The sequence below is a fragment of the Myodes glareolus genome, chromosome 26, assembly GCF_982192425.1.
Source record: "Myodes glareolus chromosome 26, mMyoGla1.1, whole genome shotgun sequence".
NCBI lineage: Eukaryota > Metazoa > Chordata > Mammalia > Rodentia > Cricetidae > Myodes > Myodes glareolus.
The window spans coordinates 36354400-36598192 of record NC_142051.1 but is presented as its reverse complement, the minus strand read 5'-3'; the positions used below and the strand labels follow the sequence as shown (position 1 = coordinate 36598192).

General features: G+C 45.7%; 2 protein-coding genes across 3 annotated transcripts; one reads left to right on the top strand and one right to left on the bottom strand.

Moving 5' to 3' along the window:
* The first annotated feature begins 2335 nt into the window (after window positions 1-2335).
* Cdk17 (cyclin dependent kinase 17) lies at window positions 2336-76566 on the top strand. The gene is made up of 17 exons (XM_087901989.1): window positions 2336-2776; window positions 42325-42471; window positions 48215-48379; window positions 52848-52981; window positions 54240-54365; window positions 57616-57672; window positions 58685-58799; window positions 59824-59918; window positions 60366-60428; window positions 62274-62397; window positions 67413-67533; window positions 69742-69839; window positions 70318-70423; window positions 71275-71317; window positions 72462-72552; window positions 74225-74302; window positions 74854-76566. The coding sequence occupies exons 2-17, from the start codon at window positions 42354-42356 to the stop codon at window positions 74889-74891; spliced, it is 1572 nt and encodes a 523-aa protein (XP_087758115.1). The 5' UTR covers window positions 2336-2776; window positions 42325-42353; the 3' UTR covers window positions 74892-76566.
* Elk3 (ETS transcription factor ELK3) lies at window positions 60645-147518 on the bottom strand. 2 transcript variants are annotated; one of them, XM_087901991.1, is made up of 5 exons: window positions 147183-147518; window positions 119993-120201; window positions 98185-98979; window positions 91493-91615; window positions 60645-65912 (listed from the first exon to the last, which is right to left on the bottom strand). In XM_087901991.1, the coding sequence occupies exons 2-5, from the start codon at window positions 120197-120199 to the stop codon at window positions 65889-65891; spliced, it is 1149 nt and encodes a 382-aa protein (XP_087758117.1). In that variant the 5' UTR covers window positions 120200-120201; window positions 147183-147518; the 3' UTR covers window positions 60645-65888. The 2 variants fall into 2 exon arrangements, with proteins under 2 accessions (XP_087758117.1, XP_087758116.1); XM_087901990.1 differs by lacking the exon at window positions 60645-65912 and adding an exon at window positions 84987-85744 and having other exon boundaries at window positions 147183-147515.
* Window positions 147519-243793: the final 96275 nt, after the last annotated feature.

Genomic DNA, 243793 nt, shown 5'->3' with positions numbered 1-243793 from the left:
AGAAAAACTTGTACTTTGTTTAGCCTCTGTCCATCTTCACATTTCCCCCCTCATCTTAGACACCAGAAGTTACCCCTCCTTTCTCAATTTCATTACCATTGCTGTTTGATTTTTGTCTCCCATTTACACATTAACCTCTCAGTTTTTTGAGCGATCTGCATGCATCTGCTTATTTCCAATGGTGGAACACAAGAGGGAAAAACTAGACCTCGGCGTCTTTAAGGTCTAGCATGGCACCTGGCCCGGCCTGTGCAGTTAGCAAACTCTCTTTTAAATGAAAGAACTCAAATAGATCAACCAAATAATCATCTAGTTTCTAAGGATCAAATTTCTACTGTGGAGTTGTGGGAGAGAAGATTGTTCATTGGCAGTTTTGGCTGAGGCAGAATAATCTTTTGTTTGTAATGGGCTAATTCTAGTCCAATGATAGGAAGGAGGAATTATAGATGCTGAAACTCAGGGTGTAATTATGTAGACTCCCTTTTGACTATTTTGAATATTTACTGAGAGAACAAAAAAGCATGTAATTGCTTTTAAAATAAGACAAACGTGAAAATGTTTGGCATGAAAGTAGGTCATGCATAAATTTTATTTTATTTTTATTTTTTGGCCAGGCAGTGGTGGTGCAGGCCTTTAATCCCAGCACAGGACAGCCAGGACTGTTACAGAGTAACCCTGTCTGGGGGCGGGGGAGACCCAAAATGAAACAAAAAACAAAAACAAAAAAACCCAAAATATTTTTTTCTCTAACTTACAAAGAACTCTGAAAAGGAAGCTATAAAATGTTATAAAATATATTGAGTAGGAGCCATGTTTTTTTAAAAAAAAACACTAACAGTACCATTTAAAACTGCACACTGCATATTCATTTTTAGAGCGGCATCTCAGAGACGTGCTTTTTTATATGAGTAAACAAGTGTTAAAGTACTTGTAGAACATAATTATTGTTAACTTATGGTTCCTGGTAATTTCAGAGACACAGTAAAATCAAAATTGATTGATATCTTTACTTTGGAAGTTGTAGAAAATACATTCAACATTGCTCAATAAAGTAATAGAGCCGGGCGGTGGTGGCGCACGCCTTTAATCCCAGCACTTGGGAGGCAGAGGCAGGCGGATCTATGTGAGTTCGAGACCAGCCTGGTCTACAAGAGCTAGTTCCAGGACAGGCTCCAAAGCTGCAGAGTAACCCTGTCTTGAAAAAAACCAAAAAAAAAAAAAAAAAAAGTAATAGAAAGAAGGAAGCATTTTCAAGGGAAAGGTGTTTGCCTAGCACACCAAACAAACAAACAAACAAACAAACAAAAACCAACAAAACAAAACAAAAACCCTGACACTATTCAGAAGCCCTTAGGAAATAATAAGATTTGAAATTTCATTTAAAATGTATTGTGCACTTCCTGGTGTTAAAACGGAAAAACAACACTCCACAAGGCCTTTTGCATGATTAACTTTTTATTCTATAGGATGTTCACATCCGGGCCCCATTATCTTCTTTCAATTCTCTCATTATCTCCCTCTGGGGATTTAAGTTAGTTTTTATTTTATGTTTCTATCCCTACTTGTAGGAAGAAGTGGGCCAGTATCACTTTGGTTGTCTACACGCTTACTCAACTGTTCCTGAACTGTAAAAGCATTTACAGAAACTGGGCCAACTTCCTCGGCCCTTCTTCAAGAAACAAAACCCAACTCACTGCAACAGTAGCCCTTTCTGGGTCGTATAGTATAGTATTGGCTCTCTCACAGGCTCGGTTTTATTGTAACCGTTGATAATCTGTCATCCCAGCGAGATTCTAGGGCTTCTGACCACCCAGCAAATGCCAACAGTGTCATAACATTAAAGAAAAAAGAAAACAAAAACCCACTGTGGCTTAAACCAAAACTTCGTGCGAGGATGATTACTCCAGTAGCGCCACACAGCCAGCCACAGAACAGAAGAAAAGTGGCAGCGATCGACCGAGATGCTTCTCTGTGGGTCACAGGATATCAACTCTCTCGAGAAAGTCCGTGCCATGCGGTAGGCATCCCGTGTCCAGTAGCGACTGGAAACACTTCAAGCCAGAGTTTTGCTGTTGTGAGGGGCTGATGTACGCCGATCGCTTCCTCGCCAGTCGCTGTGGACTGGAAGAGGGCAGAGATCTGTCCACCGAGAGGGTCTCCTTGTCCTCCCGTTGTGTTGGAAGCCAGGCTTGGGGCGCGAGTTTCCTGGGACTACCCCCGCCCCTCCATGGCCCCGCCCCTCCACGACCACGCCCCCAACTGGGCCCCGCCCCTCCCCGCCGCCGCCGGCAGGGGTCGCGCTGCCCCAGGCGAGCTGTGCTGGCGGGGGTGGGGAAGCTCCCGCAGTCGGTCGCTGTTCTCCGCCGCCGCTGGTTGGAGCGTTTCAATAAAAGTCTTTTTTTTTTCCTTTCTCGCTCGCTCCGGGGAACAGGCGGAGGCGTCAAGCCGCAGCCGCCGCCGAGCGAGAGAAAGCGACGCGCACGCAGACGAAAGAGAGCGGCGGCTGCGCTCTCCCTTGCACCCCGCGTCGCCCCGTTCCGCCCCGGGCTCCACGACCGGGGACTACTGGGCCGTCCGTGCGACTCCACGGCCCGGGAGCCATGTTGAGCGGGGGGCTCGAGCACGCGTGAGGCGGCCGGCGGCCCTCGCGGAGCGGAAGGCGCGAGGTGGGGGGGGGGGAGGCCTGAGGCTGAGGCGCCTCTGCGCGGCCACCGCCACCACCGGACCTGCATCCGCTCGCCCGCCCAGAGGAGTCCGTGTCCCCTCGCACTTGCTGGTGAGTTGGCGGCGGGGTCGGCCGGGGATCGCGACGCCTGTCAAGTCGGCCGCTCGGGCGGGGACGGTGTCTGTCGCGTGTCCGCGCGCGGCGTGGGCTGCGGGGGTGCCGAGCTGGGGGAGGCGAAGGAGGGGGTAGTTGGGGGGGTGAAGGGCTGCCGTCGCCGCCGGAGGTGGCTGCCGAACGGGGGCTCCTTGGGAGGCCAGTGGCCCCGCGGGGCGGCGGAGGGGAAGAGGCGGAAAGTCCCCATAGACACAAAGGTCCCCGGGGCCCGGGTGGAGGCGCGGGGCGCGGGCGGGGAGGCGGGAGTGGGCGAGGACGCGGGCGCTGCGGGCTCCTTGGAGACGCGGAGGCTGCGCGCCGGTGGGTTGCTCGGCGGGGGAGGAGCCCTCGCGTGGGGAGCGGGTCGACACAAAGCTCCGGGCAGCCCTCTGGCTGGCGGGTCACACCCCTGAGTGTCGCTCCAACCGGAGGCGGAGGGACTGTGGGAAACCCAGAGAACCCGGGAGATGGTGGTGGGGGGGGGGGGGAGGGTTCCACCGTTGTCTCGGCTGCAGTCCCTTTTCGCAGTGTTTCAGTGTTTCTCAGCTGGGTGGCCCCGGATTGTCCTCCCCCACGTCACCCCCGCACTGCCACATCGCTTTCCCCTATGGTTTCTTTCCCACTCGTTCTCTCCCCTACTTTTCACCCACTCCTTCTGGGGTAAGCGGTGTTTTGCCTTCAGCTAGGAGAACGTTTGCTAATGACAGGATGCCGGACTCGTTCTGACCCTGAACTGCCTTGAACTCTTCTCTTTTCCCCCCACCCTTTCCTTTCTGGGATCTACTGTGTCACATGGCCATTAACAATTAGCTTTTCTTCTTCAAAAATGGCAAGAGCGTTTAGCTGAAATCCGTGGCGCCTCTCCTTATGTTAATTTTTGTGGCCTTCGAAGACGCGTCAGTGGTCCCGTTTTAGCGCCTCCCAAGCCAAATTGATTTCCAAGGCACAAGTGGCAGATTTTGTTTGGAGTCTTGGCCATTCCTTTGGCCAGCAAAGTGTATTCCTGGTAGCAAACCTGTCACCTCACAGGAAACGCTTGACTTAAAGGCAGACAGTTCTTGCCTCCCAACTTAAAGGCTTTTTCTGAGCCTTTGTTGGATTTTTTTAAACGACATTTGTGCAAGATTATCTAAGTAAAATCTAAGTCACTGTTTGAGATTCACTCAGTAAACCACGGAACAGAAGAAAATGAATGAGACCTCTGATCAGATGAATTGACTTAAACCTTTGACTCTAGAAATATGAAAAAAAAATGCTCGTGGTCATATAGTTGGTTTTATTTTGTTCTTTTATTTTATTTTGGTTTTTTTATCTTGGCTTTTTGAGACAGGGTTTTTCTGTAGCTTTGGAGCCTATCCTGAAACTAGCACCGTAGACCAGGCTGGCCTTGAACTCAGAGATCCACCTGCCTCTGCCGGGCTGGGATTAAAGGAGTGCACCACCGCCACCGCCGCCACCAGGCTTATTTTGTTCTTTTATGAATTTAAGGAGTTGGCTTATATATTAAGTGTAGTGTCACTTTGTTAATGAAGTCATTTTGGTTTTTGTCATTCCACATCTGCGTAAAGAGTGGGTTCCAACAAAGGAAGACAGTATAACTGAGGACTCTTTTTTTTTTTTTTAATGTTTCAAGAGTGGTATAGGAATGTGAAGAGTGTTGTTCTTGTATCTGGCAAACCATCTCATAGGCCAGAAGTATTAACTGTTTGAATGCCGTCTTTCAAAGAAATGCTGCTGAGCCTTTGAAAAATTCCGATGCAAGGGCTGACAGGGTGGCTCAGTAGGGAAGAGTGCTTGTCTGGGGGGGGGGGAGTCTGAATTCAGTTCCAGGAGTACAGGCAAAGATGGAAAGAAAGCACAAACACCACAAAGTTGTCCTCTGCCCGTACCCACACACATCATGCAAATAGTAATAATAATAATAATAATAATAATACATATTTTAAAATTCCAATGCAAACAGAAATTTTAACTACTTTTGCAAAGAAAATGAAAATGTTACTGAAAATATGAATGAGAAGAAAATAAAAATGAATTCTGTTTAGTGTAGGTGCTATGATTTGTTGAGTAATAACACTCATATCTTGCAGTTTGCTGACTTTAAAATATTGGCATTAAAATTTTAGGTATTTCAGCTGGGGATTAGTCTGCATTTTTCAACTTCTTATCCCCCCCACCAACCAAAATGTTTTAGAAACCTTTGTGAAACTAACAAGCCACATTATTAATTGATGCTTAATATACTTATCAAAAATCATGTACTTTTTTTCTACATACTTAGTGCCTCTTAGATAATAAAAATTAGTGTTCCTATGAGGAAATTTATCAGAAACCTAATAAATGTTTCCGGATTGTGGGTTGTTTATTTTTTGCCATTTCCTCAAATTTTCACATTACTTTTTCATCCTGGAAAAATGCAGAATTAAAGTCGCTTTAATATCATAATTTCCCTATTACTAAAATGGGTTTTTGAAAAATATGTAGTTTATTCCCATACTTGTACTCAGGCCTAAGAAAGTAACTTGGTGTTAACTATATAACATAGTATATAACCTGTCCTATACAAGTTTGTTATCAGAATGACTAAAGAGCTGTGTACATACTAAGGAAAGATGAAATTAGAAGAATTAAATGTTTGTTAGCTTTGATGCTATATGATGATGCTATATAATATGTGCTATATTATATAGTTTATAATGGCTTAGAAGTCATTGGTTCTGCATAAACGAGAAAGCAAAAAATCTTTTTGTCTTGTATCATAGCTTAGCTGTGTTGCCTGTTGGGATTTTAATGTTTGTTTGGATACATTTAGTTTTCAGATACTGTCTTGGGCCTACACTTATGAAGGGAAGTTTGTACGGCTTGTTTTCCTCCTGGCTTTCAGCAATACAGTTTCCTTTTCCTTCGTGGATGAAACACAGTTGCGGACTGTACAGCAGTGCCCAGCACAAAAGCGATTGTGGCTGCAGAGGAAGCTATTAAAAAAAGGGGAGGTGATGATGTCCCCTAATATGAAAAGGCTATCTGAATACAGTACTTTTTGCCTGCTTCCTTTGTTATTGTCTCATAGTCTTGGATATTTAAAAGATGTTACATTCTGAATCTTTATTGTTCTTCAGTGTTTGTATAGTTCTGACAGTCTTTGGGTCTTCTCCTTCTGGGGTGGATAATTACTGAAGAAATGTGTTTCTGTGTTGGTAGGGAAAGGCCTTTATTTGTTAAATCCTACTTACAGAAATAGGCTCTGTGGTATTTTAGGAATGATCTCTCCTTTTGTGCATGCAAAGAAGAATGATTTGGGATTCTTTTGAATTTGAAGTGGGTAGTTTTGCTCAAACTTTTTAATACCCATTGAAATATATGTTATAAAATGATTTTTTTTTCATTTTCAACGCTGAAACAGTGCTATTTAAAATGTGCTTTACATGGCACTGGTAAATATTAGAGGGCCCATTCTGCAGCTCGCTAGCGAATTTAGCCTGTCCCGTTGCCAATTTCTTTGAACTCCTGGAGAGAGGACTGATTAGATTGGCCTTCAAGGGTTCTTGCTGTTAGTGGATTTGTTATAATTTTGCTCACAATATAATCAATTGGTGTTTAATGTCATATGTGTATTTGTTTACTTTTGATATCTGCAAAACACTGACCTGGGAAAAAAGGCATAGTCAAGGGCCTGAAGAAATGTCTTGTGGCTATCTTTCTCTTTCTGCCATGTTTTGTTCTCCCCGTTGGCCACCTTGGAAAATCAATAAACATCTGCCAGTAAATCTAATGTCTTATGGTCTGCAGTAACATACCATGTAAACACTTGTTTTGAGGAGGTAGAATTACAGAACTCCAGCGTGTCAGGATAGCTTGCCTAGCAGAAGACACGGTTAATGCTTAATTGCTTTTTTTTCCCTCATAGTTCATATTGTGTACTGAATGATTGCATGGTCCCCAAATTGAGATCATTGAAGATAGATTTGGGGGAACTAATTTAGATTTAGTGAAAATGATCTTGCCTTCTAAAAATATTTTTATTTTTTGATACACTTTATCTTAGACTGTTTCATCTCCCATAACAAAGTATCACATATTGGGTGCCTCTTAAAATAGTATTTCCTCACTCTTCTGATTCCAGGAGTTTGAAGCCGCCAGAATGCCCATTTGGTTAAGTTCTGGGGAGGCTCCTTCTCTTTGTTTGTGGGTGCCTGTTTTAACTGTGTGGTTTTCTGGCACTTTGTTTGGTGCCTGCAGGTGGAGAGGAAGGATGGGGAGCGGGGAGGATAGAGGAAAAGAACTTGGGAGAGAGGGGTTTTTCTTCTTCAAAGGCATAACTACTCTTATAAGGGCTCACCCTCTGATTCCCCCAAACCCACCTCCAAAAACCATTATACTGGTGGGTGAGACTCAAAACATGAATTTGAAGCCACTCAAACATTCGGTATATAACGTAAACCATGAGAAAGAGATTGTCATTAGTTGTGTCCGAGCTTTTTTTAAGCACTATTGTTTTGTTAAATCCTCTCAGGAAACCTATTATGTTAGGTAAGACTTTTTCTTTCTTCCTTAATAAGGAAACAAAGGCTGTAGGTGAAGTAATTTTCTTCAGGGTCCTACCCCTACAGTGACCCAAGATTCACATGTAAGTGTTTAAGAACGCTCATACTGTCTACGAGGAGGGGTGGCTGAGCAGCTCACCAATGGCTACAGTGATAAGTCAGAGAAAAGCACTCCTGTGTCTGTAGATTTGCTCCGCAATCCTCCCCACCCTGCGCTCTGTTTTGGATGCTTGAGACGGTTTTGCCTGTAGCCCATGCTGGTCCATGGCTAGTGTGGAGATTTCTTTTCAGTCATGAATCTATCAGTATTTTTACTCAGAGAACGAATGTGAATGCTGATAAGGAGCACACAGAAGACCCTCCCCCTGAATTATGCTTTATGTACATTCACTTCCTTTTCAGAATGTCTGCTCATTTACTTTGATTTTACATGGATTAAAATTATTGAATTTGTATAATTGAAATGATTTGAGCGCACGCCCTCTGTGTAGGCCAGCTTTAATTTCCTATGACAGACTGTGTAAGAAAACCTACTTAGAAGAGGAGACAGCTCTTTTGACTCATGGTTCAGAGGCTTCAGTCCTTGGCTGTTTGGCTCCATGACCTCTGGGCCTATGGTCAGCTAGGACATCGTGGCGAGGCGCATGCGTGTGGTGGAGCAAAGCAGACAATCTCCTGGCGTCGGGGGAGCCAAAGGACAGACAGAAGGAAGAGTCCAGATAGATTAGATCCTTTGAGGCCGTGCATCCAGAACCTACTTCCTTACTTTGACCTTCCTCTTGAAGTTTTCACTGCCTCCCAACAGCTCACTAGGTTATTAGTTCATAAATAGATTGATCTGTTCATGAGATCAGTGCCTTTATGATCCAGTCTTTGGCCAAAGGGCCCGCTCACTGTCTGAACACTGCTGCACGGGGCCCTGAGCTTTTAACTCTTGAGCTTCTGGGAATATTTGGGAGCCAATCCATGATGCCATCAAAGGGATCCTTTGACTAACACACACATACCACCTACTGGGTTTTGATCTCGATATAGTTTACTGTAAGCAAGGTATAAATTTTGCATATTTTTATTCGGATATCCACTGAATTTCATATTGAAAATTGATCCTCAGGATAGAGAAACTATGAATTAGTATGGTTAACATATGTGCTCCATTAAGGTGAAAAGGAATTTTCCCCCATGAAGGTTAATAATAAGAACTGTTTAGCTGGTCATCTTGGCACATACCTGTAATCCCCTTGCTGGGGTGGATGAGGCAGGAGGATTGGAAGCAATTTGAAAGCCATTCTGAGCTACACAGAGAGATTCTGTCTCAAAAAACCTAAATGGAACAGACAAAGCTGTTTTTTGGTGTGTGGTGTATGCACCAAGACCAGAGGTTGGTATGTCATGTGTGCTATTGTTTGCTAACTTTTTCTTCTTCATCATTTTTTTTTTTAAGATTCTGACATTGAACCCTGAGAGTTAATCTTCTCAGCAGGGCTGGCTGAGCAGTGAGCTGAGCACCAAGGACGCTGCCTGTACCTTCCAGCCCTGGGAAGGAGGCAGGTGGCACCGTGCGAAGCTTTTTACAGAGGTTCTAGAGACCTGAACTCAGGTCCTTGCTTACATAAGCATTTCCCTAACAACTCTCTCCAGCACTGTCTTTCCTAGAGTGTTCTTTCTCCATTTTATGTTCTTGTTACTGTACTTTTAAGAATTCTCAGTTTTACGTGTATGTTTGTAAACAATGAAGAAACTATCCAAAGCTATTTTTTCACTGTATCTAGTTTATGTACTAATTTTTTTTCAAAATTTTTTTTTCAAAGTGTATAATTAATGGTGCAGTATTTTTCATTGGTGGCTTGTATTTGTTTTTAGCATGTGTTAATGTTCAGTAATAAAAACAAAGGTTGGTAAAAGCTATTTAAGTGTGAGAAATTACGTACTAACAAAACCGAGACAGTTCTCCTTTTTAAATTAATGTATGATTTTATATGGGTATTCTTTAAAAAAAGCATCAGAGGAAAATGAAAACTGTGTATTGGATCTGGGGTTCAAAGATGAGGGAACTTGGGCATTGGTATTTTAATGCTGTGATGATTATTTGGAGAAAACTTCTCAGTTTGAGGCCTGGCTGTCGTTTCCTCTGACATCTTCCTTATTCTGCTCTGACGGGGCTGTGGTGCTCGTGTTCTCGGTAACGTTTGTGTCTTCCGTAGTGCTGAACACATTCCGCTGTGGGGACCGTGAGAGTCTCTCTCTTTTGTTTTTCCCTTCCGTAACTTCATCTGCACACCCCACTTCTATATTGTTCAGAGGCCTGGTGGGACTGGGGAACACCACACCACTTAGTAGAGTGCACTCAGAGCTGTTGGCCTAGAAACAGTGAAAAATAATTTCAGGTTTTGACTCTCGAGGACTACCAGGTTGGTGGTGTTTGTGTGAGAGCAATCTAGAAGTTGGTTATAGGCCAGCTTAGAGGGGTAGTAATTTGGCATTGTTGAGACTTTTTAATTACATGTGAGCCGTTCTGACTTGTTAGAGCGAATGAAAAGGCTGGTGGCCCTCAAAGCCGGTTGTCTTTTAGACAAATGAAAAACACAAAACTCGCATATTTATACATTAAGTATGTATATTTACTTATTTCTAAAGATGTAAAACAGTGGCCAATTCAGAGTAATTCTGCTTAACGGAAACCTTTCATTTCTTATGAAATCTAGCTCTTCAGCTGCTGGATCTGAATGCACTCATGGACCACAGAATTGTAGTCAAAGGGTTGTGCAGGGTGTTTAGTGTTATTCCTGCAGCCCAGTCATTAGTGTTTATAATTGATCAAGAATTTGTTTCCCAATATAATTAAATTAAAGAGCTTTCACTTTTAAAATGAAAGACTATTAAAACTGAGTCTTAGATTATATCTGTGCTGGTATAGTTCTATTATAATTAATACACTTATTTTACATACCAGTGGGTATGGCTTAGTAAAATCATGTTTAAAATGTAACATTTAAAAGTGGACTTTCATAGTTTATGAGATTTAGAGTTTTTCAAATTTTCAACTTATAGTTGTATATAGTCTTAATTCATTAATTTTTCTGTGTCACTTTTTGCTACGTTTATTATTTCAGCAATAATGGAGTGAGCATTGTATTTCATAATGTAGTAGAGATCTGATTTGTTTGTTCAGGTTGATTCATAGACAAAAGGATCAAAATAGTATGAATTTTTAAACTGGGTTTTCGAAAATGCCTCACTGCGCTTGCCCAGTACGAAAGTCGTTCTGGAAGCGAGTGTGTGCGTTGCACTCTTCATTTATTTGGGGGTGAGGATGTAAGACTACATCACCTAGGAGACTCGTGTTGTTTCTTATCTAGCAGTCTTTAGGAATGAAGAGGGCGCAAACCTCATGCACTCACAGTTTCATAACCGTTTCTTCAGGGCCAGACTCATTTTCCTTACTCAATTTCCCCTTCCTTAGCCTTGTGGGTTTCCTCTTATTTGGCATCTACACACTTGAGACAGTGTTTTATGATCTGTGTATGTGACTCTCAAGGTTTTTTACAAAAGTAGAATAATTGCTCATGGAACCAGTTTTAACAAAACTGGCCTTACCTTTTATTCTGAGTCCTGAAAGTCTGCCTGAGTGCAAGCTGCCCATTGTATTCTTGTTTGTTGTCTTTTGTTCTAGGCCAGGGGGCTTCACCTGAACTTCAAAAATATTCTTGTTGGTTAGAAACAAAAAGTCCTGTGTATGTACACGTGCCTGTCTGTCTGTCTGCCTGCTACCTTCATCTGTCTGTCTACCTCTGTCTCCAGCTCAGTTCCTGAACAACTGAATCCAAACACCGGCTTGTATTCTAGTGTTCTAGGGTAGTTCTTGGTGAGTCTTGAGTTTTAGCATTGTGCTCAGGGGAAAATCTACTAGTATGCAAATTAAATTTAGAGTAAAGACAAAATGATTCACACTGCACCGCTCAGTCATATTTTCTCAAAACCTTCCAGTTCAGGGGGAGAGAGAAAGAGTTAGGATCCTTGTTTATGTATGAAACCGTTCCGTTTATTTTGTCCTGAATTCTTAAAGTGGGCAGGCCTTCGCTCTTGTAAGTTTGTTTCTTATCAGTGTCCTTCTGTTTCTTTGTGCATGGTCTTAATTACTATGGTTTTGAAAATTATTTTTAAAATGTGCAATAATGTAGAAACTGGGTAATCTAAATGACTTCCTGCATTACTTATGACCTTCATATATTCCCAGTTGTCTTCTTTTCACAGATGGTTTTGTATTTTTATGATAATTTTTTGTGATACAACGTTTTTTAAGGTAGCAAATAATTCTTAAGGCTGTGAGTTTTTAGCGTTTATATTGATCTATCAAAAGAGTTCTAACCATTTTCTGGTGTTTGACAATGCTTACTTTAACTATTTTACTATTTTAGATTTCCCTATGAAAAACTTGAATGAGAGCCCCCCCCCACACACACACACACAGACACACATTTCCGTAGGGCATGTAAATATCCAGAAGTGGGATTCTCAAATGAAAGTTTATTAAGTCTTCTTCTGGTATTTCCTATTGAATCAATATCACCAGTGATAAACTATATTAGTGACATTAATTGTTGCAGTGAATCTTGATTAGATTGAGAAATACCAAGAACATTGAAACCGTGTCTGTCAGAGTGCTTCCAGAGATGGTTAGATCATGAAGCCTTTGACCTAATGAATGGGTTTAATCCATTGATAGATTTAGAATATTGGGAGGTGGTGAGACTGTGGAAAGCCGAGCCTAGTCGGAAGAAGTAGGCCACTGGGGGCATAATTTTGGGTGCTAGGTTTTCCCAGACCACTTCTTGCTCCGTGTGTACTCAACTTCCGGTCTGCCTTGATGCGAGATGCTCCATTACTCTCTTCCTGTTGTGACCTAAACTTCTGAAACCACAAACTTAACTCTTTGCTCTCCTTAGCAGTTTATGTTGCATCTTTTGTCACCGTGATGCAGAATCTAGCACTAATGTATAACGTGGTCTTTTTTCTGGGATTGAGGGAACGGCGTATGGGATAGAGCACATGCCATGCACGTGTGAGGGCCCGAGTATGAGTCCTCAGGCTCCATGTGAAGCTTGGCTCTGGCGCTTGCTTCTGTACACTGTTACTATGGAGAAATGGGAGGTGCAAACAGGAGTCCTTGGTAGCTTGGAGAGCAGCTAGTCTGTCTGCTTCTCACCTGTGAGGTCCTCTGACCTCCACACATGTACCATGACATCCCCCACGCACCGGGAATCCACAGACACGCATTTGTTTCTCACAATTGCATTTGATCCTGGGATGTTGAATTTTTTTTCCTTCTTCAGTCCTTGAGTTCTTTTTAAAAAACTAATTCTAATATTTTGTTTTGCTTCAAACTGTACCATATATTTTTTAAAAAAAAATGAAGGCACTAATTTTGGATGATCCATCTACTTTTTAAAACATTTATTTCACCTTTTAAAATTATTGGCACATTATATCTTATATCTATCTGGTATGGCAAGACACTTCATCTTATTCCACCTAATCTTTTGATGTTTGCATATGTGTTTTTTATTCAGCTTTTATAAATGGTAGGGGAAAATGTAGATTGAAGGATGGTGTGAAGTTTTATGGAAGGAAAACTGCAGTTGACTCCCTAGCTTCCTAGAATATTGATCTCTATTTTTTTTCTCAAAACTCTCTCTTTATTATAAAGTTTGAACTCTAAATATATCTTCCTGTCAGTAAGATCTGCTTCAGGGTTGGAGTATACTTTCTTTTACCTGTTTTCTAGGAATTACTACTTAAAGAGTAGCCCAGTAAAACATAACTGGTTCATTTAGAGTGAAGAAGTACCAAGTAGGAAGAAGGAAATGTGGTTTGGAAGACTATTAGTAGATGAAGTCACAGAGATACATACAAACCCCAGTGTGTTTGTTACTTTGTTGCAGGGTTTTGTTACTTTGTTGCGATAATACCAAGCCGGAAGCAGACTATGAAGGAAGAGTTTTTTGGAATTTATGGTTCCAGAAGGAGAGTCTACAGTGGTGGAAGAGGCCAGAGCAGGAGGTTGGGAGGTTATATCTTCAACCACACACAGAAAGCAGAGAGCTAACTAGAAGTGGTCTAGAGCCATAAGCCCCGAAAGCTCACCTCCAGTGACGGTCTACCTCCAGCCAGGCTGCACTTCTTAAAGGCCCATACCCTCCCTGAGTGGTCCACCAGCAGGAGACCACGTGTTCACATTCTTGAGCCCGTGGGAGACAGTTTCAATTTAAGCTGCCACACCCAGTAAGGAACTTAGGTTTTATTCATGTGTTGACGTGAACTACATGTTAAACATTTTTGTACAGTGAAATTCTTGGGAAAGTTTTATGAACAGTTGCAAACGGGCCGCTTGCAGGCCAAATGGATAATGCTTGTCATATGTTGATGTTCAAGAGCGGCTCGGACGGTTTGCATTGCGTATCGAGCATGCTGTTTCTACTCTAGTTTGCTTTGCCTCAGAGACGGGAAGACAATTTTCTGTTTCTCCGGAACACTAAGGAAAGAAAGAGTATTTAATTTGTGGACACTGCCATTTTTATCTTTCAGTTAGATAATGTTTCTCTGTGTTGGAAGTTGCTGTTGCCATTGGGGGTGGCAAATAAGAGATGTAACTAATAGACTTACAAAGTGTAGAAATTGTGGTTCCTTTTATTCAGCTAAAATGGCCTAGTTTGTAATCAAGAATACAAATACTGTGTCTCTGTGAATGATTTTTAGTCCTTTAACCTTTACCTCCCTGCTGATGCAGCTGATGGAGTGATGCTATTCATTGGTAGTTAACTCACCTAAATTTATGCAGGGTCTGAGAATAAGCTAAGTATACCATCTGTGTGCATGTCAGTATTTTAAACTCAACTTGAGTTTGTGTTAAAGTTTATAAGGAATGTCGTTGGCACACAATATAAATAAATGAATAATTTATGCTGGAGATCTTTGCATATTGAGGAAAAATGTTTTATTGTTAATAGCTCTACTGTGGTTTTCTCCTTTGCCCCTCATGATTGTTAGTTCTTCCCTAGTTTCGCTTCTCTAGTGTTAAATAAGCAAGTATGAGTGTGTTGATGTCTGGAACTGGCTTTATAGGGTTGCATTTCCTATTGAGAAGGCTGTTTTTACTCTAACATATATGCAGATACATTCACGCGTGCAGACACACACACACACACACACACATGCACACACACACACGCACACAGTGACTGTGTTTGAGAAAGAGAGCCCCATGGACTTCCTTGCCCTGACATCTGAATGATGTAAGAGGATGTAAGAGGCGGTGACACCTCAGTAGGCGCGAGCACACAGCTAATACTCGCTCCCAGATTTTAATACCTATCCAGGACAAGGAGCCAGGCCTCCTTGGAGAAATGGCTGAATTCTTGGGCTGAGGAAAGAAGTGAAAATTTCAGTGACCCTGTGGCATTACAGTGCTGGCATTAAGGAATGCTTGAACACCCCGAGTAATTTGTCACTGCCTGCTAAAGAGTGCTTGGTGGGAGCACCAAAATAAATTAGCATGCAATTAACCAGAACATAAAATCTGTGAGTTCATACTGATATAAATCTCTTGTGCAAAATTCCAAAATCATAAATGAAGCTATACACGTGTAACATAATTCTTACCTCTTTTTCTTCTTCTTCTTTTTTTTTTCTTTTTTTCTTTTCTGAGACAGGGTTTCTCTGTGCAGCTCTGGCTGTCCTGAAACTTGCTCTGTAGACCAGGGCAGTTTCAACTCAGAGGTCCACTTGCCCCTCTCCCCCAAGGGTGGGGATCAAAGGTGTGCCCCAGCACTTCTGTCTTAATTCTGTACTTCTTAAGTATAAACTACACATAGCGATTTCTTTCTAAAGAATGCAGTCTAAAAATTTGGGGAAAGAATAACTTGACTAGGACAGACCTGAGAAACACTCTCTTAGTCATGTGATCAAGATTAGCATCAGTAATTATAAATGTGTTGCTATTTTGTTGCGAGAATGTACTTCATTTTTGTGGTTTTCTGCCCTGTAAACTATGACCCTGGTTTAGTCGTGAGAAAATGCTAGTCAGATCCCAATTGAGGAACAGTCTATGCAATACTCGAATGGTGCTGGTCAGATTGTCATTGTCACCATAAACAGGGAAGTCAGACCCTGTCATAGCCAAGAGTAACCTAAGCATGTGCAGTTACTGCAGAATGGTGTGAACTGGGTAAGACCCTGGAACACAAAGAGTACATTAGGTTAAAACTAAGGAAGTCGAATTAATGGTGAACTTGAGCTGATAATAGTATATTACGATTGGTTCGTTAACTGTGGCTAAGGTGCCATTCCAGTTTGTAATTTTTTGTGAATCTACATGCTTAGAGTTTATTTAAAATGGTAAATGCTTGCCTATTTCTGTTGGGCCTTGCCCTATTGCTGTTTTGTACTTGTACCCGTCAGTTCAAAAGCCCTGGTCTGTCTGTAGCCGTATTTCTGGAGTTCACAGCTGGGTAGATGAGACCCGGTGGGATCCAGGCTGTTACGGATGTCGGGTCATTTATTTCATGATCCCATGAACCCTTATGATCGTCTATGTTCTTTCGGGTCATTTGTCTGTCTGTTTTTGGCTCAGTACTCTAGAAGAGTAGTCCTTTATATATGCAATCTCAGGTTTAGTTTTGTGTTTGTTTTCTTAAAGATTTTTTATGGTCTTTTTAAAAATTGAGGGTTTTTTTTGTTTTTGTGTACTTTTATATGATATTTTTTCCTTTTATGATTGATTTGTAAATGTAGTTAGAAAATCTTTCATCGCAACCAACTTTTAACTGAATTCTGTGTTTTTGTCCTATGAAGTGATGAAGTTTGTTTTCTTTTCTAAGCACACTTTTTCATTATTCAAGGATTTGAAAAGCACATAGAATATAGTTTGCTCATATTCACCTCCACCTACCTCTTCCCCTCCCAATTCCATGTTTCTTTCTCTATGTCTCTCTCTCTCTTTCTCTTAAATAACCCACTGAGTCCAGGTTGTGCTGCCCGTTTAAGCATGGGTGTGGTCCATCCACTGGAGCATGGTGGACCTACCGGGGGCCACACCCCTAAAGTAAACCAACTGCCCCTCTTCCAGCAGGCTTCAACTGTCAGTGGCTTTCAGCTAGCAGTGAGACAGTTTCTGTTTTCACATTTAGATGTATTTTAAGTTCTAAATACTTCACTTAATACTTTGTAATCTTTGAAGCATTTTTTAAAATTATTCCACTTGTGCATTTGTGGTGGTGGGGAAAGAGGGGGATGTCTGGAGGTCAGGACAACCGGGAGGCTGCTTTCTCCCTCCATCATGTGGGTTCCACTCGGGCTTGGTGGTAAGTTCTTTTGCTGAGGAGTCATCTTGCCAGCCCCTTGAAGCATTTTAAATGCTCATGCATTTACTCTTTATTTTTATTTTAAAAGTGTGTGTGTGTGTGTGTGTGTGTGTGTGTGTGTGTGTGTGTGTAGGGGGGCTGTGTGTGTGAGTGCAGGTGCCCAGGGAAGCCAGAAACATTAGATGTTCCTGAAGTTATGGTTACAGGTGATTGTGAGCCTGACTGAACTTGGTTCCTCTGCAAAAGCGGTCTGTACTCCTAGCCAGTGAGTCCACTCTCTTTAGCCTCTGTTTTGTTTCTGAGCTCATGTAGAAGCTCAGGCCGGCCTCAAACTCACGGCAGTCCTCCTGCCTCAGCATCCCAAGTGGGATTACAGTCATCACTCATCACACCTGGCTCTGTCTACTCTTAATGGATAAGGGTTGTTAGCATCCTTAGAGGTTTAAGAGGAGCTGCTCTCAGTTGTGACTCATGGTTTACAGATGGTTTTGCAGTTGCGAGGACTTGTTTGCGGTTTCTTTCACTGCTAAATCGGGCCTCATTTCCTAGTAGTTTTCTTCTGTTGACTGGTGATTACTTCTGTGCTCAATTTTTCCCTATTGTGTTTCTCAGATTACTTTTCCTTAGATGAGTAAACTTGTGTCTGATTTATTTCTCATCCTATAAATTTTCATTCTGATATTGGTAATATATTTAATACTTAGAAATTTTTAGCAGTGGACCAATGAACTCATTTATCAAGATATTGAAGCTAGTTGTGTGAGCAGATGCCATGTAATGTAGGTGATGACTTAGCATAGCCTTTTACAAAGGTCTTCATATTTTCCAACAGGGCTGGTAATGAATCTGGTATTGCTGAACTGAGTGTTTCATAGACGTTTGGGAAGTTGTCCAGTAGTGTTGTAGAATGTTTGCTCCTGGAAAGTGTTATCAAAAATAAGCTGTTGACTTTATTACTTATACCTGTGAAGGAGTGCCACTTTTACGGGGTGTGTCTGTGGGTGGTGACAGGACAGTGGGGCGATGGCAGTGAGGGTGAGCCGAATGGAGGGGACGGCAAGATTGGGAGTTGCTGACTGGTGGGAGGTTGTCACAGCTGGAGTCTCAGTGCTCGGCTTGGCGGGAAGCAGCAGAAGCATCATGGTGAAGTTTAAGGGCTGACGGACACAGCAAGACTCGCCTTTTTGGGTCAGACAGTCAAACAGTTGGAAAGTGAACAATCATTTACTGCTGCTTATTGAAAAATTGAATAGTCTGCTGTTGGTTTACATGAGTTTTTTGGGAAGTTCCTGAAATGAACAATGAACTTATTTGAAACTCTTATCTTCCTGTCAGAGGTTTCCTGGAATAGTGAAGTCATTTTACTGTTGACAGCTGACTGACTGGTTAATGTAGACTGCAAACTCAGCGTAGCCAGTTTCGATTTTTAGCACCCATTCTGAACCACTACAATCTTGAAAATAAAAAGTCAAATTTTTGGTCCCTTCTGTGAAGACAATACATTCTTTGTTTTGTTTTATTTTGTTTTGTTTTTAATATGCATCGGTGTTTTGCCAATATGTATGACTGTGTGAGAGTGTCAGATCTTGAAGTCACAGACAGTTGTTAGCTGTCGTGTGGGTTCTGGAAATAAAACCAGGGTCCTCTGGAAGAGCAGCCAGTACTCTTAACCACAGAACCATCTCTCCAGCCCTGACAATACATTCTTTGAGTGAGTGATTTGTTACTGAATGTTTTTGCCCCTGAGCAACAGGGCCCAACTTTAACCTGGTGCTTGAGATACCCAAATAGGCAGTTGAATGTGAGTTTGTAGCCAGAAAAGAGTTCAGAATCAGAGAAAAAAAAAACCCGCAAGTTATAATATGGATTCTTTTGAAACCATGCGCCTAGATGGGTTTCTCTTAAGAGTTTTAGTATTTGATGGGTATGCTGGTGTATGTATATGTTTGGCTAGCTAGTAGTGCTGAGGGAATGAGAGTACAGAACTGACAGATTAGTGCCTGGATATAATGTAAAGTCTAGGAGGAGTGTTTTTAAAATCTCACATTTTATGTATATTGATGTTTTACCTGCATGCATGTCTGCACTACATGCATGTAGTGCCCAGGGATGCCAGAAGACCATAGGATATCCTGGAATTAAAGCTCCGGATGGTTGTGAGCCACTCTGAGGGTGCTGGAGTTGAACTTGGGTCCTCTGGAAGAGCTGCCAGTGTTCTTAACTGCTGAGCCATCACTCCGGTCTTCCAAAAAACCCTTGTTAAGAATGATGAAGGAAGGCTGGGAGCATAGCTTAGTAATGCTTGCCTGCTTTGCAAACATGAGTACCTGAGCTTGATACCCAGAACCTGTGTTATAAGTTAAAAGGTGTGATGGCGCACATTTGTAACCCTAACACTGGGAGGCTGAGACTCAGCCAGGCTAGTCTACTTGGTAAGTTCCAGTCCGGTGAGAGACCCTGTCTCCAAAAACAAGGTGGGCAGCACCTGAAGGAATAGTACGTTAGGTTGTCCTATTGCTTTCACGTGTACCCTTCATGTGTGTATGTGTGTACTTGTATACACACATGTAGCATGATGAAAGAGCTGCCAGACACTTAAACAGGGAAGAAGAGGTGAAGGTGTTGGTTTAGGTTTGCTGAGGGAATTCCTGCTTGAAGGCTTCAACTTTAAGGTTAAGTGTGTGTGTGAGAGAGAGAGAGAAAGAGAGAGAGAGAAAGAGAGAGAGAGAGAGAGAGAGAGAGAGAGAGAGAGAGAGAGAAGCACATGTGTGTACATTCACACACATGCCCTCAGTCATGGTTGGGAAAGAGGTCATCTGGAATTGGAGGTAGGGTTATGGTTGAAGCAGCTTTGGGGTTGATCAGGCTCAGTGGACAGCTGTGATAGTATTGTCGATCAGGGTTGAGGCACATTTCAGTTCTCTGACTGAAACCGCCGCTGTGTGGCTGCTCAGCAGTGCCGGTGTGAAATGTGCAGTTGCAGAGAAAGATTCGGGTAGACCAGAAGTCGGGCAAGTCTGACACAGCCATGCCTCAGTATGATGGGGACACATTCTGAGAAGCACATTGCTAGGAGATAATGGGTTTCACTGTCGTCCAGGCAGCATACTGTGCTTAGACAAAGCTAGATAGTGGTGGGTAGTCCACTCAGCATGGCTTGCTTTTTGTGTGCTTGTGTTCATGTCTGCAGGTGTACATATGTGCACGGCCAAGCATAACCTCAGGTATCTTCCTCAGGAGTGCCATCTTTGTCCTTTGAGACAGGGTTTCTCATTAGTTTAGAGCTCAGTAATTAGAATAGACTATCCGGCCAGTGAGCCCCAAGTATGCTCTTGTCTCCACCATCGAGAGACATAGCAAGCCCAAGCTATAGGAGGGTGCAGCTCTCATAGCAACGCATGCTGTGTCTTAGAGAACGCTTTTGTCTTGTAAGCAGGACCACACTTTGATAATAATGTGTGATAAATATGTAAATCGGTAACACTTTTTATTATCATTATGTGTACCACACATAATTATATGCATTATGCTTTTGTGTGATACAGTGAAGTAGGTTTATTCCCATCAGCATCATTACAGACACATGAATAATGCATTGTGCTCTGGCGTCACTAGGTAACCATTTCCATTACTGACTCAGGTATGGTCTATAACTGTGTTCGTGCATTTAATAGATGTGAATATATGCCTTCCCTCTTCTGCTTCCGGTACCCAAGTGACTTTGCCATGCTGCCTCATTCTGATGGTTAGCATATCTCACTAAGCTAATGAATTGAGACTAGTCAGCCTGATTGAACTTATACTACTCTATAGAATTACTCTTGGTAGTTTCTCAGGGTATGAAGATCTCCACTGTTACTTCTTGAAAAGAAAGTGTTTTTAGTAAAGGAAAGAGTAAGTTTGCCAAGAGGACAGAAGATGGAGGGTTGACTGTTCTGCGTGAGGTATATGGCTGGTCAAAGCAGAGACTGGAGTGAACCGTCCTCGGAATTGGATATCCTCAAGACAGCGAAGCACACACTGTGAATACGAACTCTGGAGATGTCTGGTGTCCCCAAAGGCCCCTGTACCTAGGTGGAGAAATATCTGTCGGCTCCAGGGGTGAATTTTCACTTGCTAGTTCTTCTGTCCGTGTGCAGAATAGAGTCTGTCCATGTAACCACCCAGGCTCTTCTAGCATGTTGTCTAGTGAGAGGGTCTTGTTGCAGCTTAGTTACTTGAAATCGAGAATGTTTTTGTCGATGAATAGAAGTGACTTATTAACTCAAATTGGTTATGTTTGGGGACTGCAATTTCATGTGTAGTACAGACATTTGATGTTCAGGCTGTGGGAATATATAGCAGAAGAAGCTGTTGGATGTTACGTGAATGTCAGCCATGAAGCTCAGGTCTTACTAGCTCTTACATTCTTTTGAAGTCATTGTTAATTTCTTATTTTTTTAAGGGGGGATGAAAGCATGGTTTTCTTCTCAGCCTCATACTTCATTCTCAGAGCCTTGAGCTCTTAAAACCTGGCCTCGCTGTAGTCGCGCAGAAGAGAGTGCAGTTGCTAAGGGCCGTCTAGTCATGCTCTCTCCATGTAAGACTGGGGTGGGAACAGTTTCTCATTTTCTGCTCAGCAAGTAATGTAGAAGATTTAGCTCCCCCTTCCCTAAATCCTACAGAAATTTTTCTGAAGGGGATGGTTGCTGTATAGTTTTCTGAAGGGGACGGTTGCTGTATGGTTTTGAAGTTAACTGGTGCAGTCTTTGGAAGTCGTTTGGGCGAGTATTCCAGGATCTTTGGAATATTAAGAGTGAGCTTTTCCATCACTGCCTTTCCTGCCGGGAAACCTCGCCAGAAGACTGGAGAGTGCTGGCAGTGTCGGTGTCCCAGGGCTTCCATGGCCGCTGAGCGGAGCTGGCCACCACCCAGCAGAGTTGTCTTACGCAGGCTTAGTTTAGAAAAAAGCAACAACTCACTATTGTGTCATAAACTGTAGAGTGACCAAGTGACATACATAGTTCAGTTCTGATGCATCTTAGAGACAGGGGGTAGAAAGTTGTCTACACAGTTTTCTTTTCCCCCTCCCTTTGAACCTAAGCAGAAAACCATGTGTATGTTTTGCCACATATTCTAAATAATTCTCCTTGAAACCCATATAAATATCTTGAAAATACATACATAAGAAAATATATAGCATTGTTTGGACATAACTGAAAAATGTGGTGGGTTTGTGTATTTTTTAAATTAAGAGTTTCATAGAACATATTTTGGTTATGCTTAACCAACCTCCTGTTGAGTTCCTTCCAGAACCACCTTCTTGCCTGCCCGCCTGACCTGTGACCTTTTCTTTTTCCTTCTTTTGACTGACCAAGTCTGATTTGTGCTGCCCATATGTTCTTGCATGTGCACTACTCCACAGGAGCGTGGCTGTATCGGGGTGACACTCTTGGAGAAAACTGAGGCTCCTCTCCCAGAGGCTGTCAGTTATCAGATGCACCTTGGCTAGGGGCTGAACTTCATGTCTGCTTCCCTTCTCAGCCTGGGATTTGGTCTGACGTGGGAATTAAAGTCTTATTCTCATAGTAGCTGTAATGTGTCCTTTAAAGTATGTAAATATATAGTATTACTTAATTTCCACTATTACAATTAGTCCTACTTTAAGTTTTTAATGTTAGAGTTTAGGGGTGATTAAATCTTTTCTTTTTTAATTAGCATAATATTTATTTGATTCTTTGGGAATTTCCTGTCATGCACCCTATCATACTCACTTTCAAGTCCTTCTATGTCTGCCCCACCTTGACCCCCTCAAAATATAAATAAAAACAGAGGGGGGAAAAACCACGTCCAATTTGACCATACTCACTGGACTCAGTGGCCAGCCCCTTAAATAGGGCTAGTCCCCCCCCCCAAAGCCATCTGTGGAGAGCTAACTTCAGCATCCTAGTATCCTAGTCACACTTTAGAGAGCCCTCCTTGATGGTTTCCTGTTTAGGCTGTTTCTCTGGGTGTGGGGGAGGGGTATGGAACGGACAGGGGTTGTCACAGAACCTTCCATGTCCCTCTTTCTCACCAATATCCCTGCAGAAGTAGCTTCCTTGCTCTTTACAGCCAGCAGGATCACAGGGTATGGGCTTCCACATAGCACAGACCATGAACATGGCCCCTGCCTGCAGCAGGACCACGGGCCAAGACATGGAGGCAGCCTAGACCACAGACACCAGCGTGGGCTCAAGTGGCAGTGCAGGCCACTGAGATCAGTATGACCTTTGACCACAGCACGGCCCATGGACATGAGCGTGGCAGCAGTATAGACCACAGACATCTGCATGAACTTCGGTGGTAAAACAGGCCATGGGCATCGTCACAGACACTGGCATTAATAGGACCACAGACCCAGACATGGCCCTTGGCTGTAGCATGAAGGCAGACATCAGACATCACCATGGTCTCAGGTGGCAGCGCAGGCCATTTAAATCAGTACAGTCACTTACTGCAATATCATCAACCCTCACCCTCCTCCTCCGACCCCACCTCCTCACAGCAACATGGGCCACTATCCACATGGATTTCAGGCTTTATCATGGCCTGGGGCAGCAGCATGGACCACACCAACATGGCCTCCGGTGCCCTCACAGACCAGAGTGGTTCTTCAAGGAGGTCCAGTCTGGAAAGTGAATCTTTCCTCATCTCAGGCCTCTGTCATTGCCCCGAGCCATGTAGATCCTGAGGCGGGGTGGAGTGCGTAAGCTCCAGGCTTCTTCCCTCCACACTGCTGATCCTGCTGCCCAAGAACGCGGTCCTCTGCTCCCTTCAGCCTTCCCTCACCCCTGCCACTGCTGTCCACACTGAACACAGTGCCAGTATTACAAGTTAACATCTTTTAAAGAGAAATGAGTTTTTAAAATAATGAGAAGAGCCCATTATTTACATACATGAAAAACTCACTGAAATGTAAGAATAACTGGACAGTCCCATCACCGTGCTTCTGCACTTAGTCTGTTGAAACAGCTCACGAAGCATTGCTTGTGGGAGAAGTGTGGGAAGGACAATGAGTTCTTTGCATTATTATGAGAATTACTTGACCCCCTTACAAAGATTCTCTAATCTAGGCTCTAAAACCTTTGCTTGAGAGCAAAATGAAATCGGATCCTGACCCTTGACCTCTTGGGTTGCACACTCTCACAGCCTTTCCTGCCCTGTGCAGTCACCCACCTAATTTGTTTCTGGAATTGACCGCCATTCACACAGTTCTGTGTAGACTTTGGAAGTCTCCTAACTGCGATTGTGATCTCAGGCACATTCTTCTTTGGTTTGGAATGTGTTTCCTCCAGTAAAATGGGGAGAGCAAAAGCAAATGAGGTTTTCATGACAATCAAGGAAAGTAATTAATATACAGTTTTGAATGATATCTCTCTGGTGATAAATAATACTACCCAAAATGTGTTATAATTTTGCCATATGTATTTTGGGCTATGTGATGATTATTCTTGTTATAACTTACATCTGGAACTAAAATCCCCAAATGGAGGATACACCTTTGAAGGATTTTTTGCTTAATTTGAAATAGGAAGACACACCTCTAATCTGGGCCAGACCTTTTGCTAGGAGCCTACTTCAGGACATGGAAGAAGAAAGCTTTTGCTCTTTGCCTGTTCGCTCTCCCCTCGATAGAAAGTTCGTTCCTTCACTGGCATAAGAGCCAACTTCTTCGGGATTCCAGGACACATTGAAAACCAGCTGAGACACTCAGCCCTGTGGACTGAGCAACCTCTGGATTTCTGGATTTTCTGTTCATAGGCAGCCATTGTTGGATTTGCTGGACAGCGGCCTATAATTGATTCATTTTAAGAATTTCCCTTTCAGTATATATAAAGAGAGATGTGTTCTAAAAGTTCTGCTCCAGAACCCTGACTAAGACAGGCTAATTTGGTTACATTTACAAAACATACTAAACCGTGATTGTTCTGTGTCTCTTAAATACAAGTTATTTCAGGGAAGTGTTGAGTTTTGTTTTGTTTTATTTAAAGTTTTATTAAAAGTTACTCCTTTTCTGTCTTTTTGTTCTGGTACTTATATGGTCCTTCAAGCAAAATATCTTCCTTCTCCAAGGCATTCAGAATGTATAGTTAGTAATTAGAAATAGTTAGGAACTTGCCATGTGCTGGAAATAAAGGCAGGAGCCACCACCATGCCCGAATTATGCTGATTTTTATAACTCCCAACAGAAAGAAAAAGTTATGGAGTGCCTAACTGATTCATGCTTATGAGCAAAGTTAAGTGTTCATTCTTTGTAATGATTGAGAATATAGACAAGCATTTTTAAACTACTTGAGTTTCAAGTGTCTTCTCTTCTAACTTTTTTTGCCCCACCTGGTCCTGCAGCTGTTTAGCCCCAAAGAAACACACAGAGGCTTATATTATAAACCCTTTGGCCTATTAGCTGAGACTTATCATTAGCTAGCTCTTACAACTTAACCCATAATTATTGTCTATACTTAGCCACATGACTTGGTACCTTTTCTCAGTAAGGCATTCTCATCTTGGCTCCTCCGCATCTGGCTGGTGACTGACTCTCTGCCTTTCCTCTTCCCAGAATTCTCAAGACTCTGGTTGACACGCCTATTCTTCCTTCCTGGGTACTGGCCAATCAGTGTTTTATTAAACTAATATGAGTGACAAATTTTTACAGGCTATAAGAGCATTGTCCCACAACACTTGTTCTGGGTTTGTAACTCTTGGTAAGTTTCTCATGTATAAAATGAGGATAATTTCAATAATGATGTAAGCCATTAATGGCTGAATGAGTTAGTATAAATAGATTTCTAACATTCTAGCATGTACTGCTGCTCAGCTGCCTTCCCTGTCACAGAATACACTGGAAAGGGGAAAGACATCATTTCGTTGATAGTGCTAATATCTAGTACTCCCATAGAGATCATAGTTTTCAGAGTGACTACTAAAAACGTCTGAGAGGAAAAGTTCCTCTGTTCACCTCTCGACTGTTGAAGTCATATTTTATTACTCTGAATTACACCAGAGAAAACTGATAAAGACCCAGTATTTAGGATGTGGTTTTACCTAAAACTATGTTTGAAAGGCCTTTTTTCTTTGAATTTGTAACTACTATTGCAAGGGAAATCAATGACTAAGGAAGTTCCTAAATTTAAGCTAAAAATTATTAACATGTTAATTGTACAAAACAGTGGATTTATTTTTATTTATTTTTTATTTTTTTTCTGTTTAGTTTGGGAGAATTTGTATGGAGTGGCAAATGTCGTCTATATGAGAATAGTTTGGGGAATTCTTACTTTCCTCTCGGATTCTGAGGATCAAATTCATGTGTGTGTGTTTGTGTGTGTTTTCAAAAGACACCAAAAACAAACCTGTGAGCTATTTTTACCCAACCCATAATGTGCTTCTTGATGAAATATTTTTTTTCTTTTGCTTTTGCTTTTGGTTTTGTTTATTTCAATATAGGGTTTCTCTGTGTAGCTCTGGCTGTCCTGGAACTCGCTCTGCAGACCAGGCTAGCCTCTAATCCGGCTGGCCTCTGCTGGGACTATAGGCATGCCCTACCACACTTGGCCCATGATGACATTTTCATACACGAACACAGTGTACCTTGATCCTCCTGACCAGTCCTCCCAGTCCTCCCTCCTGCCAGTCCTCCCTCCTGCCAGTCCTCCCTCCTGCCAGTCATTTATGCATTACTTTTGGTTTTTTGAGACCAGGCTTCTCTGTGTTGCCCTTGCTTTTTTAAGGACATTTCAGATTTCCCCTTGGTTTGTCCTTGCCCTCCTGATCATGCAGACATTTTATTGTTCATTTCTCATGATGTTGGTATCATTACTTTTGTTACTGATATTTATTCTTGTTCCCTTATGATCTGATGACAAATTATTTTAGTCCTTTTATATTTTAAGACTTGCTTTATGTCCTAAGATAGGATCTATTTTGGAGAAAGTCCCATAGACTGCTTGTGAAGAATATGTCTGCTTCAGCTTTTGGGTGGACTATTCTATAGGTAATCTGTTAATTTTTGGTATGTGATATAGTTTAACTAAACATTTTAATTTTTTTTTCAGTCTGACTTGATCTTATCGTTTGAGAAAAGTGGGGTATTGGAGGCACCTACTTTGCTGTATCTGGACCTGTATGTCATTCTGTGTCCAGTAGTGTTTTGTTTTATAAAATTGAGTGAGCTAATATTCAGTGCGTACATATTCAGAAGCCATTGTGTCTCCCTGGTGGAGTATTCCCTTATAAACAGAGTGCCCCATGCTCTTCTGACTTAGTTTGAAGCTGCCTTGTTGGATAGCAGCGCAGTTACTTGTGCTTACTCTTAGTTTTTGTTTGCCTCAAATTTCCTCTCCTTTCTCTTTTAGTCTGAGTGTCTTTGCCAGTGGGCTGAGGTTTTGTAGGGGGCATCCAAAGACTGTTGCTTGTAATTCAGTCTTTGTCTTTCAACTGGAGTGTTAAGACCATTTACGGTCGGTCAGTCCTTAGACAAAGTTTGTACTGATTGTTTTCTTCACCTTAGAACTTGGCTGGCGTACATTATTAATAATGTTTGATTTTTTTCCTCCCCTAATCCATGTATTGTCCCAGTAAACTTATTATTTCTTCAGCACTCGAGTACTGGCTTAGTGGTCTAGAATTGCTTTACACTCATGGGGGTGGAGCGTCTATCTCTTCTTTCATTTTAAAGGTTGGCTTTGTTTGATAGAGTAATCTTGGGTGCCAGTGTAGGTTCATGACTTGAAATAAAGGTCATGTTTTCTCTTTACTCTTAAAAAAAAATCCGTCCTTTTGAAAGCAATTACAACCTTAAAAAGGGAGTTACTTCAGACTCTTTGGGAGGTATTTTCTTGATTCAGGTACTTTTGAGGTCTATTTAATTGAGCATTGTTACTGTGATTAAATGATGACTTTTCTTTTACTATTTGCATAAATTAAGAAAAGTTCTGATCTTCCTACTCATGAGTGCTGGAGAAACTTGGTGTTGTGCTTAGAGTTTTGGTTTCTGTGTGTTTGCACACCCAGTGACTTGTATTCTGATCACATCTAAATCATACTGTTTTTAAAACAATTGTATCAAACAACATGATGGATAGAAATTGATTTGTAACACCAGATCAGACTTAGCATTATTTTTATTACTTTGTAAGATAAGCAGTAAATCTTAGTAATTAAAGATAGTTTACAACGATAACTGCTTAAGAAAACTCGTGAGATTCATAAGTGAATTTACTTTTGAAAAGAAAATCCTCACGTAAAATGTATTATATTAAAGATGATGGACCGATAGGAACGTTATAACTGCAAGGAATATTGAATTTTTTCCTACTTACCCTTTTTCCATTACATCATTTAAAATTGCAGAGATCTTTCATTACCGTTTATCAACATTGCGTTAGAAAGTTTCATTGAGCTTGTTTTTCAGTTAAGAGACTTGTTACATGTTTAATATTTGAATTAAGCATTTTAGGTGGTATTAGTGACAAAGTGCAGTGGTCACTGAGACACACGGTGGAAGGCAGGACTTACAGGGTTGCGCTCTCACCTGCACGCATGCGCATATCAACGAGTAAGGGGACTCAGTCTTTACAGCCCTGGTCTGCTGTGTGACTTTTCCCCTGTAAGTCTGGCGACTCTGGCATATCTAATGCTAACCCTTGAAGAGACTTCTGTCTACTTTGACCTGAATTTTTGTCCCATTAGGTGTTTGTCGGCTTTACTTATGACTGCATTTACGTAGTCAATCAAGCACTACCTAAGCCAGAGAAATGTTAATGCATGAAGAGTAAGATCTGTGGGGGAAAAAAAAAGGTCTTGGATTTAGATGTAAGGAAGACAACTAAGTGTCTGGAAAGGTTATAAACTTCCGAGCAAGTTTGATTACTTCATGCCTGTTTTCAAGTTTCCCTCTGCTTCTAATGAAATCAGCTAGAAAGGGTGTTTGTCAGGGTGGGGCCTATTTACATAAGGAGTTCTCATTGGGGATCCAGGCTCTTGTCTAGGAACAGCCTGGTAAGCACATGTGAATGCTTTATTTTAAAAGGATTAGGTCTCTCTCTCTTTCTCTCCCCCCCCCCCCCCCCGTATGTGTGTGGTGTGTGCATGCGTGTGCGCGTCAGAGCTACCTAGATTAGGCTGGTCCTAAATTAATCTGTTCGCCAAATTCTTATTTTTGGTGACTGTGCCCTCTGTTTTGAGCCTATTTCTCTTGAATTCTAACTTAAGTTTATGGTAAGACCAAAGTCCATTTTTGAAAACTTTAACATAGATTTTATAGCGCAGTTGGAATAATACGTAGAATTTGTAGTTATTACACCTTGTAATATCTAGCAAGTGTTGTAACACTATATTCTTGCTGCTTTTGTTTTGTTTTGTCTTTTAAGGACTTTGTAGTCACCTAGGAGTTGGAGACTGTTCTATTCCTTTCCAGGCTCCTTCTGAACTTTTTGGGGGAATGGAGGGGAGATAGGCTTCCTCTTGTATTTTCTTCAGTTGGTGTTTCTGGGGTAGACCCTTGGACTCTTGACCAAGAACAATGGCTTCATATAGAAGTGTCAAAATATTTTGTTTTCCAGTTCATATTAAAACATAAAATACTTCCACAACTGGACTATAAAAGGAGGGCTTTTTCTATTTTTTTTCCTTAATAAGTTGAGGAGTGGAAAATACCCTTTAGGAATAAGTAGTAATGGGATTGGCTTGCACTCAAATTTCTGAGGCATGGTGCCCAGAGAGGGCTCCAAAGCGGTTGCGCTGGCTGCCCACTCTGGAGCAGCTGACTAAGCAGCTGCTGAGCACATTGATCTGGTCATGATTGCTTTCATCTTCGAGCAGAGCAAGTTAACACAATTTAAATCCACATGAGAAGCTCCTGACCCCAGGGTAACCTCTCTCTTACCTTGGAAAGAAGGAGTGTTCTTGTCAGTTCCCAGTCTAGCCACAGGATGCCGGGGACCAGAGAGCCACGTCAAAAGAGCGTGACATTCTGATGATTCCTTCCACAGGCAGGCCTTGTGCAGGTCCTTCTAGCTTTCCTGTAGTGTGAACGGAGCGCTATCCTGAGGCTGCTCTTACATGCTGGGTAGGGAAGAGTGTCTCTTTTTTTCTTCTCCGTGCTGTGCTCTTCCTGGAGCCTCTGTGGACGCAGCAGGTGAGCTAGAACCGGGGCTGAGCTAAACCCACCCTTCCCCTGGAGAGCTAGGCAAGGGAGCGGCAGGTCTGCTCTCATAGGGAACCAGAGTTTGCCTTTCTTATTTTGGGAGGGGGTGTTTTTTTTTGACAAGCTTCTCTGTGTAACAGCCCTGGCTGTCCTGGGACTCACAGAGATCTGCCTGCCTCTGCCTCCCAAGTGCTGGGATGAAAGGCGTGCACCACCACCACCCAGCTGTGAACCAGTGTTTCTTGAGACTCATATTTGCATGTGAGTGTGAGTGTGTGTGTGTGTGTGTGTGTGTGTGCGTGTGTGTGTGTGTGTGGAACAGAAGTAGACACTTAGCGTGTGTAAACTAGAAGTTGACATTTGGCTTCTAACTGAGTTGCTCGCTCCACATTACTTCTGGGGAGGAGATCGCTCACGGAACTCAAAGCTCCCAATTTCTGGTCAGCCTGACTCTGCATCCTCATCACTGGGGTACAAATGCCTGCGTCTGCATCTGGCTTTTATGTGAGTGTCGGGATCCAAACTCAGATCTCCATATTTGCTCAGCAGAGTTACCACCGAGTGCTTTATGTTTTGTGGATACATTCCTAAACTCATACTTGTCTTTGATAAGTCTAGGCCTCTCATTCTCTGAACAGCCCTGTGGTCACTATAAAGGTTGACTTCAGTGTCTGTTTGCTTATTTTTTGAGACAGAATAGCACTCTGAAGTCCATGATAGCCTGAGACTCTGCATTTAGCCCGGACTAGACCTGAAGTCATGGCAGTCCTACTTCAGCCGAAGTGTTAGAGTTACAGGTGTGAGTCGCCGTGCCCATCTTTAAGGGTTATTTAGTAGACATTTCAACTCTGATCCTTCTTACTTGCCCGATAAGATAGATAATGTCACTTACGGGACATTATAAATTGCTCTGCTGATAAGCAACTGAGTATGGTGGCCAATTTCCAAGTTATAAGTTGTAGATCAGCCTTTTCCCCTAATTATTTAATAACTTTAACTCTGTTTTAATTCACGAAGTATAACCCAGATTTCTTTGCTGATTAATAATAATGCCATATGGGTGCTGAGAATTGAACATGGGCCCTCTGGAAGAGCAGCCAGTGCACTTAACCACTGAGCCATCTTTCTTCTTTTTTCTTTTCTTTTATTTCTGTCTTTCCTTCTCTCTCTTTTTTTTTTATTTTGGTTTTTCGAGACAGGGTTTTTCTGTAGCTTTGGAGCCTGTCCTGGAGTTGAGCTATCTTTCTAATCCCCCTTTTTTTTTTATAAAGAATAAAATTTAAATCTTAGTCTTAGCTACTTAACTTTAAACAAGCATGAGTTACTGTTAATTTTGGTGGGCAGTATAATTTAAATGTTCTATAAATCTAGTACGTGCCAATGTATGCCTGTAATCTCAACATTTGAGAGGCTGAGGAAGGATTGTGAGTTTAAGGCCAGCCTGGGCTACGCAGTAAGATCTTAACCTCAGAAAAGATAGTAAACACAGACTTTTGTGTCTTCAGTAATCACTAATGCTGAAAGATACCACAAGCCTAGAAAATGTGAAACACCACTGAAGTGCTCTACTGGTGTAAAAATGAAGACAAGTTCAGAGAGTGAGACAAACCGCAAAGGGGAAATACGGCAAGCAGTCTCGTACAGTTAATGCAGATGGACGAACCCTTGGGTGGAAGGAAGGATCAGGACTAGGGAGACACCTCATTGTTGGAATACAGGCTTAGCATGCATGAGTTTAGCTGGGAAAAAAAAAGAGCCCAAACCCAACTCTGCCTCTGACAAAGCATAAATGAAGAATGTATAGTAAAAGAGGTAAAACCATGTAAATGTTACCCCAGAGAAGGCTGTGCTAATATGAGAAGAAAATATGGCATATTCGTAAAATGGATTCCGGATAAGCAGTGAAAAACCGCACAACAACATGAATAGCCTCGGAGTTATGCCCAGGAAAGAAGTTACATGTAGCAAAACTATGCTTTTACCCAAGTGGTTCAGTGTGACGTTTTAAAGCGGTTGTCCTTCTGAGCAAGGGTCTCAGGTAGCCCCCTGGCTGGCCCACAAATGCTCACTATGTAGCAAGGCCAGCTTTGAATTCTTGATCCTCCTGCCTCCGTCTTTTGAGTATAGGAATTTCTGGCCTGCTGTCACTCCCAGGTGCCTTTTGGTGGTGGTGTTTTATTCAGTTTGTAATCCAGGTGGCCTGAAACTCACTGTGTAGCTCAGACGGTACTAAGATTTGTAGGCAGAGACTGCTCATTCGTACCTGGCCACCCACAGGCGAATAATCACGCAAAAACTATGTTAATTAAAACTCTGCTCGGTCTATTAGCTCAGGCTTCTTATCAACTAACTCTTATATCCTAAATTAACCCATTCCTGTTATTTTTAATCTACCACAAGGTTTATTGTTTACTGGTGAGACTCCATGGCATCTGTCTCCTTTGGCAGCTGCATGGCCTTTCCCTGACTCTGCCTTCTTTTCTCCCCAATCTCAGCATGGAATTCCTGCCTTGCTCTATTCTGCCCAAACATAATGTCATATCATGGCCCAAAAAGCTTCTTTATTCATTAACCAATGAAATCAGCACATCTACTGAAGGACTTGCCACACCAAGTGATCCTTTGCCTCAGCCTTCGGAGTGCTAGGTGGCATGAGCCACCTTCTTGGTTACTGCCTTAAGGGGCTGCAAGTCAGAGAGCTGCTATAATAGAACTTACTTGGTCACCTACGCTGCGAGCTGCAGCATTGCTCAGATGTACAAAGTTGGAAAAGTGTCTTGTGTTTTTTAGTTAAAATGGCGTACGTAAGTAGCATTTCATGGGACCCTTGACTTACTGTATGGAACCCCCCTGGAGATGCTTGTCTTGAATTATAATCATAATAATGATAATTGGTGACATTTACTTAAACTCGGAACTAGAGGGTTATAACTGTGACCATATATAAGGGGATTTCTCTGTGAGCCAGTTCTATGATGGTCTTTATAGATAAGCCTGTTCTAGTGATAGTTCCTTAACACTGCAATGCTTTATTAATGTAAGGGGGGGAACCAACTTCTTCCCTGGTTATTAAGCATCTGTGAAAAGACTCATAAACATGTGCTTTAACTTAGAGCATATTTTTCTTACCAGTTTTTGCAATGGTGTTGTGATCTGTAATTGGTGATATCTTAGGTTTTGTATGAGATATCTTTAAAATGACAAGCATTAAATATTAGCAGGAAGGACAACCTGTAGCTAGTTAAGATACAAAGGTGAGTAAGACTTAGTTTAAAGGGAAAATGTTTTCTTGCTTAGAAGTATTGGAATGGGATTCCTCTAAAATCATAACAAGTCAGACCTTGCACTAATCCATGCTAATCTTTTCCTCTAATGAATGTTGCATAGATGGGAATTTGAAGTTTCCATGTAGATGCCAAATTGAGACTTAAGCATTTTTCCAGTTCTTAGATTTCTGGCTTTGTTTTTTAAGATCCATACTTTTTTACTATGAAGTTTAGAAAAGGTTATTTTTTAAAGGCTTGGTTTTATTAAGGCAGTTACCTTTATTTTGGTATGTATTATTAATATAAATATTTCAGAATTCATAAGAAAAATATCAAACAGTCTTAAGTAGACTTTTATAACCAGATATTTGCATGGTGTTACTGTAAGTGCACAGACATGGAGAAATAAAGTCATATAGCCTGCTCCGACTGTTAACCCATCTCCTCCAGCTCTCATCGCCTCGGACACACATGCTGAGCTGGTGCTTTGCCGAGCAGGCGTCCTGCAGACTGCCTTAAGACCGTTTCTCTCTGCTCCAGTCCTTTGTTTCACTCTGCCAGAGGAAGTGTGGCTGAGTTAAGTAGGAGGGGATCAGGAGGGACAGAGAGGGTTCTTTCTGCTCACTTCTTTTCCTTTCACTGATCACAGCCGTGGAGCTCTGCCCTGGCAGGAACAGGGTGGCGAGTGGTTCCAATGTGCAGTTTTTGCGTGTTCATAGAACCGCCTTCATCATGTCTCAGATAAAATGAGCATTACATAGTTATGTCCTCCTCAGGGATTTGCATGTGGCCATTGTGGGCCCTTCTCCAAGCTCTTGGCTTCTAGTGTCCTGCTAACAATTGACTCCTTTCAGAGCTTGTTTCAAGACCCTGAATTGTAATAATTCCAGCTACTTCCTCTCTGTTTCCTTCTGTTATGTGTGATTTCTGGTTCTGCAATAATCTGTCTCTTCCTTTTCTCCTTATTAGTTCTCCAATTCCTAGTTAGCCATTTATAGTAATCTCTTGGGGATGGTGCGCTAGCTCAGTTGGTAAAGGTGCTTGCCCACCCAGGCCCATTACCTGAGTTCAATACCAGAGAACTGACTTCTATAAGTTGTTCTCTGGTCTGCACACATGTATTCACACACATCCATGCTCTCTCTCTCTCTCTCTCTCTCTCTCACACACACACACACACACACACAGAGAGAGAGAGAGAGAGAGAGAGAGAGAGAGAGAGAAATGTAATAAAATATAGGAAAAAATCTGTTAAAATTATACTTGTGATATTTGTCTTTTATCAAAGTCTGTCTAATGTAATATACCATTACCAATCCGAGTGCTGGAGATGATGTTAGGCTGTCTGAGTTACTGAGTCTCTGCAGTATGGGAGGCTGCGTCTGTGTATCTGTCCGGTGACCATCTCTGTGGTCCCAGAGAATGATGACCGTCCTAAAGCTGCGACCCTTAAGTACAGTTCTCTGTGTTAAGGTCACCCCAGCCATAACATTGTCATTGATACTTCATAGCTGTAATTCTGCTACTATTGTAATCCACAAATTGAGAACTCCTGATCTAAGCAATACTTTTGAGTTTTGTAGAAGTGCTACCAATCCAAGGTTCTGTTTTGATAAAATATCAATCTTGGGCAGGGGTATAACTTAGTGGAGTCACCAAAGAAAAGGAGGGTTGATTTATTTTTTGAATTATAGTAGAGGAATTTAATTTAGATTTTTATCACATAGTAGTGATTCCCCATCCACCGTAGACAGTGATTGGTTTTAAAGTTCAGGAGGTAATCATTACAGCAGGAATTTTAAAATGACTCTTATCTTTCAGTGAAGTTCTGGTTTTATGAGTAAAGTTACTTATTAAAATTTATTTATTTATGTGTATTGCTGTTCTTTTTGCTTATATATCTGTGTGTCATGTTTGTGCCTAGTGACCTTGGAGGCCAGGAAAGGGCCCTGGATCCCAGAGATTGGTGTTATGGATGGGTAGAGCCACAACCATGTGGGTTCTGGGATTTGAACCCGAGTCTTCTGGAAGAGCAGCCAGTGCTATTATGGCTCCAGCCCCTAAAAATCACTTTTTTGACAAAATAAGTGTAGCTGGAGTGCATAATTTAAATGAACTTTGTTTCATCTATGAAATGATATTCTGGTATTCTTTGTCCTGTGCTTTCTTTTCAGTGGGCTTTTTCGTTTTGTCAGCTGTGTCGGCCAAGGCACCTCTTCTCTTATTCGCAGCCGCTTTCTGGCTTGTTGAGTGAGACTGCGGTGATCAGAAGCATCAGGTGACTCTCCCAGTAGATTACTTTCTGAAGTCACTGAAACCAAACAGCTGTTTAGAATAAAAGCCCCTTGTGAGGCCTTACCACCTACCTGCAAGTCAGTTGATTATTCACGATAAGAAAGTATCTGCATTTTGATGATTTTAAAGTCGGGTTTTAATAATATTTTAAATTTTAACCTATTGACTAGTAACAAATCTGTTTGAAAAATATGCTCAAAGAAAATAATAAACTCCTTGTAGAAAGACATTATCAATTAAAATCCTGAGGATTCAGTGTTGTGATTTACTTATCAGTGGCTACACTTTTAGAGGAAACTGACCCTTCTTCTCCCAGCCGCTAAGAATTACCCTTGACGAGGGCTGAAACTGTGTCCAGCTCCCTTCTCCCCCTGGGTCTCAGTCTGTATAGGTTTTGTGCATGGTGTCACAGCTCTTATGATGCTGTATGTGTAGCTAGCTGTTCTGCTGTGCCCAGGGGCCTCCGCCCCCCCAGGGCTCTTACACTCTTTCTGCCCCCGCTCCCACAATGATCCCTGAGCCCGTGGAAGAGGGAGTGCAGGGTGTGTGTTCTTCAGGACTGGACATTGTGCTCACTTGGCTGGTTATGGGCATCTTCTCTAATAAGTTGAGGTGCTTCAATGTATGGATGTAATGATAGGTCATTGGGAGTTGGCTGGTTTGGTACCGTGTCCATGTAGCAGAATAGTAGTAGGTCCTCTCCCAGGGTCTATGATCTGTCTAGCTGTAGATTCTTAGCCAGGTGTGGGTTTCAACTTGGGGAGCAGGCCTTAAATCCAACTAGAAAATGGTTGTTTATGCCCATGATATGTATTGCTACTATTGGACCCGTGGACATGGCTTGCTGGTTGGATTCACACCTGGGAAGAATTGGTTATCACTTTCCTGCTCTCATAGGCTTGTGTGGCATCTTTCAGATCCACGGAAGCTCACCAGTGGGGATGAAGGTCGGCACCAGCTTGCTTTCTCCATATGGTTGATGCCTTCGGCAGTAAGATCCTATCTCAAGTTTTGAAGGATATCCAAGAACATTAGCAATAGCCTGTAATATTTGAGGACCTTTGGGACCTGGGGGTGGGTGGGACACATGCCACGGAACATGTGTGACGGTCAAAGGACAACTTGCTGGACTTAGTTCTCTTCCTTCTACCACATGAGCGCGGGAGATCACATTCAGGTCATCAGACTTGGCGTGATCACAGTTGCCGCTTACTAGCTGAGTCATCTCATCAGCCCCAAGAATTCTTTGTTTTTTGTTACATAGGTTTAAATCCACTTATTTTCTTTCATCTACTTTTTTGTTTGTTTATTTGTTTGAGACAGGGTTTCTCTGTGTAGCTTTGGAGCCTGTTCTAGAACTCACAAGATCTGCCTGCCTCTGTCCCTGAGTCCTGGGATTAAAGGCACGCGCCACCGCTACCTAGCTTCTTTCATCTATTTTAAGTTAACTCTTGCATATAGCATAAGAGTCCAACCCCACTGTATTCCATTAGAATACAGCCCTGTTGTTGGAAAGACTGTCTTGGTTTGTTTGAGCTCCTAGTTCTACTCCGTAGATGTATGTGTTAGGTCTGATACAAGTATTACAATGTGTTGATTACTATAGCATTTCAGCAGACTTTGTAGTAAGGAAAATAGAGTCTTCTAATTTTCTTATGTTTCAAATCACTGCGTTTATTCAGGTTCCTTTGGAATACATTTTAGGGTACGTTCTCCTGCTTGAAAAAAAAAAACAATGTTGGGCTTTCGATTGAATTTGTAGATCACCTTTGAGTAACAGTCTTCTAGTCCATGGAAAGGGAGTATGTTTTTATTTACAAACATCTTTTCTAACTTTTCAGCAATATTTTTTAGGTGTTTGTTTGTTTGTTTGTTTGTTTTTCAATACAGTTTCTCTGTGTGTCCCTGTTTCCTAGAATTTGCACTGTGAACCAGGCTGGCCTCGAACTCACAGAGATCGTCCTGCCTCTGCCTCCCGAGGGCAGGGATTAAAGGTGTGCTCCACCACCGCCTGGCTGTATTTTAGTTTTTAGCATGTGTCTGTCATCTCACTGGGTAACTCCTAAGGATTTATATTATTTTAAATACTGTTTGGTTACTATTGGAAATGTATTATTTTTGTGTGTGAGTACATGTGTGTGGTGTAGATGCACGTATGTGCACATATGTGGGTTGTAAAGGTGTTGTTCCTCAAGAGTTGTCTACCTTGCTTTTTGAGAAAGAACCTCTCACCAGTAAATATATCTTGTGCTGGATTTCCCTTTATTATACTAATTTATTCACCTCAGATGTTAGATATATACTTACATTGTGCTTTTTAATGAGTCAGTATTGATATTTTGCATGTTTTCTGGGATATTTGTTCACTTATTAGGTGATTCACTTTCTGGTGCCTAAGTCACAGAATTTTATGTTATTTTCTATTTAAATGGGTACTAATACCCCTATTTTCTTTTTTTAGGTTTTTGAATTTTTAAATTTTATATATTTTTATTGTATGTACTTTGGTGTTTTGACGTGGGTGTCAGGTCTCCTGGAACTGGAGTTACAGGCAATTGTGAGCTGCTGTGTGGTGCTGGGAATTGAACCCAGGTCCTCTGGAAGAGCAGTCAGTGCTCTTAACCACTGAGCCATCTCTCTAACATCCCCTGCTTTCTTTTTAAGTTGTGTTTATTTACTTGTGTGTGCAGCACTCGAATGCCATAGCATGTGTGGAGGTAAGGACAACTTTGAGAGTCTATTCTTCCCTTCACCATGTGTGTTTGGAGGATAAAATTCAGTCACCAGGCTTGGCAGTAAGTTCCCTTCCTACTGAGCCATCTCAGCCTCTCAAAGTCAGCATAACATTTCAAAGACCCCAATTCTGTTTTGTTTATCCCCTCTGTGTTCTTACTGTATATGTGTGTTCTGGTCTGCAGGATGTCTGTGTGCACCAGAGATGATGTGTGCACTGTTGTTAGGTAAAGTGCCCCGCACCTGTCTCTTAGGTCCCATGCATTAAACTTGCAGTGTTTTCAAGGTCGCCTCCTTTTTGTCGCCTTTTTCTGTCATTGTTGTAAGTTGGCTGTTGAAATCTCCGGCTTATTGTCACCCTCTTAGCTGTATTCCATCTCTTTCCTGTACCCCGAAAGCCTTCTTATATCATTCTTCATTGGACAGATCTGTCATCATTCCTGTTTCATTTTTGAAGTATAGTTTTGCTGAATGTAATATTCTTGGTTAACATTTTCTTTTTCCCTTCAATATTGAACTATGCTATTCCTGGCCTTTTAATTTCTCATGTGTCATCAGTTTGTAATCATGTTGCAGGACCCTTGTGTAGATTAGATAGCTTCACTCTGGCTACCTCAACATTCCTTGCTTTGGGATTTGTACACTTTTAATAAGAAGGTGTCAGTGTGGATCTCTTTGTGTTTATTCTTATTAGTCTTTGTGTGTTGATGTCATTGACATCAGAGTTGGAAAATTTGGAGCCAAAATTTATTTTTAACAAATGTATTTGTTTCCGTTTTGCGGCCCTTCAGGAACTATCATGATGCTGGTAGTCGTGTGTGCTTATGGGGTCTCAAATGCTGGTGCTCAGCCTGTTTATGTGTTTACCAGAACAGTCTTCATTGTTTGATGGCAAAGTACATATTAATTTGTACCGTTGTTAATTGTGAATAAAGGGACCCTTCCCTGACGCATGCTGCTGCTCAGATGCGCTACAGTAAGAAGTCCCTCGATCTACTTAATGTTCTGTGTTAGCATCAGCTGCCACTGTGGTCCATCCGTGGGTTCCTCTTCTGGAAAGTCTTGAATTCTGTATCTGTTAATAATTCCCACTTTCCACTTTTTCTTTAGGTCCTGGAACCTCCATGTTTGTTGTTTTTACATGGCCTTGTCTACAATTGTGAAGATATTTTACATTCTTGTTTTCATGCCAAATTTATATTTTACATTTTACCTAAGTCTGTTTGGGCTGACCACTTTGTAGGTGCTCATTAGCCACATTGGCCCATATTTTGGCTAACTAAACTCAGTGCTATAATACAGAATCCATATATAATTGATGTATCCTATGCTTTATTATCTTGTCCTTCTTCTAGAGCAATAGCAAGACTGTGGTCTGCTAACTTTAAAAAAAATGTTACATAGTGTTCTGCAGTGATGCTATGTAGTTAAGTAGACATTAGGGAGCACATAACTCCGTTAGAGATGGTGAGGTCTGAAAAGTTGGAAGAGCGTGTAGTGATCTGGCTTGAGGGCTGACTTATGAGCACTTCCTCGCATGCGTGAGGTGTTGCATTTGGTCCTGAGCACTGACAATAATTATCCAGTATGACTTAGTTTCAGGTATATGGAGACACTCAGATCAAGTGCAGTATTCCAAGGGCTTCCAGGTTTTCACCCAGCAGCCTCTCACAGATGTAGAGTTAAGCACCTAGGCCTGCTTAGTTACCCCGCTGCTGGGCCTGGTGCTCTTGAACCTTCTTGAAAGAGGGCTTCTGTAGTGTGAATCTTTTTGTCATGTTGTTGTTCTTTGGCATTTGAGGTCTCAGTCAGTGTCTCCAGTCTAGCTGGGAATTTACTGTATAGCCCATGCGTCCTGCCATCGGTCAACCTTCCGGGGACTGGGGTTAAAGGTGTGCGCTACCATGCTTAGCTTTAGCCAATGGTCTTAGAGAAACAAAATGAGAATGACTAACTTAATCACCTTAAATATCTAAGATGTTGAAACAGATGATGTAGTCTTTGTCATGGCAGAACTATATCCGAAGGTGAAAGGGATAACATTTAGGATGTATACACTTAGCACAGTTAGGGCATGCCTGCAGTTAGCATGTTTCTTTGCAGCCAGCTTGAGCTTGCTGGACTGCCTCCTATTGACATCTGTATATTGTTGTGTCTGACCCGCACCAAAACTTCCATTTTGCCTATGATGGGGTAGCTTTAGGCGAACTGAAGTCCTGCTGAAGCTATGGAAGTGCTAGGGGAGTGAGACCATTTTTGAAGTGTATGAGGCCCTCAGTCAGTCCAGACTTGGGCAGGGATTGAGGAAGGGTGTATTTCTGCTGTTTGTGAGTCTTTAAAAGTTAACTACCATTAAACCGTTCTCAGTGGGAAGATAAAGGTTGAACAGGGCATAAGAGAAGAGCCCAAACCTACGATGACAGCAAACAGAGTCTCCACTGGTTTGTTCTGCTGCTTTTATTCTGACCCTGGGTTTACAGTTGGAGACTTGCAGGGCCTTCCCATGAAAGTGACGGTAACGCCGCGGTGGGTGGACTCTCAGTGCCGGAGATTCGGTCTACAGCGGTCTCTGTCCTTCACTGGATTGAGATCATCTGCTGGTCTGTTCTACTTGGACAGCGAACTAGGAAAGAGGGAGATGGCAGGCAGCATCTGCAGCCTGCCCACTGCTCCAGCTTCACGTCCAGAGTCTGGCATCCAGTGAAATATTGCCACCTGCACAGCCACCAGAGAAAAATCCCAACAGCAGAAACAAATCAACAGGTTATACAGCCTTTGGGGTTATAGACAGGAGCTTTACCATGTGGTGGATTGATATGTTCATGAAAATGGAGGCTGAAGCTGAGACTTTGCCTAGAGAACTGGAATCTATAGAAGAGAATCCCATGGGGGTTCTATAACTGAAAAGCAGATAGATGTCGTCACAGGCTGGACACAGGAGGAGGAGGAGGATGAATGGTAAACTAGAGGGTGAGTTACTAGGCATTATTCAACACCACCTGGTCTGTTTCCATATCGGGACCAAACCAGGCTATCCTGTGGATGCTTTTTAGACTCATTAACCAGCATGTCTTAAGATTTTAGACCTCGGAAATGAACAGAAACCATATTAGATTATAGTTGCAATTCTTGCCTTTTAATGTGTGTAGTTTCGTATTTTATTATGGCGGTGTCATAAAATTAGAGTGACTACATAGCAGGGAAATGGTCAAATATGACATTATCAGTCATAAATTTGTGTTTCTGTTTCCCAGCCTTTGCGCAAACAAAAAAGTCTTTCTATAAGATACCTGCTCGGCAAACCTAGAGTATACCCTTAGAATGAGAAGTTAAGCAAAACACATATGGGAGACATATAAACAGCTGGCTTATTTTAGCATCGGGGCGTTGTAAAAGGCCCTTGTTTTATTTAGAATAACTTTCATAGCTTGCAAGGTGATCTGGTAAGTTTGCTTACTGGGGGTCCTAAAGAACAATTAGAAAAGAAGGCACAGGTCTATCTAATGTTGAGTTGGCTAAGGGAACAAGTGCCTTCTTTTTCACTTGGCAGACTTAACTGACTCGAGTAAGATGGGAAAAAATACCGCCGGTTACATTTGCCATCGTGTAAATTGTAGCCTGCAGTTTGCGTGCTACAGAACCTCACAGCTGTTATACTTTAGAAGAAAGGGTAAATGACAAAACCTCACCTCTGAGTCTTAGTTCTCTTGCCTAGTGTTTGATGGTTTGCTTGGGGGAGGTCTTTGAGCGATTTCCCTACCATGAAAATGGGATAAGACACGGATCTGACTCTTAACTGAATGATGGCTGAGACTTGTGGTGGAACCTAGGCGGCGAAGTAATAGTCCATTTTCGCGCTAGCAGTTTCCAGAGGGCACGCCTTAGGGAGTTTTCATTTCTTCAGGTCTCATTCTTAAGGTCTCTCTGTGGACCTTAATAGAACTTTTCCCTTCTGTTGATGCCAACTAAATATAACGTTAGTCAAATTAGACCTTTTTAAACAAAAAGTGTAGATTCGGTGATGTTTTCTGGAATTGAAGCATCCCTAATATATTCTCTTTTAAAGATTCCCTGTAAGCCCAGAGTGACATTTTTCTTGAGCAATAAAATATTTAAATTTCCCTTTTTGTTTGTTCTTTACTTTCAGAACTTTCCACGCTACATCCAGCTGATAGGATGAAAAAGTTTAAGAGGAGACTGTCCCTCACGCTCAGGGGAAGCCAGACGATCGATGAATCCCTGTCGGAGCTGGCCGAGCAGATGACAGTGGAGGAGAGCAGCGGCAAAGACAGCGGTAAGGCCGGGCGTGAGGATTTAGCTGCCTCGCAAACACAGCGGAATCAAGCTGAACATGGCGCCTTTGTTAAACCGTTCCTTGTTTGGGGGTTTTTGTTTGTTTGGTTGGTTTTGAGGGGCAAGACTCACTTAAATATGCTTGGCTAATGCCATATTCTGCTCTCATCCCAAATGAGATGTACTACCAATGTCCTTGATCTCCTACTCCTGTGAATCCCTTTCTGTTTTATTAATTCTTAAATAAAAATAAAGTCTATAAAATTGTATTGATTGTTAAATAACTATTTGTAAAATAGCATTTAAATATTTTATGACTATGTTTATAAAATTCTTGTTTGTAGCTTTATTGTAGTTATATAGCATTCTAGGTGTGCAAAACTATGCAATCTATGACTGTCTTCGTAGTAATGAGTGAATTTGCTGTTTTCTTATTTAACGTAACACAGTGTGTTCATAGCACTGAGAACACTCATAGCAAAGACTAAAACATGATGTTTCATTGGACAGTGCTTTTTACAACACAAGGTAATAGCACACAAATTTTAATGTAAAAATTTGAAGGATTTGTTAAGTTGAATGAATTAAAATGTAAGATTGGTGAAAATCTTAGAACAAGACTATATAATCAAAGCCAAAATCACCCGAGGCATGTCCTAGTGACCAGGAAGGGGCTTGTAAAAATGGCTGCTAGTGAGCCATGGCTTGCAGCACCTGGAGAGCTTCCTTTCCTGTGCCGAAATTCTGGTCGGAGATCTCTGGCAGTGACTGAAAGCCTGGGTGTCCGCCCCACTGCAGGTCAATGCTGGTGGTGTAGACAGGCAGAGGGAGGGGTCTGTAGGTTAGCAGTCTTGGTTTGGGACTGCGGAGGGGCTAACACACCGAAATGCTGCTTCATGGACGTCGAGAGGTCAGTTTGTCCTCCCAGGCTTCAGAGACTTTGCTTTTTTTCCTCAGTCAAATCATTATTTGCTGAACATTGTCTGCCTTGTGTCTGTTTTCATAGTCTGCTTGGTTTGCTGACGCTTTCCTTGATGGTTTGCTTTCTGACAGAGGGGAGAAAAATGAGCTCAATAAGAAATTTAAGACACTAATTTGGACATCATTATATATAGGTGGTAAAATTTGCACTTGGCTTAGATCTTGAAGATGATTTTGTACTATTTATCCCTCTTATAAAAGGATTAGTGAGATACATGGGGCAGAATCCTACTATTCCCTTAGACCCCCATTGAATTCTTGGTGGTAACAGTAGTTGAATCCAGTTTGCTCATTCTTGTGCTAGAAATGTCTGGCCAGTGCATTTACCAGTGATGTTCAGGGATAAAAGAGGCACTGTGTACCTCATAGTACATAACTTCTGGAATGTATTCCTAATGAATATTTGATTACCAGACAAACTTTTTTTGTTATTGTTGAAACTGAGTCATAGCTGGGCTGTGGCGACAGAACACACCTTTAATCCCAGCACCTGGGAGACAGAGGCAGGCAGATCTCTGTGAGTTTGAGACCAGCCTGGTCTACAGAGTGAGTTCCAGAAAGGCTTCAATGCTACAGAGAAACCCTGTCTCAAAAAACCAAAACCAAAACAAATATCGTGGAAGATGCACTGACTTTATTGAGAGAGCTTATTAATAATTTAGGCTAATTGTATATTTTGTGGAATATTTTAGTAAATACCTTAAAAACCTGATTAGTTTGTAACAAACGGTGATGTTCTAGGGTTTCTGGTGCTGTGCAGAGATACTGTGATCATGGCAACTCTTATAAAGGAAATCATTTAACTGGGGCTAGCTTACAGTTCAGAGGTTTAGTCCATTATGTTCATGGCAGCATGTAGGCAGACACAGTGCTGGAGAAGTTGCTGAGAGTTCTTCATCTTGATCTGCAGGGAACAGAAACAACTGTGTGTCTCACTGAGTGAAGCTTGAGCAAAGGAAACCACAAAGCCCCCCCCCCCCCACAGTGACACACCTCCTCCAAGAGGCCACACTTTCTAACAGTGCCATTCCCTTTGGGGACCATTTTCTTTCTAATCACCATATTCTACTCCCTGGCCCCCAGAGGCTTGTAGCCGGATCACAGTGCAAAATGCATTCAGTCCAACTTCAAAAGTCCCCATAGTCCATAACAGTCTCAAACTTATTTAAAAGTCTAAAGTTCAAAGTCTCTTCTGCTGAGATACATACAATCTGTTAACTGTAATCCTTTGGAAAATCAGATCAAAAGGCAGATCACATACTTCCAACATATAATGACACAGGATATACATTACCATTCCCCAAAAGGAAGCATGGTGAGGAAATACTGAACCAAAGCAAGAACAAAAGCTATCTGGGCAAACTCCTAACTCTGGATCTCCATGTCAGATGTCAAAACACTCTCCAGATCTCCAACTCCTTTCAGCTTTGTTGACTGGAACATACTTAGTTCTTGTGAGCTGATTCCACTCCCCGTTATCAGCTCTCAGCAGATCTTCCACGGCCCTGGCATCTCTAACATCTTGGGGTCTCCAAAGCAATTCAGGCTTCAACTTCATAACTTCATGCAATGGCCTCTGTAGGCCTCCATGCAGGGACACCCCTGAGATATGCCTGGCTTCATCAGTTTTCCTTAGTCTCAAAGGAAAATCCCATAGCCCTTTTCTTCTATCCTTGACTGTAATAAAGCCAGAACCACATGGTAAAAACTACCAAGTTCTCCTGCTTCCTGGGGCTGGACCATGGCCCCTCGTTCAATTCCATCTTCACTAGCTTTCTGTCTTCCATGGTGTCTTTCACTGTCTAAGCCTGGCTGTCCTGAAATTGGATCTGTAGACCAGGCTGGCCTCAAACTCAGAGATCCTCCTCCATGTGCCTTCTGAGTGCTGGGGTTAAAGGCGTGCACCAGCACATCTGGCTCTAAGCTTTTCTTTAATTCCTTTTCACAAGTTAGAAACTTAGCTGGGTGGGATCTTGCTCTGAGGTCACCACTTCCTTTATTCCATTTCTTATTCTGTTTATCTCCTAAAACACAAGACTTATAGCTCCTTTCCACTTCCTGGCATTCCTTTTCTCCTCATTAAATTATACATTTTGTGTTTTTACTTTGTCATCTTGCTCCTTTTCATTATAAATTTTCATTAGAGTTAAACTAATAATCACATGGTAGAATCTATATTAGACTGATTTGAGATTTCCTTCGCTGACTAATTTAAAACTCTTAAATTTAGTCTCAGGGAGACTTTTTGGACAAGGGCAAAAAGCAGCCACCTTCTTCACCAAAATATCACAAGAACGGTCTCTAGGCAACATACTAAAATTCTCCTCTAAAACCTGTTGAGCCTGCCCCTCCACAGTTCAAATCCTCAGCACCGCTGTCTCCCATACTCCTACTAGGGTCTCCCATAAGCAGCACGTAAAGCATTCCACTGCTTTAATCCACAGTCCCAAGGTCCATATTCCTTCAAACAAAAGCGAGGTCAGGCCTGTCACAGCAGTATCCCACTCCTGGTACCAACTTCTCTCTCAGGGTTTCCATTGCTGTGAAGAGACACCATGACCACAACAACTCTTATAAAGGAAAACATTAATTGAGACTCGCTTACAGCTTCAGAGGTTTAGTCCATTGTATTCATGGCAGCAGGCAGGCAGACACGGTGCTGGAGAAGGAACTGAGAGTTCTACATCTTGATCCGCAGGCAGCAGAAGCAACTGGGTGTTTCACTAAGTGTAGCTTCAGCAAAGGAGACCTCAAAGCCCCCCACACTTTCTCCAACAAGGCCACCTACTCCAACAAGGCCACACCTTCCAGTAGGGCCACTCCCTGGAGGGCAGGCATGCATTTTCTTTCCACCACCAGGGGTAAAATGTTAAAAAATACCTAGTATTTTAAAAATAGTATAAGTTGTTTCTTTATAGCAGATAGTAAAGAAGAAAAAATAGGAAAGCTGTTGGAGTGACTTGCTAACCATACCTGAAGACACAGCAAACTTTGATCCCTCTTCGTCATGAACCGCCACAGTCAGTTGCTGCTAATTTTCTGTGTACGGTAGATTTCATCTACGTTCTTGACAGGGATTCTAAGTCTGGTTGGATCATGTTAGTGCCTACTAGCTGTAGTAAACACACTTCCCCTATAGTTTATTTTCCTCCAGTTTTGTTTCTAGCATAAAAACTACAGAAGATGGGTTGCCCACAGAGATAGAGCCCATGCCAACATGCTGTATAAGAATATATGTGGACTGTGCTATTTAAAGATCTCACGTGTAGTATAATAAGTTTATAAAGCAAACGCGGTCTTTATCTACTTTGAAGCAGTGCCCATGCGGGCTGAAGGAATAAGTGAAATAGTTTGTAACTTCTCTGAGTAAACTTCCCTGGACAGATTTTTGATTTCCAGTCTCTAAATTGATCACAAGCGTGGTCAGGAGCCCTAATGCACTTTCATCCTATGTCGGCATGTGGCTGTCATGTGTGTTGTAACACAATGGAGAAGTTCACCCTTGTTGGGCTGGAGTTATATAAATATCTTAGAAAAATGTAATACACAGCACCTTTGGTTATCATTTATGTTTTTCTTCTCAACTGGAATTTGAGAGATTTCTATAGTTTTAATAATTGTATCACACTTTGAAGCTTAAAATCAGTTTAAGATGTTCTGCTATGACTGTAATTCACAATACATTGTGTAGCTAGAATGTTTGCACATTGATTGGTAGATTGAATCCAGGAAAGAAGAATCCTGAATTTTACATATTGAATTTGAAGTCAATTTGTAAAAATAAGCTTAATCTTGACCATTCTACACATACTGACCCTAACTTAGAACAGCTTTATTTAAACATAAATTTAAAATTGTAAATGGAGGTTTAAAATATTATTTCTAAAATATCTACTGTAAAAGATAACTCTGAGAAATTTTTTTGTTTTGTTTTATTTATGTGTTTGTAGCACTGAAAATTGGACTTGGGGCCTCACACCTGCTAGGCAAGCACTGTACCACTGAGCTATATTCCCAGCCCTAAGAATTTAGTTTTTAAAAACTGTCAAAAATTAACTTGTTTCATTTCCTCTAAATGTTAAGCATAGAGTTATTATATGGACCAGCAGTTCCATTTTGGGAGGTATACTTAATGAAATTGAAATAGGTGTTAGAACAAAATACCGCTAAGATTCTTCCTCATGGATAGCTGATTCTGATGTACTGTATTGTCAGATATTTCTGCTCGGTAATGGGTCTTTGCTTGTTTAAAAATTATTTATATAATAGAATACCATTTGGAGCAATTGTCTCAGCCTCCATATTGATAAGCACTTAAGTATACCTGTTTTATTCGCTAACTGACTTGCCTTTCTAAACATCTAAAATAGAGGTATAGATTTCTTTAGGTAAGGATTACATGTGTTATATTCTACAGCACATTTGACTACGAGGCACATGCAAGATAGGCAGCACATGAAGTAATATCAAAATGATTTCAAGATGTAAAATAATAAAATAATAAAAACCTTGGCAGGGTATATTAGTGATCATTAACCAGTTTTGGTCTTTGGATCAACTTAAAATGTTAAGGTATTTCCTATAAATATTCTTTCATAGCAATTATTTTAACTCTAGCACCTTGAATAAATAGCCAAAGAAGTGAGCTTCCGTGTAAATGATCTCTATTACAACTTTTGCTTTGTTTTGTCTTCTTAACCCTTCTCATGCGATCCTGACTCTGGCGATGACCGTGGATGATTCTTGGATGCCATGAACCACAGAGCCTATCGTGAAGAATGGCAGGCCTCCAACGTCCCACAGCATGCATTCCTTCCTCCACCAATACACAGGCTCCTTCAAGAAGCCGCCACTGCGAAGGCCCCACAGTGTCATTGGAGGAAGCCTTGGTTCCTTCATGGCAATGCCCAGGAATGGAAGCAGATTAGGTAATGTGCTTCTGTTACATTTAACTTTCTGATTGTAAGACATGCACACTGGTTGTGAGTTGTATGAAGAAAGAAATATGGAGGAGTGCCAGTGCCATAGGGCAATAGTGTTTGCACACCTGTTCATCCAGAGCAGCCTTTATAAAAATCACACGAAAGGTTCCAGGCTGTGGCTAGTGCTCACCTGTCATACTGTGTCATAGTATATAGTCATGCTGTATCCTAGTATATAGTCACACTGTGTCATAGTATATAGTCACACTGTATCCTAGTATATAGTCACACTATCCTAGTATATAGTCACACTGTGTCATAGTATATAGTCACACTGTGTCATAGTATATAGTCACACTGTGTCATAGTATTTAGTCACACTGTATCCTAGTATATAGTCACACTATCCTAGTATATAGTCACACTGTGTCATAGTATTTAGTCACACTATATCCTAGTATATGGTCCAGTTTAAGAAATAGATTGTCACCTGATTTGTTATTCTTTTGCCTTTGTATCCTTAGAAATATCTAGAAAAAAAAATCTGTGAGTTTTTGTGTATTCATGTCTCTGATCATTTTTGTTAGTGGTATATTACGTTTTAATTTTAACAGCTATGTTTAAAATGTCCCATTGGATAACTGTGCTTACTAAAGTTCCTGAGTATTTTATTCTACTATTTGCTTTATTTCTTACCACAGAAGGTTACTTTCTGGCTCGTTTCAGTAATTTTAAGACTGAGCCTCCCTACAGTATGGTGTCATCTGTGAGAAGTGTGCCATTATCCCTGTCGGTGCGGCACAGAAGAAAGAGTGGGGTGCCGGAGTCACCTCAGCTGGTTGTTAAACATCGCCACTGGTACACTTTAAATTGTGCGGGTTTAGAGTGAAGCAGCTCAATTTAAAGAACAGAGATAATGAGTACTCCAAAGTCGTTACCCTTTAGCCTCTTTTCTGCTGTCTGAGATTATCTACTCTCTGAGGGTTCTTTTGCATTGCGTGTCAGTAGTGATAATACTGTATAATGGTGTGCACAGTTCTGTGCATTGTGTGTCAATCGTATGGGATAACACTGTGTAACGGTGTGCCATTGCACATTTCTTTCTAGCACATCACATGTCCAGTAATACTATGCCAATAATTTGAAGTCAGCCATAAAGGGGGTATTTATCTTTAAGAAATCAGGTCTTGACTTGTAGTTCTGTTGGTTGTGTAGACAAGAGGTTGGTTTGCAGGTGTTTTAGGTTTTATGGCCTGTAGTCACTGTTGCATATTCTTTCTCTGTGGGCAGAAACCTTTAATAAAAACGCAGCCAACACTTTTAGCTCAGGAACAGTATAAAGACATCAGTTCTTGCTGGGCAGCAGTGGCACACGCCTTTAATCTCAGCACCGAAGAGGCAGGGGCAGGCCGATCTATGTGAGTTTGAGGCCAGCCTGATCTACAGAGTAAGTTCCAGGACAGCCAGGGCTACACAGAACAAACCCATCTCAAAACACAAAACAATTAAAAAAAAAAAATCTGTTCTTGAGACTCTTGGTCTAGGGTTAAGGTGGTACATTGGCAGTGTTAGTGGTATAGGCAGAATGTAGAAGTGTATTGTGCCTTTGTCAGTTTCATAGTGAGTGACACAAAGCTTGAATAAGCAAATATTCTTAGTTCTTGATATTCTTCACGTTTCAGCAAAGGCCTTTAACCCACAAGCAAAGTAGGGAAGTTCCGGCGCAGGCCTTCATTCTGTCTCTTCAGTTGCATCTTGAAGGAGACAGAAAACCATGGTGCTTGTTAGTTGCCGTGAATGATCTCTTGGTCGAGTCAAATGGCACTCCCGTGTCCATCATATCTGAGATTGATACCTTTGCTCTGTAGTCCTTCACAGCAGCCGGTTGGTTTGGTTTGCTTGTGGCTTGCTTGGTTGCTAGTACTGAGGATCTGAACCTACGGGCTCGCTGAGACAATGTTACGCAAATGCTGCATCGCTGAGCTTCCATGGCCTTGCTATTTGTCCAGGCAGGCCTTGAACCTGTGGACTCTCAGCAGACTTTTGATATTTTAGAGACCGCAAACTTAATTTTCTAGTAGGTATTCTGCGAATAGTGCTTGGAATGCTCAATCAAGAAGCATCTTGCTGTGTAGCCTCCTCTGGTATCTGCTGTTCCATCCTTCTGCCTTAATTCTCGAGTTCTGGGACGACAGGCATGTGCCATCACTGTGGGTAGCATCTTTTTAAAATGAGTTAGTTCCATTTTATTGTGGACCAACCAATGACAGGTGTAATGACAGGGTAGAGGCAAAAGAGCAGGTTTCTAGTCCAGCTGTGTGTCTGAGCTGTCTGATCTGAAAGTCGGTTACTATTGTAAGTCTCCAATTCCGGGAATGTGGAAAATGAAGCAAGTCACTGTACTTCTCAAGAACTACTTTGAGTCTGTAATTTTATTCAATTCTTGATAATAATTTAAATTGTCCTTCTTGTAAATATTTTTATAATTTGAAAATATAAAGAGATTTTCCCCTCTCCTCCCTCTGCCTTCCTAGTGCTGGGATTAAAGGCATGTCCCACAATGCTGATACTCTATTTTGCTTTGTATTGCTGTGAGAAATACCACGATCGAAAACAACTAGGAGAGAGGGGTTTTGTTTTGTTTTGTTTTGTTTTTGCTTGTTGACTTACACATCCCAGTCACAGTCCATTGTTGAGGGAAGCCAAGGCAAGAGCTCAAGCGTGGCAGGAACCTGGAGATGGGAGTTGAAGCAGAGACAGTGGAGGAGCTCTACTTTGCTGCCTTGCTCCATGTGGCTTCTTCAGCCTTGCTTTCACATCACGTGCAGCCTGGGGCCACCTGCCTGGAGTTGTACCACCCACAGTGGGCTGGCTCCTCCTGTATCAATCATTAATCAGGAAAACGCACTACAAGCTTTTCCTACAGCACAATCTGATAGAGGCAGTTTCTCAATTGATTTTCTCTTTCCCAAGTGACCACGTGACTCTAACTTGAGTCAAGTTGGCAAAAAACTGTCAGTACAATTAACCCCTTGTCATCTTGACAAAAATATCACTGTCAAACCCCAACCTTTCCTTTATTTGTCCCCAAGATACCATAGAAATATTGCTATTATATAAGTATAAACCATACTTTATCTTTAAAAGTCCCATAGTTTTTCAAAATCTTCAGACACTTTTAAAAGGTCCAATCTCTTTAAAATGTTCATCATATCCAAGGTCTCTCAGTTTGAGCTGCTGTAAAATAAGAAGAGTTGTATACTTCTTATTCCAAGAGGCAGGAAACAGCACAGTTAAAATGAAATCAGAGCAAATCCAATAGCTCACAGTGTAAACCAAAGCCTTTAGCTAAATGTCCAGCATCTAGAATTCAGTCACGCATGATGCTCTGGGCCAAAAGGAACTTGGGTAGCTCCACCTCTCCTGCTGTGCCATCCATGGCACCCACAGCTGATCTCACAGATTCAGGTCGGTTCCACGCCACACCTGCCTGTCTGTGGTGGTTGTCCCACAGTCCTGGACTCTCCCATGTGCTGGGGTCTCCACCGTGCTTGGGCTGTACACTCAACAGTGGCATCATCTGGCCTCCCTTCAGGGACTCTGTAACCTGCTTCACGGTGCTGAGCCTCAGCTTCTCTCCAGGTTCTCCAGACTGCTTCACTCCCGGGCTTTCCCCTACGACTGAGACTACACGTTCGCCAACGGCCCCTCCTGGCCTCTCACAGTGCCAGGCTCAGCGGCTGTCCATGCCCTTCAACCCTGCAGCCCTCATGCTGCCAGCACCAGCAGCACATGGGAGACTATTGCACATTACCAAGATTGGCTGCCAGCTCGAGAGGCAGCGTTGGTTCCCTCTGGACCACAGCTCTGTGTGCCGACCCCGAGGAAATAGTTCCCAGAAGATTTCACCTCAGTGGTGCTGGCCCCTTAATCACAGCTGCTGTAATAAACGCCATGGTTAAAGCAGCTGGGGAGAAAGAGTTTCTTTGGCTTTTACTGCTCAGTCACAGTGCATCTCTGGGAGAAGCCTGGGCAGGAACTCGGGCAGAGCAGGAACCTGGAGCCAGGAGCTGAGGCAGAGTCCTGACTTACTGGCTTGCTGTCTTCTACAAGTGAGAACCCGCAGTGGACTGGGCTCTCACTTCGATCCTTAGTCAGGACCGTTCTCCACGAGCTGGCCTATAGGGCAGTCTGATGGGGACTCTTCTCAGTTGGCTGTAGCTTATGTCGAGCTCACTGAAAACCAACCTGCACACCCGGCCTGAGATTCTTATATCTCTTGTAAGGAATTTATGTTTTGATCTGTTAGCTGCATATCTGTGTATCCAGACTATTCATGACTTTCAATACTGTGGCTTCCCTTGTTGACTGCCTCTGTTTTACCTGTAATGATAAGGAATTGTACGACAACTATAGATAATAATAGATAAGATCTGTATTTTAAAGGGAGACAATGCCTTCTTTTCTGCTACAGATATTGTTCATGAAAATCTGAAAATGGGATCAGATGGTGAGAGTGACCAAGCGTCTGGGACATCATCTGATGAAGTCCAGTCACCTACCGGCGTTTGCCTCAGAAATCGTATACACAGACGGATCTCAATGGAGGTGAGCGTTTACAAAATGCCGACATGCCTTTGTATGGATACTGGTGTTTTTAAAGGAACATGCACACAGATGGAGCAAATAGATGCTTATTTGAAACCTTTCTTTTTTTTCTCCCTCACAAACAAATCGAGTGTCTACTATGTGCCAGACACAGTTCACACACACACACCTAGTGAAAAAACAAAACAAAAACCAGGCCTGAGGCAGCAGAAGGAGACTCTGAAGGAGAACGTGGGCAGCTGGAGAGCCGAGGGAACCCAGCAGTCGTGATGATGCAGGACTCTCTGCCTTGGCACTTTTCGTGAAGGCAAATGGCCCTTACCCAAGAGCCCCTATGCCTAGTGAGCTGGAGTTTGAATGCTTCTTTTTTCTAATTACAGCCCCAAGACAACTATACATTAATTACAGTTCACATCCTGTAGAAAACCGTTTTCTTAATCACACCTTTTCAGTAGTCATGTGGGCATTTTGTAGTTTTTATATATAAGTTGTAATTCTAAGAGGCATAAATAAACCAGAACCAGCTTGTTTTCTACTTCGTTAGTCTCTGCTGTTACACCTATACATCCCTACGGTGCATTAAGTTATTTCTCCATGTAAAAGAAGAGAGAGTTGGGAACTGCATGGGGGCTTAGCAGCAGAGACTATTTGGAACCCTTGCAGGGGACCCGGGTCCAGTTCACAGTGCCCATGTGGTTCTAGGGGACATGATACTCCCTTCTGGCCTCTGAGTGCACTAGGCACACACATAGTTCACATACGTAAATGCAGATACAACATTCATAAACATAAATAAATATTTAAAAATGCATGTTGTAGTCTTATGAACAGATGTTTGTTATGACTGTTATTATTTCAGTATATCTTGTAAGTTAAAAAGCTTTCTGCAAAGATACCGAGCATGTTTCAAATTAACACTTTAGTGAAAAAGAGATGGTTGAGCAGGTAGCAGCACTTGCCGGCAAGCCTGTAGCCTGAGTTCAGTCCCTGGAGCCCACGTGGTGGAAGGAGAGGACTGGTTCCTACAGACTGTCCTCTGGCCACTTGGCGATTGCACTCTGTGTTAGACTGCTTCCTTAGAGTGTGATCTCAAAGTAAAGTTCAACATAGATTTGCTAAAGAACGTGCTGAGCCTTTTAAAACCATTTCTGTAAAACCGCATTATTTGCCGTTGATCACAGAAATATTTTGGCCTTAAGTGATTTTGGAATTGCAAGGAAACTTGAGTCTAATGCCCTGGCCTTCTCCATCTGTGCAGGACTTGAATAAGCGGCTGTCCCTTCCTGCAGACATCAGGATACCTGACGGGTACCTGGAGAAGCTGCAGATCAGCAGCCCGCCCTTCGACCAGCCCATGAGCCGCAGGTCCCGGAGAGCCTCCTTAGTAAGTTTCTGGCCTTGCACTGTGCCCTGAGGATGGCGTGTTTGTCTTTCTGGAGTGTAACTCTTATTCCTTCTTATCCCTTTGTCTTTTTCTCTTCTTTTCCCCTCCTTTCTCCCTCCTTCTCCTCCTTTTCTCTTCCCATCCTTTCCTGCCTCTTAAACTTTCTTAAACCCAGGGGTTTGCTTGTGCTAGGCAACCGCTTCATGTTCATTTGTACCCCCAGCCCCGAAGTTATTTTTATATGTGAATTTTAAGGCACTCGCTTAATTTTATTATATTATTGTCTACATTTGTCATTTTTCACACTTAAAGGTATATTGGAGCAGGACTTAAATTCATCTTATTTTTGGACGTGTCTGCTGGATATAAGAGTACCATATGGACTAAATGTACAGCCGTGTGTTGGTGATCCATTTACAACAGTGTACCAGACTCTAAGTCAGCTCATTGTATGTTTGTGGTCTTGTCACACTCGTGTAACCAGTACCCAGATGAATAAATGAAAGCTTCAGACACCTTTCCGCTACTTTTCTCTTTACTTGATACCCCTCCTTCCTTAACTTACCCATAATCCCTGCTTCTGATAACGAAGATTAGTTTTATATTTGGTCACACTGTTTTGAGTACACTCTTCGTAGTGTGATTTTATATCTGCGCCTTCTCATTATTCATAGACATGATGATATTTGTCTTTTAAAGTACTTAATACTCTCTGACATTACTTTCTCTGAGAGAGGGACTTGGTGGTGTGGAATTGGCTGTGTAAACCAGGCTGTCTTCTCACTCATCTTCTTTGCTCAGCCTCCGTAAGTGCTGGGATCGCAAGCGTGTTTTTCAGCACCTGAGTCTGTCTCCTACCTACTCTGATGTAACCTTTTGAACTATATGTAGTTATAAATATATGTTATAAAATGTGTTTATACAAATATGCAAGAAATTTGTGTATTATACAGTTTCTATATTATAAAATCGCAGCATGTATATAAGTATACAGAATGTATTTTTGTAGTTTCCTTATTTGTTCATTGCTGAGTCTGTGTGTTTCATCTGATTTATTGCATGTAGTCATAGTCTGTTCTCATTGTCATATGGTGCGCAATTGTATAAGCGTACTGTCTTTCTTGAGTGTGTTAGACTTCTGAACAGGCTTGCTTAGACTGTGAAAAGTTATTTCTTAAAGTAATGAATTATTCTTTTGGAATAAATTACCATAAAGATCTTCATTTGTATAAAGAGCACATTATGGAGTCTCAATATTGTATTACAATGTAGGGCTCCTAGAACCATTTCTAGTTGTCTTTGTGATGCCTAGTAGAAGTCGCTGCAGATTGTCAACGCAGGAAAGTGAGAACGCTGTACGTGTTCACTGTGTGCTCAGCACCGGGCACTGTCCTTGATGAACGTCGAATAAGTGAGCTTTGTCTTTCATCTGCTGAATACTCTCTGCAGGGTGCCAGCAAGCTGCTAATTGTATTTATTGTGAATCTGTCATTTTTAACATAAAAATGCAGGCAAAGTTTTCTAAAACTTCCATTTAAAGATTCACCAATTGCTATTTGGATGTAATCATTGAGTCTACTAAATTGAAAATTTCTTAAGGGATTTGGGATCTGTAACTGGGATCCGACAACTAGTTCACTAGCGTGAGTCCTTTTGTCAAATTTCCTGGCCATCTACATGGATGAAACCCAGTAGTACTGTTTATTTTATAGATGAACTAGATCCAAATGTCACTTTAGGTTAATAATTACACTTTAGCATTCACTTTCTCTTATAGATATATGCTTCTTTTTAATTGGCACATATCCTGCATATTTATAGTGTGGCATTGCAATACATGTGTACAATGTGCTTTGACTAAAGTAGGCAGCATATTTATCACCAAAATATCTATTTGTGAGGAATATTTAAAATATACTAGACATTTTGACATATACAATTATTGTTGACTGTAGTTACTTTGTGTGCACATATACATGTATTCGTGTGTGTGATCTATACTAATAATGTCACTGTATTTCATTCTCTAAAGAGCAACTCTTGGGATTGAGGATTTAGCTCAGTGGTAGACCCTGAGGCCCTGGGTTCGGTCCCTCAGCTTTTTTTTTTTTTTTTTTTTTTTTTTTTTTTTGCGAGGAGGGGGGAGGAATAACTAAAGAGGACTCTTTGCAACATTAATTTTGATGCATCTGTTCTATTTTATTCCATATGTATTTGGTACTATAGTAACTTTTAGACATTTGTTTATATGGCCCTTAGCTTGTTGTCATTGTTGTCGGTACCTTATATAGTCTTTAAAGCAAGCCTCAATGTTTTTGTCATCGTCACTGCTGGACCACAGTGTACTGGATGTTTGCTGTTCCTGAGAGGAAAGGCTCTAAGCCTACAGTTAGTTTTCCCAGGTGCCTTGCATTATAGATGATATTTAAAATATTTCAGTGATGCTCACTCTGTAAAAGAAGACAAGAAAAATTCACTGCCATTTGAATTAAAATATCTAAATTCTAAGAATACCCACATTTTGATGCTGTTTCTATGATCTTGGCAATTAGCTTTTTACGTAAACGTCTACGTAAGAGATAATTCGGATCAGGCTGTTCCATACCAGATACTTGGATGTTTATTGCATTTTCTAAATTGAGACTTAAAACTTCACTTGTACTTAGAAAGTGTTTCTATTGTAATTTTATCTCATTTTTCAGCATTATTGATTACAAAAAGTAAACCCTTAAATGCCAAGTCATAAGCAAGGGTGGATATTATGGTTCTAAAACTTGCTCTTCTATTTTTTCATAAAAAACGCATATGCATGCAAAAATCTTTAGGAATGCAAAAACAAAAATTCTTAGTCATTCATTAATAAACCAATGACTAAAAATTCTGGTTTGCTAAAACCAAATTAAGTAGTGATGTAACTTTTTTTTTTAGCATATCATTACGTATCATTGAAACAGAAGTCTAAGAACAGCTTTGTGAGGGAAGTCTTCAGACTCATGAGGGCTTCAAATGTCTGTGCTGCCTAAACGTTCCAGAGGTTTAAATGTTCATTAGCAGAAGATTAGCCGGTTCTTATTTAGACTATTTTAATTATAAACTTTGCTATTTTTAAACCTTCTGATGTTCTGATAGCAAAAGTATTTTTAAAGTTTGACAGGTGTTCAGCAATTTCATACTTTTTAGAACAGAGTTAAAAGTTAAAAGAAGTACAGTTTTAAGAATAGATGCTAAATTCATAATTGTTTGCTTTCAGTCAGAAATTGGGTTTGGGAAAATGGAAACCTACATCAAATTGGAAAAGCTCGGAGAGGTGAGTGTACTCTTGCTTTAAGAGTAAGACATTTTCTTGTTATCCAAACTGTCAGTCAGTCCGTGATGTCTGCCAGCTTAGAAAAATACAGGTTTTAGATATTATCATCTAAAAGATTATATACCTAATTCTGAAATGACAGCAAAACTAGACGAAATCTATTGTGTGTCCTTGAAATCTTCCGTCAGTTAAGATGAAGTTAATATTTCTTAGTAGACTTGTAATCCTTTGCTGAAGCACAAATGCTGTGTTCTGTGGGTGATGGACTAGTCATCTACTTGTTTACCTCCTGGAGTCTGTTGTGATCTGGACATCGTGTGAGTTCAGAGAACTATCTGTAGAGATAAAAATGTTTCCTCAAAGATAAGAAAATTTCTTAGGCTCTGGCTTCCTTGAACTTGCTTCTTCTACATGAGCAGCTGTTAATTTAGAAATGGCCTGCCATCTACAGTAAGAAAGGGCAGGAAAATAACCGGCAGACCTGAAGGGAGCTTTTTAAAGGAGAGCTAATGTGCTCAGATTCTGAAGACTGAAGTCATGGATCCCGATTTTATGATTGAACATTATCACTACATTTTCAATGACAGCGCTCAGTGCTCTGTGGTTCTATACATCATTACCTTAAGTGCCTTTCATATTAATCCATTGATTCAGTAGTTAATCTGAAATAACAGAAGAATAAATGAAGTGCATTTTTATACTTTGGAAGCAGTGTGGTAGGACTATGGATATTGTGCATATGGAACTGAGTCATTGCTGTTAGAGACACTGAGTAAGATAATGCTCTCTTTTTAAGGTAGACTCCAGCATGCTTAGAGGTTAGAAATCCAGTTCAAGGCTCTTTCCACTTGTTTGGGCCAGAGCTTCAGTATGTCCCAGCTGACCTGTAACTCACTGTATAGGCCAGAGGGCTTCTGCCTCCCTCTGCTCCCCAGGTGCTGGGAGTAAAGGCATGCATTACCATGCCCACTGACTACCACATTTTAAGTGTCCTTCAAAATATATTTTACAGGGTACATATGCAACAGTATATAAAGGAAGAAGTAAATTGACAGAGAATTTGGTGGCGTTAAAAGAGATCCGCTTGGAACACGAAGAAGGAGCGCCCTGTACAGCTATAAGAGAAGGTACAGTATTTGTGCAAACAGTTCAATTTAAACCATATTAAGAGCAGTGTTTGTAAAATGTGCTCAAGTGTAGAGACAATCACTGGCTAGAAGCCATCTTTAGACCTTGGAGTTATTAGTTTCTAAACTCAAAATAGTCAGCAGAAAGGGATTAGTCAGTTATCTTATTGTATAGCTCATAATGAAATTGTTATGAAGCTGTTAAAAATAATATCAAACAGATAATGTTTGACCTAGGAAAACTTTAGGATTGGTATACAAAGACTATGATAATCATAAATTGGCTACATCAATAAATTTTACTAAATATAAACATCAAATAGAATATAAACATGACCATTTCATTTTTTAAAATCAGATCTTTTTATTGATAATAGATACAACACATAGACAATTTTCTGATTATGGTGTCCCCCTCTACTTTTCTTCACTTTCTCACCCACCCAAATCCACACTTAGTTTCTCTCTCTCTCTCTCTCTCATTAAAATACCAATAGACATCTTTAAAAAATAACAAAATAAGGTAAAATAAAAACAAACCAAAATAGGGCAAAACAAGCAGAAAAGAAAAAAAGAGCCAAAGAAAAAGCACAAAACACATACAGATGCGGTGACACATACGTACGTACATACATACATGTATGTGCATCCACATACATGCATGCATTCACATCCACATACATTTACAAATCAGATGATGAAAAAAGTGCTTGAGGCAGCTGATTAATGATATGGAAGAAGAGAAGGCACCTTGTACTCTATAATCTCAGCACCTCGGGTAGTTGACATGAAGTTAGAAGATAGGAAGATGCAGGGTTGTAGTGTTGGGGACAGTTTCACGAGTTACACTATCAAACCCACAACACACAAGCAAAGAAGTCAACACATTCATTTCTTCCGCTGTCAATCTTGCTTTAAACTTTGGGTTTTATCCTAAACACAGTCAGCTAATGCGCAGAACTTGGGGTTTCATAGAGACTGACCATCGTAGACTAAATGACTTGCTTTTCTTTTTGTTTCCCAGTCTCACTGTTAAAGGACTTAAAGCATGCGAATATAGTGACCTTGCATGACATTGTGCACACGGAGAAATCTTTGACACTGGTCTTTGAGTATCTGGTAAGCATTTAATAAAATTTACCGCTCTCTTTTGCTTTAATAAAATAGACAGTTGGGCCTCTTAACAGCCCCAGAGATATTATTGTTTAATTATTGGCATTTAATTAAATATGTGTGTAGTGCATTCTGTATATTTCCTTGAAAAGCAACTTGGTTTAAAAATTAAATTCTATTGGGCTGGTGAGATGGCTCCGTGGAAAAAGGCGCTTGCCAACTTTATCCAGCGTTAACTGGCTGAGGACTCGAGTTTTGTCCTTGGAACTTATATAGAATTGAATCAACTCCCTTGGTTGTTCTTGGACCTCCGTATACATGTCATGGCATATATATGTGTGCCCCCAAAATATAAATAAATGTTTGTTTTTTAAGGGGGGGGGGAAGCTCATAGGTTGATCAGCCATAAATTCCCAAAACTGTGTCCCATGTTAAAGCGTTGTGTCTTTTCAGGACAAAGACCTGAAACAGTACATGGATGACTGTGGGAACATCATGAGCATGCACAATGTAAAGGTACGTGTTTCACATGTGACCTTAGACCTTAGTTAAAGCACAGCTGGACTCCACTGCCCAAGCAAATACCCCAGCATCATCGGTACTCTTCCATTGGCGTTTTTAGGTTATCACCTTCTAAGTCTGTTTCGGCAGCAGCAGTTCACTGCACTGTAGTGCTGCTCCATTTTAAAGCCTTCTGAGCTTTTGACATTTTCTTTCATGGGAATTCATTCCTTCATATGCAGGATGGACACCTAAGTATATTATGGATAAAAATTTTTGAAATAAATAGAAATGATGGGTACATATTTTGAAAGCCCCATTTGAGGATAAGCTTCACTGATATATTTAAAATAGTATTTAATTATAAAGTAATCAATTGAACAAGGTCAGAAACTTTCAGGTGTCTTGCATGCTGTGCTGGAAATACAGATCTGTATTATCAGAAGACAGTATGTTTTCTTAGCTATTCAAGTAATGCTATAGAAGCTTGCTAGGACAGCCAGTACCAGATGAAACCCAAAAGCTAGTGGTTAAATAAAAGCATTGGAAATAGCTTGAGTGTTAGCAATAGATGTCCTTGACCTAATCGTCATATCCCAAATTTAGCAAAGAGTTGTTTATTCAAAATTAACAGTTCATGGGAACCAGTTTTGGAAAAAGGCAGCGTCTCGTGTGTGGTTGAGACATTTCTAATTCTGTAGATAGTAACCTTAACTTTGTTTTCTCTAAATCGTCAGTTGTGGACCTAGAGGAAAGCCAGTTTCTGTTTCCAGCAGAGAGCTCTGACCGCGGACTGACTCAGTGCTGAGAGCAGGGCATTAAGTGGGTTTCCGTGCATTTTATCTTATTTTGTAATATGTTACGAATAGTGTTTGTATGTTTTTGTTTTCCCTACTTTTATGTATAGCAATAATTTGGAACGAGGATAAGATAAAGAACATAATTGGCATAATTTGATAAAGGTTGGCACAGCCTCTGCTTTTTAAGTTGGGTCCATATGGGTGCTGTAATGTGGAAAGCATTACATTTCTCTAGGATAAAATCTAACAGATACTGAATAATAATTCTAGAGTTTTCAGAACATATAAACATGCCCACTCCGGAAGCTGCTCCTTAGTCCTTCAGCCCATCACTTATCCTCTGCAGGGCCAGCCTCGGCGACCTAAAGACCTCTGAGTTCCCTGTGCACAGGCACCTTTTCTGCTGACAACAAAGAGTCAGAGTGCTCGCTGAGTCTTTGCTCTAAAATACACAAAGCCCTCAGCCATGAACCTGGCAGGAGTCACTTTCCTCAGTCGCGCGCAGAGTACAGTAGCGCCAGGGCCCGTTCTGAATTGCAGTGGATTCTGAAGAGCGAGTGGGAGGATTGAGAGTCCAGTGCCCGGGAGGCGGATGGGGAGCTGGTCAGCGTATTTTACAGCAAGTCGTTTGCCAGAGCTACACAGCACCATGCTTCTCTGATCCCTGGAGTCTTCTGTAACGCCACCACTTCGGATGTTCCTTTTAAAATGATGCCGCACCAGGACAGGCTCGTGCCTGCGTGCGTGCATGTGTGCATGTGTGTGAAGGAAGAAATCAGAGGCAGGTGTTGCTTGGCTGTTACAACAGCATTTTAGAATCAAACTGTAGGCCTCCAACGAGTGAGCTGTTATTATTTGAAGTTTTATTTGCAGTATTTATTTTCCTGGTTATTTTTAAGTTAGAAATTAAATGATACTTTAATTGAACAATAGAACAATAATTTTTAGGAAACAAGTCTAAGAGGAAAAGATGTCCTTAACTGGCCTTAGTTAGTTGATTTTTCTTTGTAACAAAACCCATTACATTATCTTTAAGAGTTCTTTTCATTTGTTTCCGTAGCTGTTCCTGTACCAAATCCTCCGTGGTTTGGCATATTGCCATAGAAGAAAGGTGTTGCACCGGGACTTGAAACCACAGAACCTCCTCATAAACGAACGGGGAGAACTGAAGCTGGCTGACTTTGGTATGGACATAGAAATTCAGAAATATTGCCAGGTGGCCGAGTGTAAAAAAGCCCACCGTCGTCACAGGGTGCTACCACTTTGTGTGGGTTCCGCCGTTTTCTCTGTAGCTCAGAGGCGTGCGATAGAATTTAGGTGGATGGTTTCTGACGGCTATGAGTCACCAACACTAAAATGCACGGGTTCCCAGGCATTCTTTGCAGACCTTGCGCTTCTGAGACCTTCCAGAGTCTCTAAAGATAAAATCCACGATCAGCATCCCACTGGTGTCTTTGCCTTTTTCTCCGTGTTAATATTTGCTCTGTTGATAAAGTCACTGGTTCCTACATGTGGTCTTCACTTAAGATACTTGATGCTGCAGTAAAACATATTTTCCTGAATTTTCAGCCTGTAGTATAATAATCTTTAGAGTATTTCTTACGACAAAATGAGGTAAATATATAAATCGTATTGACCTCACACAAACAATAATCTCAAGAAAAAGTGTTAGGGGGTCCTTTTCTGAAGAAACACTGTTTGACTAGGAAACAGTGATTACTTAGTAGACTGATTACTTAGACTTCGATTGGTTTGCTTGCTTGCTTTTTTTCTTTCTTCAAAACAAGGCTGTCCTGGAAAGGCTGGCTTTTAACGGACAGAGATCTGCTTGCCTCTGCTTCCAGAGTGCTGGAATTAAAGGTGTGCGCCACCAACACTTCTCAGTGATATTTGGTTTTCTTAAAAATTGAATTGCCCTTCTTCAGGCCTGGGTTAGTTAACCATGTGGCTGAGATTTCCTGGATGTCGCTTCTCTGATATCTCTGGGAACCACAGTCCTCCCAACAGACTTTGTGTTCCTCCACTCTCTCAGTCTTCCGCCTCCCCTTTGGAGATGTTCCCTGAGCCGGAGTTGGGTTGTAGATGGATCAGTGGGGGGTGGACACCACGTGGCACTTGTTCCCTGCATTCTGATCCGCTGTGGTTTCCTGAGATGGAGTTCCATCTGCCGCAGAGAGAAGTTCCTGCGTTGAGGGGCTAGAGCTCCACTTCCCTGAGGATAGAGTGATAAATATTTCAGTGCCGTTAGAAATGTGCTAGTTTGGTAAAGTGGCGGCCGTAGGTTCTTCCCCAAAGTCCGTGTCATGCTCACATGGAAGGGGTGATCTCATTGGACCCCAGCCCTAGAACAAACCCTGCAGCCCACTAAGGGATGCCGAGAATGAGAGAAATCGTCTTCCTCAGGCAAGAGCCTCGCTATAAGTTATCTGTTTTACCTCTCTCCCATTCTGTGTGTCTGACTTATTTCCACATCTCAGTGGCATCTCCTCGTCACCTAGATTCCTCCTCCTTTTCCTTTCTCTCCCCAGAAACCCCCACAAACCTCCTACCTAGCTATTGGCCATTCAGCATTTTATTACACCAATTATAGCAGTACTTATTCACACAGTGTTTAAACATTCCACAACACACACACACACACACACACTTACATGAGTGTATACACATATGTATATACAGTTAAAGGAAAAGTTCATGAACGTGAGATCTGAAGCAAGCGTGGGGGGAGGTATATAACATGGGAGGGGTTGGAGGGAGGAAAGGAAAGGGGAAAACGATATAATTTTAATTACAAAAATGTTTAAAAATGATTTTCCATTTTTAATAAACAATATATATTTATATAGTGTATAATATGATAACATATTACTATAACACAAATAAATATGTAAATAAAAGAAGGGGAAACAATCGCAAGTATTTTTTGCCAGTATTATTTAAGTTTTCAAACAAAAGTTAGATTTGAAAATTTGGATCTCCTACTTTGACTTTATTTACTAACTTGTTGGTATTTAGACACAATACAGTGGTAACATAAATATGAATTTTTTATATTTCAAAGCAATGCATAGCCATTTATATAACTCAAAGGCCAGCATTTCCCAGATTACCAGGAAATGACACTGGGTAGGAGATGGCATTAAAGCACCAGCTAGCACAATGGGCCGTATTGAGAGCAGGAAACGTTCCCTCTCCGTTACCACGGAAGCTTTTACAGACTCACACTCCGGCTCTAGCACAGCCACAGAAGGGGGTTCGTGCCTCAGAGGCGACTCTCAGTGTTTGTGGGTTTATTCTTGTCGCGTGTATATGAACTATTGCAAATTTGATGTGCTGTTCTACACATACCATGATTGAGCAAGCAACATCATGGCAGACGGAATGGAGATATGTTGGTTTTGAGGCAGAGTCTTGCTGTGTCCCACATTGCCCTCCAACTCATGATCCTCTTAAGACCCTGTCTCTTGAATTGTGTGATTATCAGACAGCATTGCTGCACCTGATTGAGTCTTGTTTTTAGCCCGTAAATAAATACTTTTTAAGTTTTCTCAGTTTTGGCTTATAAGTATGGCAAATACGAACACTCCATGTAAATGAAAGCACTTGGTTGGGGTCCTTAATTTTGACAAGTTTATGCCAGATCCTGAGACCTAGCCGCTGCCTCTGAAAAGCTCTTCCCCGTGAACCCGCCACCGTTGTCTGTGTTTATTATTTGCTGATGACTTAGCTCCAGCTGTCATCCATAGCCCTTCAGCTAACCTGACTTAAAGGGGTTTGAAAACAAAATACAGTTACGTTACAGGCACTTCCTTTTTTACAAAGCTTTATATTGAAACAACATTTTGTAGAGTAGCTTTGAATTTTTGTGTTATGTACTCAGAATTTGAATATTTTAGTAAGTTCAGTTTTTAAATGCCAATATGGTTTCTACAATTAGCATGTATAAGTGTTCATAAGCTATGATAGCTTTACTTTAGGACTCGAATACATTTCAGAAATGCAAGGTTTTCAAGCTTTCTGTTAGTAATAAGTTAAACTTGTTCTTATTGAGTAGTGAATTTGCCCCGGCTGTTCATGGCATTTATATTTAGAACTTTATTGTTTGTTTGAAGGGATCTATTGTTTGGCTACCTGAGTTTAAATGAGAAACCACAAGTTAATCGCGAATGCTTCGGCAGGTTATGTAACCACTCCTAGGACATCATTTGTATTATTTCCTTATAATTGTCCCCGCTCCTCCTTCCCCTCTCTCTGCCAAGCTAATTTGTTTCTCCTCACCCTCAGTCCGGAAATGAATGTGAGTGACAGAAATCATGCAAAGGGTATGCCCCAGGCTGTGAACAGTTTTTTATCTGAGAAGGCTCTGAATTTAATGCTTTCGAGTTTTGCTTTTAACCTCCAGAAAGCAAGCAAGCAAATCTCACAGCACAGTCATCATTGTCTCTGGTACTTGGAGTTTATGTTTTTCTGGTGGTATAGTAAATACACATGTGGCTTCCAGGAACGAGCGTCATTTAATTTGAGGATTTCCACTGTGAGTTGATTCTTCCTCTTTTCCCTCAGTGGTGCTGGGGATCAGAGTCAGAGCCCCGAGAGTTGTAGGCAGACTCCAGCTCTGAATGACATCTCCACCTTGTGAGTTCGTCTTGGTCCCTTTGAAAATTCCATTCTTTTCTTATGACCAGTGAAATTCAGATATCTGGTAAAGTCAAACAAAAATATATACGCCCATTAATGATAGAAAAGGACTTAAGAACAAGTTCTCTATCACAGTTACTTAGGAAGCGATTGCTTATGTCATTTCCTAAGAAATGCTGCAGTTCAGACTTTGACCCATGAGCCTGACAGATTTAGCCTCTCAGTTCAGGCCAAGAGAGTAAAGTGCTGGGGACATTATAACTACAGTTTTGCTTTAATACTTAAGTTCTAGCAGATTTGCAGTCTTGTTGTGCATAGCCCCTTCTTAATATCAAGACATACGAGGTGGCTCACACCTTTAATCCCAGCACCCAGGAGGCAGAGGCAAGCAATCTCTGTGAGTTTGAGGCCAGCCTGGTCTACAGAGCGAGTTCCAGTGCTAGGTGGTGGCACCTGTCTCAGAACAAGGAAGGGGAATGAGAAAACCATCCTGTATCTTGCTAACTCCCAACATGTGTTGAAAAATAATTCGTTGGACATGACTTTACCAAATTCGAATGCTAGGGTAATGATTTATAAAATGGTGTCAACATTACACCAATTTAATCAAGTGTTAAATTGCCATTTTATGACATCTTTTCTTATTTAATATTTTAATAAGACACATAAAGTTATGCATAACAACAGTCTTAGCCTAGGCACCCTTGTTACTTGAAATAAAATGTATGATAAAAAATAAGGTTATGTTTCTCAGATGTAAACTTATCAACCAACATTTAGAAGCTCAGGGTCATTAACTCTCCACCAGTGGCAAAGCAAGAAGGTTGTGAGCCTTTCTGTCTTTCCGAGCACACAGTGGAGTTCACACAAGGCAGGCAAGGGATGGGTGGGTGCTGATTAAAGCATCTGGTGTCACCCAAAAGCTCAAGGCCTCGCTTACTCTAAAGTTGCCCACATCACAGAAGATGCTAAAAAAAAAAAAAAAAAAAAAAAAAAAAAAAAAAAAAAAAAAAAAAAAAAAGAAAAAAAAAAAAGACAAAGAACATTGAGTGTTGTTCCAGGGAAATATCCAAATCGGCTCAAGAAAATTGACAGTGTAATTCAACTGGTCATAGACCAATGATTTTGAGGTCCTTAATTAAAAAAAAAAAGGCATAACAAATAAATGTGGAGTTTGGGTTAAAAAAATGGTAAATAGCTTATAGCTGTAGCATGGAAACTATATCTCAGTGCCATTGACCTCTTTTGGATTAATTTCAGTACGAAATAATTCTGGCACCATTATTCATCAACAGACAGAAAATATCTTAAGTTTTGATTAACTTAGACACTGTGCCAGCTTTGTCTCTGGTTGTGCAATTATTGTCTTTCATTTAATTATGTTATGGCTTGGCCCAGGACTGCATGCATTCAATAAAATTTGTAAAACTGATTTTTTTGAAGTTTCAAGATGCTATAGAGCAGGCATCACTTTGTACTGTGGTGAAGGTAGGAGCTAAGAAATTCAGCATATTAATGGACCTCAGTCTATTTAATTTCTTGTTTTCTTTTCTCCATAAAGGACTCGCCAGAGCCAAGTCAGTTCCCACCAAGACCTACTCAAATGAAGTTGTCACACTATGGTATCGGCCACCTGACGTGCTTCTCGGTTCCTCAGAGTACTCAACACAGATTGACATGTGGTAAATATTAGAGATTTGAAAGCATATAGTTACCAACAGGGCATACTGGCGAATACTTATTTCTAAGGAGGCATTTTAAAGAGCAGTGGTCAAGAATTGAGGCATGGAAACACAACTGCTTCGATTTAAGTATGAAGTCTACCACTGATGACTGTGTAACGGCTTCATTCACATTATTAGCCTGTGCCTCTGTTTCCTCATTTAAGGAGGTAGATGCAGTAATAATAGAGTTTTGTAGATGATATTAAGACCAAATGAGCCAATGTTCAAAGAGCACTTAGCAGAGTATATGACATAGCAATTTCAAACAAGTACTTTTTATATGTAGGCTATATCTACTTGAAATTGGTTGTAAAATAATGAAAATTTCAAAGACCTTTCTTATACATTATTGTATGTGTTATATACATATGAGCACATGTGCGTGTACAGGTATGCTCACCTGTACATGCATACACATAGAGAGGCCAGAAATCAACATGAGGTATGTTTAGATAACACTTTCACCTAAAAAAAAAGATGTTATTTATTGATCTGAGACAGTTGTTCACTAACCCCAGAGCTTGCTGTTTGGGCTGGGCCAATTGGCCAGCTAGATCTGGCTCTCTCTGTTTCAGCCCTGTCACATTTTGTCTGTGGGTGCTGAGAATCCTTTCTCTGCCCAGTGTTCAGCCCAGTGTACCCATTTGACATGCCTGTCTCCACCCAGTAGGATCCATGTTTAGGACTTACAGTTTGTTATCGGTCCTTTCCCGAGTGCGCCCTAGCCTCCAGAGGCAGTTAGTTCCTTTCCCCGAATCATGGCTGTGTTTGCTATCTACTCCTTATGTCTTTTTTGTTTGGTTGGATTTTGTTTGTTTGTTTGTTTGTTTTGAAACAGGATTTCTCTGTGTAGCCCTGGCCTTCCTAGAACTTGCTCTGTAAACCAGGCTGGTCTCAAACTCAGAAATCTGCCCCCCTCTGCCTCCCGAGTGCTGGGATAAAGGCATGTGCTACCACCGCCCAGCTACTCCTTAAGTCTTGATAAGTTAAATGCTTATCTGTTTTTGTCTTGAACAATTGCATCTCATTTTATAGGACATTTTTTTCTCTTAAATTTTAATAAAATATGCCAGAGATAAAGTTTTTTATTTTAACTAGTCTGATGATACGGTTTGAGACACTAGGCTCATCCACATTGTTATACAACTGTCTCTACTGTCCGTCTTTAGACCTTCAGAACAGTTTACTCTTTGAAACTGAAACTTCACCTGTTAGATAAACCATCCTGCCTTTCTATTTGATCCCTGGTAATCAGTACTCCACTTCTTGTCTCTGAATTTATCTGACCCAAGTACCTCATACAAGTGAAATCCTACTGTTTGTCCTTTTGTTACTGACGGACTCAGCTCATTTAGGCTTCGTCAACACTGTGTGTAGCTTCCTTAAGTCATTGTGTATATACACCACGTTTTATTTATTAGTTCATCCAATAATAGGCACTTGAGCTCCTTCCATTTTTCTCCTACTTAATGATTCTACTGTGAATGTGGATGTACATATTGTTTCAAGAGTCGACTTTGGGTTCTTTGGCATAATTACCTAAAGGTGAAATTGCTGGGTCATAGAAATTCTGTTTTAAAATGTTTGAGGAGCCATCATACAGTTTTCCATAACAATATGTCATCTTATTTTCTGTGTGGCACATTCATTTTGTGTAGTTTTCCTGTCTGTGTGCCCTTATAGAATTACTGTGTCTTAACCTTACTTGTTACTTGTATCATACCGTACCTAAATGATACTGTCTAGTCTCCAAGCCTCTGCCTGCCTTCTCCTTCTTGTCCACGGTCACCAGCGGCACTCCTCTGTAGTCGCTACCTCCTGCATCAGAGCCACGAGTCACTCATGCTCCCTCTGCTACCATTGCCGTGGTTATCTCCCAGACTTCTGTAGGAGTAGTAAGCATTATATCACTATTAAATACTTCCTCAATCTATGAGCATCTTATACAAGAGAAGGCTAGACATTTTTAGAGGAAAACTGAATTAGGAACATGGAAGTTGATATGGTAAATTTAATGGTTGGATCTAAAAATACCTTTATAGAAAGTTTTCTAGTAGGCTGGTCTAAAATTCTCCTGAAAGATAATCATGAGAAAAAAATATTCTTGTGTTACCTAGTATGTAAATGGGTTGATTTTATTTTTTCTTTTTATGATGCTTTTTAAAGGGGAGTTGGCTGTATTTTCTTTGAAATGGCTTCAGGAAGACCGCTGTTTCCAGGGTCAACGGTGGAAGATGAGCTGCACTTAATATTTCGACTACTAGGTAAGAAAGAGGTCTTCCCATGATTCACAGCTGCAGTTGGCTGGTTAAATAAGGACTATGTCTGTCAAGCATGTGTGTACACACGTGCATAGCTATTATAACTGCAGTTGGCTTCGCCGTCATAGGGTAGATCTTCCAAGGTAACTCCTCATTTAGCTTCATTTCACAAAGATTTTATGAAATAAATTTGACCTGCATATTAAGTACTACGTCCAGTGTAAGTTGGTATTATATAGATAGAAGAGGGACTTCATCATATTTATGTATTAGGGTAATGGTTCCGTAATACACATGCACACACACACATACACACACTCATATGCACACACATATGTATGTGTAATATTTTACTTTATGAAATGGTTTAATCATTTAATAAAAGTGTATGCTTCTTTAAGTATTTCCTTAGTTATGCCTGTTTATATGTTTGCACATGTATGATTTAAATGCTTATCATGAATTTATTCTTTTAATTCAGGAACTCCATCTCAGGAAACTTGGCCAGGTGTTTCTTCAAATGATGAATTCAAGAACTACAACTTCCCTAAATATAAGCCACAACCTCTAATTAACCATGCACCCAGGTATTTTTTCATAAGTGAAAGGGGGAAGACTCTTGGGACTCATCAATCTCAGTAGATGAACTTACACTGTGGGGGCCATGACAGAGGATAGTTTTTCAGCAGTGTGTGATTTGAGTTAATTCCTTTCATTGGCAATGATGCTTTCATAAGTCAGTGGCCAAGAATCACCAAAATATGTAAATGGAATTGAACTGTAAAGTGAATATAAAATGTATATATTAGAATTCTAGAGCTTCTGTAGCTAGAACCACAAAGGCCTTGTGAACACTTCTTTTTAGGACTCTTATTGGCTGTCATTGGTTTTATAGCCCTTACTACTGAAGCTTTATGAACTTAATACTTTGCAGAAATCAATGCTTAGCAGGTTATTTCCTCTAATTTTGTTTGTTTTTTATCTCTGTTTTGATCCCTGCTGATACATTTTGGGGTCATTGTCTCAGTATTTTCATCTATATGCTAGGGCAGTGATGTTTTGATGTGCCTGCCTTCATTGTCACGCTGAATATTAGTGCCTAGTTTAAAATTTCATCATCATAGAGTATACTTTATTTGGGGGTAGAATGCTAACTTCCAAAATTCTATAATGCTAATAACTTTTATAGAATATTGAAAAATTTTGAAATTTGAAATGGCAGTCCCAATTAGTTATGATTTATTCCCCCAAAAATGACAAGGTAAGTCTTTTAGGGCTAAAACAGATTTGGATCTTTGAAAGCAGTAAGAATAGTTATTTTAGGGCACTTAAAATTGGCAACTGGAAACATTTGGAGGATAATTCTGCAATGTTTCTCTCAGCTAAGATAAAGGAATAAATGGACTTGTTTTGATTTCTTGTATTTTTTTGTTTCTAGGTTAGATTCTGAAGGAATTGAGTTGATAACAAAATTTCTTCAGGTAAGTCACATCTTATAAATGTTATATGGATTTGTAAAGTGTCGCTTTCCTTATAGGAAAAATAGAATCAATAATAACCCCCTCAAATCCTGTCAATGACAGTAAGATGGTTTATGGTGCTCCCTGGAAGGCTTCAGCCAGCCCAAAGCCGTGTTCTTTGAAATCCCAGCTCTTGTGCTCTCTCCTTCCTTACACTTGCTGCCTTGCAGGGCACTGCATGTCAAATATCACTCTCACTGTCCTCCAGAGCAGGAAGAAGCATGGATAATGAAGGTGGCAGCAGCCACATTAGCTCTCTTACATCTTGAAATCAAAGGCTTTTTCCAAGTCTCATTGCCAGAATATTAATTGTAAAGAATGAAGAAGGGGGAAAGGGAAAATTGGGGAATTAACCTAAATTTAGAACAGTCATGATTCATGACTTGTCTATTGGAGTTGGAAGCACAAACATCTCGAACAAATCTTAGTTACATCATTTGGGAGAAAAGAGCCTTGAAATTTATCTTCTAAGGATGCTGGTATAAAGCTTTGGGCATATTTGGTCCAATACACTAAAGACTGAGTGTTTTCATTTTCATCGCTTTAGAAAAATACAAGTGTTGGCAGAGGCCACTAACTCGTTTCCCAACCACCCTAACTCGAAATAATCACAAAGAAACTATATTTTTTCATTACTGTTTGGCCAATAGCTTAAGCGTATTTTTAGCTAGCTCTTATATCCTAAACTAAACCATGTCCATTAATCTCCATGTATTGCCACATGGCTGTGGCTTACTGGGTAAAGTTCCATCCGTCTGGCTTCTGTCTCAGGTGGGACTACATGGCTACTCACTGACTCCACTTTCTTTCTCCCAGCATTCAGTTTAGTTTTCCCCACCTAGCTGTAGTCTGCCAAGCCTCTGGCCAAAACTGCTTTATTCATTAACCAATAAAAGTAATACATGTACAGAAGTTCCCACACCATACAAGGAATCTAATTTTTTATTATAAGTGTATTGGGAGTACTCTAAATTGATGCTAGAAAAATGATCATATTGAATAATCAGAAATTTTTAAAATATTTCTAAATACTAATTTATCCTTCTTCAGCTTTTTACAGTAATTAGAGAAAAGGTTAATGAAGCAGGTTTTTGTTTTTTCACAGTATGAGTCTAAGAAAAGGGTTCCAGCAGAAGAGGCCATGAAGCATGTGTACTTCAGAAGTCTAGGACCCAGAATACACGCTTTGCCAGAAAGTAAGAAACTCTCACGTTTGTTCCTTTTTATTTTCATTTGTCTAGGATTGAGGATGGGAATGTTTAGGGATTTAAAAAGATGGTTGTTGATTTCTTCACCTAAAATTTTAATCCTGTTTTGTAATCAGATCATTTTTCCAAGGAAGGTATATATCTTGTTTTTCTTATTTATGTCTTGTAACATTGAATTCACTGTCTCTACTCATTAAGAAATCAGTAATATTTGAGTTTGAATCACTAATCTTACTTGACTTAAATTAGAATATGCTGATAATATCATCCTCAGGCTTAATCTGGTTCAGTTTCTGGAATTGGACAGGTTGTTTGAGTGAAGTGTTTGTTGCACAAGCATGCAGGCCTGAGTTCAGATCCCCAGGCTCCATGTACAGGCCGGGCACTGCCGTGCACATCTATAACCCCAGTACTTGGCAGGGTGGGGATCCCAAGAGCTCACTGGGCCAGCATTGTCAAAATGGTGCATGCACACACACCTACACACACACACACACACACACACACACTCACTCACTCACTCACTCACACATGCACACTCCATTTTCTATAAAGATTAGTGAAGCTCAATTCAAATACAAGCTTTTCCTCGTGAACACGGATTCCTTCCTGAGAAGATACAAAGACAGTTTTCCTTTCTTGTGGCCACTCTGGCTGTACTCTCTCTAAGACAATAGTAAGGCTATTGTCAAAATCATTAGAGCAGAAAACTTCCCAGGCCTGAGGTCATGCTTGAATTTTGTTCATGCTGTCTTAAATTAGTCCAGTGTTTTACTTTAGAATGGGATGAGTGGGGAGATAGTCTGGGATATGTGGGCAGATAGTGGGCAGACTGTCTGGGAGTGCGGCTGTGAAAGCCTTCATTACTTCCCCATTCCCTTTTGCTAAGTAGCACCTGTTAACTGAGGTCCAGGTAACAGGCAGCAGCAAAGCCTGAGAGAATTTTAGAAAAGCCACAAGACTTTCCACATAGAATTTACTTGATTTTTTTTTTTTAATGAAGAACGATCTCTGGCAGAGGTTAGAAATGAGAGGCAGTATGTATATTTCATAAGTCTTCTGTAAGACACTGCCTTGCTCTATAGCCCTGGCTAGCCTGGAGCTCACTGTGTAAGCCAGCAGCCCCTAGTGTATGGTATCCCCAGCAGCCCGCCTTCCAAGTACTGGGGTTCCAGATGACTGCTACTGCGCCTTCCTTTCTTCTAAGGGACGCATTTCACTATCATACCAAGTTTCAGTTTGAGTCAGTGATTCTTGTCCAAATGGACGCCATCTTTACTAAAAACATCTGAAGGTAATTTCAAGGTTGATACCTGCAGGCTGTCGTAAGGGGACAAAGACCAGGGCGAGCAAGAACCCACGAATGCATTTTGATTAGGGCTCCCAACCCCAGTAAGTCCTGAAACAGTGTAATTTTCTTTGTGAAGGAACATTGCTTGCATAATGTTTTTAAGACAGAGTCAGACAGAACAGGTATTAAGGGGGATGACCTCATTTGGTTTTTTGTTCAGAACATAGGAGCGAAGGTGAAATCTTCCAGGTGCCATAACCTTTGCAGTACAGATGTTTTATGTTGAGTCACTATATGCGTTTTGAATATTTTGTTACAGTTGATATAGTATTGTCATTAATATCTGATTTTTTTGTCTGTTCGTTTTAGGCGTATCAATATTCAGTTTGAAAGAGATTCAATTGCAAAAGGACCCGGGTTTTCGAAATTCTTCCTATCCAGAGACAGGTGTGTTTGTCATAAACCATTTCACGTGTCGATCATGAATTTTTGCGTGGAACCAAGCTTGGGGTTTCTAAATTGATCCGTAAAATTACTGCTGTAAAAACCGATGTACAGTGCATCCCACAACTCTGTATGTTTAGAATTCCACATATTTACTGTTCTGTACGCTGGGGGCAGCTCAGTAAATCTTCAATTGACTCAGTCAAGTCAGGGATCCTGAAGGCTGCAGGTGACACAGAGACCTTTTACGTGGCCTGCAGATGGCACAGAGACCTTTTACGTGGCCTGCCTTGATCACTGCACACGCCATCCCTGGTACCCGAGGCAGAAGACACGCCTTGTGCTTGCCCAGAACTCAGGTTCATCACTGGGAAGCACAGCTGCTGTAGACCGACCCCGTCAGCAGGAGGGTCGTGTGAGAGCGTGCTCATCACCCTTCCCGTGGAATGTTAGCCTTTGCTGGTGGGAACGTTAGCCTCCTAGAGTCACCAAGTACTGTATGTGGGATAAACACTGAGCCTTGAACTGCCTCATGAGATGACTTTATGTTTTAGGACATGGGAAGAACAGAAGACAGAGCATGCTCTTTTAAGTCTGGTAACATGTTTCAAGCCCAGCCCCAGCCTTTCTTATCAGTCATGGACTCAGAGCGGAAGGCAGTTGTTTCTTGTGCTGGACTTGGCCTGTCCGTTTGTCGACACTGTCCTCTTCACAGTGGAGTCTTTTTATCTCAGACCTACGGATTGTTTTTATAATGTCGTCACAGTGTGACAATTGTTTTTGTACAGTTGGTTTTAAGGTCTTCTCTGCCAGTAGAGCCAGTAGGTTACAGCTATCAATGTAACTGTAGCTGCAGATTTGTGCAGGACTGAGAAACACAGTGCATTATTTATTGCGGAATCATTGCTGCTAGATAACTGCTGTCTATTTAACACAACAGCCGAGCGCCTGGAGAAGCCGCAGGGGCTTCTTATATGTGAACGCATCTGTTTCTCCTCACAAATTGTTTTACTGATGCATTTTTTTTGGTTTGTTTGTTTTTAAAACGTAAACTGCAGTGTTTCCTGGAATGTATATTTAGCTTTGCTTAGCAGTTAAAACGTGAGCCATCTTGAACACCCTAAGTTTGTGCTACATATAATTTTGTAGGAATATTGGCCAATAGTGTAGCTGAGATTGGCAGCACAGTGTGTTTAAGAAGCATGCAGTGTGAGAGTTGATTCACGCAAGTGAATATCAGACATTTTTGAATTCTCACTTTAGACACCTATAAATTAAAAACCAAGTTATTTATTTTTACCTATTCCTCGTTTTAGAACTGTCCAGTGCATATTTGTATGCTACTACCCTTGATTAACTCTTTACACTGCGCTTGTAGTTAAATTGTGACCATAGACGCCATTCCAACAGGAAAGGCCTTGCTGCGGTTTGTCTCAAGCACATCTCTTTTATTAGATGATGCTTCATTTGGGGGGAGCAGTTTCTTTCATTTGGGGGCTGTGTGTGTTTCAATACCATTCACGGGATCAGCTGAGAGCTGTGCTCTGTCTTTAGAATGAGCCATGATAAATTAGAAATGAGAAATAAGAACCCAGAGGACTGCTCTAAAGCATTGTGGGTATTATCTGCTCATCAAAGACACTAACTTGAATTATGCATCTCCTTGAGCACCACAGACACTTTGGTGTTGCTAACAGTGTTTTAGGCATTTGTGTTCATTTGTAAGGACTATTGGTTAGTGCATCCTATAACTATAAATCGTAATTGGTATATTTTGAAATGGTCATGTACATTTTTGCCTTATATCATGAAAATAGTTGTAACTTAATTTTTGTCCTGCCATTCACTGTAAACATTCAGGGTCCTCTCATTTCTGTTCAGGAAATCCTGTAGTTTATTGTTGTTATTTAACAGTATTAAATGAGTTTTTGTATATTTCATTTTAACTTTATTTGTGAATAGTGATTGTGGCATGTTTGGGGATGTTATTTTAATATTTCATGATACTGAAATTTTAATTTTTTTTTAAAAAAAAAAACATTCTGGAAGAAACAGACTCATGTATAATGGTGACCGTTGGACCACTACTGCTTCCCACGTTTGTATTTGTCTGCTGGTTCTGTGTTCAGCCTGTAACCTAACTGCTGTTATTTCTAACTGACAGACATATGTATTAATATTGTACTTTGAAGGTTATAAATATTATGTGAAAATTTCTTCATTTTGTTCTGAAATTTATAATAACTAAACCTCTGTGTTATATAAAATGCGACTTTGTGGAGTCACTGTTCTTGGGGAAGGAAGCTGGGCACACTGGCATCATTCGCTGCCTGTGCTGCCCCTGTGAAGTAAGGAAATCGCACTGCGCCGAAAGAAAGTGCCAGCCGCTTCACGCTTCACGTTTGCAACCTTTGATTAGAGCCTCCTGTGTAATCTTGTAAGCGAGCATCGAGCGTTACTTAAGAAATAGCAGGTTTGTTTGGTTTGCAAATTGGCTTGTAGTTAGTTGTCAGCAAGCGCGATTCTTGCATATAAAAAGTAAAGAGGTACCTGAAGTCATTCTTTAAGATTAATTCTAGGGAGTCTAGGAACTATTGGTTAAGGAATCTGACAAGCTAATAGGCCTGTGTAGGTTGCTGTTTGTTGACATTTCAGGTCCTGGAAACTTTGCAGTAAACGGACTTCAAACTCGGAAGGATTGAGCCTGGAACTCTCTCGGAAGCCCTTTACACGACAGTTCTGAAGGTAAGAGGTGCTAGATCAGTCTCGCCAAAAACAGATCTTCACTCAGGCATTTTATCAGCCTAGTTTGAAAGAATATTCAATAACAAGTTAAAATCAATCTTTCAGACTCATGACAGTTTATATTGGTTTTTCTCTACCTCTTTATGGCATTAATTACATTCATTATACAATAGTTTATATACAGTAATACATAATACAATAATTTATTTCCAAAATTGTCTGTTTCAGAAATTGAACTCTTTAAAAAAATTATTTCGTCTGTCCTCCTCCAGGTCTCTCATAACTGCCAACTATCTGTGAGCTTCCCTGTTCTAGATAGTTTCTGTGTGTACAACTGTGCCCTTTGGTTTGCTTTCTTTCAACATAATGTGTTCAGAGTTTCTCTTCACAGCTGACTAATGTTCTGTTGTGACTGAGCAAGTGTGAATACTGCCGCTGTGAGTGCCTGTGTGCACACGGGTGTGAGTTCCCGTCTCCGTCTCTTTGTGGTGTGTATACATGAGGAGTAACATGCTGGCCAGACACCATTCTGTATTTTACTTTCTGAGAAGCCACTGCGCTTCCCACAGCACCGGCAGTATCTGAAGTTCTAGTGATGTATGAGAATTCTCTCCTTACTGTACTTGGTATCATCAGCACCATCGTTATCTTTCTAAGAGACATGAAGACGTAGCTCATTGTAGGTTTGTTTACATTTACTAATGATTTCCCATCTTCAGTGTCTTTTCTGAAGAAAAGTTATTCATATAAAAAATTTTCCCGTTTTAATAGGGTTGTCTTTTTGTTGTTGAATTGTTATGGATTCTTAATCTGTCCTTTTGAAGCACTGTTGTTTTTTTTTCTGTTGTTTCTTCCTGTTCTAAGTTCTCTTTCACTTTCTCCAAGCTGCCCTTGTAAGGCCTAAGAGCTTTCGTTTTCCCATCTCACTCACCCGGCTCCTTAATTTTGTTGCCGGTGCTTTGGGTGTCAGATTTTTAAAAACCTCTTGTCGGTTTTCCAAGATCATAAATATTCGCCCCAATTTTTTTCCTTTAAGATTTTTAAAGTTAAGTCTGTACACGCCCAGCTTGATTCTTCTGAGGGTGTAAATGGTCGTTTTTCCAGCCCACACGGAATGAGCCCCACAGCCTCATCAGAAGTCAACTTGCATATGTGTGGGAGTCTATTTCTTGGACTGTGCTTTATTTCATTAGCTATACATCTGTAGTCGGGGCATTCAGATAGCGCCTCAGGGTTTTGTTCTCGGTGGCATTTTATATACATTTTATATACATTGCTCTGTTTGCTTTTGCGGGGAGTGGATGAAGGTGGAAACAGGGTTAAATTTTGAAATCAGGAAATGTGACTTATCTAACATGTGTCCAGCCTTTTGACAACTATAACAGGATAGCATCATCTACAAAATCCATACTTGAGAGCTGTATAACCAAGTTACAGAAAATGGATTGAAAAAAAAAAACCCAAAAAACAGAAAAACAACAAAACCTCACAGTGTTTGAAGTGGCTCATGAGTCTGCACTGGGCTGTGTTCACAGCCGTTCTTGGTCCCAGCCAGCTGGCAGACTGGAGCCTGGACAGGTCTAGAGTCCTTGAAACTCTCCATGAATAGAATAAGATTTCCTGTTTCCACAAGCTTGCATTATAATGGGGATTGCTTTGCATTATTAATCCTGTCCTTTCAGGTGGTACTGTTCTCCTGACAGTGGTTTTCTCAGTCCGTGAGTTTGAGGTGTTTTTCTCCTTATTTAGGTTGTCTTTTCATTTTTCTCAGCAACATTTAGTAGTTTTAATATTTAATTATTACTCCTCCATGGTTAAATTTATTCCTAAGTGGTTTTTGCTACTGATGAAGGTAGGACAGTTTCCTTAATTTCTTTTTTATTACTAGTGCTTAGAAGTACAGATGATTTTTTTTTGTAACCTCCAACTTCGTTGAATTTGTTGCCTTTAAAGTTTTCTGGTCTGTTCTTTAGGCTCTTCTATATGCAAAATTATGTCATCTTTAGAAATAAATAGTTTGATTTTTTTCCGTTATAATTTGGATGCTCTTTCTTTCTTTTATTTATTTCTCCCCCCCCCCTCTCTTGTTTTCCCCTTGCCTATTGGTCTTTTGGACCTCCAGCATTACTGAGAGGTGGTAGAAGACACTAACTTGTGTTCCTGGTGTTGGGAGAAAGCTTGAGGGCGCTGCCAGCAGCACATCTTATCTCCCTGAGCTCTCAGGAGCTTCCCTCCCACTCCTAGCTTGCTGAGTATTTCTATCATGGGAGGACACTGGGTTTTCTAAAGCTTTTCACCTGACAGGACATTGTGATGTCATGTTGTTTTCTTCATTACCTTGACTGGGGTTTTTTTTTATCTTAAGTCGGCACTGCTTTTCTGGGAAGAAACTGTTTGGTGGTGAATTAAAGTTTAAGTATCCTTTAGGGGAATGTTTGGGACCAAAAATGTCTCCGATTTCAAGATTTCCCCCAAGTTTGGAGTATTTGCATAGATTGTGGCAGTTGAGCATCCCTGATTCAAAATCACGAAATTTAAAATGCTACAGAATCTGCCAGGTTTTTGTGTGTTGTGACTCTAAACACGTCAGGGGTCCAGGCCCATTAGAGTGCGCTTTAGGGCTGTTAAGTTGAGGTTCTCCAAACGTGCTGCTGCTGAATTCAGCTTGCTAGTGTTTTTGTTGAGTATTTGCCTAAATTCATGATGGGTTTGGCCTTCCTCTTCTTTGCTGGCAGCATCTGTCTCGATTTGGTACTAGGGCATTGATGGCATCAGACTGAGTGAAGGAAGTGTTCTCCACTTCAGTTACTTGGAGTGGCTTAAGACTTTGTCTTAATTCTCCTAATACCATGCTGGTTTTATTTAATTGTTTTTTTAATAGTAGGCCATTTTGATTTTCATCTATCTATCTATCTATTGAAAAAAGGATATATATGTATATAGTTGTTTTGATAATATATATTATCTATACTGGTTATTTTGAGTTTGTGTGGCTTTAAGAGATTTATCCCCATATATCATCCCCTTTTATTATTTTTGTCAGTGGCTCTAGTCTTTAAATATTCTAATCTAGATCTGCTACCTCTGCCTTTGGTTTTTCAAGACAGGGTTTCACTGTGTAGCCTTGGTTGTCCTGGAACTTGCTCTGTAGACCAGGCTGGCCTCAAACTCAACTACCTGCCTCTGCTTTCTGAGGGCTAGGTGCATCACCACTGCCCAGACTAATCTAGATTCTTGTTTTGTTTTTGTTTTTTTGATTTTCGAGACAGGGTTTCTCTGTAGTTTTGGTGCCTGTCCTGGAACTAGCTCTTGTAGACCAGGCTGGCCTTGAACTCACAGGGATCCGCCTGGCTCTGCCTCCCAAGTGCTGGGATTAAAGGCGTGCGCCACCACCGCCCGGTTTTTGTAATCTAGATTCTTAAATTAATTTTTTCTTTGTTTTACATGTTCATCCATATCAAAGGGGTAAGAGGCAATATAAGCTCACAAGCTTGGTAGAATTAAACATTTTAATGCATTACTTTAAACACAAAGAAATACATGTTTTCCTTCTGGAACTTTTCCTAATGCTAAATTCGCACCCTAGGCTTACAATGGAAAGGAGACTGTTACCGTCATTCCTAGTCAAGATTTCCTATAAAAAAAAACTAGAGACAACATCTGTCCCCCCAAAACGGGAAGAATATAAGTGAATTACTAATTATAAAACTATTTTGATGTGAAAAGAAGGCAATCTTGACCAGCGATGGTCAGAAGACCTTTTCATTTGAGGCTTCTCCCTAAGAGAAATCAGTTTACTGGGAAAACTAATACTTCTTGGAAAGCTACCCCTGTAGAGACCAAAAATGTAAAACATTTGGTTGCATACCTAGCCCCTAGGTGTGCAAGTGTACGCTTGTGAGAAAAGCAGGTGGACAAGAATGGCACAGGAATGACGGTGGCTGTCCCTTCTGTCCTCCCTCAGTCCTACTGCAGCGCAGACGGGTGGTAGACGTGTGCGAGAAGGTGAAGCCAGTGAGCACCGGGTCTACCACCTCTGCCCGATGCTGAGCTGGGCTGCCGACAGGAGACGGGTCCTGCAAGGCTCGGAATTCCTAGACCAGCCCAAGCGAAGAGCCAAGGCTTCAGCTCAGCCTCCAGCTGTAGTGACGGCTCTTGCCACCTTGTCTTTCAGTTTCCCCGCGCTGTTAAATCATGAATGAACGGGATGGTGGTGATGTGGACTCTGCGGATTTGGGGATGGGGTTCATGCATCCACCTTGTCTTTCAGTTTTCCCTGGGCTGTTAAATCATGAATGAATGGGATGGTGGTGGTGTGGACTCTACGGGTTTGGGGATGGGGTTCATGCATCCACCTTGTCTTTCAGTTTTCCCTGGGCTGTTAAATCATGAATGAATGGGATGGTGGTGGTGTGGACTCTACGGGTTTGGGGATGGGGTTCATGCATCCACCTTGTCTTTCAGTTTTCCCTGGGCTGTTAAATCATGAATGAATAGGATGGTGGTGGTGTGGACTCTACGGGTTTGGGGGATGGGGTTCATGCATCTTTTTTTCTAGAAACATCGGAACTCATAGAAGGTTGCTTTGGAAGCAGTCCAACTGGTTGGCCTTTTGGGACCCCTAGCCAACCATCCTTTCGTCACTCCTTAGCTACCTGGAAACTCCCCCTTTCTTCTGAACTTGTGATTCATTGCTAATCATTCCACGTGACAGTCTCTTACCACGGTTTATTCTTTGCTCTCTGAGTTTCTCAAATGTTTCTCCTCTCACATATATTGTAAAACTCCCTCTTTCTTCTGCTTGGCGTCTTCTTCCTTGTCTTCTTTTCCAACACTCAGGTCTCAACTCGTTCTTCTGGAAGTCCTTTTCCATACCCTCCCCTACCCTGCCCTTCCACGGACTGGGTTATGTGTCCTCCTCCTTCACTGCCTTCCTGTCTGTTGTCCATGTACTTAAAAATACAGCAATACGCAACTGCTCTTTCTCATCGCTCACTGAACCGGAAGTCCTGGGAAGGCAAGGATGGTGTCTTGCATCAGATGCATTTTAAAGAGATACGAGCATTTGTTAAGGCACGGGAGTGAAGGAAAATTTGTTTATAAGTAAAACATACCACTTACACTATAAATGCAGCAGTCAAAAATTATCTTAAAAATCTGAGAACTAACCCATAATCAAATACTCTATGTCTATCACACACACCACCACCACCACCACCACCACCACCACCACCACCAAAACCAAAACAAGGTCTGTCAATTGTTCTCTGCACTGAGGAATGCGGAAATGAGGGGAAAGGTGGAAACTGAGTCGTGATTTTTCCTGTTAACCATTCTGTTTACAGAGGGCATATGAACTACAGGCTTGTTGTGTTATTCTTCCTTGTTTTACTTCCAAGCTGACTGTGTGTGTGTGTGTGTGTGTGTGTGTGTGTGTGTGAGAGAGAGAGAGAGAGAGAGAGAATGAGAGAATACAGTGTATGCGCACAAGCTCGGGAACCAGATGAGGTCGGATGCCCACTCAGCACCATGGTTCACCTCCTTGAGATGGTCTCTTGCAGAGTCTAACCTCCCGATTTCAGCTGTCCTGTTCTGGTGGCCAGCAGCCCCAGGTCTGTCCCTCCCCCTCCCCCCCACACAGGGCTGGACTTACAGGGTCATGCACAGTTGCGCCCTACTTTTCATGTGGGTGCTGGGTATGAGTTTAGGTCCTCATACCCCCTTACTCACTAAGCTATTGCTCAGCCTCAAACCCATTTCATTCTTCCCCCTATTTAAGGTGTGTGTATGTGCGCACGCACACACGCGTGCATACACACGTGCAGTACTGGGATTTGGAGTCTCACATCCTAGGCAGATGCTCTTCTGCTGTGCTGTAGCCCCTATGTGTATAGAAAGCATTTGATGTGCCATGTTTACAGGTCGGAAACCAAGTGTGCTTATCCAACTCGTTTACATGGAAAGTGACATTTGCGTCATTGGAAGTAAACGGAAGTAAACTAGCCCACTTGCCTCTTCACACTTCTTATTACAAAGTATTTGTTCAACAAAACAGCATTGCAGTAAACAGAAAAGGCCGCCCGTATGGAAGTGGATGAGACTTTGCGGCCAGAGAAGCTGCGTGCAGAGAGCAAGTTCGGCTTCCACCGTCAGGTTCTAGAGCCCCGACTTCAGTTAGCATTACTGACTTATTTAGATAGCTGAACTTAGCAGTGTAGCAGTGATTAGGCAAGCATATGAAAAAGAAATGTCAATGTTCTTTGGAATCTATTTTTTGGCTAAATTAATCCTGTTAGAAACACAGAAGACGGGGAAGCCGCGTTAGTCTCCATACCTCCAGTTCTCTTCTTTCCGGGAATTATTTAGTGCCACCAAGAACTACAGTATTTTTCCATTCCTAATCAATAAATCTATAACATAGGACAATCATGGCAGCTGGAAGAAAACAACAGCCAGATTTATAGTCATTGGCCATTTCCAACCAGCATTTGTAGTTAAAAGTCTCCAGCAAAGGATGCTGGTTGAGATTCCTGGGCATTAGCTCCTTTGGTTTCTCCATGAGAGTCTTGAACACCGACTGCATTCTCACTGAGCAGTTCTAGACACTGCAGCCTTGTTTCCTGACCTAAGATTTGGAGCAGTCGTGCGCTCCCTTCAGCAAACAGTAGACCCCAGGCAGCACCCAGCTTCTCCGGCCTGGTCCTGTGTGCCTGCCTCGGCCAGAGAAGAGCCAGGAGGAAGCCTGCTCAAAGCGCCTCCTGGCTCTGACATCGCGTTCCGTAATTACAGCTCCCTGAAGCAGCGCCTTTTTATTTTAGTGCACATTTGTTCTTTACCGGGCGGGCGGGCGGGAGCGGCAGGAATGTCTATTTATGGGTTTGGAGCTGTTTCCATGGCTCTACAGTCAGAGGCTTTCTCCCTTAGTAAAGACACCCCCCCCCCCCCCGCTTAGAAAGATGGTCAGTTTCAGTAGAAAGTCTCAACTTATAAGGATCTAGTATCTAAATATAATTTTAGATTTTTTAAAATTTCAGATGTTTGTTCACAAGCTGCTTTTATTTTTTTTAAGCCCTCTTACAATCCTTTTTTAGGGCCTGGTTTGGAACAAATGTGAAGGCAGGCCCTTTTCAGCTTAGGGGTTTATTTGTACTTGAGGAGTGTTCCAGCTCACCTGACCTTAAATTCAAAGTACTCGTTCATGGTCTTGCATTAGCACTTCCCCTTACACGCAGGCATGCCCAGGGCAGGGGCGGCCGCCTTCACAGCCCTGACCCACAGCATGTGATGCTTCCCCCAGAGCATCCAAACGGGCAGGCGCACAGTCGCTTCCCCAGCGAGGCTCCTGGAGAGTTTTCTCTTATCAGACTGCCTTGATTCTCGGCATCAATTTAATACACAAAACGCGTATCCCAGATGCTCCCCTCTAACATGGCCTTCAGCTCCTCCAGTTCTGTGTAGTACGCTTTGTTCCCTTTATCCAAAACTGTATCTATACACAGGAAGATAGATACCAGTGTAATACAGTCATTTCTCTGTGGGTTGAGCTCATCACCGTCTGTGAGCATGGTTCATTCTTGGCTTGGTTCCCGCCCCCCCCCTTTTTCTGGGGCTTGTACCCAGAGCCCCTCAGCACATGCTAGACACACACCCTACTGAGCTACACCCTCAGCCCTGAAACATGCGATTTTTAAATATTAGTAGTCATGCCAGGACTCTAAAGAAACCCTAACTCCTAGCAGTGGGGTTTCAATACCAGGTGGTTGTGGTATAGGAACTCAAGAGAGCAGGGATAAGGGTACATCAACCTGGGGTGTACCTTTAAGAGATCTGCTGGTGCGGCTTAATGGAGTTTCAGTATCCCAGAGGAGAGAGGCCACTGGAATTGGCTCAGCGGCTGGCCCACTCAAAAGTTCATCATTTAAAAACTGCACTTTGGAGCATGTTCTTTAAAAGAACGTTTATTGTCTAAATATGGCTTCGTTCATTCTTATAAAAACATTACTTGGACATTACATTTACTGAATTTCAGTTCAAGAGAGGTCCTAAGGCAGTTCTTACAGTGGTGGGAGCAGGCGCTCATGTTCTCTACCTGTGAGGATAACATTCTTCCTAGAGCTGTTTGATGCTGTATTGTCCCTCAAACATTTTCTCTTAATACTAGAAATACACAAATCATGTACATAAAACTAAATGCAAAAAGAAGGCACAGCTGGTTATAGCGTGTGTACAAGCAGAGCTCCGCGTACGCAGAATTAAAGGAATAAAAGGCTTCACATCCTTATTAGTTACATAGAAAACATTAAGAAAGGCTCTCCACCGTCAGTGTTCAACACTTCAGAGCTAAAAGGATAGAAAAAGAAAAACATTAAAATCCACTTAATGCAAAAACACTTTCATATCGAGCTGAGTATATAAAATTGGCTTTTAAAATGCTGACACACATCTAGAGTATCCCTGTTAGGAAAAGTGCAAGCCAAATCAACAGGGGTCCACAATGTCCTTCTCATGACACAGGTAAACCAGCCCATGGGGACAAACTGGCTTCATGAGTTTCGAGTGCTTAGTTGCTGCCGACGGTGACGATGACGACGGCGGCGGTCATCATGACTTCTGAGAGCTGGAGGAAAGCAGTACCGGGGACGGAGCTCTGTCCAGACTGGGGAGCGGCACCGGCATGTGACCATTGAGCAGTGTGGGGAACTGGAAGGGACAAGAGACATTCAGTAACGGTGGCCGCTTCCCTGAGGAGCTTGCATGCCTTTCATGCATAGACACCAATGAAGGTAGTTCTCAGCATCCAGTGCTGGGAGCTGGCTGCCCATCTGTTTTACCTAGAGCAACCTAGAGCAACCGCGGAAGGCCCAGGAGATGCCCCTGTGCTGCTGTGTCCCTGAGGTCCTCAAGTGGACCTTACACGTTGCTGACAGCGCATTCCACTACTGTCTTAAAGGTTCTAAAATGTATAGCACGCTGATCTTCTTCACATACCAAGGGGGTGAGACTGGAAACCAGGATTCCTTACACATGAGTCAGTGATCTCGAATTTTGAAATCTGCTGTCCGTTTTCCGCAGCACGGCAAAATCGGCCATCGGTGCTTGTTTAAAATGAGGACCAGGGCATAATAAATAAATTTAAAAAAAAAAAAAAAAAAAAGGCTGGAGAGATGGCTCAGAGGTTAAGAGAACTGACTGCTGTTCCGGAGGTCCTGAGTTCAATTCCCAGCAACCACATGATGGCTCACACCCATCTGTAATGAGATCTGGTGCCCAGAACATTATATACATAATAAATAAATTTGAAAAAAAAAATGAGGACCAGGGAGCCGGACAGATAGGTCAGCAGTTGACAATGCTGATTGCTCGCTCGCGTTCTCTCTCTCTCTCTCTCTCTCTCTCTCTCTGTAACCCATTTTCTTATTAATTAATTATTTATTTATTTTAAGCCTTCTCATTTTAATTGTTTGGGTAAGAATGTGCTATACAACCCACACACACACACACACACACACTCCCCTGACGGCTCTCTTAACAGAGAGCCTGAACTTGGCTCCAGCACCCACATCACATGGCTCAAAACTAACATCAGTGCCAACGATCTGGGGGCATGCACGCACAGAAACACATGATTAAAACGAAGATGAAACTTTTCATAAAGGAAAGACTGTCTTAATCTTGGAGATGAGGTCCGAGCTCTCAGACTTTAAGAGCAAGGCATTAGATCACAGCCACAGCCGGACACAGTAAGGCCTCTGCATTGTTGGTAGCTAGAGTGGGAACGGGTAGAATGGAAGCATTATGGTTTAACTTCATGACGTGAACAAATCCTTCAGCCACAATCCTAATGAAGAAGAAAGTAAAAGCATCTCTTCAGTGTGTGACTGCTCATGGCTGGAGCTCTGTGTTGCCAAAGATGAAATGTGTCCAACTGATCTACCAAATGCTGTTCAAGCTTAATCCCTCTCTAGTCCAGGAAAGTTAAATATTAAACTCCAGCACTAAATATCAAACTATGGAGCCTGGCACATGTTAGAAGTCCAATAAATATTTGAAGAATGAGTAAATCCTTTTTCTTTTTAATTTTCAAACTATTTCGGTAACACGTCCAATGCCTTCCTCTCAAGGGCTGCCATCTCATTGCGGCTAGGAATAGAAAGCAAGCTCTCTTAGCCTCACATCGTAAACAAGAAAAACAACTCAGCCAGGTTCCAATTAGCTAAAGGTCATAGCTCATAAGCAAAGCCAAGTCTTATCTCCAGCTACACTAAACCGCCCGGCTCCTATTTTAATGGTGTGTAAGGCTTCCTGTCTCTCCTGCAGCTTTGGGATCTTTACATTTTGTGGGACTTGGTTTCAGCCGCTTTCCCAGATCTGGCCGAAGGCAGTTTAGACCGTCTAAGCCAAGGTCTGGGTCCTTGTCACCACTCCTACGGGGGCTTCAGGTGGACGGCAGAACTGGCCTTGAGCTTTCACTAAGAACAGTCACATCTTTTCGCCTTTTGGTACCCGCCCACCACCTGACGGGTGGCTGTAAAGGCATCGTCTAGTTTTAGCTTTTTCGGAATGTTAGAAATCCCTGTGTATGCACTCAGTTGTCATACTTCTCTGGATTGGCTTGTTTTTCTGTTTGTTCGTTTGTTTGTTTCTCCTAACATGTTTATTGGTTTTTCTTCCATCACAGCCTCTCTTAACTTACAGCATTCCCCAGACCTCCCCTCCCCCCTTTCTCGGGTCCCTTCCCTGAACTTGACAGCAACACCCACTTTCAGCCATCTGAATCCAAAGCCTCACAGAACCTGCTCTTTGGGGCTCTGAGCCTGTGGGAGGCGGGGTTAGGAAGGCAGGTGCAGCTGGAACCAGCGCTCTTCCAGACATTATCATTGTGTGACCTTGGCTAAATCTCATCTTCGAAGTCCAAACACACAGAAAGAAACGTGACCTAGGCTAAAGTCTGGCATGCAGTAAGCAAAGACTAACTAGCCTAACTGTCGCATGTCCGCTGGTATTAATAGCATTGCTATCTTCTAACCCACTGGCTTTGTTTATACATAATTTCCAGTACTTACCCTATTCCTCAAACCCAACTCAAAGTCTTCCTCTTCCCTCTGAAATGCCTGCTAAACACATGCCTATTACAGTTCGGATCTATCCGACGTACTATAATGTTTTACCTTCTTCTTCCTTAACTTGCTCTCGGTCCTTCCTCCGCATGCTTAATCAGTGGGATTCTCCTAGCATATCTCATACCTGTGTCGTGAAACCCTAGCAGATGCGGGCAGATGCTCCTGAGCACACAGTTCGAGGCCTGTAGATGCCTGTCGCTGCTTGTCCCACCTGACCTGTCACCAGCCCCCTTCCTGCAGACTTCCTCGTCTGAACCACACTCTCCTCTCTATTAAAGCCCTGTCCTCTTTGTCTCTTGGCCCAGGTGGAGCTCCTCACTTGGGGCCTTTCTGTCTGGTCTCCAGCTGGGAAGAGCAATTCTGTCCCTGCTGTTCCAGCTCCACCACATCCTTGGCTGAATCACCTACAGGTCCTGCCACAGAGGACTGTAAAAAACGAGCCATGTTAAAAAGTTACAGGACACATTCTCAGCAGGAGACCTCGTCACTTCCCCCCTTGTTGCTACACGTATCTGCCTGCGAGGTGCATCCCAAACTGTGTGCACTGCATTCATACATCAGGCTCTCGATTCTGGCTCAGCCGTGGCTGTGGCTCCTCTCTCTCACTAGGACATTGCAGCTAGAAAACATGCCTCTTCTCCCTTCTTGGCTGGAATCCTGCCACATCTGCTCTGATCGTGCTCTAAGTACGCTCGTGCACACCTGTAATCCCAACTATCCCGGAGGCCGAGGCAGGAGGACCGTTGTGAGTTTAAGGCCAGCCTGGGCTACAAAGTGAGTTCCAGGCTAGCCAGAGCTACAGTGTCTGACCCTGTGCCAGGCCCTTTCCCACTAAGACAGACAGGCAGATGAACATTTGTCTCAGGGGATCCTCCGTGCAGGACTGCCTCAGCCCCATCAGGTCCTTCCCTGTGGGTTTCAAATTTGCTTTTCCAGACATCACACAGAAAACTTGCCCACTCTGCATAAAGCGTGCTGTAGACTGTGTTTTCGCTTTCCTTCATGAACTCCCAGTGTATGTAAATGGGGTTCATTATTTTTACTAATTTTGAAGGGGCACTATAGTAATCTGAATTCTGAGAAATCCATTTTGATGTCTCTTATTTTTAGTTGGAAATCTCATTCCTCTTAGCGTGGTTGTTGTTTTATCATTTTTAAAACGGCCACCTCTAACTTTGACCACACTTCCTTGCTCTTTTTATGAGAAGCCTAATAATATTTTAAAAGGGACAGAGTTGTTTCCTGTGGTCTCATCGATCCAGCCATAACTTAGGAACCTCAGGCCATGCATCCTGTCAGCCATACAAGCTAAGTTGTAGCCCCCTTCCAACCTTCCCAGCTGGTTTTTGAATGGCTCTTGGGGCGAAAACGGGTTTGTTTCGGTGAAATTAAAATTGAAATTTTTTTGAAGATGGCCTTTATATGCAGGAATCTGCAGAATTTGAAGTGTAAATTAGGATCCCTAGTCTGCAACAGTCCTCAGAATACGGTTCCTACACTAGAGCATCATTAGAAACGTGAATAAAATGTTTGAATGAATCTGAGGTCCTGGGGTGGGCCCAGCATCTTTGCTTGACACACTAGCCATGTGACTCAGGCGCATGCTGACGTCACGGGACCACTGGGTGTGGGGTGTGGGCAGGTCTCTGCTCCCAGAGGTCCTGGCTATCAATCGACTGGGAATCCTGGAATTGAAACAGAATTCCATTAGCTCCTTGTGACTTTCTTAGGAGGTGGCCAAGTCATGCACCAATCAGACGGCAGAACTCCCAAGAGCGATGGAAATGAGAAGCTGCTTATTCACTAGATTCCAGTAGTTACTAATCTCTACAAAACCTCCACGTTAGAGTCTCCAGCGATAGCAGTCCCACACCTAAGGAGCTGCTGTATTCACGCGACTCTTTCCTGCTCTGCTTCCACTAGAATTTACCACTTCAGGTAAAAATTCTACTGAGCGGTGATGGGACCAGGGTGAGGGAGAGAAGGAAACCCGGTTACTCCAGGGGAATACTCACCCCATGACACCCTACTCCAAGCCCACTAGGAAACCAGAGATGCATGATAGCAATCAAAACCTCTGTGGCTCGCCCTTTCTTCCCGCTAGACCCTAAATCCTATTGTGTTTCCATGTGTTCCTGCAGAGTGGCGCTCAGCAAATAGTAACCTCGATAAGCAAAATGACCAACTTAGAGGAGAGACTTGAGCACCTAACACCTTTTATTGACGTCTGTGCTTTGGCGTCTTGTCACGAGGTCATCAATAATGCCTGGCATCTGCACCAGTCGACGCGCTAGATCCTGGGAGATGGCACAGTGACCAGAATATGGTTCCCATCCTTTGGGGGCCCACTCTCTAGTAAGAGTCTGCCAGATCAACAGGCAGTCATAATATAACATGCTAAAGGCAGTGGGAGCGAGGAGTGGCAGTCAGTTTGGCGTGAGCCATACTAGCAGGGGGAAGCAAGCTAGATAAGACCAAGCTAGAATGAGGGGAACAAGGAGCTGGCACTGTGTCCGCCGCTGCTTCATTCCTGCCCCTGCCTGTATTCACATACTCAAAGGAGTAACACCTTGGGTTGGTGAGCAGCTACCTTTGGGACTCAGAGGAAATACTGGCCTCCACATGATAGCGAGTAAGAGTCCTGGAAGATTCCAGAACCTGCATGAATAATGTATGTGTTCACCGAACTCAGGGAGGTCTTCATTATTCTTTAACCGCTTGCTGCATATATCTTATTACAAAATGAGAACTTGACTATAGTTTGTAGAATGATGCAGGTGACCTCTGCTCCAGTTTGGGAAAACTGTTCACTGTTTTTTAACTTAATGTATGCTCATATGGATATACTGGCGCACGGGCGTCATATTTTAAAGTTCTTTATTAAGCCTTGTATAGAAACCATTTTTTTAAAATTTTAAATAATTTCTGCAGCAGATTTCCAGAGTTTCTAGTCATATAGAAATATCCAGAATGCTTGAAGAACCCACGCCTGGGTTCCTGACATGAGCACATCTCTTCTCTGCCTCAGTGAAAACGGCTGTTTCTAAAGGGACTCCAGGCCTTAGGAAATCCCCTTGGAAACCTTCTTTTATTGCTTTTGGTTTTTCTCTGTATAGCTCTGGCACCTGTCCTGGAACTAGCCCTTGTAGACCAGGCTGGCCTCGAACCCACCAGAGATCAGCCTGCCTCTGCCTCCCGAGTGCTGGGATTAAAGGCATGCGCCACCAGAGTCGCCCGGCTGGAGACTTAGCATAGTAACCAAGCATGTGTGGAATTTAGAGAAAAGCCGTGGCTGACCCACGGTGCAAAGCTGGTTTCAAACTCTTACCTGGAAAAGTGTGTTTGGCCCTTGCAGCCTGGCAGGACTCAGCGGCGCGACAGGGCTAAGGCTGCTCCAGAAGTGAATGCTGGAGAGCAGCGGACTCGGGGTCAGCAGCAGGCCATTTGGTGTCTAGAAGACAAGGCAACAGGCAGGTCTTGATAGGGCTTCACCTCACGCCAGCCATGACCAAGAGTAGCCGGTAACCGGATAGGTACACTAGTCATGGGCAATGAACCAAACTTGGCCATCTCTGGGAAACTGGGCAACTTCAGGTTGCATTTGAACAGCTGGGAGCAATTTTCATTTTCTTCTATTAATTTTGCCCACAAGTCTTAGGCAAGTCACCCTGCCTAAACATTCTAGTGGAAAAGACAGGTTTGCAGCAGCTTGCCAGAAGAGTTCCTTCAAGCCTCCCCCACTCCCAGTAAACAAAGAAGTGTACAGACAAAATAGCACCCCTAGAAGGGGCCTCGTTTCTTATCAAACTATTGGGCCACAGCGATGCCTATTACCTACCCGGCACACACATGTTCCTTACAGTCTCCTCAGCCCTTTAAAAACTGAAATTCTATTAGCGTGGTCCGCAGCAGCTCGTTCAGAACCGCTGGGCTGATTTTGCAGACTTTACCCTGGACGTGGGGCTGGGAGGAATTCATCGCCCTGGCAATGGAAAGCAGGCCTTGTAGAGCCAGAGCTGAGCATTTCTTAGAAGTGACAGGACTGGCATTTGCTTGCCCACACTCGGCAGGAGTCCTGGCCCACAAGCCAGCGAAAGGGCAGGAGAAACAACCCGCCCAAGCCAGTAAAATGTGCACAGCCTTCATTCTCAGCAGAGGCAAGCTCCTTGGCCCGGGGTGTCTGCACCTCTGGTGACCAGAAGGAGCCCCTCAATAAGATTCTTTGTGTAAGCACCCAGCAGAGGCGCCAGCATTTCCGATTGCATCATGCTGGATGCTGCCGTGTTGGTTTTTCCTAGAACCGGCCCCAGCAGCTTCAGCAATTATTGAGAGCGTTCGAGCTCAAACCTAAAGTGAAAGGTTCACTCTGTTCAGTGGGGTAGAGATGAACACCCAGCAGTCTTCCAGCCAAAGTGCTGAAAGGTGAGCAGATTTAAGCTAAATTATCCGAGTCTTTGGTGCCGTGGCATTCCCTTCTGCATACGGAATGGCCTGCGAGGTCACTGGGATAAATATGTGTTTTGAATCAGTGCTCCACTTGCTTTGCTGGTCGCAGGCAATTCCACAAGCGTGCTAGGCCAGCTGGCCTCACAGTTAAAAGGAGCTCTGCCAGGGCTCCCATGTCAGAACCTCTGCTCGCTAGCTTGACCACCTAAGACAAGCAGCCTAGCCTCTCTGGATCTCAGTCTCAATCTGTCAAATGGGAAGAATGAAAACATATGCTATTATTGCCGGGTTGCTGGAAAGGTAATATAATCCATCTCGAACTCAATGTGTGTGTATATATATATGACCAACACCCAGAAATGGCAAGCCTGAGAGACACAAGTCATGCTAAGCCTTAATAGTTTTGAGTATTTTACTAGTGAATCAGCAATACGTATAACTTGTACCTGGCGTACTCGTTGAATGGACTTTATCTATGCATGGGAGGATTCCCAACTGCACACAAAAGCTTCTCTGAAACCTTCTGTGCAGGTGTGTTGGGCTCCAGTCCACGGACTCGGGTGACCCGAGAGCTAATATTTACATGCTACACCGGAGCCAGGCTCGAACCACAATGTGTCACGTCAACATTTACTACCCAACGTAAGGGCTTGTTGGTTTACCCTCGGAGAAGACCTCTCAGAGTCTACACAATCTTCTAAGCCATAAAAGGACCAAGGCCAGGGCCGCAAGCTCACACCGCTGGGCAGTACTAAAATGGGGGGTTTGCTGTTTCCGTGGCCTGGAATTTCCATTCCCCTCTGGGTCTGAGGTGTTCGTGCACATTTGTTACCCAGGAATACAGGATGTCCTTAGACTCGCTTCTGCGCCTCGTGGTAATACAGTTGAAATGTCTTCTCTAATTTATGCAAATGAGCACTGTGAAATGACTTCATTCGCTCCTCGGATCGCTGTTCTCCCTGGAGATCCTGTGGCCTTAAAAGAACTACTTGGTAGCTTGGAGGGGAACTTCCTAAAGAGCCCTGCCTGGGTTATCTCAGGACATGGCAGAGCCTCCTCTGTGTGTCCGCCTGCCCTCCAGGAGAGCAAGCGCCTGCCAGAGAGTGGGGCGGGGGGGGGGGGGGGGGGGGGGGGGGGGGAGGAACTACAAGCAGAACCCACGCTGCTTCTTTCCCTTCACCTGGGACCAATCTGTCATAAACACCACTACTCTCAGACCAACCAACCTCCCTCCACCTGGGAATGCCTGTCTTAATCAATGTCCGTAGGCGTTCTTGACCCACGTGACAGAGACACCAACTCCAACAGGCATCCATTTACAAGGAAAAGGGGGTTCCCACAAGGGTCTCCTTTTCTCTTCCTCCCCTTTCAGTGCCACTCCATACTGAGTCTCCTCAAGACCTTAGGCACGTGACCTTTAACTACAGAAGCTGGTCCCGTCCGGATGGGTTGCACCTGCGTGGCCTGGTCCATGGCTCTCTGTCTACCCCGCATCCTTCAACCTTTCCCACCCATCTCCCTGTGCCCATCAAAAGTGCCACCTTCTCCAAGGAGACCCCTGACCTCTCAGGCAAATGGAATTCCTCCCCATAACCACTGGAGAATTTGCTCACTGTTCTCCTGAGTACTCGCCCCACCCCCAAGTGCTTGGTGAACTGAAGAACTTTTCAGCTCTTGGCTACCCTGTCTGAACCCAGGGCAAGACTCACTCAGTACCTGTGACTCCGCCCAGCACGTCTCACCCCGCCCACCACCCTAAACCCCTCCTCCCAGGGGCTGGACTTTCTTTTCCAAAGCCCAGATCCCTGTTCAACTCAGCCATTCGGGCGAGGCTGGGCTCTTGGCCCAGACCACCTCTCTCAGTAGGCAGCTCCTCTCTCGCTCTCCCTCCCCCTCTCCTCTCTCATGGTCCGGTTTATTTATTAACTCATATAACATATATAACACACATGCCCCACCATCACACATACAATAAAGTGCATATGTGCTCATGTGTTATATGTTATATGATGTGTATATATAATGTATGTATTGTATATATTACATAATATATGTGTGTGCATATATATAGATATCATTTTCAGAAGTGGCAACCTCAAGAAAGCAATCGGTAGTCTTCAATAAAAACATAGTTTTAAAGACTTTAAAAGAGGACGAGACTCCCACAAGTGTTTGCTTAGCTCCGATCTGAAGGAAAGGGATGAGGATCTCATGTATCCAATGAAAGAACTGAGAACAGAGGGAAGAATTAGATGAGATAAAAAATATGAGCCACGAGAGGGAAGAGGAGAGGAGGGAGGGGGAGGAAAGGGAGGGGAGGGGAGGAGGAGGAAAGGGAAGGGAGGGGAGGGGGAGGAAAGGGAGGGAAGGGGAGAGGAGAAGCAAGAAGAGGACCCAGGACACAAGGACGAAAAGCACCCCCTTGGGTGGTTTCTCTGGGGCAACCCACAACTTGAAGAACCTTTCACCCCTTCCACCCGCAAAGCCCCTCTCTCCCACATGACCTCCTTCCAGCAAGGACGTTCTCTGCCCCAGGAAAGGTCATGGTGGGCAAGGCTGGAGAATCAGCTGGGGAAGTGTTAACAGAAAAAGAAGGAAGTTGAACAACCCTAGCCAGAAGGGAGAAGAAAAAAACAACAAAAAAAATCCCTGGTTTTTCTTCTGATGATAAGGGTAAAAGAGACAGGAGGATGGAGACCGGCAGACAGGACGCCTGCACTCTGGTTGCTCCACAAGGCGCGACTCTTAGACCACTCCATAATAAAGGAAGTAGGACTTTGGCTTTTCCAACCTAGCAGGCTGTCTCAGTTCACCCAGCACCAGTCCAGCCTGCTGCTGAGCAAACACCCTGAGGGGCACAGACTCTGGTGGTGAGTGGTGCGCCCCCTGCTAAAAGGGATCTGATTTCAGCATCTTGCACAGGACAGGTGAGAGGAACAGAGTCTTGGCCAAAAAAAAAAAAAATAAGAAGCACAATGCATCGGTCCTGAATTCTGATGGAACAATGTCCCCTCGGGGGAGACAGGCACAATGGGACACAATGGAAAATGAGGTACAGGAGAGGACAGTAGTCATGTGACACATGGTGTCGAGGAGCCTCACTTTTAGGGGACTGGGCTCTAGCAGAGCTTCTTTTGTAAAGAAAGCATCCCCTCAGGGCCAAGGTTTAGAGGATGGTCTCACCAAGCCATATGCCAACAGGGTCCCACTTCACAAAGCACACCCCACAGGAGAAAGGCACATTTCCATGGCTGCAGTGGTAAGGAGGCCCGTGGGCCAGGGAGTCGTCCCTCCCTTGTGAAGGGTTCAGCGGGGTGTTCATGTCTGTTTCTGAAACCCCGGACCCCAAGAGGGAGCTGAGGGTGGGAGGGAGAGCGGGGGAGGGGGGGAGCGGGAGGGTGGGAGAGAGTAGGAGGGTGGGTTGGAGAGCTTCTGAGCAAGCTGTCAGAGGGAACATCTCTACAGATCTAAATATAAGCATAGCCCCAGTCCTGAAGGACCCAAGGCTTGTCCGAATAAACCTGGGGGTCCCGTCTGGTCCCAGATAATGATGGAGAGGAGGCAGGTGTGACTGAGTTCTACTGTATCTCTGCCCTTCTCTCCCTCTCTGTTGACTGCCCACGGCCACACACGAGGAGCGAGGCCCACACTCTAGGAACATAAAGGAATATCTGGTGGCATTTAGGTCCTGGGGCGCCACTCTGTTCCCAAGCAGCCCTCTGTCCAAACTCTGCCGGAAAGCCTGGGCCCGTTCTTTAATTCCCTGGCACTCATTCAAAGAAAGTAGAGACCTCTCAGCTTGACTCCCAGATGCCTGAGGCGCACCTCTGCCAGAGAAGCCTGGCTTCCCGAAGCAGTCTCTCCAGGTTCTAGACCAGAGTCCATCTCCTGGGATTAATGCTTTGTCCACATGCTAGTGTACCTAGCTCAGCTCAAGGTCCCTCCGCTCCTCACCCCAGCTCTGCCACCCTCAACCCCTCTGAGAGGTTCACCCCACTAAGTTCACAGTAGCTAGGACCAAAGCCACACTAGAAGCCTGGGCAATTTTCCCCCAAGATAGCCATGGAGGACACAGACACTGAAACTGGACGTGACCTGGCCTGGCTGTCATCCACTCTCAGCTTCGCAGTCTTAAACACTAAAGCCAGACTGTCCACCTGGTGGCTCAGACCCGAGACTTGCCTGAGCCGCTTCTTCAGAGGCAGTTTCCTGCATGTTGCCAGGCAGCCTGGCTTTGTTGGGGGATGCTAATTTTGGAAGGCTTGTGCCCATTCCAACCTATCACAGAGTCCTGGGGCCTCTCCTCAGTAAGGAGGGCTACAACTGCCACTTCACAAAAGTAAGCTGCCGTGTCACCCCTGGGAAGGAGGAAGCCCTGCGAAGCAAAGTAGCAGAGAGGTGCTGGCATCTGGTCTGCAGAAACCGTGGTCTGCTGTCAGGGCGAAACAGCTGGTTCCCGCCCCCTTGTGGGATGGCAGAGGGTGTTTAGCTTCAGGGTGAATGCTGAAGGCAGACAAAATAGGTCCAAATTCATCCCTCCTACTTACAGCTATGGAACCAAGTCAAGGGATTTCACCTCTGTACCCCGGTCAGTCGCAATGAAAAACACCCACACCAGGGGCCTGCCGTGACCTGGATGGCAAAATGCATGGTGTGTGCCGAATGTCTGGCACATGCAAAGAATTCGGTGTCGACCGCTGGGGCCAACAAAGACAGCTATGGCACAACGACAGAGGCAGAGCCCAGAATTCTGGCGCACCTACAGCGTGACCCCATGCGGAGGCACAAAGCCTCCAGGCCGATAATGCCTGCCAGTTAGTTAGAGCTGGCTAACTAGCTAGGGTAGCATGGCCACCATCCCAATGTACCGTCACTATACGGCATCACCCAGACAGCAGCTGCCCCGTACCATGTCTAGGAAGCTGGAGAGGCAAACGCAGGCTCTAAGCCAATGCTGCTAACCTCTGCCACTAACATGTGTCCGATTTGGCCTGGGGCTGCCCCTTCTGTCTGTCCTGCAGCTGAACTAGGCACTACTGTGACACTTTTACAGGGGAAGGAAGAAAAAAAAAAAGCCACCTTCTCCAGGGGCTCAGAGCAGCTTAGACGTGTACACTCTGAGTTTGCTCTCCTCTCGTGGTGAGACCTGAGTTTCCCTCGGCACCCCTGCTTTCAGTGGGGACTTTCCTGCTGCACTGTGACCCTTGTGTTTCTCGTTAAATATGAGCATGACACACGCAGCTCCACACTGCTCTCTGTGAACACGGATTTTTTTCTCTTCAGGACACTTCTGAGTGCCTCCCGAAAATTACATCATAAAAACTCCCTAAGGCCCTAAAAGCCCCCAAAAGTGCAAATGTCCCCAGAGATCGCCCCACCCTTGCTACGTGCATGATCCATCTGAGGTTACTCTGGGTCACAAGGAACCAATGTCCCTCTGTTGCCAGGATACCAAGCCTTTTCTTGTGGGTGCCTCTCAGTGCCTTTGGGACACTGGCCAAGGGATAATAATTCTCGAGGACTATGGGGGTGGCTCTTTCTTCCTCCAGCTAGGACCATAGGAATAGCGTTTACCTGCGCGGTGAAGAAGGCTGGAGTGAGGGATCCTGAGGGGAGGGCTGGGCTGTTGAGGGCGATGGAGCCGATATCGGTGCCGGAGAGCAACAGTTGAGGTGCGGAGATTTCCAAGCCTTTGGGTTTTTTGCCTTTTGGGGGAAGAGATGGAGACTTGGTTTTGGAGCCCGATGACAGATTTAAGGGTTCCAGAGAATCCGAGTCATGGCAGGCTGCCTCGAGGAAGAGGCCTCTGTGTTCGGAAGGAAGGGGAGAGTTGGGGGACAAGGATGGGGACCGAGAGGAGGAGGGTGACGCGGACGACACGCTGGCCGCACTTGGCAACATTAAAGAGGAGATCTTGGCTGAGACAGATGAGGTCAGGAAAGCGGATGCTGCCGCGGCCTCGGATGTGGAAGGCAGGGACACCACGGGTCTGGTGATGTGCTTGTCGGTTTTATTGGTCACAAACCTGATCACAGTCCTGACTTCTTCCACAGGGGGGCTGTCGTCACAGGGCTCCTCCAGTTTCTCTGTCTTGATGGCCTTGAAGGCCTCCGGAGGGTTCTGCAGGGAGTTGATGGTGAAGGACGAATACAGGCCCGAGTGGATGTACTCGTTGCGGCTCGTGCTTTTCAGGGCAGACAAGCCCTGCTTGTGGACCTCTCGGCCTTCGGGAGACACCTTACAGTCACTGTCCTGCAGCAGGAAGCTCTCCCGGCTGATCTCCACCGCATGGGGATCCATTTTGAGGATGTCCGGGAAAGAGACGAACTTGTACACAAACTTCTGCCCGATCACTTTCTTGATAATGTTCTGCGAATACAAAAGCGGACATTTGAAACGGGTGAGCCAGAGACGCGGAAGGAGGGTGCCCTGGAGTGATGAAATGAGGGCAGAAGGGTCGAAATATTCCCGACGTCCACAGGGCGGCTAAGAGGAGTGACGTCAGAGCCCACACGTTTGCACTCTGGTCCCGCGGCCCAAGAATGGCGCCCTCTCCGGTCTTTGCCAATGTTCTCGTCTGTACTGTTTGCTATCATATTGCAATAGCAAAAGCTACCGCTACCACTGAGTTAGCACATACCGTGTGGCTGAGATGACTCACACCTTAGCTCACAGAACTGGCACAGTAATCCTACAAGCAGGTTTTGCCATCCTTGTTTTACAGTTGGGAAAGAGAGCTGGGGGAGGGGAGACGGCCCGGTGAATAAGCGACCAGCACGAGGGCTGGATTTCCGGTCCTCCGCACCGATAAGAAAGCTGGCCAGGTGCGGTGGCCAGCCAGCACTTGGGATGCAGAGGCTCTCCAGCACAAGCTGGCCAGCTAGACTAGCCCGAATCCATGAGCTCCACGTTCAGCAAGAGTTCCTGCCTCACTAGGTAGAGTGGGGGAATAACCAGGGAAGACACCTGAGGTCAACTTTGTTGTCTACACACACTTGTATGTGCACGCACCCACATACCATGTATGCCCAGGCATGCGTGCACGCCACAGACACACGGGAAAGCCAAAGGTTCTGAGAACTGGGAAATAAAACTTCCAGAGCTGCAGTGACTCATACAGCAAAGCTGTGCTCCCTTCACCCCAGGACAGTACTGCCTTACCTGCCTCTGGGAGCCGAGAGAGCACAATGAAACCATAGCAGGGAAGGATTCTGCTGCAGCACATTGGAGAAATGTACATTAGCGCTACCCGGCAACCCAACATTTTCTCCCGTCGGGCAGCCATTTCTGGCAAGAAAGCCGCGGGAGGGGAACGAACTGCCTGCTTGGATATTTATGGCATTCCTTTCGTGTTCTTAGTTGCCAGTGTCTGCATCTGGCTCTTCAGTGAAGGCCCCGTTCCTCTAACATTAGGATGTAAATGAAAGACGAAAATCACTGTCAAGGCAAAAGTTTTCTCAGCCCATGAGAAAGCGGATTTTATATGGGAGGTAGTGGAGCCGGGAGAGCAGTCCCGAAGAGCCTACCCGGTTCCACAGCGGTCTGGCAAACGCTTGCCGCAGGTCTCGGTCTCGCCCTGTGGTTGACTCTAAGTCCTAGGTGCTCCAGGGAGAAAAAGATGGCTTCCCTCTGGCTCAGAAAGCCAGCACGATCCTATGGGGAAAGGGCCCTGAAGGTCTCCTTAGAAACCCTTCCTCCTCAACCTTGTGAAATACACCATCTGAGGAAGACACACTTTATTGACGAGTGTGTCACCAGTCCAGCCATCTGGTGTCTAAATCCCACAGCAGCCCACGTGGAGGGAGGAAGGTAGCACCCCGTCCCCTGCCAAGACAAGCAAGCATGGGGATGGAGCCACAGCCCCAGGCTGCCAAGCTCTACCGGCGCTAAAGCCAGTGCCTGTTCACATTTTCACCCGGGGGCTGAGCGAGCACAGTATCCCCCGATGGAGAATCTGCATGCATTCTGACCCTCTTTGGGTGGTCATGGCTTGGCCTAGGTATGTTAGCCTTTGGCCTGCTACCTCGTACCTTGTTCCGTTTTGGTTTTTGGTTTTTTTTTTTTTTTCCGCCCTTTTGACAACAGGAGAAAGGGGCCCATTTGCCAGTCACCGAGATGTTCAAGGAGAAATTCCCCGGGGCAGGTTTTTACAGGGGGCATGCAAGGTCCCTGTGCAGGAAATCCCTAACACATGAGCCCCAGAGGGAGACCTTGCCCACACAGCACACAGTGTGCCCTTGTCAGGGTACAGGTCAGATGAGTGTCAAAGTTGAACAGTCCCATGGCCGGTGTGCTGGGGCTCTGGCCTGCAAGTCACCGCCCCCCAAATCCCACGACTCTAGCAGAGCCCACATCCACACCCTATGATGGCAAATCTTCAGAGGAATTGGGGAACAATAAGGTTCTGCCAGCTGCTTGGGGGTGGGGTGGGGCGTCTTTATTGAGAACAGCACCAGGCCAGGGTAGAGACCATGCCAGGAGAACCAGCTCCCCCTAGGAAAAGATGAAATAGGGGCGTCCTGGGTCTGCCTGACCCAGGTCATTCCCATCATAAAGGTGTGTGCAGTGTGAAGCTTCCTCTGCTAATACTGCTGGTGTGTATATTATATGTATTACATTTTATTTTATTTATAGCACCTAATACCTTCCTCTTTGGGAGCAAACTCTTTTCTTCTCAGACACTTTGCATATTCATCTAAATTGAGCGAATTTATTGAGCCTAAATAATTACACAGAAGAGGAACTCTTACTTCAACTGACGGATCTCACAAACTAGCTTAAAAAATTGTAAATATTTTAATTATTGAACCAGAGGGGATCATTACTATATTCATGAGTAAGTCAACCAATAATTAAGGGCTATGATGGGATGAAAATGACTTTTTTTGAGGGGGGTCTCGAGAGATTACTCAATGGCTGAAGGCACAGGTTGCCCTTTTGGAGGACCTGAGTTAGGTTCCTAGCACCCACATTGGATAGCTCACAACCGCCTGTAACTCCAACTCCAGGGGATCCGATGCCCTCTTCTGACCTCATTGGACACCCACACATGTGGCATATAATCACACAGAGATAAATAAAAATCTTTTAAAAAGTTTATCTCTTAGAGTCTTCTTTGTTGTCTAGGTTCTCAGGGAAGGCTGAGGATGAAGCCAGGCAAGGATGGGGAAGGAAGGGCAGGGTCCATGCATCAGAGGTGCATCCCAGTCTGTCAGGGGCTCAACATCTCTGACAGAAACTAGCAAGGAAAAGCAAGTAGGTAGCCACAGCGGCAGCTAAAGCAAGAGCTCTTCCTTCTCTTCCAGGGCAGATCCCAGGAATCAGAGGGACCTTAGATGTTTGCAGACCTCACCACTGTTGCAAAAGAACACTTCCTACCAAGTCGGTTGGGAAAACAGGGCAGGCAACAATAGCAGCTAGGGTTTGCCGAGCGTGCATTTGCCGGGCACTGCCCTAAGACCTCGAAGCTAGTCTTCTGTGAGAGCATTACCCACCCAGGACAGATGAGGAAACTGAGGTTCACGAGCTATAAATTACATGGCCATCAGACACTCGTACTTGGAAACATCTGGCTCCTGAGCTCATGGCCAGAATAGAAGGTGATTTACGTCAGCTGAAGCCGATCAGCCCTTGGGCCGGGCTCTTATGGTAAGCGATGAAGATATTCTGAAGATGCCTGCTTCTCACCCCTTCCATACCAGACTCACTTAGCATTTGTTACTCCCTGTTGCCTGGCAACCCGACAAACGCCAATGTGTGTCCAGTCGAGCCAAGGGACTTTCTGTGGTTTCAAAGACACAGTTGCGTACATCTGCCTCCTTTCTATGCAGGGACTAAGCCACCGAATAATCTCCCATGAAATGTGGAATGTGACTCATGGCCAGGCCCTGTCTGGTGAGTCTCAGGCAGCAAGGACAAGGCCAAGGCCAACTTGAGAGAAAGGGAAGCAGGAATCCCCTGCAGCTGACACAGAACAGCAACAGCGGTACCCAGAAAATGACGTCTGGGCTTGGAAATGTCCCTACTGCCACATCCTGCTGACATTTCCACAGGGTAGGAACCTGAAGTGTGGGCAATTTGGCAGGTGAAGGCACAGAGTGCCAGCTCACTTCCTCCCCAACAAGCTGACCTCCATAGCCCCAGCACGGCCTGCAAACCCTGACAGACCACAGGCTCACTTACACGAACATGTGTGTCCATAACTATGCTTAAATGTAGGAGTGTGAACACGGCCTTCTCCCTTTGAAGAGGACAGGGCTGTGTAAATAATCCTTGTCCCGCGCTACCGTCTCGCCAGCAAGAACGACGCGGGGCACTTAGGATACTTCTGCAGTAAAGCTTTAATGTCTCTTGAGAGGGAGAGCATCAGCTTCCAAAGCGGAGACCCTGAATGAGGGGAACCCAGCCCTTATAAAGGAAACAGTCCTCGCTTCTGACGTGTCACTCTTGGATTGGTCCACTGCCCATTATCCCAGATGATGCCTCGGGAGCAGGCAGGGACGCAGCGGTAGAGAGTTACCAAGCACGTGCGCTGGGATTAAAGGCGTGTGCTACATCACCTTGAACTCACAGAGATCTGCTTGTCTCTGCCTCCCAGGCATTGGGACCAAAGGCGTATACTACCACGCCTTGAGGTCACAGAGGTCAATCTGCCTCTGCCGCCCAGGCATCAGGACTAAAGGCGTGTACCGCCACACCTTGGGGTCACAGAGGTCAATCTCTACCTTTGTTCCTAGAAGCAATGGAGAATGTGGTCCGGCCCTCCACAAATCCTAAAAACTGTCTGTGTACACTGCAGCTGCTCAGGTCTCTTACAGAAGGTGACTCAGGATGCACAGAAGGTCTTTGCAGCCCCCTCCCCAAACTTCAAGCTATCTCTATATCCCTTCTGTCTCTTAACACAATGTTAATGTCATGGACATGGTCAGTATACCGAATATTGACAAAGAGAGACGCGTATACACGGTCAGTACAGGCGCACCATTTCAAATCCTCTCCATTCTGTATCTGCTGGATTCTCAAAATCATGTCTAAGCATAGTGGATAAATGAGACTTTCCCCAAACTTTTATGACTTAAATCTATGTGCACATATATACATACTATCTACTATATGTGTGTACACATAGAGATACTTCTGGGATGGAATTACCTTCCTAGTTACATTAGGATAATATTCAAATAAGCTCATTAAGCATTTGTGTAGTGTATGAATTTGCCTATAGAGAACAAGGACCCTTGCATGAAGCCAGAGGCCACTGATCATTTCATACATATGTCTCATACATACAGATGTCTACATGTGCTTCGCCTCACAGTTTCACGCATGCATATGATGACTTTTAGTCTATCTCTTTCCCTGTTACCCTGTCATGTCCCCTCCTCTCCCTGTTGAAACTCTTCTCCCACTCTCTCATCGTGTGTGTGTGTGTGTGTGTGTGTGTGTGTGTGTGTGTGTGTGTGTGATCTACTGAATCTAACACAGTTGTCTGCATGAGCAAGGGGTGTGAGTTTGTTATTGGGGTATGGGCAACAGCGGCTACAGTACTGAGAACAGTGACACCCTTTTCCCCAGCCAGTGGCAACTCAACCGTCCCTCGGGAGGGGTGGGGCCCCGTGATCCTTTTCCCTTTCATGAGAAGGTCAGCTGCAGTGAGCTCTTGAGGGCACCAACCATGTCCCGAAGACACTTTTGCAGCAATCTTTTCCAACTTGAAGCTCTTACAACCTTTCCACCCCCTCTTCAACAATCCCCGGTCTTACCGTGTGGCTCTGACTGGTCTGGAACTCGCTATTGTAGACCACACTGGCCTGGAACTCAAGAGAGATCAGCCTGTTCTGCCCCATGAGTGTTGGAACTGAAGGCATGTGCCACCACACCCAGCCCGCTGCCATGGCATTTTTTAAGCTAAAATTTACATCAATGCTGTCACCACACGCAACCCCCCACAATGTCACAGCTCCTTTGAGAGCTTCATACACTTCTGCTTCATCAGTGTGACCCAGGAGGCTCACCCCGTCTGTGTGCACCCCGTCTGTGTGGAACATGCTTTGCAGGTCTGGCACCTCAATCTTGATCTAAAGTAATGGGTCAGGCTTCCATGTGTTCAGACTTGTTATCCAACCCGCTTTCTCAATGGGGCTTTCATCATTCTTCCTGGCCCAGCTCCCTTAACTTACGCTCCATCCTCTGAGGGTTCCCTGGGATTGCGGCCTCTTGCCCTCTGACCTTGCCACTTCCTTGCCCTGTATTCAGCCCTGAGAAATGTCAGCAGCTCACACAGGCAGGAGGGAAAGCTGTACAGAAACTTCCTACGCCAGCTGGGACTCCTCTCAGCCTCGTGCTGGGAGCACAGCCGGGAAAGGGGACAAAGCAGGAGAGCCTTTCCCATGAATATCTACTTGATACCACTTCAAGGCTGCTGCTTGGATTCAGTTTAAATGCCACCCAGTCTCTTTCCAGTCACCTGATCTGACATCCTCAGCTGTAGAATGGAACGGACCCATTCATCTAAATGCCCAAATAAAAGCCCCAAATATTTAACAGCATTAGCGTTATAATCCGTATTTCCCACTCCCCTTTAGCCAATATTAATCTATTAACACTACCTTCTCTTAGCCCGGATGATAGGTTAATAGTCAAATCGAACCTCCTAGGAGGCTGTGCATATTCTACATGCTCTATCCACAGCTCTGGGTTTCATGGCCCACAACTCAGCAGGCCAACTGCATCTGGTTTATAAACCTCAACCAAGCAGGGGAAACATGGTGTTGTTTTATTTAGTTGGACGCAGAAAGAAAGAGGTATGTGGTATATCATGCTGAACACAGTCATAATTTGACATTCACCATGAAGAAAACTTCACACGATCCAATTAGTTCTGGGGGGGAGGGGGGTCAGGGGGAGTGCAGTGGCCATCGGGAAACCACTGCTGAATTGATGAATCCCGGCATTCACACAACCAGGGATCACAGCCTATGGCAGAGACGCCGCACGTCGGGTCCTATGAGGAGGTACAGACAAGAACCAGGCACCCAGAAGATGCCAACTGCTCTGGATGCCTCTGGAAGCAGGAAATGTGTTGCCAGACAAGGAGGCACAGCCTGGCTTCTTGACAGTGGCTGTGGCTCCAATGGGAGGTCACTAGAGACTGCTGACCTGGGGGGTCTCTCACTGAGGTCCCTGGCATCGGGGACCAGGAGCTTGAATTCCAGCAGACACAGGATTCCCACAGTAGATGCTTAGCGTGGAGTGAGCTGTGGGGAAGAGGGGTAAAGGAAAGGGAGGTAAAGTGTACATGCAGGCCACCGCCTGCCATGAACGCAGCCACCTTACAAGGTGTGCTCGCCCCGGCTGCCTTAGAGGTGAAGAAGTCGAGAGTCACTACCGGTGTGTGGAGAGGGCGGTTTGATCCAGTGGTGATCTATGGTGGCATAGAGGGATGAATTAAATATTGGGGAAGCCATCAAGTGGAGGATCATGTCGCTAATTCAGAGAGCCACAATGTTGTCACCTCCTTGTGTCTTTACATATTACTTAAGTGAAAAATTATAGTCCCCATGGGCTGTTCCATCATTTCAGTGAAATAATATAAATATGTATATGTGTGTGTGCACATAAATATGCATGTGTGCCTATAGGAGAAAGAAATTAATCTTAAAATGAATACTATAAAGTAACACTGATTATAATCTTTTTCAGTCTGCATTTTTTTTTACATGATATGTATTTAGTATGTGTTGCCTGTCAAACTGGCATGGAACCCGAGTCACGTGGCTTGTAACTGTCCCTGAAGTCTAAACCGGGCCGTAGCCACAGCTAGGCCTGAGACATTTCTGCTCGGCGACCACGCCCACTTCCAGAAGGCAGCTGCTACTAACGGGGTGCCTCTACATTCCAAAGCAGCAGTGGGGTTTGCTGGCAGGGGCCTAGGAATGGGCTCCTTGGTACAGAAGCAAGGTCCTTGCGGAAGAAAGGCTCCTTCCGCCTCCCTGTGGGCAGGCTCACTCTCATAACCACAAACAGAACTGCTTCTGCCCATCCCTAGGGCATTGAGGGACTTTTTCATAAGCTATCCTGGCATGAGGTACTGGGGCCCAGTAAATCCATCCTTGACTAACCATCAGCAACCTACCCATCAGTGGTAAGTAACCTAAGGAAGTAACAGGAAACTAACGTCCACTACACACGGCTTGGTGTGACTTCATGACCAGCAGTTCCCACAGTTAAGGCCAGCACTCACTGATGAAGCAAACATTACATGAAATAACCTAGCCAGACCTGGGTTCAAATCCCAGCCTCTCTACTTAACATCGCCTGGGATCATCATTCAACTTCCATAGACCTCAGTTTGTTATCCTTAAAATGGGGAGGGGAGGAGCTCATGGATTTGCTTTTAGAGGCTCCTATGTGTCAGGACCCTGCTCTCAGAGTCCTTGAAACATGACTGTAAATGTGACTGCACACAGCTAAATTCCGCTTGGCCGATAGTGGTCATTAGGACACAGTGTTCTGTTAATCTGCTGTGGGCCAACCAGAATTCCTTAGCTGACACTCTAAAGCCTGTGAAGGGGCCTCACACACTCGCACGCCCATTTCACAGATGAGAGCCCCAAAGCTTTGCTCTGTGTTCCCACAGTCCAGCAGCAGGGGTGGCACGTCTCCAAGTTACCGGCTTCCCAGCCAACACCCCACATAAGGTCACCATCCGGCTCGCGTACAGACAGGAGGCTCTCCTGACATGTCCCCTCTCCAGCGTTAGAACACAGCGCCTACAGGAGCCACACTCATTGTCCCCTGGCCTTAACCAGCAAATGGGCCCACAAAACCCCCAAAGACACCTTCCTCTGGAAATGCCCAGGCTCCGTGAAACGGAACCAGAGTGAGTTCTGTAAGCCTCCGGGTGGTAGAGGGGGGCAATGCAGGTCCTGACTCGTCTCAGCCTGTGACCTGTGCACTGCCAGGGCCCCAAGCAGTTTGTGAGTTTGATTAGAATCAGCTATAGATTTGGTTTTAGGTAAGATCCTCTCACACTGACCCCCAAGGAGCACTTATTAAAAGACTCCTTGACCCCCTCAACCTGAGCTGCTTCTAACTAGGCGGCCTCCTCTACTCCCACGGCGTGGTGGGTAAATGGTATTCCCCCTAGAACTCGGGCCTAGTCAGAGCCTTAGAATGTGACCTTATTTGGAAACGGGGCCTCTGCTGGTGAAACTGGCCCAGGGTGTTGAGACTCGGGGTAAGCAGGAAGCGCAAGGACTAGTGTCCTATAAGAAGGGGACAGGGAGGGGCACGCAGGAAGTACACACGTGTGAAGACGGACACAGAGAATGGAGCTTCCAGCTGTGTGACACCAAGGACGGCTGGGGGCCACCAGGCTGGAAGAGGGAGGGGCTTCCCTGAAACCATCCAGGGCCCAGCTGATACCTCGCTTCAGACTTGTGGCTTCCTTTGGGGGAGAGGGCAACAAAATTCTGTTGCTTCGAACTACTAAGTCTGAGGGTATCTGTTACGGCAGCCTTGGGGTGCTTCTTAAATTACCTGTGCTCAGCAGAGCTGCTGACTCTGCGGAGAGCCCAGCACACATGTCTTCCGCCCTGGATGCTGGTCTGGCACCAGACTGGGCAGAGCCGGGACTCCCTTTGTCTAAATGGTACATTTTGGAGCACATCCACGCATGCGCGCGCACACACACACACGCCGTCGCAAACTTCTAAGAATAACACACCCTGACTTTGGCTCAGAGTTGGCCGGCTCCACCAGCTCCCGGCTGGGAGGTTTTCTTGTGGTTTGGGCTAAGATTTCTTTATTTTTCTGGCGTTAGTAAACTGCTGTGTGAATCAGCTCGCCAGATGCATCAACTTAACACTGCGAGGGCTCTTGCCATTCACTGCCTGAGCCACCAAGGCACCCTGAGAACCCCTCTTCTTGTTGGTCTGGCAGGGCAGGAAACCCCTCCCTGGGAGCTGGATGCTGAGGGCGTCTTTCTCCCCTGCTCTCTTTGCGGACGCTGCTTGCTAGGTTCAGTCCTAACGCCATCCTGGCTCGTTTAGAACATTCCCCTAAGGGTGTTTGTCCTCAATTAAATTGAACCCTAAGACTACTCTGCCAGCATAACCCTGCCCGGGCTGGACTGGGGACTAACTACAACGGTTCTCCACTTTGAGTGGATAACTCTAATGATAGCAGTTGGCATGGGGACATGAGGGTCACAGGTGGACAGAAATACTCTCACCCCGGCTTTGCCAGATTTTTGACATTCCATACTGGAGACAGAGCCTAGGGCTCAGCCTCCGGCAATGTCCTAACATGCTCTGGGTATATTTGACACAAGCTAGGGTCCTGTGGAAAAAGGAACCCTAAATTGCGAAAACACCTCCATCCTATTGCCTGTAGAAAATCTGTGCGGCGTTTTTCCTGATTAATGATTGACGTGGGAGGGCCCAGCCTCCTGTGGGAGGTGCCACCCTTGGCAGGTTCAGGAGTGGTGTAAGACGGCAAAGTGAGCAAGTCACAGGAGGCAAGCCAGTAGGCAGTGTTCCTCCATGGGCTTTGCATCTGCTCCGGCCTCCAGCTCCCTGCCCTGACTTCCCTTCCTGACAGAAATAAACCCTTTCTCCTCAAGTTCCTTTGGGTCATAGTACTTTTCCCCCGGAACAGAAAGCTAACTAAAATACTTTCTATTTAGGACTGCCACTGGCCAGAGGTGCAGTAGGCAGGGCGAGCTGGTTTCTTCCATGTGGACATTTCACAATGACAGATTTCCGCCTATGCTATGGAGGGTGCCTGCTCCGCCTCGCTCCCACTTCTCCAGTGACGGGAAGCCACCACAGCAGACACTGTGGAAACGGTGGCAATGTCAAGACAAAACAGGCAGGGGCCCAGTGAAGGAGCCGCAGAGAGAGGAAGGGGAACAGGACAGGGAGACAGAGTCTAAGCACAGCCTGCTGAGGAACCAGCAGGCAGGCCAGGTGGGCGGGGCTAATGATGAGGCCCAGAGGTAGGAAGGTTCAAAACCAGTAAAGTGAGGCCAGATGGTAAGGAGAGTTTGGGGATTTCCCAGGGCCAGAGTGGTACAAATGTAGACAGGAGGGGAATGCCAACCTGGCTTCCTGCCCGCCCCCGTCCCCCTCTCTCTGAAACAGGGTCTCGTTATGCAGCATTGGCTGGCCTGGAACTCACGGCGTACACCAGACTGTCTTCATACTCTGTCTGTCTCTGCTCCCTGCACACTGGGTCACGTGTACACTACTGTGCTCGGCTTGATAATTTCTTGTTTCGTTTTGAAGACTTATTTATTTTTATTTGATGTGCAGGAGTATTTTTGCCTGCGTGTATGCATGGGCACTGCATGAGAACCTAGTGTCCACAGAGACCAGAAGAGGGTGTCACATCCCCTGGGGACTGAAGACATAGATGATTGGGAGCCCCCATCTGCATGCCGGAAACCTGGAAATCCTGGGTTCTCCGGAAGAGCAGCAAGTGGTCTTGGCCCCTGAGCCGTCTCTCCAGCCCTCACCCTGGAAAAGCATGTTCTAGAAGTAGGGGTGCTCCAACCCACTCCTCCCATTCTCAGCTAGCTCTGAGCACTTAACACTTGGCACTCACAGGCCCCCTCCCCCAGCAATCTACACCCGTGGGATCCCTAACTTCCATTCTCCCACCTATAGCCCTGCAGCTAAAATGCCAAGGTTGAAGCTTGACCCTAAGCAACTGTTGCATCTTGGGTGTGTTACTCAAACTCCCCTGGGACTCATTATCTCCATCTCTAGAATGGGTCCGTCACTGGCCACAAGGCCAGGTGTCCTGGGAGCCGGACAACGGTTAGCAGGTGTGCAAGCCTAGCACAGAGCCCGGCACAGCACGCCCCATACACGTGAGCTTCCCTCCTGGCGTTACCATCTGGGGTAGGAGCTGAGCCTGTGAGGGAAGTGGGGGAGAGGCTGCCCAGAGGAGCAGCTGGTGGCTGGTGGGTGGTGGGAGGGTGTGATGTGAACGTTAGCGGGTTTTTTTTTTGTCAGTTGGTCTACACGATCCCTAAATTTTCCTGCAGCTAAGAGCCCAGAGCAGGAACGCCTGTGCCTGCCAAGGGGGACTCGGTGTGGGCTAGGGTAAGCGCCTGATGCAGCAATTTGGCAAGGCTGGGAGAGCCCCGGCAGCTGGGCACCCACGGCAGCAGCGGCCCCAACAACATGTTAACTGTGCTCTCAAGACTGCCTCATCCTGTTTCTTAGCAACCGCCCTATTTGGGGGAATGCGGAGTGCTACAGGGACACGGGCTTGGAAGTATGGGCAAGACAGAAAGCACCCCCGAATTTAACGCGTGGTATCCGGTCCCGGGCACTCTCACAGCCTGACTTCTTAGGCTGGCTGTCATCTCTGGGGGCAAGGTGGGCAGCCTGGAAGCCCTCCGAAAGGAAGCACAGGTACATACAGGTCTCCGGGCAGCTTCCAGGGCCAGATTCATGCAGGGAAGTCCTGGTTACCCTCCTCGGCCTCTGGATAAAAGCCCAGGTACCATCTGCTGTCCTCTCCACCCCCAAATCTGAACGGCTGACATGGTCCAAAGACACTTAACGGACCACTCAGGATCTCATACACCGGCGAGGGCCAGGCAGAAAGAATCTCAACCATAGGCAGAACACTATGACAACAGCCCAGACAGGCATTCTAGAAAGTTCCAGGGTAGGAAGACTTGCTGAACTCTTATTCTGTCTCCACTCTGAAAATAGATCCTTTTATATTCTCTAAATTTATTCTGGGGTATTAAAGGACTCCACCAGAGCCAGGCTTTTCGGCACAGGCAGCTGACTTCAGATACATGTTATTAATACCAACATTTTCTCATCGTGATTGCACACCCCATTTAAAATGGATTACCCAATTAAGCTAAGAAGGTGATCCACTCGACTTCCTGGGATTTGCTGCCAGTGGCTCTGCCCGGACTGCTCCCCCTAATTTCCTTCCAATTAGGTGAAGATCACTCGGTACCCTGGGAGGACCGGCTGGGACGTTGCTGTGGCGACCAGAGGACTGCCTATGCTATTGTCATTTTCATCTGCGGATGAGCCGGGAACCGGCAGAATTTCCAGTCTCACCCTGGGATGGATGAGCGTTTCCTGCCAACGACAACAGAGACAAAAGGTCTGCCGGACGGGAAAGGATGAGGGATTGAGTACGCTTCCGGGTCTTCTCATGTAGCAACCAGGGTGGATGTCGTCAGCTTCCCTGAGCAGCTGCACCTACTGGAGTGCCAGGCAGTATGTCACCTGCCATCCCTGGCCCTGCCTGCTGGAGAGGCGGGCTGCAGGCCCTGGATCTGATGTCACGACGAGGCCAGTTCACCAGCGTGGAAAAAGCCTGCTCAGTAACTGGTCAGAAAGATCAGAGCAGCGTGTGAAATCCAATGCCGAGGAGCCCTGGGGGAGATGCGGATTTGTATTTCTCAGAGGCGAATCCAAATCCAGTCGTGGCTCCTTCTTGCTTTCCATTCTTTACTGGCTCTCACCGAGTGCAACATGAGATGCTCCATGCTTCTCTCCCGACATCACCTCCCCCACTCCCACCCCCGGGCCTCATCTCAACCTCAGTCCCTAAATAAACACTCTGCACTAGGAAAGATCAAACACATGTGTGTCCCACCTCCCCACATGCTGTTTCCTGCTGAGTATTCTTCTCCCAGTCTGGCAACAGCTGGACTCGGGTTGAGCCCAGGAACCCTAGGTCAAGTACGTTGGCCTCAACTGTCAGTGTAAAGGAGTCACTAAGGCGTGCAGTGATGGAACTGGGGAGGTCTCGGTGCTTAAGAGCACCGGCTACTTTTCCAGAGGACCCGAGTTCAATTCCCAGCACCGGTTGCTTTTCCAGAGGACCCAGGTTTAATTCCCAGCACCTACAAGGAACTCAAAACCATCTGTAACTCCAGTCTCAAGGATCTAATGGCTCTCTTCCTGCCTCCCTGGGGACCAGGCATGCATGTGATTCACAGACATACATGCACATCCAACACCTATACATACAAAGCAAATTAATTTTATTATTTATTTATTTAACATCCTGGTCACAGTTTCCCTTCCCTCCTAGTCCCTCACCTATCTGCCTCTCTTTCCAATTCCTGCATCCACTTCTCCATTTCTGTTCAGGAAAGGGCAGGCCTCCCATGAATATCAACAAAATATGACATATCAAGTTGCAAAAAAATCAAGTACTCTCTGCATGTATTACGGCTGAGCAAGGTGACCCAGTATGAGGAAGGAACATGTTTTGGGTTTAACAAAAAAAAAAAAAAAAAAAAGATTTATTTATTATGTACGCAGTATTCTGCCTGGATACCAGAAGAGGGCACCAATTCTCATTACAGATGGTTGTGAGCCACCATGTGGTTGCTTGGAATTGAACTCAGGACTCTGGAAGAGCAGCCAGTAATCTTGACCTCTGAGCCACCTCTCCAGCCCCATAAATTGGTGTTTTAAGTGAATGAAATCAGTTCACCTCTTGGTCCATGGGGGAAGAGGTAGAGTAGTTACAGATAATGGCTGTGCATCAGCCTTTCCTCTGCCCTAAGATGAAAGATTTAAAACCAAGCATGCCCAGTGTTAGGAAGGAGTAGAGTAAATAGGTGGCTTGTTGACAAAATGTCCAAAAGGCATCCTTACAATGACATCATCAAGTCTACCTTCTGGAAGTATGGTTTAAAACTAAGGTTGGAACCTTGCATTCGGCAGAGCTGCAGCTGCACTGAATGCAATTCATGCAGCGCAGAATGCAAGACCTGGGAAAGCAAGCCATCAGAAGAGCAGGAAGGCCACTCAGTGCCTTGCCTGGGTCCCTGCCATCTCGACCTCCCACTGCCCAAGGCTCAGACAGTGTTCTCTCAATGCTTGCAAGCTTCTTAGGCTGGTCAGAAACCGCACCCTCCCTCCAGCCCTCACCCACCTACCTACCCCTCCATCTCCGTCCTCCCAAAAGTAAAGCATGCTGCTCCCTGGACTGAGTGACCCCCTGTCCTAGAATGCCAGTGGGGTCTGCTCAGTCGCCTCTTCAAAAGCTTTAGATGCACCTAGGGGGGTCTTTGTTGGAGCTCATCATTGTAAACCCTGACACCCACCCACCCGCACCAGATTTTCCGAAAATAATGGCTATATGCATAAGAAAGCCCACAGGTGTACAGGTGGAGGCTGTGGCCACCCCAGAATCTGAGCCTTCAGGGGCGGCTTTTGTCTCAGTCTCAGTCACCTCTTCAAGCCCTTGGTATCAGAGATCAGGGACCTGTTAAGTCCCATCGACTCAGAATCTCCCAAGGCAGGACTCAGCTCCCTCACCTCTGACCTGACCTGAGTGCTGGCTGATGGTGGACGCACTGCCACGCGTGCCGTTGACTCTAGTGCCATCCCAGTCACGGAGTCTAACATTATACTTGTTGAGCTGCACAGCGAGACCCAACCTCAACAATGAATAATACCAGTCACGTGTGGTTCGTGGAGGAAGACATTTGTATAACCGGCCTCGGTTACCTAATGTGTTAAGATTCAAAACCCATGGACCACCGGTGAGATGGTGTGCACTTCTGAGCACGCACTGCACAGAAGCCGACACCACTGAGAACCACACACACATCCTCAACTCCAGATCCTTGTAGGACCTGGCGCTGCCACGCTCGAGCGCTGTGAAAACAGCTGGCTTCCAACCTCCAAGGTCCTGAATCCGAAATCCGGATGCTGAGGGCGGCGCTTGGAGAAAGAGGCTCCCTCCCTCCCTCTGAGTGCACAGGGAAGTGTTCGGGCTTTGACTCCGAGGGATAGGAGGGGCGCTCAAATGTGTGAGGGTTTTCAGAACAGCCTCACTATGTAGAAACAAGCATCTGGTATAGTCACTGGCCACTCTTGGTTGTGAACAGCAGGCCAAAGGGCTCCCAACACTGTCTAGATGGGAGGGGTCTCTCTCCACACACCTATTCCGGAGGTTGGTATAAAGGGTTCACTTTTCTCCTCTGCATCCACCCAAAAGTTTAAAATTGGTGGTAGGGAAACATGGTGACCCACGTTATGACTCTGGCCAAGACATTGTCGTATGTGTCAAGTGCTGGGCACTATGTCACTATGTCAGGAGGGTGGGCAGGTGCCACTGAGCCTATCCGCCATGACCCCCTTGAGTAAATTCTGTTGTCATTCTCTTTTTACATACAAAGGAGAGGGTACTTGCTTAGCATGTGAGGGCCCAGTCCTCAGCACCAGGAGGAAAAGAGGTAGAGGAATGGAGGGGGGGGAGAATGGCTCCATCAGTAAAGTGGACCTCAGTTCTGATTCCTGGTGTACATTTTTAACCTGGGGAGATAGAGTCAGAAGGATCCCCGAGGCTCACCTAGAAACTGCGTCTCAAAAAATGAGGTAGAGAGGGAGCCAGGTAGAGCCCCCATGTTGACTTCTAGCTTCCACGAGTACCCACCCCCATGCGCACACACAACTAAGACATACAAACCTACTCACACATAAATAAATACATTCATAAGGAAGAGGCTAAGGCAGGCCCGGAGAGACGGCCCCTCCCCCAGCTGGTCTCCAACCCAAACCCCTCACCATGCCTACCTCTCTATACAACCTGGGGGCTGGAGGGTTCGTGTTTCGAAGGGACACTGCCAGTTGTCACAAATACATATGGTATCTTCCCTTGGCATCTTGTGTATATCTTTATACAAATGTCCACGTTTCTCCTCTGCTACACTTTTAATATGCCGGCACAAGCTAAAAATACGACATATACCATATAAAAATAAAGCTATCCACGGGCTTGTCTGCGCTGGCAGAGAAACTTCCCTATTAGGACAAACCAAAGGATGTGCATTTCCAGCCACCAGGGAAAGGAGGCGAGTTAGAGAAGGCCAGAAAAGACAACCGATAAAAATTGCCATGGCTGCCGAGTGAGACAGCCATAGATCTATGCCACTCACGGGCTGAGTGTGAGGAAGGAGGGGCAGTCACAAGGACGCCGAGAAACAGAGGGGACCAGCCTGAGCCTGCGATCACTCCCCCTTCCTTGCCTGAAAAACAGAGCAGGGTCAGGGTGGGGGCACATCACACCATGCCCGTGTGGCCCAAGGGCTTCACATCCACAGAGACCCTGATGCAAGCGGCCCTTCCACGAGAGGCGTGGTATTTATGCCAGCCATGACGGCCAGTCTCATGCTATATATATATATCAGTCATCAGAGGTGTGAACCGGTTCCACTGACCCAGCCCATCAGAGTGCTGCCGGCGAAACCGGACGTGGTAGCCAGAAGATGCAAAATAAATGATCGTAGTGAGGCAGCGGCGGCTTTCCTCCTGCTCTTCTCTCTTCTGCGCCTCCTCCCACCTCCTTCCTTCCTTCCCTTTCATCACTCTCCATTCCATTCTCCTCCTCTTTTCTTTTTAAACTGGATTGAGAGTCAGTGGCCATGGCTGGAGCCTGTCCCCAGAGTTTGGGAGTCGGAAGTCAAGTCCTCAACATGGCAAGGCGGCACCTTTAAGAGTTGGGGACCGTGCCATGGAATCAAGTGTCGCGTCACTGAGGGTGTGGGGGAGATGCTCTTGCAGGGTTTGATTCATTGAGAGTGGATTGTTATAAGAGAATGCCCCCCCCCCACCTCGGTCTACTTCTAACGCATGCTCCTGCCGTGACATCATCCTCTAGCTGTGTGACTATGTGTCACCCTTTCTAGAGCCACCGCTGTGCTTCGGAATCTCCAGAACTCCTTTCTGTATACACTACCCAGACTCTCGCGTTCTGTAAGAGCAACAGGAGACAGGCAGCGGCGGCCGAGTGCCCCTCATCTCTTGCGAGTGTTGCAGATAAGAGTCAGCTGTCTGGAAACACGGGCGTGAACACCTGTGGGCAAGCCTTTCCATGGCTGAACCTGAACAACACTCTCAGACAGGAGAGGCAGCAGAAGCCCCCGCTTTGACTGCAAGGCCCAGCTCTTGGGCTGCTTCAAGGTCACATGACTGGATCATGCTCTGCCCCCAGAAAGAGAGAAAGGGGACAAGTCTAGCAAGCTGGCCATGGTGGCCACCTGGACCCCAGAGTTTGGGCTTAAGCTAATACGTGGCATTTGTTTGGACTTTTCAGTATTACAACTCTTAATAATAATAATGATAATAATGATGATGATGATAATAATAATGATAATAATAATAATAATAAATAAACCACCTGAGGTTAGAACAGCATAGGAGCAGCCTACCTAAACTCAGGGACTCTAAAGTAGAAGTAAAGTAGAAGATTTGTGTTAAAGAATGACATGGAGCAGCCGCCAGGCCCCGCCATTCGCTGGCTGCATGGGCTAGAGTAGCCTCCCAACCAAGGCCCCATGTTCTGCCTTGTATAGGAGGGCCAGGCCAGGACCTGTCTCATGGAGTGTCATTTAGTTTAAAGTCGTTTAGTTCAATAGGAAGTGCCCAGGTCAGGCCAGGTCCCTAGATGCCTAACAAAAAGCCGCAATATGCCCCCTGACAGCTATGAAACTACCTTTGAAAAAAAATGTGTGTGCATATATGTGTAGGAGAATTGTTCTTGTGCGTACACATGTGTGTGCACATGTATGTGTGCTTGTGTGTACATATGTTATACTTGTGTGTATATATGTGTCCTTGTATGTGCATATATGTGTGTACTTGAGTATGTATCTATGTTTGTATATATTCAAATTGTACTTGTGTGTACATGTGTGTGCATATCTATGTGTGCGTGTGTATTGTACTTGTATATGCATGTTTGTGCTTGTGTGTACATACATGTGTACTCGTGTGTGTATATATGTGTTTATGTGGATGAGAATTGTATTTGTGCATACCTGTATGTATATGCATGTGTGCTGATGTGTATATATATTGCACTTGTAAGTACAAGTGTGCATATACATGTGTACTTGTGTGTGCATGCATGTGAATTGTACTTGTATATGAATGTGTGTACTTGTGAGTATGTCTAATCATACTTGTGTGTACATGTAAGTGTGTATGTGTATGTATGTGTGTGTAGACACAAGCATCCACATGCATGTGGAGGCCAGAGGACTTCAGGTGTCATCCTTGGGCACACCAGTTACCCCCTCTGAGACAGGGTCTCTCAGTGGCCTGGAGCTCACCTATCAGGCTGGGCCAGCTGGCCAGGGAGCCCCAAGGATTACTGCTTCTGTCTTTCAGTACTGGGACTGCGAGCGGAAGCCATCGTGCCCAGCGCCTCTCCAGGGTCTCATTTTGTGAGGGAGGCACTTTACTGTCTGTGTCTCTCCAGCTTGGCGCTGCTCTCTCTAGAACGCTGAGCCAGGTTAACAACAGCACGCGACCAGCCACCAACAGTCACTCCCCAGCCCAGGACATAGACCCCTTCCTGCTGATGCAACATTACGTACACCCTCAGGTGCAAAGCCCGAGCCGTGAAGAGGTGACTCCGGTGCCAGGCACTGAGGCAAGACCTCTTTTCTTCGACACCTTGATTTAAAACAATGGAAGGGCCAGGCCAAGCTTCTGGGCTCTCTGCCAGCAGGCAAGGCAGACTGTTTTCCTGAGGGGGCCCCCAATTCCCATGGCAGAACATAGAACCTGGGGAAAATGCAAACAAGACGCCATCTGCTTGGCTTCCAGACAGTGCAATTAGCCGAGAAGTGCCTTTACATCGTCGCAGGACTCTGCATTAAGCCGGGATTAATTAATTGCCACATTAATGGGAAGCACCTTTAGCTCTCCAATGACATAATCACATGCAATTAGGAGGACAGAACGGAGCTCTTTATAATTAATGACGTCTTCACTTCCTGAAATGTGTAATCCTTCTGTCTTGGATTCCAAAGAAGTTTGCAGACAGAAGGTGCTAAATATAGATCTGGAACTAATAGTTAAATCAGTTTTAAATTCACCTTTCCATACCAATAGTGAACCCAGAACAAAAGCTGACTTTGTTTACTGGGACTCTAAGCTTTTACGTCCGTGAAGCTAAACAGTCAGCGAGCAGAGGCTCAAACGGAAATGCCCAATAATTACAGATCTGATACATTTATCCTAAATAGAAAGAATTTTGCCCTACAGAGCACACTAACTAATGTGTGGGAAATGAATTACACTCACGCCAACCGTCCTGGCTTTGGCAACTGTGCTGTGATTGACTTTTAAAAAGCACTCTAGGAGCTGAAGAGATGGCTCAGTGGTTAAGAGCACTGACTGCTCTTTCCAAGGCCCAAGTTCAATTCCCAGCTCCTGTATGGCAGCTCCTAACTGCCTGCAACTCCAGTCTTGGGAATCTATTGCCCTCTTCTGGCCTCCATGGGTACTGCACACAGGTGATGCACAGACATACATGCAAGTAAAACACCCTTATATGTAAAATTAGTATTTTTTTAAAAAAAAAATTATAGGGCTCTGTCTCTCACCTTCTTAGTACAGAAATGAAACTGGCTTTGCTTCTAACTAGGGAGTTACTAATAAGTCAAATGTCACACGCCAAGCACAGATATAAGGACCTAGCATGCAATAGCTCAGTAGATCCTCACTGAGACCCTAGGTCAGGAGTGGCCATGATTCCCATTTCACAAGCAGGATTACTGAGATGCCAGGTCCTTAATAGTAATAAGGTGTCCAGCCATGGCTGGGGGTGTAACTCAGGGCTGGAACACTTGCTCCTCATGCACAAGGCTCTGGGTTCAACCCCCAGCACACAGGGGTTAAATACTGCACCCCAAAATTATCACTTTCCAGGAAAAGCTCTTCTGACTGCACCCCCATCCAGAAAGAACAGACGGATTTCCCAGACTTGAATTCTGGTTCTGTCCCCAGAGCCACCCTGACACCTTACCCCTGCTGGCAGCAGCCTTCTTCAGCAAATTACACCCAAGAAGATGGGGGACAAGAACTGAGCCCCCGTTAACATCCACAGGAGGCAACGTTCTCACAGCGGTTTTTCTCAAAATCAAAAGCATAAGTAACCTCCATTTTCTTGGGTTTCTATGTGTTGCTTGTACACACGGTCACGGATATGCATGCATGTGGCCATCATTCATCAGGTTCCAAACATCAATTTTTTTTTTTTTTGAAACAGGGTCTCTAAAGTGGCTTGGGACTAACAGACTGGCAAGGCTGGCTCGTGAGTCCCAGCCATTCTCCTGTCCCCACCTGTCTGCCTCTGGGATCACATATTCCACCACTCCAGGCTTTTTTGTGGACTCCGGAGATGGCATTTAGATCCTGTGGCTACAGGACAAGCATTTCACTGGCTGAACTGCCTCTGAGCCACCGCCCATTTTCCAATTTGATCCACAGCACCGGCTCCTCTGTCCCCACCAATGGACGAGGAGAGGCATTCTCCCACCTCCTCCTCCCGCCCCAACTCCCATGGGGCCCGAGGGTTGCTTTACCTTGTCGTAATAGTATCTCAGGGCTCGGCTCAACTTGTCGTAGTTCATGTTTGTCTTGTTCTTGCGGAGGCCCCACAGCTTGGCCACTTCTTCCGCCTTGAGGAGCTTGAACTCGCCGTCGTTGGACGTCCAGCAGATGAGGTGCTCATGTTTCTGGTCCAGCAACAAGTGCAAAAGGAACTGCCACAGCGTGATTGCACTCTCCATACCTGGAGGAGGTGGGGAAGGCAGGGAGGTCAGAGCTGGGGCCTGCAGGTCAAGGGTAACCCATGGCTCTACTGTGTAGAGCATCACAGAGAGCTCTTTCCACTCCATCCCAATGGACCGCCTAATTACACACAGACTTTGGCTTGCACCGTTGCAAGCAGCTTTGATCCAGAAACACAAGAGCAGTGCCCCGGGATCCTGGAATTCGTTACATACGAATCATCCAAGTCACCCGGCACTGGGAACTACACAGAATAAACAACTGAAGGAACCAACAACGCAGTTAAGTCCCCCATTCAACTCTTCCTTGGCTTAGCTCTATCTTTTCCCACCCATCACATCAACTGTGTTTTGGTCACTCTCTAGCCTTTACTTGTTGAAACGTAGCCATGAGCACCCGCTGGGGCTAAAGGATTTACACAGGGGCCTGGGGTAACGAAGACTCCGCATCCCTTGGTTGAACTGTCTTCTCCTATCCAACAGCCAGCATTGCAGGGAAGGGACTTGGCCAGTCTTCGCATGGTCCACAATCTCAGAACCCAGGACAGGGCTTACATAGAGCTGATGCCCAGTCAGTAGACGCTGATGAACGTAAAGACTCGGTCATTGCCAACAGAAGAGAACACTAACTCCCCAGACACTTGTCAGTTGCTCCAGTCCCACAGTCTCAGGCGCACAGGTCGGAAGGGTTTGTCCCATCAGGAGAGGAAATCCCACAAAAATGTCATCCTCCGCCTCTGCCCATAGCGCAGACTCTGGCGTTCATTCCTCCTCATGCACTGCTCTCTGGTTCTTGGAACTTGCTGAACTCCATCGCATCCATACTGGCGGGAGTCCAAGTGGGAGCATGGGAGGTTCTGAATTTTAATCAGCTGAGTGTATTCATAAGAAATTATCCCCGTGTTTTATTACACTTATTGTGTGTGTATAAGGTGTACATGTGCACCCATGCACACATGTGCGTGGCATGTGCGTGGAAGTCAGAGGACAGCTTGTAGCAGTCCACTCTTTCCTTCCACGGGGTCCTGGGACTTGAACTTGGGTTGTCAGGCTTGCTGGCAGGCACCCTGAGACGCACAGCCAGCTTGCCAGCCCCACCCACTTATTTTTATCATCACCCATGTAATTAGGTAAAGCTTTCCTGCAGGCCAATCATGAGTAAACACCGAGGGTGTTTTGATCTGGGCAGATGGAGCTGGGATTTTGACGTTGAGCGGAGAAAGCTCTGTAAAGACCCCAAGGTGGAGGCCAGGCTTCTACCTCAAGATGCATAAAAGCCGAGTGAGATGGAGACCAGCCAACAGAATGACGGGACCCCTGTATGGCAGCAAGGAGACACTGGGGTCCTTGTGACAGCCCAGGCTGACAGCAATGAGGAAGAGAGAAAAAGATGCTCAAGAGACAGAACAATGAATGGCCTGGAGGCGTTTTCTACAGTGAGTCTCTCGGCTGCTCCATTGCCCTTCATAGAACAGCTTCTAGGTGGCCAAGGAGCCTGAGAGACAGGCAGGCCCAGCAGTTCCCTTCAGGCCGACCTTCAAACTGGCTGACATCTTCTGCCTCTTCCAGCAGGTTCCAAAGAGCTGGAGTATTGCTCAGTGGGTGAGCGCCTGGCCAGCAAGGCCAGGGCCCTGGGTTCCATGGCAGCACCACACAAAGCAGCTTTGGGATCCTGACAGCAGTCACCCCGCTTGCCATATGAAAGCCCCCAGTCACCCCTTACAAGCATTCACTTCCTGCTTCCTCTCACAGGCCCAGGCAGAAGAAAGAATCCTATTGTTTCTCTGAGCACCATGGGGGCCACGTGGGTGTCTCTGTTCAAGAAAATCCAGACTAAGAACATGCTACAAACACCCACGGGGCATTTTATTTCTAAGTCTTTAAAGGGAGTATTCTTAAAGAGGTCTGTCTTCACCGCAGTGGTCACTGGGTTTGGGAGAGTCAGCCCCACCGCTTCTGACTTCAAACCGCACCAGCAACTCCTGAGCTCTGTAAGGGCTCCTGGCAGGATGTGTAATGTTATGGCTCCAGCTCCCAGAGAGCTCAAGTAAGCCACACACGGTTCAAATTCTTGGGTGTCTCTGGCCAAACCTTCTGGCAGTGAGTGTTTAAATATCTTTGAAACGTAGTGGCCACTCAGAGGAACTTTCCTGGAGAGGCAGAGAGATGTCAGCCAGTTTGGAGTTCTGCAGAAAGGCAAGGGCTAGGCCTGCCTCTCTCGCTGACTCTCAGGTAGGACCATACCCAGCAACCCCGAACCTGTAACTGCCAGGAACCAGTCATTATCCCACAGGAGACAGAACACAGCAGAGGCACCTGTGTATATCATACCATGGTCTCACCAGGTTCTTGGGGAGGGGAGGGTTCCCTAGAATTCTTTCTGTGAGCTCCAACCTGGGCACAGAAAAGAAGGGCTCAGCACAACCTGGGGTTGGGGGGAAGGGGTCCCATGTGGCTTCCTCGGTCCCTGGAGCTCTCTGTGAAGCCTTCCAAACCAGCCGCCTCTTTCTGCCCCTTCAAGCAGGGTCCTTTGCACAGTTATTAAAAGTTTATACCTTATTTAAAATCAGCGATTGTCCAAAGCTTTGGCCACAGTCTGGATACCAAGAATACGAAAGAATTTATTCCCAATTCTTCCTTGTTTTGCTCCTTTAAGGGGCCAGGCAGGACTACAGTGCAGTGGGTCCCTATGTCATCAGCACACTGAGAGTTGGCCTTGGCCATGTGTCTTTATCTAGTCAGTAAAATACTGAGTTGAAGGGATGAGATATAGAGCTGACCTGAACTTTATCAAAGGCTGGCCTGGACCCAGTCTGAAGAAACAGAAGCGTAAGTAAAATAAATGCCATAGTGAGCGAGTTGAGGGTTCTTGGGCCAGTTTGTTACATGGCGCCACTACAGAAAAAGCTGACTGCTACAACATCACATATATGTGTTCCTCCCTTCACTAGGTTGTCCTCTGGGGCTCAGAAGGGCATGAAAGGACAGAAAGGGAACAGACCAGGAGATAGATGGTAGAGATGGGGCACAAAGCTGCAGGAACTCCCAGATCCTGGAAATGGGGGAAATGGGTCCAGAGAAGGCAAGAGTATGAGCCATCCAACAACTCTCAGGCCAGAGCCCAGCCTGGGAGGCAGCAAGCTGGAGTATGAAAGGATCACTCAAGTTGCTGCTAGCAACCGTGCGCCCTGGAGGTAACTAAGGGCTCAGGCTCATATGTGGAAAGTGTCCTGCCCAGCACACACAAACTTGCTCCTCCTAAAAGTCTAGCCGCTGCTTTGCCCTGCTAGGCACCCCAGTTTTGAGGACTGGTTCACACGGAGTTCTACTTGGTGCTGGGAGCCCAAGCCACACACTACGTGGAGGTGAATGCCAGACACACTTTCTCTTTTTGCCACCTCCTAGACCCACCGCTGTAGAAGTCATCCTGGGGATGGAGTGGGGATGTCACAGAGGCACAAAGAGGCTCTGAACCCCCACCATCAAGCCGTGTTGCATGGGACCAGAGAGCCCAGACCAGGCACAAGTGGGCCCCCAGAGGAGGACACTACTCTTGTCCTCTCCCCTCAAGGGCACGAGCTATATTTCTTTGACCCCCATTTCTTCTACTCATTTTAATTATGGCATTAAGTTTTGTAACTTGCAGCCGTTTTCACACACAACCATGCTTCACGTGGCGCCGCCCTCCCAGCTACAAGACCTGTCCTTTGGAATGTGCAGGAAGAGAAAAAGTTCTGACGTATGCACCTGGGGGTACACTCTAAGAACCGGGGGTGCTGTACTTAACTCAGTTTCCTGTAGGACTTCTTAGGGAAGAATTCAAGAAACCTCAGCCCAGGGGTGTTGGGTATATTGCCGGATGCCGGCTATATGACTGCCGCAAACATTTGTATGGCTACATCACATGCACGAGACTGTATCATATTGTAACACTGCATTGATACAATATTCTGGCAGCTGAGCCTGCTTTAAGTTACAATGTGTCATCAGCTGACATTCATTTGGCTGGCTGCCCAGACCTACTAGCTTCCAATGAATTGAACACTTGAAAGAAATGCGGGCAACGTGACAACGTGACAAGAGCTCCCACATCCATTCCAGGGCAGGCAGTCTAGGCTTTGAAGTGTGTGTGTGTGTGTGTGTGTGTGTGTGTGTGTGTGTGTGTGTGTGTTTTCTTTTTATTCCTCCCTACTTTGTTGGGTCAGGATATGCCAGCACATACAAAAGACACCCATCAAATCAAGATGGTGTAAATTCTTGTCTCTTTATTTTTGGAGCCTCAGACATCTGTCTTCTACGTCTTCATAAGATTTTTTAAAAATCGATTATTATAAAGTATAGAGGCCCTAGAATAGAACTTGCTTCTCCAGGTATGTGCACTGGTCTCTGCAGTCGAACCTCCATTATCCAGAACCTCCCTTATCCGGCACCCGACCCATCCAGCCTCTAATAATGACCGAGTTACCAAGCCACTCTGAAAGCTTCCATACAGTGAAGAGAAAACACAAAACACTTTGTGGCTGTCGTTTGTTAATTGGCCAATTTGAAAATGCTTCTCTTGCCCTGCCAAGACCTTATTTTGAATATATGGAATTTTACCGGGTATTTCAATACCATCCTGTAAAAAAAAAAATCGTTGTGAGGGGGCTGCAGGTGCGCACTGTAGCTTAAGAATGTATGAATGGAAGTCAGAGGAAAGTTCTGTGCAGCTGGTTCTCGGGGATAAAACTCACATCTCCAAGCTTGCCAGCAGGCACCTCATCCACTATGCCACCTCACCAGCCCATCGGTGCCTTCTATGCCCTTCCCTCCCATACAGCATCATGCAGCTTTACAAGGTACACTCTTGCCACAGGATGAGCTGTCCCAAGTTGTTGTAGTCCTCTGAGTTTGCTTCCAGCCTGCTGCCTGCAAGGTCCTTCCTTCCCACGATGGCCTTTCCTATGTCTACAGAGCTGAGACATATGCATGCAGAGAGAGAATGCATGCAGAAGCCACTGAACTCACCAGCCCTCTCCGGGGCTCCTTTTCCTTCAGAATGTCCAGGCCAGATCTTGCTGGCGTGGAGATCTTGTTAGATCACCCTGTCCCAGTGCTGGGGAGAGGTGTGTGGGCATGAAAATCCCTACACACATTATCACAGCTACAAAAGGAAAACCCATGGAGGAGCCTAGAAATCTCAATCCAGCCATCCCACTCTGAGGTACGTATTCAAACGAGATGGCCTCCGTATGCTAAGGAGACATCTTCACCTCTGTGTTTATAGCAGCCTTAGTCACCACAGTCAAGACATGGAATCAACCACCTTGTCAATCAACAGATGGGTAGGTACATTAGATAGGTATGCAAGATACACAAAGCTATTTGGTTATTAAAATGATAACCTCGCCATCGACCCGGAGGGCATTATGTTACATGGATAAGTCAGGTTCAGAGAGCCAAGCACTGCATGCTCCATCCAAGTGCAGTCTTCAGAAGCTTGTCTCAAAGAAGAAGAATACAGAAGAATAGTTCCCAGAGCCTGGGGAAAACAGAGGGGAGAAGCCGAGGCCAGTCAGAATGGACACTAAGTCCTGGGTCTGCTGAACAGCGGGGTGGCTAAGCCAGTAGTGATGGATTGTGGATTTCCAGGTAGCCAAAAGATGGGATTGGAGTCTCACCACACAGGGACGATAAATGTTTGGTGTACTAATGCTGCTGATTTTATCGGCACACAACACGCAAGTATCAAAACATCACATCGCACCCCATAAATACATACAATTACCATGCCGATTAAATGATTACAATAGCAAAATAAAATGCTCATCGGGTTTGAAAAACCTCCTGTAAAGAGGCAGGCAGGAGACTGATACATCGGCAGTGTTGACAACCTATCTTTCTCTACTACACACTTTTTGCTGTCCTCTCCCTTACGTGTAAAAGGCAAAGCAGGGTATAAAAGGCTCAGGACCAAGAGTTCTTGAAGGACAATATGGAAGTCAGAGGCAAAAGCCAAGCCTCTCCCGGCCTATTCAAATGAGCAATTAACTTCACACGTGGCAGATGATGTTTGCTGAAACCTGTCCACATCTCACACAACAAAACAAAAACAAAAACAAAACAAGACAGGGCCAGCAAGACAGCTCGGCAGGCGGATAAAGATGTTTTACCCAACAGTCTGGCATCCTGATTCCTAGCCCCGACAGCCACACAGAGGAAGGAGAGAATCAACTCTTACAAATTGCTATCTGACCTCCACATGCATGCCGTGGCATGTGTTCCCAGACACGTACGAGTGTATGTACACACACACAGAGAGAGAGAGAGAGAGAGAGAGAGAGAGAGAGAGAGAGAGAGAGAGAGAGAAAGAGAGAGAGAATAAATAAAGGTAATAAAAAGAAAAAGAAACTAAATTGAAAGCTATGATACAAGTACATCAGTGTAGATTCTTTTAAATAAGATGGATATATACTATACCCAACCACAATAGAAACATTATTCTTTCCATTCTCTGGCTCTCATTTCTTTCCTTTGCTTTTCTTTCTTCTCTCTCTCTCTCTCTCTCTCTCTCTCTCTCTCTCTCTCTCTCTCTCTCTCCCTCCCCTATCTTATGCCAAGATGCTGTCTAGTCATTTGGAATGAATCAGTAAGCAAAAGGACTTGGGTCCTTATTGAGCTCACATGCCAGTAGAAGAGACAGACAATGAACAACAAAAAGCATGATGAATTCAATGACACAGTAAGTTGGAAGACGGGGCTACAGAAAACTCCTAAAGCTGGATGAGGGGACAGGAGAAGCAGGAGTGATGGGATTCATGGTGATGGTTATAACAGTGGTTATAATGGTGATTTTAGTGGTTATAATGGTGATGATGGTGGTGATGGTGGTGGTGGTGGTTATAACGGTGATGGTAGTTATAATGGTGATTGTGATGGTGATGGTTGTCATGGTAATAGTGATGGTAGTTATAATGGTGATGGTGATTATAATGGTGATGGTAGTGGTTATAATGGTGATGGTGGTGGTGGTGGTAATAATGGTGATGGTGGTTATATGGTGATGGTGGTGGTTATAATGGTGATGGTGGTGGTTATAGTGGTGATGGTGGTTATAATGGTGATTGTGATGGTGATGGTGGTGGTTATAATGGTGATGGTGGTGGTTATAGTGGTGATGGTGGTGCTGATGGTGGTTATAATGGTGATGGTGGTTATAATGGTGATTGTGATGGTGGTGGTTGTCATGGTAATAGTGGTGGTAGTTATAATGGTGATGGTGGTTATAATGGTAATGGTAGTGGTTACAATGGTGATGGTGGTGGTTATAATGGTGATGGTGGTGGTTATAATGGTGATAGTGGTGGTTTTATAATGGTGATGGTGGTGGTTATAATGGTGATGGTGGTGGTGGTGGTTATAGCGGTGATGGTGATGGTTATAATGGTGATGGTGATGGTGGTGGTTGTCATGGTAATGGTGGTAGTTATAATGGTGATGGTGGTAGCACTGACAGGGGACAAGAGGATAAAGACGCCTGCCTTGTGGGATTATTGTTAAATGTTACAACGTTACTAATGAACTATACCTGGGACCTAGAAAGTACTACTTAAAACACAAGTAGCTGTCATGTCTTAAACAACAAGAAAGCTCTCACAGATGACATTGTGACATCACATGCCCTCCACCTGGCTCAAAGACCTCATTCAGATACTTGTCGGGACTTTGGTATTTGTCATTAGGCAATGGCTTCAATGAAGTCCAAGTGAACTTTCAGTTGCATCGTGTGTGGGGGCTTACAAGATGGCTTGGAATATAATTATACACACTATGAGGACTATCGTCTGATTTCCTTGCATATAACACAGCACCAATCCTTCCCCTCGCGCAGGACCCTAATTCCCGAGGCCTCCAAGTTGGCCCGTTGAGCAGAGAACAACCCCAGCATGAACCCGGCTGCTCAGGCTGCCCTGCCCCGGGAACACGTCTGCTCCCGTGGATCCTGTGTTCCTGGAAAAGGCCAGGGAGTCAAGGGATGAGATCTGCCGAGTTGGGGCAGTGTTCTAACATAACAAATCTCTGTCTGTGGGTGGCATAGACTATGGGGGTTCCCTACGCCAGCCTGTTAGGGCGACAGACAGAGCAAAGCGGTGGACTGGATAGGACTTGGTGAAAGAGTTGGGCCACTGCGGGGGGCGGGGGCGTGTCTGTAGACTCTGAGTGTTCCCTGTCTCTGTGTTTAAACAGAAAAGTAAACACGAAATGATTTTTATTCTTCCTAGTTATTTTTCTTGCTTAAAAAAAAAAAACAGGCCAGACTCACAAAGCGAAAGAGGCTGCAGATGGAACAGACTGACCACGCTTGCTGTCAACCCACACACACTAAGGGGAGCCGTCCTAAGGCCCCATCTCCTCGCCCCTCCCCCTCAGAAACTCGGGTCCATTTGTCAGAGGGTGCCCTACTTGCCATCTGCCACAAGGTGGCGCCAGATATCCTGTGAATTGGCTGGAGACGGCTCACTCAAAGCCAAAGGTTTGGGCAGCCATTCTTAGAAATTCAAAACCTGGCTTGCTTGCTTGTTCTTTCTTGGCTTGGTTGGTGTTTTTGTTTCTATTGACAGACTCCTGATGTTTCTCTTAGCACGACAGCTTTGCTTCTGCAGTTGCAGAGGTGGCTGATGGGAGGGTAAAAAGACCCTCTTTGATGTTCTTCTTTTACCCTGTCTGCTTTGATCTGAGACAGGGTCTCACTATGTAGCTGCCCTGGAACTCCCTATGTGGACCAGGCTGGGCTGCTTGTCCAGAGGAAGGGGTCCAGGGTAGCCACGTCACTGCAATCCAAGGGGATAGGGAGAAACCACAAGCCCACCGAAGTCAAGGAACAGGAAAACATCTGGAGCCTGCCAGAACCCAGGACAGGTAACTTTAAGGTGTGAAGAGGTAACTCGATCAGTTCATAAACACACAACACCTACAAACTCTGAAGCCCTTTTCTCTTAGGCAGTGGGTCTCAACCTTCCTAACACTGCCACCGTCATGTTGTGGTGACTCCCAGCCATACAATTATTTCATTGTTACTTCATAACTATAATTTTGCTACTGCTATGAATCATAATGTAAATATCCACGCTTTCTGAGGATCTTAGGCGAACCCTGTGAAAGGGTTGCTTGATCCCCTAAAGGGTAACAACCCACAGGCTGAGATCCGCCGGTAGGTAAGTATTTTTTTTCTGAGATGAGCCTAAGATTATTACCATTTATTTTCAAGAAACATTTTCGTCTTTGCCAACCATCACAATATAAAGCAAATAAATGAAGTCAAGGGGTTCATGTCCCCCCGAAGCTCTTCCCACGGGACAACCAATGCCTGTGTTCTCATTTAGTCTGTAAATAAGCTATAGACGCTCTGTGTTTGAAAAAACAAACGAGAGAACAGCAAAGAGAAGCGGGCAATGCTCAGCCCAGTAATGTATCCCCTGGACTACGCACGACAGTTTGTCATGTTTTAAAAATGATTCTTCCGTCTGAGGAGAGAATTTTCAGGAGGAATCACTGACAGCCACTGTCACAACAGAACTGCAATCCGCTGTCTACACAAACTGCCCAGCTCCCTTGGAGCTGTGTCATCTGTGGGTAAGTTAGCAGTGACTCCTCTGGCTTGCTGATGGCTCATGGACAAGGGTGTTTTCTTTGGAAAACCCAATGGATGGCTACGTTGCCTCCACTGGGACCATGTCTTTCTCCTTCCTCCAACATCCGCAAATTCATCCACTTCCCACCCCACCCCAGCAGGGCACAACCCAGGCCTATCTTATCCCATGTTTTCAGACCTCTCCGTAGACCACCTCACGCGGCTCCTCTTTGATCTCTAATATGGCAAACGTCCCAACGTTTTTTTATGGGACAACTTGTTCTTTCTGGGCCTGGAGAAGAGGTGGGTCACCTACAGGATAAATAAATATCTCATGTCTAAGAGCACACACCTATGAACCTCAAAGATGCAAGGAAATTCTAACTGGTATAGCCCTGGAGCGCAGAATAATAGCCTGCCTGCTATCAGGCTGCACCAACACTTAAATGCTGCCATCGTAGCTGCCTTATAAGAAGCGAGGTTTCCCTAGGCGGGCTAAGTATTTGAGCCGGTACTGCATTAGCATCCCCAGCAATTCTAACACAGCGCATGATGAAAAACAAGCCCCCACTAACGAGGTGTGTGATAATCCCATTTTTTTTAATCTCAATTTCTTTCTGGGGGGATGGAAGTATTTAATTTCATAGATGCTTAATAACAATTCAAGAGCTCAGCCATTTAGCAATCACCCTCATGGGAGAAATATGGCATTCTCCACTTTCCCAGAGTCTTCTGATCGTCTTGAGTCCCGCGTGCACCCTCCAGGTAGCCAGCCACACAAACAGAGTACCCAAGGTCTCTTCCACACACACTCAAACCTCCATTACTCTCTTATTGGAAAACAACAGACCACAGTGTTATGGGGCAGCTAGATCAAAGAAAGAAACCAATTAGTCGCCTAGATTTTGCAAGCGAGGCTGCAGCCACTGGGTTGTCCAGTGCCCCCTCCATGTATCCACAGAGCGAGAAACCACAGAATTTGGGGTGAGGGGGGACCTTTCCGGATAACCAACCAGGCTAACAAAGCAGGCCATGTCTTGAAAGACGAGAGGGGCTGTAAAACAGAGAGGTTCCTGCAAGGTGGGTACGGCTGCCCTGCCCCCACCCCCTACCCCTGGGATGCGGACCATGTTTTTCTTTCAACGGAAAGGCTGTTCCTTTCCAGCCATCTTTGGACGAAAACCTGAACATTTACTTTCGGACGGGATTGTTTTCATTGTCCGGGCCCTTTGCATGAGTCTTATTTCTAGCTGGCGCACAGCCCCCACCGGAGGGTTCTCGCACGGCTTCCTCTTCTGCAGGTTGCAGGCAGGAAACTGGAAAATGGACCACAGGAAACCTGGCCTCCCACATCTGCCCCACTTTGTAACTGCAGCTCTGGTTTCATTCGGTCTATGTGTCAGCTCTATTTTAACCCTCCACACGACCGTCCAACTGTTCTCCAAAGGAGCACCCATGGGTTTACAGCTAAGCATGCTCCCGCAGGACTTTTGGCTTCATCCAAGCCATCGATCCCATGAATTCAGTCGAGTCCCTGGTGAAAATTCAAGATGACTGCGCAACACAAGATACAACAGACGTCGTTTTAAGTAAATAGATTTACAATCTGCCTGATGAATTTTAACTCGCCAGGCTTTGGTGCAGAACAGGAGAGGAAGCTGTAAATACAGACCTCGCTACAGGCAGTCCCATCGTGAGGCTATTCCAAGTTACGTTTCCTTAGTATCCCAGCCTACTGGGTTGGACTACATAAAATTATTGTTCTTACAGGTCAAAAGCTGTGTAACAGCAGAAGTCTCATACAGTCCCCTTAAAACATATGCTCACATGCCTAAAACAGATGCTCACGCACACATCACAAAGGCACAGAAGAGCCTTTCTTGTGCATTTGACCCACGGACCATTTTGAGAACTCTCTGGCAGAAAATACTATATACATATCTATGCATGTAGATATAAACATGTGTATGTCTGTACATACCATGTCAGTAGGGTCTGTAGCGTTTTAAAAGGAACCTATAAGTAAGTTCCAAATCAAGAGTCCTGGACCAAGGAAATATTAGCTGCATTCTCCACCATTGCCAATACCGAGAACCACAGGTTTCATGGGAACAAGGCTCAGACCCAAACTTCCACCCTTACGGGAACCTTTCCTTTAAGGGTTAAACCGTCGACGACTTTGTGTGCCAAGCATTGCAGTTAGCGCACGGAGTACGTGTTCACACTCCCCATCAGCCCTGTCCACCAGGGAGCCTTGACTGAGGAACACACAAAGACAGACGCATCTGGCCACACAGGAAGCAGAAGAGCGGACAGACCCCAACCCAGGAATATCTGCTCCCAAGTCTGGGACTCTAATTACAATGCACATTGCCACGCTAGCGCAGTTGTTCTCAACCTGTGGACCATGACCCCTTTGTTGGGGGAGGTCAAACGACCCTTTAACGGGGGTCACCTAAGACCATGGGAAAACACAGATATTTACATTATGATTCATAGCAGTAGCATAAAAGTTACGAGGTAGCAACAAAAATAATTTTCTGGTTGATAGCCACCACATGAGGAACTGTATTAAGGGGTCACAGCGTTACAAAGATTGAGGACCACTGCCCTAGATGCTGGCTTCCTAGACCTCTCTGCTACTAAGACAGTTGTCCGCAGGCACAGTGACAGCCTCAGCAGGATAAAGGATGGAGGTGTCCTTCATTTCCTACCCCACCATTCTGTGACTCCAGGTACTCTGCCTGGACTGTTTGATTAAAAAGTCTGAGCTGGGCATGGTGGCACTCAGAGGCAGAGGCAGATGCATCTCTGTGAGTTCAAGGTCAGCCTGGTCTACAGAGGGAGTTCTGGGGCAGCCCGGGCTGTATATAGAAAGAAAAAAAAGAAGAAAGAAAGAAAGAAAGAAAAGAAAAGAAAAAGAAAAATAAAGAAAAAATAAGAATCTGAGCCTTTCTGCCACCATTATTTTAGCCAATTTCCTCAAGGAACAGAGATAGAAATAGACAGATGGGTGGGTGGGTGGGTGGGTGGGTGAATGGATGGATAGATGGATGGAAGGAAGGATGGATGGATGAAGGACAGAGAGACACACAGAGAGAGAAAATCAGATGGACATGCTAGGTTCACCCAATGAGATTCTTTTAATGGGGAACTGAACCTTGGGAGTCACACTGGGCAAAGAACCATTGACAGGTGGGCCTAGTTCTTTCTCCGTTCACTTGTTTACATTTTAAGTCAAAATCTGGGTAAGTTAAAGACTGACGCTGATTTCATTAGGGAGCCTAAAATGACATTGACATTGCAATCCTCCTGCCTCGGCCTCCTGTGTAGCTGGGATTTCAGGCCTTTGTCACCAGGCCTAGCTGAAGGTGGGCCCTTCATGACAAATCAGGCCGTGAGCCTTGGCGAGCTCCAGAACTCAGTTGTTCCTCAGATGTGGGGCGTCTGGTCCTCTTATCTGAAGTGTGGACACCAGGCCTGCGGAACCAGAAGACAGAGGTAAAGGAAACCTAACCTTAAACATGAGTTCTTCATGGTACTCAGAAACGGATCAAGAGAATTTTCCCCATGTGTGGAGGGACAGCCTGGGAGCCCCTGATCTGTGTACGGCAGACCTTGGGAGGGACCTAGCACCCTGAGCAGCCTTGGTGACTTCCCATCACACGGAGACAGATAATTCAACTTACTAAAATCTTGCCAACTGTCCTGAGATTTGAGCTTCCGTGTAAAGCAGCCGGCATGGCTCCTCAACACTCTTTACCTGTGTGTTTCAGAGCCCTTGGCTGGAATGGCAAATCTTTCCCCCAAATTTCTAGCTTAATAAATTCAGTCTTGTGCCTTGAGGTGTGTATGGGGCAGGGGATGGACATTGGGAGTCGGGATATAAACAAAACCTGGTGCCTATCAAGCCTTTGAGTGTATCTGGTCCAAGACAGGGACACTGGCAGCTCTCCTTCAGGCTCCCCATCTATAGAAAACAAGGCCACTCTTCACAGGGGTGGGGGCAAAATGAAAGATTTTTTTTCTTTAAAGATAGAAAGTATTTTGCAAATAAAAGGTATATGATCCAGGTTGGGTACAGAGCTAAATGTTAGCGCAGTCCCAGCACACTTAAGACCATGGGTTAGGTCCCCCAAGCACCACAAATAGGAACAACAAAGTAACAAATACGGGGTCCTTCCAGTAAGCAGAGATTCCAGCCTACAGCTGACGCCTTGAGAAAGGGGTGTTCTTAATCTGTTTGCGTTACCATCAGGAAGGCTTTATTCACTTAGATACCTGAAGATGGCTTTTCAAAAAAAAAAAAACAATAAAATAAAATAATAAAGGCAATCTTCCACGCCACTTCTGGGAGATGGAACACTGGAATCTTTCAGATAAACTTGAAAGCGTTACTGTGCTAACGGGGCGGCTGGGAGAGGTAAAAGCACAAGCCCCGTGCAGTGGGAACTCTTCGGCACGCCACAAAATGATGGTGGGTTTTCCACATCCAGAAACCGAGGCGCTTCCTGCCAGAGCATCCTCCGGCTCTCCCATTGTGTTGAAACTGTAAAACCTTTCTAAATCAGGACTTCCTCCTATTATACTGCAGAGGCGTCTTTCTGGGAAGGGGGAAACTCCTGCGGCAAAAGGTAGGAATTCCTGCAGCACCACCCAGTGGAAACATGGGGTGGGGGTGGGGGTGGGCGAACTGAAACACTGAGTAAGAAGAGAAAAGTCACGTCAGCTCCTCCAGCTTCAAGTCCGAGCCCTGATCCTTCGCCACCAATGGCACCCTGCTTACAAGTGACCTCTCTGGGCTTGTCTGCCCCCTTTTGCTCCTGCGCACAGAGGGTGCTGAGCAGGGGTCAGGAAGCCTGGTGCAAGCCTAGGAAGGAAGGGGTCCCAGGTGGGGTTAGGTGTGAGCTGCCTCCCAATCCCTTCCTCTCGAAAGGACCCACGGGATTCTGGGGATGGGAAGTCTGCACAGCTGGGCTGGACATCCTAGATGTGATGCAGGGACAATCAAGCATTTCCTGGCAGAGTGGTACCCGGCCATCCGGGTACCTTCTTCTTCTCCTGGCAAGCTGCACCTGGTCTGGCCACCTCTGACATGGCATGTAGAGATTCTCGGAGACAGTTAGAGGTCCTCTCCTTCCTCCTGGGTCCTGTCTCCATAAGAATCCGACTACCCCTGTCCTTCCGAGGCCACTGTGGGTGTCACAGGCAACAGGCAGGTTGTTTATCCCCAGTACATTAACAACCATCACTAAAACATAGCTTTTCTTCAAGATCTGCTTCCCAAATATGCGAAGCATTGGATTTTTTTCCCTAGAAAAAATCCCGTTTTCTAGGGAACGGGATTGAACAATAGGAATCCCTGACCACATCCTTCCAGCTTCTTCCAGAGAAGCCCTGGCAAAGGAGAAAGGCCAGGTCTACCACGGAAGCTTAGAACCTTCTTGTCTTCTCCATAAAAGCTAAAGCAGTAATTTCTCAAGTGTCTATCTCCGTCTCTCTGTTTCTGACCTACAGACACACAGACACACACACAGACACACACACAGACACACACACAAGCACCACAGCCATCACCACTATCATCATCAATGGAATAACAACAACAACAACAACAACAACAACAAAGTCTGTCTCAGACAGACCTCAGCCTTCTTAGACTAGTAAGCAACCTTTCTCTCTCCAGGGACTAACTCCACTGTAACTATTTTAAAGTCTCTTGGTTCTTAGTGGTTCGTAGATAAAGAAATAAGAAAAAGAAATCAGCTGACTGATCTTGTCTTTGTTTGGAAGTATAAGATTAAAATTTAAATGCTTCTATATAGCACCTTATACTATATATAAGTATTATATAGGGGCTAACAGTCTTAGAACTCTTGCTTTTGCTTAAATAAAACGCTTGCCAGTGTCAAGACTAAGTCACACAGAGCTGTCATTAGCTGGTCCCTGGTGCTGCTAGAGACAGACAGTATCTTCCCACAGTGTTATGTGCTACTGGTGTCTATGAACAAGGGGTTGCTGGAGACATCGAGTTTGGGCTTTTGAGAAGCATAGAGAGCCCCGGACAGAGTGATTACCTGTGCTAGAAGCTGGGAGTTTCTGGGCTCTGAGGCTGTGGCCACTTCAGCTTCGGTACCTTTCTCAAAGCAAAGGTGTTTCACAGTTCAGGAACTGAGAATTCCAGATGCTAATGCTCGGACCTCAGTCTGGTCTTCGGATTCTGTTTGGACGAGAGGCTAGCTAGAGTCCTCAATGTGTCCTCGCCTGCTCATGTGCGGGACACGTGTGGAGGTTTGGTGGCATCTGAAGTCAGGAAGGTGGAGACGGGTTCCATCGGCTTCCCTGCCCACACACATGTGTTTCTCTTGCACTTTCCTGCGTGGACATCAAATCTAGCCAGATGTGATCCGGCTGTTGTCTCACGTGCGGAGACTGCCTTCCAACGGTAAGTAACTTCTAATAAAGCTCCTTTTAACCTGAAGTAAGAACTCAGTGGTGTTGTGGTAAGTAAGCCAGAGGCCACGCAACTCTTCACGCATGTCTATTTTAAACCCCGCCTGGCCCGTGAACACACGTATGTGATGTGTGTATGTGAAATGGGACAGTAAGTGGTACATATGTAAATTATCTTGCTATCCTTGGTGGACGCTGTTATTTCTAAGAAGACCACAGTAGAAAACACAGCACGTGACTTCAAAATTGGAGCCTTCTCCAATGTCTTACGCCTCGAACCTTCCAAAAACTCATCATCAAAATAAACTAAATAAACAGTGTTGTGAACACTGTTGCCAAGGGGCCTCCCACTCCCATCTCATGAATAATGCTGGGTAACAGCCATCAAAACCATCTAATGGAAAGGATAACGCCCGTGTCAAACACAGACCCTCATCCCAAAGCATCGTCACCTCCTAGAACGTCTATGCAGGAGTCTGCCATTCCTGGAGTTGGCCCTTTTGCTAACACCACACACAACTTGACGCTGTTTCTTTTCTCAGCATGAATATATTAGCTATAAAAACAGCCAGCACCGGATTTAGACTACAGTCCCCCCTTACTCAAGAAAATTACCCTTTGGAACAGTGAAACATTCTCATCTAGTAGTGAATTTATAATCTTCTACTAGGTCTTAAAGTTTCTGTGTGTGTGCATGCATGTGTGTGTGTCTGTGTATGTACATGCTGGTGTGCAAGCTCACATCGAGGCGAGAGAACTTCAGATGTCATCTCTCGGGAATGGCATCCACCTTACGGAATAAGGACTGACGGGCCAGTTAGCTCCCCAGTGATTGGCCTATCTCTGCCTCCCCTGCGCTGGGATTACAAGCAGATGCTGCCACCACATCCTGTCTTTTCAACGTGAGACTTAGGGATCAAATCGGGTCCTCTGGGTAGCAAGGCAAGCAAGCACTTTACCTATGATAAGTCATTCCCCCAGGACGGTTTCTGCTCTTTTAAAGACAACGGTTTAGGTCTAATACTGGTTTTGGTGTTGCTACTTTCTGCCCCTATCCGTTGTTGTTACTGTTGCTCTTTTTGAGCCAGGGTCTCTCCTGTAGCCCAGGTTGGCCTTGAAATAACTATGTAGCCAAGTATGACCTTAAACTTCTGATCCTCCTGCACTGGGATAACCAAGCTGTTGCCACCACACCTAATTAGTGTGCAGTGCTAGGGATGGGACCCTGGGTCCCGTGTCTGTTAGGCATTCTCCCAACTGATCTATATCCCATTCCGACCTTCCACCTTCTGAGAACCCCAGAACGCTTCTAGCGCCGTCCTACTTGATTCGGGGATCTTGGTGATCAAAATAAGTCACTTTGAGAGCATTTCAGTATTATGCCCATTATTCTATCTACCCATGTATCATAAACTCGGAGTGGGGAACAGTAAAGTGGTGAATTAAATGAATTCATCAAAACCTAGGAACTCGCCAAAACCAAGCGGCTGGCTGACCGCTGCTTTTGCCTCGGCCATGAGAGTGAAGAGGAGAAGGGGGGAGAGAAAGAAAGACAGAGACAGAGAGAACCTGACGTCTTCTGGTCTAAAAGGCCTCTGAAGGTGAAACAGAGTTGGACACAGACAGAAATAACTTCCTTATCAATGCTCCTGAGTCCTGGACGGCAAGAGTTCAGGTCCAAGATCATTCAAGGAAACTAAGGCAGCGAATCTTCTACTTAACCCTGCAGACAGCACCGACTGCCTGGGTGCCTCCTTTATGTGCTCACACTAGGACTCGCTGGCGTCACTGGGAATTAAGCCTTTCCTTTCCTGAAAACTACGGAGTAAATCCAGGCTCTCGCCTGACTTCCGATATTGAAACAATGACTCTTCCGGATGGAGAAGTGCAGCGGGGTAAACAACATTCCCTTAGGCACCTCCCTAGGTAGAGAAGAGGACTCAAATCCCACCCTGGCAGGCTGGCCCCCTACATAGGAGGAGGAGGAGGAGCTGTTTTGGTCACTTTTTCTGAGGTCATATCCTGCCAGGTTCTCTCAGCCACTGTCTACCCAGGCAAACACATAGGCATGTTCCCCTCCTATTCCAATTGTTTCCATTAAAATAAATAGAAAAATCCCAGGCAGTAGAGCGTACATTTCCACTTCTAAAGGCAAATCTAACAAACTCCCCAAACTCCGTGTGGGGGACACTCCAGTTATGGGTTCTGTGAAGCCTTCCAGTGAGATGTTCTTAACGTCCAGGGCTAGATAGTCACCCAACACCAACAGCCCTGTTTCTTGCTTACAGTATTCCTTAGAAGAGAGCTCTGAGTATCAGTGCCATTTTGAGGAAGACAAGCTATGGGGGTAGGCAGTGAGATCTCCTGGTTAATTCCTAAACATACTTGGGAGCTGGTCCTGGGGCAAATCCTGAGGCTCGTTTTTGGCCACTCTTTTCTAAGACAGTGGTGGCAGGACCGGGGGTGGGGGACCTGCTTGATCATACATTCTGGGTAACCCAGACTTGACCCCAACAAAGGGCTCCTTGGCAAAACAGAGGTGAAACCAGTTAGTCCTTCTCGGGCAAAAACAAGAATCTCGTTTTCAGCCCATCTCTCCTGTTATTTTAAACCCCGGCAGAAACATCATTGATTTCAAAAGGTTACAGACAAACACTGTATGTGCAGTTGTTTCGGGTTAAGAAAGGCTTTCAACTGAACACGGCAAGACTCAAAACGGATTATCCAGGACCACTGTGAGAATCTTGTCATGAAATCTTCCATAAAAGACCACAGTGTCTTTAGACTTGATGAATTCTGGCAAGAAAGCACTTTCTATGAATGTCTTTCAAGGTGTCGCTGACCATTTTCAGTCTAACACTGATCTTAACATCAGAGTCAAGTCTGTCCCAACAGCAACAAACTGACCCGGTTTCTGAACAGACCCTTTTCTTGGAAGTTTAAATAAAAACTATGGGAACCGGGTGGTGCCTTTAATCCCAGCACTCGGCAGGCAGAGGCAGGTGGATCTCTGAGTTTGAGGTCAGCCTGGTCTACAGAGCAAGTACCAGGACAGCCAGGGCTACACAGAGAAACCCGTCTTGAAAAAAATAAAAATAAAATAAAATAAAATAAAAAGCAAACCTATGGTGAATGATACAGGCACTGTTTCTAGTTCTATGAGAAAAACAGACGTGGGCCCAAAGCGAGCGCCCAGCCGGATGGGCACCACAGACGTAGAGCAGATCCTGTCACACTCACAGGCAAGGATCCCTCACTCTCTAAAGCTTTCTGGCTTGAGGGTCTGCACAACATACCGTCACAGTCTTGGTTTTGGAGCTCTGGATGAGGGGTATTCATAGGTAATTAGGAATAACTGCCAGTCTCCAGAAACACACACCTTAAGCCGTCTAGTTCCTGGGTTCAGACAGCAAGAATCTGGATAATGAGGAAACCTGAGAATAAAGGCTCTACAGAGGGCTGGGGTCCCAGGGGAGGACTAAAGGCCAGCACAGCCTTCCCTAGGGAGGTGACAGATGACCTAAGAGAGAGCTAAAGAAAGAAGGGGAGCAGAGAAGATGCTGGAGAGAGAGGGGGGCAAAATACCATGTTTTCTTTCATAAGCAGAGTTTCGATTTGAGAGAAAGAGAGAGAATAAGAAGGTAGAAAAGGAACTGTTTAAGAGGAGAACCAGTTGAGGGGAAGAGGAGGAGGGGAGGTGGTGGGGAAGGGGCGTGAGCATTACACAGCAATACATGTGCACGGGCATGACATGAGGAAATCTATTACTTTGTACATAAAAAAAAACGGGAAAAATTCATAATTGAGTTAATTTAAAAAATAAAAATAAATAAAGGATGACTGTTGAGAGCCAGCCTCGGGAGAACAGAGCCCCAGGGGAGGGACTTTACAAAGGCTGGGTGGCAGGGGCTTCAGTGAGGACAGAAGGAAGGACCACAGGTTGATGAGGCTGGCTACATCCACAGGGCGCAGCCGCATTCCCTGGAAGGCTCTGTGGGGCAGGGGAGCCAGAGCAACAAAGGCTGATGTGCGCTTGGAAAGAGTTTCAGCTCCTGATGCTGCCAGGGTCTGGGGACAGGAGAAGGTAACGAGGGTGGGTGCCCTTCTGCACATGCTCACACAGAAGAGGTAGGGTGGAGCTTGGAGACAGAGAGCTTCTCCGGGACAATGGGGACAACTCAGGTGCAGAGCCCGGCCCACCTCAGTCATGGGGCTCCCCGGTATGAAATGGGAGAGGTTGTTAGAAATGAGTGCAGCATTCAGTTCTGTCCCCAGATCTGGGGAGAATGGAGGGAAGCTGGGCAAGTGGGACTGTGCTCCTTCGGGTCCTCGTTCTTCAACAAAGGGTCAAGTGGAATCAAAGGGAAATTTAAACTGCTGTGTTTGGTCCTAAGGTAGCAGCAAAAATTCACATCACATTTCCATAAGGTCAAGTATGTCCTTCAAAAAGAAGGAGGAGGAAGGGGGAATGAGGAGGAAGAGGAGGAGGAGGAGGAGGAGGAGGAGGAGGAAGAGGAAGAGGAAGAAGAAGAGAAAAGAAGGAAAGGAAGGAAGGAAGGAAGGAAGGAAGGAAGAGAAAGAAGGAAGGAAGGAAGGAAGGAAGGAAGGAAGGAAGGAAAGAAAGAAAGAAAGAAAGAAAGAAAGAAAGAAAGAAAGGAAGAAAGAAAACCACTATACACTATAGGACTTGGGATTTGAACATTAAGTCCCTCCATTTCAGTCCCATTACCGTCCAGCCAGGGGAGCGGACACACAGAATGATCAAGTAATATCCTATCAACCCAGTTAGTTTTAAAGCAATACTTTTAGTTTTTCTAGAACACCGGCTAAATATTTTGTACATGAAATGAACTAGAAGAGATTCCTCCCTTCCCTGTGTGATGAGGAAATCCACACATCCTACGGATTCATGTTTAGCCGTACAGTTAAGTTAAAGCACTGCGCGATTTATCAAGGCGTCCTGAGGTTTACGGATCTGCAGGGTAGAACCATGAAACTGTCCCCACTGCAATTAAAACAAAACAAGCAAACAGAAACCCTTGGGGACTACTTTGAAGTGATGGAAATACAGTCTTCATTCAGAGAAGCTAGATACACAGATGTATACAACCATACTTAAGATTCGTATGTTTGGGCGTATGTAAACTAAAGTCTTCTTTCGTTTGTCTTTGTTGTTTGAGACAGGCTCTCACTTTGAGACAAAAAAACCAGCCTGCCTCGACTGCCCAAATGCTGGGGTCAATGGTACACACCACCACGCCCCACAATTCTAATTCGTATTTTGTGAAAGGTGAAAGATATGTCAGGGGTCTTGTGTTTTTGTTTTGTTTTCTCCCCGGGCTGAGAGCCCTAACCTAACCACTCTCAAGGAAAGAGCATCCGGATACCTGTGTTTTCTACCTGCCCAATGATTCCTATTGGTTTCGTGGCCAAATGAGAACACCTGAGCTCCAGAAGCTTTAGAAATACTTAGACACTAGAGCCTTTGAGCCACTTTTGAGTAAACTCATTTTAGCTTGGTTCACACATTCGAATGTTATGACAACCAATCACTCTGGTGACTTCAGAGATAGCCAAGCAAAATTCTCAGCTAAGTTACACAAAGAATTCCATTTCACTTTTCAAATAGCTCGGTAATTCTTCCCAGGAAATGCAAATGACTCCTAATCAGTAAAGTTGCCAGAGTTCACGCCTCGTGATAATTCAGCCCAAATCACCTTCGGCTGAGGCGACCACTGCCAAGTTTATTCTGACACTGTTGACATGTGCGTGAATTTCCAGGAGAAAAGGACAAGGCTATTTTAATTCTGGTGGTGGACGAAGAGATCAGAGAGGGTTAAATTGTTTGAGGAGCGGTTACCTAAAAGACAGAAGGGAACAACCACCTTTAGAAGCCTTCCAGAGTTGTCAACAGAAAGCCAAACACACGAACATGGTAACTTAATTTGTTGGCTCTGCACTCAAAGTGGCAAAAACAGAGTCATCAAGGTGCCCCTGCCATGGTTTCGATCAAAAATCAATCAAAAAGCAGAACGACCTCAAGTCAAACTGGCCATGCCCATGGCTGGTAATATTATAGTATTATACTATAAATAAATAAATAATATATATTAGTATATAGTATATACTATATATTTTATGTATGTATAATACAATAATAGTAATATCAGAGTAATATTGAGGTTTTTAAGTCAATTTAAAACACCAAAGTTTGGAAAGTGTGAATACAGCAATAGCTAAGAGTTGTCTACGTGGGTCTTCCTCTCCTCCGCAGTTGGGTCATCCCAGGGTGGGTTTTTCAGCCCAGCCTCTACTCTCTCCCTTCATCTAGCATTCTGTCCTGGTGTGGAGTCCCCCACTTCCTGTTACTACAGCTCCATACTCCATTGCAAATCATGACTCACCCTTAAATCATAGAGAGACTCATCAAAATCCCAGACTTCACAGCACATAGAAACTCAATCTTTCAAGAGGGCTGCATTCTTAAGACATTACAGAAGACAGAGCACAGGACCAGCTCATGAGAAATCATGTCAGCCCATCCTCAATAAATACAGGCTCAATGTTTGGCAACTTGAGTCTCAGTACTCATTATTAAAATGTACCATGGGGGATGTTATGTGAAAATAAGCTATTTTTAAAAGGATGCCACGGATCCAGTAAAACCTTCTGAGCACACATGTTCCTGTGCGTCTGTGTACACAACCCATGTTTTAAAAGACTACAAAAATATACAATGAAATGTTAGCAGCGGGATTTCTGGTGATGTCTATTGTTGTCTTTGTGGCTTTCTATGTTTTCCTAGGGTAATTTGTGATATTTTTCACAACCAAGAAAAACGGAAAAAGTAGCCTTTAGAAGATGGCTTTTGACGGGTGTGCTTCCAACCTGCTCTAAACCACCCTGCAACAGCCAAGAGGAGCTAAGGTGACCACCGCATGGGAAACGCCTGCCCGGAACATACAAGGCTTTTAGAGGAACGTGAGGGGCTTCATGCTACTCATGAATACAAGTGAGAGAAGGCAGGCTGAGGAAGGGCTCACCAGGGTAGAATCAGGTAGACGGAGAGCACATTGCTCTTTGTGCACGAGGAGGAGTCTGAGGACTGGAAGGGACAGAGGAGTAAGTCACTGCCTAGGCATGTGAAGGCCCCAAACTATCTGCTAGCGAGGAGTAACTCACCTCGCTTCAGGAAGTCACATGCACCGGCAATGTTTTAATTACATGCCTTGGGCTTGTCAATAGGTTATGTCTTGTAACGTCTGACGATACCGTCTATATAAATAGAATTTGATGGCACAGAACACGCAAAAATCCAGTATCTGATCACTGGGAAGGAATATTTTAACTACACACACACACTGCCCGGAAGCCCTCTAAAACCAATTTCAGGAAAAGATTTAAGTTCCAAAAAGTTATGACAAACATAAATTTTAATGGATGACCTCAGAGTTGCATTTACTGTACATTAGCAGTTTTGAATGAAATGATTTCTTATATAAGACAAAAGGGGGGAAGGTTTTTAAATACATGCTTAGGTGACTTCAAAATTCAAGTGGGGTTAATTAAAAAAAAAAAAAACCTGCTCTCCCTCATCCAAATACTGTCTTCTGGTCTAATGGGCTTCAGCGCTGGTTGTGTGAGGAAGGCTCGGAGCTTAGGGAGGTTCAAAAATTCAGCTCACAAAAGTCACCGCGTCACAGTGTCAGGATCTGTCATTCTGTGGCACTGAGAAGAAGACAGACAGGAATGGGACAAGGCAGAGAGAGAGACAGACAAGGACAGAAGCAGGCATTAACAGCAGTTGCCATAATGAGAAGGCCCACTGAGGGCTTCTGATGCCCATTTGTTGAGCGAATGTCTGTGAGCGCTTTTATCAAGGGCATCATTAAGGGGAAGGAGAGATGCTCCGTGTAAGTACTACTAACACGTGGAGCTCGCGGATTACTTATGGGGAGGTGTCCTGGACATTGTTGGATGAGTAACAGTAACCCTGGATGCCAGTTGTACCCCTGTAGGTGTTTCTCACAGGAGGCAAAATCATTCTGGCTGAAAACCACAGAAGCAGATCTCAACAACCCGGACTCCGCTGTCCTCCTTTCTGATCAGAACCGTGGTTCTCAACCTGGGGGGTCGCGACCCCTTGGGGTCACGCGTCCAATATTTACATTATGATTCCCAAGAGTAGCAAGACTGCCGTTGTGAAGTAGCAGTGGAAATAATTTTGTGGTTGTGGTTGTGGTGGTGGGGGATCACCATGGGAACTATATTAAAGATTCGCAACATTAGGAAGTCTGAGAACCACTGGCTTAGAGGGAGATGTTCACAACCTGGACTTGCGGAGAACTCTCCTGCAGGAGGATGCCCCGCTTGGAAATCAGCTAGAACTTCTGTTGTCCAACTCAGCCAAATCAGCAAACCGTTTACTGACCACCCACTAGAAAAGGTGCAAAGGAAATCCTGGCCTTAGGCCCACTGACTCACATAGGGTGGGTTGGCTGGGTTGGTTTTAGGATACATTTGCCACTGGAGGAATCATGGCAACACCTTACAAGTGGAGGAGAGGAAGAATGTCCTTGTCAAGAAAGGGGCCCCCATGCTTCCAGTGGGGTTTTGGAAAATTCTTTGTCCTTTTTAGCAACTCTACCCATTTCTAGTCAACATTTAAAGGCAGAGAGAGAGAAAGGGGGAGGAAGGAAGAAAGGGAAGAAAGAAAGAAAGAAAGAAAGAAAGAAAGAGAGAGAGAGAGAGAGAGAGAGAGAGAGAGAGAGAGAGAAGAAAGAAAGAAAGAAAGAAAGAAAGAAAGAAAGAAAGAAAGAAGCCAGAAGGCCTGAGCTATATTTGGCTTGGAAAAGGCCACCACTTTTCATGCTCTGGGGGTTTTGCAAGCGGAGTCATTACTGGAAGCTTGGGCCACTTCTGTCCGACAGTCTCCTTAACTGTCTGACCTGCATGCCCTCCTAACACTGTCTGTAATTTTATAATCCTCATAAATTCAAACTCATAACTGACCTTTTCCAAATAAACGTGTGCCACAGAGAGGGAGAAGAGGAGAGACCAGAGAATATTTTGTTGGGCAATAAGGCTCAGAAATCGATTTAGACTCATTAATAGATGCCCGGAACATGCTGGGTTTCCCAACTCCTCCCTCCACTCCCCCCCCCCCCACACACACACCACAACAAAGCCGAGGCACAGATGGGAGAGGATGGACAGGCGTGTGTGTGTGTGTGTGTGTGTGTGTGTGTGTGTGTGTAAAAGAGTTGATTGGACAACAGAAAACAAAACAGAACACACACACACACACACACACACACACACGCACGCACACAGGAAAAGCATGTTGGACTGAGAACCAAAATGGCCAAAGAGACTTCCAAGTTTCTGGAGACTGCCCTGGAAAGACTGGCAGGGTGGAGGAGGCACCTCTAAGTCAATAAGGCGGTGACTGGCCTCGGTCCGCAGCGCCTGCTCCGCTCCGCAGGCTGACAGTGGCTTGCACAAAACCCCTCCTGTGCGGAGCAGCGGAAACTCCCAATGAGATTAGTCGGTGTGTGTGTGCAGACATTACTTAGCAATGACTAAAGGGGCTCTCTTCCTGCGGCCGCCAGTGGAAAATTCAAGGAACATTTTTCCCCCTGCAGCAGCAGAATCCCTTTAACCCTCTCCCCAGCCAAGTCCAAAACAACTCGGCCTCCCCCTCACCACCCCCAACTGCCCCCACCTCGGGCAGAGGACTGCAGGGAGTTAAAGGCCAGCGAGGGGCTTTCAAAGCAGGGAGGAAGGGAGGGGGAGAGGGGGCCGGCGGGGAAGGGGCGGGGGACCCTCGAACACTACAAAGGAAACTGTAAAAGGCACAAATACATAAACCTGAGAAGCAGCAAACCACAGTTTCTTTGTGAGCTCCTCAGTGAGTCATTTTCAAGATGCTGTCTGCAGCCAGTTTCAAAGCGGAAGCGCACGGCAATTAGTCTTGCCGTTTCCAGACAAGCCAGAAACTCTCCCGACACTCGTTTTTTTTTTTTCCTTCTAAAAAGCCCCTTTTGCAGTTTCTGAAATAGCCTTTCTTGCTGCCACCCCCATCCCACCGCGAAACTGCAGCTTATCCTCGGAATGATTCGGCTCAGAAAACGTAACAAACCAGAGACCTTTAAATTTTTTTTAGCGCTAGCTCCCAATTTAACCCCCCCTCCTCCTAAAAAATAAAATAAAATAAAAAGTTCCAGTAACAGTACAGGCCAGCGGGAAGTTGGAAGTTAAAGAACTGAGAACTTCAAGAGCATCCCTTGCCCGACCCGTCTCCCAAACCCGAATCCAGACCAGCAGACTCGGCCGGCTTTTAAATGTCCGTTTGATTGGGCGTGCGCCTGGGGCGGTGACCTGGGCGGGGGTCACCTGCCCAGCGAGAGTGGACGCGCAGCCCCAGGCCCCACATCTCCACGGCCCACGTCCTTCACCTCCTCTCCATCCCTGTGCAGTCCCTGGATCTGAGCACCCGCGACTTGGTGCCCATCATGTAGGGATCCCGACCGCAACCCCGGCTGGAGGTCAGCCTCCAGCCGCGCAGCCCGCTCCGGCCACCATCCTCAATCCCAGGGCCCTGGAGCCTCGCTCGCCAGCCTGCAGGGATGCGGGAGCTTGCACGCCGGGTGTCCCTTCCCCTGGCTTCTCAGCGCAGCCACCAGGCCAACGCATGAGCTCCTGCGGTGGCGGCGGTGGCGGTGACGGCGCGCAGCATCCTCCCCCACGGGGACGCACCCCCATCCTCCCCCACCACAGTCCACAACCCACCCCACAGCGCCCACCGCCCCACCCCCACCAGCCAAAGAAAAGAAAGAAGGGGGAAAAGGGGGGAAAAAAACTACCAAGCAGAAAACTTTGCAAGCATCGGAGCAACAGGCAAACAGTCCTGCAACCTACCCAGATGTGGGGGAGCGTTTGGGAGTCTTCTTGGGGAGATTTCTAGGAGGACCCGGGCGAAAGCCCCCGACTTTCCATGCTGACAGGCGTCTGCAGACGGTCTGTTGCTCTTGTAATGAGATCCTGATTTTTCCCCCTTTTTTTCTTTCTCTCGCTCCTCTTTTTTTTTTTTTTCCTCTGCTGTGTGTGAGAGCAGGAAGTTGGAGCAGTCAGGCCGAGCCTGCTCACTTCCTTTACTGCATTATTCCCCAGGCGGTGTGCAGTCTGTGTAAACAGGCTTTTCCGCCCCGCGCCGCGCGCCCGGGCCGCGGCTGTGCGCCGGGGCTGCCCGCCCAGACCCGCGCATACCCCCGGCGCCGGGCCCCGCGCCCGCCCTCACGCCCCGCGCGCCCCCGCGCCGCGCCCGCCCCGCTTCCTGCTCGGCTACCCCAGGGGAGGAGCCTGGGGACCCGCGGGCAAGGCCGCCGCCCCTCCACACGGCGGGCTCCGTCAGCTCCCGTGCACCCGGGTGCCTGAGCTGGGCATCACCCTGGGGTTGTGCCCTGCAGAGTTGGCCTGCAAGGGAACTGGGCGTGCTGTTCTGTGTCCGTAGGCATGGAAGAGTTGGGAGCAGGAGGGATCGCGAATGGGGTTCAGGGCTTGGATGCTCTGGGCACTGGGCGAGATTGGGGTGAAAAGACTTAGGGTGTACACAAAAGGAGATGGCTGCTTCCTAGAGATGCTGTCGGACGGAGTTACTGTCGGGGGACTTATTTAACAGCAACAATATACCTAATAATGATGGTAATAATTTAAAGCCAATTTTAGAGTTAGGGTCCTCTTTGGGGAAAACTTTTTTTTAAGAGCCACAGGTTTCTTGAGAAAGAGACGGTTAGGGCCGAAGAGATGGCTCAGCCATTAAAGGCTAGATTCACAACCAGAAATAAAAGAAAGAAACGGGTAAAGTGGCTTAACAGACACCACCGTCTTGTGCCCACTTAGGAGCTCCAGGTGGCTGGAGACTCCGAAAGGGGCGCCCTGTGGTCTCGAGTCTGGACTCCCCGCCCCTGAGAGCACTGGCCAGGATCTGATTGGAGACTTGGACATGGCTCTGAGGCTCCAGGGGGGAATGGGTCTCTTATTAATAAACCCTTCACACAGTTTCCCAGCCCCAGCCTTCTGCTTCAAACTCACAGCCTTCCAGAACCTTCCAACCCCATGCCCTCACTCTTGAGGGCTTCAGATCAGTGGGTTTCAAACCTGAACGTTCAGCGGGGGTAGAGGGGGGTGGCAGGGGGCAGGGTGTATTATTAGAACCCTAATTGCTGAGCCTTACCATGCCTGCCCCTTGTTCCCCTCTCCCACTTGTGTCTGGTGTGATTGTCAACCCGGGATAACAGAATCACGTTGGGATGGGGGTAGAGGGGCCTTGAAGACTAGCCACATCAGTCTCCAGGTCAGGAGAACCACATACTGACATTGCCTAGTATGTGTGATGTCTCTGAATGATTGTTAGTTTATAAGTATCTCCTTGCTATTAAAGGTCCGAGGGATTAGGTTCATGGAAGTAAATACCACCCCCCCACACCCTCCCCCAATACCTATCTGAACACCCTGTTAAACAGGGCCAGCATCTTGCTTAATAACTGATGTGTGTAACCTCCTGGTTGGGACCAGGCTCCCCAGTGCTCTGAGAAGAAACAGGTAAGAAGTAAAACAGAAGGAGTGGGTATGAGAAAGGAGGCTGTTGATCAAACCCTGATTTTTCCACTGCTAATTTTCCACTTTGGAGATTATCGTTTAAAATCCCTAGCTGGCTTCTCCTGTCACTCAGCAGAGCTGAGGCGGTGTGTGTCCCTATACGATCCAGCTGTCCGCGTGAACTGAGTGTAGGATATAATCGTACCATCCAACTCAGAAGCCCTGGCTTAGGAACTCATGTTGCTTTTTATTTTAAAGAGTATGTGTTTGGGAGAAACCAATCTGAAGGGACTAACTGTGGTATGGTTCCGGCCCTTCCAGAAAAGGCGGAACTATGGGGGCAGGGAGAAAGTTGTGATCACGGGGGTTGGGGACAAGGAGGGAATGGATAGGTAGAACAAGACTTTTAGGGCCAGCGATGAACTGCTCTTTGTTGATGCTACAGGGGTGGGTGCATGTCCTGTCGCATCAGGCAAAACCCACAAGTTATCTTCAGGGCCCCAGGAAAGGATGTGTCCGTGTGTCAAGGCAGGTCATTTGTAAGTGGTACATTCCTCTCTTGGGGAGGATTGCTGGGGGTTAGGGACACAAAGGCCTCTACTGCAGCTCAGAAGTCTGCACTGGTCTCGCTAGAGATTTATCTCCAAGGTAAAGTAATTGCCTAGCATGTGCAAACCCATAAAATCAATCCTCAGTGCCAAAATAAATAAACAGACCAATAGGTAGGTAGGTAGGTAGGTAGGTAGGTAGGTAGGTAGGTAGGTAGGTAGATAGATAGATAGATAGATAGATAGATAGATAGATAGATAGATAGAAGGATTAAGGGGGGAGAATTGCAGATAGCTTTTTTAAAAGCATAGAGGTGGAGAAGAAATCATATTTTAGAACAGTATGAGTAATATTAGACGCTTGGGGATTGGTGGTTCTGGGGAGAAACCACACCGTGGTCGGTCAACATTGCTTTAGAAAGATTTCAGTATTAGGGGAGCAGCAGAGTGCTTAGGAATGGACAGTCCAATGGGGCAACGAGAAGGTGACTCACTCCGGGGAACGTGTTCACTGCAGGACCCGGTCCCATTGGAATTGTGTCCCTCTGAACTGTGCTTCTTTGACTAAACTGTCCGGCTTCACTGAGCTGGAACAAACACCCATTTCTACTGATTTTTTTTAATAGTGAAAGCCAAATTTACATTAAAACAACATGTATTATGGAGTAGGATTTTTAGATGTTTGTGAATTTCATTTAGAGTCAGTTTTAAAACACTATTTCATAGACTTGCGGGTGGCCTCGTGGGAGCTGGCCTTCCCACCCTTGTGGTTAGAGGATTTGCTGGGGACACTGAGAAGCATGGGCTTGGATTCCGATTGTCTCGGGAATCTACTGCCTGTTCCTGTGTAGCTACGCTGAAGAAGATTCTCTTTTTCCTTTGTAATTATAGTTGGGGTGGGGGGATACAGCAAAATCTGCCAGGCTTAAGTGGAAGAATTTCTTTTTCTTTCTGTAATTGTAGCTTTGAAAATAAAGCGGTAAAATGTACCTGGTTGGAAGATCTAGTTCAGTCATGTTGAGTGTGTTTGCTTTGTTAGGAGGCTGATCCCCCAGAATACATTCATCTTGTAAAAGTGAAATGACTGTCACCATTAAGTACAACCTCGCCCCCACTCTTACCACGCCCCAAGCCTTTGGAAAGCCTCTTTCTAGTTCTTGCTCCGATGAATTGGATGAGATGCTTCCTGTAAGTGGAATCATACAATCTCTCCTCGACTGGTTTATTTCACTTAGCATAATGTCCTTAAGACTGAAACGGAAGACCTTTCCAGTATATGTAGATGCCACTGATGGGCATTTGGGGTGTTCCCATCTCTTGACTACTAGAAATAATAAGAATCTGTTTACTTTTATTTATTTTTGTGATGCCAAAGGTCAAGTCCAAGGCTTTGTACGTATTAGATAATCTGCTATATCCCAAGCCAAAGAATTTACACTTTTAAATGGCTGGAAAAAGAATTTTTAAAAGGTAACATTTTGTAGCATACACATTACCTGAAATTCAGTTGTGGCATCCATAAAGTTTTACCTAGATATAGATATGCATATTTATACACTGTCTAGCATTGTGTTTGTCCTACAGTGGAATGAATGGAAAGCCCTGACAGAGACCATATGGTCTGGACAATTGAAAGTCATTTCCGTTTTGGTTCTTTACAGGAAACATTTGTTTACCAACTGTTTAGCCAATGGGATTATGCATCCTTTTTGACTGCTGCTGTTCCTTTGGGGGATGTGGCACATTTACCTGTTTCATTTTGGCTTGCTTTAGGTTTGCCTTTGGAATTTTGAGATAGGGTCTGGTTTCACAGCCCATCCAGGCTTACCTCAGATTTCTGGTCCTCCTGCCTCAGCCTCCCAAGTGTTGGGATTAGGAGCAATATACCACCATGCTGGCAATGGCTTGACTTTTAAAGGGTTTGCTTTCTTGTTCCAAAGCAAGCCTTTATGTGTCATAACAGATGAAAATGTCGGCATCTTTAACAACCTTCACATCCACGAATTTCGTCTTCAGAGTAAACTATGCCTCATTTGGTTCCTCTTATTTGGTCTTCTGAAGAGGTGAAAACAGCCTGAGACACCCTTCGAGACTTTATTCATAGTTTCTGAGCAGACCTGAGTCTCAGTCCTGATGGGCTGTAAGCCTGGTTTCCCATCACAGCTGCTTGCACAGACCTCACCCCTGGGAGGCTGATGTCAAACCCAGGAATCTGCATTTCTCCAGGTCTCCACCCAGATCACCTTTGTCCTTGAAACGCCTGCACTGGACAGTAAACACCCTCCCCGTTCCTTACTCCTCTCACATCCGGTTTGCCTCAAGCAGCCTTCTAAGATCAACAAGATAAACCACCTGGACCGTTTCTCCTTACCCATACACTATTGTGTTTGAACTTGCTGGGGGCCCATTGAGCAATTTGTTCCTACCTGTCAAATTCTTTAATTGGATAATTTGTCTCTGCCCTGTGGGTCAGATTCTTGGAGAGGGAAGTGTGACCTTTGTGCTCTTATAGACACTATCCATCACGTCTGGGAAATGACTAGAAAGCCTTCTGTCCCCACTCTGCAGCCAGTCACATCGTCTGAGGCAGCTGGGTTCCACCCTCCTCTCTGATTCGTGGGATGGGCGAAGCGATACTCGTCCTTTCGCACTCAGACTTACCAGACTATCACAACTTCATCGTGTGTCTCCTCCTGCTGTGCATGCCCATTAAAAACAGACCTAAAGCTGGGCCTGATGTGGTGGCACACGCCTGTAATACCGAGACCCAGGAAGATGGGGCAGCTGGACTATGAGTGTTAAGTCAGCCTTGGCTATAGGTCCAGACCCTGTTTCATTAAATAAATGAATGAAAAACAAGCTAACAACACAAGTCTAGGCAAGGCAAGACTATGAGACCCATATTTGCCACATGATTGTGGCATGAACAACGTGGAAATGATATTTCAGTTACATCTTTCTGCGTATACCAGAGCAATTTGTTAGCAAATATGATGCTTTGACCTTGGTTTCCGTTCATCTCAATTCAACACAAATCATTATCATTTATGTCCTGGCAATGCGTAAGCATGCGTGGACAACCCTTTTATGACGGCTGTCCAGTTGTTCCTATCCTGGGCAGTCCTAGAGGCTTGTGTTATTGTCATACCCACAGTCTTCCTTTTTTGCTTCCTTTATGCATTTTCTGGGCCTTCTTCTTCGCCTTATCCCATGCGCTCCTCCAAGCAGTGCTATCTTTGAGTATCTGCCCTTGTTCATTCATTCAACACAGATATCCAAGGAAAATCCTTCAGCTGAACGAGTCTGAGAAAGAAATTGTTCAGTCGATTCTGTTAGGACTTTGAGCTGCTTATGTAAATCACTCCCTTATGAATCCTTTATCTATAACCTTAAGGTCTACTCATAAAGTGATAATTTAATTTTTCATTTATCCGCTGTGTGTTTCTTTCTGTACGTGCCTGCATAGGTATCGTTCAAACGACAACATTTTAGGTCAGTTTTCTCCTTCCATTTCATTTTGAGTCTGGGTCCCTCTAGTTCTGCCACTGCTCTGTGTCCTCTAGGCTTGAGAACCCATGAGATGTTGCTGGCTGATTCCCCTGTCTCTGCCTTCTGCCTTACGGTAGAAGTGTCTGGATTACCAATGCATGCGCCATGATAGTCAGCTTGTTATATGAGTTCCAGGCATTGCACACAAGTCGTTAGGTTTACATGGCAGACGCTTTGACCCACTGAACAGCCTCGCTTTTTACCCAGTGAACCATCTCCCCTGCCAGGCTAATTTTGTTGTTGTTAAATTAACCTACAGTCCATATAATAGGAGTGGTGGTTGGCAATGTTTCACGGTGGTGTGGTATGGATGCGAACAGTCAGCAGAGAAGAACAGCAAACGGGGGGGGGGGGGTAAGAACTAAGTTCAGGTGTTTAAATGTTTAAGTAGATTGAAACTGATAACACTCTCCTCTCCCAGGCCCACCCCCAAATCCACATGTGGTGTATCATTAGTAAGAAGGAAGAAAAGGGCATAGTGACAGTATCCCAAGTCCCCAACCTGTGAGTCACTGCCGTCATTTCCAGAATAACACAGTAGAGAACCTGCCCAGACTAGTCAAAATCACTTCCTACAAGGCGTACGTGTGGTTAGCTCAAAAAGTACCAATGGGCTCAGCACTCGGCAATGCCTTGAGTATGTATGTAACAGCTGGCTTGGATTTGAGACATGTAAGTCAAGAAAATGGAGGCTTTTTCTCTTTTGTCTTGATCCTAGAAGGTGTAGGACCAGGCTTTACAGAAAACTGCTCTCTCTCTCTCTCTCTCTCTCTCTCTCTCTCTCTCTCTCTCTGCATCTTTCTCTCTCTGTCTCCATCTCTCTCTCTAATCACCAGAAACTCTGGAAATACCATGAAAGTCAAGAAATCATGCTGTGGGTTTAAGGCAAAGATGGGGGAAAGCTATGGCTTGAAGTTTCAAGACCTACCCTTTAATGATGGAGAAAGCTAAGGGGTTAGACCGCTGGCATCGTGCCCCATTTGAAAGAGCCCTGACACTAAGGCGCAGGAAGGTCTCAGGCCAACCAGACTGGCGGGGGGACCTTCAGATGAGGGGCCTCTGAATACAGAGAAACTCCATACCGTGAGCACAGTTATGGGGTCCCTCCTCCTCCACAGCCTGCTTGGGCTGACTCAGTGGTCTGTGAACAGGATCAAGAGAGAAAATTATGAGGAAAGAAGCCATGACCGAGCGACTTAGTAGGTAGAGCCAGGCTGCTCCACGGGGCCCAGCACAGAGAAGAGGGGAGAGCATTTCCTTTACGTGGACAGTGTAGAACCTGGTATTCTTCTGGCTTGGGAATAACTAGAGAAGGTGGGTGGGGAAGGCTCACAATGAGGCCTGGAGTTTGGATCCCCAGGACCAATGCCAAAGCTGGGCAGGCAAGGCAGTTCACCCAGCCAGAAGGAGGTAGAATCCTTGGTAGCTAGTTGACTACCCTAATTAGCTGAAAGCAAGCTCCCTGCTCAGTGAGGAACCTTACCTTAATATTAAAGGTAGGAAGAGGTTGAGAAAGATACCTGATGCTAGTTTGGACCTCTACACATTCCTACACAAATGTGTATGTGTGTGCACACACACACACACACACACACAACTTGAAAAAATAGTAACTCTGAAGACTATTTGGAGGAGGCAGGTATTTGTAAGGAGCCGTCCGATTATCGCCATTACAAGATGGCGCCGGCAGTTCTGCAGCTTGGAGGTGAACAGTCCTTATTTGGTATTGCCGCGTGGGGCTGAGCGCCCTTTGCCTGTACATGCGCAATTGAGCCTTGTCCCTGGCCAATCCCGAGGCTGCAGGCATCAGCAGACTGGTATTCACCAATCAGGGCAGTACCCGAGTCCCTTCGACCTATATAAGCCGATGCCGCTTGGTCTTCGAGCTCTCTCTCTTGCTTCCCGCTCTCCCTTCAACCAAGAGGCTCCAATAAAGTGTGATTTGAGAAGAATCCTCAACTTCATGGTTGTTCTTCCTTGCTGGTCAAGGGGCGCGCCACAGGTATTGAGTTCCCATAGGAGCATATGTTGGCTAAGCAATGTCATAACGTTGTCTCGAGGCCTGCAATGCACCTGGGACACAGATGAAGCTACACTAGCCCACGGTACAGATGATGAGAACAGTCATTTTGTAGACTGCCTGGGTTTACAGGTAAGAATGCTGGCTGATAGCATGCTGTTGGACCACCTTGAATTAACTGACTTCGCAAGCCGCTGTTAGAGATCTGAAGACAGGAGATTGTGGGGAATTGCGTGAAAATATAAGTGAACGTGTGTTTGACATGGGAATGACCTTGTCAAGGATCCCAATGCTTTAGACTCACAAAAAAAAATGGCAAGACCTTCCCTGGGTTTGGCTTAGGGAAATGGCAAAACCTCCCCCGGTCCATGCACAGATATTGATAGCGTTACATAGTGCCCCCCTACACTTGCCATGCTTGTGGCCTACGACTGCGTCCCTGCAAAGGCTGCCCCTACCGAGATCATCTAACTCTCTGCCTCCTTGTTCAACTGCATGTAATAAGTATGTCTCCTCCTTCAACTGCACACAGTGAAAGGCTGGGCTTCCAGGTTGCTGCAGCGTCTCCATCTGAGAACCCAGATCACCCCGCCCCAGGTTTTCCGTGTTCAGGTGTCTGCCATTCCCTCCCTTCTTCCTACTGCTCTCAGTCAGGGTTCCATGACCCAAAGAGGTTCCATACAAAGAGGTGGCAGGAGATGCCAGGGTGCAGCAAGGGCAGTCCTCTTAGGAAATGTCAATGGATGCTTTTAGGAGGATGACAACATGGCATTCCCCACCTTTCCTTGAATAAATATCATGAATAGGTACTCAAGGAGAAAAAGAAAGGTATTATTATTGGGGACTATGTGCAATGCCCGCAATCTAAATAGTTCCATGCAATATATGAACCCTATCGATACTTGGATTGTTAATTCTACTTTGCGTCAATCAAGGAGCAAAGCTAAGAGTTTTGAACTAAAGATCACATAGCTAATGAATAATGGGTTGGAATTAAAATCCAGACCTTTTGTTTCTTTACCTAAATCTATTTATTTATTTATTTGCCATTCTGTACCACATTATATCAGAGAATATAAACAAACATACAAACAAATCAGGGCTAGGAAGGGAAACTGCAAAACCAGGGCTCTGGTTCCAGCATTAACTTCTATCATCTTTCTTGGGTTCAACCTCTTTATCTGTAAAAGGAAAGAACACATGCTCCATAGGTGTGACGACATCACCCGCCCCACGCCATACAGGATGCTGTGTCTTCATGATCAAAGCCCCTGGCTCCATTAGCCAAAGCCAAGGCTCCAGCTCCAATTTCAGTTCTGGCTCAGGCTCAGGTCCCCAAAGATGCCCAGGCCCCATGAAGGCTCCATGGTAAGGGACTCTCTAACCCCCATCATGGGGCCAGGATGGATGTGACCCCTAGCTGCTGTCTGTGGGGCTGGCTTCTCCATTACTATTGTTACAAATGGCATTGGGAAGAAACCAAGTTCTCCTGGGTGTGAAATTCTGTACCTTCAGGATGGAGCCACCTCTGAGGAATCCTCAAGGTGTATGGAATGTTACCAGAAAGACACTGAGAACCAACAAGCCCCACTCCATGTAGAATGTTGCGTCATGTTGCTCCTGACCTAGCCTACACCTCCTCCTTGACACACGGTGTCCCACACCATACCTGGCACACAGCAGCTGTTTGCTGACCAATAGCAGAGGAATGAACAGCCGAGGCACATGGGACTATGAGAATTTGGGAACTGGCAACTCAGTGAATGACTCGAGGAGGGAGGGATGACTGAGTCATGCAAGTTGTTTTCCCCGCGGTGCTTGGTGTCCTCCAGGTCAATCCCTACCAGGGTGTTGCTGGAGCAAATGACACTCCAGGAAGGTGTGGTGGTACAGCCTGTAATGCTTGCCATTGAGAGGTAGGAGGAGAAACAGACGGCACTGGGCACTTTAATATGCAGCCTGAGAGAAACAGCCTCAAAATCTACCAGGCTTGGGCTGGAGAGATGGCTCAGAGGTTAAGAAAATTGCTTGCTCTTCCAAAGGTCCTGAGTTCAATTCCCAGCAACCGCATGGTGGCTCGCAACCATCTGTAATGGGGTCTGGTGCCCTCTTCTGGCCTGCAGGCATACACACAGACAGAATATTGTATACATAATAAATAAAGAAATATTAAAAAAAAAATCTACCAGGCTTATCCCCATCCCCTGCCGTCACCTCCTTTCTCTTGCCGCTCTCCCTCAAAGCAAGACAGAGTTTCCCTGAGGATGTATCATCTGCAAAGGACCAGACCTGCCAAAGAGATACGGTTCCCGTTACCATGATCTGCTCAGCTCATTTGGTGAGTTCACTCACCAAGGGAGACTAAACACATCACTGAAGGAACTAAGCACTCAGCACACTCAGGCCCGAGGACCCTCGTTCTGTGATCTGGTCTGCTCTTCGAGCATCTTAATTTTCTCTCAAAAGCCTTTACCTCCCATCCGAAGTGCCTATAGTCAACCCATTTCAGTTTGTCCTATATAGAAGGCATTCTAGTTCCTACCGTTTGACATCATTTTTGAATATTTATTTGTTTTCAGTTCTTCCTTTTTGGTGCTGGGGATCAAATCCAAGGCTTTACATGTGCTTAACTTATGCTCTGTCATTGAACCTGAGTTTTTATATTCTATATGGCTTTTGTACGTACACACATTAATAAATCTGTTATGGACTCTTTCCTGTTGATCAGCTGTGGTTTTTTTTATTTCATCGACTATAGTCTTGAGTCCTTTGGAGGGAAAGTTTGAACTTCCTTATAATGGAAAATGGCAGAGGTTTAAGCCCGTGCAGATATGATCCCATACGGCTATGCAACTAGTTTTGTCTCAGCGAAGAAGCAATGGCAGACTCACAGGCATAAATCTTAGCACTTGGGTCTCCTTCTTCCTCCCACTTAACTTTCTGCCTCAGTCACCATCCTGGGATTCTGCTTGCCAATAAAGTGTTCTCATTTAAATGTTTCTTTAGCGCAGTGGTTCTCAGTCTTCCTAATGCTGCAACCCTTTAATACAATTCCTCATGTTGTGGTCACCCCCAACCATAACATTATTTTCTTTGCTACTTCATAACTAGAATTTTGCTACTGTTATGAATCGAAATGTTAATGTCTGTGTATTCTGATGGTCCTAAGCGACCCTTGCGAAAGAGTCATTTGACCCTGCAGCAGGCATGGCCCACAGGTTGAGAACCACTGGCTCAGACTCAAACATAGTGCTGCTTGTACTAGAGTCTTTACATCACATCATGCCATGGGACTAGTCCTGACTTAAAGGAATGTCTTCTTCTTCTTGAGATATTCCACCTCTTGATAGGCAGGCAAATCGAGTAGCAAAGATGGACCGAAAAACAATGATGGGAAAAACTGGCCATTTTTGCAAACCACCTACTGCAGAGACCTTAAGGCTGACGTGAACTACGACAGAGCATAGGTTTGCCAAGTTCATAAAGAATCAATGTCACATCCTGAGTGGGAACTCGGGTCTCCTTCCTTTCGGTCCAGTGTCTTCATACCTTCAAGGGCTTCTTTCAGCATATCCTCTTAACTCTCCACACAAGCCCAGTGACCAAGCCGGTCCATTGAGCCATCCCCCGTCTCAGAATTTCTTTTCTTGGTTAGCCATACGGCACAAATACAGACTTAGAACAGGTCACCAGTGCCCTGTCGTTGAGGCTGATTGCAGCTTTTTGATTGTATGAGTCTCCTGAATTGGAATGGGGATTCCACTCCCAAGACATTCTTCTACCAGGCCATAGCTGCATTTACAGCCAAACCTCATTTCCTTAGCTCTCTTGTAGGCATTCCATCAAATACAGCTTTAGTAGATGTGATTTTTTTTTCACCTTCAGGCAACATATCTGTAGTATATCCTGGGAAATGTACAAGCATATCTCTTAAGCACAGTAATACTACAATGATCTGCTCAACTGAGTCACTTCTGTGAGTTCAGTCCCAACATCCATATGTATATTGAATGGCTTACACCTACCTGGAACTCCAGCTCCAGGGGGATCTGACCCCCTTTTCTAGCCTCGGAGGGCTTTGCACTCACTTGCACAAACACACAAGTACAGATGCACACACATACACATAGTTTAAAAATTAAAAAAAAATAAATCTTAATAGCAAAATCCTGTTTAGTCTCAGGGCACCGTGAGATGCCAGCTCTTATACAAAGTTGGTCTCACCCTCTTCGAGGAAAGCCAAGGCATCCCTCCTCGGAGCTGTTCTGGGTGTTTCTTCTGGCTTTTCCCACATCTAACCCTTTGCATTCTAATTCAATGTTTGTGTGATGGGTTCCTCTACTAGACTTTGTGCGCTGAGGGCTGTAATTCTTTCAGCCATCCGTAAGGCTGCATTTCCAGGTTCTAAAGCAGGCGCATGTACCCCCTGTGTGCACATGCGTGGGTCACCCGCCATCAGCTTCTGACGCAAAAGCCCCTGTACGCAGGTGCAAGGCGTAGCGTCGCCCATCATCAGCGTCTGACGTAAGCACGTCTTTCCCCCTCGTGCACATGTGCTAGGAAGCCTTTAAAAGCTGGACATGCCATTTTTACACTCTCTTTCCTTCCACACCGTTTTCTCGGGCCCTTGAGCACAACCCCTCTTAATAAACTCCTACGTGGGTTCGTTTGTGTCGTGTGTCCTCTTCTCATTTCCGCCGGACATTTTTAAGGGCAAGGACCAAGTGTGCTCACCTTCCTGTGTCCAGAGTGTTGTACAACAGCAAATGCCCACGGCTTATTGTTACTGAGCTTGTGTTAGTTAATTTTCCGTCACTATAACAACAGGCCTGAAGCAATCAACCCGTTAGCAAGGCTTGCTGTTTTCTCACAGGTTTGCGAGCTGCAGTCTGTGGTTAATTGGCCCTATGGCTCAGAGGTCCGCGGAAAGCCGACAAATCACGGTGGGATTATGCAGTGGAACTTGCTCACCATATGGCCAGGGAGCCAAGGAGAGGAGGCAGAAGGGACGGGGACTGCAATCCCTTTCAATCGCCTCACAACCTTTTCCTGCTGGACACCTCCCAATAGCCCCACCATGAGGGCAACATCTTAGAGGGAACATTCGAGATCCAAACCACAGCAGAACTGACTGTTGGACTAAATTTGAATCTAGGGAATATTTCCAATTTCCCAGGTGAAGTCAGCATGCTTTACTGAGGCTGCTTAGTCTTCTAGCGTTTCTAGGAAGGCCATTTCTATTGCGCGTATCTCGGTTAGGGGGCTGCAGGCAAAACTCCCCCTCCCCACGTCTTGTCTCTTATCCATCAGCAGCCCCAGTGCGAATCATATAACGCACATGTTTATGTCAATAGTCATTCCGTCACCTTGCTCTACCCTTAGTAAAAGAGGCGTCTGTTCATTCATTCACTTGTCCGCATGCCCATCTGACGAGGACTCATTCCTTGTGCGCCTCCTTTACAATAAGCATTATTCAAGGGCAAGCGTCTGCCTTCCAAGAACTCAGATGCTAATGAGTGACACAGACATCAAACAAACGGGAAAAACTCAGACTAAAGATGAGCCATGAGAGGAATGGACACATTGATATACTAGAAAGTGACCCATCAGTGCTGGTCCTCCGTGTTGCTTGCGGGTAAGCCATCCTGAGGAGGCAACGTGTGGACCAAGACCAATTGGATAGGAAGTGACCCTCAAGAAATTCCAGGAGAGACTTGAGGAGAGGTGGCCTCATGGGGACATCAGAGAAGAGGGATGAGAGAGTGGAAAAAGGTGACAATGGAGGGGTAAGCAGGGGCCAGGTTGTGGTCTTGAAGGCGTAGAAGGACTTTTGCTTTTGTTAGAAGCAAGATAGGAATAAGTCTAGCAAAGAGTTTTAGGTAGAGTATAGACATGATCTGGCTTATTTTGTAATTTTTTTTTAAAAAAGCGCTGTTTAAAGATGATTTGTGTACCGTGTGTGTGTGTGTGTGTGTGTGTGGTGTGTGTGTAGTGCCTGTGGAGGCCAGAAGGAGGCAGAACCAGGGCCTTCCGCAATAACAAAAGTGCTCTTAACCACTGAACTATCTCCCAGTTGATAAACAGTAAAGGCCGTTATGGGAAGAGTGAGTGCTGGGAGCTCGAGGGTGACTAATTTTTATTTTTCTAGTACTGGGGATTGATTGAAAAAAAAAGGAAAAAGTCTCGTCAGAGAGGTGGGGAGTAGAGAGGACGCGAGAGACGGCTTGACGATTAAAAGCCCTTCTTGCTTTTCCAGAAGACCTGAGTTTGGCTCCCAGCATCCACATTGGGCAGCTCAGAAACACCTATAACCCCAGCTCTCAGAGGATCCCATACCCTCTTCTGGTATCTTCAGGTGCCCACCCTCACACATGCACATAATTCAAAAAATAGAGGTATTGGAAAGGTGGCTCAGCCGTTAAGAGCAATGACTGTTCTTCCAGAGGACCCAGGTTCAATTCCCTGTACCCCAGATGGAAGTTCACAACTATCTGCAACTCTGTTTCCAAGGGATCTGGCACCCTCACACAGACGTACATGCATGCAGGCAAAATGCCAAGGCACATAAAACAAAAGTAAACAGATCATTTTTTTTTTAATGTCAAGAAGATCGAACGAGAGCACAAAGACTTGATAAAAGATCTTTGTTATATTCTGAACAGACATACTGGGCATGTAGAACAAGTGTCTGGATGCAGGAATGGAGAGAAGGCCAGCCGTTCTACATAGACGAGGGTCCATTCTCTCTGGTCTAGCACCATTACGCTCCGCAGTGCCAGGAGACTTCTGCAGCGTCATGTCCAGAGCCAATAGGAATTCATATGCTGTACTTCCGGGTCCCCAGAACCGACCAGAAGCATACCAATCTCTTCATGTCTTTTCTAGTACTCAGTCATCCTGCACAGATCTGGGGAAACTATCTGGGCCCAGGAATGCCTGGTAGCTCAGAGGGTTCCTGAATTTGGCAGGGGCGGGCAGCACAGTTGGTCTACCAGCTGCCTTGGCTATAGGTTCCCTCTCCATTTCCGTGTCTCATCTTCAGCATCTCTGTCTCATTCTGTCGGGGGAAATCCACTCTTTTTGCTTCTGTTTTCACACCCATTGGACTGCAGGGAGGGAGGGAGCTAGGTAATTTAACCGGAGCTGAACTGCCCTGCGTGCCTGATCCCCCACTTTCTTCTGAGATCATTCGCTGGTCCTTTCCAGTCCAACTCACCTCCAGTGGACAAGACCTCTTCTTCCAGGAAGGGGGGGGGCTTTCCCCTGTCTACATAACCCCTCCTCCACCCCACGGTTCCAACACCGCTTCCTGCTAGAAGCTGCCCCTGAGGGCTGTCTACCGTCTACGCGTGTGCCCTGATTAAGTGCATTCAAAGCACCAGGGACTTTTTCTTCACAGGCTTCATGACAGTCGTGTTTTTATACTTAATTCAGTGAAATGGGCATGTTCGAGCCAGAACGCAAGGTGGCTAATGAATCGTCTGGTTTCCCTTATTTTTAAAATTGAACTCATCTGCTTCCATTTCTGCGCTAGTGGTGGTGGGGGGGGTGGGAGAAATTTAAACTTGCTCTTGGAAGGTATCAGCCGTTTCTGGTTGAAAACAATCAGTTCTCCTCACCCCACGACCCCTCGCCGCTCCAAATAATCAGCTAATGCACAGATGAAAATTCCTATCAGGGTTGCTTCCGGGCTTTCTTCCCTCAAGGTTCCCAGGGAGGGACCGCGAGATGCAGGGTCAGAGGCTGCCTATCAACGCTCCAGTGGGCTGAGAGGGGTCGCCTCTTACTGTGGACTGGGAGAGCTCAGCACCTTTCTAGAACCTTCTGCCCTGCTCCCACACCAGCATCTCAGCCTTTTGGACCTTGGAACCCCTGAGACAGCATCTGTTTCTGGGATTGTGGGACCAATTTGGCCTCTAACCGTTAGCTAAGCAGCCGCTCCTCAAAACTTGTTCCTGCCTCTTTCTTGCTCTGTCAGCTCTTAAGCCTGCCGGTTAGTTTGAGAGATAAGAGCTAGGGCAGAGGTTCTCAGCCTGTGGGTCGCAACTCTTTGGGGCTCAAACAACCCTTTCACAGGGGTCACCTAAGACCAGTTAGGTTAGCTTGAGAGATAAGATTTAGGGCAGTGGTTCTCAACCTGTGGGCCGCAACTCTTTGGGACTCAAAAACCCTTTCACAGGGCACCTAAGACCATCAGAAAACACAAGCATCTGCGTTATGATTCATAACAGTAGCAAATTTATAGCTATGAAGTAGCGATGAAAGCAGTTGTATGGGGGGGGGGAAATCACTGCAACACAAGGAACTGTATAAAAGGGCACAGCCTTAGGAAGGTTGAGAACTAGTGACCTAGAGGAACTTCTTTGTTGCCGCACACACCGCCTGTCTGCGCTCTGTGCGCTACCATACAGTTCCTGAGCTTCGGGTAAGGGGCTGGAGGTTGAAAGAGACAGAGACACACAGAGACTCACACAGAGACAGAGAGACAGAGACACGGACCCCTAGTCACTGGTAAGAAGCCCCCTATTCAGTAGCACCACAGAGGCTTATATACCCAGCACAGTCAGGTGGGCCAACAGGTGAAAACCTTATCCTCTGATCCTCAAGGCCAAGGCAACACGTGCTTGTTAAACAGAGCTGGTAAACAACGTTGACACAGCCTTTAGTATCTCAAATCAGAAGGAAAGTAAAGATCTCTAGCAGGGAAGAGCAGCTGGAGGCCAGGACTCCAAATGGTCCCAACACTTTGTTTCCTACTGACCACACATAGACCTACAAGAAATCTAGCAATCTAAGACTCTTCTCTTTGGAGAGGCTGGGCGGTGGCTGCCCCATGGATTTATGGGGTGCCTGGAAAGAGAATCTTCTGTAACACCTAAGAAGAAAACACAGCTCAGCTGGCTTCCCTTCTGCCACCTGGACACTCTACATCCTGAGACTTGCTCTGAAGACCTGAAAGACATGTTTCTGACTTCTGCCTTTGCCTCCCTTTTCCTAGAACTTCATCTGCCGAATTATGCGGCAGTCTCCACTGCGAGAGACCTCATGCAGGTCTTCCCTCTCGCTATAGAAAGGCAAGCTCCTGGAAACTAACCACTGCTTCCTGTCCCCTACACTTCTCTCTCGTGACCACCATCGCCCTGTGCACAGCCGCTTTCTCCCTCCCAAAGCCTGTGTCTTTTAAGATTGACCCCAACAGCTGAGTAGCGACCTCTGTTTCCCACCTGACACCCACCCTCTGTGAACCCACCCCCACCAGGGTCAGGGACCACACGGTTGTCAGTAAACAAAAGCCACCGCCACTGGCCGTTTTGTTTTGTTTCAAGGCCAAGCTCTTGTTTGGCGATTTTGTAGGCCTTTTTGTTAACACTGCCTACTTCACAACTAACAATATATTTTGATATTACGATTTACACAGACGAGTTCATAGAGCCACAACATGTCAAGGCTGCCAGGGACTATTTGGTACAGTTGCTTTATTTCAGGGCAAGGACCTGCTGGGGTTTCAACATGCCCTCAAGGTTGGTGTTAGGAATCTGGCCCCCAGTTGATACCATCGAGAGTTAGAACTTCCCCAAAGTGTCCAGGTTGTAAGGGCTCGGTCCTCATGGGTAGATTTATTATGGCAAAAGTAGGTTCCTGAAGAAACAATACAGTCATCCCCTCTCTTTATGCTATGAGACGTGTAACTCCAGGTGGTGATAGCTTGTGCCTTGATCCCAGCACTTGGGAGGCAGAAGCAGGTGGATATCTGTGAGCTCAAGGCCAGCAGTGGTCTACAGAGCAAGTTTCAGGGCAGCCAAGGCTATACAGAGAAACCCTGTCTTGAGAGAGAGAGAGAGAGAGAGAGAGAGAGAGAGAGAGAGAGAGAGAGAGAGAGAGAAACAAGAGGCACTATATGCTGGCATCTTGATATGGGACTCTCCAGTTTGCATAAACATGAGAAATATGTTTCTATTGCTTATGTATTATCCTGCCTCTGGCATTCTGTGATGGGAGGGGCACAGAACAACAACAACAACCTGAAATAAGTTAAACCCTAAAGACCAGGATCGCTAAACTTCCTGGTCAAAGTCACCAACAACGACAGGATTGGATGTGAAGCCTCCAGCTCCCGGTTTCCTGTTTTTATGACTCTTTTCCAGGTCACTACACTTGTGATCTGCTGCTTGCTCTCATCTACCTGGAGCTCTAGGAACAGAATTAGGGATGTTCCAAGAACTGGTTACCTCGATACGTTAGCTGACCAAGGTAGGCCCTCCTCATTTTCTTCACCTGACAGAGGGATACACAATGGTGCCATTTTCAGAATGGAAATAACTTAGTTTTTATGATTAAAAAACTATACCTTGTCATATGTACACAAAATTGCAATGAGCCCTACCATGTTCTTAACATTTAACCCAGTGACAATAAAAACCGAGTTCTTTTCAATTAACATTAATAAGAAAAAAATTAAAAATCACACGTGGTACATGCCTATAATTTTCTTACATACAAACACATGATTCCCTCTCTCTTTTTTTTTTCAAGACAGGGTTTCACTCTAGCTTTGGAGCCTGTCCTGGAACTAGCTCTTGTAGACCAGGCTGGCCTCAAACTCACAGAGATCCGCCTGTCTCTGCCTCCCGAGTGCTGGAATTAAAGGCACACACCACCACCGCCCAGCTAAATACATGATTCTTATCAAAGTAGGATGTGTAGTTAGCATTCTCTTTGCAAATTCCTTAAACAAACTCTTCTAAATGGGCAAACAAGTAGTGGCTCTTTCCAGCTCGCCTAGGGAGGCTGGGTTGTTACTTTAATAATTTATTGTTGTGGATACACCAAAGGCCTTGCCTTCCAAGATTGTGGCTAATTATTTTCTTTGTAGAAGTAAATATTGAGTCCCTGGTGAATTCCATCTGGGAACAGCTGTATCATCTGGATAAGGGTGGGAAAGGTGAGTGTTTCTATTCTGGATCAAAATAAAATGCGACCATGAAACAATATAAAATCTTTTCCCAAGTGGCTCATAAACCGGCTTTGGCGATTAGTCCTTGAAAGGAGGTCCCCACTCCCGCAGAGACGTACAGGAAAGGTCCACGGTGCCCGCGAGGCCGCTCAGCTGCCGGCTTGCCTCTAAAGCAACAATTTCAGTAGATGAGTTTTATAAAGACAATATGGTTTATAATAAGATTTCCACAATTTCGGAAGTTTGTAGGAAATTGCAAAGAATTTCATTTAATAACCAGAACACCTCCCCACCCCGCCCCACAAGGATACGTTTCATGTCTTACACAGGTGTTGAAGCTTTCATGTTGCCCATGATTGCTTTACCTCACTTTGAGTCGTTCTATTTCAATTTGGTCCTAGTACAGGCTCACAGGGGGAATGAGCCCACCTGCCCCCGCCCCCCACATACTTCTGGACTCCCATAAACGCCTTGTCGGAGTAATGATGATGGCCTTTCACCCTTGTTTAAGAAAGAGGGAAGTTAGGATGGGCTGGGACTTGAGTTTCCACCCCTGGCTTCTGTTTATTAGCATATGTTAATTACACCCAACATGCCCTCCCTTATTGGTATTTTCACACCTGCACATCCTGTATCCTGATTGCGTTGCCCTCTGTTTTCCCCACCGATTCTCTTGCCCTTCCCAACTTCTCTCCCTTTCTACCTTTCATGTCTTGCTTCTTTCACCTTGGACCCTAAACGCGTGCCGTTTCTATGAATAGTCTAACTGGAAAATCATAGACATCCCAGTGTCTCCTGGGCCCAGGTGGTGACAGCAATGTGACAAGTGCAGGCACAAGAGCAATGGCAGGCTTGGGAAGCCGCCTGCAGCTTTGTGTTGGCAGGCAGTAGGGAGTAGAGGGGCTGGGGCAAGCCTGGGAAAAGGGCGGACTTCTGCCCCGGAGAACACAAACTCAGATGACAAGCTGGAAAATCTGTTGGCTTGCTTTTTAATCTTTCCTCTCCCAATTTGTGTCTTAGTGTCGGCAAGTATTTCAAACCACATTCTAGTCAGTAGCTAGGGTTCTGGAACCGGGTCGGTGGTTCAGATTTGGCCTCTGCTGCATTTACTGTGGCACTGGAAGTAAACACAGGAGTCTCTGCGCCTGTTTCCTCCTCTGTAGGAGGAGAGTGGTCAGAATGCTACTGACCTCATGGTCTGAGATGAAGCATGAGGAAATTGGCATATATCAAGGGACAATAAACGACTTGCACACATTCACACATGCACCCCTCAACCACACATACACACACCACACACATATATTCACACACACTCATGTATACCACTCATACACACCATTCAGACACATGAATTACTCATACAAGCATACCACTGACATACATGCTTACACACACATACCACACACACTCACATATTCACACACACTTATATACACACACACCACATACACTTATACACACACACACCACACACACACATTCACATATACTCATATTCACACTCTCACACATACCACACACATTCATACACACTCACACATGCACACTCACATGTGCACCAACCACACACATACTCACACATACCACACACACACACACACTCATACTCACACACACTCACACATACCACACACACACACACTCATACTCACACACACTCACACATACCAAACACACTCACACACACACTCATACTCACACACTCATGCATACCACACACACTCATACACACTCACTCATTCAACTCACACACTAACACGTGCACCAGTCACACACATACTGACACATACCACACACACTCATGCATACCAGTCACACACATACTCACACATACCACACACACTCATACACACTCACACACACACACTCACACATGCACCAGTCACACACATACTGGCACATAACACCCACTCATTCCCACCCACATGCATACTCACACTTGCACAAATGAGAAGCTTCTGTAGGGGCTGAATAGAACATAGTCTTATTGCTCTGTTTTCAAATCAGGACAGAAAGGCATGAGTGACCAAGGACAGGGCAGAAAGTCTGTCTCAGTGTGGTCGCAGCCTTTTCCAAAGCACACAGACTTTGTAACAGTCTGTAAAGGTCAAACTGACTCTGAACTCTATAGTTCAGTAACCGGCACGCTGTTTCACTACCATGAGGCCTGCCAACAGGAAGGGGCTTCTCTGTGCCTCCTGGCAGAGCTGAATAAGCTGAGGATGGTCCTCAGCATAGCAAAACACTAGCTCCACGTCCTCTTGGCCAACTCCATTGCTGGCTTGATCACACTAATCACCCAGCCTCCCCTGGGGTGTCCCAGGGTTGGTACCCTGCCTTAGCTTCCTGGCCTGGCACCTATCTGACTGCTTAGTGCCCACGCCGAACCAGGTGTCAACTGTCTTACTTGCCTGCTTCCCCCGTGCCTGGGAGTAACAGCGTCAAACAAACTTCGGACTTACCCACGGAAGGATTTGTTTCTCTTAAACTTATTAACCTCCCTGAACCTCAGCTTCCATGTCTGTAAAATGGTGATGAGTGTAAAAACGGCCTCTTGGGTCTTTATGATGAACGAGGGACTCTGTCTGAGTGAAATACTGAGCACAGCGCTTAAAACCTGGCCCTCCCTCTCAGCAGCCCCACAACCAACACTACGAGCGAAAGACATGAGCCTGAGTGACCTTTCTCCATCAGGAAGAGTCCGGATCACATGGGCATACTAGTTAAGGTCCGTGGGCTTCATAGATGTCCAAGGTTTCAGTGGCAAAAGCATTCTATATAATGTATTGGAATAGAATTATTTAAGAGGAGACTGTCAAGTAAAAAGAATCTATTTTGACCCCTTCTTGCCATTGCTAGGCCGTCCTCTCTCTAAATTTAGGGCCATGCTCATCTTGGCTATTGCTTGCTCTCCGCAAATGCCATGCTGTTTGGCTACGGTGACTGTTCCAAGCATTTGTTGGGGACTCCGTGAGAGCCATGAGCGACTGAAGACAACAGAGGCTGAGGGGGGAGATGCAAAGCACACTAGGGGTCAGAGCCTGGAGTAGGGTGGACGGTACCCCAAGAGCTGGCTGGAAAGGGCCAGGGACCCAGGACTCTGCTTCTGGGACGGTAGTGTGTACGGGAAGAAAGATGGAGAGCCAACTACGGCAGTCTCCATGTAGACAGAAGAAAATGGGGTCTTGGTGTCAGATGAGACACTGGAGCCCAGGAGTCGGGGCCTAGGTATCTACTACGATATGTTAAAGGTAAACCACTCAGAGGCTTGCTGGTCTCAGGATGTGGCGGGCCTGCTCCTTTTGACAGAAATGACCTCCTGTTGAGCCGTGTTGAGCGGAGCCCCGAAGTCCAGAGCAGTCCCTTGTCTGCTTGTTATTCTCACCAAAACTCACATCCGAGTTGAAGGCAACAGTCAGGCTTCACGTAGAGAGAAAGGCCCACCCAAGCTGCTCTCGGTTATGGAACCAAGCACCTCCTCGGCCTCTGCAAGGCCAGCTTCAGTCAGCCCGAAACTCCCACAAATCTCACTGGCCGTGGTTTCTGATTAAAAGGAGCAGGCTTCAGGTGTCAGCTTCTGGAGCTGGAGTCTGTATGTCACATATCACTGAACTCACGCCATTGCTGGCTGGCACGCTTCCACACAGCTGTAGTGGACATTGCAGAATTAAAATGCGACAAATGTCTCAAGAACCACCATCTGACACAGAGGTGGGTGAGCTCTCACAGCATGTCCACTAGGTCTCCAGGGTCCTCTCTGAGGAGGTAAGGAGAGTGCCTTGCTGCTAAATGTACTGACGCTCACACCTAACTATCCTTAAATTTTAATTCAGTGCCCAGCATCTCATATAAAAGAAGGTGTGCATGGTAGGATGGATGGATGGATGGATGGATGGATGGATGGATGGGTGGGTGGGTGGGTGGGTGGGTGGATGGATGGATGGATGGATGGATGGATGGATGGATGGATGGGAGGGTGGATGGGTGGGTGTATAGATGGATGGATGGATGGATAGGTAGGTGGATGGATGGATGGGTGGATAGATGGATGGGTGGGTTGGTGGGTGGGTGGGTGGATGGGTGGGTGGATGGATGGATGGATAGATGGATGGGTAGGTGGGTGGATGGATGGGTAGATGGGTGGGTGGATGGATGGATGGATGGATGGATAGATGGATGGGTGGGTTGGTGGGTGGGTGGGTGGATGGATGGATGGATAGATGGATGGGTGGGTTGGTGGGTGGGTAGATGGATGGGTGGGTGGATGGATGGGTGGGTGGGTGGGTGGATAGATGGATAAATGGGTGGGTGGGTGGATGGGTGGATGGATGGGTGACTAGATGGATGGATGGAAGAAATCATCAGTTGTCCATATATACATATGTATATATATATGATATGTATATATGTATGTATGTATATCATATGTATATATGATATGTATATGTGTATGTATATCATATGCATATATACATATGTATATATATCTATATATATCTATATATATGATAGGAATACATTCTTCACATCCTGTTTTCTAAGAATGCAGGTCTTACTCATGGCAGAACTTCCTGAATCCACAAAGCAGCTTTAAACCGACTGCATAACTTAAGGTCACCCTCTTGGCGGCACCTGGGGTTTTTATGCACTATTCTCCCATCGCCTTCAGAACAGCACACAATAGCTTTCTGTAGTGGGTAGCACATTCTAAAGAACAAGCCACCGTTTGCCTCACGTGTCTCCGCGGAGAACTGGTCCCTGCATGAACATAATGGTAGTCGTTTATTCTGAGGGAAAAAAGGCAATTCAGAAAGAGCTCTCCCTTCCATTGCTTCAGCAGCCCACTTGGAGCTTCTCCGCGGAGGGCTGTCAGAGACACTTGAGCTGAAGAGCTATTTGAGGGGACAGGGATGTTTTGATTTCCCATAATGGCAGCGCCGCAGAAGTCTGGCTATTACCTGTAACTGTTCGCTCCTGAAATGTGTGATCGGGTCTATCTGAGAAGTAATGGATGCTCCTTTTAGTGCCTGGCAGCCCCTATTAAAACCACTTTAGAAGCATCTTTGCAGTTCTCAGCTACAGCTGCAAGGCTTTTGGTCTCCAGGAAAGCGGAAAGAACCTCCCCCCATAAGGGTCTGCCCTTGCGTAGACTTTCTCCCTCAGCTCTCAGCACCGAGTCTGATAACACTTATCTTTTATTTTTCCCCAGTCTCCCATCTTCCCAGCTCCCCTAAGAGAGTCATTTTGGTTTTGTACAAAGGGATGGGGCTGAGTGGAGGAGATTCACTGAAAACCACTGTCTCTTGAATCTTGGACTTTTTTGTTGTTGTTATTGTTGCTGAATTTCAGATTTAGCAGTGGAAGTCTTTCTTCCTGTCACATCCTTGGTCTTCCTAACCTTAAACCCAGAGTCACCATGCAGTTTCTCTTGAGAGGACAGACCACAAGATATGTGGAGGGAAATCCCAACCCCTCTGGAACCTTTGGGGAGGATAGATTCAACTCTCCGAATGTTCTTTGGGCGTGAATCTCTCCAAAAACATCTCCGGCCAAAATTGGGCAGCCCAACTAAATCCTTGCCTTAGGAAGGGGAGCAGGACCACTGGGTTTATTTAAACCCTGTTCACAGCGAGCTCCCACACACCACGTGGGGACTGGGATCAGCTCCCGCCCTCCCCAGAAATGACCAATGGAAAAGAGAGAACAGACTCCGGCCAAGCCAGGCAGGATACAGACTCTGGAAAGAGATTGTTTTTGTCTCCATTGCATGGAAAACACATCCTCCTGACTTGTGAGGGAAGCAGCACAAGTCCAGCCCGACTGGAGGTTACCAAGGTGAACAGAAGCCAAGATTAAAATCTGCCAGCCCAGAGATGCTTTGGGGCAGGCGAAGGACCAGAGAGGAAACCCAGTGTGCTATTGGTAAATTTTTTTGGAAGCTGTTTACGTTTGAACTTTTCTCTGTTTTCCTGTCGAAACTTCCGTACCCTCTTCCTGAGTCCCCACTGAAGGCCTGGACAATGCAGTCCGGGGCCCCGTGGTCGGACATGGGCAGGGCCCCACTTCCTCCTTCCTGCAGGGATATCCTTTCCTCTAGAAGAGGTAAGAATGCAAGGTTCATGTGAAAATGTTATTATATTCCTTATCTCAGTCATTTTGGGCCCTGCCATTTGGCGACAATCAGTCCGGCCTGGCCACATTCACAATAGAGGTCGCCCCTGTCCCTAGCTTTGGCTCACGCTGTTTTCTCAGCTGAAGAGGGCAAACAGGCTGTTAGAAATGCTGTTTGTTTTCCAGGATCTTATCAGAAGTTGGTGTCTAAGGCCAGACACAGAAGGGAGGGCTCTGTATCCCCCCCTCCCTTCTCGCTCTCTTCATTGTTTCCCACTGAACTGGCAGGAAGTGGGAGCCCTCTACCTGTCCCTCTGGGGAGCTACACTGATTCCATTCTGTTTTTCAGATGTGTCCTCTTAACCACCACAAGCTGGGGACATTTCCGTTCACCCCCAAATGAACAGGTCCTACACTTACACAAAGGCGGTCTCTCAGGATTGAGTCCGTCGTAAATGGAGACCTGTGAGGGTCCTGACCACTGCCTCGCAGAAATGCACAGGCCCTTGGAGGAATGAAACCCTTTGCCCAGAGTTCACATAAATCAACAGTCCCCGCGCACTGCTGCCTGGCAGTGTAGGTTGAACACGGGGTGTGAGACACAGCCAGAGGCCGTGTCCATTTTGCAAGAGTTCTAGTGTGGGTGAGGTCAGCCCTCTAACATTCCATGTAAGCAGGCCCAGCCACTGAAGTTGATCTGGACGGGAATGAGGTTCCGTCAAGGTGCTTTGTGTCCTATGGAAGCCACCCCAGAGGGCAACATTTGAAGGGAAGTATTCACTTGGCAGTGTTTATTCATTCCCCAAACCTGGGAGATGCATTGCAGGAAGCTTTATATTTCACGAACAGGGGACATTCAATATCACCACTTCATCTTGGAGCTCAGACATAGAAACTGGCGTGCTCCTCCTGGGTGGAGTCACAACCCCATCCATTCCCCCTAAACTACCTACTGGAACACCGGAATCGGAAGCTGCCTGTCTCCGCTCAACCGTAGTTGTGATTTTACCAGGCCACACCTGGCTCAGCCCGCAGCTCTGCCTCTGATCAAAAAGCCTGTGCTCCTGTCTCGCCTCCCAGTGCGCAGGCTGCAGGCTGCACTCTCACACTGTGGGGTGGTATTTGTAGATTGGGAGAAGCCCCCCCCAACCTCCCTCTTCTCAGGCCCTGTGAGATGGCTCTTGGTCTCAGACTTCTCTGCAGGTCCATGCCCTGGGCTGTGTGTATCAAGAACCTCCCTACCCCCAAGCTCACTCTAGGGGGAACCATTTGATAGTTTTGCCAAGAGCCTCCTGGGTAGTGTTCCCCCCTCCAACCCCCTCCCATAAAATGTCCAAAATGAGAGTAGCTAAATCTTTGCACGAGAATTAGATTGTTAAGAGGAGAACTATCGTCTAGCCATAGTTCCTCCCAAATCCTGGTATTTCCTTTCTCATTGTGCTCTCTGCATCCTTACAACCTCTGAGGCAGTGGGACTTTTCTGTGCTGTCTGGCTCTGAGAAAGATTATAATAGTTTTAAAAAAAAAACAGCCAGAAAAAGACTTTCCCCGACTTTTGTGTTTCAAAGAAATTATAGTCTGTTGGGGAAGTAGGAAGACCCACAGGGAGGGCCAAACATTTGGCAGAAATGCCACAGATAAGCCCAGGTCCCAGCTAAGCCACAGCCTTTGCCCGTCAAGAATCAGGAAGAGTCAAGGACAAGAAAAAGCGTGACAGGCGAAATCTGAGGGGACCAAGCATCTTCCACCTCCAGGGCCCCCCATGATTCACACATAGCCGCGGTCACTTATGCCTGGGAGCCACACTACTGCCTTGTCCTTTGGTGTCTGGTCCAGACCACCTAAGACCCCTGGTAGCGTTCTTCTTGACAACTCTATAGAGAGCATGACAACCACCCTTGTCCCCGACGTGGCCGCTCTGTGACTGGACTTGAACAACGTGGTCGATCCACATCATAAATCCCAAAGAAACGTGGCGCTGTTGGACACGTGACAAGCTAATGATCGGGCAGGAAGAGCGCTTTTGTGTTCACAATTGAAGGTGGAACGGACTCTCTTAAACCAAACCTGTGTCCTTGGGGCCCACATTGGTCTTCCTCATTGAAGCGCTTGGACGATTCTTCTCCTGAAATGGTCTAGCAGGTCACTGTGTTATTCTAATGTACATTGCTTTCCTAGTCTGTCTCTTAACCTTGACACTGATACTCACCTTGGCTACTTTCTTCTTTTTCAACACTTCCACAGCCCTCACCGTGAAACACTGACCTCATAGCTCCTGGGGTCCGAGTTTGTAGCCGGCTTCATTTGACTGTGATGTTAGTTCCAGGGTCTCAACCACCACCTTCATCATTAGCGCATTGGTCCCATACTGCAGGGTCCCGTAGAAAGTTACTCCAAGTGTCTATCACCTGCCCTCCGAGATCTTGCTTAAGACAGAAGGAGATGCTGTTAAAATGGAGACCCACAGGCCACAGTGCTATCAGCAGAGAGAGGTCCACCTGGGATGACTCAAGGGACCAGATTAAAAGCTGAATATCCTTTATGCACAATGCCTGACATCAGGAGTGTTCCTGATGTGGGGCCCTTTTCTCCCTTTATATTTCGGACTGTTTGCATATAGGATGTTATCCCGGAAATGGGACCCAAATACAAACTCTAAATTTATTTCCGCTTCATATCTGCCTAACACACCGAGCCTAAAAATGGCTTTATATATTGCTAATGATTTTGTAGGTGAAGCCAAGCTTATGGGTGCTGACCCATCAGAAGGTACGAAGTCACCATCTCGGCCATTGTGTGGAGAGTCTATGGCTGATTAGCACCCCTGCCATTCTTGACTCTGAGGCTGTCTGCTTCCAATAAGCAAGTTTTCCTGTACTTATTGTTCTCCTGAGAGCTACAGGCTCACCAAACGTACTTTTAAGAGAAAGAGAACAGCCAGGTGGTGGTGGCGCACACCTTTAACCCCAGCACTTGGGAGGCAGAGGCAGGCGGAACTCTGTGAGTTCGAGGCCAGCCTGGTCTACAAGAGCTAGTTCCAGGACAGGCTCCAAAGCTACAGAGAAACCCTGTCTCAAAAAAAAAAAAAAAAAACAAAACAAAACAGAGAGAGAGAGAGAATATTGCCCCAATGGTTCTCCTCAACTTTTCCCATGTGCCTTCCAGGGTCTTCTCTCCAGCCCTTTATTGCCAAAGGATCCACTTAATGAGTTTCCCTAAGAATCAATCCTAGAGACTGAATGTGCACAACCAGAAATTTTGGCTGTTACATCACACACAATCCCTTATGTTTGCTTTTTTACTTTAAAAAAATTGTGAATATTCATATAATTTCAGTGTGTGTGTGTGTGTGTGTGTGTGTGTGTGTGTGTGTGTGTGTTGGGGCAGCAGATGAGGACAAGACTCCTTTCATGGTGTTCCATCCCCATGGTGGCAACCTCACTCTTTCTGTGTGTACAGATTAGTGAAGCTCCTGGGCCTCATCGGAGAGCTTTCTTTGTGTAATGCACAACATTTAAAACAACGAAACCTGACTTCTTAGCAGAGGCAGAGCCCTCAACCACATCAACAGGCCTGGTTCTTCTGACAAGCTTTCAGGTCAAGTCTAGTAAAGGAACTGACGGTCCCATGAGCTCCCAGTGTGGTACCATTTCTTTGAATTGAATGCTGGTCTAAATTAGTGGAGCCTGACAGAAGACTGGGAATTCTCTTTTAGGATATAAAGGGTGTTGTGGTAAGTTACGGTAGCTAGAGGATTGAGGTTGGGGAAGAGGAAAGCTGGATAGGATGTTTTCTCCATCAGTTGGTCCAGCAGTTATATCCACCTTTGGAACTTGGCTGCCTGGCTGCTAACCTTTGAAAATCTTAGGGCAATGAGTCACTTAGTCTGTTGCTGCCTCTCTTTCTTCATCTGTCGAGTGTAAACAGTGGAAATGCCTACCTCAGGGGTTGGGGAGGGGATAAAAGAGATCGCGTCTATGATGGCTCGTCGTCACTCTCAGTTTGACTGGGTTTGGAATCTCCCGAGACACAAACCCTGGGTGTGGCCAGGAAGGTGTTTCTAGAGAAGTTTAACTGGGCAAGAAAGACCCACCCTGTTTTCTGGTGTGGGTGGCACCGTACCACAGACTGGGGTACTGAAAAAAAAAAAGAGGGGGAAACAGGAGGCTACTTGACTTACCAGCATTCTCTCTCTGTTTCCTAACTACGTGTGTGTTGTGATATCTGCTCCGTGCTCCCAGCACTCTGATGGACTGTGCTCCCTCAAACTCTAAGCAAAAGCAAGCCCTCCCTTCCCTAGGTTGCTTGTCACAGATGGTGCCACGTCAATGAGACAGGAGTCCGTCAACAGAAAGCACTGGTTTGTAGACATATCCCTGAAGGTCACGGGCACACCGGACCTCAAGTCACCACTGTGTTCTGCTGGGAAACTGTGAACACCGGAGACCGGATGAGTCCTGCATGCCATCCCTAGGAGGCCTAGGAACTCTAGGGAAAGGTCACTAAAAAGTCCGGGGGTGGGGGTGGAGCATCCATGGCTGTCTTAGATGCACACCTGTGCATAGACATGGCTGGAAATGCAACCCACTGTTAGAGTGTTTGCCTACCATAAGCAAGGCCCTTGATCCAGCCTCCAGCAAAAACAGCAGAGCAAAAAACCAGTACGCACTGGTTAGACAATTCAGTGTTCATAAGGCAGGAGGCAGGGCAATTTGTCATGACAGCGTGACTCAGTCTCTCCTAACCGACACAAGGTATTTTTGGCAAATTACAATAATGTAATTTGCCTGTCCACAGGCAAATCTTTATGGCGATAACTCCTCTGTTCTGTGTGACTCATGGCCTGCTGTCAGTGAAGTCCACAGCTCCCTCCTCGGCTTCCCTGCTTCGTCTCAAACCTGGCCTTCCAGCCCATGGCTTCAGTAACAAAACCCAAGGGTTATACTGTGCAGCCGGGGTCCTTGAACATCGGAGATGACTGTTTCTCATCTATGGTATTTGTGTCTTATCCAGGCGTCACTTCCCTGAGCCATGCCCTGCAGAATGTGTATAATGGAGAGAAACTGGAAAGGCCCGAGTGGCTCCCAGAATGGTATTGAGTAAATTAATCATTGTGATCAATAAACCAAAGTGCCAGGCAGGTGTCAAGGGGGCAAAGAAGACTGGTATGTATTGACACAGACAGGGAAGGTTATGTGTCTAATCTATAAGGTAGTCCATGTCTCTGTTGATACCACTTAAAGTATTCTATATTTACAGAACCCCTGGGGATGTACTGACTAGGGCAATGGCCTTTGCTCTGTATGGAGGCAGACAGCTGGGGTGGAATGGGGAAGCATTTCCTCATTTGCTACACTGTGGGTCTTTGTACAAGAAGCGTTTTGTTCTGTGTGTGATAGCAACAGCAATGCCCAAGGCGCATTGAGCTAAGGGCCGGGAGGTGCTACAAAGTTTGTTATAAAGCCATGCCAAAGATTCGTGTGAATTCCACTCTGTGCGTTAGGAAAACCAAGGCACTTGAGATCGTGACATCTGCCAAAAGTCATGATGGAAGTGAGTGTCCGCTTTGGGGTTTGTACCCGAGTAGTTTAGTTCTGTGATGTGTGCTCTTAAACACTGCACCACTATCCAAATTAGTGTGATCATCGAAAGCCTCTTCCTCAAGGCAGTTCAACCTCGGGCCTGTGATGTCACTTCTGGCCATATTGTTCATCCAACAAAGAGTCACTGAATACTGACAACGGGCACAAGGCCTGCAGGGACATAGCCGAGAATACAAGTTATCGGATCACAGCCTTGCCACCCATAGGAGAAGAAAACAATTGGAATGTGTACAAAGACACGTCTGATAACGATTCTGAGGGAAGGAAAGACATGCCCGGCCTGGGGAGTAGGGTGAAGCTGGGTCTTGGTTAGGTTTTCTCTTGCTGTGAAGAGACCCATGACCATGGCAGCTCTTATAAATGATAACATTTAATTGAGGTGGTGGCTTACAGTTCAGAGGTTCAGTCCATTATCATCGTGGTGGGGAGCATGGTGGCATGCAGGCAGATACAATGCCTGAATCTTGTTCAGAAGGCAACAGGAAATGGACTGAGATACTGGGTGGTATCTTGAGCATATGTGAAACCTCAAAGCCCTCCTCCACAGGGACCCACTTCCTCCAACAAGGCCACACCTCCCAATAGTGCCGCTTCCTTTGGGGGCCATTTTCTTTCAAACCACCACAAGCTGTGAGAGCAAGCAGAGCTTCTAGAGAGAAAAGCAGCGACAGGCAAGGCTGCTGGACTATAGAGAAGGTTCCGGCATCTGCTGAGGCATCTCCTGCACTAGTTGGGAGGAAGCAAGACTCCTCGAGTAATGTGGCCAAGACCAATGACTGGGTCAGAGGAGCAACTTACTGTTCACAGAAATCACGTATCAAATGTCATCCAGATGGGTACCTTCGTATACACGCAATCCTCTAAACAGCCCTGAGGGCTAGTATGTCCACAGCTTTTACAAAGGACTGAAATAAATTCTAGCTCACCAGCACAGCTGAGATTTGAACCTAAGCAATTTGGATCTGAAGTCAGCCTAGTTACCACTTGTTTGTTCTATTTTTTGTTGTTGAAATATGTATGCGTCTGGTAGGAGATGGTTTGGGGAGGGGGAGGCCTGAAGGTCAAGAAAAGTGTTGCAACATTCCAGGTCACTGCGCCAAATTTCCACAGCATTTCATTCAAGGGCTCGTCTGGTCCTTCATTCAACAGTTAGCTTTTACCCAGTTGGGTTCTCTTCTCATGGGAAAAAAATGAAAGCAAGGAACCCATAACACGTATAACACCACACACACACATACACATGCACACATGCATGATCAACCACCCATATAAACACACACACACACATATACATGCACACATACACACATGCATGATCACCCACTCATATATATGCACACACATATGTATATACATGCACACACTCATATGCACAAACACATATGTATGCATGGGCAAACATACACCATACACACACACACACACACACACAGTTGCATGCATGCTCACACATGCATATGCACACACTCACATAGATGCATGTACGCGTGCCTCCCACGTGCAATGTGCAAGAATATTAATTAATGGCCTCTGACAGCCCATTGTCCTTTTATTCTATAGAGAGCGGATCTCAATGGCATTTGCATAACAAACCACTACACCTGGTACCTTACAGTCTGATGCCTTCCTGAGGAGCCACTGAGATGCTAGGTCAGTGGTTCTCAACCTTCCAACGCTGCAGCCCCTTGATACTGTTCCTCCTCTTGTGGTGACCCTCCCACTATAAAATTATTTTCTTGCTACTTCATAGCTGTAATTTTGCTACTATTGTGAATTGTATGTAACTCTCTGGTATGCAGGGTATCTGATATGTGACCTCCAGGGGCATCGCGCCCCACCGGTTGAGAGCTGTGGGTAGAATAGCATCTCTTTAACAAGAAGGACCAAAGCGGATTAGATGACGTTTGGAATTCCTGCCCAAAGTCACCTTCCAGCTTTAGCCGTCCAGGCTCACAGCTAGGACTCTGGTTCTGAGTCCGGTTCTCTTTCTACAGCTGAAGAAAATTCCAGATTCCGTTGGACAATGTTTTTCTAAACCAACATCTGTGTTTTATGCTGCTTGTATGAGGCTCAGTGTTTCAAGAAATTCCATCCATCTTTTTATCACGTACAGTGGGTAGACAGGCGATACTGGATGCACCTTCTAAAATGTTCTATTAGCATATAGTTGTGTGCTAATATAAATGGGTTTCATTACGGGATTTCCCTACAAGTATATAATGTATTTTGATAGTCATCGCCTCTTACCTTCTCCTGTGCCCCTCCCCCTAACGGTAACCCCCTCCTCTTTCCAACAAGACTAGATAAGCTTTTCAGGTGGGCGAACCTTAGCCTGCAACCTTTTAGGGTGTCAGAGCTGGAGGGGGAAAGAAGCTAGGTATGGTCCCCAGGGGATGCTGTCACCACCCATCACATCTCTTGTGCCTCGGCGCCTTGCACCTTCCATTTGAAGTCTCCATTAAATGCTACTGCCTTTGCATCCATCCATAGACACTTTTATGTGGATCCGAGGATGCGCTCGCTCGCACACCCTCTGACTCATTGCTACTTCAAAGAAACTCATTATGAGTCGGCTCACCCCAGGTAAGTCAAGATCTTAGAAATCGTTGAACATCTCCTGAAGGATGGTATGGGAATGCATAAATACTATTTGTAAACACATCCAGCCATTTCTTTTCCTTAAAGGAAGAGGGGGGAAAAAGCAGGAGAGATTGAGCACCTTACTGCTCTGGCTCCTAGGGTATCAGGTCCTAAAAGGAGCTAGGAAGCAAACAAGACAGGGGAGATGATGGTTAGCGACACTGCACACTGCAGGGACTTCACACACAGTAGACAGCGTAGAAGCATCTTGGAAGGGCCAGACATGGGGAAGACTTTGGGGTGACAGACACTTCTGGACAATGACTCGCAGGACTTCAGCTTGGAGGGGCTGGGAGAAAGTGGTAGACCTGGAGTGTGAATAATCCAAAACGGAGAGTCTAGAAATGAGGTAGCCGCCAGGTCCCAGGGTTTCATAGGTACCAAAGACGTGTGGGTTGTTTTTGTATTTGAGTTGAACGTTAAGGTAAAATGGTTCAGTGTCCTCAAAGTGGTTTTTATCAGTGGTGGCTCTGGTGACTAGTGGATGGCGGAGCATAGGGGAGTGGAGCGTGCCTCAGCTCAGGAGGCTACAGAGCACTTAGATCAGACAGGCTGAAGGATGCTTACGTCTTGCAGTTCTGGAGGCTGGGAAGTCCCTGGTCGGGGTGCTGGGAGACTTAGCTTGCAGTGAGGGTTCTCCGCTGGGCTGTGAGAAGGCCACACTGTGGGCCTGAAGTGTCTTGCTGTGTGTTCAACAGGACCTCTGTTTTGTGTGTGTGAACTGAGAAAGAAAGGAGAGGTGGGGGAAGATGGAGAGGGAGATTTTCTTTATCTATAAAAAGACTTGTGCATTCTATCAGCAACAGGACAAGCCACATTGAGAAAGAAGACTACTATTGGGGTTCAGGTGAGACAGTGGGGTCTGGACTGGGGTGGGCATAACTAGAGAGAAAAAGGGGGACTGGCTCAGGCTGTCCTTTAGACTTGGAGTTCAGAGACAGGCCCTCAACAAACATCTCCACATGCGTTGACCTCCATTCTCTTAATCTCCTTGACTTCTTTGTTGAGCCTTGGCACTGGGTGTCTCTAAAGTGCACAACATATTCTTCATTAAATAGGTAGATGTGAGTCCTACCCAGTGTCAGATTGATTCAGATCGGCGCCACAAAGCTTGGAGATGGGATCGGGTAATATGGGACACTCCCTACCTTCTCCTGTTGGATTTTCTTCCTGTTTCAACTAATTTATGAACCATCTTGATTGATGGGTATGAGCCCCGCACAAAGGGTACTTCTGAGTGTTCAAACGAGAAACGGTACAGCCCTCGCTCTCAGCGATTTCCAAAACCAATGTCGAAAACCAGCTTCGACAAAATTCATACGTTCCAGGGTAGGAGCGTGAGGACTAGAAAAATTAATCAAAAGGAACAGAGATATAGGAGAAATCAGAGGCAGAAACACAGACCAGCACCGGGAGGGACATTCAGTGCATACTGAATTCCTCGCTTCTTCTTCCACACGCTGATATACGTCACTCCAAAAGGGGAGAGGGAGGCAACAGTTCTCCCAACCTTGGCCCAAGTGGAGCAGACAAAATGCGAATTAACCACACCCTAGGTCAGAACCTCTCATTTGTAGCCAACAACGGCAGCGAGAGAGCAAAAACAAGCTCAAACTCCCTGACCTCCAGTCAAAGTAGAACGGGTTCATCTGCGTATGACCCCACAGACCAGTAAGAGAGGAAAGGTGGGCAAGGCAAAGGAATGTAATAAAGGAAGACAAGAGAAGTAAAGAGACAGGGTAGAGGGCACGGCAAGAGCCCGGGAGGGAGTCATTCTTGGAGTGAAGAGAAAGCTACCTGCAGCAGATACGTGCTGTCCTAGATGTTTGGAAGAAGCTGTACCGGAAAGCACACGATACAGACAGCCTTCTGGGTTGGCAATAACACAGGCAAAAAGCGAAGGTGCAGATTGCATGTGCTATCAGCAAGTTAGTACTGTTGGGCACAGCAATAGGGGGTGGGAACAGTGGCAAAGGTATCAGTGCAGGCAGGACACAGACCACGGAGGGCCTGGTTCACAAGCGTGAATGAGCTCGTATCCGACTCTGTGAGTGACGGGGACTCAGGAAAGTGTTTAAGACACACACATCTGATTTCATTAACTCCCCCATGTGGGCCAGAATCACCTTCAAGATGCGTGCATATTTGCTGTGAGTATTTGGGAAGCTGTGTGAGAGACTTTTGAAAGCGTGTTACTCCTGGGAAGTTATATATATGGAGAGGGCAGAGAAAAAGGAGAAAAGAGAAAAAAACCTCACAGCAGCCCCAGGGAGAATTTCCAGCCCTCTTCTAGCCGCTGGGAAAAGGTGGACATGGGAAAGACACCAGCCATTTATGTCTGCAGACGTCGGAGGTGAGCCACGCTCCTGGACAGAACCGGCGATTCATGGGGACTGTAAAGGCAATTGGTGCCCGGTTTTCCAGGGCTGCCACGCCAATTCTAGCTGCAGTAAGAAGGTGACGGGAGACAGGACGCCCGGTCGTGCCAAGATACATATTTCCACTGGGCATACCATTAAGGTATTGCTAGTAAAAACCCTTAATTGTCCTGGTTGGACTTCCGTAGGGCTTGGCAGCTTGACGGTGTGGTGGAATGTGCAGTTCCCAGGCTGTCTGCATGCAGGGTGCCTAGCAGCCTCTTAATGGACTTATGGAGGGAGGCATGGATATCTGCACCCGTGCACAAAAAAAAAAAAAGAAAAAAAAATCATTCTAGTTCAGTAATACGTTTATCTGTGTGTATGTATTTTAAATGGCACATAAACTTTGCCCAAAGGCATAATGCAAACTAAAGTCATGAGGGGATGGCTTCACTTTGTGAGGTCTCTCCCGTGCAGAAAGCTGGGAAGAGCGAAGCGAAAATGCACCCAAGCATCCCACAGGCTAGGGTTTTGATCAGCGCATCTACTGGAAAGGTGCGAGCCACGCTCTTTGTCCAGGGTGGCTGAGCAAAACTGGCCTCAGGCCAGGGCTGGGTAATCAGTGGGAATTGCTGGTTTATTTAGAATGAATACACCCCCATCTCTATTGCTGTTACAAAATATCCACCGAGTCTGTGCTGCCTGGCGGTCTTCGAAGTAGCTGTATTTCTACCTAAATGGATTTGTGTTAAAGTTAAATAAGACTTAGAGTTTCTGCTTCTCAACTGCATTTGCTACTTATCAGGTGCTCCGTAGCCCTGTGTGGTGGGTTGGTTATCCTATTGGATGAGTGCTGGCCGACCTATTGCACGGAGGCAGGGGCATTTCCTGCTCAGCTGACTCAGGAGCCCTCCATGCTTTTTCCACAGATCAGACTCTGAATGCTGCCCCAGCTGTTGGGACAATAATGGCTGAATGAACTGTCTCCGTGGGGTCCCACATCACCAAGCACCAGCTCTGTCTAGCACTGTGCTCGCCTCTGTTTGGCATGTTAATTGACCAAGAAGTTGATTTTCTTGCTGTATCTCCACGTCCCATCTTGTGCAAGAACATAAAGGCACGGTAGAGCCGAAAGCCAACGTTCCCTAAAGGCAAATTATCTACTTTTTATTTTGCACAAAATCCAAGCGCAAAGAGGCATATGTGGGGTTTTCTTGGAGAAACAGAAAGGAGAGGGAAGAGAAAGACTGGAGGAAGAGAGAATGAGGCAGGTCCTCCACAGTGAAGAGGGGCAATGACCAGGAAGGCTTTGGGGTGGTATATTAGCCACTTTTATTGCTGAAACAAAATCCCTGAGAAAAGCAGCTTACTTTGTCTCATAGTCCCAGAGAACACAGTCCATGCTGGCGAGGAAGGCAGGGCAGCAGGAGCAACAAGCAGCTGATCTCACGGCATCTGCACTCCGGAGGCAGAGAAAGATGCTGAATCTGCTTACCTCCCATTGTTCTTCCTACTGGTCTGGGACCCCAGCCCATGGGATGATGTCACCTATGTGTAGGGGAAGTCTTTCCCACCTCAGGGAAGCTGCTTAAGAAAATCCCTCACAAACACAGCCAGAAATGGGTTCCCATGGTGATTCTAAATTCTATCAAGATGGCAACCAAGATTAACCATCACAATATATTTGTGTTAAAAAGAGATGAAATGATTATATCTGTGTTACAGGAGGAAATTTGGTTGCACAGAGAGACATTATGGGTACATATGCGCAGAGGGTCATCCTGGGTACATATACACAGAGTGATATTACAGATACGTATACATAGAGGGACATCACAGGTACATACACACAGAGGGACATCACAGGCACGCACACACAGAGGGACATCACAGGTATGTATGCAGAGAGGAAAGGCAGCCAGTAACTGTGGGTCAGAAGAGGATTCCTTTATAAGAAGCCAACCATCCTAGCACTTGGATCTAAGGCTTTCAGCTTTTAGAGCCATGAGAAAATAAATTTCTATCATTAAACTGCTGTGATCTGCATTGCTTTGTTATGGTAGCCCAAGGCCTTTAGTTCATCCACTCAACTCTCTGTCTGTCTGTCTGTCTGTCTCTCTCTCTGTCATCTAGAATGTTTGGCCAGCTAGTGATCTGACAGTACAATCACGTGTCAACCTGCCCTCCTATTGATCTAGATGTATGCTTTGACCATGTGTCATTGGAAGGTGACGAACTGAGATCTGTAAGCTAAATAATCCCTTTCCTTCCCATGTTATTTTTGGTCATGGTGAATGACAGCAATGGAAAGCCACCTAGGCCATTGCCTATCCCGTGGACAGAGACAGTGAGAGATTTTCATGGTCATGGTCATCATTCTATTGGAACAAAATGGTGCTACTGCCACCACCATCTAAGGCTTATATGAAAGGAATGCGGATGGATTTCATTCCTAAGTGACTCATAAGTGATGCCTATGAGAGCCAAGTGACATCACAGAATAACAAGAAAACTAGAGGGTCACATGCCAAAGAGCAGCCACCTAGAAGGTCAGCGTGATCATCTCCATGTGGTCAGTGTCAGCCCCAGCTCACACCCTTGCCCTTGTGCTGAACAAGTCACGCCGTCAAGTCCGGCTTACGCTGTCAAGTCCGGCTTGTCCTGTTGAACATTCAGAGTAGGGTTTTATAGTTACAGAAAAGTTTAGCTATAGTTCCCTGATTAAATAATTTGGAGCAACATACCTTTTAAATCTGCCCCTAACATGGTTTTATTTTCCTTTTTGTTTTAAAAAAGTACGCCAAAGGCGTTGCTCAAGTGTGGGAAAAGGCTGTGCTACGTGACAAAACATGGTTACCAATGACCGGTGGCAGAACCCTAGCAGAGACAGCTCAGACCTAATTAGGGCTACTTAGAGGAAGCCAACCCCAAGATGGAAACGGTTATTATTTATTCGGCGCTGGTTAGTCATCTTGCTCCATCCTTTACAGCCCCTTCTCGGGTTCTTCCGGTGACTTTGCAATGTAAATATTGTTTCCCCAGGTCACAGATGAGGAAGCTGGGACCCAAAGAGGCGTGTAGTGCATCCGATTCACACAGCTCGAAATGGAGCACAGGGTTCACACTCGGTCTATTGGGCCCTGGAAACCAGACTTTTTAAGCCCTTTTCTGGCATCGGAATGATTTTTAAGCCATTAGGTGGTGAGAACGTGTTTTCTTATGTAAATTCCATTTTTAGGGCATGAACAGCTTTATAAAAATGAATAGATGTTTGCAAAAACAAATTTAAGTCTTGTTCTCTTTTGAGGCCTTATTAATTGGTGACACACGATACTCTTGTCATCTCCAGTATACGCCACACTGTTAGTACGGATGGAAAAACTCACCAGCTCAGGGTGAACCGTGACCAGTCTGTCAACTGTTGGCTACCAACATGTGCACTCACTGTTAGGCGGTAATGGTTTTGCATTTTGAGCCTTTTTGAGTCTAGCTTCTCTTTCCACTGAAAGGCATTCTGGTGAGAGCGTAAAATGTCTGATGGGGCTCCTGGTGTCATGGGCTACAGCTCAGAAGGAGGATACAGGAGTTCCTCCTGATTCTGATGGAGCAGCTCTGGCTATTGTCATCCCTGTGGAGACCCACCGGAGCAACGGTGGCCCATCCAGGCTGGGTGGCATCAGGATGGGCAACCTCCGGCCAGAGGCAACTACAATGCAATATCTTGGGTACCATAGTGCTCCCAGCTCCACCCCACCAAAACCCACAGGCAGTCATATGTACTTAATGTTATTCTCAGCTTTGAGACTGGAAGCCTGGGTCTCATAAAGGCTAATGGCTTGTGAAAAATAACTTCATGCCAATGGCTGGTGCCATTGGGTGGCATGCCAAAGGCAAATACCTGTTGTTGGTGATGTATATAATACTTTGTATTTGCTTGGGGCAGAAACAAAGAAGAGGAGAACTCTATAGTAGCTACAAAATAATTGCTGTCGAGCTAGCAAAAGGCATACAGGAGTTGGTTCAACAGGACTGTTTCTTACTGAGCGTCAGTCCTCCCATTGAGAGAAGCAAACTGTCCTGAGACTAGAATCTGAACACATTGCCCCTTTCATAGATTCAGGACCTGCTTGCACTGTTCCACAGCAACTTACACACCAGGAGAGGAGAAATAAAAGTGATTTTTCATGCAGAGATCATACACAAGGCGGAGCATGCCGCGTACCTGCACGGCCTGGTGTCTCAGCTAACCTAGAAATCCCTGTAGCCAAAGAGGAGTTAGCTTGTAAGCATCCAGAATCATGGATCAAAGCAACAGTCAGCAGGCTAAAAAGAGAATATACATACAAATTTTCAAACACATTTCGATGCTTGGGTCTGGGTGATATGCTTTCTCTCTTCAGGCAGCTTTGCTTCCTTGTCTGACTAGACGGGCTTTTTTATTTAAATTTTGTTTTGTTTTACTTTTTATGAATTTAGTTAGAAAATGAGTTTTCAGAGCAGTTGAGAGTCCTCTATCCCAAGTCGCTCAGCGGTTTCCAACTGGCTGGTGGTTGTTCACAAGTCACTATTGTTTTTCCAAGTCTCCACCGAGCCATGAACAAAGTCAAGGTGACAGAGGCCTTGTGGCACCAACAGGAAGTTCTGCCCTTTGATCTGGGAAACAGAAAGGAAGATGAGGAGGAGGACAATAAAGAAAAATGCCTGGAGGAGGTTGGATTTGTGCACACCTTTCAGGCTAGCCCACAGATAGTTTGAAAGGCGGAATATCTCTCTCTTATTGCCTCCATCTTGTCAGGCTTCTTGTCAAAACCACTCCGCTCACACAGGACCGAGGCGAGCATTTCTCGGAGACAGGCGGAAGGAAAGGTTGACAGCTCATTCCTTGCTGTCCCACACTGAGGTGCTTTCCACGCTTACAAGATGCCAAGCTCTTCGCCAGGCCGTTCAAACCCACCTCTCCTGCCCCATCTATCTACTCCAGACTGCTAGGGACAGACAGCCATCGTGGGTTGAATGAACAAAACACTTTGTCTCATGGTGGTAGCTGGGTTCATTGCCAAGGCCCCAAAGAAAATGCACAGATGGGCTCTTCACCCAGGCTGGGTCGGAGTTGCCAAGCTGAGTCTTAGGCAGGTACCAAAACCAACAGGCTGTGTAACCTCTGGCCAGGCCCTTGGGTCACACCTTCCTGGGGCCTCATTTTTCTTGTTTACTGCGATGAGGTTTACACAACTTCATACGTAGCCTCCAGCATTGAAAGATGATGGGTAAGATACGCAGACTTCCCAGGTCAGCTGTTCCAGGGGCTGGTACGATGCTACAATGCTTCAGCACAAGCTCTGTCTGTGTCTGTCTGGAGTCGTCAGCTCATCCACGGATGACGTCAGATCCTGGGAGAACTGACTCATGCTGCCCTGCCTAGTCAGATTTATACAGGAAAGTTCTGTTATTAGTTGGCCATGACAAGACAGATAACTCCCATCTTCGCCCAACACACCTTTTCCTTAGATCAGTGGTCCATGTCTATTAGTACGTTCTCAGTAAATCACATTAGTTATCAAGAGATGGGGCACACGGATTTTGGAATAAGAAAGGCTTATGGTTGGGAGGCTGATGCTTCCTGATGGTTTTCTTTTGTCCCATGTGACTGTGAGAAGGGTTGGGTTGAATGCAGCAGAAACTGACTTTGGCTCTGGCTTTTAAAAAGTGATAAGGAAACCGAGTGGTGGTGGCACACGTCTTTCATCCCAGCACTCGGGAGGCAGAGGCAGGCAGGTCTCAGTGAGTTCGTGGCCAGCCTGGTCTTCAAGAACTAGTTCCAGGACAGGCTCTAAAGTGACAGAGAAACCCTGTCTTGAAAAACAAAACAAAACAAACAAAACTAGTGAGACAGAAAGATTTCTGGAAGGATCATGCTATGCTAGCTTAGAGTTCTCCCTGACCCTTCTGTCTGGAGGAGACATTGTTACTCACCTGTAATTACCTTATTGATTTTTTTCATGGTCAGGGTCTTCCTCATAAGACTGTGTCCTCCAAGGCACCAGGGACATTGTTAGTTCTGTTTGTTCTTCCATCTCCAGAAATTTCAGTAGTTCCCAGCTCACCTAATACTCTCAGGAGGATTTGTGGGTCACATCAATGAATAAAAAAGAAGAGTTGAAAACAGGCCCTGGGAATGAGCGCAAATAGAGACGTTCACTAGCAAGAACTTGTAACGGTTCTTTGTGTAGGCATGGCTGTGGATGAACTCTGATTCCATTCATCTGCTTCTGCTCCGGGCTCACGTAGAGGAGGATGATAGAAGGTAGAACCTCGAAGGCATAGGATTGACCAAAACAGAGCTTTATGCGGGAAAAAGGAAGGAGGGTGTATCCCAAAAAAATGGGTGCCAAACAGGTGCCCCCATCTTTCTACCTCTCCACCGTCATGATCATGGCAATTTTGCTCGCGAGCAGAATCCTCACCAGCTCTGTCCATCCATGGCCAATTTTCTTGTTTTCACGATTGAATGTCTCACTTGCTCCAAGTGGACGCTCAGGGCCTGCCAACTTGAGCTATCTATGCATGCCTCCCGAGTTCATCTCCGTCCATTTGTTTCTTATTTCCTAGCTCATGCATAAAACATACGTCTACTTTACATTGGAAGCATGTATGTTTTCACTTAACCCGGTCTTTGTTTGATGCAAACCGGACTTGGGAACACACTGTTGTGGCTGGTACTGTTCTCTATCCAATCGCCACCTAGGGCTGCAATCTGCTTAGCTCTGGGGACGAAACCTAATGGGCGTCTCCGCCTCTTTACTTATGATTCAACTAGAAACAACATACACTCTCTTCTAGACTAGCAAAGACAATGCAAAGCTTACAAGACTCTTCCATGAGGATTTTCCTCCTTGTTGGGGAAAGAGAGGGTCTGTGTCTTTCTTTCTTTCTTTCTTTCTTTCTTTCTTTCTTTCTTTCTTTCTTTCTTTCGTTTTCCCTTCTCACTGGGTTCCTTACATGTGAGGATATGCAGCTGGGGCAATCATATTGCAGACACGAGGTAATGCATATAAGAACAAAGACAGCTTGGAGGAGGTGGCTGGGTGAGAGAATAAGAGGAGTTGGGTCCATGATGACATTTCACAGCCTGCAAGTCAACTCTGGACTCTGACACCAAGGAGAAGCATCCATATTGCTTGACTGTACTACTGTAGTGAAAGTCCCTCCCTCAAACCCTCCTTACCCACCCTTAACCCTCGACTTTAGATATCGCTTCCCAATGAGAGCAAACCTCGGGAAAGAAATATCTGCTGAGAACCATTATCAACACCTTTTTTTATGTCTACTTTTGATTAAGAGATTGTTTTAACTTCACTTCAGTTGCTATGATAGAAACAACCTAACCAAAAGAAACTTAGGGTATACGGAGCTTTGTTGAGTTTGCAATTCCGGATTCCAGTCCATCACTGAGGGACCTGAGCGGTCAGTCACATGACCTCCACAGAAGCACAAAGAGAAGTGAACCCAGCCTTGCTACCTCCTGCTGCTGTTCCGCCAGCTTTCCTGGCTCCTACACAGGTCCAGCCTATGAAACCGTGCCTCCCTCACTCAGGGTGGATCTTCCCACCCTGGGCAACATTCAAAACATCCCCCCTCCGCAAAATGCTCATGGTCCAACCTATTCTAGATAGTTCCTCAATTGAGAATGAGGTCCTCAATCACCTTGTCCAGTGATTCTAGCTTGCAGCAAATTAACATTTAACACAACCCCAGTGGTTATTTTGAATGTGTGGAAGAATACTATATATAGAAATGTTTTGTATATATTTGTTAATAACGTATCCTTTGACTTTAAGACTGCTCGGTTATACTGTGGTAGGCACCAGTCTGGTGTGATTTTAGAATTTCTACACAGAAGGGAGTTAAAAGTGGCAACCGAGTGGGAAGTAGACGTGAGGCGTTGAATAATATTTGCATTGTGCGCTGAAGGTTGCGACATATGCAACCATCCCCATGGGACGGAGGGAGAGCCAGGCAGTCCCATACCCCCACCTCCACCTTCTCACTGAAGTTGCTTCTCTCGGGAAACAAGCCTGCTTGTGCATTTTAGCATCCCCCTTAGGAGTCAAGGTATGCACCGGGAAGGCTTCTTTGTGCCATTGTCTTCGAGACTGGGGGCTTAGAGGAATCCAGTGAAATCCAGTGCTAAGACACTTTGTCTTACAATGTTGGATGGTCTCTTACATTTGACATGAGAACCCCAGGCTCAGAAAGACTGCACACAGAAAGCATGCAGCTAGGCAGCGAAGCCGCGTCCACAACCTTGGTCTCCTGATCACTTCCCTTCCCACTGCATCAGTGGTTCTCGGTTTAGAAGAGGAACAGTGTGGCTGAGAAGGGCTTCTCCGCATGGAGGGAACCTTTTTTTAGATCATAAGCTCTTTCCTACCAGAGAAGAGGAATGGAAGAACACTGGAGAGCTGGGGGAGGAAATAGCCAACCATCACACAGAGGATCCGCAAAGTGGTACCCACAGACATCCACTCCTCATCCTGAGCATGCCCTAACTGAGTGCACTAACTGCCCCTTTCCCTCAGATGCCTGTGTGAGCCTGCTCAGACTTCACTAGACCTAGCCCACTGGGAAGAATTTTAGATCTTTGAGAAGGAAGGGAGAAAGGGTAGGAGGGAGGGAAAAGAGATGGCCTCTGTGTCTCTCTGGGTGTGTGATCAGAGAATATTTCCAATTTATCAATAAGCAGGTGATCTCCGGAAAGGGGTGCCATATCCCAGAGAAAGAAAAGAGTGTCTTCAGTGATGGGCTGAAGGACCCAGTGAGGCAGGGCAGGATGGTTGTCAAGTCCAAGTTCAGAGGGAAGTCACGGTCCAGAAGAGACACAGAAAGTCACAACAGGAGCCTGAATGGAGAACAGGTAGAAGACAGTTCAAGGAAACCTCATGCTGATGGATGGACAGACTAAAAGGTCTACACATAAACATGAAGACAGGCTTTCTGGCTTCTCCACTCAGGACCAGGGCAGTGATGTAATGTGTATAAGTGACACACAGTGGTCTGGCAAGCCTGGCAAGAATGTGTGGGCCAGAGGACCCTGGGTTACTTCAGGTTGCCATGGTATTCAGCCAAAAGCGACAGAGCCAGACGGAGAAGTGAGGCTGCTGTGGGTCTCAAGGATGTCAATGCCTGCTCTGAGGACCTGGACAAAAGAGCCCTGTTCGCACCTCACTATGTTGACCAGCGAGTAGTAGGGTGTAGCACTTAAAGACACAAAGTCTGAGAGGCAGACACATCAGGGTTCGATTCCTGGCTCCTCCGCTTCCTTGCTGTGTGACACTGAGCGAGCAACTTAGCCTTTCTGTGCTCACGGTTTCCATGTCTAGGCTAGCCCCAGCTGCTGACTGAGGAGGCGGTTGTGAAAATTGAATGAGATGCAGGCTTGATCTGAACAGTGCTTAACCTGATGCCCAGTGCGTAGTAGGAACTCAGACTTTACCTTCTCCCTTTTGTAATAAAATAAGTAGGACGGGTTAAAATGAAGAAAGGAACAGTATCAACAGGGGAGCAAGCATAATACTCCAGGTGTAATAGGTGTGATATTACGTGCGTAATTAAAAAGTATTGAGTGGACAGATGGGAGAGGAGATGGACAGAGGGTGAAGGGCCAGTCAGAGATCCTCACTGGAAGCACTTCTAGTTTGTGTTAGATTAGACTTCTTGGGTGCAAGCTGTTGAACTTCCAGACTACCACACGGAAATAAGCAATTATGCATGGTTTTCAAATGCACACTCACACGTGGGGATGCCTTTCTTCCTAATAGCTAAACCAGTTAAACCAGCAGCTGACAGTAAGCAGTGTTGGCCGCCACAGACTGGTTTACAGGAAGTCCTGGTCCAGGAAGAGAAGGCACTCTCCACAGTCCCCAAAGTCACTTCAGACCCGCCTTCCTGTTCTGCTCATTCCAATGGCTGTCAGTGGTTCTCAGCCTTCCTCATGCTGAGATCCTTTCACACCGTTCTTCACGCTGTAGTGACCGCCAACCATAAAATTATTTCATTGCTACTTCATAACTACAATTTTGCTACTGTTATGAACCATAATGTAAATATCTTTGATTCCCAATGGTCTTCCATGAACTCTGTGAAAGGGTCATTTGACCGCCCCTCCCCCCCCCAGCAAAGGGTCGTCACCCACAGCTTGAGAACCGCAATTTTACACAATTTCATGCAGGGCTCCTGCATCTCTCTTATTCAAGACCAAAATCACGGATGGGAGGGCGATCTGGCTGCGACATCTGTCACCCCAGTGATCCCCAGGGTTGATTCGGCTGATCTGGCTGGCGAGGTGGGTTTCCCCTTCCTCCCTCACCGCTCCATGTGTGTCCCTCCCGAAGCTGCACACTTGGTCGAAGAGGATGACCTTCCCTGCATAGAGGAGGACCCGTCTTCGGTTGAGGGTATCCGAGTAGCTGCGCTTCCCTGCTAGGACCTCCAAACAAGCTCTCAAGACCTGTAGGTACCCAGGTCTTTTTCCCTTTGTTCCGCCATTCGCAGGGCTGTTTGACCTCTGGCTCCCTGGCTCTCCTGCACTAGCACTGGCCTGAGGGTATAGCTTAGAAAGAACTTGGCCGTCTTTTGTTATGGTAATTCCACCTGTAAACAAGGTTCCAGCCGAGGGCCCTATACGCCTGCCAGCCTGCCATGTCTGCCTCCTGCAGCTGCTTGTGGCCTTGGGCGCCGGGCACCTGTCATCTTCTTCTACTGCTCCTGATGGGAGGGGGCCGTGCCCTTTTGCCCCCTTTGCCCACTAGTGTAAATACCCGACTTGAGTTTAATAAAGGGGCCATTTACTCTTTGGTGAATGAGCAGGTCTCTTGTGTCTTTGGGCTTCAACCCTTAGGGCAGTCGTCCATTCTCGTGGACTCGGTTCAGGAAAGCGCGCGCCTGAATCGGGTGTGGGTCTTCACAGAAAAGTGCGGTGGCCAACAAAGACCAAAGTCAGCTGGGTGACCATCGTCTACTCTGAGGAAGGAGGGTGCTGAGTAGGACCAACCTGAAGCATCTGAAGGTCATAGCAGGATGGAAAGGCAGACACCATTACCTGGCTGTGGAACAAAAGCATACAAGATACCAAGAGAGGGAAATAAAGGCAAGTGAAGTTGGGAGCTCAGTGCCTGGCAGGGTCCTTGGAGACAAGATATGAAGCAAATTACCACCCAGGTCACCCAAGACTTACTCTTGGGGCGGGGCTTATAAAGGAAGGTTTTACTCATCTGATGTGAAAACTAGGAATCTTAATCCAACCTTAAATTTCGAGACCACAAATGTTTAGCCTTTTTGGTTTTCTTGTAAAACACTCAAGCCATGTCTCCTAATCTCATTTGCTTGCCTTCCCTCCTGCCCAGCCTCGATACCACTGTTTCTCGGTTTGGACTTCACTCTGTTTTCCCAAGCACATGATCTCCAAGTCCCCAAACTTCGCTCCTCCAGCAGCAGTGCCTCCACCCAACTCTGGGTCACCAGGTACCACTGAGCCAGGCAATGTTTGACCCAGAGCACCGACTGCATCACTCTGCCTCCTACTGCACTAGACGAGGACCTTAGAACAGCCCTGTCCCTCTGCCACCAGCTTGTCCAGATCACACCCACCTCCTTCCTGTCCTTCACACCTCCAAAGACCCTTATTCCTACTCTCGGAAACCATGTTCTCTTATCTCCAGGACTTCATCTCTCCTACCGTCGCCAACTCTTGCCTCTCTCCTGAGTCCAACTCAGACCTTAGGCATGTCCACAGCTCTCCCATCTTTTAAGAAAAGAACCTGAGAACTTGGGTGGAAGTGACCGCATGATAACATTCACGGTGCTGAGGAAGGAAGGGAAGCGGTCAGCCAGATAAAGCCAGGGAGCTGCAGGAAGGCACATTTCCAACCTGCTCAAGATCTTGGCAAGGAAAGGCCTATTGGAGAACAGTGGGAGGCTAAAAGGTCTGTACGGACAGGATGCCCTTTCCCCGATGGAAATGAAACTCCTCTGGTGCCCTTGTGGGCAGGGTCACTTAACGGAGATGCAAGGTGGCTTCTAGTTCTTCCCACGTCAGAGGTGGGACAGATAAAGAGAGACTTGGAGAGGGGGCTTCGGGAAATGCTTATGCCAAGCTAAGGTGGGGCGGTCCCCAGTGACTACAATAGTCAGGGAGAAAGCAAGAGCTGACCTGTTTGGCTGGAGATAGCATTTGCAATAAAAAAAAAAAAAAAAAGCCGTCAAAGGGGTCTATAGGAACAGACTCAGCTCAAAGATGAGGGCTTACTGGGGGAAGAGAAGGATACTATTAGCAAACATTTGCATAGCAACAAAGAAGGGGGGACATTCTGGTCTGTCAGGTAAAGGAGAGAGACCTGGCCCTCACAGAAACAGTGACGCCAAAGGACAGCCTTTACAAGAAGGCATCTAAGCCATGGGAACAAAGTAGATGTCTGCTTAATAGAGCCGTTGAGGTGAGGGAGGCCAGCAATCTTACAGGCCTTCCTCAGCTGCTTCTCACTGAGAAGTCAGCAGTCTCTTGACAGCCCCATTCTTTTTTTTTCCATAATTCTACCACCCAGGTTCCCTGACAGGTCGATGGGAATCACACAGGCAGGGCCTTGGGGAGGGGCCTGGGAACCGACCAGGCCACCCAGTTAACAGTGGACCGAGCAAGGGGAAGGAGACTCCAGCAGGCGACTGGACCAGACTCCAGAGGGCCAAGCGGAGCTCGGAGAGAGAATTAAGAGGACATCAGGGGTACGAGAGCATTGCAAGGACAGATGATACCAGGGGAAGTGAAACTCGGAAGAAAGGGGAGGGTGAGGAGCAGCTTAATAAAGACACACAGGGGAACTGCCATCCGCATGAATTAGATTTTTTAAGGTCAGTGCTGGCTGGGGATTCTGAACCAGGGGCTTTCCTCTCAGCTGCCTCCATAGAACAGAGGTGAAGATTTTATTTTTCTGGTTTATTTATTGTGTGTACAGTTCTGCCTGCAACGGTTAAGATTTTATTTCAAGAATATAAAGTCCTCAGCTGGCACAGTGGTGCCTACTGCTGACCCCAGCACTAGGTAGACGTAGAGACAGGAGGATAATACAGTCAAGACCAAGAGTGGCCCCTGCCTCAACAATCAAGCAAGCAAACAAACAAACAAACAACAGAAGGGGGTTGGAGGTGTGGCTCAGTGGGAGAGCACCTGCCTTACTAGCTGGGGAGCGCCCTTGGCTTCTATCCCCAGCCCTGAGTGTTCTTACAAGATGAGCTTGTAAACGGAGAGGGTGATGAGACATTACCGGTCCTGTGCCTCTCTAGAGAATGAGGATGGTGCACGTGGAGAGGGAGATCTCAGGTCTATAGGACAGGCCCCTGGGTAGTTCTGTGATACTGAAGACCCAGTATCACACTAAGTGATAGTGCACAATCACTCAGAGACCACTGAAGGTGGCTATGATCGTGTTGATCTCCAAGAATGACATTAGATCCCATCTCTGGGCAAATCTCAGCTGTCCGTCGGATTCCAGACGGTGAATGAAGAGTGAGGGTCCACCGTGAGCATCTTCATTTTGAACCAATGTAATTTGTGTCTTAAGAGACTAGCCCAGCAGTGGTGGCGCATGTCTTTAATCCCAGCCCTCGGGAGGCAGAGGCAGACGGATCTCTGTGAGTTCGAGGCCAACCTGGTCTACATAGTGAGTTCCAAGACAGGCTCCAAAGCTACAGCGAAACATTGTCTCAAAAAACAGAGAGAGAGAGAGAGAGAGAGAGAGAGAGAGAGAGAGAGAGACCCTAGTCCAGAGGGAAGGGTTTATCCAGAACAGTAGGTCACAGCTGGGGGTCCTTGGTAGAGTCTGGAGGTATTTTTATTTGGCACAGTTGGAGACAGAAATACTGCTGGAGTCAGGCTGTGGTGACTCACACTTTTTTTTTTAATCCCAATCATTTGGAAGGCAAGAGGCAGGAGTTCATGGCCAGCCTGGTCTACAGAGCGAGTTCTGGGACAGCCAAAGCTATTACAGACAGAAAACCTGTCTTAAAAACAAAACAAATGAGAGCCAGAGAGAGTGAGAGAGCGAGAGAGAGACTGAGACTGCGGGCATCTGACATTTAGAGGGCAGAACCCATAGCTGTCAATCCTCCTTCAGCTTATGGGAAAGCCAGAGTTGGAGGGATTATTCAGCAGTTAGGAGCACTTGTTGCTCTTGCAGAGGACCAGAGTTTGGTTCCCAGCACCCACGCATGTGATGACTAACAACCACAGGTAACACCAGTTTCAGGGGATCTAATGCCCTCTTCTGGTCTCAGCAGACACATGCAGGCAAAATACTCACACACACACACACACACACACACACACACACACACACACACATATGTATATACTTTTAAGGGTTGTCAAGTTTCATTTTACCAGTGCCAAGACTGAGGAATTCTGACATGATCCAAACCTGAGTATTTGTCATTCTTTGTGTAGTGTGTATCAATACATCAGGCTAGCCCTGCTGTGTACATGGAGTACTTCTGGGTCTGCAGCAGCTGGGGAGGGAAAAGGCTGGCAAGTGGCTCAGGTATTGGTTTAGGGCTGTCAACAGTCTTTCTCTGAGGCCAGAATATGCCTGTTGGTCACAGGGGTGCCAGGTTTGGGGGGATGTGTTACTGTATTGGCAGAAGAAGTGATACCCTAAAACTCTCCAATAAAGTAGTTTTCCGAAAACATCAGGAAAAAAAATCTTTATTGAAGAAAAAGTGGTAAGCGTTGTCGGGGGTTTCTGTCCTGCCCAGTTTCTGCAATTGTTAAGTCCCAAAGAAATCACATAGAGGTCTACATTAGTTATAAACTGATTGGCCTATTAGCTCAGGCTTCTTATTAACTCTTATAACTTTTATTAGCCCATTATTCTTGTCTATGCTAGCCATATGGCAAGGCAGTTACATCTTACTTCTTCTGTGGCTAGGTCACGATTGCCAACCAAGCTTTCTTCTTCCCAGAAACCTCCTGCTCTTGTCGCTCTGCCTCTACTTCCTGCCTGGCTACTGGCCAATCAGCGTTTTATTAAAATACAATTGACAGGGTCCAAACCATTGTCCCACAGCAGGTAAGACTGAGGGGTCAGGGAAATGCTCCCATAGCCACCAAAGGGAACTTTTAAATCCAGCCCGTGGTCAAGAGTGGAAGGTCTGAAGACTGAGAGGGGGTCTTTTAGCTTTCCTGAGGCTGAGCAAAACCATATTAAATAACTCGATGTGGAGCTTTGCATTGGGAAAAACATGGAAAGCCAACTAAAAGCTTAAGAATGAAAAAGACATTCTGAAAACCAGCTAGGGGGCTGGGGTCCTTTAGCATGGGAAAACGATGGCTTGTGTGCCCGATCTGAACGTAAGAACAATTAACACAAAATGCTCAGCTGTTTTCCATCTTCATGGATGAGCAAATTATAGGAAATGGGCTGAGATTGCCACATAGGGGTGGTTATGAACACAAGGGCATTTCTAACTGGACCCTGGGACAGACTTCAGAGAAAGGCTGTTCAATTTCTGTTACACGTGTTTGCTAAAAATACGCCAAGAACTGACCTGACCACAGACAGGGGAGGAGGTGTGATGGCTTCTCACCGTCAGAACCCTGTGTTATAGCTCCCTTCGCGGATGCCTTCACATGGCCTGGCTAGTTAGTAGGCGACTGGAGGAGGGGGTTGTTTTGCAGTATGATCTACAAAAGCGTGTTTTCTAAATAACCCATTTGATGGATTTTCGTCTTGTCGTTTATTAGATTGACTGGTGGCTTCGGGGTCGTGTTAACATAGCCTGTAATTTCATAGCATTCGTTTTTTTCTCCATGGAGCATGGCCATGAACCTATCAATTATATTACATTTGTGGGCCACCAAGTAGGCCTTGTATTGATCATACTGTGAAACGGCTCATTTTATGAGCGGACTGATACCAGCACACACACGATGTCATCTGAACTAGCCGTTCAGACCACAGCAAACAAGGTGAAGAAGTGGCCCCGGGGTTTGGATTTGCTCCAAGGGTGTGCTTTGTGCCCGGAGTGTGTATATTCTCTCAATTTGAAGGCAAACATGTGAGTTTGAACAGAGCAATAGGGGCTTAGAAAAGGAAATGAGATCCTATGGGTTCTAGGCTTGAACAGAAGCCAGTCAGTCCCACGTATAAGGTCGGAATTTACTGACTTGTAAATAGAGGAAGACTAAGTCCTGTGAGAGCTATGCCCTAGGCTGAAAGAGAACCCCTCTTTTACACTCCTGTGAACACTTCTGGGCAAGGACTTTCATCTGTTTAGACCTGTGACCCCCAAAAGTGGGGACAGGCATAGATTTTCTTTATCATCCCCTGACTCTTTCATCATTTTGTGAAAATAAATGCCTATCTCTGAATGCTCACATCCTGAGCAACAGTATCCACCCGTGTCTCAGATGTCTTCAAATCACAAAGTCTGTATGAAACGGTCCACACTGGAACACAGACAAGTCTTACCAAGGAAGACCTCTATCTGAGCTTGGTCCTTACACCTGAGGCAGTGCGGTTCCCTGTCCCCTAAACCTGAATCCGCACATCTTCCTTTGGTAATAGAGACTCTGACTCTCAGCCAGATCTCAGACTCTGCTTTCAAGCCTTCTTACCCCTTCAGCAAGGCAAGGAAGGAGTTTTGACGGGAGAGACGTAAGTCAAAGAGATTGCGGCAGAGGTGATGTATGTGCCAAATTTGGGCCATGACCTCAAAGGAGATTAGCATCTGCTTCCACCTTGTCCCCATCTCCAGGGCTAGGACTCAGACATGACAGCAGAACCTGAGCAGTCGTCTCCACTTGTAAGACAGAGCTTCACTAAGGAAATCAAGGAGGCTTACGATGTCATGAAGCCATTGTGTCGGCAGTGGAGTATTTGCTTTGACTACTTAGGACAGAAGACTGGACTTCCGTTTATTAAAACCACTCTTATTTAGACCTTTCTCCCAGTAGCCAAACTGGTGTTCTAAGATCTTAACCCTTCTGGGCACTAGCACCTTTGGTTTAGGTGTGTCTCGTTTAGTGAAATTGGGTGGGTAGCGGAGAACACCTCGCATTCTGCAGTATGAGGTACACGCAACTCAATTTATTTTTCCGTTAATAAACTAAAGGTTGTAAACCACGTGGTACTGAGCCTCTAATAAGGGGTAAGCAGTATGATCTCTGGGGAGAGACAGACCTCCTGAATGACGAGGTATTTCATTCCAGGTGCCTCATCTGGTCAAGGCAGGTAACAATTTACTGGAAGGAAACCACACAGGTAAGGGACTAAAAAGCAGGCATTGGTGCATGGCACTCACAGACACTAAATAAATATTAGCTACTGCAATGATGTTCTGAGGAGTGTTTCATGGTGCAGGTTTCGGACCTGTAAAGAAGGCAGCTCAAGGCAAGTGTCTCGTATACATGTAATCCTCCCGTTGTCGTTATGTGTCTCGCTGACCAAACCTTTCCTAGCGACGGAAAAACAGCCCTCGCCCTCCCCGTCTGCCTCAATGTCTGAAATAGTTCTCCTCCTCAGAGCAGCGGCGGAATGTGTTCAAGATGGCAGGTCTCAGGAGGACTCTAGGTGTCACACAAAGAGACAGGCTGTGCAACAGTGACATTAAGAAACATCTCCATCTGCAGAAGAAAGTAAAACTACAGGATACGGTAACGGCGCTTGAGATACTTCGGCCGTGTTATAAGAATGAATGACGACAGGGACCTGAAGACAGCACTGCTTGGAGGAGTGCGCGGGATAAGGCAAGGAGGAAGGACCAAAAAATGCTGGACAGACAACTAAAGGAAGACTGTTGAACCTTGGATGTGACAATAACACAAGCATCTAGGACTGCCCAGGATAGGAACAACGGGAGAATCGCCATAAGCGAGCTGCCCATGCATGCTTACGCATTGCTGGGCATAAATGATGGTGATGATGATGATGATGGTGATGATGGTGATGATGATGATGGTGATGATGATGATGATGGTGATGATGATGATGGTGATGATGATGGCAATGACGGTGATGATGACGGTGATGGTGATGATGATGATGTTGATGATGACGATGGCAATGATGTAGTTCCTCTTTAGGGGTTGGTGGTGATGCTGAGGAACGAGAACTACTAGAGATATTGAGACAGCTAAACCATCTGGCAACCTGGAGTCTTTTAGCAGTGAGCCCCAGTCTGGGTGATCGGCTCACTTCCATGGCTTGCTAAGCTTGCTTTTTCATACAACCCAGGACCACCTGCTTAGGTGTGGCGCCACCCACAGTGGGCTGGACCCTCACACGTCAGTCAAAAAAAAAAAAAAACGCCCCTGATAGACTTGCCTGCTGGCCAATCTTATAGCAGTGCTTTTCTCAACGGAGGTATGGAGGTTCCCGAGGTTCTGTGTTCCCAGGGGACCATAGCTTGGATCAAGTTTATTAAAAAAAAAGAAAAGAAAAAAAAACTAGCCAACACATCTATCGTAACATTTCAGTAAACTGATTGCTAGAGGAAGTTTGAGTAAGAAAAGTTAAATTCTACTCTGGCTTCTCTTTGGCCAGCAAGGACAAGGTTGTAAGTAGCATTCTCCTCTCTGACAGCCAGCATCATCTCAGCTCATGGTGATGCTACATGGCGGTTAGGGTCAAAGCCTGAGACCCTGGCAGCCTTAATAAGTTGGGCCAGCCACTCATTCTCAACAGGACAGTTAAAGACACACACAATCATGAAAAACAGAGGATTTATTTCACGTGGCCACACTTGAAAGAGGAACAAATAAGGTTCGATCCCTCCCACACCCTTTCTCCTTCACCCTCTCCCTGCCCCTAATCTTCAGAGTCCTGAAGGTTTAGGTTTAAATAGAGGACAGGAGTCCCGTACAAACAGATAAGCCATCCAGGTCAGGGTGTGGTCCCCATCTGTCATTGCCCGTAGTTACTCCCTCCCACAAGGTGTCCTGACCAGTTGTCGGAGTTGTGCCTCATCTCTTCCTAGAGACGAGTTCCTCTTGATGCAGCCTTTTCCTGCTCCTAGCATGAGAGTCCTAGGAAAATTCAATTGCCTGAGGTCCACTGTCTTAACAGTGTGACGGCCCGAAGGAGGGCAGAGAAGTCTCTGCATAGACTATCTTCATCTGGCGGGCTTGTCAGTGATGGGTCTTGAAGAGGTGGATTTGCTGAGAAATAAGTGGCGTTGAAGCTTCTTGGTCCCCTCCTTCGTTCAAGCTTCTTCGAAAAGCCCGAGTCCCTTCATTGTGGTGGGACAGGGAGGGACTAATCCTAGGTGGCTCCTACCAAATTCTTATACACCCTACCTCAGTCCCCTGCTTGGGCTGGTGCCTTCTGGAACATTCTGTTTGGCCTTTGATCCTAAGAGGAAGGGTTTGAATGGGAAGCTGCTCTGCTCCCTGCTCAGAGACAGTGACACCTCGGTTCTTTAGCTACCCTAAGACAGGCAGGGACACAGAGCTGGCCAACTGGACCGGTTGCTGTCGAGACACTGAGAGCGAAGTTGTATTGGATGCTGCCGATGAAACATGGCCCCTGAGGGGATCCAGATCATGAAGAGATGTCTCTGAGCTATTGACATTGACAGGAAGAAGTCATCCAAAGGGAAAGTCAGATTATCTTCCCTCCCAGTTTTGATGTCACTCAGAGGAAAAGAATGCAGTCTCAACACTGGGGGTGGGTGTCAGGTAACTAATTAGCAAATAAAATCCTGTGTCATTTTAATGGGTTTTGTGGCGCTTGTGCTACTGGTCAGCTATTTAAATTCTGGGAATACTCATTTCCTACCCAAACCCGCCATTGTTTACTGTTTCCCTTCAAGGGTCTCCTCAGCTGCGTGGGCAACAGGACTCAAGACATCTTCCCCCAGAATAGAGTGGACACTCGTGCCAGTGAGCGGGACACGTCTCGGTTTGACTTTTAGATGGAGACACCCGGTCATGTTGAGTGGCACGACTGGCCCACTTCGTTTGTCAGCAGGGCACTGAGAGAATGACTAATCTTTAAGGCGTGATGGCCGTGAGCCACGCGCACTTCCTTCCAGCGGTTTGCTTTCTCGATTTCATGAATGTGCACGCTTGCTTCCTGTGTCGCCATGACTAACGAGTCATGGAGAAAATCATTTTTCACTGTTGGCCTCTCCGGCCTCCAAAGCTTGTTGGGGTGGGGGTTCTGGCTGCACTTGTGGCTGAGGCGGTTGCCTGGGAAGTTACGTCTGCTATCTGTTACCTCTGCTACCTAGCTGTTCCCTAGTAGCTGAGTCCCAGCCTGTCTGAAACGTTCCAGGCTCTTGGGTCCTAGGGCACAGAATTGGACAAGGAGCGCATGGCTAGACATGGAAATCGAGACAAGTTTTTAAGGAAGGAAAAGCGATCCCCAGAAAGGGAGTAGACTTGTGACCGGAAGAAACAGCTCAAAAAAACCTCTGGCCCTGGAGGCTCCTGACCATAGCTCATCTATGTAATATTAATCTGTCCCACATTTGTATGTCTCCATGCTCGAGACTTTGAATGTAGCCCTGGTGGGGAAGGATTTCTAGTCTTCCTCTGCCAACTGGCTTTTTTTTAACCTGTTAATATTGGTGTAGATTTCTCCGGTCTCTGGCTCCATCCAGGAACTCAGAATCACACCTGTAACTTAAGCTCCCCTTCCCGAGTGACTTGTGCCACAAAAATGAGGCCGTGGAAAAGCAGAGTTGCCTTGTTTCTTTTTGTATGTGTATATGTTGTGTGTGTGGCGGGGGGTCGACTTCATGCGGAGGCCAGAAGACAACTTCGGGTGCCATTTGTCTTCTTTGTTGTTGTTGTTGTTCTCCGGGACAGGGTTTCTCTGTGAAACAGTCCTAACTGTCCTAGAACTCACTCTGTAGCCCAGGCTGGCCCCAAACTCACAGGGATCTGCCTGTCTCTGCCCCCCTCCCCAAGGGCTGGAATTAAAGGTGTGTGCTACCACCGCCCGGCACCATTCACCTTCTTTGTAAGATAGGGTCTCTCCCTAGCCTGGAACTCATTAAGGAGATGAAGCTGGCCGGCCAGCAAGCTTCACAGATCTACCTGTCTCTGCCTCCCAGGGGCTGGGATTACAAGTACACCCCGTCACGTCTGGCTTTTATTTCAGTGGAGTCTGGGGTGTCCACTCATGTTCTTGTGCTCACGGGGCAAGTACATGTTCCACCTACTGAGTTGTCATCTCAGTAAGAGTTGTCCCGTTTCCAAACCGAGTGGAGAGAATGGGCTAGATAGCCATCTGGTGGTGATCTTGGCTAATGTTTTCCGATCTTCTTCCCTTAGGTAGAAGTGAGGACAGGTTGCAGGCAGAGGGACCAGGCTGCAGATGGGAGGGTAGTCTTCCCTGGTCTCACCTCTTCTAGAACCTGAGTCCTCCAGTCTAGAATTGCACCCTCGCCAGGCTCCATGCAAGACAAAGTCATCTTAATAATCAGACTGTGTCATCCTTCTGCTTAGAATTCTCCAATGGGCCCAGTCCGTGAATGTGAAAGTCACGTTCTTGTGGCCCCCAAAGCCATCCATACCCAGGCTGCTGCTTTAGCATCTGATGGCACTGTCCATGACAGCCCTGTGTTTTAGCCATGTCTCTACCTTCCCTTCCCCTCTCCTCCCTCCTTCCTTTCTCCCTCGCCCTCCCCTTTCTCCTTCTGTGCCGTCTCTTCATATATTAGCTTTATTAAGATGTATCTGTATGTTATACAATTTACCTATATAAAGTACGCAGTTCAGTGAGCTTTAGTATATTCTCAGCGCTGTGAAACCTATTCGAGAAAACTGGTCTTCTCAGTGCGTTTCTTAAAGATTTGGCCATTTTATATTTATATATGTAAAATGTATATGCCTGGTTGTCTGCATGCACAGTGCATGCTTGCAGGTGACAACCAAGTCCAGAAGAGGATGACAGATCCCCTGGAACTAGAGATTCAGGCTATTGTGAGCCATCCTCTGTGAGTACTGGGAACCGAACACGGGTCCTCAGCAAGAGCAGGAAGTGCGCTTAACTACGGAGCCATTTCTCAGGCCCGATGGCTACTCCAAATGACCCATTTTGTTCTTTGGAACAGAAAGCTCAGGAATGGATGAGAATTTAGCACCAAAGCAAAGGATCAAGGAGACCTCTCCAGCTCAGAGAGGGCTGCTCAGAAGTAAGGCTTTGCTCTTGCACTGACTTCCCCTTGCTGCCGAGATGAGGGGCTGCCTTTTGGTCTGCAGCCCCGTGGGTGGGATGAGAAAGCCCGTCCTAGTCTGGCATGCGGGTCTGCTGCAGAGTCTCCACAGTGTGATTCATAGGTCAAGCGTTTTATGACTGTCTTCTGAGGAGTGTCACACTGTGAGCGGTAGAGAAAGGAGACCCGGGGGCGGGCGTTGGTGCGTGACTATGATCAAAGCACATTGTAAAAGCACACATGTGACAAAATATCATAATCAAATTCATTGGTTTTGTGATTGACATGCACTAATAAATAATGTCTATCAACAGCGGGTCACTGCAGCCCCACGTTTGTAATCCCAGTCCGTGGGAGGTTGAAACAGAGAGGTTATGAGTTTGAAGACAGCCTGGGGTACCCAGTGAGACCTTATCAGAATAAAAGAGGTTTTCTGATAATGTAATGATTCTTGGGGCTCTCAAACACCTTAAAGAAGTCACACAATCATTCAACTAAAAATGTTTCGAAGGCTTACTGGACCCCCAAGTCCCCAGAATTTGTAATCTTGGGCTGAAAGCCAATATGAAAAGCTGAAAAGCTGACTGAGTGGAGCTGCTAGGATTTGGGGTTGAGGCAAGAGTCACACAAGAGGTGAGCCCGGTGTGACTTCCCCCACCTCCTCCTCTGCCCCCCCCCACTCCTTGCAAATGAACTTGGCCTTTGTGAGTTCTTGAATTTGCCAGGGGCAGCACTGGGACACACATACACAAAAAAAAAAAAAAAGCAGCTTTGGAACACCCCATTTTAAAGGCAGTATTCAGTTTATTGGAGTAGAGGGTTTGAAGTCCTTGTTGTACCTTTTAGGACCTGGAGTTCCTTCTGTGACCCTTTACATTTGTTTTTTTTCTTGTTTTGTTTTGTTTTGTTTTTAGCTGCATTGATAGATTTGTTGGTTTTGATAGGTTTGCTAGCCAACACAGCCCCTATGGTATTCAGACACCGCTCTCAACAATTGCCACGGTTAACCATTTAATTCTCAGGGCAGGCCCACCTCACGTTCCAGTCTGCTATCTCTGGTTTGCTCCCAGGGAAACTGAGGCACCAAGAATAATTCTCAATGGGCTGTTTAGCTAAGTTTGAAGCCATAAAACTTGGGCTCCAGGGTCCTGGTTTAGGATCTTACCTTTTGCACTAATTGGCTGCCTACAAATTAACTAACTGAAAACTCCTGAGTATTTCAGACATTCCTGTAAAGCTAATTAAGAGCAGTAGTGTACTCTTGTTATCCCAGCATTATGAAGGCAGAGGACGGGAAGTCTGAGGGTAGCCTGGACTACATTGTGAGACAACACACACACACACACACATGCACGCACATGCTCAGTCACACACTTACATTATGTATATGTTAATGTTAATAGGTTCAAAACTATGCTCCACAACTGCCTATGAATTTTTGTAAAGATAATCAGTGCCCCTTCCAAGATTTCTATTACCCTTTATTTATCATTGTTCTTGAAAATCAAAACTTCAATTTCAACCATCAGGGCTGCAAGGTAATAAGTAAGTCAGGGGCCTTTCTGAACGGATGAACATAGGCAATCTCATCAGGAACTAGACAAGTCCAGGCTTCTGCTGGTGAGTTTTGGGTTGACGGGTTGATCATTAGGAGCAAAACACGGCAATGCTAACATCACCATCGGGAGCTAATTAAAATCCGCAAACTGTTTGCCTCATGAAAATCCCGGGTTTCTTCCTGCCACCGATTGCTAAACCGATTGCTCCTGAGAGCAGCTGCCTCCCGCAGATCTTCCTACCCTCTCCTCACAGTTCACTGTATTTTCTCGTCTTGGTTCAGGTCTTGGTCTAGTCTAGAGTTTCCAGTCTCAGCGCTTCCATCATGGGGCTGGTCGACTTTACACACAGATGCTGATTTAGCCACACCTCTGATCTCTACCCACTCGGTAGGTGTCAGGAGCGCTTCCTCGCCCCAAACGGTGACAACCAGCGCTGTCTCTAGGCATCTCCAAATGTCTCTGCAGGGGTAAATCTGACCCTAATCAAGAGCCATTAGGAAAAGCGGGACCCACAGTTGCTCAAATTAGAGCGGAATGCAGACTCTTCCATGGTAACCCTGATAGCATGAATTCAATCTCCAGCCGAACAGAACAGGACCTGACAGTCCCGGAGGTGAGAAATCAGACACTTTGCCTTTTGTGTAGCTTGTGCAATTAGCTGGCTGGTCCCACTTTAAAACAACACAAAACAAAAAGCAAACAAACAAACAAACAAAAAAAACCGCTTGTCACATTTCCAAACTTCTCACCAACGGAGGTGACTATTCCCAGAGTACGGTAATTAGTTACCAACTACATGAAAGATCAAGATGCACAGAATTTTAGGATTTGGATAATGTGAGTGTGGGGGTGTCAGGAACTGGGGGAAACGGGGGTGGGAAGAGTGGGACCACGAACCCAAATGCTAGGTTTAGAGTGTATAGTACCAAGTCTAAATCGAAGAAAGGCAAACATTAAAACCCCAGTCATGTAACTCTCTAACGTCTTGGCTGGGACCCACTGAAGGTCCGATCCGTTCCACCTGCCCCTTCTGTTCTGACAGGAGCCTTGTTAATTGGAATTCTTTGGGCGCCACACCTGCGCCATCTAGTCCACTCAGCTGCTTAACCTTCCCAGCCTCCATCCATTCCCACCCCATTCGTTCTTTCCAGCACACCCAGAAGCTGGGCCTCGGCGAGGCAACCACAGCTTCCTGACGTCCAGTCATCACCATAGGGTGGACGCTTGTTCTTCACAATCTGTGCTTTGGATGCCAAAGAGGATTTCCTCTTTCCAGGGCTGCCCACTGCACTACCCACTGTGGTCCCCGGGACCAGAAGCGCACTTCCGAGCCGGGCAGCATCTGCCGCTTGGACCATGGATTTTGTTGTTGTTGTTTTCTTTGTCTCTAAGAGTAGAGAGTAACGAGCCCACTGGGGGCAGGTGGGCTAGAGAGGTGTCTGTGTCGCAGCTGGGGGCTGTTGGTTGGGGAGGGGAAGTGGGGGATAGGAGCTGCTCCAGGCCCTCGCTGGGGTGGGGGCAGGGCATGCCAGCCCACAGTGACCTTTGGGGCACGGGGAGTGAAGGGAAGAGGAAGCACGGTTTTGCTGCTCTGGGCTCAGGGCTTCCTGAAGGCGGGGCTCCGGTCTTTTGCTTTCCTCTGGGTGCGCGCTTGTATATCCACCCATGGAGGAGGGTCAGGGGTTACAGAACCAGAGACTCCGGTAATGGTTCTGTCCCTGGATTCTGGACTCAGAGAACAAGGCCTTGATTACAGAGAGACACTGAATTCCCAGGCTCTTAATTTCTCTGACGTGGGAGCAGGCACTCCAAAGAGCTAAGCCGACACCTCTTGGGAAGTTATCTTGCTTAGTGAACAAAATTCACTTTGACTCAAACGTTGCTTTTTTTTTCCAACATAGAACATCTCTTTTCCTTTGTCCTCATTTGCTGCTAAAAGTCTGCTCAGTTATCAAAGAAATCCAGGGTTCAAAGAGAGGAAGAGAGAGAGAGAGAGAGAGAGAGAGAGAGAGAGAGAGAGAGAGAGAGAGAGAGAGAAATCAATCCAGGGTTTTCTCCTAAAGCTGTCACAGGTCAAGCAGTGGATGGAGCGCCAAGCCTGTGCCCTCTATTCTACTAGACCCTAGTGGGGTCCCAACTCTTTTACCAAGCTAAGCACAGTAACCCTGGCCTTTTGGTCTCCTATGTTTCTCTCATGAAGGACCCTTGTGTGTTTGAGGCTACCTGGGGTGTGTATGGACATAGCCAATGTTGTTTAATTCTCCCACTCTGGAAGAACATGCAAGAAGCATACACCCTCAGATGGGGGGAGGCAACCTGAAAGGATTCCTCTGCTGAAGTTGACTCTCTTCCATAAACCCAGTCCTCCACCTCCTGTCCCCAGCTCAGAACGGAGTAACTGATTTGGGCTTTAGACGGGCCTGCCTCTGATTCCCAACATCATTGCTTGGATGAGTTGCTGTTTTCTCATTTGTAAACTAGAGACAATAACGGCTGTCGCGGAGGACAGAGAGAACAGCTTAATGTGCAGAGAGACCGTTCCCAGCTTCCCTTGGGAAGACAGCACCGCCTCTGTGGAGGTGGGCAGGACTCTCCCAGCAAGACAAAGGAAGGATTTTGTCTGCAGTTCCAGGGAGGAAATAGGGAGCCTGGAAGGGCAGGAAACCCAACTCCAGATAGCACCCCTCCCTAGGACGCCCCCTCCCTAGGACGCCCCTTCCCTCCGCCACGATCAGTTCTCTAGTTAATAGAATAACTTCAAGTCCGCGATGATAAAAGCCGAGACCGGACTGAATTCTGTCTCCAGGGGGCTGGGACACAGAAATGTGGAAGTCATTCAGGAGGAGAGATGGTAGCAGCCAAGGGCTGATAAGTGGAAGAAGTGGCCAAGCTATGGCCAGGTCCTCTCAGGGACCTTGTATCTAGGTTACTCTGTACCTGGCAGTGTCCCACATACAGTACCATGTCCAGGCCCTGGAAACATGCCCGAGATCTTGTGAGTGGCCAGGGAAAGGGAGCTGGGTAAATCTAACAGGTACCTGGAGTTCAGGAGGGCAGAGACCAAAGGCATGGAGCAGGTAACCACTGCAGGCCCTTTCTCTCTGCTCCTGCAGAATCTTCCCATAGTTCATTAAGGAGATCTCAGTGGACCAGCTTCTCAGGAGTCCTTCACACTGTGGTGGAACTCCATTGATTCTGTGAGTCATCACCTGCACTGCCATGGGCTGTAGTCAGTGATGCAGAGGCGAGATTCGCCCAAGTTCTTATAAGTAACCCCAGTATATGTGCCGACTTACAAAGCAGAATTCAAATGGAATCCTTTCTTTGACCTGTGAGTGTCTCAATATGGAATAAATTGTTATTTTTTACATGTCCCCAGGGAAAAAGTCCATGAAACCCTATCTCAAAAATAAAAATGAGGGGATGGAGAGATGGCTCCGTGGTTAAGAGCACTAACCGCTCTTCAAGAGGGTCCAAGTTCATTTCCCAGTTCCTACATGGCAGCTAACAACTGTCTGCAACTTCAAGATCTGATACCCTCACACAGACATACAGGCAAAACAACAATGCACATAAAATAAAATAATTTTGGTTTTTTTTTTTTTTAGAAAAAAACCCTTTAAAATAATAAAAATCAAGGGGGACCAGGACTCCCTGGTGACTGTGGCCAGGTGGGGACCACTACCTTCTCTTTAGGCTCCTCAGAACCTGTGCTCCCCAGGACTCCACATCAGTGTGCGCAGGCCTCTCATGACTGACTCTCAGTAAGAGACCAACATGGCTTCAGCTTCAGCTTCGCCCCCTCCGACCTGGGACATCCTCAGGCACACAGCTCATGGCTCGCCCCAGTAAGAGCCCTGCCCACTCCAGACTTTCCCAAGATACCTAGCCTGCTGCCCTGCCTCAGTACTCCCTCTAGCCACCCATGGGGTCCTGGTAAGAGACCCTGTCTCCTCAGCTCCATCCCCTTGAGACTCTTCCAAAATTGCCCAGCCTGTTACCTCACCTTGGAACTCAGACCCACTGAAATTTTTAAAAAATGCATTAAAATACACAACAAATATTCTAACTATAGATACCCAGGTCCCCATCACAGCATGCAAGCAATATGAAAAACCAAGACGATATGCCCCGCCCACAAAGAACATCAACCCCATAACATTTGTCTCCTGTGAGAACAACTTAGACAAGACAGAATTCAAAAGGACAATCGTAAATATGTTCAAAGAGTTATTCAAAGGAGCCATGAATAAGCGCTTGGATTAACTTAGAGAAGACAGGATTAAACTCTCAAGTGAAGTCCAACAACACACATAAATAAGAACCGGCTGAATAAAATAATGAGGGCAATTTAGGAAATTGAATTCAATAAGGAAATAAAAATACTAGAGAATACCCAACGTGAAACAAAACTAAAGATGAATGCTTCGAGAATTCTAACCAGAAAACAAAGCAAGCAAATTTAGTGGAAAACCTGACTAACAGGATGGGTTGTGTAGAAGACAGGCGATGTGGATTTGAAGACAAGCTAGAATTGGATCATTCAGTTGAAGAAAATAATGAAAAATTTGAAAGCCCGTGAATGGAACTCTAGTATACCATGAAAAGACAAACTCTACATATCATACAACCTAAAAGAAGGAGATGAATTCAGGTCAAAGGCACAGAATATAACTTCAATAAAAGCATCGAAGAAAAACCTCCCAATCCTAGAGGAAACGATGTTAGTTCAGATATAAAAGGCACATAGGACGCCAGACAGACTAGGGAAGAAACTCACACATCATATCACAGTCAGACCATTAAGGCGAAGTATTGAAAACTGTACTTGAGAAGGTCTAAGTCACACACAAAAGCAGGTTCATTAAAATAACAGCTTCTAACTTGGTGTTTAAAAGCCAAAAGGACTGGGAGCAAGGTTCTTCAAGTCCTGAGAGAACATAGCTGCCAATCTAAACTACTTTGCCTGGAAAAACTACTCAACTAATGGAAAGAGAAACCAAAACTTTCCATGATAAAGTCAGGCTAAATCAAGCCGAACCGGCCCTACAGAAAATACTAGAAGGAATACTTTGGGTGAAGAAGGGCAAGCACACCCACGGGACATAAATGACAAGAAGGAGGGCAGCTATGTGAAGTAGGACTAAGAGCAAACACCACAAAACCCTAACATGTCAGGAATTAAATATTAAGCCCCCCATTTCTCTCATCAAAACATAGACTATCTGAGTGGATTAGAAAACAGGACCCATCTTTCTGTTGTCCAAATGCCTCACCTTCAAGGACATGCACTGCCCCAAAGTAAAAGGATGGAGAAAGGTATTCTAAACCAATGGGACCAGGACACCAGCAGGACCACAATTCTATCTGACAAAACAGACTTCATGCCAAAATTAATCAGAAAAGATAAAGTGGGTCTGGAGAGATGGCACGCCTTTATTCCCAGCACTTGGGAGACAGAGGCAGGCAGATCTCTGTGAGTTCGAGACCAGTTTGGTCTATAGAGAGAGTTCCACAACAGCCAGGGCTACATAGAGAAACCCTATCTCAAAACCTGCCCCCTTCAAACAAACAAACAAAAACTCCACCAGAAAACTCCTAGAACTAATCAACACTTCCAACAAACTAGCTAGATTCAAAATTAGCAAAAAAAAATAAAAAATAAAAATAAAAAATATTAACCTTTCTATATACAGTGGTGAATGTAATTGGCCCCCATAATCTCATAAAGTGTGGCATTATTAGGTGTGACCTTGTTGGAGTGGGTATGGCCTTGCTGGAGGAAGTGTGTCACTGTGGGAGTGGGTTTTGAGAGGTTTCCTATGCTTAGGATACTGCCCAGTGTCTCAGCTGACTTCCTGGTAACTGCAAGATGTAGCACTCTCAACCCTAGCACCATGTCTGCCCGCACGCCACCAGGGTCCCCATCATGATGATAACTGAACCTCTGACACTATAAGCCTCCACTCCAATTAAATGTTTTCCTTATAAGAGTTGACATGGTCATGGCGTCTATTCGCAGCAATAAAAGCCCTAACTAAGACATACACCGACATCAAACACACTGAGAAAGAAATCGGGCGAGCAGTCCCATCCACAATTGCCTAAAAACAAAACAAAAGCCTTGGCACAAACCTTACCGAGGAGGATGAGCATGCGATTACAGCCACCAGATAAAGATACCAGAAACACCCATTGGAGGAAGGGCAACATCTCCAACAAATGGTTTTGGGGAAACTAGATATTCACATGGAGTGAAACCAGCCCCTTGGCTCTCGTCCTGCACCAAATCAACTCCAAATGGATTGAAAACCTCACCTAAAACCTAATATTCTGAAACTGCTAGAAGAGAAAGTATGGGTATGCTTTAACATACGGGCATAGATAATGACTTTCTATAGAACCCTGGAAATAAGGCCAACAACTGACAAATGGGACCTCATGAAACTATAACTCTTCTGAACAGCGAAGGAAAGTGCCAATCAAATGAGGCAAAGAGGCAACTTACAGAAAGCTTTTGCTAGGTATACGTCTGACAGAGAACTGAAATCAAGAACACACAAAGAATTAAAAACCCCCAAACATCGAGAGAAGAAACAACGCCCCCGAAAAGAGCTATAGAACTGAACCGAAAATTCTCAAAAGAAAAAAATAAGAACAGTTAATAAACACTTCTAAAAACATTCAACATCCTTAGCCACCAAGAAAATGCAAATTAAAACTGCCTTGAGATTCCATTTCACCCCCGTCAGAATGACTATCATTGAGAAATCGAAGGCAGATAAATGCTGGCAAGGATGCAGGGGAAGAGGAATACTTTCTCGCTGTTGGTGGGAGTGTAAACTGGTGCGTTCACTATGGAAATCAGTGTGGCAATACCTCAAATAGCCAGAAATAGAGCTACCATATGACCCAGCTCTGGATTCCACTCCAGAGCATAAACCCAGAGGCCCGTATAGCCTACTGCAGAGATAATTACTCATCTGTCTTCATTGCCATTCGACCCACAATAGCCAGGAAGCAGAATCAGCCCATCCGTCCATCCACTGATAAATGGATCACGTAGATTTAACACGTACATCTGTGACGGTAAATGAAATGATGAAATTTGAAGGATATGGATGGAAATGGAACAAAACATTGAGTGAGGTAGGCCAGGAGCAGAAAAACAAATGCTGCGTGCTCTCCTTCCTCTGTGCATCCTAACTGTTCATTGCTAATTTTGTGTGTTCAGCTTGGGGTTCCAGAAAGAGCCAGGGAGCTAGAAGAAGGCCGGCGAGAGGGGCTGTCTTATGGGAAGAGGGGTCATAGGATATAGGTGATCTGAAAGTAGAGCAGGGAATAGTGAGGATGGAAAGGCTTAAGAAGAGGGTTAGTTGCGGGGGAGGGGAATGGGGAGAAGGGGGAGTTGGGGAAGATCCACTGAAACAGGCAGGGTATGTATATATAAAGTTGTGTGGGAAATTGTGCAACCAAATTTAAAAATTATAATTTGGGAGCAGAGAGATGACTCATTGGTTACAAGCGCTTCCGGTTCTTCCAGCCGATCCAAGTGCAGATTCAGGCATCCATGTTGGGTGACTTGCAAACACTTGTAAATCAAACTCCCGGGGAACCACATACCCTCTCCTGGCCTCTGAGAACAGGGGCATATTATATTCGGGGAGCCTCATCCCAGCCCCTGGCACCCATTTTTGGATTACTGGGCATGAAGCTCCATTTTAAGCCCCTCATCTGGGAGTTGCCTTGGTCTGAACTCCACCTCCGGGAAAGCCTGCCAAGCAGTGACCCCTCCCCAGGGAGGGTCAGGACCACTCCCACAGGCTACTTAGGCTGCCCCACCAGAGAATAAACACGTGGTCTCCGGGTTTTGCGTGGTCTTTCCTTCTCTCTCTTCCCCTTGCCATGCTTTCCTGGTGCCAGCCGGGAGTATTGCATTAAACATGGGCAGCTCTTATTCGGTCTGATTTGGTCTGATTGGAATTATTTGTGTTGGTGGAGAGGCTTCGTCTTAAGAAATATTCCTAATAGTGCACACAAAATAGTGCATACTCACACAAATACACAAATAAAAATAAAACACACACACATAGATATGTATGTATATAATTTTGCCAAGAAATTGTTTGAAGGGAGATGCCCTGCATGGCTGGAAAAAGCTGTGTCTTAGAAGTTCTGGGTTAAAGAAACAAGACCTGAGTGCCAGGGATAGGATAGCTCATTAGGAGTCAGGAAGTCATTAGGTCAGGAAGGTCCCAAACCCCCAACATTACAGCCTCAGCCATTCCTCTTGATCACCTACGAGAACTAGATAATGCTTATTACTGATCACACACACACACACACACACTCACACACACACACTCACACACATGATATCTTAGTAGCAACGACAGAGGGAATTCTAAATAGAGCTGAGCTAGAAGCTTCCTCCCTGCTGCGTAAGTAACTTCATAGTGTTGGAAGGTGCCATGCAGGTCGCATGGGAAGAAAAGGTGTCAACAGTCTTGTCCAGCTCTGTAGCTCAAAAACAAGTCCAAGCCACCAGTGAAGATGAGCCCACATGGGCAGCTCTCTAATTGGATTTTAAACCCATGCCTGTTTCTATAAACCTAGCCAAACCCTCTGATGGAAGAGGTCATAGGTCCTAGAAGGGAACAGAATACTGTGGTTTAGCTAAATTAACAAAGCACCAAACTGCCTTCTAGATATTTATATTTTTAACTATAAATAAATGCTACTCTCAGCCTTAATTGCAGAAGTCTTTCTTTTTGTGAATTTTGGGGAATGCAGACTCTTGGCTACCCAAGGCGCTGAGGAAAAAAAAAAAATGGCTGATGAGTGTTTGGCCCTAAGTAAAATATCTACACCATCTCCATTAAGGACCTAAAGGAACACTGAGAAAAAGAAGAAGAAAAAAATGTAAGAGCCAGAATCCAAGGATAAAGGTTGCAAATTGTCATGCTCAGTCTGTGGGGACCCCAAAAGACCACCAAGGAGACTGACTCACTGAAATGCAAAAGCAAGGTTTAGTGTGTGCACGTTAAAGGCTGGCAGGGACCTCCTCAGTGCAGCAGTAGTGAGAGGAGGTACCCCACCTTCTAAGAGGGTATTATTTAAAGGCAAAACCCAGAAAATTTGCATTAGCAGGGTGTGTGCTGGCAGGTGATCCTATCTACAATGGTTGGAATTTCCTTTCGGTGGTCTATTCCTGGGTGGTGCCTGTGTAGTCTCAGTTTGTGGTCTTTCTTGCAACCAGGTTTTGCCCTAGGGAAAACTACTGAGACTCAGGCCTCTATTGAGCTCCTCTTGGCTGGGTCCTAAAAAAATATCTTCTGGGCATCGTACTACCCATTGTAGTCATAAACCCATAGCAACTAAGGACGCCTGCACTGAGGGTCCGTCCATAGTCAGACATGGGTGAACGGGAAGATTAGGAGGCCGTACTCCTTACTGCTGGATTATTTGTTACTGATGGATTCAAGGAAGAAGGGGGGTCACTGTCTTCAATTGTGTACCCACTGGTGACCCCATCAGGCTCCAATCCACTGCTCTCACGGGTGGCCCCGCTTAAACTAAATGGCTCACAAAACCAAACCTGAGGTCAAGAATCTGGGAAAGGAACTAGTAGGCGAGAGATGGAGCAGAGGAGGGAAGAAAGGGTGTGGGCAGAGTGGGCGGAATGTGTTGTATACGTGTATAAAACCATCGGAAAAATTAACTTAAAGGTGGGGAAGCAGAAAAGGAAACATAAGGATTGGAAAAAAAAAAAAAACCACAAAAACCAGGATCTGGGCCTGCTTTAGAATCTTACTCAAGCTGAAGAGCAAATTCAGGCCCCTCTTTCCGCATCTGTGAAATTGAGGATGGGTTCTCCCTGATTCTCTTGTGAGGCTCACACGGTGGAGAAGGGTAAAGAAGGATGACGGGTCTCTAAAAGCGGCAAGTAAAATTCAGAAGTAGGGGAGTCTTGTTATTATCTGGAGAAGGCCTGCACGACAGGCATTGACCAACGCCGCACGGCTGCTGCAGCAAAAGCTGCTACAACAGGAAAGGGATGGCCGGACTTCCGCTTCCGGCTCTGCGTCCAGCCAGACGCTCCTCCCTGGCTGCGGGGGGGGGGGGGGGGGGGGGGGGGGGGGTGCAGAAGACCGAGTCTGCCTGAAAGGCTCCCAGCCATCCCTTTTCCTGTCAGATGGTAAATGGACTCTGCTTTGTGTGTGCCATTTCCTGCCTCTCTCCCAACTTGTTTTTGCCTTTGGCATTTTGTTGCTATTATGTTGCTTTTTTGTAGACTATTGGCAGCCCAGTAGCTAAATAGTTGCTGAACATTTACTGGGTCCCCGCCCCCCATGGATGCTATGCTTGCAGTCTCTTTCCCCTAAATTCATAATTGAAACCTAATCAGCATATTTATTGATGATAAATATAGGCATAAATATAGGCATAATCAGCGTCTCTGAATACCCTGTATTTAGAGATGGGCTTTTGGGGAGTGATTAGATTCTGAGGGTAGAGTCTTCAAGAATGAGACCAGTGTCCATATAAAGAGACCCCCAAGAACTGTCTTGGTTGGCATTTCCGACGGGAGCCAATCCTCACCAGATCCTCCACAGGCTGGTGTCTTGATTTTGGACTTCCCAGTCTCCAGAGCTATGCAAAATAACTCTCTGCAGTTTAAGGCACTCAGTAGATTGTAGTTTGTGGTAAGCAACCCAAACTGAGTGCCAGACAGTTTTCTCAGACTACAGGTCACACCTCATTTACTTTCCAAGCAGGTCGAAGAGATAGATGCCGTTTTATCATTCTACAAAGAAGGAAGAGGAGGCGCAGGGAAGTGAAGTAACTTGGGCAACTTGTACCTAATGGGCCTAAGACTCAAATCTCATTGATCCGGCCGCAGGCTGCTGATGTTTTTAGCTACTACAGTAATTAGCGAGATCAGGCTAGCAACGGCTGTGTACAGCAAACAGCAAACTCTCTCTGCAGATGACTCTCTGATAATGGGACTGGGTGCCCGTGTCTGCCAGCTAACATCAGTCCCAAGACCCTGTGTGTTCACTGGCCTAATGGATTCCCAGGCAAGGCCAGACGGTTTGATTTCCACAAGTCGTCCTACCTGCTCTGAGCCCAAACTGTCTTGTGAGGAGTATAAACTGGCAAAGGGTTCTCTAAAACCGGTGCTGAGGCTGGAGGTTGGCATTCATGCAGACCTTATTCAGAATCAGTTTCTCTAGTGCCCCTGTCAGCCAGGGAGGGCAACAGAACACTCCAGTGTCCAGGGGCAAGCATCCATGTGCTGCAAAAACTGTGCTGGCTGGCTCTCACTGCAGAAGGAGCCTTCCAGCTCCCAGGCTGGGAGGTGTGTGCTTCTCTGACAGTTCCTGGGACCCATTCCTCTGGGTCCTAGAGTCTAGGGTTTTGGGACAGTGCATGCTCTGAAGGCAGCCTTTTATTGCAGAGAATGTGATTTGACAACCCCACAGTCCCTAACTCCAAATGGTCTGCAGATCTTCTAAGAGGACCATTTCCTGTGGTGAGAACCTTTGGTCTGGGAATTGTGGACAGCGTTTCCAGGAAAGCTTCTCGGATGGCCAGGATTGCAGTCCAGCTGGTGTCAGGTTAGGGAGAAGAATGCTAACTCATTCATCTAAATTCTCTCTGGATAGATTTTAGGTGAGGATGGACGTAGGGACACAACCATGTTGCTAAACACTTGTGCAGTGGGACAACAGTCTTGTACCCTGTAAAGATTTGTCACTTGCATTGTTTTAATATTGGCCAATACGCTGATTGGCCAGTAGCCAGACAGAAAGTACAGGCAGGGCAACAAGAACAGGAGAATTCTGGGAAGAGGAGTCAGTCTGCCGTTGTCACCCAGACCAAGAGGAAGCAAGATGAGAATGCCTCACTGATAAAAGGTACCAAGCCATGTGGCTAACACAGACAAGAATTATGGGGTAATATAGGATGTAAGAGTTAATAAGAAGCCTGAGCTACTAGGCCAATGAGTTTATAATTAATTAAGCCTCTGTGTGTTTCTTTGGAACTAAACAGCTGTGAGACCTGGTAGGACAGAAACCTCTGTCAACAGACTTGTCTTTTCTTTTTACCTTTTTTCTCTGCTTCATTGTAAGGCTAGTTATTCCAGAGAATCAACTAAAGGCTCAGGGAATGAACCTCCTTTGCCTTTAGCAGAATAACAGTATCTGTAACACCCGATTCTGCGTTACCCCCTTGGTACAGTTCGCGGGCCTCTGTACTGATCGCGAGTCCGGGCAAAGGCCTGGAGATTGAAAGAAACACATAAGAGACCTGGGTCATTCGAAAGGAGATCAGCCGAATGCCGTTTATTCAGTCTAGAGGAAGACCTCTGCTAGGGCAGAGGGAGGAACAAACAGGATGCTTAGCTGGCTAACCAGAAACTGTCCTCAAGATGCACCCCAGGAGCAAGGGTAGACCGGGCCCTACAAATATCTACCCTAAGTTATTAAAAGAAAGTTCTTGGGACCAAAGAGATGGATTAGTGGTTAAGAGCGTGAACTGCTCTTGCAGAAATATAGGTTTGAGTCCCACTATCTACATTAGGTAGCTCACAGCTGCCTGTAACCCCAGCTCCAGAGGGATCCAATGCCTCTGACCTTGAAGGATTCCAGCCCTTAGATGTACATATCCCCCCCCCCACATACAAATATTTTAAAATAATTTTTTTAAAAGAAAGAAAGACTTGGGCTTCTGATTGAAACATCTAGGATCATATACCCAGTCCTGAACCGATCATTATAGCTATGGGTCATAAACTTGCAGCAGGTTTAAATCAATCAAGACCTACTCTCGGGATCTGCAAACTACAACACTTTGTCTTCTGTGGTAACTTGTTCCTTTGAGTTCTAATTTTCTAGAGTTATTCAACATACCAAATGCAATTAAGTGAGACATAAACAAAAAAGACAACAACATTCTCTCACTCGCTCATCCAAAGTTTGACATGATTCTTTTTTTTAAATATTTATTTATTCATGTATTTATTTATTATGTATATAATATTCTATCTGTGTGTATGTCTGCAGGCCAGAAGAGGGCACCAGACCTCATTGCAGATGATTGTGAGCCACCATGTGGTTGCCAGGAATTGAACTCAGGACCTTTGGAAGAGAAGGCAATGCTCTTAACCTCTGAGTCATCTCTCCAGCCCCTTGACATGATTCTTGAAGCCTTCATTGTCAGAGTAACAGCCATGATATTATCCATTGGTCGTGAAGATGGTACCACTAGGATACCTTTAGATGTAGGGTATGAGAAGAAGAAAAGCCACACATGACCACAATTTTATGCATCTCATCCCTACTCGAACAGTCAAATCCATCTTCCCTACAGTGACCTTCACGGCCTTGCTCTGGAGCTCTCAGGCAGGTCCCCAGCAGTCATGTAAGATCCAAGAGCAGCAGCAGATTTCTGTAACTCCAGCCCTGGGATCTGGAGACAGACAGCTCTGCAGAGCTCATTGCTGGCCAACCTAGCTGAATCAGTGAGTGCCAGCTTCAATGAGAGACCTTGTCCCCAAAAAGCTAGGTAGAAAGTGATTGAGGAGGACACCCTTTGTGTTCCTCTAGCACACAAGCATATGCACATGAATTCACATGTGCACACGCCCACACAAGCACACACTTACATATGCACAAAAAATAAACGTCAGAAATTCACAACAAAACATGTATTTAACTTATATTGCATCTATGCATTTTCATGCATGTGGAGGTCAGGGACCATCTTTGTGAAACTATTTCTGTTTCCCACCATAAGGGTTCCAGGGATCAAAATCCGCTTATCAGCTTTATCGGCAAGCACCTTTACCTACCGAGCTATCTCTCGGTCCCCAAAATCAACACTTTAATAGGTGAACATTCAGGGCCTAAGGATGAGCTCAGGGGTAAAGCACACGCTTAACACATGCAAGGCCCCGAGTTCTAGCCTCAGCACTGAGAAAACAAAACAGTAAACAAACAAGCAAACGAAAGCATTCAGTCTCAACTAAACTAGGCAAGAAAAAGCGTCTGCAAGAGGTTCAGAAACATCGTCCACAAGTGGCAGTGCATCCTTGAAAATTGTCCCTTCTGGGCTGCCTTCCTCTCCCTGACCTGCACATGGAACAGCATGCACTGCTCACACATGAGGTGCTGTAGCCTCGCTGACTTCTGATAGCTGTGGCTTTGCCTGGGGTCTTGGCGATCAGCCGGTCCCCTCCCAGGAGTCTTCAGTGGTTTTCTCCAATGTTCCTTTCTCACAGAGGCTTTGTCCCTGGTCATTCTCTTTCCAGAGCAGTCAGCCTCCCTCATCCGTCCTCACCTTCCTGTAAGTATGTATGCCCAGCCTGTGTTTTATATGCATATGTGTATGCATGTGTGTCTGTATATGTGTGTATGTGTATGTAGTGTGTGTATCAACTCTGCAGACAGCCTTCCCTTCCTTCTGTAAGTATGTATGCCCAGCCTGTGTTTTATATGCATATATGTATGCATGTGTGTATGTGTATGTAGTGTGTGTATCAACTCTGCAGACAGCCTTCCCTTCCTTCTGTAAGTATGTATGCCCAGCCTGTGTTTTATATGCATATATGTATGCATGTGTGTATGTGTATGTAGTGTGTGTATCAACTCTGCAGACAGCCTTCCCTTCCTTCTGTAAGTATGTAGGCCCAGCCTGTGTTTTATATGCATATGTGTATGCATGTGTGTCTGTATATGTGTGTATGTGTATGTAGTGTGTGTATCAACTCTGCAGACAGCCTTCCCTTCCTTCTGTAAGTATGTATGCCCAGCCTGTGTTTTATATGCATATATGTATGCATGTGTGTATGTGTATGTAGTGTGTGTATCAACTCTGCAGACAGCCTTCCCTTCCTTCTGTAAGTATGTATGCCCAGCCTGTGTTTTATATGCATATATGTATGCATGTGTGTGTGTATGTAGTGTGTGTACCAACTCTGCAGACAGCCTTCTCTGACTTCTGTAAGTATGTATGTCCAGCCTGTGTTTTGTATGCATATATGTATGCATGTGTGTACGTATACATGTGTGTGTGTGTCTGTGTGTGTCTGTGTGTGTGTATCAACTCTGCAGTCAGCCTTCCCTGTTTTCTCACCGCTTATTCTTCTCTGGATTTCTCTGGTATTAGTTCTATATTAATCCCATTACTTATATGGTCTTATCTGCCTCTGCTCCATGAGGTCACACATTTTTCCTGTTTGACCTTTACTGTATCCCTAAATGGGCACCCGACACCAGACAGCTAGGCGATGAATATTGGTTAGCTGAAAACACTGAATGAGGGGACATAAGTTGGGAGACCAGACAAATGACATCACAGATTCCCCCTGGAAAACCGCCCCAGTGACAACATTCTAAATCAGAGTTGTACTTAATCCACAAAAACCTGCCGACATTCACAACTTGTTCTATCTAGCCTCTGCTGAACACGCTCTGACCCCAGAGCCCACTTTTAAAATGAAATGTTGGCTACCCCCTGTCGCTTACCCAGTACTGAACTGAAAGTAAAAAACATCACGACTATACCACGATTTGTAAAACCAAAACTCTTGCAAGTCAGAGCCACCATACTAAGGCAGGGATTATATGTGTCCCACGCTTGCTTGCAACACCCAGCTCCTCCTGACAAAGCCTGTCTTATATGCTTCCGCGTTCCTCGGGGCATGACTCCCCCGTAAGCCACCCCCACCCCCAGCTTCTAGACTTCACATCTGGATTACGGATTTAGTCTCCAGGTATATGATAACATTGTGACAGCTTCCTGGAAGCTGTGATCTTTATCCCCCTTCCTGCTTTCTCCCGTGACTCCTTGACCTCCACCCTCCAAACACTCCGGGGCTTTGCACACAGTACCGAGCTTGTCAGATCCTTCCATCCTCCAAGGCTGGTCCCAGGCCTCCCCCTGGAACAATACCTGTGCCTCATGTTTCTAAATCCCGTGCTTCTAGAACCTCAGAATTTTTTGTAATTCTTACGACCTGCAAGCATATTCTTTGGTGCATAAAACCTCTATGTGTTCACAGAGTTCAGATTGTTTAAGAGCTGGGAGTTAATTATTCATCTTTAGCACCTTATAATGAATATTCAATAAGATACTTTTATATAAATTTCTTTTACTACGTACGGTTCCTGTTGTTCTGGTGGAAAGGCCACCTCAGCCCCTCGCAGCCATACACCCAGAGTCTGGAATGTTCTGGTGAAAGCTCCACCTCAACCCCTCCCCCATTTCTCTCCCTGTCTCCCCAAACCCTGTCTCCTCTCAGGAAGCCCACCAAACATGGCTTCTCCCCAGAGATGCTCAAGACCACTCCCGCAGGATATTTAAACTGTCCCCCAGGAAACAGACATGTGGTTTTTCGGTCCCTCTTTCCCGTCTCCTCTCTGGGGCGGGGATCAGAAAATCATCTAGGAGCATTTTTACCCATTAAGCCTGGCCTTTTCTAATTTGGTTTGATTTGGTCTGATTTGGATTGCTGTGTTGGCCGAGAGGCTTGTCAGAGTGCAGAAACTTTTCACCTGGCACACAAGGGTCAATCCTTGCGCTGGTTCATACCAACTCAGGCCCCAGGAAGGCAGAATTGAGTTTTGTGCAGTTGAAAGTTATAACCTGTGAAGCCAGACTATCGGGTTTTGAGAGCACATGTGTTGTAATCTGCTGGCCTGGTCTGTCACCTGGGTACCCTGGCCCTTTAAGAGACAAGCTCCGCCCACTCCCAACCATTTCCCGCCCCCCCCCTTCACCTAGTCTAGCAGATCTTCTGCCTCTCCAGCTTGCTGCATGCTCCTGCTTGTGCTTGTTCTGTCTCTCCCTCTCTCTCTGCCTGCCCTTCATCTGGAGAGTCAGCTTCTGTTTCTCTCCCCCCACACTTCTCCCTTTCTCCCTTTTCCCTCCATAACCCACGAAATAAACTCTATACCCCAGCTCTCTCTGCATGGCGTATCTATCTATCTATCTGTCTGGCCCACTGAGGCCTCAGGCCACCCGTCAGGGGACCCACCAAGGCCTCGAGCCTTGGGTGACTCACCAACACCCCTCATGGGACTGGCCTCGGGTCACCTCTTTATAAATAACAATTTGATCTACCCAGGTTCTTGTTTCTCAGTTCCTGTGCCCCTCTTCCCATCCATGGAAGGCACCGCATGTCTTCTGACTACACCCAAACTGTAGTTATACATTGTATATACAACTATATACTGTAGCAATGGACAAGCTCCTGGAAAAACAGGTTCAACTTCCCATCCCGAGTACTTGTGTGTGGCTTTCTTGTCCCAGCTTCCTGTTTGTGCTGCCTGGAGTTGATCTCCCAGTGCCCAAGCCCTGGGAAGGAACCAGCTACTCAGCATCCCTAATGAAGCGGCTGCCTCATCTCTTAGTTCAATAAAGCCCTACGTTCATCCCATCCCAGCATCCCTTCCTCATAACCCGTCATCATGAGTTTCCCGGCAACAGATGTCAATGCAAGAGACAACAGAGGGAAGAATCCTCGGGTTATCCACAGAAATAAAGACTAGTGACGACATGCGGAGCTGTCCTAGGCTTCCCTCTGCCCTTGCGGAAGATTCCCTTAAGGAAATATTACATTGAACACCAATTAAAACAAAGATCAGCCAGGCAGTGGCGGTTTACACCTTTGATCCCAGCACTCAGGAGGCAGAGACAGGCGGATCTCTGTGAATCCAAGGCCTGGTCTACAAAGTGAGTTCCAAGACAGCCAGGGCCATCATATAGAAAAACCCTTCTCAAAAAAAAAAGAAAAGAAAGAAAGAAAGAAAAGAAAAGAAAGAAAGGAAGGAAGGAAGGGAAAAAAGGAAAGAAAAAGGGGAGAAAATGTATAAATAATAAAGAATAAAAATAAGGGTTGGTGGAATAATAATCTTTCTTGCACTATGAAAATGTGTTGCTCTCGTTGTTAACAAAAAGCCCATTGGCCTATAGTTAGGTGGGGTTTTGGGGGACAGAGAGAAGGCTGGGAAGAAGAAGGCCAGAGTCTGGAGCCAAACACAGAAGTCACATGGAAAGAGCATAGATGAGGTCAGCGAGCCTCGGGGCAGCACATAGATTCATAGAAATGGGCTGAGTTGTAAGAGCTGGCTGCAGACAAGCCTAAGCTAGCAGTCAAGCATTTATAATTAATAATAGAGTTTAATGTGGTTATTTGGTAGCGACAGCAGGGACACAGAGACACTAAAGGGACTTATCAAAGGGCAGAGCCCTTCTGACGACCGAAGTGCTATGTGTGCGTGACTCAGTGTTCTTACATTAACTTCATCCAGGAAGTTACCCGGAGTTTGTCAATCCTGTCCTGTCTTCTCACTGAGCTTCTAAGTAGGTTACAGGCTTCGGTCTCCTGCCATTGACGGAATCAAATGCAATGTGGACAGAATGGGTGTCTGCCCCCTGGATTTTACAGCACGGGACCACGGAGACTGTCAGCTGAAAATAAGTGCCGTCTGTCCAGACAAGGGAAGCATGCCTGTCATGGTGACTCTGGAGAGCAGAGCTGTCTCTTGGGTTTCAAAGGGTGGAGAGTCGAGACTGTCACATCAGCCTGGAGCAGCCAGAAGGCAGAACCGACCTGGCAGAGCTGTGGAGGAGAAAGGACCCTCCGTGGGTCTGGAAATCAGCATCTCTGCCTATTGACTCTGGAAGATCCGGTTGACAGTAGCTCAAAGGGGGAGCAGGGAATCAAAGGCGTTGGTGTTTGTGCCTTAATGTCGCATGGAATTTGCCTTGCTAGAGTTTGGATTCCTTAGCCTCCATCACACCACCCTCTGTCCTGCATGTCCCTCATAGAATGGGGCCATCTGTCCTATCCTGTTCCCCGTTACATTTTAGAAGCACACAAACTATTTGGGTGTGTAGAGTCACAACTGGAAAGGTATTTGGGACCTCAGACATTAGAGTCCATGGGATGGATTAGAACTCTTATGGCCGTATGGACAGAGTGAATGTATTTTGCATATGTAAAAGGCATGAATAGGGTACACATAGCCCAGGGGCACAATGCCGTGTGCATATCACAAGTTCACATGAACTCATCCTCAGGGAATGGGTTTGGCGTACAAAACCTTTGAAAGGTCATTAGTTCGTGGACAGTCATTAGTTCGCTAGACCAGCAAATGGGATTAGGGCCCTTATCAGAAGAGAGAAATGAAAAATATGGCCTCTGTCTCCAGCAGGTGAAGCCACGGCAAGAAGGTGGCCTTCAGCAAACCAGGGAGAGAGCCCTCACAAGAACCGAACCATCTGGTTCCTTAATCTTGGCCTGCCTCGCCCCGAGCATGGTGAGAAACAAATGCCTGCTGCTTATGCCACCTCAATTACAGCATTAACCGTAGAAGGCTGAGTAAGACAGATGTTCGTGATCAAATAAATTAATTAATTAAACAGCAATGATGCACAGTAACTGTACTTGACTTTTGTATGGTTCTGATTATATCTACAGTTGTATGTCTGTATGCGCTTTTATATCCTCATGCAGGAAGATTTCTCCTCAGATATTGATTGGTTATGTCTGGACCTAAGGGGCGAAGTTTGTAGCCGAAGGGTTTTCTGGGTAAAAGTCCCAAGTTGGCGGTCCTAATTGGCTAGACCTTAGTCACCCAATCCAATACGTCAATTGAAGAGCTAGCAATAATGAAAGCGAGTGATTAAATCAAAGAATACTCTGGGAAAACGAACAGAGGAATAAAGGCATCCAGTCCCCCCAAATTCACCTTCAGGGCACGAACATAAGCTTTGAGCTTAAATAGAGAAAGGATTGGGCCAGAGGAGCTATGTGCAATTCGGGAGTCCTGTGTAGTATTGTGGATCAGAGTCCAGAAGGCACCTACAGAGAATCCAGATTCTTCTGCTGTGGAAGAAGAATTGGGCCAGGGATATATGGATGTTAATATGAATAGAGACAGCTCATCAAGTAGAAGGCACTCCTAGGGGTGGAGCTGGGCTGGAGAGCTGGGAAAGGCCCACACCTTCCTGTCACCACAGCCCTGATCCTTTATGGGTCATTTACGCTGACCTGCCTTCTCCCACACTTGCGCACCTGGGAATTTCTTCTCCCCACCCTGTTCTGTTACTGGTGGTGGTGTGTGTATGTCTGTGTGACTGTGTGTGTCTGTGTGTCTGTGTCTGTGTGTCTGTGTCTGTGTATGTCTATGTGATGAGAAGAGTTGATTATTCTCTTATGTCAATCTTGTTGCTGTTTTTCTACACCCTGCATTCCTGCCACAATGGCCAGGGAGTGACCTGGCTGGTCCCTCACTGTCTTAGTTCTGGTTCTAGGAGGTGATCAAAGGAAGCCCCCATTTCTTGAGATCACAAGCTCCTTCTCAAGAGATGCTACTTACCCTCATGTATAATTGTCTTCGTCTGGAGGGCAGTCCGTCCTTCCAGGCTTTCTTGTTCCAGAGTCCAAAATGACTGCAGGCTTGGCCCAATGGCTATGGGGTAGTGGGGACTGGGACGGACCCCTGGAAAATACAGGCAGTAAGAGGCTCCGTTATCCCTTGTGCTGTCAAAATAAGAACTCAGGGAGTTTTAGGTGCTTGCTCACAAGACAACTGAGGACAGGGCTCAACTCGTGTTGCTTAACCTTAAAATATACACTGTGTCTTTATGGAGACCACTAGAATTAGTTATCCATGACGCTGGGTTCATCCACTATTCAGGACAGTACAGATATGCCTTCTTGACCTCCGATGGAGTTGTGTCCCAATAAATCAATTGCAGGTTGAAATGTATTCAATACTTCTAAGTGCTGAGTGTCATTGCTGAGCAATCCAATATGCTGTATAGTATTGATTGCTTAGCTTTACAATCGGATAGCTATGGGCTGTGGCCTGCTGAGCGCCCGGCACCGTGAAGGAGTAGGACACTAAAGATCAGAAGCCCGAGACAAGATCAAAATTCAAATTGGGCATGGCAAAAAGATGTCTTCTGGACATCACTTGGCTGTTGCACGCCTAACTCAATCAGACTTGCTTAATCCTTTAAGACCTGCGCAAGATTAGGCCTGTCAACATGTCATCACGAATGGCAGAGGGATCCAAGAAGCCCCACCCCTTGCTGAGGGTCTATTGGCAGCTAATATTGCCTGAAGAGGTGACATCATTTTCTTCCGTGGTCCATGTAGAGATAAGAGTAAGTTGTCCGTGCTCTAGTAAACAATAGCAACCCATGCTTATGCAGGCAACTCTACGTAAACTTGGTTGATCTCGTGTGCACAAAAGACATGGAGGTAGAAGGGTGGATTGTTGGGAAAGGCAAGGATTTCTGCAGAAGATGGGGCGTGAGGGAGGGGGTTGGAGGGTGAAGATGACTGAAAGTCATTATAAACACGTACGAAATGATCATAGGATAAAAATAAGCGAAATTTAGCGGGGCAGTGGTGGCGCACGCCTTTAATCCCAGCACTCGGGAGGCAGAGGCAGGAGAGAGAGTCAAATGTTGGTACTCAGCCCTCTTTATCCAAAATCTCCCTCATCAATAATCCCAAAGATGGCTTCTTAGATTCCCGATTTCGTCAGGCTAATAACAAAGTTAGCCATTGCATGTGGGAGCCTTCATAGGACTTTGTTTTGAGTCCAACAGGCTTCCGTCAAGCTCCTCCCTGCTCCTCCTACCGATCATTGCCAGGGAAAGGAGAGCCAAGGAAGGCTGTGTTGTTGGTTTTGTTTGTTGTAACCATTTTCCTTAAGAGCTATTTCGTTTGAATTTATGTGTATGTATCTGTATGTATTTATGTATCTGTAGGCTTCTGTGTGTTCAATGGGCATGCATGAATCCACAAGACCAGAAGATCTGGATCTGAAGTTACAAATGGTTATGAGCCAGCTTGTAAGGGCTAGGAATTGAGCCTGGGTCCTCTGGACGATCAGTAAGGATCAGTAAGTATTCCTAACAGTTGGGCTATTGCTCCAGTCTTTTCTTTTCTTTTTCTTTCTTTTTTTTTTTAAAAAAATATTTATTCATTATGTATACAGTATTCTGTCTGTGTGTATGTCTGCAGGCCAGAAGAGGGCACCAGACCTCATTACAGATGGCTGTGAGCCACCATGTGGTTGCTGGGAATTGAACTCAGGACCTTTGAAAGAGCAACCAGTGCTCTTAACCGCTGAGCCATCTCTCCAGCCCCCTCTCCAGTCTTTTCTTATATCTTTAAAAAACAACTCTCCCCTGGAGGAGAAGCATGCCAGTAGACCTCAGGAATCACCAGCACCAGGGTGACAACCTGTAGGCAGAAGCTGCTCTTTCATTTCTCGACTGCCTTAACCAAAAATCACACAGAAACTATTTTAACTGCAATACTGTTTGGCCAATAGCTTAAGCATATTTCTAGCAGGCTCTTACATCTTAAATTACCCCATTTTTATTATTTTGTATTTTACCATGAGGCTCGTGGTTTACCGGTCCCAGAGCACGGGCATCTTTTTTTTCCTCCAGCAGCTACAAGGCCTCTCCCTGACTCTGCCTTCTTTTCCCACTATCTGCTTAAAACTCCCACCTTGCTCTATTCTTCTAAGCCACTGGCCGAAATAGCTTTATTCATTAACCAATAAAAGCAACACATATACAACAAAACTTCCCACACCGAGGGCCTTTGTTTCTTAAAAGTGACTCAACATGGCTGCTGTCCTCTTATTTGCACATGTCTATTGAACACCTACTGTGCTGGGCACTGGGTTAGATGCTGAGGTTACAGTGGGGAACACAGTGGACACTGTATCTGCTTTCCCTGACTTCCTATGGCTGCAGCACAGCCCTGCACAGCCCTGCACAGCCCTACACAACGCCACACAGCCCCGCTCAGCCCTGCACAGCCCTGCACAGCGCTGCACAGCCCTGCAGAGTCCTACACAGCCCTGCACAGCCCTACACAACGCCACACAGCCCTGCTCAGCCCTGCACAGCCCTGCACAGCCCTACACAATGCCACACAGCCCTGCTCAGCCCTGCACAGCACTGCACAGCCCTGCAGAGTCCTATATAGCCCGGCACAGCCCCGCATAGCCCTGCACAGCCCTGCACAGTCCCATATAGTCCCACACAGTCCCGCACAGCCCTGCACAGCCCTGTGGTGTTTCAGGCAACAAGAGGTGGCATATTTAAACTCTGTCCATGACAAAAAGACAAATAGCCTACAAGGAGGGAAGTTTTATTTCAGCTCGTGGTTTCAGACTGTGATCACTCAGCCATGTTGCCTTTGGGCCCGTGCCACATAGAATTCAGTGGTAGGAGCTTCCGACCAGAGAATAAAGAGAAGGAGATACAATATATCCCTATGACCTATTTTCCTCTAACCATGTAGGTTCCTCCCAGTAGCATCACAGGCCTGGAAATCAGTCCTTTGCCATTACCCTTTGGGGAAACACTTCAGATACAATTCATGGAGGAAAAAAAAAAGTTATAATTGAGTGACGACATCAAAGCCAGCCTGATATTGTAGCATAATGCATTAATCACACGTTTGTGTTAAGCTTGGTGTGTGCAAATCTATCACGATGCCACTTAAAGAAAAGCAGGCCCCACGTCATTTGGTATGCCATATAATCCTCAATAATGATGATAATTGGCTAGGTTACTGGTTTATGTGTTTACTATGCTATACTTTTTAGCGTTATTTTTATAGTGAGCTCCTTCTACTCGTATATTTCAAAAAGGACTCTAGGCCAAATGCTGTGTGATGCTGGCAGCAACCTCATACATCCTGTGTTTGCTGCTTCTCTGGCCTTGTTAAGCGGCCGGCCTGCTCCATCTACATCTTTGTGAACACACTTGATGATGAAAAGAGTGTGTGTCTTAGTGAGGCCTCTATGGCTATGTTAAAACGCCATGATCAGAAGCCACTTGGGGAGAAAGGGGCTTATTTGGCTTACAAGTTACAGTCCAATATGGCGGAAACCAAGGCAGAAACTCATAGAGGGACTTGAAGGGAGGAACTTAAACACCAGCCATGTGGGAACACTGCTTACTGGCTTGCTTGTCTGACTTGCTCAGCCTGCTTTGTTATACCAGAACGCCTGCCTAGAGGTGGAGCTGCTCGCCATGGGCCCCTCCCACATCGATCATTACTCAAGAAAACAGCCTACAGACTTGTCTCCAGGCCAATCAGATGGAGGCATTTTCTCAGCTGACGGTGGCTCTTTCCAAATGTCCCCAGCGTGTGTCAAGTCCCACATAGCTAACCAGCACACCCTTTGCTCAGAATGTGTTCTTATTGTTAAGCAACATGTGACCCTATCACAAACGACAGAGAAGTGTGGTTTCTAAAAGGCTCGAACATCCCAAATCAGGGTGTCAGCACCCTGCTTCCTGAGAACACCCTCCTGGCTTCTTGCTAGAGTCTGGTGGCAGCCCTTGAGCTGAAGCTATATCCCTCCATTCTTTGTCATTATGTGGCATTCTCCTCATGTGTTGATATTTTTTTCATAGCTATCTTCTTATAAAGCCAAAGTAATACTGGGCTAAGGGTCCATTCTTGTCCAAAGTGATCTCATCTTAACTAATTACACCTACAACCACCCTATTTCCAAATAAGATAATATTGAAAAGTACCAGAAGTCAATATTTTGCTGTGTCTTTTTTTTTTTTTTTGAGGGGCAGGGGTCATAGTTCAACTCACATGGAATGGATTGCCTGAAAGCAGCCATGTTTAAAACGCATTATCACATAACTACAGATGCGAACGCTGCTTGTAAGAAAACATTCAAATGAGAACGAAGCCACAGGAAAAGTTGGCAAGAGCTCCGCTAAAGTTGGAGGTGTCCAGAGACACCTGGTGTCTCTCTGAGGGTGATGCTGAAACAAGACAAAGGACGGACACAGATGGCCTGAGAAGTTTGACAGTGACATATAAAGGACTCACCACGAGAGAAATCGAGGAAATGAGAGAAGGAACGAGTCCTCTCTGATGTCACAGCAGTAATTCAAATGTCCCCAAACAGTGTGCATGAAGGAAAATCCAGCGACCGCACTGGGTCCCTCAAGGAAGGACAGCTGTGGATTGCCCGCTGGTTCTTCTGCTATTTAAGTAGCTGTTGTTTTGTTTAGACTTTGTGTGTGTGTGTGTGTGTGTGTGTGTGTGTGTGTGTGCGTGCGTGCGTGCGTGTGTGTGTGTGTGTGTGTGTGTTGGGGGTTCAATCGTTTCAGGACCACGTTGAGAGAAGCCAGATTTCATCTGTGTTCTCCTTCCTGTGGTATTTGGAAGCCTCTGAAGAGGCAAATAAAACTTAGAATGTTCGAGAACTTCATAGTACGAGTTCTAATTAATAGTAACAATAAAAACCCGAAATCGGATTTTAGGGGAGGAGAGCTGAAGGATCAGAGAAGCCGTGCAGTCAGTCATTAGGGAGACCTTTTACCTCCACCAGTGCTCAGACCAAAAGGGCAATTCAGTCCTCAGACTGACTACTTCAGACTGCACTGAGCTCCTGTCTCCTCCTGCCTTATAGTCTTCTCTCTGCCCAGCCATATCACTCCTGTCTCCACCTCCCGAGTGCTGGAATTAAAGGCATGTGATCCCAAGTGCAGGGATCCCCTTCCTGTGAGCTCTGTTTCTCTTTTAGATTCAATCTTGTGTAGCCCAGGGTGGCTTCGAACTCACAGAGGTCCATCTGCCTCTGTCTCCCAAGTGCTGGGATTAAAGGTGTGCGCCACCACTGTCTGACCTCTAGTGGCTTAGCTCTGCACTCTGTTCTTCAGGCAAACTTTATTTGTTAAAACACAAGCAAAATATCATCACAGAACATGTGTTTACAATGTTTCTGATGAGTGAGCCTCCATAAGGACCCAGCTCCAGTCAGTGGCTGCTGCTGGGGTCTCTGGGATCTTTCAGCATGACACATTTTAAAAAGCAAATCTCTGAGTATGCATCTGGATCCAACTACACCCTATTGAGAGAGGAGAGAGAGAGAGAGAGAGAGAGAGAGAGAGAGAGAGAGAGAGAGAGAGAGAGATAAAAAAGAGGAGAAAGAAAAGAGGAGAGAGAGAAGAAGAGAGGAGGGGAAGGGAGGGGAGGGGAGGGGAGAGGAAAGGAGAGGAGAGGAGAGGAGAGGAGAGGAGAGGAGAGGAGAGGAGAGGAGAGGAGAGGAGAGGAGAGAAGAGAAGAGAAGAGAAGAGAAGAGAAGAGAAGAGAAGAGAAGAGAAGAGAAGAGAAGAAGAAGTCTCCTAGGGACTTAAGAGATGTCTCAACTGTTAAGATCCAGAGGACCCAGGTTTGATTCCCAGCAACATGGATGCTCTCACAACTGCCTGTAACTCCTGTTCCAGGGTATCCGACTCTCTCTTCTGGCCTCTGGGGGCACCAGGCTCACAAGTGGCATACAGAATCACAAGCAGGCAAAAGACCTACCGACATAGAATATTCTTTTAAGTCTCCAAATGATTTTAAACTGCTTTAAGACCCTTGGGCAGGTTTGGCAGTGGCTAGGTGTGGTGGGAAGTGGCCCTCCCTTTTCAGGGACATTGTGTCCCACCCGATGCCGGATGATGGCATTTCACAGCTCGGCCTCCCAATGTCACCCACTGGCCTCCATTTCCCATGTCGTCTGAGGTCACAGAGACCCAAGCCAACAAAGGTGACTCCACTGCCCTTCAGGAAACTAACACTGTGAGAAGGATGTACCGCCCAGCGCACATCCCTGAGGCACTGTCTGTGGCCTGGGCCGGAGCTGCTTCCGGACCGGCATCCAGGTCTGCCTCAAGACCAGGTGGTGTTGGGGTTGGCTCGCTTACCCTCTCTCCATCACATTTTCCAGGAAGGGGTGGCCAGGGATGGTGGTAGGTGGGGATGTTGTTGGCAATGGACGTGGGGTTTTTCTGACCAGAAGCCAATGCATTGTGTGTGTCAGGGGTTCTGGCAGCCTGCCCCCAACAAGGGAGACGTGCGCAAGACCGCCACCTCAATCTCGGCTGGAAGTTTTTGCCTTTGTCAGGGTGGATAGCTGCGGCGTAGTTACCTAACCCAAATGCAAATCTTCCAGTATTCTTCACATCGTTAAGCTGGGCTTGTACATAAGCATCTCCCTCGCTCTGTCTCTGTGTGTGCGTGCACGCACTTAGCATGCAGCCGTGGAGAGGACCATCCAGTAACTTCCTCATTCACTCTCTATTTTTTTGACATACATATTCTCACCTGGACCTTGATTCAGCTAGAAGGTGTGGCCAGCAGGCCCCAGGGGTCCTCTCTTGCCTCTGTCTCCTTGGCGCTAGGGTTACAGGTGTACACCCGTTTGCCTGGCTTCCTATGCTTCCTCTTGGGGTGAAACTCGGATCTTTGGGCTTCTGCAGCAAGTGCTTTGACCGCTGACCCCATCCTTAGCTACTTTATCCAGGGGTTAGATGCCAACAGACAGTTCCTTCCTTTCTCTGGAGCATTACTTGAGTTTAGGGCTTCAAAGAGGCCGTGGTTGTCCAGCCAGGGACTAGAACCCAGTTGCACGGAGTTCCCAGCTATTTACAAACCTCCCCACTGTGTTCTGACTTTTTCTCTCTGTCTCAGAGCTTGCCTTTGTCTGAGAAAACCCAGAACAATGGAGGGAGGGAACGGCAAAATCAGAATGGTCAGCCTTTGATCAACCGCTGGAGAAGATTGCTAACATAATCCACTCCCTCCAGACTCAAGTCTTCTGAATGAGTCAGGTTCCCAGGAATGATCTGAGTCTAGTACCTTTCTTACTGCAGCGGACTGCAGCTTGCTTCCATCTGGAAGGTTCTATGAGGCAGACTGTCTGCCACCGTGTGTGTCCATTGCAGAAGCTCCTGCTGCCACCAGCAGGATACCGACAAGTAAAACCAAGCTCCTGGCCTTCAAAACACATTGGAGGCATGCAGTACAAACACCAAAGAGACTGAGAATTCTCCCTAGGGCTGACGGAGCAGGGTCAGGAGAGACCATTCTTCTAAATCACGACTTTGGCAAGACCTGCAAGCCCATCAGCCAGGATTTCGGAGAATCACTTGTGGGGATGGCAGATTTGGCAAATCAAAACTCACAATGCTGCATGAGGTTGGGAGTCTAAATAAAGGCTGGTCAGTCTGGGTAGTACACGGGATACAATGATGCTTTAAAAGTATTAGTTCTTCTCGGCACACTGTTGGTGAGAGTGTGAATGGTACAGCCATTAAGGAAACAGCATGAAAGCTTGCTCAAACCATTCAACTGTAGCTATCGTACTATTATGGATTGTTTGCGTCCCCTTCGAAGTTCCCTTTGAGATGTTTGCAGTGCAGCTCTGATAACTGAGTCCAATTGATGCAGGGTGCGATGGTGGACACCTGTCACCCCAGCACTTCCATGGAGAAATGGGAGACGGAGACAGGGGAATCGGCCTGAAGTTTCTCCTGGGCAGGGGCAAAAACAAGAGAGACCTTGCCTCCAAAACCAAGTGGAAAGAGAAAACCCATTCCTGGAAAGTTGTCCTCTGACCTCTGACCTGACTTGGGCTCTGACCTGAACCATCCATACTAACATACACACACACACACACACACACACACACACACACACACACACACACAGGACTGGAGAGATGGTCCTGTGTTTAAGAGTACTGGCCACTCTTCCAGAGGACTTAGGTTCAATTCCCAGTACCCACATGGTACCCACAAGTGGGAGTCTGTAACTTCAGCTCCAGGGTATCTAACACCCGCTTCTGGCCTCCTAAGACACAATGCTTGCACATGGTTAGCACAATACCCAGACACAAAGGCATTTTTTAAAAAATTTTAAATTAAAGTTTAAAAAAACGGACAAGGAAAAGTTAAACTCATTAAATGAGAGTGGAGTGTTGCTAGCAGATGCTGGATCTGAGGTGGTGAAGGTCAGCGCGCACTTCTCAGCTGGACGTGAGGGCCACGGTTAAAAGATCCATTGTGCAACGGGGTGACTAACCGCAGTGACCAACCGTGTATGCGCGAAAGCATTCAGGGCAGGCGTGAGTGTTCTGATCACAGACGGGACAGCTAATGTGGACTGACTCACCTGTTAGCTAGCCGGATTTGGCCATTTCAGAACATCTTGCCAAATACCAAAAACATAAGTCATTTTGGCAATTTAAAAGACAAACTAGGGGGCTGGAAAGATGGCTTTGTCATTAAGAGCACTGGCTGCTTCTCCAGAGGACCTGAGCACCCACAGAGCTGAACACACTGTCTGTAACTTCAGTCCCAGGGGATCGGACACCTTCTTCTGGCCTCTTCCAGCACCAGGCACGCACGCGGTGCAGACATACGTGGTGCACAGACATATATGCCGACAAAATACCCATGCACATAAATAAAAAGTTAATTAAGACAAACTAGTTTTGAGGTGTTTATTCTTTATCTGAAATTCAAACTTAACACTACATCTTGCATTTTCTTGGACAATTCTAACAAGTGCAGATGTTTCCAGAAACTTCTACAGGAGGGGTAGAAGTGCAAGGAAGTCCAAGTTAATGCCTTCTCCTATAACAATGTCATTAACTCTAGAGACCTTCCTGGTGACGCTGCTGTTTATTTACGCTTTCTCATTTTATCTACTTTACTTTCTTTCTCGTTTGCAGTGTTCTGTCCCCAAGCTACATTCCAACCCTGAGGTGCTTGCTCACGTTGTAAGGCAGGAAACCTCAAGGCAACCACTGAACAGGGAGAGAGACCAGGGAGGGGAGGCAGCTTCCCAGACTCAATTTCTGCAGACAGCCCTAGTGGCCGCTGGTCAAAGGTTCCCAAGCAGCAAAGGAACTGCTCACAAAAAGAACCCAGGTTGCGCTGTGATAATTAAGCCTTTAAGTCTCCTTAGCCCAGAGGCAACCTAGTGGCTCGCTGATGAAGCATGGCTGCCATCCACACAGCCCACGAGGGCAGGACTAGTGCACCCAGTGAACAGCTGCTTGTGTGCCCTTCTGCCCTTCTGCGCGGGCTCTGCACCAGGGCTATGAAGAGAGAAAAACCCAAGCAGCGAACATCTCCTGTCATTTCCTCTTTTCCTCCACGCAGAGTATTTCCCTGAACCCTTTTGCTTGCCATCTGGGCCAGTATTTGGTGGGGGGAAATAATGTCATTTTCTTTCACTGAGATGAAGCCCACATACAATTAACCCTCTCTGAGTGAACAGGCTAGCCCATCATAACTTCTTACACTGCCCCCCTTCTTTTGTTCTGTCACCCCAAAGAAAACTCCTCAGCATTAGACGGCCAGTCCCCAGAGATATATGCCTGGTGTCTTCACAAATGATGAACCCGGGCCCTTCGAGACAGAAGCAGGGCGGGGAAGTGACGGGAGCTCCGAACTCTTGCCTTCAATCGATGTGCATCTCTTACCAAGAACTCCAGAAAGACAGTCACAAGGGTGACAACGGTCCCTGACCCACAGAGGATGGCACCCTGTGTAGCAGAGCTTGCCAGGCCCAGCCCGGAAGCCACTGGGCTATGACTACGGCGGCAAAACATGAGTGGGCACAGTGTAGAGTGTGAACTTGGTCACGGCACATTCTCGGGGACCAGAGTAAGAGGAGAGGTAGCAAAAACCCACTCTTAGTTGGCCTCGAGTTTCTGGGTTTAGAGGAAGCAAGTGAGTCATTTTAGGGAGGGGCCCATCTGTCTCCCTGTCCAGTGAGGGAGTCCGTTTCTTCTCAAAGCAACCCTTGACTTTCTTCTAGCAACAGGAGCCGGCCTTTGTTGTTGCGTGTAAGATCTGGTGCAGCCACATTTTTGGAGGCCACTGTCACTTCCTCCGGTGCCCTGCTTAAAGCCATTTCCCTATCATCCTGCTGGTTTCAGCTTCCTGTATTCTCTTCCTGCCTGCGGGGGTCATCACATAGCCAGCCGCTTCTTGGGGGAGGGAACGAGGCTGCAAGAGTAACCCCACTTCGTTCAAGAAGACTTGGGGGTCAGCTGTGGAGGGACCCCCCCACCCCGCCCCGCAAGGGATGTATGAGAAAGAAGAAACCAAGAGGGCAGCCTATCGGGGAGTTCAGCCCAGGGTTGAACTGTCCTTCACTGAGCAGACCAGACCTCTGATAAAGGTAGCCCATTTGGTGGCAGACCCCAGAGGTAGTACCTGGTCTGTAGGCGTCAAGTATGAAATGTCAGGCTCTGTTCTCTCTGCTTCACACATGTTACATCATCCAAGTGTGGGCTGGAGGGATGGCTCAGAGGTTACGAGCACTGACTCCTCTTCCTGAAGCCCCGAGTTCAATTCCCAACACCCACATAGGGAGTCACAGCCATCTATAATGAGATCTGGTGCCCTCTACTGGCATACAGGCGTATATGCAGACAGAACACTGTATACACAATAAATAAATCTCTCTCTTTTTTTTTAAAAATCGTCCAAGTGCAACAGCCCCGCTATTTTATGATTTATAGGCTTTCTCCCCAGGGTAGGGATTGTCCACGATGACAGTTTGACCTGCATCCGCCAGACCCCAATAAGAGAAATGAAGTCTCCAGTTTCCCCAGGTACAGTCACCACGGAATACAACAAAGCTCTGAGAGGAACAGAGACCGGAGAAACACATCTGTCCCCTCTACACATGGTGCCCACAGTCGTCTTAGACCTCTGCTAGCACGGCCACGCTTCATGAGGCGGAAGTTGTCGTCCACTCTGCCCAGGCCTGTGGGCACTTCGCTTGGGTATCAGGGAAGATACAACATTCACTCAAGGGCCCGAAATCAACGCGTCTTCACTGTGCAGGAGCAAACCCTCACGCGAATGAACAAAGACATAGTTGGGGCGCCCTAAGTAAAGATGGAGGATCTCCGTGGGGGGGGGGCCTGGAAGGTGAGCGTGCTTCCGGCCTTTTGACGCTGTCATGAAGATGTCATTCAAGTTTGTGCTGGATAAACACATTAAGGGAGGTTTTGAAAAGGGGGCTGTGTCTCGTAAAGTCGTAGGCATATTTTTGTTGGGTTTTATTCATAGCCATCCTTGGCATAATGTAATCCATAGGCTGCAGGTTGTGCATACCCTGGAAGATAAGGCGCCCGCCAAAGCAACATTACTACCTTTCAGTTTGCAAAATTTTTAAGTTGTTTTTTGTTTTGGTTTGGTTTTTTTGTTTTGGTTTTTTTGGTCAAGCTTTCACACATAAGTCCAAGCTGACCTCAGACTCACTACATAGCCCAGGCCCAGAATGGCCTCAAATTTGTGGTAGTCCTCCTGACTGAGCCCCCAAAGTGCTGGGATTACAGGCATGACCCACCGTTCCTGGCTTCATAAGCCTCTTTTTAAGCAAAATGACGGATGCCGTGCTGTCTCCCCTTGTCTCCTGCTTTGAAACCAGTTATAGAAGGTGTGTGTATGTGTATACATGTGTGTATATGTGTGTGTATATGTGTGTGTATATACATGTGTATCTGTATCTTGTGCATGTGTGTATACATGTGGATCTGCACGTCTGTGCGTGTGACCCTGTGTGTGTGCACGCATCCTTCAAGGAAGGGTTAAACAGCCATGTGCAAATGAGTCACGATCTCAAGGGGGCATTTGGAGTCACGGGGTTTGGAGGGATAATGAGGGGCCGCTGGTTCTGTTACTGCTTCCTTGAAATGCTTCCGGAAGGATGAGCAGATTAGCTGTCGTGGAGAATGAGCTGAGATGATGTGTCCAAAAGCAGGAGGCAGCAGCAGGCAGGAAGTAAGTGGAGACTCATCCTTGCCCAGCCCTTCCATAGTGGACAGGCAGAAGAAGAGAGAGCAAGGGAGGAAGGTGGGGGTGGGGCTTGCTCTTGCTTCCTGGAGTAGCCTTGTTTTCGATTCAAGATCATCTGAAGAGCTTTCTGGCTCCACAAACTGGTTAGCATGCACATGGTGGTTTCGGGGAGTGCCCTGGCAACATACCTGGGCAGGGCTAGGGTGAGGGTTTAGTGGAAGCAATGGAGAAGATACTGTTTTAAGGACTGGACCCAGGTTTGCTTGTATCTGAAATGACCTCAGTCATGCGCGTGAAGTCTCGCTGGACACTAGAGGGCGCCACCAGCACACAAACTGTTTTCCAGGCCCACAGACACTGATTTCCCCTCTGCAGATCACACCCCACTTAACTTCCTACCCTCTGACTCCTTGGACTGTTGGGTCTCCTAGTCAAGGTCACACTGGCTCAGGGTGATCATTCTAGTCTGGAAGCAGGAAGAGCGACAGGGGCCCGGAGCTGCAGGTTTTCCCAACAGACCTTACCTTCTAGAAATCCCTCAACGTGAACGGAAGCAGAGAGACACCAATTCAGTGAGCTTATTGGGAAATGCGTAAGAAGTGGGCAGGAAAACGGCATGGGTTTAGCAAAAATCTGAGCCATGTTTGCGGAGGTGTGCATCTTCTCTCTGCTCTACATAGAGAGTACAGGTCTTGGAAAGACACTCCACATGCTTTAAATCACTGGCTCTCTCAACCTTCCTAACGCTGCAACCCTTTAACACAGCACCTCATGCTGCAGTGACCCCAACCATAAAATTATTGCTGTTGCAACTTCACACCTGTAATTTTACAACCTTTATGGATTGTATTAAATATCTGATATGCAGGGTATCTAATGTGCAACCCCCCGTGAAAGGGTTACTCAACCCCCAAAGGGGTCACAACCCACAGCATGAGAACCACCGCCTTAAATGCGATGACATTTTACTGGCTGCTTAATAAGAGGTCTCGAGGTAAGGTAAATGAAAAGTTAATCAATGTAATTCCTCAAAAAAGTCAATGGTTTCGGTTCTTTACAAACTTCCGTGATGGCCTCATTCCACAAGTCAACTTTGACCTGGCTTCTGTGCCTCATGGGCGCAAGAAGTTGGTCATTGTTCCAGACAGACACAGAAACCTTTGGGAAGACAATCCTTCTCTCTCTCTCTTTCTCTCTCTCTCTCTCTCTCTCTCTCTCTCTCTCTCTCTCCCTCCCTCCCTCCCTCCCTCATTTCCTCCCTTCTTCCCTGCATGTGTGTCTTTCTGTGTGTATGTGTGCATACATGTGGATGCCTGTGTTCATGCATATGTGTGCATGTGTACATGTGTCTGTGCGTGTGTGTGCATGTGCTATCACAAACAACAACAACAAAAAAAAACGCTCCCCTAGAAAAGTATTCCATATCAGAACGCCAACTACTTTTTAAAAAAAGTTAAAAACCAATGATTTGAAAAATAAAGCATTTGTTTTCTTCATGAGAGCCACCCTTGATGTAGGAAAGGTCTTCATTAAGCTGTTCTGCCATTTTTTTTTCCAGAAGCCATGGACTCCTTTAGAGTTGGATTACCGAGAACACCTCCCAGTTCATAAAAAGTGAATCCTAGAGGAAGTGAAGAAAAAGTGATTTATTTATTAAAATAGGCTCCAGGTTTGAGACTCAGTATTTTCTCCCATTTCCCACCTGCCAAAACCTATATTTACCTAGCCTCACCTCACCCCACAGCAAGGGAGGTTGGGGATTGTGAAAAGCCCTTACACTGTGTGAATACGTGTCAATGTGATTGGGTTAATAAAGAAGCTGAGTGGCCAATAGCTGAACAAGAAGAGGTTAGGCGGAACTTGCAGAACAGAGAGCCTCCAATAAGGAGAGGAGGAGTCTTGCAGAGTTGGGAGGCATGGAAGGAAGATGAATTTGTACTGAGAAAAAAGTATCAGTGCTGGAGAAATGGTTCAGCAGTTAAGAGCACTGACTGCTCTTCCAGAGGACCTCGGTTCAATTCCCAGCACCCACGTGACAGCTCACAACTGTCTGAAAATCCAGTTCCAGGGGACTTGACACCTTCACACCAATGCACATAAAATAAAAGATAAATCATAAAAAAAGTATCAAGCCACGTGGCAGAGCACAGATAAGAAATATGGGTTAGTTTAAAACACAAGAGTTAGCTAGCAGCAAGCCTGAGCTATCGGCTGAGCATGTATAATTAATAACAAGTCTCTGAATGGTTATTTGGGAGCTGTTGCCGAGACACAGAGAAACTCTGCCTACAGGGGATTCCATCAACAAGGGTTAGGAATATTCAAGATAAAAGTTACGTCTACGACAGACACCCGTTTCATTTCACTCCATAAACAGCGTTGTCATAATATTTACACTCTGTCAGGTGTGCTGAAGCATCTAGAAACAGCAGTATATATGTTCAAGGATGTGTGCATATTGCATGAACACACTGTACCGCTGTATCTTAGGGGATGGGCCATCTCCGGATTCTGTTTTGATGGGATTTTTTTTCCCTGTAACCCAGACTGCCTTTGTACTCAGCATCCTCCTGCCTCCACCTGCTGGATGATATATACACCTGGGGTGATATATACAATGGGGCCATATGTGCTTTCTACGGTCCACCTTATACCAAGACAGGGCAACTGTGACTCTTAGGGACAGGCATTTTTGTTTGTTTTGTTTTTCAAGACAGTGTTTCTCTGTGTAGTCCTGGCTGCCCTGGAACTCTCTCCGTAGACCAGGCTCACCACACACTCATAGAGCCCCCCTCCATCTCTTCCTCCCAAGTGCTGGGATTAAAGGTGTACGCCACTGCCTGGTAGAACAAATTTTTTAAATAAAGAATTCTTCCCCACTATTGCTTTCTGTACATAACAGACCCTGTGAGGAATTTCTTCAATGCAGAGTCTGCCTTTTCACAGAGGAAAAAAAAAAAAAAGATCCCACCCTTCATGCCTCAGCTAGGTGCCCTTCTGTACCCGAGTTCCCATGGGTCCCCAGAATCCTACCTCTTTCTCATTGTCCCCCAGGCCTCAAGTTGGTGCTGGTTTCCTGTTGTACTTTTCTTAGCAATTTATATATATATATATATATATATATATATATATATATATATATATATAAAATGTATACAATATTCTGTCTGTGTGTATGTTTGCAGGCCAGAAGAGGCCACCAGACCTCATTACAGATGGTTGTGAGTTGCCATGTGGTTACCGGGAATGGAACTCAGGACCTCTGGAAGAGCAGGCAATGCTCTTAACCTCTGAGCCATCTCTCCAGCCCCCCCTTAGCAATTTCTTAACCGAGTTCTGTGACCCAGACTCCCCCCACAGTCCTGCAAAAGACTGTTACTAAACTTTCATCAGTTAAGGTGTCTCCCATTTCCTGTAGGAACCCTGACCATCACATGACCTATGCCATTTTTTTTTTTCCACAAACGTGGACTTCCAAAAGCCCTAAGAGCTTATTAGGAGTAAGACTCTTAGGAGTCTGGGGGCTGCAAGTACGAAATGGGTGTAACTTGGTTACGGACTAAGCAAGTGCTTCAGAGAAGTCACTCCTCATTTACTCAGTTAAGGGTAGATTGGGGGCAGGCCCACAGCTTTGCTTTAAGTTCATTCAGGGACCAGCTTTCCTCTGTGCTCTTTCTCTGCAGCTCCCTGACCTGCACGAGGCTTATGGTCAAAACTGGCCTGCTGCTCAAAATCCACACTCCAGACTGGAGAAAGGCTAGGACACGGGAAGCAGGCAGCCCCTTGCTAAGGACACAACCCTAAATGGTAGATGCCATTTCCACTCTTCTCCACGTGGTCACCTGTAATGGTGAGGGACCTAGGAAACTGGGCCACATGCCAGATAAAAACAAGGGACTTGGGGCTGGAGAGATGGCTCAGCAGTTAAGAGCATTGCCTGCTCTTCCAAAGGTCCTTAGTTCCATTCCCAGCAACCACATGGTGGCTCACAACCATCTGTAATGAGGTCTGATGCCCTCTTCAGGCATGTATGTAGACAGAATATTGTATACATAATAAATAATTATTAAAAAAGAAAAACAAAACAGTAACAAAAAACAAAACAAAGAAAAAACAAAAAACAAAACAAGGTACTTCCACTAACTGAAGGAAAGAAGAGGAACTGGAAACCAGCGAATGACTGGGAATCTCTGCCACCTTCTTCGTAGCTTAGTTTTCTCGTCTAGAAAATGAGAAGACAGCTTTGACAACTGAATGTCACACACAGCAAGGGACAGAACCACACACCTGTGTTCATAAAAAGTGGTCTATGCTGCTGTTGGATTTCCTTTCCTCTCCTTTGGGTCCTAACATCTGTCCTTAGGCCAAGATGGAACTGGAATAATCCAAGGTCGGTGAAGGGTCATTCTTTTTCTTTTCTTTTCTTTTCTTTTCTTTTCTTTTCTTTTCTTATTTTTGTTTTGTTTTGTTTTGTTTTTGTTTTTCGAGACAGGGTTTCTCTATAGCTTTGGAGCCTGTCCTAGAACTAGCTTTTGTAGACCAGGCTGACCTCAAACTCACAGAGATCTGCCTGCCTCTGCCTCCCGAGTGCTGGGATTGAAGGCTCACACCACCATGGCCCGGCTGTGAAGAGTCCCTCTATTGCAGTGATTCTCAACCTTCCTAATGCTGCAGCCCTTTAATTTAGTCCCTCATGTGG

Excerpts from the sequence above, each read along its gene's own strand:
- Cdk17 (XM_087901989.1), top strand. The coding sequence starts at position 42,354 with ATGAAAAAGTTTAAGAGGAGACTGTCCCTCACGCTCAGGGGAAGCCAG. Across the intron at positions 42,472-48,214 it reads GAGCAGCGGCAAAGACAGCG|AGCCTATCGTGAAGAATGGC; the intron begins GTAAGGCCGGGC and ends CATGAACCACAG. Across the intron at positions 58,800-59,823 it reads CTGTACAGCTATAAGAGAAG|TCTCACTGTTAAAGGACTTA; the intron begins GTACAGTATTTG and ends TTTGTTTCCCAG.
- Elk3 (XM_087901990.1), bottom strand. The coding sequence starts at position 120,199 with ATGGAGAGTGCAATCACGCTGTGGCAGTTCCTTTTGCACTTGTTGCTG. Across the intron at positions 91,616-98,184 it reads CAGCCTTCTTCACCGCGCAG|ACACCAAATGGCCTGCTGCT; the intron begins GTAAACGCTATT and ends CTTGTCTTCTAG. Across the intron at positions 85,745-91,492 it reads GGCCAAACACACTTTTCCAG|TTCCCCACACTGCTCAATGG; the intron begins GTAAGAGTTTGA and ends TGTCCCTTCCAG.